The 249,019-nt window shown below is 42.9% G+C and overlaps 7 protein-coding genes and 1 long non-coding RNA gene across 15 annotated transcripts; 3 read left to right on the top strand and 5 right to left on the bottom strand.

The window, feature by feature from the left end:
- Positions 1–15,921: 15,921 nt before the first annotated feature.
- Positions 15,922–23,082, bottom strand: LOC106588285 (secretagogin). The gene is made up of 11 exons (XM_014177121.2): positions 22,811–23,082; positions 22,559–22,629; positions 22,148–22,240; positions 21,471–21,560; positions 21,261–21,317; positions 19,596–19,673; positions 18,351–18,406; positions 18,202–18,247; positions 17,990–18,049; positions 16,876–16,944; positions 15,922–16,572 (listed from the first exon to the last, which is right to left on the bottom strand). The coding sequence occupies exons 1-11, from the start codon at positions 22,878–22,880 to the stop codon at positions 16,444–16,446; spliced, it is 819 nt and encodes a 272-aa protein (XP_014032596.1). The 5' UTR covers positions 22,881–23,082; the 3' UTR covers positions 15,922–16,443.
- Positions 23,083–24,508: 1,426 nt separating this feature from the next.
- Positions 24,509–63,325, bottom strand: carmil1 (capping protein regulator and myosin 1 linker 1). Of its 6 annotated transcripts, XM_014177265.2 has the most exons (39): positions 63,272–63,325; positions 62,891–63,112; positions 58,149–58,246; positions 54,881–54,931; positions 47,227–47,286; positions 47,010–47,131; positions 45,883–46,016; positions 45,701–45,771; positions 45,364–45,437; positions 45,176–45,251; positions 44,435–44,523; positions 43,496–43,590; positions 43,197–43,283; positions 43,009–43,112; positions 42,633–42,710; positions 42,135–42,211; positions 41,873–41,977; positions 38,603–38,672; positions 38,229–38,310; positions 38,038–38,137; positions 37,871–37,925; positions 37,595–37,767; positions 37,410–37,478; positions 37,206–37,299; positions 36,947–37,045; positions 35,389–35,517; positions 34,947–35,081; positions 34,393–34,568; positions 32,464–32,551; positions 32,087–32,239; positions 31,897–31,963; positions 31,559–31,749; positions 31,284–31,402; positions 27,371–27,761; positions 26,907–26,949; positions 26,434–26,601; positions 26,148–26,285; positions 25,663–25,815; positions 24,509–25,311 (listed from the first exon to the last, which is right to left on the bottom strand). In XM_014177265.2, exons 2-39 carry the CDS (start codon positions 62,928–62,930, stop codon positions 25,091–25,093), a joined length of 4,275 nt encoding a protein of 1,424 aa, XP_014032740.2. In that variant the 5' UTR covers positions 62,931–63,112; positions 63,272–63,325; the 3' UTR covers positions 24,509–25,090. The 6 variants fall into 6 exon arrangements, with proteins under 6 accessions (XP_014032740.2, XP_014032743.2, XP_014032741.2 ...); XM_014177268.2 differs by lacking the exon at positions 63,272–63,325 and having other exon boundaries at positions 26,148–26,270; positions 62,891–63,255; XM_014177266.2 differs by lacking the exon at positions 63,272–63,325 and having other exon boundaries at positions 31,897–31,951; positions 62,891–63,255.
- LOC106588365 (uncharacterized) lies at positions 63,056–94,698 on the top strand. The gene is made up of 3 exons (XR_001324647.2): positions 63,056–63,313; positions 90,435–90,523; positions 90,784–94,698. It is a non-coding gene; the product is annotated as an uncharacterized lncRNA (long non-coding RNA).
- Positions 83,281–90,859, bottom strand: tnfrsf11b (tumor necrosis factor receptor superfamily, member 11b). 2 transcript variants are annotated; one of them, XM_045709449.1, is made up of 5 exons: positions 90,691–90,859; positions 89,442–89,582; positions 86,390–86,771; positions 84,073–84,255; positions 83,281–83,973 (listed from the first exon to the last, which is right to left on the bottom strand). In XM_045709449.1, the coding sequence occupies exons 2-5, from the start codon at positions 89,454–89,456 to the stop codon at positions 83,642–83,644; spliced, it is 912 nt and encodes a 303-aa protein (XP_045565405.1). In that variant the 5' UTR covers positions 89,457–89,582; positions 90,691–90,859; the 3' UTR covers positions 83,281–83,641. The 2 variants fall into 2 exon arrangements, with proteins under 2 accessions (XP_045565405.1, XP_014032747.1); XM_014177272.2 differs by lacking the exons at positions 89,442–89,582; positions 90,691–90,859 and adding an exon at positions 86,905–87,117 and having other exon boundaries at positions 83,289–83,973.
- A 22,710-nt stretch (positions 94,699–117,408) lies between the features above and the next one.
- Positions 117,409–156,525, bottom strand: LOC106588363 (venom phosphodiesterase 2). Of its 2 annotated transcripts, XM_014177271.2 has the most exons (25): positions 156,235–156,524; positions 150,474–150,561; positions 150,084–150,218; positions 148,236–148,361; positions 147,999–148,059; positions 147,739–147,836; positions 147,531–147,610; positions 146,130–146,249; positions 145,715–145,824; positions 145,531–145,596; positions 145,339–145,411; positions 141,883–141,991; positions 141,492–141,620; positions 141,374–141,405; positions 141,021–141,148; positions 140,837–140,906; positions 132,561–132,648; positions 130,835–131,007; positions 129,948–129,993; positions 120,504–120,658; positions 119,923–120,058; positions 119,516–119,593; positions 119,045–119,177; positions 118,673–118,826; positions 117,409–117,748 (listed from the first exon to the last, which is right to left on the bottom strand). In XM_014177271.2, the coding sequence occupies exons 1-25, from the start codon at positions 156,274–156,276 to the stop codon at positions 117,575–117,577; spliced, it is 2,604 nt and encodes an 867-aa protein (XP_014032746.1). In that variant the 5' UTR covers positions 156,277–156,524; the 3' UTR covers positions 117,409–117,574. The 2 variants fall into 2 exon arrangements, with proteins under 2 accessions (XP_014032746.1, XP_045565412.1); XM_045709456.1 differs by lacking the exon at positions 150,084–150,218 and having other exon boundaries at positions 156,235–156,525.
- Positions 156,526–160,812: 4,287 nt separating this feature from the next.
- Positions 160,813–193,926, bottom strand: enpp2l (ectonucleotide pyrophosphatase/phosphodiesterase 2-like). Its single transcript, XM_045709263.1, has 25 exons — positions 193,625–193,926; positions 192,160–192,265; positions 191,534–191,689; positions 190,876–191,001; positions 190,188–190,248; positions 189,827–189,924; positions 189,308–189,387; positions 188,972–189,091; positions 188,685–188,740; positions 188,093–188,158; positions 187,823–187,895; positions 187,363–187,471; positions 186,944–187,069; positions 186,776–186,807; positions 186,514–186,641; positions 184,826–184,910; positions 184,636–184,723; positions 184,299–184,468; positions 182,104–182,149; positions 180,729–180,868; positions 179,909–180,050; positions 179,590–179,667; positions 178,668–178,800; positions 166,568–166,721; positions 160,813–162,062 (listed from the first exon to the last, which is right to left on the bottom strand). Exons 1-25 carry the CDS (start codon positions 193,640–193,642, stop codon positions 161,892–161,894), a joined length of 2,562 nt encoding a protein of 853 aa, XP_045565219.1. The 5' UTR covers positions 193,643–193,926; the 3' UTR covers positions 160,813–161,891.
- A 12,297-nt stretch (positions 193,927–206,223) lies between these two features.
- Positions 206,224–209,309, top strand: LOC106588367 (DEP domain-containing mTOR-interacting protein). The gene is made up of 5 exons (XM_014177275.2): positions 206,224–206,423; positions 207,261–207,392; positions 207,519–207,589; positions 207,717–207,821; positions 208,006–209,309. The coding sequence occupies exons 1-5, from the start codon at positions 206,405–206,407 to the stop codon at positions 208,132–208,134; spliced, it is 456 nt and encodes a 151-aa protein (XP_014032750.1). The 5' UTR covers positions 206,224–206,404; the 3' UTR covers positions 208,135–209,309.
- Positions 209,310–213,294: 3,985 nt separating this feature from the next.
- On the top strand, positions 213,295–237,926 carry coea1 (Collagen alpha-1XIV chain). Its single transcript, NM_001140969.1, is given in 6 exon segments — positions 213,295–213,409; positions 215,363–215,461; positions 217,947–218,063; positions 225,828–225,968; positions 226,129–226,233; positions 237,702–237,926. Coding segments are annotated over 5 exon segments (534 nt in total). The 5' UTR covers positions 213,295–213,409; positions 215,363–215,370; the 3' UTR covers positions 237,782–237,926.
- Positions 237,927–249,019: the final 11,093 nt, after the last annotated feature.

Genomic DNA, 249,019 nt, shown 5'->3' with positions numbered 1-249,019 from the left:
GAGGACAAGTTTGAGAAACAAATGCCTCACAAGTCCTCAACTAACAGCTTCATTAAATAGTACCCGCAAAACACCAGTCTGAACGTCAACAGTGAAGAGGCGACCCCGGGATGCTGGCCTTCTAGGCAGAGGTCCTCCGTCCAGTGTCTGTGTTCTTTTGCCCATCTTAATCTTTTCTTTTTATTGGCCAGTCTGAAATATGGCTTTTTCTTTGCAACTCTGCCTAGAAGTCCAGCATCCCGGAGTCGCCTCTCCTCTTGCTCAGTTGTGCACTGGGGCCTCCCACTCCTCTTTCTATTCTGGTTAGGGCCAGTTTGCACTGTTCTGTGAAGGGAGTAGTACACAGCGTTGTACGAGATCTTCAGTTTCTTGGCAATTTCTCGCATGGAATAGCCTTCATTTCTCAGAACAAGAATAGACTGACGAGTTTCAGAAGAAAGTCTTTGTTTCTAGCCATTTTGAGCATGTAATTGAACCCACAAATGCTAATGCTCCAGATACTCAACTAGTCTAAAGAAGGCCTGATTTGTTGCTTCTTTAATTAGCACAACAGTTTTCAGCTGTGCTAACATAATTGGGTTTTCTAATGATCAATTATCCTTTTAAATGATAAACTTGGATTAGCTAACACAACGTGCCATTAGAACACAGGAGTGATGGTTGCTGATAATGGGCCTCTGTACGCCTATGTAGATATTCCATAAAAAAATCTGCCGTTTCCAGCTACAATAGTCATTTACAACATTAACAATGTCTACACTGTATTTCTGATCAATTTGATGTTATTTTAATGGACAAAAAAAATAGCTTTTCTTTATATGTGACCCCAAACTGTTGAACGGTAGTGTAAGTATTCAGACCCTTTGCTATGAGACTCGAAATTGAGCTCAGGTGCGTCCTGTTACCATTGATTATACTTGAGATGTTTTTACAACATGATTGGAGTCCACCTGTGGTAAATTCAGTTGATTGGACATGATTTAGAAAGGCACTGACACCTGTCTATATAAGGTCCCACAGTTGACAGTGCATGTCAGAGTAAAAACTAAGCCATGAGGTCCAAGGAATTGTCCGTAGAGCTTCGAGACAGGATTGTGTTGAGGCACAGATCTTGGAAATCGTAGCAAACAATTTGTGCAGCATTGAAGTTCCTTAAGAACACAGTGGCCTCCATCATTCTTAAATGGAAGAAGTTTGGAACCACCAAGACTCTTCCACGAGCTGGCTGCGCGGCCGAACTGAGCAATCGGGGGAGAAGGGCCTTGGTCAGGGAGGTGACCAAGAACCCGATGGTCACTCTGACAGAGCTCAAGCATTCCTCTGTGGAGATTGGAGAACCTTCCAGAAGGACAACCATCTCTGCAGCACCCAGTAAAAGGCACATGACAGCCCACTTGGCTTTTGCCAAAAAGCACCTAAAGGACTCTCAGGCGATGAGAAACAAGATTCTCTAGTCTGACGAAACCAAGATTGAACTCTTTGACCTGAAAGTCAAGTGTCACGTCTAGAGGAAACCTGGCACCATCCCTACGGTGAAGCATGGTGGTGGCAGCATCATGCTGTGGGGAAGTTTTTCAGAGGCAGGGACTGGCAGACTAGTCAGGATTGAGAGGAAAGATAAACGGAGCAAAGTACATCCTTGACAAAAACCTGCTCCAGAGCGCTCAGGAACTCAGACTGGGGTGAAGGTTCCCCTTCCAACAGGACAACAACCCTAAGCACACAGCCAAGACAACGCAGGAGTGGCTTCGGGACAAGTCTCTGAATGTCCTTGAGAGACCCAGCCAGAGCCTGGACTTACACCCGATCGAACATCTCTGGAAAGACCTGAAAATAGCTGTGCAGCGATGCTCCCCATCCAACCTGACAGAGCTTGAGAGGATCTGCAGAGAAGAATGGGAGAAACTCCCCAAATACAGGTGTGTCAAGCTTGAAGCGTCATACCCAAGAAGACTTGAGGCTGTAATCGCTGCCAAAGGTACTTCAACAAAGTACTGAGTAAAGGGTCTGAATACTTATGTAAATGTAATATTTCAGTTTATTATATTTAATACATTTGCAAAAATCTATACAAACCTGTTTTTGCTTTGTCCTTATGGGGTATTGATGTGTGTAGATTGATGAAGAAAAAAATAAATTTCATCTATTTTAGAATAAGGCTGTAACGTAACAAAATGTGTGTCTGAATCCTGTCCGAATGCACTGTATTTCGTGGCTTGCGAAAGTATTCAACCCCCTTGGCATTATTCCTATTTTGTTGCCTTACAACCTGGAATTAAAATTAATTTGGGGGGGGATTTGTATCATTTGATTTACACAACATGCCTACCACTTTGAAGATACAAAATATTTTTTATTGTGAAACAAACAAGAAATAAGACAAAAAAACAGAACTTGAGCGTGCATAACTATTCACCCCCCAAAGTCAATACTTTGTAAAGCCACCTTTTGCAGCAATTACAGCTGCAAGTCTCTAGGGGTATGTCTCTATAAGCTTGGCACATCTATCCACTGGGATTTTTGCCCATTCTTCAAGGCAAAACTGCTCCAGCTCCTTCAATTTGGATGGGTTCTGCAATCTTTAAGTCATACCACAGATTCTCAATTGGATTGAGGTCTGGGCTTTGACTAGGCCATTCCAAGACATTTAAATGTTTCCCCTTAAACCATTCGAGTGTTGCTTCAGCAGTATGCTTAGGGTCATTGTCCTGCTGGAAGGTGAACCTCCGTCCCAGTCTCAAATCTCTGGAAGACTAAAACAGGTTTCCCTCAATAATTTCCCTGTATTTAGTGCCATCCATTATTCCTTCAATTCTGACCAGTTTCCCAGTCCCTGCCGGTGTTCTCGGGGTGATGAGAGGTGTTAGGTTTGCACCAGAAATAGCATTTTCCTTGATGGCCAAAAAGCTCAATTTTAGTCTCATCTAACCAGAGTACTTTCTCCATTTGTTTGGGGAGTCTCCCACATGCCTTCTGGCGAACACCAAACATGTTTGCTTATTTTGTTCTTTAAGCAATGGCTTTTTTTCTGGCCACTCTTCCGTAAAGCCCAGCTCTCTGGAGTGTACGGCTTAAAGTGGTCCTATGCACAGATACTCCAATCTCCGCTGTGGAGCTTTGCAACTTCTTCCCGGTTATCTTTGGTCCCTTTCTTGCCTCTCTGATTAATGCCCTCCTTGCCTGGTCTGTGAGTTTTGGTGGGAGGCCCTCTCTTGGCAGGTTTGTTGTGGTTCCATAATGAATTTAATGGTGCTCCGTTCAAAGTTTCTGATATTTTTTTATAACCCAACCATGATCTGTACTTCTCCACAACTTTGTCCCTAACCTGTTTGGAGAGCTCCTTGGTCTTCATGGTGCCACTTGCTTAGTGGTGCCCCTTGCTTAGCGGTGTTGCAGACTCTGGGGTCTTTCAGAAAAGGCGTATATATATACTGAGATCATGTGACAGATCATGTGACACTTAAATGAAGTCCACCTGTGTGCAATCTAACTAATTATGTGACTTCTGAAGGTAATTGGTTGCACCAGATCTTATTTAGTGCCTTCATAGCAAAGGGGGTGAATACATATGCACACACCACTTTCCCGTTTTTAATTTTTCTGAATTTTTTAAGTTATTTTTTCCATTTCACCTATTTAAACTGTTTTGTGTATGTCCATTACATTACATCCAAATAAAAATCAATTTAAATTACAGGTTGTAATGCAACAAAATAGGAAAAACGCCAAGCTCGATGAATACTTTTGCAAGGCACTGTATATACACTGCTCAAAAAAATAAAGGGAACACTAAAATAACACATCCTAGATCTGAATGAATGAAATAATCTTATTAAATACTTTTTTCTTTGCATAGTTGAATGTGCTGACAACAAAATCACACAAAAAGAATCAATGGAAATCCAATTTATCAACCCATGGAGGTCTGGATTTGGAGTCACACTCAAAATTAAAGTGGAAAACCACACTACAGGCTGATCCAACTTTGATGTAATGTCCTTAAAACAAGTCAAAATGAGGCTCAGTAGTGTGTGTGGCCTCCACGTGCCTGTATGACCTCCCTACAACGCCTTGGCATGCTCCTGATGAGGTGGCGGATGGTCTCCTGAGGGATCTCCTCCCAGACCTGGACTAAAGCATCCGCCAACTCCTGGACAGTCTGTTGGTGGATGGAGCGAGACATGATGTCCCAGATGTGCTCAATTGGATTCAGGTCTGGGGAACGGGCGGGCCAGTCCATAGCATCAATGCCTTCCTCTTGCAGGAACTGCTGACACACTCCAGCCACATGAGGTCTAGCATTGTCTTGCATTAGGAGGAACCCAGGGCCAACCGCAAAAGCATATGGTCTCACAAGGGGTCTGAGGATCTCATCTCGGTATCTAATGGCAGTCAGGCTACCTCTGGCGAGCACATGGAGGGCTGTGCGGCCCCCCAATGCGATGCCACCCCACACCATGACTGACCCACTGCCAAACCGGTCATGCTGGAGGATGATGCAGGCAGCAGAACGTTCTCCACGGCGTCTCCAGACTCTGTCACGTCTGTCACATGTGCTCAGTGTGAACCTGCTTTCATCTCTGAAGAGCACAGGGTGCCAGTGGCGAATTTACCAATCTTGGTGTTCTCTGGCAAATGCCAAACGTCCTGCACGGTGTTGGGCTGTAAGCACAACCCCCACCTGTGGATGTCGGGCCCTCATACCACCCTCATGGAGTCTGTTTCTGACCGTTTGAGCAGACACATGCACATTTGTGGCCTGCTGGAGGTCATTTTGCAGGGCTCTGGCAGTGCTCCTCCTGCTCCTCCTTGCACAAAGGCAGAGGTAGCGGTCCTGCTGCTGGGTTGTTTCCCTCCTACGGCCTCCTCCACATCTCCTGATGTACTGGCCTGTCTCCTGGTAGCGCCTCCATGCTCTGGACACTACGCTGACAGACACAGCAAACCTTCTTGCCACAGCTCGCATTGATGTGCCATCCTGGATGAGCTGCACTACCTGAGCCACTTGTGTGGGTTGTAGACTCCGTCTCATGCTATCACTAGAGTGAAAGCACCGCCAGCATTCAAAAGTGACCAAAACATCAGCCAGGAAGCATAGGAACTGAGAAGTGGTCTGTGGTCACCACCTGCAGAACCACTCCTTTATTGGGGGTGTCTTGCTAATTGCCTATAATTTCCACCTGTTGTCTATTCCATTTGCACAACAGCATGTGAAATTTGTCAATCAGTGTTGCTTCCTAAGTGGACAGTTTGATTTCACAGAAGTGTGATTGACTTGGAGTTACATTGTGTTGTTTAAGTGTTCCCTTTATTTTTTTGAGCAGTGTATATATACAGTACCAGTCAAAAGTTTGGAGACACCTACTCATTCAAGGGTTTTTCTTTATTTGTACTATTTTCTACATTATAGAATAATAGTGAAGACATCAAAACTATGAAATAACACATATGGAATCATGTAGTAACCAAAAAATTGTTAAACAAATCATTATATATTTGAGATTCTTCAAAGTAGCCACCCTTTGCCTTGATGACAGCTTTGCACACTCTTGGCATTCTCTTAACCATCTTCACCTGGAATGCATTTCCAACAGTCATATATATATATAAATAAATTGCTCAGAAAACTTGCGGGGAACCCTGGTCTACATCATGTCCAACAACAATGTGTATTGTGATTGAGCCAGAGACAACTCTGAGCCTGTCACGTTCGTTCGAAGGATGAGACCAAAGCGCAGCGTGGGTATCGTTACACATCTTTTATTTTAATGTGAAACTTTGCAAACCAAACAATAAACTACAAACAAAACACAAACCGTGATGAAAGAGGTGCAACATGCACAAACTCAAAATAATCTCCCACAAACACAGGTGGGAAAAAACTACTTAAATATGATCCCCAATTAGAGACAACGAAGACCAGCTGCCTGATAATTGGAATCATACAAAAAAATCCCAACATAGAAAAAGAAACTAGAACCAAAACAACATAGAACTAAATAAACTAGATAAACCCCCCCCCCAGTCACACCCTGACCTACTCTACCATAGAAAATAAGAGCTCTCAATGGTCAGGACGTGACAGTACCTGAAACCAAAAGGGAGGGTTGGGGAGGTGTCTAGTGTTGGTGTCGGCTCTGGTGCAGGATAAAGAACCTTCTCATCCTGCAGACCCTCCCACATTGGAGGCGGTTCTAGTGCGGGACGAAGAACCCTCTCATCCTGCGAACCCGCCAGCATCGGTGGAGGCTCTAGACTGCCGACCATCGCTGGAGACTCCGGACCGTCGCTGGAGGCTCCGGACCGTCGCTGGAGGCACCGGACTGGGGAACGTTGCTGGAGGCTCCGGACTGTGGGCCTTCTCAGGAGGTTCCGGACTGTGGGCCTTCTCAGGAGGTTCCGGACTGTGAGCCGTCTCAGGAGGCTCTGGACTGAGAGCCGTCTCAGGAGGCTCCGGACTGTGAGCCGTCGTTGGAGGTTCCGGACTGAGGGCCCGTCATTGGAGGTTCCGGACTGTGAAACGTCGCCGGAAGCTCTGGACTGGGAACTGTCGCCGGAAGCTCTGGACTGGGAACTGTCAGCGGAAGCTCTGGACTGGGAACTGTCGCCGGAAGCTCTTGAACGGGAAGGCGCACTGGAGGCCTGATGCATGGGGCCGGCACAGGTGGCGCCAGACTGGTAACACGCACCTTAGGGCGAGTGCGGAGAGCAGGCACAGGACGCACCAGACTGGGCAGGCGCACTGGAGGCCTAGTGCATGGAGCCAGGACAGGTGGCACCAGACTGTTGACACGCACTTCAGGGCGAGTGCGAGGAGCAGGCACAGCACGTACTGGACTGAGGACACGCACTTCAGGGAGAGTGCGAGGAGGAGGCACAGGATGTACTGGACCGTGGAGGCGCACTGGAGGTCTGGAGCGTAGAGCTGGCACAACCCGCCCTGGCTGAATGCTCACTTTAGCCCAACAAGTGCGTGGCGCTGGCACAGGACGCACTGGGCTGTGAAGGCGCACTGGCGACACAGTGCGTAGAGCCGGTGCAGGATATCCTGGACCGAGGAGAAGCACCGGAGACCAGGAGCGCTGAGCCGGCACAACCCGTCCTGGCTGAATGCTCACTTTAGCCCGGCAAATGCGTGTTATGCATCACCGCATAACACGGTGCCTGACTGGTCACACGCTCCCCACGGTAAGCACGGGGAGTTGGCTCAGGTCTAAACCCTGACTCCGCCATTCTCCCCGTGTGCCCCCCCCCAAATAATTATTTGGAGCTGCCTCTTGGGCTTCTGTCGTTGCCGTGCTAATTCCTCGTATCATCGCCGTTCCTCTTTTGCTGCCTCTATCTCCTCCCTTGGACGGCGATACTCCCCAATCTGCATCCAGGGCCCCTTGCCGTCCAGGATCTCCTCCCATGTCCACTCCTGGCCATGCTGCTTGGTCCTCTGGTGGTGGGAGATTCTGTCACGTTCGTCCGAAGGATGAGACCAAAGCGCAGCGTGGGTATCGTTCCACATCTTTTATTTTAATGTGAAACTTTGCAAAACAAACAATAAACTACAAACAAAACACAAACTGTGATGAAAGAGGTGCAACATGCACTAACTCAAAATAATTTCCCACAAACACAGGTGGGAAAAACAACTACTTAAATATGATCCCCAATTAGAGACAACGATGACCAGCTGCCTCTAATTGGGGATCATACAAAAATCCCAACATAGAAAAAAGAAACTAGAACCAAAACAACATAGAACTAAATAAACTAGATAAACCCCCCCCCCAGTCACGCCCTGACCTACTCTACCATAGAAAATAAGAGCTCTCTATGGTCAGGACGTGACAGAGCCATAAACAGAGCCATAAACCTCTAGTCATTGTCAGCAGCTTAATTTGTAAAACTAGTAAACTCATTTGAAATATGTGATCACTTATTATATGTTTTTAAAAATTGTATTTCACCTTTATTTAACCAGGTAGGCCAGTTGAGAACAAGTTCTTATTTACAAATGCGACCTGGCCAAGATAAAGCAAAGCAGTGCGACACAAACAACACAGAGTTACACGTGGGATAAACAAAAGTACAGTCAATAACACAATAGAAAAATCTATATACAGTGTGTGCAAATGGAGTAAGGAGGTAAGGCAATAAATAGGCCATAATAGCGAAGTAATTACAATTTAGCAAATTAACACTGGAGTGATAGATGTGCAGATGGTGATGTGCAAGTAGAAGTACTGGTGTGCAAAAGAGCAAAAAAGTAAATAAAAACAATATGGGGATGAGGTAGGTAGTTGGATGGGCTATTTACAGATGGGCTGTGTACAGCTGCAGCGATTGGTAAGCTGCTCAGATAGCTGATGCTTAAAGTTAGTGAGGGAGATTTAAGTCTCCAACTTCAGCGATTTTTGCAATTTGTTCCAGTAATTGGCAGCAGAGAACTGGAAGGAAAGGCTGGCCAAAGGAGGTGTTGGCTTTGAGACTAACCAGTGAGATATACCTTCTGAAGCGCGTGCTACGGGTGGGTGTTGTTATGGTGACCATTGAGCTGAGATAAAGTGGAGCTTTACCTAGCAAAGACTTATAGATGACCTGGAGCCAGTGGGTCTGGCGATGAATATGTAGCGAGGGCCAGCCGACGAGAGCATACAGATCACAGTGGTTGGTGGTATATGGGGCTTTGGTGACAAAACGGATGGCACTGTGATAGACTGTATCCAGTTTGCTGAGTAGAGTGTTGGAGGCTATTTTGTAAATGACATCGCCGAAGTCGAGGATCGGTAGGATAGTCAGCTTTACGAGGGTATGTTTGGCAGCGTGAGTGAAGGAGGCTTTGTTGCGAAATAGGAAGCCGATTCTAGATTTAATTTTGGATTGGAGATGCTTAATATGAGTCTGGAAGGAGAGTTTACAGTCTAGTCAGAACCATCCAGAGTAGTGATGCTAGTTGGGCAGGCGGGTGCGGGCAGTGATCAGTTGAAGAGCATGCATTTAGTTTTACTAGCGTTTAAGAGCAGTTGGAGGCCACGGAAGGAGTGTTGTATGGCATTGAAGCTCGTTTCGAGGTTTGTTAACACAGTGTACAAGGAAGGGCCAGAGGTATACAGAATGGTGTCGTCTGCATAGAGGTGGATCAAGGAATCACTCGCAGCAAGAGCGACATCGTTGATATATACAGAGAAAAGATTCGGCCCGAGAATTGAACCCTGTGGTACCCCCATTGAGACTGCCAGAGGTCCGGACAACAGGCCCTCTGATTTGACACACTGAACTCTATCTGAGAAGTAGTTGGTGAACCAGGCGAGGCAGTCATTCGAGAAACCAAGGCTGTTGAGTCTGACGATAAGAATACGGTGATTGACAGAGTCGAAAGCCTTGGCCAGGTCGATGAAGACGGCTGCAGAGTACTGTCTCTTATTGATGGCGGTTATGATATCGTTTAGTACCTTGAGTGTGGCTGAGGTGCACCCATGACCAGCTCGGAAACCGGATTGCACAGCGGAGAAGGTACGGTGGGATTCAAAATGGTCAGTGATCTGTTTGTTTAACTTGCCTTTCGAAGACTTTAGAAAGGCAGGGCAGGATGGATATAGGTCTGTAACAGTTTGGATCTAGAGTGTCACCCCCTTTGAAGAGGGGGATGACCGTGGCAGCTTTCCAATCTTTAGGAAATGTCAATAAATATAATTCCATCTCCTTTGTAGCTATAATACTTTATCATAGTAAATTGACACAAAGCAAAACCAGGCCTCATTACCCCTTACAGTGGTAAGCCAAGATGGGAATGTTTTCACTATCCTATTTATGTTGAAATGTACTGTACTGTGTAACCAATGCAGCTATGGCCACCTAGTGGTTATTTTACTGACACAATCGCCATCAAGTTTCAAGTTTAATTAGTCGTACTGTATGTGGAGGGTACACATCTTACATACGCACCAATGTATTGTCCAATGTATTGTCCAACGTAATGGATCATCCTTGACAATGCAACAACAATACGAACATAAAGTAAATGGCTCAATAGAATAAACATTTTAGCATACGTACGATACAAAAAGGAACAATTTATTGTCCAATATTGACACTTGTTTTGGGGAAGGGTGGATTGGGGGACAAGTGTTTAAATTGTGCTCTATTTAGCAATAACAATAAGAGTCTGGTAGAGTTGTGATGTGTGTGTAGCGTAAATGTATATGTGTGTGGGTGGATGAGTGGATGGGTGGATGAGTGTATGTGTGTGAGTGGATGAATGGATGGATGGATGAGTGTATGTGTGTGCTTGAGTGAGTGCATATGTGCTAAGGAGCGGAGAGTGCCATGTTTCCATAACAAAATAAGAATAAGCTTAAGTCCCCAAAAAGGTTTTCACCGAACTGATGTAACTGAGCCAGAGCTACCCAGAGCTACCCAGAGCTACCCAGAGCTACCCAGAGCCACCCACAGCTGACCTCCTGCACCAAGTGCCAAAGGGAGAGCCAGGTAGAGCTGAGTTTTAGCACCTTACAGGTCCAAAGAGGAAAGTAGGATACAAAGTAGAATAAACTAGGATAAACCAAAATAAAGTAGAATACACCAAGGTTAAGGTTAGGGTTGTGGTTGAGGGTTAGGGTTGAACCGGAATGTGGACATGAAGCTAAGGTTAAGGTTAGGGTTGTGGTTGTGGTTGAGGGTTGAACTGGGATGTGGACATGAAGCTAGGGTTAGGGTTAGGGTTGTGGTTGATGCTAGGGTTAGGGTTAAACTGGGATGTGGACATGAAGCTGGTGTTAGGGGTAGAGTTGTGGTTGATGCTAGGGTTAGGGTTGAACTGGGATGTGGACGTGAAGCTGGTGTTAGGGGTAGGGTTGTGGTTGATGCTAGGGTTAGGGTTGAACTGGGATGTGGACATGAAGCTAGGGTTAAGTTTAGGATTAGGATTGTGGTTCTAATTGGTTATGAATGAGGGAAGGTACTAATTTTACTGTGCTACAAACTACCACAAGAGGTCCTCACATGACCGCAAAAATGGCATAGGCTGCAAGAGATACTTTATTTTCCTCACAATAAATCACATCAGGCATGCAATATTGACAATGAAAACACATTGCGGCTGAGAAATCAGACATTTGGAAAATGCAATTGAATAAGAAAAGTATATAGCTAATTCCCTCAGGAACATGTAATTCAATAAAATGAACACCTCACACCCTCTACCTAGTAGTCTGCTATTTACTGCATTTTAGCCCCAAGGCCTGATGAATATTCTGATATTCACAGTCAAGTTCTGTGACATGAAAATAACATGTTTCCCATGTTTCATATCATTAAGCCAGGTGTGATAATTTATTTACTCCATTTTGTATCTGATTATATTTTCACTCCCAGCTATTAAAAAATATTATTAGTACATTCAGGTACTACACTGAGTGTAAAAAACATGAGAACAGCCTCAATTTGACGGGGCATGGACTCTACAAGGTGTTGAAAGCGTTCCACGGAGATGCTGGCCCATGTTCACTCTCCCTATCCCAGTCTGCTGTCCCCACATGCTTCAAGATGGCCACCCATTGTTCCTGTACCCAAGAATGCAAAGGTAACTGAACTAAATGACTATTGCCCCGTAGCACTCACTTCTGTCATCATGAAGTGCTTTGAGAAACTAGTCAAGAATCATATCACCTCCACCTTACCTGTCACCCTAGACCCACTTCAGTTTGTTTAAGGCCCCAATAGGTCCACAGACAATGCAATCACCATCACACTGCACACTGCCCTATCCCATCTGGACAAGAGGAATACCTATGTAAGAATGCTGTTCATTGACTATAGCTCAGCATTCAACACCATAGTACCCTCCAAGCTCATCACTAAGCTTGAGGCCCTGGGTCTGGACTCCACCCTGTGCAATTGGGTCCTGGACTTCCTGACGGGCTGCCCCCAGGTGGTGAAAGTAGGAAACAACATCTCCACTTTGCTGATCCTCAACACTGGGGCCCCACAAGGGTGCGTGCTCAGCCCCCTCCTGTACTCCCTTTTCACCCATGACTGTGTGGCCATGTACACCTCCACCTCAATCATCAAGTTTGTAGATGACACAACAGTAGTAGGCTTGATTACCAACAACAACGAGACAGCCTACAGTGAGGAGGTGAGGGCTCTCGGAGTGTGGTGTCAGGAAAATAACCTCTCACTCAATGTCAACAAAACGAAGGAGATGATCGTGGACTTCAGGAAACAGCAGAGGGAGCACCCCCTTATCCACATCAATGGGACAGCAGTGGAGAAGGTGGAAAGTTTTAACTTCCTCGGGCGTACATATCACTGACAAATTGAAATGGTCCATCCACACAGACAGTGTGGAGAAAAAGGTACAACAGCACCTCTTCAACCTCAGGAGGCTGAATAAATTTGGCTTGTCACCTAAAACCCTCACAAACTTTCACAGATGCACAATTGAGAGCATCCTGTCGGGCTGTATCACCACCTGGTACGGCAACTGCACCACCCACAACCGCAGGGCTCTCCAGAGGGTGGTGCGGTCTGCACAATGCATCACCGGGGACAAACTACCTGCCCTCCAGGACACTTACAGCACCTGATGTCACAGGAAGTCCAAAAAGACCATCAAGGACAACTACCACACGCGCCACTGCCTGTTTATCCCACTATCATCCAGAAGGCGAGTTCAGTACAGGTGCATCAAAGCTAGGACCGAGAGACTGAAAAACAGCTTCTTTCTCAAGGCCATCAGACTGTTAAATAGCCATTACTAGCAGAGAGGCTGCTGCATACATACACAGACTTGAAATCACCTTAATTATAATGTCACTTTAATAATGTTTACATATCTTGCATTACTCATGTATACACTGTATTCTATACTATCTACTGTATCTTAGTCTATGTCGCTCTGACATTGCTCATCCATATATTTATATATTCTTAATTCCATTCCTTTACTTAGATTTGTGTGTATTAGGTATTTGTTGTGAAATTGTTAGATATTACTTGTTAGATGTTGCTGCACTGTCGGAATTAGAAGCACAAGCATTTCGCTACACCCGCAATAACATCTGCTAAACACGTGTGTGACCAATACAATTTGATTTGATTTGATGCTTCCCACAGTTGTGTCAAGTGGCTGGATTTCCTTTGGGTGGTGGACCATTCTTAATACACATGGGAAACTGTTGAGCATGAAAAACTCGGCAGCGTTGCAGTTCTTGACACAAACTGGTGCGCCTGGCACCTACTACCATACCCAATTCAAAGGCACTTAAATCTTTTATCTTGCCCATTCACCTTCGGAATGGCACACATACACAATCCATGTCTCAATTCTTTCAAGGCTTAAAAATCCTTCTTTAACCTGCCCCCTCCCTTTCCTCTATACTAATTGAAGTGGATCTAACAAGTGACATCAATAAGGGATCATAGCTTTCACCTGGTCAATCTATGTCATGGAAAGAGCAGACGTTTTGTACACTTAGTGTATAACTATAGTGTATGACTCAGACAGATAACTCAACTTATCTCACAGCAGGAAATGTGTGATCAATATACACTCAGACTACCTTCTGAAAGTCAGTATCCCAACACCTGGTTCTGTTAATTAATGCACACTGTAGAATTTTTTTTTGCTACATGAAACACTTCTTATTGGAAGTGTTTGAATAGTTTTGGAGCATCTTCACGTATAAACAGGACCCTGGCAAGAGGTCGACAATCATGTGACAAGGAGGGGTTTGATTATGAACCCCAGAGAACCTAAGGGCACATTATTAGCTCCAGGCTATAGGCTATCAGCGAGTATTACATAGTCTTTCATTTAGCCATCAGACCCCACCAACTCTGTTTCTTCTGTGGCTCAGCTGCAGAGCCCGCAACCAGCAACCCTCTTTTGGCATCCCCCTCTTTCCTCTCAACTCCAAATCCGTGCCAATAATCTTCCCATCATCCCTTGATACAGACATCTTGATTAGAGGCTGTCTTCATTTCCTCTATGGCTGCTTTGTGTTGGCACAGGTTTCCGATACATTGGAGAATGGCTTAGTCTGAAGGGGAGGCACCGGGAGAGGGAGCACACAGTGTCATTACCCTCTGTGCCGGCTGGGCTGGAGGAAATAACATGAATCAGGTGGCTGTATGGGGGAAATCACCTGTAATGGCAACGGGGTAGAGAGAATGGACTGACTGAGGCTGAAGGGCGCAACGGGGGAGAGAGAAAGAATGGACTGACTGAGGCTGAAGGGCGCAACGGGGGAGAGAGAATGGACTGACTGAGGCTGAAGGGCGCAACGGGGGAGAGAGAATGGACTGACTGAGGCTGGAGGGCGCAACGGGGGAGAGAGAATGGACTGACTGAGGCTGGAGGGCGCAACGGGGAGAGAGAATGGACTGACTGAGGCTGGAGGGCGCAACGGGGGAGAGAGAATGGACTGACTGAGGCTGGAGGGCGCAACGGGGGAGAGAGAATGGACTGACTGAGGCTGGAGGGCGCAACGGGGGAGAGAGAATGGACTGACTGAGGCTGGAGGGCGCAACGGGGGAGAGAGAATGGACTGACTGAGGCTGGAGGGCGCAACGGGGGAGAGAGAATGGACTGACTGAGGCTGAAGGGCGCAACGGGGAGGACGGGCTCATTGTAATGGCTGGAATGGAATGAATAGAACCGTATCAAGCGCATGCAAATTAAAGTTGTGTGTTCATTTTCCTAGTGTGGAAAAACAATTATGAACACAACTTTTGGCTGTACAGTATGTGTTTGCTCCATTCCATTGATTACATTCCACCCATTACAATCTATTAACATCGTGTCTAGCAACATGGTGGAAGATCCATCCAAGGAATGGGTTGTGACATATTTTCAGGTTTACATCTTCGGTCGCACATGCCAAACCGCTATGGGTCACCTTAAGAACAGGGCATAACCACAATGTGATTAACCAGGAGGTAATGAATGAATGCATCTCAAATATCTGAACTGGATTTTGTTTCTAAATTGATGGCCTCTTCTCTAACAATGGCAAGGCCAGGTAACTGACTAGTTAAATAGCAGTCTATGTACCTTGATTTATATATTTTAGGAGAAAGTATCTATCACCAATATCTATTTGTTGACATTTTTCTTTTAAAGTGCTTCGAAAGCCACAACTTCACTCAGGACAAGCCCTGATTTAAGAGAAGAGACAAAATACATGTATTGTTGAGTACCATGACTAATGTACTCCTACTGAATTAAGAGTGAAAAAATACATACTGTGGCTGGGAATTTTAGAGGGCACAGCAAGTTTCAAAGAGGGCACAGCAAGTGGCACAATAATTATTCTCTTGACCGCAGTCCTCTGTAATTGTCCTGCTGGTGAGCGGCTGTTAAGTTAGAGACACTTCGCTTGCCATAATCAGGCAGGCATCTGGTGGGGCTTTTAGCAATGACATCAGCCTACAACTAGACACAAATAACAGTGCACTATGGTTTCACAAAATAACACAGTGCCCAATGAACTCATGAAAAGCTTTTAAAGCCATACTGGGTCTACTTACTACCGACCATGTTTGCTTTGTATCTCTCTTTCATGGGTGGTTTGAGTTGCTGTTCAATCAGTTTCCATAGCATTTTGTGTGTTGTGCTTTTGAAATGCTCTGGTTACTAAGCATTAAAGCAATGAAACTCTGTGAAAATCCATTATTGCATGAAAGGACTGAGCTCATGGAGAATGGAAGCCCGGGCATCATCACGGCTGCGGGTCAATATTTCCTTTGTGCCCAAGGCTCACAGCATTGTCTGCTCTGATACAATGGGTACACGCCAGGCATGTACTACTAATTGAGTTATTGTAATAAAAATAGTTAGTTCATTAACAGAGCTGTATGTGCTTACGATTGCAGACTGTTCTTACAGAATGGGAAACATGCAGATGCCCAGGGACACAGAGATTGTCGTTCATATCATACACTGTATTGCATTACATGTTGTCTACCAATACCATTTAAACGAGGAGGTGAAATGTCAAACCATAATGACAGTTATTTTTCATCATATTTTTTGCACATCAAAAACAACACAGTTCTGAAAAGTAAATGCAGCCATCATGGTAATAAAGTCAACAAATATCCCACAAATATCCCCATACAACTTCCGTTGCAAAACACTTAGATCACCACTACATTTCTGCAAGTTATAGGCATATGCAACGTGCATGGATCACACACAACACTCTCAATGCTAATCATAATTGTCATCAAAACAGATACAGTCAAACAAAATGAAGGGTCACAAAACGAATTCCCCAATGGGTCTACTCTATGCAACAACTTCCTTTCAACCAACCATCATGCAATGCTCTTGGGCTGTCCAAAAGGTACGAGCTATGGCATTGCGGCGTGCTATCAGTGAGTTAGCGGTTAGCCTGTGGTGCTAACTAGGGTAATGAAAATGTCTGTCATTATTCCTGTGGAGTACTATTAAAGGGAGCATTTCAGGCCGAGGGACAGGGCCAGTTCCTTCTTCTGGATCTTTCCATCACCGTTCATGTCACAGTGACCCAGGAGCAGTTTGCGGAACTTGTCCAGGTCCGTTCCACTAATGGTAGGCTATGTTGGGTATAAAGAAAGCATATTCAAACCATCAGTTCAAGACCAATCACAGTTCAAACCCGTCACAGTCGAATACAGTTGGACCTACTGTTAACTTGACTCAATTCTCTTTGCTTCACCCATATAAATATAAAGTTACAAAGGTGTCAGAAGTGGGATCTGAACCAACGCCTCAATTCAGAGACCATAACTTACAATAATGCAGAATCAGTATAACAGCATCAGATATCTTAGTTAATACGTTTATATAACATAACTACATTTGTAGAATAGGGTAAAGCAAAACTTTTTTTTATTTACTTTGACCAGTTCCATCATGTCTTTGACAAAGCCGTCCACCTCCGGACCCTCCAAAGCACCCGTCCTACTCTGTAAACAACAACAAAATGGCTGACTTCAGAAAAAGCAATGAAAACTACCTCCTGGTGTGCCTTGGGAGATTATAAAGAGGACAGCATATAAATTCTGCTTAGAATTCAGATTTTAAAAAAATGGGACAATGTACTACATCACACATCCACAATCACGAAGCACAGAGGAGCATGGCACTGCAACAGGACCACCACTTCATTAAGTACTGTGAATACATCTTAGTACTGATCCAGTGGTGTAGCCAGGAATTCGTTGCTGGGTGGACCTGCAGAAATGTATAGCTAATTTCATGCCATTCTCCATATTTTGCCATGAGGCTGAGATTTTTTTTTGCTGTTTTAAAGGTAATTTCCTGGCAATTATAAACATTTTGCCATGGGGCAGAGAGGAAAATGTGTCGTTTTATAGCTCATCTCATGCTATTCTACATATTTTGCCAAAAGGCTGAGAGAAAATCTAGCATGTGTTGACTGTGATAAAGGCACTAGATGAGCTGTCTTGTTTGCCAAATGAACAAATGAAACAGGCAGTGCCATGGTGCATGTATCCACACAAGCACAGTGACATATTATGCCTCAATGCAGTAATATTCATGGCTTATTGGGGGTGTGGCTTTCAGTTAGCTCTTTTTGGCAACCCCTCCCGTGAGCGTAAATGTCATTCCAGGTCATCTATTCTGTTATATTTAAATCAAATCTGACTAGCCCAGTGCACTGCTTGCTATGAATTCTCTCTGATGGTGTTTGCATGTTTAGGTAAAAAGATAAGATAAAAAAAAAAATGTTGCTCAATCTGAGTGGGTGGGCACCCAGGCCCACCCGTGCCTATGCCCCTGTACTGATCCACTTTCAATCCAGCTGTGTATCTCATTTCTACTGATATATTTTATAATTAAGGCCAATGAAGCATCAGTAAAATCACAACAAGTCATTATAAGCAGCATTGTAATTTCATGAAATATGCTTATCACAATAAACCGTACAATTCTAATTGAAGTTGAAGGAAATTATGTTGTGGCTAAACGTACTGGATAATGACTTACCACATCATAGTGAGCAAATATCTTCTCAAAGTCCCTCTTCCGGTCCTCTTGACTGCAAGCCTGGAACAGAGTGGTACCACAACACCCACAATTTAGTTCCTCTAATTCAAGCCAATGAGGACTGCAGTAAGTAATTGAAGATGGAGTGTGAATTGATAACATATCAGTCAGATATGTTATCAGTGAAATTCATCAAACATTTTTATACTTACATTCATGTCAAACTTCAGCAAGAAGTTCTCTTTTAGAGCCAGGATTCTGGGAGAAGGAAAACAGTTAGGCTCTGTGACTCACAAACAATTAAAAACACAGTAAGAGCCACCTAGCAATGTGGGGAATACAATTGCTTGATAATTAGTACCTGGCTAGGTCATTCAAATCCAGCCTGCCATCGTTGTTTTTGTCAAACACCTCCATCTGTTGGGAAAATAAACAGAATAAAGCATCAGAATCATTAGAAATTTTGTCAAAGCACATACACAGAATCAGAATTAACTTTCTTCGCCAAGTACATTTACACATATTCAGAATTTTACTTGGTGATCATTTTACTTGGTGACCTGTCATGTGTAACACTGTATAACAGTACTGAAGATAATCTAAATCAAATGATTCCAGTGTATTTCCCATGTTGTACACACCAAACTCAACAGGACATTGACATATAAAAGTGCTCACAGACAAACGTTCTCTCAGTCTCAGGTAATGAATTAATGGTCCACAATTAATGACAATGGTTAGACAGTGAAAATCACATCACTTTATCTTTAAAGAGCTGATCACCCTCCATCACAGTCTAGTACCATCCAATTACTAATACTATTAAGGGGATTCATAGGCAAGACAGTTACAGCCAATGACATACTGCAATGAGAAATAACTAATTTGGTGCACTCCTTATCTACACTGAATGGCATAGTAGCATTAAAATATACCCTGAGTGTACAAAATATTAGGAACACCTTGCTAAATTTGAGTTGCATCCCCTTTGCCCTCAGAACAGCCTCAATTCATTGGGGCATGGACTCTACAAGACTGCGGAAAGCTGGCCCATGTTGATTCCATGGCTTCACACAGTTGCATCAAGTTGGCTAGATGCCCTTTGGGTGGTGGACCATTCTTGATACACGCAGGAAACCGCTGAGCGTGAAAAACACAGCAGCGTTGCAGTTCTTGACACAAACCGGTTCACCTGGCACCTACTGCCATACCCTGTTCAAAGGCACTTAAATATTTTGCCTTGCCCGTTCACCCTTTAAATGGTACACATACACAACGTCTCAAATTGTCTCAAGGCATAAAAAATCCTTCTTTAACCTGTCTCCTCCCCTTTCTCTCCACCGATTGAAGTGATTTTAACAGGTGACATCAATAAGGGATCATTGCTTTCAGCTGCATTCACCCGGTCAGTCTATGTTCCTAATGTTTTGTGCACTCAGTGTATAGCTCTCTGCCAATCATCCTTTTAGAGAAAATAAACTTAAATAACAAATCAGTTTTACATCCAAATTTAATTGCCCATTGAACAAGGTAGCATATACTCATTTGAGAGACAACAGTTCAAGAGATGGAGGCACAGAGTGAAGGAGCTGGGGCTTGTTGTTACCATGGTGTTGGTGTACTCCTCCAGTTTGTTGGGGGATATGGTCTTTTTGTGCTGGAGGAACAGGTCCTGCAGGAAACCCTGTTAGGAGGACACAGAGGAAGACAGCCGATGAGATGACCTGGGCCCATATTATCAAGCGTCTCGGAGTAGGAGTGCTGATCTAGGATAGGTATAGTATCCTGATCTAGGATCCATTCATTATAATCTAAAAGACAAAACCGATCCTGGATACTGTAAGTAGTCCTACTACTCTGAGACGCTTGATAAACATGGCCTTGGTCTCGAGTGAAAAATTGTGGTTTCTCAACGTGACGTCCCCTGGTCAAATAAAGGATAAATAGATACAAAATAAAAAAGTCAGAAGTTGCGAATCCGTAGGTAACCGCCCCGTCCTGCCCTCGTCCTGCCCCCGTCCCGCCCCCGTCCCGCCCCCCTGGAACCCTTGTCCCCAGAGCTGAAGATCTGAATTACATTCTGCTCAAGTGTTTCTTTACCTCTACTTCACATACAAATGTAGCATACCTGTGTTTAATTTAAATCAAAACACATGTTTGGCTAGTGTCGTACACTGTTGAGTTTTGGCCACATGAAAGAAAAATGCGACGGTTCACACAGATCTCATAAGAAATTAGGTGTTTTTTTTACTTACAGTAACGTTATACTATGCTATTATATTCAGTTCTGTTATGTAGAATACTTTCATTATACAGTATGTAGAATACTGTCATTACATGATTTTGCAGACATTGTTTCAGCTTTGATTTAACTTTATTAAACCAGCAGAGTGGAGACTATGCGTAAAGTAGAGAATCCTGCAATGCGTAGAAGCTTCTTTAGCTGTCGGGAAGAGGGGTCCAGAGAAGTCGGATCAGCAGCCACTTGGAATAAAAAAAGGGGAGAAATGTGTGCCATAACACTTGTCTGTTATTCTGAATCAAAATGTTCACAAATAGTATAATGTACTGCATGTGCATCCTGTCCATTTACTCTTCAGTAAATGTGCTGTGGATTATAAACCATCAAGTGTTTGGAAATTCTACGAAAAGTACTTGTGCCTTGCCTTGTGGGGTTGGTGCAATATTTGGGGAGAGCTCTTCTACGATATGCTACTCCAAATATCGCGATATGCTACTCCAAATATCGCAATATCCAATATAATGGTTTCGCGTCGATAATTGCTAGATTATTCCAGACTGCAATATTTGTGCTTATTTACGATATTATAGTCACATTCTAATTAAATGATCTTAGTGTGGCAAACAATAAGACTTAGTTCATTCATGTAGACTTTATTTTCACCATATTGATATAAACTAACTGATAAAACTGCACTGTTTTGATTAGAAAAGTTCAAATAGATTATAGTCTTGCACATCACAATATATTGTCAATGTCAAATATCACGATATTCAATTGAATCATATATTGGCCCAACCCTATTGCCTTGTCCACATAAGAGGACAGGGGGCATCCTGAAAGACCCTTAAAGCAACACGTGTCAACATAGACCTAGAGCAACTGTGTAAACATGAACAACTCTGGCCACTCATTGATGTTTACTTAGAAAGTGGACAACAACTAGCTAAGACAATGTCTCTGAGAGGGCCATGGCAGTGGTCTCACTGAACGCATGGAAATTAGTAGAAGGGCATTCTTCAACTGTACCTTGAGTTCTATAGCTGATATGTATCCACTGCTGTCAGTGTCATAGTTTCTCCAGATCTGTGGGGGGTGTGAGAGGCAGATTTAGTTTTGATGAAAGTGTTCTAGAGAATACAGGACACAGTACCCAACCAATAATAGGATTGTATTTTTTGTGCATTTATGTTGAAGGTTTTTGGACCGCAACATTTCATATGTGATCTTTGACCTTACCCTCATGAACTCCACACTGTTGTCCAATGGCGTCTCTCTGTGGAACAGTAGTAGGAAGTTCTCCTCCTCCGGTAGCATCATGGTGGCCAACTGGAACATTTATGTTCAATCCAATAAGTTATCAACATTCACAGGCAGGCATTATTCGGTCACTGATGGGAAATGTTTTGTCAAACTAAATCTTGTGTATTTTCTTCCCTACAAATTGATAGAATTAAGGTGGTACGTGTCCATTCAGCTTCAACGGGCATTTACTCCTCTGTCAACATAACATTTGAGGAAATACAGTCTATGGACAAAGAAAACAAAACGTGAAAGATGAAATGAGATGCAATTCAATTACATTTTTGACATAAACTCATTCTAATTCATTGCATGTTGTTAGATGAAGCAAGGCAATAACATGATGCAAATGACAGAGCAATTATATCGTTTCAAGGCTGCTTCACACATAGAAGGTGTTGTTAGGGCATTTTGATTACAATCCAATTACCACTTGTTGTTTGATCAGTTTTCTCTCTCTCTCTCTCTCTCTCTCTCTCTCTCTCTCGCTCGCTCTCTCTCTCTGACACAAACACACCTGCAGGGTTCTAAGTATACTTAATACTAAATGCACTATATAGACAAATAAAGGAGGAAGGAGGTAGTTGGGTTTGAGGAAATACAAGTAAACACACCTCTTGGATTTGCAGGCGACCATCAGCTGTGGTGTCATAAGCTGACATGAAGCTTTCTTTCATTCTTCTAACTTTGTCATCCGTTATTTCATCCTTTAGGAACAACACAGTGCCTTTTAAACATGTCCGTTACACTTATTTGTGTATTTCATTCAGTGTTACCTGTGCAAAATCCCTTTCGGGAATTCATTCCGTTTCAATGAAAGACAAAATGTCACTAATGATTGGATTCCGAGAGGTTATCTAATTTTGACACCGGTTGAATGCCGTCCACAAAGCTCAGCAAAGTAGGTCTGATTAGAATATTCTAGGATGTTACTAGCCTAAGCCTACTGTAGTATTTTGGGGGGGATCTGAAGGTACACATTATGCATTAGCCATGACAAGGTAAAGGAACAGTAGCCTACTTACACTCATCCCGAGTTTTTTCATCAAGTGTCTGAAAAAGTTGTCCAACTCCTTTCCTTCAATATAACCATTATCTAAAAACAAATAAATGCATAACATAAAATGAAAGAAAAAAATGGCTTATTGTTTTATCTTCAAGACATGGTGCAAAGTTCTGGATTTCGATGAAAGCATTGCCTGATAAACTAACACAGATTAATGTGAATAGTAATCAAAAGGCAACATAGTTATAACTATTCAAGAGTAAGATCTTACTGTCAACATCGAAATGTTGCCATATGTGTAGGAAGCCTGCAGCATCCAGGTTGTCAAAAGCGCTGTCCATGGTAATGCGTGCCCAATACACCAGCGTGAATCCAAAATGTTAGTTGTGAAAAGATAGAGTTTTATCCGTATGTATAAGTCTATTTCTCACAGAGACTGATGAGGTTTTCTAGACGTTTATTGATGATGTTTCCTTCCCTGTAGTTCAGTTTAAACTCCACCAAACGCAAACGAGTGAGACCAACTTGACTACGATGCTCAAGTAGGTGTGCAACAGTGAAGGCTCCTCAGAGGAAGGGGAGGACCATCCTCCTCAGTGAATTTCATAACAAATAAAAATAGATAAACATTTAAAAAGTTATCCTTTTTAGATAAAACTATACAAAATATAAAATGTGGTGAGTGGGCGATGCAAAGAGAGAGAAAGACAATAGTTGAACAGTTTTGAACAAATTAATAACTTTAAAAAATGAAATAGGAGCGAGAGAGAGAGAGAGAGAGAGAGAGAAAGGTCGACCTACAGTATATTTCCTCATATTTTAAAAACTTTCACTTACTTAGCTAGCAAATGCAGCTAGCTAGTTTAGCCTACTCAAACACCCGGCTCAAATAGAGGGATTCTATGTTAGCTAGCTGGCTATGACTATCCAACACTGGAACTCTTCCAAGTCAAGGTAAGCTTTTAGTTTTACTAATTTATTGCCACCGGGGCCTGCCGGTGTAGATGCTAAACTGCTTGCTGTCTGTACACTGTACTGCATGATTGTAGATGGTTTACTAACGCGTTAGTTCTATTAGCTATGATGTTACTTTAGTTAATATGGTGACAATGATGTAGGCTGTGTGTAGCGGTTATGATATGGTTTGGAAAGGTTTTTTTCACCTGGTCACATACAGCTGATGGGTTTTGCATTGAAGTCCACAATCGAAGGGAAAAGGTGAGAGGAGGAGAGCGCGTAGATATGAGAAGGAATACAACAAGCTGTTTGTATGTGGCTTGGAAAGTGAACTGTTTGTGTGTGATCAGGGGTGTATTCATTCCGCCGATTCTGTTGAAAAAGTTTCATAAGTGGAAGTAAATGGAACAAAATGGGGATAACATACCTGAATTTGCCCAATAGAAACTCTGGTTTGCAACTGTTGGACTAATGATTACACCCTAGATCAGGCAAGAGTGTGCAAGGCGGTATTGAATGTGTCACTGTCTATCCATGTGTCACGGTCTGTCACCTCAAATATTTCTATCGACCTGTGTGCACCTATGTTGTAAACTTTCATCCATAGGCTAGGTTGTAGCAACCTCATTATAGGGAAAATTTGAGAATCATGTAGTAGCCCAAATCTATAAATGTTTATCGGAGTAGTAGTTACAATCCGGTACATAGCACAAAATCATCCTTGCTTCAGATCGACAGAGACTTAAGGTTAGCTAGTTACCTAGTACAAAGTCCAGGGGGAGGGTATAAAAAAAAAGTTATCTAATAATGTAAAATGCTAAGGTAGCTAGCTAGGTAGCATTTCGTTTTTTTGGGGGGGGTAATTACAGGCGAATATATTGATAAAATGTTATCTTGACCGAGAGAGATTTGCACAGTTAACAAAACGTCACGCAAGGGTAAGCCTACGCAAAACACAGACCTTTTATGAAGTAGGTCTATATGAAGGCAAAATAGATCATACATGGCAGTATACCAGTAGAAATATTTTTTATTGTTACAAATATACAAATACAGGATTATTGACAACTTGATGTTACATGTAAAGGATTTTGTTACAATGCATTGTAAAAAAAACTGAAAAATGAGTTTGTGTATTTTCAGCATAAATCAATTTAGCCAATAAAACTAAATACTGGAAACCATCACCAAGCCCGTCAATAAATGTATTTCATATAAATCATGATATAGCAAAGTTATTATGCCTGTCATTAATAAGGTTTACTTGATCAATTTGCCCATGGTACAATGTAAATCCCATACATATTTTTCAACACATCCATATATCTCTTTCAGTGTGTTAATAGATATTGACAAATATACATTACATGCATATTAGACATAGGAACACAACACTGCTTATTGGTTGATTGTATAAGCCAATCAACGGTCTTTATTAAGAATAAGATATTGGCAAGGTTTTGTCCATAAGCTTTTTTTGTTCTTTGCTATTTGTCTGCATTACGATTCTCCACAATTCTCCCGAAGTGTGCACTTGGACACTCCATGGAACACTTTGAGGAAAGTATGGAGAAACTAGATGTATCTTTTCTCTCTACACTGGGACGATGTCATTGATGGTGTCCTCTTCCTCCTCCTCCTCCTCCTCCTCCTCCTTCTCCTCCTCCTCCTCCTCCTCCTCCATGTTGTCAGGCATAAGGTCCTGTCTTTGGTCCGTGTCAGGGGGAGGAGGGAAGTCTTCCTCCGTGTTGTTGTCTTTATCAAACACCCCCGGGCTTTGGCAGTGGGCAGCGTCCACCATGGACGAAGGTCTCTCTGCAAGGACAGTGACGCAAGACAGCGGCGTGTGAGCTGATATGGTACTAAACAATGAGGAAGCTACAACTGGTAGCCTACAACCATAACCACTGGTACTACTGAGACTACAAACACATCACAGTTGTGTGAGTACTAATAAACCAACAACAAGAGCTCCTGGAGAAACCCCTACAACTACTATTACTGAGAATGCCCAATACCATTGCATGTTATTCAAAAGGTACTTTGGATCTGCCAAAACATACATTACTGCCATTAGTTGTTGCTAGATGCAAAACTACACTACAACACCGTACATGTCTTAAGTAAAAAAAAAAAACCTGAAGGAGAGAAGGTAATTGGTCTAACCAGATGCAGGGAGGGACTTGGTGCGCTCTCGACCCTCTACTTCCTGTACCACAGAAGTGGAACTCTTCAGGGAGGACCACTGTCTCCCGCCAATAACAGACCTGTCCGTCTCATGGTCTAAGTCAAATGGGCTAGAGTCTCCTGTGAGTTCAACTGACGGAGAGAGAGAGATTACATTACATTTCACATTTTAGTAATTTAGCAGACACTTTTATCAGAGGGACTTACAGTAGTCAGCACATACATTTTCGAACTGAGAGTGAAAGATGCTTTTATGCTTCAATTTTACCAAACTCACACAGTGACAATTTGTATAGCATACTATGTTCTCAGTTAATTGAAATGAATGCCTTTGTCTTTACGTGAAGCAAAATAGCTTTGATTATTCCTCTACTCTCAATATCAACATTTTGGACTGTCGTGAGCTGTACCTAAGACAGTTCTTCTGGGTGGAGGGTACATGGGTAATAGATACATAAACCTACCAATAACGGGGCTAGTCTCCCCCTCCCTCTCACAGTCTGACGGCGCCCTCTTCAGGCGAGGGGCGGGCAGTGGTCCTTTTGGGGATACGTTTCCAAGAGGGGAGTCGGGGGTGTCATCTGAGGCTGAAAAATCCACAACTAAGGAGTGGTTACAGACAACAGGACAAATTAAGACAAAAATCACAATAAACAAAGTAATCTTCTTCTTGATCTATTTTTTCATCTGATGGCTTTAGTTCCCATCTCCATATCACTATCAGTAAAGTATACTTATTCATATGCCTACCTGGGCTGTGGCTGCTGCTGGTGCGAGGGCTCAGAGGTCCCAAAGTGTGTGGTCCCAGGTGGGGCTTGGTGCCCGGGGGTGCTGGGGGTCTGGGTGTAACACTGGTGGGCTTAGACCTGGGCGATATCGACGACAAGTCTATCGACGATGTTTGACTCTCTGGCTTTCCTACAGAAAGAGAGACATAACAAAGAAGACCCATATCGGACACTTCTTAGAAACAGAATGCACAGCAAACGTGTGGATGGTTCATTGAGCTTTTACAAGGGACTGTCTAAACAAAGTGTTACCTAGCACTAATGTAATTCAACATTTTGTTAATTTTATTGTACCACATGGCAGCTGGCAAGATGAACGGCGAGACAGACCTTGTGGCATAATTGAGTTGAGCCATCTTTGTGTACATAAAGATGAAATATCACTAAATGGAATAAAACATTCATTATCTGATTGGGATATAGAGACCAACTCACCTTTTTTACCATCTGCCTTGTCTGAAGAGGAAGATGAGTCAGACTGTAAAAAGAACAAACAAACATCTTTTCAGTATGGACAATGTCTTCAGTTTGTCCTAAACCTGCTTTTATAGGCACCATTGTGTTTTCCGCTGCATGGCTCTACGAGGGCACTCGTGCATGACCGTATTCAACAGTCTGAACCATGCAGAGACATGGATTTTCTTTACAGAGCCACTATAGGGCAACACCTTCACACAGTTATCCACTCATAATGATCTATAGCCTTCCAAATGATTGGAAGATCGAAGGTTTAAGACAGCAAATAAAGTGCACATGCATCTTTAAAATAAACTTTTTCAGAGGAGGTTGTGTGTTACTCTGTAAGAAAGTAATTATTCAGTAGTTCAGTGATGCTAAGGTGTTCTACTGGCTCATAGATTTAGCAGTCAAAAGCAGCAAAAACTGGTCAGTTTACCCACCTTATGGGCGGCCATTTTCTCATGCATTTTTCTCATCTCCGCCAGGAAGTCCATGCCCATTACGGGGACCCCAAAGTGCCAGCCACCGTGAGGACCCCCCTTACTGTCACTCTCCGAGTGCTGTTCCGCAGTGGGTTCATGGGTTGGTGGCTTTTCTGAGCGGTCAGGGGAGATTTCCGAGTGGTCCCGCAACGGAGCCTTGGGGGACAGGGGCTCCTCTGTCACAGTGCTGACAGTCGCAGAAGCCGGGGTGGGGATGGCGGCTGCTCCATGGCTCTTCTCAGACTTGGAGGTGCGAGACTTGATGAGGTTAAAGAAGCCGCTTTTCCGGGATTCCCGTTTCTTCTCCGAACCCTCCTGGATGTTGGAGGAGCCCCTCAGGGTGGGTCGTCTGGAAATGTTAGAGAATGATTTTGCTGTACAGTACAGACTCACAACTTCTATAATTAAGAACTTCTAAATACGTAAATGAAGGTACATGTAACTGACAAAATAAAGGGAACACTTGAGTAAATTAGGGCTACAAAGTATATTAAACGCAGATGCTTCCATACAGGTGTGGTTCCTGAGTTAATTAAGCAATTATTATCCCATCATGCTTAGGGCCCAATTGCCCATCATTTTGGCTACCATGGCTAGAAGAGCTCTCAGTGACTTTGAAAGAGGGGTCTCAAAGGAGCATAAGGGGTTTAAAGGGTGTCTGTATGTGTGTGTGTCTGAGTCACCAGATTTCAACCCAATTAAACACTTATGGGAGATTCTGGAGCGGCGCCTGAGATGGGTTTTGCACCACCATCAACAAAACACCAACTTATGGAATTTCTTGTAAGAATGGTGTCGCCTCCCTCCAATAGAGTTCCAAACCTACGATCAAGATTATCCTACCAATGGGACTTTAAAAACTGTCACATCTTATGGCTGGACAACATAGAGCTAGCGGGATTTTCCATTCCACGGCAGAACAGATAAGCTACCTCTGGTAAGACGAAGGGTGGGGGTGTGTGTCTTTTTGTCAAAAACAGCTGGTGCGCGATGTCTAATATTAAAGAAGTCTCGAGGTATTGCTCGCCTGAGGTAGAGTACCTTATGATAAGCTGTAGACCACACTATCTACCAAGAGAGTTGTCATCTGTATTATTCGTAGCCGTCTATTTACCACCACAAAACGAAGCTGGCACTAAGACCGCTCTCAACCAACTCTATAAGGCCATAAGCAAAGAAGAAAATGCTCACCCAGAAGCGGCGCTCCTAGTGGCCGGGGATTTTAATGTAGGCAAACTTAAATCAGTTTTACCAAATTTTTACCAGCATGTCAAAAAAAATCCTAGACCACCTTTACTCCACACACAGAGAGGCATACAAAGCTCTCCCCCGCCCTCCATTTGGCGAATCTGACCATAATTATATCCTCCTGATTCCTGCTTACAAGCAAAAACTAAAGCAGGAAGTACCAAGTGACTCGCTCAATACGGAAGTGGTCAGATGATGCGGATGCTACACTACAGGACTGTTTTGCTAGCACAGACTGGAATATGTTCTGGGATTCATCCAATGGCATTGAGGAATACACCACCTCAGTCATCAGCTTCATCAATAAGTGCATTAACGACGTCGTCCCCAGAGTGACTGTACGTACATATCCCAACCAGAAGCCATGGATTACAGGCAACATCCGCATTGAGCTAAAGGCTGGAGCTGCCGCTTTCAAGGAGCGGGAGACTAATCCGGATGCTTATAAGAAATCCTGCTATGCCCTCACATGAACCATCAAACAAGCAAAGCGTCAATACAGGATTAAGATTGAATCCTACTACACCGGCTCTGACGCTGGTCGGATGTGGCAGGGCTTGAAAACTATTACGGACTACAAAGGGAAACCCAGATGGGAGCTGCCCAGTGACATGAGCCTACCAGACGAGCTAAATGCCTTTTATGCTTGCTTCGAGGCAAGCAACACGGAAGCATGCACGAGAGCACCAGCTGTTCTGGATGACTGTGTGATAACGCTCTCGGTAGCTGATGTGAACAAAACCTTTAAACAGGTCAACATTCACAAAGCCGCTGGGCCAGACTGATTACCAGGAAGCGTACTCAAAGCATGCGCAGACCAACTGTCAAGTGTCTTCACTGACATTTTCAACCGCTCCCTGAACGAGTCTGTAATACCTACATATTTCAAGCAGACCAGCATAGTCTCTGTACCCAAGGAAGCGAAGGGAACCTGCCTAAATGATTACCGCCCGAGGCACTCACGTCAGTAGCCATGAAGTGCTTTGAAAGGCTGGTCATGGCTCATTTCAACAGCATCCTCCCGGACACCCTAGACACACTCCAACTCGCATACCGCCCCAACAGATCCACAGATGACGCAATCTCAATCGCACTCCACACTGCCCTTTCTCACCTGGACAAAAGGAACACCTATGTGAGAATGCTGTTCATTGACTACAGCTCAGCGTTCAACACCATAGTGCCCATGAAGCTCATCGCTAAGCTAAGGACTCTGGGACTAAACACCTCCCTCTGCAACTGGATCCTGGACTTCCTGACGGGCCGCCCCCAGGTGGTAAGTGTAGGCAACAACACGTCTGCCACGCTGATCCTTAACACTTTGTCCCCTCCTGTATTCCCTGTTCACTCACGACTGCGTGGCCAAACACGACTCCAACGCCATCATTAAGTTTGCTGAAACCACACAACAGTGTGGCCTGATCACCGACAACGATGAGACGGCCTATAGGGAGGAGGTCAGAGAACTGGCAGTGTGGTGCCAGGACAACAACCTCTCACTGAATATGAGCAAGACTAAGGAGCTGATTGTGGACTACAGGAAATGGTGGGCTGAACAGGCCCCCATTAACATCGATGGGGCTGTAGTGGAGCGGGTCCAGAGTTAAGTTCCTTGGTGTCCACATCACTAACGAACTATCATGGTCCAAACATACCAAGACAGTCGTGAAGAGGGCACGACAAAACCTTTTCCCCCTCAGGAGATTGTAAAAGATTTGGCATGGGTCCCCAAATCCTCAAAAGGTTCTACAGCTGCACCATCGAGAGTAACCTGACCGGTTGCATCACCGCCTGGTATGGCAACTGCTCGGCATCTGACCGTAAGGCGCTACAGAGGGTAGTGCGTACGGCCCAATACATCACTGGGGCCAAGCTTCCTGCCATCCAGGACCGATATAATAGGCGGTGTCAGAGGAAAGCCCATAAAATTGTCAGAGACTCCAGTGACCCAAGTTATAGACTGTTTGCTCTGCTACCGCACGGCAAGCGGTGCCGGAGCGCCAAGTCTAGGACCAAAAGGCTCCTCAACAGCTTCTACCCCCAAGCCATAAGACTGCTTAACAATTCATAAAATCGCCACCGGACAATTTTGTACACTCGCTGTTTACTTTCTATGCATAGTCACTTCACCCCCACCTACTAGCCTGTACCCCCGCACACTGACTCGGTACCGGTACCCCCTGTATATAGCCTCGTTATTGTGTTACTTTTATCATAACTTTTTATTTTAGTCTACTTGGTAAATATTTTCTTCTTCTTAAACTGCACTGTTGGTTAAGGGTTTGTAAGTAAGCATTTCACAGTAAAGTCTACATTTGTTGTATTCTGCGCATGTGACAAATACCATTTGATTTGAAACACTTGTATAATCTATGCCAGCGCGCACTGAAGCTCTTCTGGTGGTTCGTGGTGGCCCAACGCCCTATTAAGACACTTTATGTTGGCGTTTCCTTTATTTTGGCATTTACCTGTAGGTATTTAGACATTGTGGGTAGTTAGATACAGCTTACTGCTGCATGCTTGTGATTTAAATCTTCTGGAAACTACAGTAATATATTCTAAACGTCAAATAATTCCATTTACTTTTTGGAAAGAGTTCACCATAAAAGGAATTAGGACTCACTTAAAACTAAGTTGGGTGATTTTCTTGTAAAAGAATTCATCAACACCCTCATCCACTTTTCCCAGGAGGCCATTCTGCTCCACTTCTTCTGGTGGTGGAGAGGTGCAGATTGAATCCCGCTGAAAACACAAAAAAATATGTAGGCCTACGTCAAGACATACTCAATATCATAGAGTATAGTAGCTAGACGTAGAAATAGAGAAAGAGGGCAGAAAGAGTGGAAGAGGGAGAAAGAAATGGGGAATAAGAGAGAGGGGGCAGGTGGAAGGCCTTACTGGTGCGCGGCTAGGTTTGGTCCTCTTTTTTGGTTTGGGACGGAGCTTGGTGTGGTGCTCTAGCTTCCGGGCCTCCATAGTGGGCAGCTCGCCAAAGTACGTCGGCATCTTGTCCGATAGGGGAGGAGGGGGCGAGTCTTCCTCGTGTATAGGCACTTCTTCCAGGGCCTTGTCCAAGTCAAACTCCATTTCTGATGGACAAGAACAACCATCAATAGACGAGGTAAAACCAAAACCCCTCTCATTCCATGAGGCTGAAATACTACATTACTACTGTATTGTAGTTTAAATCTATTTGACCAGATCTACTGTACCCGGGATGTAGAACATCAACTCACCAAAGGCCACAGATACAGGCCGCAGCATCCTGCAGAGAATGCTCTTCCTCTTGGACTTGGGTGTCATCTGCAGGTCACAAACACAGTCAAGAAAAAAACAGTCAGCCAGTGAGTTATGCTTCAGTACAGCAGATTGGGACCACAAACCCAAACCCTAACCCTCATAGCAGAAGGGACTAGTCTTAGTTACCACACAGGTGTCCATCTCCTCCAGACTCTCAGCAGGCTGCTGCCTCTGCTCCTGGTTCTGGGCCTCAGGCTGGAGGACCGTCTCATCCAGCACCTCCGTCTCTTTGGGCTCCTGGTGGAGAAGAGGCTGCGCTTTCCTGGTCAGGTGTTCTGCCTGGTGTGGGAAGGGAGGAAAAGGCATATAGTGGCAGTGTTCCTTCACCAGTATTTGTTTTTATGTGGTGCAGAAGTGCTCTAAATCAGCATTACAAGCAATTGAAGCAGAAATGCATTATGTGTGTGTGTGTGTGTGTGTGTGTGTGTGTGTGTGTGTGTGTGTGTGTGAGAGAAAGAGAAATATATAGAGTGAAAGAGTCTGTTGTAGTATACAGTACTGACCAGAGTGTTTTGGCAACGGGACAGAGATTCCAAGATCTCATCCACGATACGGTCTGAGAGGAAGGACGCCACACTGAGCTTCACTTCACTGTGTGACAGAGAGGAGAACATGAGCCAGAGACTACCTCTCTACTATCTGAACTGTATCAAGACCGGGCTGTATATGTATGTATGTATGTATGTATGTATGTATGTATGTATGTATGTATGTATGTATGTATGTATGTATGTATGTATGTATTATATATATATATATATATATATACACACACTGCTCAAAAAAATAAAGGGAACACTTAAACAACACATCCTAGATCTGAATGAAAGAAATAATCTTATTAAATACTTTTTTCTTTACATAGTTGAATGTGCTGACAACAAAATCACGCAAAAATAATCAATGGAAATCCAATTTATCAACCCATGGAGGTCTGGATTTGGAGTCACACTCAAAATTAAAGTGGAAAACCACACTACAGGCTGATCCAACTTTGATATAATGTCCTTAAAACAAGTCAAAATGAGGCTCAGTAGTGTGTGTGGCCTCCACGTGCCTGTATGACATCCCTACAATGCCTGGGCATGCTCCTGATGAGGTGGCGGATGGTCTCCTGAGGGATCTCCTCCCAGACCTGGACTAAAGCATCCGCCAACTCCTGGACAGTCTGTGGTGCAACGTGTCGTTGGTGGCTTACATCTGTGAAGAGCACAGGGCGCCAGTGGCGAATTTGCCAATCTTGGTGTTCTCTGGCAAATGCCAAACGTCCTGCACGGTGTTGGGCTGTAAGCACAACCCCCACCTGTGGACGTCGGGCCCTCATACCACCCTCATGGAGTCTGTTTCTGACCGTTTGAGCAGACACATGCACATTTGTGGCCTGCTGGAGGTCATTTTGCAGGGCTCTGGCAGTGCTCCTCCTGCTCCTCCTTGCACAAAGGCAGAGGTAGCGGTCCTGCTGCTGGGTTGTTGCCCTCCTACGGCCTCCTCCACGTCTCCTGATGTACTGGCCTGTCTCCTGGTAGCGCCTCCATGCTCTGGACACTACGCTGACAGACACAGCAAACCTTCTTGCCACAGCTCGCATTGATGTGCCATCCTGGATGAGCTGCACTACCTGAGCCACTTGTGTGGGTTGTAGACTCATGCTACCACTAGAGTGAAAGCACCGCCAGCATTCAAAAGTGACCAAAACATCAGCCAGGAAGCATAGGAACTGGGAAGTGTTCTGTGGTCCCCACCTGCAGAACCACTCCTTTATTGGGGGTGTCTTGCTAATTGCCTATAATTTCCACCTGTTGTCTATTCCATTTGCACAACAGCATGTGAAATTTATTGTCAATCAGTGTTGCTTCCTAAGTGGACAGTTTGATTTCACAGAAGTGTGATTGACTTGGAGTTACATTGTGTTGTTTAAGTGTTCCCTTTATTTTTTGGAGCAGTATATATATATATATATATGTTACAGTAGTGTTCTGAGAGTGAAGTTTACGTACACTGCACGGTTAGCAGCTGAGGCTGTGTGACCTAATCATAATCAATTATTTCACTAGGTCTAGGACATCATACACAGAGCAGATCACAATGAACGATTCAGTTTGAATTCACATGATCAACTCATAACATCTACATTTGAAAGAATTTACTGATTAGGTCTCAAAAGTGCTCCTCCAATCCAGCCCCCCCCAGCCCGACTGTTGAATGTCACTTGTGACAGGCACAAAGCAGGCATTGCGTAGTCCGGGATCAGCAGGACTCCCATTGGACCAGACCCCAGCATGAATCTTTGAACTTTGTTTTTGGAGATACTTTTGTTTTGTCGTTGTTTTCCTTTCCTTAGTTGAATGCACTTGTTGTAAGTCACTCTGGATGAGAACGTCAGCTAGCTATCTTGACCAGGCCCGTCTTGACCAGGCCCATGCGGTGATTACCTGATCTTGTTGATGATGTCAACTCCTGACTGCTCCAGTAGCGTGGTGATGATGAAGCTATGGGGGACGGTCATCCTGCCTGCGCTGGCCTTCATCAGCTCCTGGTGCAGGTTGCCCCTCTTCATCACGTGGGGACAGAGGCCCTCAGCGGTGTCAACCATAGATTGTAACAACGTCTGGACCAAAGAGAGAGAGAGAGAGAAAGAGGGGTAGGCAAGAGCATTGCACTAGCTTCTTATGTTGTCTTGTTGTTATTCAAATTCACAGTTGCTGAAAGGACTAGGGCCGTTTTTTCAACTTGCACAGTTTCGTTGAAGCCCAAGCACACCGGATTCAACTACTCAATGAATAATCATCAAGCACATGATCAGTTTAATCAGGTGTGCTTGTGCGGGACGAAAACAAAAACATCCAACTTCGAGGACTGGAGTTGAGAAACACTAGACTATGTTATTCACAGAGATAAATCAACATTAAACATATCTGGTTAGAAAAATACTGTTAAAATACAGTAAATACATCATGCATTTACTGCTGTGTTGACTGTTGTGTACCTGTAGCTGCTCCTCCATGACCCTGGCTATCTCTCCAGCCATGGACTCCAGCTTGTCCTGAATGGGGCCGCCCATGTCAGGGGGGCCGTCCATTCCACCAAGAGATCCCCTCAGGTGGTACAGGTTGGGCAGTAGCTAGATAGATGAGCAGGGTATGAAAGGAGGGACAGACAGAGAAAGAGAAAAAAGGGAAGAGGAAAAAATTGGAGAAAAGATTAGACTGTGCTCTTTTCTCATCTAACCATTTGAGTTGGAGTTTCTCCCTTTCAGTATTCATGTTTTTCGAAATGTTGTTTAACCAGGAAGTCCCATGTAGAATTTGAGGTTAATGTTGATCACTTTTTGTCTCCCTAGCGCAGAGTTTGACATCCACAGTCTATCTTTTCTAAGTTCATTTGTTCCAGCGGTTCTATGAGAACAATATGTCTGGTTCTCAGCTCACTCTTTTGGAGTTCCTGGCGTCCTTCATGAGGTTCTTGGCCACCTTCATGTCCTCCTGGACGACATCGGTCTCAGTATACCTCAGGGAGTTTAGGTGGTCCTGCACCTTTACACAGATCCTGTCCATCATCTGAGCAGGGGTCAGAGATCATCAGAAGACACAGAGGTCATTCACCATTCAATGGGAGAGGTCATGTAATGGATATGGTCATTCAACACTTAAAAGATGTGGTACAGTGCCTCTGGAAAGTATTCAGAGGCCTTGACTTTTTCTACATTTTGTTACATTACAGCTTTATTCTAAAATGGATTCAATTAAATAAAAAAGATCTGAAATCTACACATAATACCCATTAATGACAACTCAGAAACAGGTTTAGAATTTTTTCACATTTATTTAAAATACTGAAATACCTTCTTTACATAAGATATCGAAGGAATTGTCCGTAGTGTTCCGAGACAGGATTGCATCGAAGCGCAGATCTGAGGAAGGTTACTTTGGTCGGGGAGGTGATCAAGAACGTGATGGTCACTCTGACAGAGCTCTAGAATTCCTCTGTGGAGATGGGAGAACCTTCCACATGGACAACCATCTCTGCGCACTCCACCAATCAGGCCTTTATGGTAGAGTTGCCAGACGGAAGCCAATCCTTAGAAAAAAGGCAGATGACAGCCCACTTGGAGTTTGCCAAAAGGCACCTTAAGACTCTCAGATCATGAGAAACAAGATTCTTTGGTCTGGTGAAACTAAGATTGAACTATTTGGCCTGAATGCCAAGCGTCACGTCTGGAGGAAACCTGGCACCATCCCTATGGTGAAGCATGGTGGTGGCAGCATCATGCTGTGGGGATGTTTTCAGCAGCAGGGACTGGGAGACTAGTCAGGACCGAGGTAAAGATGAACGGAGCAAAGTACAGAGAGATCCTTGATGAAAACCTGCTCCAGAGCGCTCAGGACCTCAGACTGAGGCGAAGGTTCACCTTCCAACAGGACAACGACCCTAAGCACACAGCCAAGACAACGCAGGAGTGGCTTCGGGACAAGTCTCTGAATGTCCTTGAGCGACCCAGCCAGAGCCCGGACTTGAACACGATCGAACATCTCTGGAGAGACCTGAAAATAGCTGTGCAGAAAAGCTCCCCATCCAATGTGACAGAGCTTGAGAGGATCTGCAGAGAAGAATTGGAGAAACTCCACAAATACAGTTGTGCCAAGCTTGTAGCATCATACCCAAGAAGACTCTATGCTGTAATCACTGCCAAAGGTGCTTCAACAAGATACTGAGTAAAGGGTCAGAATACTTATGCAAATGTTATATTTCTGTTTTTGCTTTGTCATTATGGGGTATTGTGTGTAGATTGACGAGAGGAAAAAAACTATTTCATACATTTTAGAATAAGGCTGTCACGTAACACAATGTGTAAAAAGTCAAGGGGTCTGAATACTTTCCGAAAACACTGTATGTAACTTTCATTTCTCCAGTGGAAACATTTATCCAAACAAGTGCCGATACATGAAAATTAAAGTTACAGGTCAAACATTTAAACAGACGGGTCACCTGTTGTGTGGTGGTCGTGACAATGCCTTGCTGGAGACGGTAAGCTTGCTCTTGGAGGTATTTTCGAGTCTCGTGGTTCCTTAGTAGATACCGCTCCATCTGTAGAGATTGATCAAACTTTTTTTTTTTTAAAGTTTATACAGGAAATGTGACGTTTTTTGCATTCAACCCTGCTATCGATGCATTGTTATCAGTGAGAATTGATCTCAAATTCTGTCACCAGGTAATATCTACCATGCAGCCAAATGTGAACTTTGACCTTTAGTAGGGCATCCTCTGTTTTCTCAGGGCTGGCCTTGAGGGCCTGGGCAGCATCGATGATGGGGATAGGCATGAAGCGGATGGTCTGGTTCCTGAAAGAGACACATGAAGCTAAGTGTATGCCTACTCGCATATCCTAACCAAAATATCCATGTGAAGTAGAGTATGAATAGAATGAATTGTGACACACACAGATACATACTTCTCTAAAGCAGATGCCACATCCTGGAGGCCTTGTAGGCTGACATTGTTTTTGTCCCACATAACCGTCCTGTACAACCGCATAACAGTAAAGAGCAATAGAACACAGTAGAATCAATATTAGAACAATATTGAAACATGAGCAGTTGACCCTAGTGGGCCTATTCTTGAGCCTTGACCTCTTACCTGAGCTTGGTGTTGATCTGCAGGGCCTTGGCCAGCATCTTGGCCCCCATGTCTCCCATGCCATTGCCGCTGATGTCCACCCGGGTCAGGCTGGTGTTGCTGCCCAGCGCATTCAGTACGATGGACAGATCCCCCTTGAGCTTGGAGTCGGCCAGGGAGAGGGACGTCAGGGGCTACGTGACAAACAGGTTAGTTGAACAATGGTAATGAATGGTTAAACACATTGTGTTTATGCTAAGCTGTTATGGCTAAGTGTCACCATAACAGCTGACTCACCGATTCCTCCTCCTGTATCATGTGCACCAGGTTGTCCAAGACTTGAGACAAATTTCTGTGGAAAGACATGCACACTTCATTACATTCCAGACAGAGAGGAGGATACAAACAGGAGGATATGGTTCATTTACATTTTTTTCTAATTCCAAGGTAAGTAAGTTCCGTACTTGGACTTGATGTTATTGAAGTTCTTGCCCAGTGAGAGGTGGCGGATGGAGCGATTTTTGGCCAGCCACACCAAGAGAGTGGTCAGGTCTGAATCCAAACCTGAGCATCAAATATAAACACAACATCAAGTCAAAATCAAGGTATACAATGTTCAAAATCACTGTAAAAACAGTGTCTACTCGGGCCTCACCGTTGTCTGAGATGTCCAGGCTGGAGATGTTGGGAATCTCAGCTATGCAGCCCTCCAGAATCTGAGCACCTCCAGATCTTAGCTGAAGTAAAAGAGAGAAATAAAACCAAAAACAAAACATTTAGAGAAAGGATAGCAATTGCAATCCAGGATAATATCCTATGTATTTTGGTGATTTACTTGATTGCCATTCAGGGTACATAAGTCAAGCTAAGTAATTAAAATCTGTATATTCAGAACATCAGCCTAAATAATAAAGGGGTGTCAAGACATCATATTTTAGAATTTGACTTCAGAGTAGACTTCCCTTTTAATTTCTCCCACAGAGATTCAGGTAAGTGTGCCAGGATCTAGGCAGTAGTTCAGCCTCTTACCTCACAGCTGCTGAGATCCAGTGACACTTCACATAGGTTAGGATTGCAGCCAAGACCTAGTAAAAGTGCCCTGAGGCGAAAGACAGCCATTAAAGCTTATTTTCTATTCAGTTAAATGAACAAAGCAGACTGAAGTATGCAGGCAGTACAGAGTTGGTGTGGTTATATTGCTTTCTTGTTCACAGCATCTTTAAGTAATGTTTCTATAACTACTTAATTTTTTTTTTTTAATTAAGCAACAAACAAAAAAATTACTGAACAACTATGACATCCTGTCTAAAATATACATCACCATTTATAGATATGTACAGTACCAGTCTGAAGTTTAGACACACTTACTCATTCAAGGGTTTTCTTTATTTGTACTATTTTCTACATTGTAGAATAGTGAAGACATCAAAACAATGAAATAACCAAAAAAAGTGTTTAACAAATCAAAATATAAGGCACCCTTTGCCTTGATGACAGCTTTGCACACTCCTGGCATTCTCTCAACCAGCTTCACCTGGAATGCCTTTCCAACGGTCTTGAAGAAGTTGCTGAGCACTTGTTGGCTGCTTTTCCTTCACTCTGCCGTCCAACTCATCCCAAACTATCTCAATTGGGTTGAGGTTGGGTGATTGTGGAGGCCAGGTCATCTGATACGGCACTCCGTCACTCTCCTTCTTGGTCAAATAGCCCTTACACAGCCTGGAGGTGTGTTGGGTCATTGTCCTGTTGAAAACAAATAATAGTCCCACTAAGCGCAAACCAGATGGGATGGCGTATCTCTTCAGAATGCTGTGGTAGCCATGCTGGTTAAGTGTGCCTTGAATTCTAAATAAATTACAGACAGTGTCACCAGCAAAGCACCCCCACGCCTCCTCCATGCTTCACGGTGGGAACTACACATGCGGAGATCATCCATTCACCTACTCTCACAAAGACACGGCGGTTGTAACCAAAAATCTCAAATTTGGACCCATCAGACCAAAGGACAGATTTCCACCAGCTTAACGTCCAGTTTCTTGACCCTCTTCTTCTTATTGGTGTCCTTTATTTGTGGTTTCTTTGTGTGAATCAGGCCTTTATGGTCGAATTTCTGCAGTCTCCTCTGAACAGTTGATGTTGAGATTTGTCTGTTACTTGATCTCTGTGAAGCATTAATTTGGGCTACAATTTCTGAGGCTGGTAACTCTAATAAACCTATCCTCTGCAGCAGAGGTAACTCTGGGTCTTCCTATCCTGTAACGGTCCTCATGAAAGCCAGTTTCATCATAGCGCTTGATGGTTTTTGCGGCTGCACTTGAAGAAACTTTCAAAGTTCTTGAAATGTCCTGTATTGACTGACCTTCATGTCTTAACCTGTTAGGGCTAGGGGGCAGTATTGACACAGCCGGATAAAAAACGTACCCGATTTAATCTGGTTACTACTCCTGCCCAGTAACTAGAATATGCATATAATTATTGGCTTTGGATAGAAAACACCCTAAAGTTTCTAAAACTGTTTGAATGGTGTCTGTGAGTATAACAGAACTCATATGGCAGGCCAAAACCTGAGAAGATTTCATGCAGGAAGTGGCCTGTCTGAGAAGTAGTGTTTCATCTTGGCTCTTTTTATTGAAGACTCAGGATCTGTGCAATAACGTGACACTTCCTATGGCTTCCATAGGCTCTCAGAGCCCGGGAAAAAGCTGAACGATATCGAGGCAGGCTCTGGCTGAAACACATTATCGCTTTTGGCAAGTGGCCACTCAGAGTACTATGGGCTTAGGCGCGTGCCCGCGTCGACCAAATGCTTTCTTTTCCTTTGTCTGTTTACCTAAACGCAGATTCCCGGTCGGAATATTATCGCTTTTTTATGAGAAAAATGGCATAAAAATTGATTTTAAACAGCGGTTGACATGCTTCGAAGTACGGTAATGGAATATTTAGATTTTTTTTGGTCACGAATTGCGCCATGCTCGCCACCCTTATTTACCCTTTAGGATAGTGTCTTGAACGCACGAACAAAACGCCGCTGTTTGGATATAACGATGGATTATTTTGGACCAAACCAACATTTGTTATTGAAGTAGAAGTCCTGGGAGTGCATTCTGACGAAGACAACAAAGGTAATAACATTTTTCTTATAGTAAATCTGACTTTGATGAGTGCTAAACTTGCTGGGTGTCTAAATAGCTAGCCCTGTGATGCCGGGCTATCTACTGAGAATATTGCAAAATGTGCTTTCACCGAAAAGCAATTTTAAAATCGGACATATCGAGTGCATAGAGGAGTTCTGTATCTATAATTCTTAAAATAATTGTTATGCTTTTTGTGAACGTTTATCGTGAGTAATTTAGTAAATTCACCAGCAGTGTTCGGTGGGAATGCTAGTCACATGCTAGTCACATGCTAATGTAAAAAAAGCTGGTTTTTGATATAAATATGAACTTGATTGAACAAAACACGCATGTATTGTATAACATAATGTCCTAGGGTTGTCATCTGATGAAGATCATCAAAGGTTAGTGCTACATTTAGCTGTGGTTTGGGTTTATGTGACATTATATGCTAGCTTGAAAAATGGGTGTCTGATTATTTCTGGCTGGGTACTCTGCTGACATAATCTAATGTTTTGCTTTCGTTGTAAAGCCTTTTTGAAATCGGACAGTGTGGTTAGATTAACGAGAGTCTTATCTTTAAAATGGTGTAAAATAGTCATATTTTTGAAAAATTGAAGTAATAGCATTTCTAAGGTATTTGAATAACGCGCCACAGGATTCAACTGGCTGTTGAGTAGGTGGGACGCTTGCCCATAGAGGTTATAGTAATGATGGACTGTCGTTTTTCCTTTCTTATTTGAGCTGTTCTTGCCATAATATGGACATTTACCAAATAGGGCTATCTTCTGTATACCACCCCTAACAAGGCACACCTGTTAATTGAAATGCATTCCAGGTGACTACCTCATAAAGCTGGTTAAGAGAATGCCAAGAGTGTGCAAAGCTGTCGTCAAAGCAAAGGGTGGCTACTTTGAAGAATCTCATATGAAATATATTTTGATTTGTTTAACATTTCTTTGGTTGCTACATGATTCCATATGTTTTATTTAATAGTTTTGATGTCTTTACTCTTATTCTACAAGAGTACAAATAAATAAAGAACTAGTAGGTGTGTGCAAACTTTTGACTGGTACTGTACATTTTCGACAGGAATATTCTCCAGTCTTCTATATCATATTTTCATTCTAGGTTTAATACAGTTAATTGGAGGAAATGCCATGAATGGAGTAGACGGCAAGCTCACTTGAGCGCTTCCAGGGGGAGTTTGGTTCCAGACAGGTTGACGCTGCTCAGAGCCAGGGCAGTGCCAAAGAACTGCTTGAAGGAATGCGGCACATCTTTACTTCTCCTGTGGGTTTTCAAAGAATACCAGCACTTTGGTTATGCCTTCTGGAGTTATCAGGAGTTCTCGCTCTGATACTTTGAGCAGTACTTGGACACATAGACATAGGAATCAACAGCGACTATTGAGCATAAGCAAGTGATTTTGTTGTTGTATGGATCACCTGCTAGAGAAAACGCTCTTAGACATGTTGAGCACTGAGAGGTGCTTGAGAGAGCCTCGTAGAAGTGAAGTGCAGACCTTGAAGACAGGAGTTGAGCATTTGAATAACATAGGTCAGCAAAGTGACATCTCAGTCTAGAGAGCTACAGACAATATCTTATGAAAGGGACTGGCCATTTGCGTAGCAACAACTATAACGACAAGCTCCACAAATATAACTGTATAAAAAGCTAATTCAAATTATGTTATTTCCCGATTTAATAATAGTGGTATCAAAAGCAGACGGTATGCTACTTATAAAACAGTGCTCACATGATGTCCAGACATGATATGTTCACTTTCATTGCATATTATTACAATTATACTAATCTAGTTAATGTAGATGATTGGTTAGGTTAAGAATAGCTGTATAATGTGCCCATAAAGAGGGTTAAAGTCCAATCATTGCCTAGCGATAGCAGTGTGAATTTGTCTTAGCAGTGGATGAGGGTTCACTCACTTGGTCCAGACAGCAGTCGCTGTTGGACAGGTCCAGAGTTACTAGACTGTTAGGTTGACCCAGGAAATTGTACAGATTCTGTAAAAAGAGTCAGAGAAATTATGGAGAACAACAGAAAACACAGAGTACAATGAAGGGGGAATTAGGTCTATGGATTTCAGTTAATATTTCAAATCTTATTTCACACTATTTCTGTGGCCTGTGTGAAACATATATGAAAGCCAGGACAGAACGTTTAAGAGTTTGATGTTGCTGCCAATACAACACCAATCTAAGATCAGTTTTGCACTCCCTCCCTTGATTAAGGTTAGGCTTTGTGGAGGGTTAGCTGATCCTAGATCTGTGCCTAGCAACTTCTACCAGGAGAGGTACATACTGGGAGGTCGTCTCCTCGGAGTGAGTTCCCACAGAGGTCCAGGTGTGTGAGGGTAGTGGGGACAGCAGGGTTGGCACTCAGCGCCTGGGCAAGACTGTTAACCCCTAACCACACAAACACAGGAAGTTCAGAGGAAGTGACATCACACATGACAGTTGGCACGTAAGTTGGTCATGAATTTACAATACCTTTTTGTGATATGGAGGTCTTTGAGAGGTTCAAATGCTTGAGACCCATTGGGAGTTTGGCCAGCTGTGCACTGAGAGCAGATACACCTAGAAAAAAAAAATGCATCACAAACTTATGAACAAACGTATAACCTCTCATGAACTTGAAGCTTTGAGACACGCATTTTGCCATTGATACGATCCATGCCAATGTAGGACAGAATACTAGAAGCTAGAATTCTAGATTAGTGCAATATCCTGTATCATTGAATATCACTGAAAATCTTTAAATATTTTTCAAAGCAGGGAGTTTGTTGTACCCTTGTCCTCCAGGGAGTTGTTTGTGAGGTTGAGGGTGTGAAGTACAGAGGCAGGGTTGCAGGTCAGAGCGTTGGCTAACTTCTGTGCGAAATCACTGTGAAAATATCAAGAAAAGACACAGCTCTCAATAATTCCAAAAACATTCCTTACCGCAGGATACTTCAACTGGTAACTATTCGGCAGAATAAAGAAAAAGGAGCACTTTGTTGCTGCGTAAATCTGATCGATTTGGGGTGGCCAGTATAGCCTGGTTCCTCTAGGTTTCTTCCTAGGTTCTGGCCTTTCTAGGGAGTTTTTCCTAGCCACCGTGCTTCTACACCTGCATTGCTTGCTGTTTGGGGTTTCAGGCTGGGTTTCTGTACAGCACTTTGTGACATCGGCTGATGTAAGAAGGGCTTTCTAAATAAATGTGATTGATTTATTGACAGGACAAACAAATAGGTTTACATTTCGGCATGAATCCCCTACCTCAGAGCCTATTGAAAGCCTTGTTTGTCCCGTCAATAAATCGATCAGATTTACGCAGCAACAGAGTACTCCTTTGTCTTTATTCTGCCAGATAGTCACCAGTAGTATCCTGGGGTAAGGAATGTTTTGGGGTCCCTCAGTTGAGCACCTGATACACCCTTTTTCAATTGGGCTGGGCTGAAGCGTGTTTTGGTATATATTTTTTCCACAGCTCTACTCAAGTTACCTCAGGATTTTCAACAGGAAGTGCATTTCTGATAATAGTCAGAGTCATGTGTTTAACTACCGTGCGAGCTAGCTCCCTTAATTTCACACTGGACAGCATGTATGGAATGTAGCTGCGATCGAGAGCATAATTCATTATGAAACTGTGTGTGTGTGTGTGTGTGTGTGTGTTTGCACCCTCATCTGGATGTGTGTGGTGGATAAGATAAAGCCAGTCTAACCTATTACCAGTGCTTAGTGCTCACCTTCTGAGACCTGCATTCTCTAACACCATCTCCTCTAAGCGACTAGAGCGGGCCACAACTCGCAGGATTTGTTCACACACATCTGTGGACTGCAAGCAAACACTTTAGTGTGAAAAGCAGCAAGCTCAGGCTTGTGTAAACACAGATGCATAACTTACTTTGCAAAAAAAGTCTAACCTGTAAATGCATAAACACACACACACACACACACACACACACACACACACACACACACACACACACACACACACACACACACACACACACACACACACACACACACACACACACACACACACACACACACACACACCTCCTATGACTAAGTATCAGCAGCAGTCACACCCTCCCTGTTATTATAATATAAAGCGCTTGTTGACATCTCATCCTCATGCCTCCCCTCTTCCCGCCACCACCAGAACACACACTCCTTTATACACACACACAGCTGTCCTCTTCCTGCTGCGGCCAGGGTTCCCTTTACAAAGAGTGTTCGGTCACTCCTGGAGCACAGTGGAAGTTATTTAATAAAGAATTGTTTCAATGCATTATACCCACAGTACAGGTTTTAAGTTCCTACACTTTTCATCTAACTCATCCACCTTTCTCCACGAGTGACATGCACGCTTCTCCAATTCATTCATCTCAGTTGAACTGTAAAATTACAAATATTTCTTCCCTTCACAAGTGTAACATAAAATGGAACATTTTGTGACCAGTATTGTTCAGAATTAAATGTACCAGTTTGTAGTCCTTTGTGGAGAGCTTGGTAAACCATTGGTTATACTCCAGGACCAGAATGATGGCCACCAAATCTCTGGAGAAGAAGGAAATAGCATTGGATTATCAAAAATAGAATGGTATAAAGACGCTATTGTTCACACAATTTGGAAATATGGCAGCTGTGAAAAAAGGAAAAGTGAAGGTACCTGTTCTCAAGATGTACGAAATCCTGCAGGTTCAGTTCTCTGGTGTCCTGGGTTTGATAGATTGTGTCCACATCCTGTTGGGCAAGATGGAGAACCCAAGGTTGGAATGATTCAAACAATGGCAAAAGTAGAGCTGATATAGCTAAAGTAACCGACACGATGTAAATCCGGGTCAACATATTTCAAGAAAGACCATGTTAGGCATCTGAGCTAAAGTTTCCGGTCTACACGAAAGGAAATTCAAGCTACTGTAGCTCTATGAACTACCCCTGCTACACTATAATCAAATTAGCAATATTAACTGAAATGGAAGGAGACTACACTTGTATATACTAACCCACTGCACCTCCTCTCTGAACGGCAGACCCAGCTGGTCGCAGAGACACCAGTACATGTGGGAGAAACCACCTACGAGAGAACGAGGGAGATGAAGACAGAAAGTCTACTATGTTATAGATGGGATTTCTGTTATGTTTTTTGTTGTTGTTGTGTGTAATATGTTCTTTATTATAACGTTACCACATGGCCCTAGGTCTGTGGTGGCCTGGTCCTCCCAGAGAGACTGTAGGGCGGCCGTCCTCTCAGGAGGCATCAGGGTCAACTTCTTCATCGCCTTCCTTTCACAGTGCAGGGGACACACCCACAAACTGTCACTTTATCATGTCGGACATGAGTAAAGTGAGAGGGAGTGACCAACTGAACAAGTGAATGGCTACACAAGTGAGTGAATGAGTATACAAGTGAGTGAACGAGTACACAAGTGAGGGAACGAGTCAGTCGCTAATACATGTGCGTGGATGAGTGAAAGAATAAAGAACTGACAATAAAGAAAGCACTGGTAACTAATACTGTTCCGTACACATTTTACGTAACCGCGGCGTTCAAACGAGACTGCAACGAAAACTAAAATGGGACTGCAGCGACCGCGTTGGCATCAAAATCCGGTGTGTGAACTACGTTTCTATTCAAGCGTTGATTGACATGGTAATGGACTAATAGTATTCGAGAAAACATGAAAAAAAAACTTGACCCCTCTGATGCAGTACGTTACATCGTGACGCATCACAACGTAACGTACACAAGCATTATGCAACTCATTGTGTGCCCGTACAGCCTCTTTCCACCAGGGGTAGTGTTTCTCACGCAGATTAAAAACAAGAAATGATCAGTGGTGAGTGTAACGGTGAGAGTAAAGTTAATTACACGTGAGTTCATCGATAGTTCATTCAATCAATAGTTCCATTTTTCGCATCATCATTGCGAGCCATCAGGACTCTCAAAAGCCGTGACAGCAGCAGTTTACTTGTGAAGACAACTTTAGCGCCCCCCTAAAACCCCTATTCAAATTTGACACAAACCTTCAAAGAGGGATGTAATGAGACATTATATAACCTCTTTATAGTGTTTTATTTACATTTTAGAGGTGATAAGTTGGACAAATCGTGTGAAAAATCCTTTTCCCCACACAACATATCTCCCCCTTTCACTATCACTCAGTAGCTTTCGCTTCCCCCTCCGCCATTTTTAAAATACCTGGTATATTACATTTTATGGGCGCTAAAATAAGGTCAAGTGTACAGAACACTGCAGTGTACGGAAGTTCGCTAGCTACCATTAACAAAAAGAGAGGGACAGAGGGGACCTACACTGGGGACAGGCCTGGACAGATCCTGTGTAGACAGGTCCCAATGTGGGCCACCACCTCATCCACATCCTCCACAGAGCCAAGCTTCAGGGACAGCCGGCCTCGGTCATACTCCAATAACAACTGTAGGGGGCGCAACACAGTGTCAACTGACATGGTCTGTAACATGTTTGGCTTGAACAGAGGTTGTTTCATGTTTAAAGCAAGGACTATCTTACCTGAGTGGGCTTGTTACTAGTGATCCCTTGTATATCCAGGTAATTGAAGGTCTGTTCAATCTGAAACCACACACAAAAAAAAAATATCTGCACTATACTCCATCAGAAATAGAAAAGGTATTGAATCAGAAAACGGTGGACATTTTCTAATCCAAATCTGAACATGTTGGAAAACATACTGATAAAAACCAAAAAATGTGAGGCACACAAGGACACATGGACACTTTGTCTTTCACAGCTATAACACGAACACAGACAAACACAACATCACAAACAAGCCCTGCAATAGATGGACAAACCCCAAAAATAACCCCACACAAAAGCACATACACAGCTGGCAGGATGACAGGGGAGAGAGGGTAAGGAGGTAAAACTAATCCAGAGCTGCTAACTTCCCGACGCCAAAGGCCCAGGGTTAAAGAGAAAACCTCCCCCTCCAGCTGTTGAATCCCTCCATTGTCTTCACTCGGCACCCAGAACTCCACGGGCAAAATTTACTCCCAGGAAAGACTGAGCCTCTGTCTTACACAGACCAGAGCGTATAATAATCTAAAAACACTTTATCTTGCATTGACTACAGGATACAGGAACAATAATGGTAACACTTTAGCCTGAAGGAATGCTTTGTGATTAAGTGTATAACTTGAAATAAGCATGTAGCTTAGTGTAATCACCTCAGCGTTTTACCTTTCCAGAGGTTACAAGTGTAACACTAAAATCCAGCAGAAAGAGGAAATAACATAAATAGTTTTAGGGCTCTGAAAATACTGTAACTTCTCTTTAAGTGTATCGGTTTTAATGACTAGCAATTGAAGAAGTACAGTGCCTTCAGAAAGTATTCACACCCCTTCAATTATCCACATTTTGTTGTGTTACAGCCTGAATTTAAAATATATTACATTTCGATGTTTTGTCTCTGGCCTAAACACAATACCTCATAATGTCAAAGTGGAATTGTTATGGCAAGCCTAAATACGTTCAGGAGTAAACATTTGCATAAGAAGTCACATAAGTTGCACGGACTGCGTGTTTAACATGATTTTTGTATGACTGCCTCATCTCTGTACCCCACACGTATAATTATCTGTAAGGTCCATTAGTCGAGCAGTGAATTTCAAACACACATTCAACCTATTGGTAGATGGGTAAACATTTTAAAAAGCAGGCATTGAATATCCCTTTGAGCATGGTGAAGTTATTAATTACAATTTGGATGGTGCATTCATACACCCAGGTACTAAAAAGATACAGGCGTCCTGTCACGTCCTGACGAGTAAAAGGGGTTATTTGTTATTGTAGTTTGGTCAGGGCGTGGCAGGGGGTGTTTGCTTTGTGTGTTTCGGGGTTTTTGGTGTATGTTCTGTTTTCTATTTCTATGTGGGTTTTCTAGTTTTTCTATTCCTATGTTAGTTTTGGGAACGACCTCCAATTAGAAGCAGCTGGTTGTCGTTGCTTCTAATTGGAGGCCATATTTAAGTGGGTTTATTTTCTCTTGTGTTTGTGGGTAGTTGTATTTTTCGTATAGTCCTTGTGTCCTTACGGAACTGTTGGTTGACGTCGATTTAGTTTGTTTAAGTGTTCAATATATAAATAAAAGAAGATGAACACGATACCCGCTGCGCCTTGGTCCACTTTCTACGACGCACCTGACAGAACTACCCACCAAACCAGGACCAAGCAGCGGGGATTGGAGCACCGAAAAAAAGGATGGACGTGGGAGGATGAACGACGATTCTGGGAGGACAAACTAAGGGAGCTAGAGGAGACAGAGATGCATCCCCCCCAAAAAATTGGGGATCAAATACTTTTTTACCCCTCTGTACACACACACACACACACACACACACACACACACACACACACACACACACACACACACACACACACACACACACACACAATGGGAAAATCAATAGAAATCAGCCAAGACCTCAGAAAAAAAATTGTAGACCTCCACAAGTCTGGTTCATCTTTGGGAGCAATTTCCAAACGCCTGAAGGTACCATGTTCATCTGTACAAACAATAGTATGCAAGTAAAAACACCATGGGACCACGCAGCCGTCATACCGCTCAGGAAGGAGACGCGTTCTGTCTCCTAGAGATGAATGTACTTTGGTGCGAAAAGTGCAAATCAATCCCAGAACAACAGCAAAGGACCTTGTGAAGATGCTGGAGGAAACAGGTACAAAAGTATCTATATCCACAGTAAAACGAGTCCTATATCGACATAACAAAAATAGAACTCTTTGGCCATAATGACCATTGTTATATTTGGAGGAAAAAGGGGGATGCTTGCAAGCCGAAGAACACCATCCCGACCGTGAAGCACGGGGGTGGCAGCATCATGTTGTGGGGGTGCTATGCTGCAGGAGGGACTGGTGCACTTCACAAAATAGATGGCATCATGAGGCAGGAAAATTATGTGGATATATTGAAGCAACATCTCAAGACATCAGTCAGGAAGTTAAAGCTTGGTCGCAAATGGGGCTTCCAAATGGACAATGACCCCAAGCATACTTCCAAAGTTGTGGCAAAATAGCTTAAGGACAACCCTATAGAACATTTGTAGGCATAACTGAAAAAGTGTGTGGGACCAAGGAGGCCTACAAACCTGACTTGGTTACACCAGCTCTGGCAGGAGGAATGGGCCAAAATTCACCCAACTTATTGTGAGAAGCTTGTGGAAGGCTACCTGAAACGTTTGTCCAAATACTAATTGAGTGTATGTAAACTTCTGACTCACTGGGAATGTGATGAAAGAAATGAAAGCTGACATAAATCATTCTCTCTACTATTATTCTGACATTTCACATTCTTAAAATAAAGTGGTGATCCTAACTAACCTAAGACAAGGAATTTTTACTCGGATTAAATGTCAGGAATTGTGAAAAACTGAGTTTTAATGTATTTGGCTAAGGTGTATGTAAACTTACGACTTCAACTGTACACACATACATACATATATACATATATACATATACACACATTTTTACATTTTAGTCATTTAGCAGACGCTCTTATCCAGAGCGACTTACAGTAGAGTGCATACATTTTTATTACATTTTTACATACATACATATACATACATACATACATACTTTCATACACACACACACACACACACACACGCACACACACGCACACACACACACACACACACTACCATTCAAAAGTTTGGGGTCACTTAAAATGTCCTTGTTTTTGAAAGAAAGCAAATTTTTTTGTCCATTAAAATAACATCAAAATATCAAACTGTTTTTCTGATCAATTGGATATTGTTATTTTAAAATGGGCAAAAAAAAAAGTGCTTTTCTTTCAAAAAGAAGGACATTTCTAAGTGACCCCAAACTTTTGAACAATAGTGTATATACATATATATTTTTTTTTAACTTGGCAAGTCAGTTAAGAACAAATTCTTATTTACAATGACAGCCTACCCCGGCCAAACCTGGACGACGCTGGGCCAATTGTCCGCCACCTTATGGGACGGCCGGATGTGATACAGCCTGGATTCGAACCAGGGACTGTAGTGACACCTCTTGCACTGAGATGCCGTGCCTTATACTGCTGCGCCACTTGGGAGCCCTATTAGTGTTTTATTTTTCCTAAATGTTTTACAAATGTTCAAATTTTTCTTCCACTTTGACATTACTGAGCATTTTGTGTAGATCGTTGACAAAACAATGACAATTATATCCATTTTAATCCCAGAAAATGCGGGAAAAAGTCAAGGGGTGTGAATACTTTCTGAAGTCACTATATTTGTAAATCACCCCATTCATAAAATGCACTGTCTAAAGACTGCAGTGAAATAGTTGTAGTTACTGGTATTCATTAACCAGTACATTACCGCCCGGAACAAGTGAGCAGGTCCCACCATATGCCATGACGTTTGATATTTCAACCCACAATGCAGCTGTGAACACACAGCCTGAAGGAAAGAAAAACTGTCAATACTTTCTGAAAAATCTAAACCTTAAGGGAGAGAGTGGGAGAGTCAAAAAAGTAAAACAGAAATAGGAGAGAGAAAGATCTGCAGGGACTTGCTCCTTTGGCCAGCCACTCAACCAGAAAGAATTCCAGAAGCGGTCCTCAAAAACAAGCTGGGGCACACCTGGAGATTGACTAACTAAACATTTCCAAGGAGGACCATCTGGGATGACTGGGGGCAGTAGGAAGACAGTCTAATTAAGTTAAGTTTTCTCAATACATCCAGACAGAGTCATCCCACTCACTCAAACCTCTTACTATGTGTTGTAATAGAGTGAATTCCCTGTCCGTCATCATTTCATTATTAGACCGCCCATAAAAGGGAGTAACAGTGACTGCAGTGATTTCAACTTCACAATAACTTAATTGTCCTTTGGTAATACTGATACAGTGGGGGTAAAAGTATTTGATCCCCTGCTGATTTTGTACGTTTGCCCACTGACAAAGAAAGGATCAGTCTATAATTTTAATGGTAGGTTTATTATTTGAACAGTGAGAGACAGAATAACAACAAAAATATCCAGAAAAACGCATGTCAAAAATGTTATAAATTGATTTGCATTTTAATGAGGGAAATAAGTATTTGACCCCCTCTCAATCAGAAAGATTTCTGGCTCCCAGGTGTCTTTTATACAGGTAACGAGCTGAGATTAGGAGCACACTCTTAAAGGGAGTGCTCCTAACCGCAGCTTGTTACCTGTAAAAAAGACACCTGTCCACAGAAGCAATCAATCAATCAGATTCCAAACTCTCCACCATGGCCAAGACCAAAGAGCTCTCCAAGGATGTCAGGGACAAGATTGTAGATCTACACAAGGCTGGAATGGGCTACAAGACCATCGCCAAGCAGCTTGGTGAGAAGGTGACAACATTTGGTGCGATTATTCGCAAATGGAAGAAACACAAAAGAACTGTCAATCTCCCTCGGCCTGGGGCTCCATGCAAGATTTCACCTCGTGGAGTTGCAATGATCATGAGAATGGTGAGGAATCAGTCCAGAACTACACGGGAGGATCTTGTCAATGATCTCAAGGCAGTTGAGACCAGTCACCCTGCTCAAGAATACATATACATGTCCGTTTGAAGTTTGCCAATGAACATCTGAATGACTCAGAGGACAACTGGTGAAAGTGTTGTGGTCAGATGAGACCAAAATGGAGCTCTTTGACATCAACTCAAGTCGCCGTGTTTGGAGGAGGAGGAATGCTGCCTATGACCCCAAGAACACCATCTCCACCGTCAAACATGGAGGTGGAAACATTATGCTTTGGGGGTGTTTTCTGCTAAGGGGACAGGACAACTACACCGCATCAAAGGGGCGATGGACGGGGCCATGTACTGTCAAATCTTGGGTGAGAACCTCCTTCCCTCAGCCAGGGCATTGAAAATGGGTCGTGGATGGGTATTCCAGCATGACAATGACCAAAACATACGGCCAAGGCAACAAAGGAGTGGCTCAAGAAGAAGCACATTAAGGTCCTGGAGTGGCCTAGCCAGTCTCCAGACCTTAATCCCATAGAAAATCTGTGGAGGGAGCTGAAGGTTCGAGTACCCAAACGTCAGCCTCGAAAACTTAATGACTTGGAGAAGATCTGCAAAGAGGAGTGGGACAAAATCCCTCCTGAGATGTGTGCAAACCTGGTGGCCAACTACAAGAAACGTCTGACCTCTGTGATTGCCAACAAGGGTTTTGCCACCAAGTACTAAGTCATGTTTTGCAGAGGGGTCAAATACTTATTTCCCTCATTAAAATGCAAAACATTTTATAACATTTTTGACATGCGTTTTTCTGGATATTTTTGTTGTTATTCTGTCTCTCACTGTTCAAATAAACCTAATATTAAAATTATAGACTGATCATTTCTTTGTAAGTGGGCAAACGTACAAAATCAGCAGGGGATCAAATACTTTTTTCCCCCACTGTATTAACAAATGTAGCACCATGCAGAACACTAGTAAACTAATCTTCAAGCTACTGTAGTACGAAGATACACTACATGACCAAAAGTCGAACATCTCATTCCAAAATAATGGCCATTAATATGGAGTTGGTCCCCCTTTGCTTCTATAACAGCCTCCAATCTTCTGGGAAGGCTTTCCACTAGAAAGTGGAAAGCCTTCTGCGGGGACTTGCTTCCATTCAGCCACAAGAGCATTAGTGAGGTCGGGTATTGATGTTGGGCAATTAGGCCTGGCTCGCAGTTGACTTTCCAATTTATCCCAAAGGTGTTTGATGGGGTTGAGGTTAGGGTTCTTCCACACCGATCTCGACAAACCATTTCTGTATGGACCTTGCTTTGTGCACAGGGGCATTGTCATGCTGAAAAAGGAAAGGCCCTTCCCCAAACTGTTGCCACAAAGTTGGAAGCACTGAATCATCTAGAATGTCATTGTACGCTGTAGAGTTTATTATACATTTTTGTTACTTTTCTCCCCAATTTCGTGGTATCCAATTGGTAGTTACAGTCTTGTCTCATCGCTGCAACTCCGGTACGGACTCAGGAGAGGCGAAGGTCGAGAGCCGTGCATCTTCCGAAACACAACCCAACCAAGCCGCGCTGCTTCTTGACACAATACCCACTTAACCCGGAAGCCAGCCGCACCAATGTGTCGGAGGAAACACCGTGCACCTGGTGACCGTGCCAGCGTGCACTGCGCCCTGCCCGTCACAGGAGTTGCTAGTGCGTGATGGGACAAGGACATCCCTGCCGGCCAAACCCTCCCCTAACCCGGACGACGCTGGGCCAATTGTGCGCCGCCCCATGGGTCTCCAGTTACAGCCAGCTGCGACAGAGCCTAGACTCGAACTCAGAATCTCTAGCGGCACAGCTAGCACTGCCTTAGTCCACTGCGCCACTCGGGAGGCCCCACTGTGTAGAGTTAAGATTTCCCTTCACTTGAACTAAGGGGCCTAGCCCGAACCATAAAAAACAGCCCCAGACAACTATTCCTTCTCCACCAAGTACAGTTGGCACTATGCATCGAGGCACGTAGCGTTCTCCTTGCATCCGCTAAACCCAGATTTAGCCGACGCTTGGCATTGTGATCTTAGGCTTGTTTGCGGCTGCTCAACCATGGAAACCCATTTCATGAAGCTCCCGACGAACAGTTCTTGTGCTGACATTGCTTCCAGAAGCAGTTTGGAGCTTGGTAGCGAGTGTTGCATCTAAGGACAGACGATTTTTAAGGACTACTCGCTTCAGCAATCGGTGGTCACGTTCTGTGAGCGTGTGTGGCCTACCACTTCACGGCTTAGCCGTTGTTGCTCCTAGACGTTTCCACCTCACAATAACAGCACTTACAGTTGACCGGGGCAGCTTTAGCAGGGCAGGCATTTGACAAACTGACTTGTTGGAAAGGTGACATCCTATGACGGTGCCACGTTGAAAGTCACTGAGCTCTTCAGTGAGGGCATTCTACTGCCAATGTTTGTCTATGGAGATTGCATGGCTGTGTGCTCGATTTTATACACCTGTCAGCAACGGGTGTGGTTGAAATAGCCGAATCCACTAATTTGAAAGGTTTTCCACATACTTTTGTATATATAGTGCATTTGATTCATAGGAAGATCAAGATATACAATAGCACACACAAACATGTACACACAATCAAACACAGACAGCGTCTCATGTGCATGTACTCGCTCTCACTCACACTTCTTACCTTGGTGGGGACCCTCGCAGTAAGGAGAAAGCCCCGATGGGATGCCAAAGCCTGTAGAGGAGAGAGACAGATCAGAGCGACATAACGGAAGTCAACAACTGTACTATGTATACTGAACAAAAATATAAACCCAACATGCAACAATTTCAAAGATTTTACTGAGTTACAGTTCATAGAAGGAAAGCAGTCAATTTAAATATATTAATTAGGCTCTAATCTATGAATTTCACATGACTGGGCCAGGGCGCAGCCATGCGTGGGGGAGCCAGGCCCAGCCAATCAGAATTTGCTTTTCCCCACAAAAGGGCTTTATTACAGACAGAAATAGTCCTCTGCACCCCTCAGACGATCCCGCAGGTGAAGAAGCCGGATGTGGAGGTCCTGGGCTGGCGTGGATACACGTGGTGTGCGGTTGTTAGGCCGTTTGCATGTACTGCCAAATTCTCTAAAACAACGTTGGAGGCAGCTTGTGGCAACAGCTCTGTTGGACATTCCTGAAGTCAGCATGCCAATTGCGCGCTCCCTTCAAACTTGAGTAAATTGTGGCATTGTGTTGTGAGATAAAATATGGCACAATTTAGAGTGGCCTTTTATTGTCCTCAGCACAAGGTGCACCTGTGTAATGATCACGCTGTTTAATCAACTTCTTGATATGCCACACCTGTCAGGTTGATGGATTATCTTGGCAAAGGAGAAATGCTCACTAACAGGGATGTAAACAAATTTGTGCAGAACACTTGAGAAATTTGTGCATATGGAACATTTCTGGGATCTTCTTTTTCAGCTCATGAAATATGGAACCCAAAACTTTACATGTTGCGTTTATATTTTTGTTCAGTGTATGGGCCCAAATCAAACATGACAAAGTTACTAATCCGTTCCACCAGCGGTTTGCAGCTGTTATTGGTATGGAAGGAACATGAATATGCTCCCGAGTGGCGCAGCGGTCTAAGGCAAGGCACTGCATCTCAGTGCAAGACACGTCACTACAGTCCCTGGTTCGAATCCAGGCTGTATCACATCTGGCCATGATTGGGAGTCCCATAGGGCAGCGCATAATTGGCCCAGGTTTGGCCGGGGTAGGCCGTCATTATAAATAAGTATTTGTTCTTAACTGACTTGCCTAGTTAAATAAAAAATATACAACATGTGGGGCAAATGTTTAGAGGTTTGCAGTGAAATTGTGTTATGAACATTGTTTAATGTCTTTGCTTTCATTTATGTGTTTTAAACCTTTCTATTCTCAAAGACACAGGTGCAAACTCAATTGTAATCGCACAGTAGTAGCTAACTCATTTCTTTTTAAAAAGAGACGTAATAATACCATGGTGAGTACAGATGAATACACAGTTATAGCTGGAAGGACAAAGAGAGAAAACTGACTGTGGATCAGATAGCTGTGGTATGTGGGTTTTTTTGGAGTGAGGTCACTCTTCAAGGCCAAATATGAGCATCAACCAATGGCTAAGTCAACCAATGGCTGGGTGTGAGACAGGAGACCCCGCCCCTCTCTGCTCTGGACAATCTGTTCCTGTATTTTATTTTATAGTATCTCCGGTGTAAAAAGAGGGGAACGGGTATTGTATGTTCACACACGCGTACACACACAGAAACAGACAGACATTTCACAATCCCATAATAGTTCCTACAGGTAAAGCCCACTTATACATTGTGTCTTACGGATAAAGACTGCTTAACCAAATTTTGACTACTGAGTTTGGTCGATGATATAGACGGATTACATCTCTACTCTAGCAAGGCCTAGGAATGTGCCAATGTGGTGGGCTATATTTATCAGTGTCTGATGCTCTCAGTCAGTGCCCTGTGGGGAAGTGTTCTGTCAAGTCAAGAAAGGAGACAATTGTGGAACTTTACAAAGAAAATAGGGCCCCAGAATCTACAGTGTGTCCATTAGGGCCCCAGAACCTAGTGTGTCCATTTCACGCTGAACTCTAAGGAAGGACAACTTTCCTGAAAATAACATGCTTTCAAATGTGATGTGGAAAAATGTGTACAATTTCATGAGTTAAGGACGGGTATTTAAAGTAACGGGTCAATTAGATCTTCATTAAATTATGTGTCAACATTTATCTTTTTATGAACTAGGAAATACATACTGTAGGTAATTCAGAGTATCTTCCTAAGCTAGTCAGCTGCACACACACACACACACACACACACACACACACACACACACACACACACACACACACACACACACACACAGGGGGTTTAGAGACATGCAGTTACATGAAACAAGATCGGCCCATATCCAATAGTAGGCCTACTCCTACACCACCTTATCCATTGTTCTTCCTCTTACACAATAATACACTGAGACCGAGGGCTCAAATGTCTTTTGAAAGTTGGGTCTGAGGCTTTTCATGTCTTTGCTGGCCCAGGGCTTAGAGGAAAGTGTAGCGGATGATGCCGTTGTTGAGTATGAGGTAAGACTGAATATCCTCTGTATACAGGGCTGTGTTCATTAGGCCATGCAATGGAAAACGTTTTACAATGGAAAATGAAAAAGAGTGTTTCTTATTATGTAAGTGTCCTTGGGTATCTTGAAAGGCACACACCAAAATGTTTTATTATTATTATTGGACAAGTCCAGTTAGTCCCACCTCGTTTCAGTCTGTTTTCTTCCATTCAATGTCTAATAAACACAGCTCAGGGCTAAAGAAGAAGCAACAGCGTATAAAGAAGTTTGTTTGGAAAATGTCTCTGGTCTTCCTTGATCCTCCAAAATAAGGTTTGATGGAGGCAACTGATATTCCAATTGAAACCCAATACGTTTCGGCTACCTTTTGAAGGGGATCTGAGGCTGCTAACAAAATGAAGACAGTTGCGGAGGGTCACATTTTAAATGTTACAATATAACATTCAACTATCAAAATCTATTACTCTGCATACAAAGCAACAACAATATTACTCAGCAGACAACAAATGGTTTCAGGAAGTCAATACATTTCAGTCTGTCAAGTACACAGAAAGTGGTGAGGCTGTGTTTCAAACGTTCTATTGTGAACCAGTCGACTGCGGGCTTCCTGTTATGCGAATGAGGCACAGGAACAAGGTTTTGCTGAGAAGCATGTGAACCTTGGGAGAATGAGGAAAATGACAAACACTGGGGTGCTCGGAATGACAAGTTGATTTTCTCCTAAATAAAAGGGTTGTGTTGTGTCTGCACATTTAAGGCTACATTTAGGGAACTGCACAATGAGAAACCAATTATATGAGTGCCAAGAAAGCAAGCATGATGTCTTACCAGGACTCGGTTCTCCAGTTTGTCACCTTTGACCTCCAGTTTCACCCTCTTCTTCAGGGTGAGCTTGATCTTCCCTCCCACGGCATCTCTTACACTCTCTAGGAGGAACATTTGGAAGATTAGCACTGATACGAGTATGCTATCTAGTGCATGTGCAGGGCTTGGATTATTGGAAGCCTTTACAATTCAAAACATAACCCATGTATGCCTGGCCTGGGACATCATGAATAACAGAATAAGAACATTTGCTGAAATTCTTTTTGATAGGAAAACAACCCAACTTGGGATAAATTTTTCCTGCTTTGGGGTGTTCTTCAAACAGTTGTTGCATCAAGTGTGGACCTAATGTCAGCTTTGTAACCACCACACTCAGAATCCTCATAAGTAGTCAAAATACCACACATTCCATAGGCAGTAGGTTTCCCCCTGGCCATATGGCAGTGTCAGGGTGGTTAGTAATTCAACATTGGTGCACTTTTTCTCCCATCTAGTAGCAGTCAGTGTAATATTATTGCTTAATTTCATGCCAAACACAGCTTTTGTCAGCTTCCGGCCTCTTACAGCTGTGTTTTGGTGGGTCACTTCTAATTTGTGTAGTCTTGTTTTTCATGGAATCCTGGCAAGAGTGGGGGAAACTCTTGAGATCAATCTGGAACTGAGATCAAAACATTTACAGAGGGAGATTTCCAAATGTGGCCCAGACTGCTTTGAACAACATGTATTTATGTATCCACAGTTCTCTGAAATAATTATTTCTGAAAACCGTTTGTTGGAGTTATCGTTTTTGGGGTGGTTCCATAACTTTATCAGTGTACATTCTCAAAACAAAAATGCTACATTTTAAAAAGAAGTGCGATGAAAAAAATGAACATGTCTGTTTAAGCTCGTTGTACTGCATGTCCTGGGTATTACATAATATGACAATGGTCCATCCACACACTGGTTTATCCTAGAGGAGGCCCATTGAGTTGGTGCATTCAAGACAACTGGGAACTCTCAAATCATGACGTCAGTGATCTTCAGCTCGGAAAGTCAGGGCTCAAGAAAGAGGCTCAAGTTAGAATTCCGAATTGGGTGACCGTTCAAAACAATTTTTCCCCAGTCGGAGCTCGTTTTTTCTGTTGTCATTAACACACTGAAGTTGGACATTTCTATGTTCCGAGTTGGTTTGAACACAGCATTGGTAATCCCATTGGTTGTCATCCCATTGGTTGTCATCCCACTCTGAGGGAATTCAGCAAGACACGCTTCCAGTTCTTCTCCCAAACTTTGTGTACAGAAGTATGTGGGTATAGAGTACGAGTCATTATACCCATAAACCCTAGCGGTCAAACACAGAAATGGTTTCAACGGTGATTCCACCATTCGTTTTTCCTATAGGGGATTTTGTTTTTCCTATAGGGGATTTTGTTTTGTGTAGGCTTACCCTGGTGTGATGTTTTGATAACCGTCTAAATTTCTCTAGGACAAGGTGACTTTTATCATTTGGAAAGTATTCAGACGCCTTCCTTTTCCCCACATTTTGTTACATTACAGCCTTATTCTAAAATGGATTACATTTTTTAAAAAGTCCTCATCAATCGACACACAATACCCTCTAATGACAAAGTAAAAACCGTTTTTTAAATACATTTTGGCAAATTGTCCACCTGTGGTAAATTCAACAGATTGGACTTCATTTGAAAAGGCACACACCCGTAACAGTATATACTGTGAGGTCCCACAGTTGACAGCGCATGTCAGAGCAAAAGCCAAGCCATGAGGTCGAAGGGACTGTCTATAGAGCTCAGAGACAGGATTGTGTTGAGGAACACATCTGGGGAAAAGGTACCCAAACATTTCTGCAGCATTGAAGGTCCCCAAGAACACAGTGGCCTCCATCATGCTTAAATGGAAGAAGTTTGGAACCACCAAGACTCTTCCTGGAGCTGGCCGCCCGGCCAAACTGAGCAATCGTGGGAGAAGGGCCTTGGTCAGGGAGGTGACCAAGAACCCAATGGTCACTCTGGTGGAGTGCTGGAGCTCTGTCAATCAGGTGTTTATGGTAGAGTGGCCAGACGGAAGCCACTCTTCAGTAAAAGGCAAGACAGCCCGCTCGGAGTTTGCCAAAAGGCAACTAAAGGACTCTCAGAACATGAGAAACAAGATTCTCTGGTCTGATGAAACCATGATTGAACTCTTTGGCCTGAATGCCAAGCGTCATGTCTGGAGGAAACCAGGCACCATCCCTACGGTGAAACACGGTGGTGGCAGCATCATGCTGTGGGGATGTTTTTCAGCGGCAGGGACTGGGACACTAGTCAGGATTGAGGGAAAGATGAACGGAGCAAAGTACAGATGATGAAAACCTGCTCCAGAGTGCTCAGGACCTCAGACTGGGGCAAAAGTTCACCTTCCAACAAGACAAGGACCCTAGGCACATAGCAAAGACAATGCAGTACAACGCAGGAGTGGCTTTGGGACAAGTCTCTGAATGTCCTTGAGTGGCCCAGCCAGAGCCCGGACTTGAACCCGATCGAACATCTCTAGAGAGACCTGAAAATAGCTGTGCAGCGACGCTCCCAATCCAACCTGACAGTTCTTGAAAAGATTTGCAGAGAAGAAAGGGAGAAACTCTCCAAATACAGGTGTGCCAAGCTTGTAGTGTCATACCCAAGAAGACTCAAGGCTGTAATCGCTGCCAAAGATGCTTCAACAAAATACTTCTGGTCTGAATACTTGTGTAAATATGATGTGATAAATCGTTTTTTTAAATACTAAAACACCCGTTTTTGCTTTGTCATTGTGTGTAGATGCATTAAAAAAAAGAAATCCTCATCAATTTTAGAATAAGGCTGTAATAAAAAATAAATAAGGCTGTAATAAAAAAAAATGCTAATTAGCTGCTAATGTGGCTATCAGAAAGAAATACAAATGCCCTGATGATCTGGACGAGATTGCTGAATTGAGGCAAAGGTAAGAATATCTGGATTAACTATCTAATGTCAGCTAAATGCATACTGAACAAAAATAAACACAACATGCAACAATTTCAAAGATTTTACTGAGTTACAGTTCATATAAGGACATCAGTCAATTTAAATAAATTCCTTAGACCCTAATCAATGGATTTCACATGACAGGGACTACAGATATGCATAGTTGGTCACCGATACCTTAAGAAAAAAAGGTAGGGGCGTGGATCAGAAAACCTGTCAGTATTTGGTGTGACCACCATTTGCAGCGCGACATACCTCCTTCGCATAGAGAAGATCAGGATGTTGATTGTGGCCTGTGGAATGTTCCCGAGTGGCGCAGCAGTATAAGGCGCTGCATCTCAGTGCAAGAGGTGTCACTGTAGTCCCTGGTTCGAATCCAGGCTGCATCACATCTGGCCGTGATTGGGGGTCCCATAGGACGGCACACAATTGGCCCAGCGTCGTCCAGGTTTGGCCGAGGTAGGCCGTCATTGTAAATAAGAATTTGTTCTTCACTGACTTGCCTAGGTAAATAAAGGTTACACATGTTGTCCCACTCCTCTTCAATGTCTGTGCAAAGTTGCTGGGAACTGGAACACGCTGTCGTACACGTCGATGCAGAGCATCCCAAAATCCCCAAATGTCTGGTGACAATGGGCCTCAGGATTTTGTCATGGTAACTCTGTGCATTCCAATTGCTCTAGATAAAATGCAATTGTGTTCGTTGTTCGTAGCTCATTCCTGCCCATACCATAACCCCACCGGCCACCATGGGGCACTCTGCCGATTCAAAACGTTTTGACATCGGCAAACTGCTCCCCCACATGACGCCACACATGTGGTCTGCGGTTGTGAGGCCGGTTGGATGTACCGCCAAATTCTCTAAAACAATGTTGGAGGCAGCTTATGGTAGAGAATTGAACAATAAGAGCTCTGGTGGACATTCCTGCAGTCAATATGCCAATTGCACACTCCCTCAAAACTTGAGACATCTGTGTTGTGTGACAAAACTGCACATTTTAGAGTGGCCTTTTATTGTCCCCAGCACGAGGTGCACCTGTGTAATGATCATGCTGTTTAATCAGCTTCTTGATATATCACATTTTTGAGGTGGATAGATTATCCTGGCAAAGGAGAAATGCTCACTAACAGGGACGTAAACAAATGTGTGCACAATATTTGAGAGAAATAAGCTTTGTGAATATGGAATATTTCTGGGAACTTTTATTGTCAGCTCATGAAACATGGAACCAACACTTTACATGTTGCGTTTATATTTTTGTTCAGTGTAGTAATATATAAATTGGTTACATTTATTTGAATTGACAATTCTATGAACTGTCTCGTGCAAGTTTTAAATTAACACAATACCTGTTATCAAAGGTGTCCGTTAGAGATGATGTGCGGGAACTTGCAGAGATTTGTAGTTTTGCATGATGTCTACTTTGATGCTAATAGCATTTTCGAATCAGAGTAAATCGAGCTGAATATATTGATAAAAGTCACCTTGCCTGAGAGAGATTTACATGGTTATGAAAATGTCACACCAGGGTAAGCCTACACAGCCCTTATTTTAGGTGCTTCAAAATCCCCTGTGGGAAAAATTCATAGTGGAAAAACGATTGGAACCATTTCCCTGTTTGACCGCTAGGTTTTATGGGTATTGTGACTGTGGGGCTCTATCAGGTGCACCTCAAATTTGAGAAACAGCTGACACACGTTTTTCAATGCAAGAGTAGTCATTTTAGCCAAAATAAATAACATTACTGTTAAAACGTTTCTTACCCAGCAACTCGTTAGGAAAATCCGTATTTTCTTCAGTCATGTTTAAGAATTAGGAGAGTTGTGTAGAGTTAAAAGGCACAACAACAAAGACTAAAGACACGGATTTAAATGTAATCCAGCGACGAGTAGCCTAGTCCAGTTTCTACTTTCTCCATTCATCCTCGAGTGCGTCAGAGCAATGTACCTTTATCGACACATCTCAACAGTCTTGGAGCTCAAGCTCTGAAATGAACGAATAAAAAGACACGAGGAAATTGAAGACACCATTTTTAAATGCTAAAACTAGCCTACTATGCGAGTCTGTTGCAGAAAAAAGACACCGTTTTTAAAATGCCAAGGACTAGCCTGCTCTGCGAGTCTGTTGCAGAAAGAAGCACATACCTTCAGCCAACTCGTGAATGATCCCTCTCTCCCTCAAAAAAGGTAGGCTACTCAACGAAGTCAAGTAAGAAAAATGTGACACCTGGTGGCATTAATACAACATCTGTGTTACTGTGCAGGTAAAGGGACCACTAAAGAGTAGGCAACCACAGGTACAGTTAAGTTGTTACAGTAGGTTATTACAACAGCGGATTACTACTTCAACAACTTCCATTAATGGTTTATTACGTTTAGTTATTGCGTCGGTAATAATGCTCAAAACACAATATAGGACACACTGTCATATGCAGCAGACATTTAAATACAACTTCGAAGTTGTAGGCTACAGTTGCAGGCTATACACAACGTTTGCCTCTTGGAGTGCTTTTGAGCCAAAACGGGTTCAAAATGGACAGAAATATTGTCCAGAAATGACATTGAATAGAAAGTGACACACCTTCCCACACCCATGAGCAAAAGCATATTATTACCTATGGATTTGTGTGTTTTTATTAGATAAAAAAAGATAGGAATATTATATAGAACCATACAACAAACATTCAAGTGATATTTTTACATAAACAATTAGTAACTACACTTCCATAGTCCTTGGGCGATTCCATGCCACCGTAGCCCAAAAATATGTTTGATATCTCAGATTGTTCTGGCAATTCTCACATAGAAACTTAATTGGTAGGAAGGAAGTTTGACATGCTTTTTACATTTGTATCACAATGTTTTAAAGGAAAATCATGATGAACACAGGGGCCTCTCAGGGCTGCATGCTTAGTCCCCTCCTTTACTCCCTGTTCACTCACGACTGTGTGGCCGCGCACGACTCCAACACCATCATTAAGTTTGCTGACGACACAACAGTGGTAGGCCTGATCACAGACGGCGATGATACAGCCCATAGGGAGGAGGTCAGAGACCTGGCAGTGTGGTGCCAGGCCAACAATCTCTCCCTCAGCGTCAGCAAGACAAAGGAGTTGATCGTGGACTGCAAGAAAACAGAGGGCTGAGGAGGCCCCAAACCCCATCGACGGGGCTGTAGGGGGAGCGGGTCGAGAGATTCAAGTTCCTCGGTGTCCACATCACTAAGGAAATAACATGGTCCACTCCACACACACCAACACAGTCATGAAGAAGGCACGACAACGCGTCTTTCTCCTCAGGAGGCTGAAATGATTTGTCATGGGCCCGCAGATCCTCAAAGTTCTAGAGCTGCACCATTGAGAGCATCTTGACTGGCTGCATCAGCGCTTGGTATGGTAACTGCTTGGCATCCGACCGCAAGGCCCTACAGAGGGTAGTGCGAACGGCCCAGTGCATCACTGGGGCCAAGCTCCCTGCTATCCAGGACCTCTACACCAGGCAGTGTCAAAGGAAGGCTCCAGCCACCCAAGTCATAGACTGTTCTCTTTGCTACTGCACGGCAAGCGATACCTATGCACCAAGTCTGGAACCAATAGGACCCTGAAGAAATTCTACCCCCAAGCTATAATACTGCTAAACAGTTAACCAACTAGCTTCCCGGACTATCTGCAATGACCCTTTTTGCACAACTCTTTTGACTCATCACATACACTGCTGTTTCTGTTTATTGTCTATCCTGTTGCCTAGTCACTTTACCCCTACCTACAGTATATGTACATACAGCATCTACCTCAATTACCTTGTACCCCTACACATCGACTCGGTACTGGTACCCTGTGTATATAACCAAGTTACCATTACTCATTCTGTATTTATTCTTTGTGTTATTTTTTTTAATGTTATTTTTTTATATTATTTTTCTCTCTGCATTGTTGGGAAGGGCCCATAAGTAAAAATGTCACTATTAGTCTACAACTGTTGTTTACGAAGCGTGCGACAAATAACATACTTTTTGGGGGATTGGCCATTTTAAACCCTTTTTAGACATGTACATGCTTCCTGTAAAACCCTATAATCTGTGAACCATACGTGATAAATATATCTTGATGTCATTTTACTCCTTATAGTCACAGTGTGCTCTAAAATATGGAGTATGTCTTGATTCTGAAATAAAACATTTCACATTCACCAAAAAATATTAATATCTCAAAAGTACCCTTTTTGATTGTGTTAATTTTAAGACATATTGTTTGGACCAATATAGTCTACAAGTACATCAAATTTCCAGACTGGGCGCTCTGCTAATTCTGAAGGTATGATTTGTTTTATGAGCACCACCAAACACTGTAAATCTGAAAATGGATTCAAAGGGAACTACCTCTGCTGGTCATTTGCTGAATGTGCAATCCTAAAGGAGGGCTGTAAATACAATGGCCAGGGTTGAGGAGTAATGGATTACATGTAATACGTTACATGTAAGGGATTACAAAAACCAGTAACTGTAATCCGTTACGTTACCAGCAAAAATATTGTAATCAGATTACAGATACTTTTGAAAAACTTGATTACTTTGAGGATTACTTTTAAATTCAGAAAGTAGATTTGCGAAAAATAATCTCTGACATGTCTATGTTTTATCAATGACATTCAAATCAGCATTGAAAAAAGGTGCAAGTTTAAGTTTGTTCCACCTGAGCGAGTCTGACCACAAGTCAGAGACCACTATGATGACCCACCAAATGTGTTTGATCATTCGCGGGAAAAGAGCAGGAATAGGCTTTTGTAGGTTACAGTCCAAGCTATGTCTTCCAATGGGGCGACTGCTGTTGGCATCCAAATATTATCCAACTTGAATAAACTCTTGGAGGTATGGATGACAGCAGTGGTGTAGTCTACAGCAATACAGATATCATTTATTATTGATATCTGTATAGCGCATTGATGTGAATCACACTGTTGCTCTCTCATTTTGCTATTTGCGCCTTACAGACTGTGGTTGTTGTGGATGGCAGTTCACAAATCTAAATGTGTATTTCAATCCAATAATGGTTGAATTCAAGAAGTTTAAACCGCCTATCAATCATTGCTCTTGCAACAGCTGCGTAGTGAGGATCCCAGCCTATGGAATAAAAGTGGGGCTTTTATTGCTCAATCTAATTCATGCTGATAAAATTAATCAATCCATAGGCCTAATGGACACATGCTCAAACTCACACACTTTTGATAGACTTAAAGGGGCAATCTGTAGTTGCTACATCCATTTTTGTACTTATAAATTATATATATGTGTATATGTATGTACAGTTGAAGTCGGAAGTTTACATACACTTAGGTTGGAGTCATTAAAACCTGTTTTCAACCACTCCACAAATTTCTTGTTAACAAACTATAGTTTTGGCAAGTCGGTTAGGACATCTACTTTGTGCATAACACAAGTAATTTTTCCAACAATTGTTTACAGACAGATTATTTCACTTATAACTCATAATTCCAGTGGGTCAGAAGTTTACATACACTAAGTTGACTGTGCCTTTAAACAGCTTAGAAAATTCCAGAAAATTATGTCATGGCTTTAGAAGCTTCTGATAGGCTAATTGACATCATTTGAGTCAATTGGAGGTGTACCTGTGGATGTATTTCAAGGCTTACCTTCAAACTCACCGCTTCTTTGCTTGACATCATGGGAAAATCTAAAGAAATCAGCCAATACCTCAGAAAAAAAATTGTAGACTTCCGCATTTCTGGTTCATCCTTGGGAGCAATTTCCAAACGCCTGAAGGAACCATGTTCATCTATACAAACAATAGTACGCAAGTATAAACTCCATGGGATCACACAGCCGTCATACTGCTCAGGAAGGAGACGCGTTCTGTCTCCTAGAGATGAAGGTACATTGGTGCGAAAAGTGCAAATCAATCCCAGAACAACAGCAAAGGACTTTGTGAAGATGCTGGAGGAAATGGGTACAAAATATCTATATCCACAGTAAAACGAGTCCTATATCGACATAACCTGAAAGGCCGCTTGGTGTCATACCCAAGAAGAGGAAGAAGTCACTGCTCCAAAAACCGCTATAAAAAAAGCGAGACTACGGTTTGCAACTGCACATGGGGACAAAGATCATACTTTTTGGAGCAATGTCCTCTGGTCTGATGAAACAAAAATAAAACTGTTTGGCTATAATGACCATCGTTATGTTTGGATGTAAAAGGGGGAGGCTTGCAAGCCGAAGAACACCATCCCAATCGTGAAGCATGGTGGTGGCAGCATCATTTTGTGGGGCTGCTATGCTGCAGGAGGGACTGGTGCGCTTCACAAAATAGATGGCATCATGAGTTAGGAAAATTCTGTGGAAATATTGAAGCAACATCTCAAGACATCAGTCAGGAAGTTAAAGCTTGGTCGCAAATGGGTCTTCCAAATGGACAATGACCCCAAGCATACTTCCAAAGTTGTGGCAAAATGACTTTCTCCAGGCCCATCCCTCAGCTTTTTACCAAAACAGCGGCGGGGCAACCATTTTGTTATGGTTTCATCTGTGGATTTGCCCTTTAAACAGCTATCAAGATATCAAAGTGTCACCAACAAAAGTTAAACAATAGGCCTAAAGCAAATGCAGCATATGGCATTCATTTTTCACATGTAAATGGCACTTTTCAGTAGTGCTCAAAGCATGACATTCCATGAGTGCAGCATTTGACAACAAAATCATAAACAACAGAGTAGGGCTGGCTAACAAAGTCCTTCATTTTGGGGTTATGAGCAGGTAAAACAATTTGTCTAATCTATACTTCCATATTTCCAAGTCCTATTCTTGAAGATCAAGGGGTATAACATTTACTGGAATGACTGGAATTCTGATAGACATTGGTTTTTAATGTAAAGATATAATTTAAGCATATTATTATATGTAGTAGAAACCGATGGCTTAGAAGAAGCCTACATAACCAACTAATAAAGTAAAATTTAACATCCATATATGACCAGCTATGTAAACTTTAACATTGATTTATCCTGCAATAGATGTAATTCAATTAGTAACATACATTTTTGTCTTCTTCTAATGCATCTTAAGGGGGAAGTAATCTAAAAGTAACTGAATGTAATCAGATTATGCTACTGAGTTTGGGTAATCCAAAAGGTACGTTACTGATTACAATTTTGAACAGGTAACTAGTAACTGTAATGGATTACATTTAGAATGTAACCTACCTATACCTAAAATGGCTTATATCGTTAAAAGTACCAGAAAGTCTAAAAATAACACAAATCTAAAAGCGTACTTTTGAGATATTAATATGAATATTTTTAATGTTAAATAAATTAATATTAAATGGTTTGTGATACAAATGTAAATGGCATTTCAAATGATGTTACTATATGAGAATTGCCAGAAGAATCTGATATGCCAACAATATATAGTTTAGTACACGTTCGTTCTTTTATTCATAATAAAAATAATTCCATCCATTTCTTTCTTGGAAATTTAACATACTGTAGTTCGACATCCACTAACTAAAGGGGAGTGAACAAGGTCAGAGGGAGAGAGGAAGCAATTGTTCTGGAACAAACCCCAACCTTAGTTGGGACACGCAAGCTCTTCCTGCCTTTGAACCCCTTTTGACTATTTTCACCCCTTGTTGTGACCGTCTTACATTAACACACTCAAACAGGTCATTTGATTGTTGTTCATTTTGTGGCCACAAGAAAGCAACTTATAAGTTTGAAGAGAATCAAATTGCACGGCAATCCTGGTCATTCCCAAAAGGCATTTAGGGATATGACACAGTGGGTCCCATTACAACATTCTGGCTAATTCTGGTGCAATAATTTACAGTTGTGATGACATTGATGATAGAAGGCATATGTGGTTCCAAATTACAGTGAATTTGCAGTTTTCTTTGAAGTCTCTTCGTTATTAAGATCATTGGTCTCATTACTTTTCCTGGTATTTGGATTTAATGAGAAACTCTGGAGCAGAAACTTTGGATTCAGCTGCGTAGAAGTGAAGGTACCCCGGGCTTTTTTCCCAAAAATGTACTTTGTAGGCTACCAAAATCAACAGTCATTGCAATGGTATTTGATCTGGCATAAGTTGCTGGTTAAGATACAATGTTCTATAACTTTTTCAATGGGTAAGTTTATGTGTTGAACTAAAGTGACCAAGTCGGCCTTGCCCTTGACCCAAGTACATTGCTCAGTACCATGATGAGATAGAGTGCATTTGGGAAGTATTTAGACCCCTTGATCTTTTCCACATTTTGTTACGTTACAGCCTTATTCTAAAATTGATTAGTCAATCTACACACTATACCCCATAATGACAAAGCGAAAGCAGGTTTTTAGAGATGTTTGCAAATGTATTAATAATAAAAAACAGAAGTACCTTATTGACATAAGTATTCAGACCCTCTGCTATGAGACTCGAAATTCAGCTCCGGTGCATCCTGTTTCCATCGATCATCCTTGAGATATTTCTACAACTTGATTGGAGTCCACCTGTGGTAAATTCAGTTTATTGGACATGATTTGGAAAGGCACGCACCAGTCTATATAAGGTCCCACAGTTGACAGTGCATGTCAGAGCAGAAACCAAGCCATGACGTCGAAGGAATTGTCCGTAGAGCTCCGAGACAGAATTGTCTCGAGGCACAGATCTGGGGAAGGGTACCAAAGAAATTCTGCAGCATTGAAGGTCCCCAAGGACACAGTGGTCTCTATCATTCATAAATGGAAGAAGTTTGGAAACACCATAACTCTTCCTAGAGCTGGCCGCCCGGCCAAACTGAGCAATCGGGGGAGAAGGGCCTTGGTCAGGGAGGTGACCAACAACCGATTGACAGAGCTCCTCTGTGGAGATGGGAGAACTTTCCAGAAGGACAACCATCTCTGCAGCACTCCACCAATCAGGCCTTTATGGTTGAGTGGTGACGTTCCCCATCCAACCTGACAGAGCTTGAGAGCAGTGGCGGATTTAGGTATAGGCGACATGGGCAGCTGCCGAGTGCGGCATCTTGCCGGGGGCGGCACGGGGTGCCTGCACAATTTTTGGGGGGAATGGTGGCATTTGCACGGTCGGTTTTCTATCGCTCTTTTGCACGTCACGTCAATCATATCATGTCACCGTGTAGGACTGTAGGTCAATTAACCTTGTCGGAGTGGGCGCCCTAATTGTAGTTTGTGAGCCAGGCAGGCTACTGCATGGGAAGGTCTCCCATCCAGAAGTACGAGATGGGGAGCGGGACGGGGGTAGGTTGAACTCAGGTCTCCCACCTGGAAGGCCAAGGTAGGGGGAACGGGGGGAATCTATCAAATAGCGCACCTCTAACTTTGTACTGTACTAATGCAATTAGTAAAATCAGTCACATTATGAAATGTTACCAAATAAACCCCAATTCATTCATAATACTGTGAATATATAGTTTCAAAGACATATTGTTGTATTTTTTTTTCTGGTTTGTGCGAAATCGTTAAGAATAATATAAAACCAGTCTGCACACCACCAAGGTGAATTGGTTGACAGTGTTGGGGGATGGGTAATGATTCGATGTTTGAGTGCCAAATGAACACACATTTGTTTCTATTTGCTTTTGTAACTTCTTTTTGATATGAGTCTTATTTTTGTATATATATATTTATATAGTTTTAAATGTTATGATTATTTGTGTTGTTCCAAATGTCTGAATAAAAATTACAGTTAATTTAAAAATTACAGTTTTTGGTGGGGGGGGGGGTTGCTGAATGGGGGATTCGCCCAATGAGCCATACAAGCTAGAACCGCCACTGCTTGAGAGGATCTGCAGAGAAGAATGGGAGAAACTCCCCAAGTGCAGGTGTGCCAAGCTTGCAGCGTCATACCCAAGAAGACTCAAGGCTGTAAAAGCTGCCGAAGGTGCTTCAAAAAAGTACTGAGTAAATGGTCTGAAGAGTTAATTTTTTTATTTTGAATACATTTGCAAAAATTTATAAAAACCTGTTTTTTTTTTGGTCATTATGGGGTATTGTGCGTAGATTGATGAAAAATGTTTTCAATTAATCAATTTAAGAATAAGGTTTAACGTAACAAAATGTGGAACAAGTCAAGGGGTCTGAATACTTTCTGAATGCTCTGTAAATCATTACACACTTGCATAATTGTAAAAGACATGAAATAGCCAGACATTCTTTGATTATCATAATTATTTTTATTTAGCATTTTATCATGCCCGACTATATGAATACTCTGCTAAGATTAGAAGAGAGCATGTTTTTTTGTTAAGACAAAAAGTTTTATGAAATAAATGAATGTTCAGCATCTGTTATTGCCATAGACATGGCACCCAGGGCTTTAAATGACTGACATAGTCACTACTGAAGTGAACGACAACATACAAGTCAAAAGTTTGGACACACCTACTCATTCAAGAGTTTTTCTTTATTTTTACTATTATACATCAAGTCCATTTTTTTGGTCACATACACATGGTTAGCGAAATGCTTCTAGTTCCGACAGTGCGGTAATATCTAACAAGTAATCTAGCTATTCACAATGACTACCTAATACACACAAATATAAAGGGATGTATAAGAATATGTACATATACATAAATGGATGGGCGATGACCATGCGGCATTACTCAAAAAAGTTCTGGGACACTGTAAAGTCCATGGAGAATAAGAACACCTCCTCCCAGCTGCCCACTGCACTGAGGCTAGGAAACACTGTCACCACTGATAAATCCACTATAATTGAGAATTTCCTGGGGGTGGCCCTTCAAAGTCCAGGACACAGTTGCACAGGGCGGGGTCGAGACCCAGGGTTCCTTCAGGCTGTGTAAGGGCTATTTGACCAAGAAGGAGAGTGATGCAGTGCTGCATCAGATGACCTGGCCACCATAATCACCTGACCTCAACCCAATTGAGATGGTTTGGGATGAGTTGGACCGCAGAGTGAAGAAAAAGCAACCAACAAGTGCTCAGCATATGTGTGAACTCCATCAAGGCTGTTGGAAAAGCATTCCTCATGAAGCTGGTTGAGAGAATGCCAAGAGTGTGCAAAGCTGTCATTAAGTCAAAGGATGGCTACTTTGAAGAATCTCAAATATAAAATATATTTTGATTTGTTTAATACTTGTTTGATTACTACATGATTCCATATGTGTTATTTCATAGTTTTGAAGTATTCACTATTATTCTACAATGTAGAAAATAGTAAAAAAATAAAGACAAACACTTGAATGAGTAGGTGTGTCCAAACGTTTGACTGGTACTGTATAAATTATTATGTATGAGTCCACCTCTCCTTGATGTACAAGATGTTTGTAATGTGATGTAATAGTTTATGGACCCAGAGCCATATATCTCTAGGGCTTTGGTTGGGTGAATGGCCATTGACATCAGCATACCCAACAGTCAAATCAGGTGGGATAATTTTTGCCCACATAATTTTTTATTCAAATTGGCACAATACAAAAGACTAAAGTACTAGACACGACTGAGTTACTCAATGTCCTGCTAGGTGGTCTGTAATTTCCCAAAGGTCATTGACCACCAGATTGCAGTATCAGATGTTGATGTGACAATCACTTCACATGCAGAATAACACTTTTTTTCAGTATTATTCTGTTCGGTACAATGACTTCAAATGTGTTATTTTATGAGGATCCCCATTAGCTGTTGTAAAAGCAGCAGCTACTCTTCCTGGGGTCCACACAAAACATGAAACATGACATAATACAGAACATGAATAGAAAATAACAGCTCAAGGACAGAACTACACGCATTTTTTTAAAGGCACACGTAGCCTACATATCAATGCATACACACACACTATCTTGGTCAAATAGGGGAGAGGCGTTATGTATATCTGTTTTTTGAAACAGATATACATTTTTTGCTGTTTATTTGAGCAAAATGAGATGGAATGGAGTTCCATGCAATAATGGCTCTATATAACCAAGATGGCATAGCAGTTGGACGTGTGTTTTGTCTTGTCCCGTCCTGTCCAGTGTAAATATCGTTTTTCCTTGTTTTTTTTTCTCGTATATATTTTAATATCACTTTACATCTACGAAGTGAATATACTCTCCTGCAACCCACCTTACCCAATGTGGTACGGATCTGCTATTTTTATACTTAAGAACCGGAACCCCCATCAAAAGCTAGCCGTAGTCAGTTAGCCATTGCTAGGGCCATCTGCTAGGCCCATCAGCCACTTCTTGGGCTACAATACCTATTTTCCCAATTGGCCTGGACCCCCGCCGACCCATCACGACTGGACTACCGACGTAATTCCGCCCGAGGGTTTTTTTTTCAACTGGCTCCCCCGTCGCGACGTCCCCTGAATGCCCGCCTGCTAGCCTGCTAGCCACGGCCAGCTAGCTGTCTAGAGCACATCGGACTGTTAGCTTAAGAGGCCCATCGGACAAACTCTTTGGCCACTATACCTATTTTGCCAATTGGCGTGGTTTACCACACGGAGCCCTGCTGATCCGTCCTCTGAACCGGAACCCCCAACAGAAGCTAGCCAGCTAACTAGCTACTAGCTAGTAGTCAGCTAGCCACTGCTAGCGGTCATCAGCTACCTATAGCCCGGACAACTCTCGCCAGTCTGCACAGCGCGACTCAAACCAGAGCAAATCGGACTTATTTTTCTCCATATCTCTGGATTCCTACAGCAAGCTCTGAACCTTTTTTTTCAATTTTTCACATGGATCATCGCAGCTAGCTAGCTGCTATCCGAGTGGCCACTCCTGGGTAACGTCTCTGCCCCGAAGCAAGAACCAATTAGCCTGGAGCTAGTCTTGCTAGGCCCATCTTCTAGGCCCATCTCCCGGCTAGTCTGCCGCCCGCTAGCTGTCTAGAGCACATCGGACTGTTAGCTTAAGAGGCCCATTGGACAAATGCTTTGGCCACTATACCTATTTCGCCAATTGGCCTGGTTTACCATCCATCTGCCGACGTAACACCACGAGGGGGCCACAACAGACTTTCTTCCGTCGCGACGTCCCTCAAAGGCCCTTTTGCTAGCCCCGGCCTGCTAGCTGCCTGAAGCCACTCACTGGACTCCTATGATCACTCGGCTACGCATGCCTCTCCCTAACGTCAATATGCCTTGTCAATTGCTGTTTTTGGTTAGTAATTATTGCCTTATTTCACTGTAGAGCCTCTAGCCCTGCTCAATACGCCTTAACACTTTAGTTCCACCTCGCACACATGCGATGACATCACCTGGTTTAAATGATATTTCTAGAGACAATATCTCTTTCATCGTCACTCCTATGCACACCCCCACTGTATTCACATCCTACCATACCTTTTGTCTGTACACTATGCACATTATGCCTTGAATCTATTCTGCCGTGCCCAGAAATCTGCTCCTTTTACTCTCTGTTCTGAACGTACTAGACGACCAGTTCTTTTAGCCTTTAGCGATACCCTTATCCTACTTCTCCTCTGTTCCTCTGGTGATGTGGAGGTTAATCCAGGCCCTGCAGTGCCTAGCTCCACTCCCATTCCCCAGGTGCTCTTATTTGTTGACTTCTGTAACCGTAAAAGCCTTGGTTTCATGCATGTTAGCATTAGAAGTCTCCTCCCTACGTTTGTTTTATTCACTGCCCTAGCACACTCAACCAACACGGATGTCTTGGCCGTGTCTGAATCCTGCCTTAGGAAGACCACCAAAAACCCTGACATTTCCATCCCTAACTGTAACATTTTCAGACAAGATAGAATTGCCAAAGGGGGTGGAGTTGCAATCTACTGCAGGGATGGCCTGCAGAGTTCTGTCTTACTATCCAAGTCTGTGCCCAAACAATTTGAGCTTCTACTTTTAAAAATCCACCTCTCCAGAAACAAGTCTCTTACTGTTGCCGCTGCACCTGTACATAGCCAATCTGTAAATAGCCCATTGAACTACCTCATCACCATATTGTTATTTATTTTGCTCCTTTGCACCCCAGTACCGCTACTTGCACACTCATCTTCTGCACATCTATCACCCCAGTGTTTAATTTGCCATACTGTAATAATTTTGCCACTATGGCCTATTTATTGCCTCACCCCCCTTATCCTACCTCATTTGCACACACTGTATATATACTTTCTCTATTGTATTATTGACTGTATGTTTATCTATTCCATGTGTAACTCTGTGTTGTTGTTTGTGTCGCACTGCTTTGCTTTATCTTGGCCAGGTCGCAGTTGTAAATGAGAACTTGTTCTCATCTAGCCTACCTGGTTAAATAAAGGTGAAATAAAAATATATAATACTGTACGCTTTCTTGAATTTGTTCTGGATTTGGGGACTGTGAAAGGCCCCTGGTGGCATGTCTGGTGGGGTAAGTGTGTGTGTCAGAGCTGTGTGTAAGTTGACTATTCAAACCATTTTGGGATTTTCAACACATTAATGTTTCTTATAAAAAGAAGAAATTGAGAAACTCGTTAGAAAAAGATGATAAAAGCACAGTGTTTTTTTTTAATGGTTTCATAGAATGGTCATTTCTAAGTAATCAAAGCCAGGCAAAACCTTCTAAATGCGTAGGAGGGTATGGTTTGTGCTTTTTATGGGCAGCAGGTGAGTTAATATATTTAGATCACATTTCTGGTGTACATTGGTAAAATGTTTTGTTTATTATGGTGGTTTCTATTTTTGAAGTCAGCATGTACTTCTAGTCAAATTCACTTTTGCGAAGTAATTTGCATAGGCTGAATGCTCTGTCGGGTATGCTCTGGGAAAACGCAGCCTGGTCTCATGAGATCAGGTTGAGAAACCAGACAACCCCATTTAGGTAAAAAGCTTTCGTGTCAGCAGCATTCATGTTGTACTGCACTGTCTCTGTACATATAGTAAAAACATCTGCATCATATATTTACTAAACAAATGCATGGTTGGCTTCGTGCGGTGTCGGTTTTCAGAACTAGAACAGCACAGAACTGATAAAACAGAACTGCACAAGGCTGTGTAATAGTTATGTTAAACAAAATGCAAAATAGAACACTTTGCATGATACACTACATTTACAGTGCATTCGGAAAGTATTCAGACGCCTTGACTTTTTCAACATTATTGCATTGGCCTTCCTATCAGTCAAATGGACAATACTAGAAAGTGCATAAACCGTAGTGCTTCAGCATGGACATTTGGTTAAGGGACTTCATGGACGTAATGACTATGGAACGAGTGGCATCGGCCCTCCAGAGCTATGAAAATGTCCTAGAGGGTATTTGGGACGTTATAAGAACGTAGGTGAATGGCAGTGAATGGTACTTGGGAGCAGAGACCAGAAGCCCTCCAGTTACCAGTTCAGTTCACACTTTTATCGACCGACCCTGGGCTTGAACCTTCCGGCTACTGATCCGTCTCTCTAATCTCCATGTCAGCCATACTCAACAGGCGGACCATGGAATGGATCTGGACTCCGAACGGGGAACCTAGGAAGAAACCTAGAGGGGAACCAGGCTTTGAGGGGAGCCCAGTTTTCTTCTGGCTGTGCCATGTGCAGATTATATGAGTACATGGCCATTGAGGCCAGATCGTTCTTTAAGATGTTCAAAGATCCATAGATGACCAGCAGGGTCAAATAATAATCACAGTGGTTGTAGAGGGTGCAACAGGTCTGCACCTTAGGAGTAAATGTCACTTGACTTTTCATAGCCGAGCATTCAGAGGTCAAGACAGCAGGTGCGGTAGAGAGGGAGACAGGGAGGGAGGGAGAGAGAGGGTTGAACAGCACATCCGGGACAAGGTAGCAGGTCTGATGAACAGGTCAGGGTTCTATAGCCGCAGGCAAAACATCAGAAACTGGATCAGCAGCATGACCAGGTGGACTGGGGACAGCCAGGAGTCATCAGGCCAGATAGTCCTGAGGCAAGGTCCTAGGGCTCAGTCCTCTGGGAGAGGAGAGACTTGGGAGAGAGATTTGAGAAAGATATTTATAGAGAGCTATTTGTAACCGTTCAGACATTTCCAGTTGATCACTAGGCCATGTTAGTTAGGCTAACCAGCTATCTAAATCTTGTAGTTGCCATGACCAGATTACGTGCCCAGGGGCCTCAACCCCAGGGGGCCCACATTTTGATTTTGTTAGGTCATTCAAGTATCATATGAACACACATAAGACATGGCAAAATGTGTAGAATTGCAGCAAATTAGCTATAAAACTGCAATGTTTTCTCTCCACCCCATGGTAAAATGTTCAATTCAATTGCAGTGAATTAGCTTTAAAACAAGCGAACAAGAGGGTTGGGAACAGTTTGGGGTCGCATGGGTTGTGAGGTGGAGGTTTGTTACTATTTCGATAAATGACAATATCCATCCGGAACTTACCCATCTAGGAAATGTGCATGACTGGAGCTTCTCAAATAATATTTGAGTACCCCTGCTCCAGGTGCACAGATGCTCTTGTTTTATTATACACTGCTCAAAAAAATAAAGGGAACACTTAAACAACACAATGTAACTCCAAATCAATCACACTTCTGTGAAATCAAACTGTCCACTTAGGAAGCAACACTGATTGACAATAAATGTCACATGCTGTTGTGCAAATGGAATAGACAACAGGTGGAAATTATAGGCAATTAGCAAGACACCCCCAATAAAGGAGTGGTTCTGCAGGTGGTGACCACAGACCACTTCTCAGTTCCTATGCTTCCTGGCTGATGTTTTGGTCACTTTTGAATGCTGGCGGTGCTTTCACTCGAGTGGTAACATGAGACGGAGTCTACAACCCACACAAGTGGCTCAGGTAGTGCAGCTCATCCAGGATGGCACATCAATGCGAGCTGTGGCAAGAAGGTTTGCTGTGTCTGTCAGCGTAGTGTCCAGAGCATGTAGGCGCTACCAGGAGACAGGCCAGTACATCAGGAGACGTGGAGGAGGCTGTAGGAGGGCAACAACCTAGCAGCAGGACCGCTACCTCCGCCATTGTGCAAGGAGGAGCAGGAGAAGCACTGCCAGAGCCCTGCAAAATGACCTCCAGCAGGCCACAAATGTGCATGTGTCTGCTCAAACGGTCAGAAACAGACTCCATGAGGGTGGTATGATGGCCCGACGTCCACAGGTGGGGGTTGTGCTTACAGCCCAACACCGTGCAGGACGTTTGGCATTTGCCAGAGAACACCAAGATTGGCAAATTCGCCACTGGCGCCCTGTGCTCTTCACAGATGAAAGCAGGTTCACACTGAGCACATGTGACAGATGTGACAGAGTCTGGAGACGCCGTGGAGAACGTTCTGCTGCCTGCAACATCCTCCAGCATGACCGGTTTGGCGGTGGGTCAGTCATGGTGTGGGGTGGCATTTCTTTGGGGGGCCGCACAGCCCTCCATGTGCTCGCCAGAAGTAGCCTGACTGCCATTAGGTACCGAGATGAGATCCTCAGACCCCTTGTGAGACCATATGCTGGTGCGGTTGGCCCTGGGTTCCTCCTAATGCAAGACAATGCTAGACCTCATGTGGCTGGAGTGTGTCAGCAGTTCCTGCAAGAGGAAGGCATTGATGCTATGGACTGGCCTGCCCGTTCCCCAGACCTGAATCCAATTGAGCACATCTGGGACATCATGTCTCGCTCCATCCACCAACGCCACGTTGCACCACAGACTGTCCAGGAGTTGGCGAATGCTTTAGTCCAGGTCTGAGAGGAGATCCCTCAGGAGACCATCCGCCACCTCATCAGGAGCATGCCCAGGCGTTGTAGGGAGGTCATACAGGCACGTGGAGGCCACACACACTACTGAGCCTCATTTTGACTTGTTTTAAGGACATTACATCAAAGGTGGATCAGCCTGTAGTGTGGTTTTCCACTTTAATTTTGAGTGTGACTCCAAATCCAGACCTCCATGGATTTACATTGATTATTTTTGTGTGATTTTGTTGTCAGCACATTCAACTATGTAAAGAAAAAAGTATTTAATAAGATTATTTCATTCATTCAGATCTAGGATGTGTTATTTTAGTGTTCCCTTTATTTTTTTGAGCAGTGTATTTAATGAACACTTTAGCCTCTCTGCCACTTCTCAGCAGTGGATAATCCAGTTTCACTGTTCTTCCCCAGAGACAGTGAAGCTCCTATTTCCTTTTTCCTTCTACCCATAAAAAGGCCTCATTGCTTTGCTCTGTATGTGCATGTGCATGAGACAGCATGTGCAGGCCTACTACCTTAAATAAAGGCCGGTGTTGTGATACAGAACCTGCGTAACGCACACTCCCTAATCGCTCATAAGAAAAGAATGTTGTCAAGCACTATCAGTCAGCATCACTGATATTACCAAATAAAAGTCTGTGTAACATGGATAACATTGTGTACTGTCAGTGATGATGGCAGCCATGACTGGTGAACATGTGGTGTACTCCCTTAAAAGGATTGGTATATACTGTATGTGGTCTATCACACAAAACGTGGTCGTGATGAAGCCTGATAAGACGGAAAGGTACTGATGAACAGGTGATGACTAAGCAAATACCACAACACTGTGTTGAGTACACTGCTCAAAAAAATAAAGGGAACACTTAAACAACACATCCTAGATCTGAATGAAAGAAATAATCTTATTAAATACTATTTTCTTTACATAGTTGAATGTGCTGACAACAAAATCACACAAAAATAATCAATGGAAATCCAATTTATCAAACCATGGAGGTCTGGATTTGGAGTCACACTCAAAATTCAAGTGGAAAACCACACTACAGGCTGATCCAACTTTGATGTAATGTCCTTAAAACAAGTCAAAATGAGGCTCAGTAGTGTGTGTGGCCTCCACGTGCCTGTATGACCTCCCTACAACGCCTGGGCATGCTCCTGATGAGGTGGCGGATGGTCTCCTGAGGGATCTCCTCCCAGACCTGGACTAAAGCATTCGCCAACTCCTGGACAGTCTGTGGTGCAACGTGGCGTTGGTGGATGGAGCGAGACATGATGTCCCAGATGTGCTCAATTGGATTCAGGTCTGGGGAACGGGCAGGCCAGTCCATAGCATCAATGCCTTCCTCTTGCAGGAACTGCTGACACACTCCAGCCACATGAGGTCTAGCATTGTCTTGCATTAGGAGGAACCCAGGGCCAACCGCACCAGCATATGGTCTCACAAGGGGTCTGAGGATCTCATCTCGGTACCTAATGGCAGTCAGGCTACCTCTGGCGAGCACATGGAGGGCTGTGCGGCCCCCCAAAGAAATGCCACCCCACACCATGACTGACCCACCGCCAAACCGGTCATGCTGGAGGATGTTGCAGGCAGCAGAACGTTCTCCACGGCGTCTCCAGACTCAGTCACGTCTGTCACATGTGCTCAGTGTGAACCTGCTTTCATCTGTGAAGAGCACAGGGCGCCAGTGGCGAATTTGCCATTCTTGGTGTTTCCCAGCAAATGCCAAACGTCCAGCACGTTGTTTGGCTGTAAGCACAACCCCCACCTGTGGACGTCGGGCCCTCATACCACCCTCATGGAGTCTGTTTCTGACCGTTTGAGCAGACACATGCACATTTGTGGCCTGCTGGAGGTCATTTTGCAGGGCTCTGGCAATGCTCCTCCTGCTCCTCCTTGCACAAAGGCGGAGGTAGCGGTCCTGCTGCTGGGTTGTTGCCCTCCTACGGCCTCCTCCACGTCTCCTGATGTACTGGCCTGTCTCCTGGTAGCGCCTACATGCTCTGGACACTACGCTGACAGACACAGCAAACCTTCTTGCCACAGCTCGCATTTATGTGCCATCCTGGATGAGCTGCGCTACCTGAGCTACTTGTGTGGGTTGTAGACTCCGTCTCATGCTACCACTAGAGTGAAAGCACCGCCAGCATTCAAAAGTGACCAAAACATCAGCCAGGAAGCATAGGAACTGAGAAGTGGTCTGTGGTCTCCACCTGCAGAACCACTCCTTTATTGGGGGTGTCTTGCTTATTGCCTATAATTTCCACCTGTTGTCTATTCCATTTGCACAACAGCATGTGAAATTTATTGTCAATCAGTGTTGCTTCCTAAGTGGACAGTTTGATTTCACAGAATTGTGATTGACTTGGAGTTACATTGTGTTGTTTAAGTGTTCCCTTTATTTTTTGGAGCAGTATATTTATTTGCTAGGGGGTCACTGTGCACTCGGTGAAGAACACGGAGGAGCAGTTCTTTAAAACATGAACATTCAGAAGAAGCTAAGATCTTTAAGCCTATAGCTCAGGTTATTGTCTGTAGCCTAGGAAGAAGTGATAACCTAGATAATACTGTATCAACTATTTGGGTTATTGACTGGATTATTTGATTGCGGATTGTTTGTGTAAATGGAGAGTTTATGTTATTTGAGTGGAGAAAGCACTGTGCTCATGTCAATGCCAGAGTTGTTAAATTGAAAACCTTCAGCTGAAATAATAATTTCAACTCTTCACAATACATTTGTGTATGTTGAATTGTTTGAATTGACTACACATTCCAAGGGTAAGACTCCATGAGAAATGACACTAGCAGATCAGAAACCTGTACTGTAAAGTGTATTTATATCATGTATAAAAAATAGCTATTTTGAAGTTTAGAGAGACATTTATGTAAGAGTAGACAAAAGTGCTTGTGTCTCACATGAACAATTACATGAAAAGGACGTTTAAGCAAGAATAACCTTTTATTGCAACAAGCATTTCAGGACTCCATGCTATACTATTAGAATTTTGTATATTTCATTTAAATATTATGTAACAATCCATATATTAGAAGTTAAATACACATTTTCATTCTGCAACAATTGAATATTCTATATCTAGAAAGTGTGCCTTTTTAAATCTTTCTTAAAATGCAACAAAATCACAAAACATGCACCAAACATGTTTGCATAACGCCAACGTGTGTGTGTGTGTGTGTGTGTGTGTGTGTGTGTGTGTGTGTGTGTGTGTGTGTGTGTGTGTGTGTTTGAATGTGTAACCATTGACTGCCACAGAGGTCAGTAGAAACATGTTACTTTTAAGTCAAAGAATCAATGAACAATAGGTCTAGACCAGTAGTCCCCAGTTACATATAAATAATGAAATAAAGCTATACCCAAACGTGCTTCAGCCCAGTGTAAACGAAAAGGCTGGTTTGTCCCGTCAATAATTCTATCAGATTTACACAGAAACAGAGTGCTCCTTTTTTTTGTTATTCTGACAGATAGTCCACCGCATGCTGGGGTAAGGAATGTTTTTTTTGGATAGTTAGAAATAATTTGTAAACTGCAAATTGACCACAAGAATCCCAAACAGATATAGTATTTGACAAAAACAGAAAACCTTGATTACATTGGGATATGATCTCACATGCCTCTATTTATGCATATGAATACTTGGGAACATACACTACATGACCAAAAGTATGTCAACACCTGCTTGTTCAACATCTAATTCCAAAATCATGGGCATTAATATGGAGTTGGTCCCCCTTTTGCTGCTATAACAACCTCCCTTCTTCTGGGAAGAGTGAAGAGGCGACTCTGGGATGCTGGTCTTCTAGGCAGAGTTCCTCTGTCCAGTGTCTGTGTTATTTTGCCCATCTTAATCTTTTCTTTTATTGGCCAGTCTGAAATATGGCTTTTTCTTTGCAACTCCGCCAAGAAGGCCAGCATCCCAGAGTTGCCTCTTCAGTGTTGATGTTGAGACTGGTGTTTTGCGGGTACTATTTCATGAAGCTGCCAGTTGAAGACATGTGAGGCATCTGTTTCTCAAACTAGACACTCTAATGTACTTGTCCTCTTGCTCAGTTGTGCACCGGGGCCTCCCACTCCTCTTTCTATTCTGTTTTGAGCATGTTTGCGCTGTTCTGTGAAGGGAGTAGGACACAGCGTTGTACGAGATCTTCCGTTTCTTGTCAATTTCTTGCATGTAATAGCCTTAATTTCTCAAGAATAGACTGACGAGTTTCAGAAGAAAGTTCTTTGTTTCTTGCCATTTTGAGCCTGTAATCAAACCCACAAATGCTGATGCTCCAGAAACTCAACTAGTCTACAGAAGGCCAGTTTTATTGCTTCTTTAATCATAACAACAGTTTTCAGCTGTGCGAACATAATTGCAAAAGGGTTTACTAATGCTCAATTAGCCTTTTTAAAATGATAAACTTGGATTAACTAACACAACATGCCATTGGAACACAGGAGTGATGGTTGTTGATAATGGGCCTCTGTACGCCTATGTAGATATTCCATAAAAAATCTGCCATTTCCAGTTACAAGTCATTTACAACATTAATAATGTCTACACTGTATTTCTGATCAATTTGATGTTATTTTAATGGACAAAAAATGTGCTTTTCTTTCAAAAACAAGGACATTTCTAAGTGACCCCAAACTTTTGAACGGTAGTGTACATATATAGATTTATGATAATTATCATAATTTTTTACTTTGTTTATTACTTTTTTTGCTCAGAAGACTTGGGAGGACAAATAAAATCACGGTCACATATTGGGGAACCCTGGTCTAGACTGCATAGCCCATTTTAAAATGGACAACTGTTGAATTTAATTACTTTTTGCTGTCAAGATATGTTATTAAGAAGATGGGGATGAGAGGCTACTTTAACCCATTTTAGGCTACTTCAACTAAGCCTTCACAGAGTTTGAATTGTTGGTCTATATATTTCAGTTTAAGCTCTAGTTTGTCTGCTGCATTGCGGGCCCCTGTCTTCCTCAACATCTCCGGAAGTTTCCTAACTTGGTCTTTCCCTGCACCTTGGTCCCAACTGTTCATAAAGTCGTTAAGACCCCTCCTAGAAAGTTTCATGACTGTTCCTCGGAGCGGTTTCTTGCCTCCCTCTTGCGGCAGCCTCATCGCTAAACGACGTATTCTCTGAAGGCCCATCTTCTGGTGAAGTTGAATGAAGAACGCAGGAAGGATTTCCTGCAGATATTCAGCTCCATCTGAAGAAAAAATAAACATGGTTGAGAAACTTAAACTCAATTGAGGCCAAAAATGATTAGTCTTTCATTATAAATATTGTTATTCATAATGTGTTTTACCACGAGTTTTGAGGTCATCACATGAGGCACACAGTGTATCGTGCCAGCCCCTGCCTTTTAGCACCACGCGCAGTCCACCAGCTTCGCAGTTTGAGTGGGCAACACAGATTGCTTTTGCCGAGGAAACGTTAGAATAGAATCCGAGTTGACACTGCACACATTCTGTATCTTGTTGTGGTGTACCTGAGGAGATGTTTTGATGTGTATGCCACAATATTTATCTCAACATTATTTTAAAGCAATTCATTGAGGAACACAATCCATTAAAGATTTGATTTGGTTATGGCATTTGATACATGCTAAACGGGGGGGACTGATTTGCATGGGGAATTGATAAAACATTGCTAATATTTGCTAATTGTTTGCAGTGGCTAGTTTAACAAACCCGAAGTGTGTTTTGCAGTCACTACTTGTCCATAGACTGCTATAATGCTAATGCAAATTATCTACATACAGTGCATTTTGGAAGTATTCAGACCCCTTGACTTTTTCACATTTTGTTTTACATTACAACCTTATTCTAAAATTGATTAAATAAAACTTTTCCTCATCAATCTACACACAATACCTACCCCATGATGACAAAGTGAACACAGGTTTTTAGAGATGTTTGCAAATGTATTAAAAATAAAAACAGAAATACCTTATTTACATAAGTATTCAGACCCTTTGCTATGAGATTTGAAATTGAGCTCAGATGCATCCTGTTTCTATTGATCATCCTTGAGATGTTTCTACAACTTGATTGGAGTCCACCTGTGATAAATTCAATTGATTGGACATGATTTGGAAAGGAACACACCTGTCTATATAAGGTTCCACAGCTGACAGTGCATGTCAGAGCAAAAACCAAGCCATGAGGTTGAAGGAATTGTCTGTAGAGCTCCGAGACAGGATTGTGTCGAGGCACAGATCTGGGGAAGGGTACCAAAACATTTCTGCAGCATTGAAGGTCCCCAAGAACACAGTGGCATCATTCTTAAAAGGAATAAGTTTGGAACCACCAACACTCTTCCTAGAGCTGGCCAACAGGCCTAACTGAGCAATCGGGGGAGAAGGGCCTTGGTCAGTGAGGTGACCAAGAACCCAATGGCCACTCTGACATGGCTCCAGAGTTCCTCTGTGGAGATGGGTGAACCTTCCATAAGGACAACCATCTCTGCAGCACTCCACCAATCAGGCCTTTATGGTAGAATGGCCAGACGGAAGCCACTCCTCAGTAAAAGACACATGACAGCCCGCTTGGAGTTTGACAAAAGGCACCTAAAGGACTCTCAGACCATGAGAAACAAGATTCTCTGATCTAATGAAACCAAGATTGAACTCTGACCTGAATGCCAAGCGTCATGTCTGGAGGAAACCTGGCACCACCCCTATGGTGAAGCATGGTGGTGGCAGCATCATGCTGTGGGGATGTTTTTCAGCAGCAGAGACTGGGTCACTACTCAGGATTGAGGGAAAGCTGAACGGAGCAAAGTACAGAGAGATCCTTGATGAAAACCTGCTCCTGAGCGCTCAGGACTTCAGACTGGGGCGAAGGATCACCTTCCAACAGGACAACGACTCTTAGCACATAGCCAAGACAACGCAGGAGTGGCTTCGGGACAAGTCTCTGAATGTCCTTGAGTGGCTTAGCCAGAGCCCGGACTTGAACCTGATCAAACATCTCTGGAGAGACCTGAAAATAGCTGCGCAGCAACGCTCTCCATCCAACCTGACAGAGCTTGAGAGGATCTGCAGAGAAGAATGGGAGAAACTCCCCAAATACAGGTGTGCCAAGCTTGTGGCATCATACTCAAGAAGACTCTATGCTGTAATCACTGCCAAAGATGCTTCAACATAGTACTGAGTAAAGGGTCAGAATACTTATGTAAATGTGATATTTATTTTTTATTTTTGCAAAAATGTCTAAACCTGTTTCTGCTTTGTCATTATGGGGTATTGTGTGTAGATTGATGAGAAGGGAAAAAAATGATGTAATCAATTTTAGAATAAGGCTGTAACTTAACAAAATGTGGAAAAAGTCAAGGGGTCTGAATACTTTCCGAATGCACTGTAAAATAATTGAACTATTCCTTAAATCGTAATTAGCAAATTTGGTATTGATACCAAATGCCATTTTTCCCTTTTTACAATCCAAACAAAGACAAACACAGTCAGAATATACTGAGACATATGAACATTCGATGTATGCATCGACTATAAACTATTATGAGTAAAACACTTTGTTATCATCATAGACTTAAGTGGAAATAGTCATTTCTCGTAGGCTTATTATTTTTTTCCGCGCGTATAACTGGCTCTATTTTAGTCATACCTGTAGTATTCGCTCCATACCCAGGGGGGCATTCTTTATGTTTGATGCATGCTTCGTATCTCTTGTTGAAGTAGTAACCCTCCTTGCACTCGCACTCGCAGTTGTTGAATGGAGAACACTCCTGCTTGACGACTTGGTTCTCAGCGCACATGCTGCATCGCAGGCACATGGAGATGTGGTTCCAAAATTCTGTGTATGCCCCTTTGGGACATTTCGCACAGTCGCTCTTTCGGGTGGCACTGCAGGGCGCGCGGAGGTACGTTCCAGGTGGACAGCGATCACACACTAATGAACGACCGGAGAACGGATCATCATTTTTGAATGTTTGGGCGTGAAGTGCCATACTGGCATCAGCACTGACTAGCATCACTGTAAGGAAGAGCTGTGAAGAAAGAACAGACAGGTTGTCATTCAGTTTGTTTATAAAGCATTCGTTCACAATTTCATATTCAGTTAATTGCAATGAACTTAAAAACACCGTTTTCAAGACAGGCTAAACATATGTTTCCACATACCATCATTGTGTAGGCTAATGCAGTTCTCCTTGGATTCAAAAGGATGCTTTCTTTCTTTGGTCCACAAACGAGTGCGGCTATTTAAGCGCGCGCCTACAAGCGCATTGAGCGTGGGCGTCACTGTGGTTAGTATAACGGACCCTGTTTTACTTATCAATTAACAATTGACGTGGATATGTGTAACCTATTTTAGGGTTCTGTTCAATCTGTAACATTCATCGATAGAAATGTAAAGTCATTTCCTATTGAGATGACACATCCAGGGTTTATCTTACGCAGGAACCATACGAGATGGAAGGTAGGCAATTCTGGGAATAGTGCATTAATTGCACTGATAGGAAAGACTTGTTCTGGTTCTCGTTAGTCTATTCATTGGAGGAAATGTCATTATAAGATACCAGGAAATGCCAAAGAACATATTCCTGCTTCCTGATGCATATTTGCTATTAACCTAGAAACCGGGCTGGTGCGCTTACTTTCTAAATGTAATATGTTAGTTACTAGTTACCTGTCCAAAACTGTAATCAGTAAAGTCACTTTTGGATTACCCAAACTCAGTAACACACTGTGATTACTTTTGGATTACTTTATCCTGAACAAGCATTAGAAGAAGACAAAATGTATCCATCAAACGCATTTGGTGTGTCATCATAGTGGTCTCTGACAGGTGCTCAGACTTCCTTAGGTGGAACAAACTTGAACTTGCACATTTTTTCAATGCTAACTTGAATGTCATTGACAAAACAGATTGGTGTCATAATGTGTATATATATTTTTTCACTAACATAATTTCTGTATTTAAAAGTAATCCAAGAAGTAATCATCTAGTTTTTCAAAAGAACCTTTAATCTGATTGCAATATTTTAGCTGGTAATGTAACTGATAACAGTTCATTTATTTTTGTATTTTTTAAAATTTTTCTTTGTACTTACCAAACCTGAAAGACATACAGTACCAATCAAAAGTTTGGACACACCTACTCATTTTGGGGTTTTTCTTTATTTTTACTATTTTCTACATTGTAGAACAATAGTGAAGACGTCACAAATATTAAATGGCACATATGGAATCATGTAGTAAGCAAAAAAGTGTTAAACAAATCAAAATCCATGTTATATTTAAGATTCTTTGAAGTAGGCACCCATTGCCTTGATGACAGCTTTGCACACTCTTGGCATTTTCTCAACCAGCTTCATGAGGTAGTCACCTGGAATGCATTTCATTTGGGGAATTTCTTAATGCGTTTGAGTCAATCCGTTGTGTTGTGACAAGGTAGGGGTGGTTTACAGAAGTTAGCCCTATTTGGTAAAAGATCAAGTCCATATTATGGCAAGAACAGCTCAAATAAGCAAAGAGAAATGACAGTCCATCATTACTGTAAGACATGAAGGTCAGTGAATCCTGAAAATGTCAAGAACTTTGAAAGTTTCTTCAAGTGCAGTTGCAAAAACCATCAAGCGCTATGATGAAACTGGCTCTCATGAGGACCGCCACAGGAAAGGAAGACCCAGAGTTACCTCTGCTGCAGAGGATAAGTTCATTGGTGTTAACTGCACCTCAGATTGCAGCCCAAATGAATGCTTCACAGAATTCAAGTAACAGACACATCTCAACATCAACTGTTCAGAGGAAACTACGTGAATCAGGCCTCCATGGTCGAATTACTGCAAAGAAACCACTACTGAAGGACACCAATAAGGAGAAAATACTTCCTTGGGCCAAGAAACACAAGCAATGGACATTAGACTGGTGGAAATCTGTCCTTTTGTCTGATGAGTCCAAATTTGAGATTTTTGGTTCCAACCGCTGTGTCTTTGTGAGACGCAGAGTAGGTGAACGGATGATCTCCACATGTGTGGTTCCCACCGTGAAGCATGGAGGAGGAGGTGTGATGGTGTGGGGTTGCTTTGCTGGTGAGACTGTCTGTGATTTATTTATAATTCAAGGCACACTTAACCAGCATGGCTACCACAGCATTCTGCAGCGATACGCTATCCCATCTGGTCTGTGCTTAGATGGACTATCATTAGTTTTTCTACAGGACAATGACCCAACACACCTCCAGGCTGTGTAAGGGCTATCTGACCAAGGAGAGTGATGATGGAGTGCTGCATCAGATGACCTGGCCTCCACAATCACCTGACCTCAACCAAATTGAGATGGTTTGGGATGAGTTGGACCGCAGAGGGAAGGAAAAGCAGCCAACATGTGCTCAGCATATGTGGGAACTCCTTCAAGACTTTTGGAAAAGCATTCCTCATGAAGCTGGTTGAGGGAATGCCAAGAGTGTGCAAAGCTGTCATCAAGGCAAAGGGTGGCTACTTTGAAGAATCTCAAATGTAAAAGGTACTTTTTTTTGGTTACTACATGATTCCATATATGTTATTTCACAGTTTTTTAATGTCTTCACTATTATTCTACAATGTAGGAAATAGTAAAAATAAATTAAAACCCCTTGAATGAGTAGGTGTGTCCAAACTTTTGACTGGTACTGTACATTAGGAAAAAAATTGTTCACCCATATGCAAAACATCTACCTTTGAAAGTTCCATGTGGATGTCTCCTTCAGCTGACCCTTGACAGGAAGACTTTCACAGCTCTCTGGTCCATCTGGGTGAAGTAACTGATGTTGCCCAGGCTGCTATACTTGGGCTGCATCCTCTCACAGTGGGCCACACCTACAGACAGCAGAATAAGGTCAACACTAGGCAGTAGTTGTACATACCCGTACATTTGACCCAGAGTTTTTCATGAGCCTCACCTGAGCTGTGGGTTTTCTTCCTTTGCAAAACTCATGGGTTGTTTAGACACTGACTAGTTTACGGTTTACCAGTGGCATACTGTACCCTCTTCTTAGATGGTCTGTTCATTGTAATTAATCTCTGACAATGTCCCAGAGCTCTTTATTTTAATTGGTGTTTTGGGGGTCATTTTAATTAACGTGTTATGCAATGCAGAACAACAAGTTGTCATTGCATTGCCTGTTTGTGCAGGATGAGTCTTCCATTTCAAAGGCAACAGTTAAAACGATAGATCACACACCATCAACAACACAAATATACAAATTGTTTTAGTGGGTGTTTGATTGTGAGAAAAACAATACCAATTCCATGGAAATGCCTCACCATTTGAAGTTCCACACAGTATGACTGTGCTAAGTGCCTTTATTGGCATTTTCCATAAAACACTTTTAAACAATCTTTCGCCGTATTTATTTCCAAAAGTGCTGATGTAAATGGAAACAATGATAATGAACAAATCATTCCTCAAGTATGCCCAACAGACTTTCCTATTGCAAAAACACATTTGTGTACACAACTATATTTGATTCCATTGGTGACTCCGGAGAAGACCTTTCTCAGGTACTTAACCGTTATTTGATTACACACACATGTGCATTGCCCTAATTTGGATGACAAACTGACCAATTAAATAAGAAGCCTGTAAAACGAGGTTTACATGAAGTCTGGAAGGTTTATGAGGAACCTTCTTAGGTACGGCTGGTGAAAATGCCATTTGTTTTATTGCAGATGTTCCCCCAGCTGATCCTCAACTTGTAACCTCAGAAGAGTCCTCAAATTGTAAACATTTGGACAACATTGAGAACCCGGGTTAAGCTGTAAGTATAAAGTATGCTATACTGTAAGAGCATGCATATCTGTTACACAACTCAGTGCAGCCGTATTGGCTGTTTACCATGTTATTGTATAAGAACCAACTGTACTGTAAAACCAGGGTCATGTTCAGTTGAGAAAAAAACATTTGACAAAAAGTAGCAGTACTTACTGGAAAATAGAACAAAGATTTTTGTTTTCCATTGCAAAACATTTTGCCATGCTTTGCCCTTCTATACACAACCCCGGTGAATGGATTCTATAGCCAACCGTCCCAGCAGCAGAGAGCGACAGATGGTCTGATTGCACAACGAGAGATCTGTGTCCGCAGATAAGTTGTGCAAAGGTATGTGTTCTGGGCTCGATCCAATTTTTTTGCCATTTATTTACACTTTAATCTCCACCTCCATCATTTCCTTCTGTTCCGTCATTACGATCAGCTTCGATCAGTGTCATTTCCATTTTTAAAGTGACATATCAAATGTCATCCACTTTTAGGCTCAGGATATAAATTGAGGTATTACATACATCAATGGTTACTACATTCGAATGACAGTGAAAAATGGGCCTTCCAATGTCCACTCAAAATCAAAAGGATAAATCAATTACAATACACATACCTACCGTACATTCTTCCTGTGTAATGCAAAATATATTGACTATGTGATATCCGTAGGTTGATCAAACTAATCAAACTGATCAACCTACTCTTTGACTGTCCTTTTAACCTGAAAATATGATTAACATAGTCCAAGGCTAAAGTCAGAAAGAGGATAGAGGAATGTTTGGCGTGACAACTTCCACAGTGGTGTGAAGTACTTAAGTAAAAATGCTTTAATGTACTACTTAAGTAGTTTTTGGGGTATTTGTACTTTACCTTACTATTTCTATTTTTGACTACTTTTACTTCACTACATCCTTAAAGAATGTACTTTTTACTCCATACATTTTCCTTGACACCCTGAAGTACTCGTTACATTTTGAATTTCCCTTAACAGGGAAATTGTCCAATTCGCTCATTTATCAAGAGAACATCCTTGGTCAACCATACTACCTCTAATCTGGAGGACTCACTAAACATAAATGTTTTTTTTGTAAATGATGTCTGAGTGTTGGAGTGTGCCGCTGTCTATCCGTAATATTTTTAAATTGTGCTGTCATCTGGTTTGCTTAATATAAGGTATTTGAAATGATTTATACTTTTACTTTAGATTATTAAGTATATTTGAGCAACTATATTTACTTTTGATACTTAAGTATATTTAAAACCAAATACATTTGGAGTTTTATTCAAGTAGTACTTACACTTGAGTCATTTTCTATTAAGGTATCTTTTTACTCAAGTAGGAAAATTGGGGACTTTTTCCACCACTGTAACTTCCCCATTTTAGGTAAGCAGAATACCACAGTATTTGGTCATTGGATTTCAAGCACAGGCTGCGTCACCTCCTCACAACATATTTTCTCAATTCATTCACTTTCCCTCTACTCATTTTACCGATGTTGTAATGGTCTTGTTCACAGACGTTGACACAAAGATGTGTCACTTGACAGCATATTCACTGCAATATCATGAATGCCTTGAAGAGATTGGCACGATTGCACTAGGCCTTCTTCCTTTCTCTGTGTGATTTTAATAACATTCAATTTAGTTGTATATAACACACACAATGATAGACTCAGAGGGAACACATGATGATACCCTGACTAACTTAATTGACCAAAAGTATTGATGATTACACATGGATAAACACACTGATTTATATGACTATGACTTGACCTATGAATAATGTTGGAACATACAGTATTTACCTGTCTGGCACCATAGATCAGACAGGAGGCAGTCTTTTGGATGCTGAAGCAACGCTGGAGAAATATCCCTCTGTACACTCTTCCCACACTGTCACTTAGCGATGTTCCTGTATGTAAGAAATACTCATTATTACAAGGAATGATACAGAACTGTATATACAAGCATGGCATATTTGCCTGGATATTGGGTATTATGATTTTTTTCTTGTTTTGTAAAGGGAGCACAGTCAACCTTTTGTAATAACTGCACCTCCTCCACCACAGGTCAGTTCACTCCTGACTTTCTATTTACAGAATACAATTCTATCTCCACCTGCTGGTTGTATCCATCTACATGTAAGACTGTTAGCTTCTGTCCCTGAACAAATTAGATCCCCACTTGTACACTTTAGAATGATGGAGGATGACTGAAGGTCTTTGCGAAATTATACATTCAGATAATCTTTTGCAGAATGATTGCATGCTGTCAAGACACCTAATTTATGGGTTTACCTGTTGCATAATCAATTGACTGAATTTGGATTTTGTCCATCACTCATCCTCGAGATATTAATTGAGAAACTCCCAAGAAATATTTTGCAAAGTTCTCAAGAATATAAAGAAACGATCATAAGAACTGGCAACTCACAGTTGAGTGAGACGATGAGAAGCTGTGAGGCAGAGAGCAAAGAGAGTGAGGTCACACCATTACATTTGTATAGACAGAGGTCAGGGTCAAAGGTAACATGTAAATGTATTTGGCTAAGGTGTATGTAAACTTCTGACTTCAACTGTATTTATTTACCATCCCCCCAGGAGTTATTTCCCATTAGAGAGTTGTATGCAATAGTTAAGCATTGTGTCATTCATAAAGTGAACGTCTGCGTTTCTCAAATCTAACGTGCCTGGTTTTATCACATTGTCCATTGTAGTAACTGCCCATTAACTGCCCATGCCCAGCCTGCCTCACACCCCCCTCCACAATGCTTGAACCGTCTGTGTATAAGATAAACTCAGGGTTTTCCAACGGATGACTATAAACCCATCAGAGAGCTGATCCAAAACAACTCACAACAGTCGTGTTCAAGTAATGTGGTATCTATAGGATACATCAGAGTAGCTGGATTACATGGTCTCTTTTCAACTATACCCATGTCCCATAGATCTTTAATCACTACTTTAGTAGTGTCCATAGCTTCCTTGATAATGGGATATTGTTTTGTGCAAGGTGGGGCAACACCTGTCAATCACACTGGTTCCGTATCCAAAGTTCCACACTCATTTTTCTTTGTAGTCCAAATAGGATGGTTCTGAACTGTAGAGGCCTGCAGTTGTCTAATTTGCCAATCCACACCCCTGCATCAATCTTCATTGGACCAATAGAAATAGATAATGGTTAGGTTTGTTTCATAACCCCCCCCCCCCACACTCCTGTTGCTCTCACTCTCATCTGCTTGCCCGTGTACTAAGGACATATAAATTATGTTTTGCATAAGATATGGGCAATACATTGACTTCAGCACCCGTATCTACTAGAAAATCTACTGCAAAGTTGTTAAACATCATGTTCACATATATTCCATCAGATTTCATATGTACACCAGATAAAATGGGACGTAAGAGGGGATCTATTAGTTTCCCTCAACAGCATCCAGCAAGCTGCTGCTGAGCCAGAGAGAGCTTCATAAATTTCTGCATCTGCATTGTGTCATTGGGGCTGTTGTCTTGACTCCATTTTCCCTTAGACTGACCCTGCTTCTCCTGGCCGTTCCTCATAAGAACACGTTTTCTTTTCCGACATTCTCGTTGCCAGTGACCAGAAATTCTGACAATAATGACATACACCAGGTTTCTCTTCTACTGAATGAATAATGTTGTTGGTTTCACTCGGAACCTGCATACAGTTGCAAGAAAAAGTATGTGAACCCTTTGCAATTACCTGGATGTCTGCATAAATTGGTCAACAAATGATCAGTGATCTGATCTTCCTCTAAGTCACAACATTAGACAAACACAGTGTGCTTAAACTAATAAAACACAAATTATTGTATTTTTCTTGTCTATATTGAATTCATAATTTAAACATTCATAGTGTAGGTTGGAAAAAGTATGTGAACCCCGAGAGTAATGACCAAAAGCTAATTGGAGTCATCCAATCAATGAGACGAGATTGGAGATGTTGGTTAGAGCTGCCCTGCTACAATATAAAACACTCACAAAATGTGAGTTTGCTATTCACGTGAAGCATTGTCTGATGTGAACCATGCCTCGAACAAAAGAGATCTCAGGAGACCTAAGATTAAAAATTGTTGATTTACATAAAGCTGGAAAGGGTTAAAAAAGAATCGCTAAAAGCCTTGATGTTCATCAGTCCACGGTAAGACACATTGTCTATAAATGGAGAAAGTTCAGCACTGTTGCTACTCTCCCTAGGAGTGGCTGTCCTGCAAAGATGACTGCAAGAGCACAGCACAGAATGCTCAATGAGGTTAAGAAGAATCCTAGTGTCAGCATAAGACTTACAGAAATCTCTGGAACATGCTAACTTCTCTGTTGATGAGTCTACGATATGTAAAACATATGTAAAACACAAAACAAGAATGGTGTTCATGGAAGGACACCATGGAAGAAGTCACTGCTGTCCAAAAAAAACATTGCTGAAGTTTGCAAAAGTGCTGGATGTTCCACAGCACTACAGGAAAATATTCTGTGGACAGATTAAACTAAAGTTGAGTATGTGTGGAGAAAAAATATGGTGGAGGTGGAGGGAGCATCATGGTTTGGTGCTACCTTGCTGCCTCAGGGCTTGGACAGCTTGCTATCATCGACGGAAAAATGAATTCCCATGTTTATAAAAACATTTTGCAGGAGAATGTAAGGCTACCTGTCCGCCAATTGAAGCTCAACAGAAGTTGGGTGATGCAACAGGACAACGACCCAAAACAGAAGTAAATCAACAACAGAATGGCTTCAACAGAAGAAAATACGCCTTCTGGAGTGGACCAGTCAGAGTCCTGACCTCAAACCGATTGAGATGCTGTGGCATGACCTCGAGAGAGCAGTTCACACCAGACATCCAAAGAATATTGCTGAACTGAAACAGTTTTGTAAAGAGGAATGATCCAAAATTCCTCCTGACCATTGTGCAGGTCTGATACGCAACTACAGAAACTGTTTGGTTGAGGTTATTGCTGCCAAAGGAGGGTCAACCAGTTATTAAATCCAAGGGTTCACATACTTTCCCACCCTGCACTGTGAATGTTTACACAGTGTGTTCAATAAAGACATGAAAACGTATAATTGTGTGTTATTAGTTTAAGCAGACTGTGTTTGTCTATTCTTGTGACTTAGATGAAGATCAGAACAAGTATTATGACCAATTTATGCAGAAATTCGGGTAATTCCAAAGTGTTCACATACTTTTTCTTGCCTCTGTAACTCTGATAACCATATCCCGTGAATGCTTAAAAGTTTCTGACCATTCATCCAACTGTTTTGGAGATGCTGATTTATGTGTGATTACTGTCACTAGAAGTTTATCTTTGCTTCCTTTTACAGCCTGTGTTCTTGTTGGCCTAAGACATTGTTCGTCACTGCTATCAGACTCTGTTGACCCAAAGCCAGGCAGTGCCGACCAGATGCTTGAAACCTGATCTGCCTTGCCTGATTCAATGGCAGAATTTATGGAGGAGACATGGGGGTCAAATCTGACTTTTTCTCCCATGTCTCCGGCTGCATTAGTTGAATTTCTACCTTTTATGGTCTTTATTTGTTCACCGAGAGCTTTCAAACTATCCCTTTCTCTCTGCAATGTCCTGTCATGATTCTCCAGAAATAATTTCTCATCCTGTTTTTTTACTTTGGCCAATACAGTTAAAGACCATCGTGTCTGTGTCAAGGAATTAGATATTCTCTGTATTTTTCCCCAAGCTTTTTATATATCAGACAGATTCCATATTCCATCTTTGTCAACAATGATGGAATGTTTCTTTATTATCTCTTGCCTACACTTCTCTACTTTGAAATGGTTTTTCATATCAATAGACATTGAATTTAAAACTTTTTCAATGCTCACATCCGGAGGAGCTGTCCAAATTCATCCAGAGTGGTTTTCTCACTTAACAATGGCATTATATTAACTTCAAAAGTTGTATAATATATATCTCTATGTTTATATATTTATTTAACCCCAATATATATGTGGGAGGCAGTAATTGTGAAGGGAAAAACCCAATGAGGTCAACAAGCTATCAGCCAATAGCTTTATCATCACATGTATGTAAGCTTATGGAACGTATGATTACGGAGAGGCTAACTTACTTCCTGGAGAGCAGGGGGCTAGTATCGCCACATCAGAGTGGGTTCAGGAAGGGTAGGGGAACTATGGACCCAGTGCTCTGCTTAGAAGCAGAGGTCAGGAAGGCTCAGGTGAACAGGGATACTGTTGTAGCTGTCACGCCCTGACCTTAGAGTTCCTTTTTATGTCTATTGTGGTTTGGTCAGGGCGTGAGTTGGGGGTGGGCATTCTATGTTCCCTATCTATGTTTTGTATTTCTGTGTTTTGGCCTGGTATGGCTCTCAATCAGGGACAGCTGTACATCGTTGTCGCTGATTGGGAGCCATACTTAGGTAGCCCTTTTTCCACCTGTCTGTGTGGGAAGTTGTTTTTGCATTGCTGTGAGTAGCCTGCGAAACTGTTCATTCGTTGTGTTGCTTCTTGTTTTGTTTTTTGCTGTTTCACCGTTTATATTAAAGTATAATGAACCCAACCCATGCTGCGCCTTGGTCTCATTCCAACAACGGCCGTTACAGAAGCTGTCTTTTTTGATGTGGAGGAGTATATGATGTGGAAGGAGGGGTTGTTAAATTTAAATGAATCAAATTACATTTATTTATATAGCCCTTCTTACATCAGCTGATATCTCAAAGTGCTGTACAGAGAGAGAAAGAAAGAAAGCGAGAAAGAGAGAATTAGAGAGAGCATACTTAAATTCACACAGGACACTGGATAAGACAGGAGAAATACTTCAGATATAACAGACTGACCCTAGCCCCCCGACACATAAACTATTGCAGCATAAATACTGTGCGACCGTTTTGTGAGTGGTTTGAAAAGCGAGGCAATACAGAGAAAATTGCTAGCGGAAAGTGATGTTATGTTTAAGGGAGCGTGTGAGATTGCTTTTTCAATGGAGAGGGCATCTAGGAATACTCTTGAATTTGCTGGGAAAGTGAAGGAGGCGGCAACAGTAAACAAAGTGTTTTCTCCGAAAAAGAAAGGGGACTGGAAAAAGTGTTCCTACTCAAGGACTGGGAAAAACAAGGATGATAAGCAGCACCAGCCCTGTTACTGATGTGGTAGACGTAATCACTCAACTCAGGTAAATTCAAACAGGAATTATATATTTTTTTTCTTGTTTGAATATAAAAACGCAAGGCCAGACTCAGTATGTTGAAAATGAAGTTAAACGAAAGTAAAATGAATATTAACTTTATGTAGTTTATACAGTATACACAGCTTCAGATGGAAATAATGGCATTGCTGTAAATGTACATTTAGAGGGCAAGAGAGTAGAAATGCAGTTAGATAGCTGAGTCACTGGCTTACTGGTGTTCTTCCATGCCGTCCCTGGGAGGGGTGCGTCACTTGAGTGGGTTGAGTCACTGACGTGGTCTTCCTGTCTGGGTTGGCGCCCCCCCTTGGGTTGTGCCGTGGCGGAGATCTTTGTGGGCTATACTCGGCCTTGTCTCGGGATGGTAGGTTGGTGGTTGGAGATATCCCTCCAGTGGTGTGGGGGCTGTGCTTTGGCAAAGTGGGTGGGGCTATATCCTACCTGTTTGGCCCTGTCTGGGGGTTTCATCGGATGGGGCCACAGTGTCTCCTGACCCCTCCTGTCTCAGCCTCCAGTATTTATGCTGCAGTAGTTTATGTGTCGGGGGGCTAGGGTCAGTCTGTCACATCTGGAGTATTTCTCTTGTCTTTTCCAGTGTCCTGTGTGAATTTAAATATGCTCTCTCTAATTCTCTTTCTCTCTTTCTTTCTTTCTCTCTCTCGGAGGACCTGAGCCCTAGGACCATGCCTCAGGACTACCTGGCCTGATGACTCCTTGCTGTCCCCAGTTCACCTGGCCGTGCTGCTGCTCCAGTTCCAACTGTTCTGCCTGCGGCTATGGAACCCTGACCTGTTCACCGGACGTTCTACCTGTCCCACACCTGCTGTCCCAGACCTGCTGGAACCCTGACCTGTTCACCGGACATGCTACCTGTCCCAGACCTGCTGTTTTCAACTCTCTAGAGACAGCAGGAGCGGTAGAGATACTCTCAAAGATCGGCTATGAAAAAGCCAACTGACACTTACTCTTGTGTTACTGACTTGTTACACCCTCGACAACTACTATGATTATTATTATTTGCTACGCTGGTCATTTATGAACATTTGAACATCTTGGCCATGTGCTGTTATAATCTCCACCCTGCACAGCCAGAAGAGGACTGGCCACCCCTCATAGCCTGGTTCTTCTCTAGGTTTCTTCCTAGGTTTTGGCCTTTCTAGTTAGTTTTTCCTTGCCACCGTGCTTCTACACCTGCATTGCTTGCTGTTTGGGATTTTAGGCTGGGTTTCTGTACAGCACTTTGAGATATCAGCTGATGTAAGAAGGGCTATATAAATACATTTGATTTGATTTGATAGCGGAGCTGTAGTGAGACTAGTGTCTGAGAAGGTGTACAATGAATCACTCTCTCACCTACCCATTGAGAAAAGCAATATGCAGCTCTCTACCTTCTCTGGTGAGAACATACCCTTACTAGGTTATATTGTGACACACCACCTGGATTTGGTCTTATATAGCAACATTTGAAATTTGTTTGTTTACATTTAGATAAAAGTAGCGACTCAGAGCTACAAAACGGTATATCATACACTGCATTTGAGGAACAATAGGAAAGTAATTCTGCTTTGAAAATGTATCAACTTGTAAACTCACTTTTGACAAAATCATCTTTGAATGTTTTGCTATCTTAGTGAAGAGCTCTTCTTTGTCTACACCCATTCAGCATCGTTCACACCCTCTTAAGCTTTAGCCCCACCCATCTCATTTCGCTCTCGGAGCGCACACTTGACACTCTGGCCGATGATTTGTTTACCTCTGGATAACATGAAAACTGCCTAACCAGCTCTGCTGGCCACAATTTCAATACGCTTTTTTGCAGACATTTACTGACACCTGCCATATTCAACGGGTGTTGTACACACGTCATGTAACGTTAGCTAACAAGCCAGCCAGCTAACGTTAGCTAGTTAAACAACAATGAACAGTGCCAACAATGCCACAGTGCTGGGAGCTAACCAACCATGTTCAATGTTTGAAAATGTCATCCGGAGACAGGTGTTTTCTCCATCTCTTTAGCGATCATACTCTAATTCCACTGATTTCAAAACTTGATCCTCCAGAAAGTGGAGAGTAACACTTATGCAGCTCCACTACACAATACTTTTTTTTAAAAGCCGCGTTTGACAGGATTACCAACAACACAGACTGACAAGCTCAAATAGCCAGAAGCCTTCTATGGCAGACCAATCCGAACTCCTCTCTCGGCATGTCCAGCCCACTCATTTTCTCAGTCAATCATGGCTAGTGGGAAGGTTGCACATTTTTTCTGTGGCTTAACCAACAAGGCTCATAATTTAACTATTTTATTCGTATTTACAGATGGCATACAAGTTTGTTATTAAGGCCAATGAAAGTTGACATGTTTGAGAAGGCAATTCTGCCAAAAAAAGCATTTTGATAAAAAATATATATTTTTAAATTATGTTCAGACGTCTCTCCTGTGAAATTGTGACTTGCGACATACGCTTAGTTTCCTGAATCGGGTCACAAATACAAAGAGCAGAGAGCCAAGCTACCCCTCGTTATAGTGATGGGAGATCAACCAGCACTCCTAGACCATAACTGGTTGAATACAATCAAACTAAACTGGGCCAACATGTTTGCAGTCAAAACTTTAGGAGATGCTATTGATGCTGATGTAGAGGCAGTGTTCCACCAGCACCATCAGATAAATTAAAGCTAGCATCAAGACTAGGCCAGATGCCAAGTCTATCTTCCAAAAAGCCAGACCTGTGCCCTATGGGCTTAAAGAAGCAGTGGACAAAGAGCTAGAGAGATTGTAAGGCATGGGAATTATATCAAAAACAGAGAGAAGTGCATGGGCTGCATCAATTGTGGTGGTTCCAAAGGCAGATAAGTCAATCTAGATCTGTAGGGACTACAAGATTACTCTTAACCAGAGTGTGGAAGAGGAAACGTACTCACTGCCCAACAGAGGACCTGTTTGCGACACTGGCTGAAGGCACACTGTTCACCACGTTAGACTTATCGCATGCTTATCAACAACTAGAGCTGGCTATGGTGTTAGGGTGAAACGGGCCAAGTGAAAGTTCATAAGAGACAAAGTGGAGTAGTTAGGACATCTGATTGACAGAAAAGGGCTGCACCTCACTGAAGAGAAAGTGACAGCCATTGTGAATGCCCCAAGTCCCACAAATGTGACCGAACTCTGTTCATTCCTAGGACATTTGAACATCTACGGTAGGCTCTGTCTACACTGTTACAACCAGTACAACCCTGCTAAAAAAGGAGGTTACCTTGAAATGAACACCGGAGTGCAAAGCAGCGTTCCACAACGCAAAGAGACAGCAGTTATACACTATGACACAAAGAAGCAGGCGAGGATAGATGGCCACGCGTCTCCTTCTGGACTTGGCGCTGTCATATCACATATCATGGAGAGGAAAAGCCAATAGTGTTTGCATTGCATACAAGTATTCCCAGAAAGAAGCGCTGGCTTTGATATTTGGAGTAAAGAAATTCCACAAATACCTGTATGGACGAATGTTCATACTCACTAGAGACCACAAACCACTCTTGGCAATCCTGGGTCAGCCATCCCTACCTTAGCAGCATTGAGGATGCAGCGGTGGGCACTGATCCTGATGGCATACACCTATGAGGTTGAATACTGAAAATCAGAGGGCCATGCAAATGCACACTCGCTTTCCCGGTTGTTGAGAGACAATGAAGAGAAAACAACTGACGAGGGTAACGTCTTTCACATCTCTTTCGTGGATGAGTTGCCTGTGCAGGCGAGTGATATTTCACAGAGCACACGCAAAGACCCAACTCGAAGCAGAGTGCGAGAGTTCACTTTAAATGGATGGCCAAACTACAAAGAGGATGAAGCTCTACGACCGTTCTTCAACCGAATGACCGAGCTGTTTGAAGAACATGGATGTGTATTTTGGGGACTGAGTGTCATCATTCCCTCAGCACACTGAGAAAGACTGAGTGATCTACATCAAGGACACCCGGGCACTTGTCATATTAAGGCGTTTGCAAGAAGCTATGTGTGGTGGCCCAACCTAGACAGTGACATCAAAGTAACAGTACAAAACTGTGGTCAAGCAGTGTATGGCAGAAAACACACATTGACTTTGCCGAGACAGACAAACAGTACGTTTTAGTACTCGTCGACAGCCATTCAAAATGGTTGGAGGTAATCCCGATGTCTGCCACGACCTCAGCCAAAACCATAGAAGTTCAGTGGAATCTCTTTTCTTCTCATGGACTGCCAGAGGAAATAGTCTCTAGTGAACCACAATTTACGTCCACGGAGTACAAGGCGCAACGGTATCAAGCAAACGCTTGTACCAGCGTATCACCCTGCTTCCAATGGAGCAGCGGAAAGGACAGTGCAGACTGAAGTCGTTCTGGGAGAAGAGTCTTGTAAAACTGTGACACTACAACATTGACTGGCAAACTTCTTTTTGATGTACAGATGCACACCACACACTGTGATGGGCGGCAAGCCAGCGGAACTCTTCCTAAAATGTCAGCTACGGACCAGATTCATCCTACTCATTCCTGATCTTCCAGAACCGTGGAAGACAAACAACAAAAACAAAATACTTATCACAACAGATCTCTTTCTACTCTAAGAAGCCTGACAGGAGACAACTCTGTTCGTGTCAGCAACTTCTGTGACGGGAAAGAAAAGTGAATCAGAGCAACAGTGCTCAAGCGCCTTTGACTAGTTACTTACCTGATTCATGACGGTCTGAGACACAGTGCACAGTACACATCGACCATCTGTTGCTTTCAAAGGAAAGTGTCCTGGATTTCACAGATAATCAAGGTGAAGACCTGAAGACAGACTTTGCAGTTCTAACCACAAGCAGAGCCTCAGCAGGAGCTGAACCCCCCAGGGAGTTCTTATGTGTAACAACTCACTCACAAAGGACGCCTGCAACGGAGAACTGTAAAGACATTCCAACCTTCACCCTGATCCAGTGACAACCCTGCTATGTCTGTGGAAATAGCCACAGCATCTCCAGTGCAGGAACTCTTTAGGCACACATATCCTGACTGAGTGTGCACAAGGCTGAACCTGTGAAAATACACTGACTACACAAGTCTTAGGACAAGGAGCAGAATAATCCCCTAGACTTGCTGTTGCAAGGCCAGAGAAGTCTACCTCTGTCTTGTTTCGTTGAAGAACTGTTTGCCAGAAAGAATTGCTGGCATTTGACAAACAAAAGTTTGTGTATATGTATGTACAGTTGAAGTCGGAAGTTTACATACACTTAGGTTGGAGTCATTAAAACTCTTTTTTCAACCACTCCACAAATTTCTTGTTAACAACTAATGTTTTGGCAAGTCGGTTAGGACATCTACTTTGTGCATGACACAAGTCATTTTTCCAACAATTGTTTACAGACAGATTATTTCACTTATAATTCACTGTTTCACAATTCCAGTGGGTCAGAAGTTTACATACACTAAGTTGACTGTGCCTTTAAACAGCTTAGAAAATTCCAGAAAATTATGTCATGGCTTTAGAAGCTTCTGATAGGCTAATTGACATCATTTGAGTCAATTGGAGGTGTACCTGTGGATGTATTTCATGGCCTACCTTCAAACTCAGTGCCTCTTTGCTTGACACCATGGGAAAATCAAAAGAAATCAGCCAAGACCTCAGAAAAAAATGGTAGACCTCCACAAGTCTGGTTCATCCTTGGGAGCATTTTCCAAACGCCTGAAGGTATCACGTTCATCTGTACAAACAATAGTACGCAAGTATAAACACCATGGGACCACGCAGCCGTCATACCGCTCAGGAAGGAGACGCGTTCTGTCTCCTAGAGATTAACGTACTTTGATGGAAAAAGTGCAAATCAATCCAGGAACAACAGCAAAGGACCTTGTGAAGATGCTGGAGGAAACAGATACAAAAGTATCTATATCCACAGTAAAACGAGTCCTATATCGACATAACTTGAAAGGCCACTCAGCAAGGAAGAAGCCACTGCACCAAAACCACCATAAAAAAAGCCAGACTACGGTTTGCAACTGCACATGGGGAAAAAGATTGTACTTTTTGGAGAAATGTCCTCTGGTCTGATGAAACAAAAATAGAACTGTTTGGCCATAATGACCATCATTATGTTTGGAGGAAAAAGGGGGACGCTTGCAAGCCGAAGAACACCATCCCAACTGTGAAGCACGGGGGTGGCAGCATCATGTTGTGGGGGGGCTTTGCTGCAGGAGGGACTGGTGCACTTCACAAAATAGATGGCATCATGAGGTAGGAAAATTATGTGGATATATTAAAGCAACATCTCAAGACATCTCTCAGGAAGTTAAAGCTTTGTCGCAAATGGGTCTTCCAATTGGACAATTACCCCAATCATACTTCCAGAATTGTGTCAAAATGGTTTAAGGACAACAAAGTCAAGGTATTGGAGTGGCCATCACAAAGCCCTGACCTCAATCCTATAGACAATTTGTGTGCTGAACTGAAAAAGCATGTGCGAGCAAGGAGGCCTATAAACCTGACTCAGTTACTGTCACGCCCTGACCCGAGAGAGCCTTTTTATGTCTCTATTTAGGTTTGGTCAGGGTGTGATTTGGGTGGGCATTCTATGTCCTTTTTTCTATGTTTTTGTATTTCTTTGTTTTGGCCTGGTATGGCTTTCAATCAGGGACAGCTGTACTTCGTTGTCGCTGATTGGGAGCCATACTTAGGCATCCTGTTTTCCTTTGGGTTTTTGTGGGTAGTTGTTTCTGTTGTGTGGTTTGCACCTGACAGAACTGTTGGCGTTCGTTTGTTTCTTATGTTCAAGTGTTTTGTATTATTAAAATTCAATATGAACACTCACCATGCTGCATCTTGGTCCCCTCTTTCAGATGATCGTTACAGTTACACCATCTCTGTCAGGAGGAATGGGTCAAAATTCACCCAACTTATTGTGGGAACATTGTGGAAGTTAAGCAATGTAAAGGCAATGCTACCAAATACTAATTGAGTGTATGTAAACTTCTGACCCACTGGGAATGTGATGCAAGAAATAAAAGCTGAAGTAAATAATTCACTCTACTATTATTCTGACATTTCACATTATTAAAATAAAGTGGTGATCCTAACTGACATAAGACAGGGAATGTTTACGAGGATTAAATATCAGGAATTGTGAAAAACGGAGTTTAAATGTATTTGGCTAAGGTGTATGTAAACTTCCGACTTCAACTATACATACATACATACATACATACATACATACATACATAAACTCAACAAAAAAGAAACGTCCACTCACTGTTAACTGCGTTTATTTTCAGAAAACTAATCATGTGTAAATATTTCTATGAACATAACAAGATTCAACAACTGAGACATAAATTGAACAAGTTCCACAGACATGTGACTAACAGAAATTGAATAATGTGTCCCTGAACAAAGGGGGGTCAAAATCAAAAGTAACAGTCAGTATCTGGTGTAGCCACCAGCTGCATTAAGTACTGCAGTGCATCTCCTCCTCATGGACTGCACCAGATTTGCCAGTTCTTACTGTGAGATGTTACCCCACTCTTCCACCAAGGCACCTGCAAGTTCCCAGACATTTCTGGGGGGAATGGCCCTAGCCCTCACCCTCCGATCCAACAGGTCCCAGACGTGCTCAATGGGATTGAGATCCAGGCTCTTTGCTGGCCATGGCAGAACACTGACATTCATGCACAGAATGAGCAGTATGGCTGGTGGCATTGTCACGCTGGAGGATCATGTCAGGATGAGCCTGCAGGAAGGGTATCACATGAGGGAGGAGGATGTCTTCCATTTAACGCACAGTGTTGAGATTGCCACCAATGACAACAAGCTCAGTCCGATGATGCTGTGACACACCACCCCAGACCATGACGGACCCTCCACCTCCAAATTGATCTCGCTCCAGAGTACAGGCCTCGGTTTAACGCTCATTCCTTCGACGATAAACGTGAATCCGACCATCACCTCTGCTTTGACAAAACCGCGACTCGTCAGTGAAGAGCACTTTTTACCAGTCCTGTCTGGTCCAGCGACGGTGGGTTTGTGCCCATAGGCTATGTTGTTGCCGGTTATGTCTGGTGAGGACCTGCCTTACAACAGGCCTACAAGCCCTCAGTCCAGCCTCTCTCAGCCTATTGCGGACAGTCTGAGCACTGATGAAGGGATTGTGCTTTCCGGGTGTAACTCGGGCAGTTGTTATTGCCATCCTGTACCTGTCCCGCAGGTGTGATGTTCGGATGTACCGATCCTGTGCAGGTGTTGTTACATGTGGTCTGCCACTGCGAGGACGATCAGCTGTCCGTCCTGTCTCCCTGTAGCGCTGTCTTACGCGTCTCACTGTAAGGACATTGCAATTTCTTTCCCTGGCCACATCTACAGTCCTCATGCCTCCTTGCAGCATGCCTAAGGCACATTTATGCAGATGAGCAGGGACCCTGGGCCTCTTTAGTGTCCTAAGTTTTCATAACTGTGATCTTAATTGCCTACCATCTGTAAGCTGTTAGTGTCTTAACGACCGTTCCACAGGTGCATGCTCATTAATTGTTCATGGTTCATTGAACAAGCATGGGAAACAGTGTTTAAACCCTTTACAATGAAGATCTGTGAAGTTATTTGGATTTTTATGAATTATCTTTGAAAGACAGGGTCCTGAAAAAGGGCTGTATCTTTTTTTGCTGAGTTTCCACACACACACACACACACACACACACACTTTTTCCCCTATCCCAGCTAATTATTTTGTACTAACCATAACCGTTGCTCCTCGGGAATGTTTTGTACTTCATGGACGTAAACAGTACCAGTCAACAGTTTGGACATACCTACTGATTCAAGGGTTTTATGAAATAACACATATGGAATCATGTAGTAACCAAAAAAGTATATTTTAGATTCTTCAAAGTAGCCACCCTTTGCCTTTGACAGCTTTGCACTCTCTTGGCATTCTCGCAAACAGCTTCACCTGGAATGCTTTTCCAACAGTCTTGAAGGAGTTCCCACATATGCCGAGCACTTGTTGGCTGTTTTTCCTTCACTCTGCGGTCCAACTCACCCCAAACATTGCTGTGAAAAAGTATTGTCCCTCTTTCTAATTGTCTCTACTTTTGCATATTTTGCATTCTGAATGTTATCAGATCTTCGATCAAAACCTAATATTAGATAAAGGGAACCTGAGTGAACACAACAATGACAGTTGTTTCATAAACAAAGTTATGCAACACCCAATGCCGCTGTGTGAAAAAGTAATTGCCCCCTTACACTCAATAACTGGTTGTGCCACCTTTAGCTGCAATGACTCCAACCAAACACTTCCTGTAGTTGTTGATCAGTCTTTCATGTCACTGTGGAGGAATTTTGGCCATGCAGAACTGTTACCAACAGATGCATTTCTATATTCCCAGTCATGTGAAATCTATTGATTAGGGCCTAATGAATTTATTTCAATTGACTCATTTCCTTATTTGAACTGTAACTCAGTAAAGTCTTTGAAATTGTTGCATTTATATTTTTGTTTGCAGGCTGACAATCAATGTAGATCAATGTATATTCTTCCCAAGAGAGCGCATAAACACACAATCACTTTATATTCCTAGAGAGTTTGTTGGAAAGGAATTCTCACCCCACAAATCTCAAACAAGGTGTGTTTGTTGTGTATATAACCATCTGCCACATGGTAAAGCAAACCAGTGACCAGAAACAGTCTTACAGATACTTCCAGACTACCAACAGTCATCTGCTCTTTATTATGCTTTCAGCGAATCAGTGATTTCTCATGGTTAAAAGATCAAGTCAACATTACCTCATTGTCTACATACAAACTAAGCCATTTTGTTATTATATCAGATGTTATTCTTCTGGTCGTTTCGCTTCCAATGTATTTTATACAAGTATCTCACTGGTTCACATTGAGACGAGATAAGAGAAACTGAACAAAGAGAAAATAAGAGGAAAAGTCAGTTGTCCAACAATGTATTCAACTGAAATGTGTCTTCTGCGTTTAACCCAAACCCCTCTGAATCAAGAGAGATGTGGGGGGGCTGCCTTAACTGACATCCATGTCTTCGGGGCCCGGGGAACAGTGGGTTAACTGCCTTGCTCAGGGGCAGAACGATAGATATTTACCTTGTCAGCTCAGAGATTCGATTCAGCAACCTTCCGGTTACTGGCCCAATGCTCTAACCACTAGGCTACAAGCACTGAAAAGTGATTATTCACACGTCGGAATTGTAGTTCATATGCAGCCATTCGGACCAAAGCTAACTCCTGAAAACCCTACAGATAATAGAGTAGCACAGTATGAGTCATATTACCCTTAAAACCTAGCAGTCAAACAGGGAAATGTTTCCAATCGTTTTTCCACCATTCATTTTCCCATAGGGGATTTTAGAAACACTTAAAATATGGGCTGTGTTTTGTGTAGGCTTACGCTGGTGTGACGTTTTGATAACCATGTAAATCTCTCTAGGCCAAAGTGACTTATCAATATATTTGCATCATGACGAATGTAGGCCTTCTCTTCCAGTGTCCCCTTCAGTTATGAAAAACAAACAGCTCAATTTGAAGAAGAGAGTTCTTGTGCTCAATCATCTCAGAAGAGCCTTGTTTGTTTGTGACCATCTGGTGCAGATAATTCAATGGCCCACTGAGACACACACATACACACTTTGCTAATTGTGTCCCGGCCATGGGAAAGTTTCCCAGATCTTAGGTGCAACAGATGGGAATTGGAGAGCCAATCAGACATCACAGAATTCTTAGAAAATAAGGGAACTGAGAATACAATATCACCAAAATCTTTGGTTTTCTCATGCAACCTTTGTTCTATGTGATTTAAGAGTTTTCATCCTGTGGGAATTTTGGTTGCATTCCCCATAAAGCATTTGTTTGTTTCTGAACATTTTTTCAGCCCTCATTTCCTTGTAAGAGAAAGAAGCACATATCTATTCCTAAGAAAGCCAACCCTGTGTTTATTCAAAGTATACTGAACAAAAATATAAATGCAACATGCAACACTTTACAGTTCATATGAGGAAATCAGTCAATTGAAATAAATGTATTAGGCCCTAATCTATGGATTTCACATGATTGGGAATACAGATATATATATCTATATATATATATATCTATATATATATATCTATATATATATCTATATATATATATATATATATATCTCTGTTGGTCATAGATACCTTAAAAAAATGGGCATCACAATGGGCCTCAGGATCTCGTCACGGTATTTCTGTGCATTCAAATAGCCATCAATAAAATGCAATTGTGTTGGTTGTCTTTAGTTTATGCCTGCACATACCATGGGACACTGCTCACAACATTGACATCGGCAAACCGCTCGCCCACACGGCTCCATACATGTGGTCTGCGGTTAGACGTACTGCCAAATTCTCTAAAATTACGTTGGAGGCGGCTAATGGTAGAGAAATTAACATACAATTATCGGGCAACGCTCCCTCAAAATTTGAGACATCTGTGGCATTGTGTTGTGTGACACAACTGCACATTTTAGAGTGGCCTTTTATTGTCCCCAGCACAAGGTGCACCTGTGTAATGATCATGCTGTTCTATCAGCTTCTTGATATGCCACATTTGTCAGGTGGATGGATTATTTTGGCAAAGGTGAAATGCTCACTAACAGCAATGTAAACATTTGAGAAAAATACACTTTTTGTGCGTATGGAACATTTCTGGGACAGACACTTAACATGTTGAGTTTATATTTTTGTTCAGTATAATTATCAAGATGAATGAATATCACTCTGGTAATTGTCATCTAAACGATAAAGAAATGTGTTGGAAGTAATTTTCTCCCTCAGCATTTTACGAATAAATGACTGACTTTCAGTTGTATCATTGTGTTTCTTCTGAACTGAACTAAAATGATCTTTGCCCAAGTCGTTGCACCAGGTGCACAATAGAACACCAGCTGGGTAACAGCACCTGCAGAGCAGCAATGGATTCTAGTATGTATGATGAAAATGTAGGCTTATAGGCTTTTCAAATGATCCTGCTTATGTTGGGTTAGGTTTATTTGGAATAGATCTTCATACATTTCTATTGATGTCTAATGTATTGATGTCACAGTCCTGATCATTAATAACCATAGCTGTTCTACACCAAATGAGATTTGGCAAGGCGCCATTTTTTTATTATGTGGTCCCACATGTAACTTTTAGTTCAACATCCTCTTCCCCAGATCAAGCCTCTTCCACAAGCTCCATACTCACTCACTAGTTCAACTTCCTCTACCTTGACAATGGTCTATGGTCTATGAATCACATACAAATAAATAATCTCAACGCTGGAGTTGGAAGATTAAGGGGCGGTTTCCCGGACAGAGTTTCATTTAAATCAAGACTAGGCTAAATCCACTTTAAATTAATCCAGATATTTAAAAAATTATTTCTGAGACGTTGCTTAGCTTCAGATTAATTCATTCTAGACTAGGGAGTCCCAGACTAAGGGAAGTAGGGACTAACCCGTTAATCTTTCTGAAGCCTAATTAGGTTAGTGCTAACCTGAGCATGCTTTAAAAAACAGGGATGGGACACCAATACATAAGACTTGTGTGGAATTGGACCAAGTCACCTAAACCAAACAATGGACGGAGGTAAAAGAAAACGTTAAAAAAATGTCAGTGACTTTGAAAAAACCCTCTTCAAAAGGACTACTATTTGTAATGAATTAAACAAAAGGACTTCAACAGCTTTTACAAATCAGTAATTTTGAAATGTTTGTTTTCTTCTGTAAAACAACACAGTGGGGCCTAAATGTATTTGTGACACAAATCATTTTTATAATATAAATATTATTGTTTTGTCTTTCTAAGGTCCTGTGGAAAAACAATCTACTTACAGAAGACAAATGCTCTTGCTCGTAGGGAGCGTTTCAAGACTGGTGGCGGTCCCAGTAAGATCAGAGACAGATGAGCGTGGGGACCTGCTGATCGGGATCAATGATAGCTAGCAACCCCTGGAAGGTAACCCCGATGATGACCATTTAGTCAGATGGTGGACCGTTCATTCAACAAATTCATTCAGGGAATGTGTAATATTGTTAGTCATCTTTTGCACTCCAATAATACAATTATGTAATGAACTAAACTCTTGAAAAAAATTGTTCTCTAATGCAGCAATGTAGTCATTTCTTGAGGCAGATGATCACAATAGCTTGGAGGGGATAAGACAGGATAAAGGTTGATGCTAATATGACATCCATTTATACAGCCAATGACTCCAGGGAAGTTCCCATATTCATAGAACTCTACCTGGTACAGTGAGGGAAAAAAGTATTTGATATGTTTGCCCACTGACAAAGAAATGATCAGTCTATAATTTTAATGGTAGGTTTATTTGAACAGTGAGAGACAGAATAACAACATAAAAATCCAGAAAAATGCATGTTAAAAATGTTATAAATTGATTTGCATTTTAATGAGGGAAATAAGTATTTGACCCCCTCTCAATCAGAAAGATTTCTGGCTCCCAGGTGTCTTTTATACAGGTAACGAGCTGAGATTAGGAGCACACTCTTAAAGGGAGTGCTCCTAACCGCAGCTTGTTATCTGTAAAAAAGACACCTGTCCACAGAAGCAATCAATCAATCAGATTCCAAACTCTCCACCATGGCCAAGACCAAAGAGCTCTCCAAGGATGTCAGGGACAAGATTGTAGATCTACACAAGGCTGGAATGGGCTACAAGACCATCGCCAAGCAGCTTGGTGAGAAGGTGACAACAGTTGGTGCGATTATTCGCAAATGGAAGAAACACAAAAGACCTGTCAATCTCCCTCGGCCTGGGGCTCCATGCAAGATCTCACCTCGTGGAGTTGCAATGATCATGAGAACGGTGAGGAATCAGCCCAGAACTACACAGGATGATCTTGTCAATGATCTCAAGGCAGCTGGGACCATAGTCACCAAGAAAACAATTGGTAACACACAACGCCGTGAAGGACTGAAATCCTGCAGCGCCCGCAAGGTCCCCCTGCTCAAGAAAGCACATATACATGCCCGTCTGAAGTTTGCCAATGAACATCTGAATGATTCAGAGGACAACTGGGTGAAAGTGTTGTGGTCAGATGAGACCAAAATGGAGCTCTTTGGCATCAACTCAACTCGCCATGTTTGGAGGAGGAGGAATGCTGCCTATGACCCCAAGAACACCATCTCCACCGTCAAACATGGAGGTGGAAACATTATGCTTTGGGGGTGTTTTTCTGCTAAGGGGACAGGACAACTACACCGCATCAAAGGGACGATGGACGGGGCCATGTACCGTCAAATCTTGGGTGATAACCTCCTTCCCTCAGCCAGGGCATTGAAAATGGGTCGTGGATGGGTATTCCAGCATGACAATGACCCAAAACACACAACCAAGGCAACAAAGGAGTGGCTCAAGAAGAAGCACATTAAGGTCCTGGAGTGGCCTAGCCAGTCTCCAGACCTTAATCCCATAGAAAATCTGTGGAGGGAGCTGAAGGTTCGAGTACCCAAACGTCAGCCTCGAAACCTTAATGACTTGGAGAAGATCTGCAAAGAGGAGTGGGACAAAATCCCTCCTGAGATGTGTGCAAACCTGGTGGCCAACTACAAGAAAAGTCTGACCTCTGTGATTGCCAACAAGGGTTTTGCCACCAAGTACTAAGTCATGTTTTGCAGCGGGGTCAAATACTTATTTCCCTCATTAAAATGCAAATCATTTTATAACATTTTTGAAATGTGTTTTTCTGGATTTTTTTGTTGTTATTCTGTCTCTCACTGTTCAAATAAACCTAACATTAAAATTATAGACGGATAATTTCTTTGTCAGTGGGCAAACGTACAAAATCAGCAGGGGATCAAATACTTTTTTCCCTCACTGTAGTTGACTTTGGCAGCAGCATCAGGGAACTTTATGTAATGGTCTTTCAGTTCAGATATAGCATTGCAGACTTTGCAGACTATTCTGATACAGTCGGTTTAAATCCACCACACAAATCTCCTGTTTCATGATGGAAGGTTCCAGATGGCAAAAACCTCAAGGGGATCAGCACTTGTAGGGAAGGAGGGATGAGCCTTTCCCTGAAGAGAGTCAGATGAAAGCCTTGGCTCAAGAAAACAAATGATGTCAGCTGCAGTTTCTTTGTACATGCGTAAATGGTCATGGATATACATTTCATTAAAATCATTCAGTGGGTTGCTCTGTCTATAAAATAAAATAAAAAATAAAATGTTATTTGTCAAATGCGCTGAATACAACAGGTGTAGTAGACCTTAGAGTGAACTGATTACTTACGAGCCCTTAACCAATGTATTTTCATTTAACCTTTATTTAACTAGGCAAGTCAGTTGAGAACAAATTCTTTACAATGACGGCCTACTCCGGACGACGGTGGGCCAATTGTGCGCCGTCCTATGATACTCCCAATCACAGCCGGATGTGATTCACCCTGGATTCGAACCAGGGACTGTAGTGTCGCCTCTTGCACTGAGATGCCAGTCGGGAGTCCAAAACCAACAATGCAGTTTTAAGAAAAATAAGTGTTAAGTAGTAAATAGATTAGTAAATGTTTTTAATAACAAACAATTAAAGAGCAGCAGTAAAATAACAATAGCGAGGCTATATACCGGTACCGGTACAGAGTCAATGTGTGGGGGCACATGTTAGTCGAGGTAATTGAGGTAATATGTTATTGTAGGTAGAGTTGAAGTGACTATGCATAGATAATAAACAGAGAGGAGCAGCAGCGTAAAAGAGAGGGGGGGGGACAATGCAAATATTCTTTGTATCCATTTGATTAGCTGTTCAGGAGTCTTATGGATTGGGGGTAGAAGCTGTTAAGAAGCCTTTTGGACCTAGACTTGGCACTCTGGTACGGCTTGCCGTTCGGTAGCAGAGAGAACAGTCTATGACTAGGGTGGCTGGAGTCTTTGACAATTTTTAGGGCCTTCCTCTGACACCGCCTGGTATTGAGGTCCTGGATGGCAGGAAGCTTGGCCCCGGTGATGTACTGGGCCGTACTCACTACCTTCTGTAGTGGCTTGCGGTCAGAGGCCGAGCAGTTGCCATACCAGGCAGTGATGCAACCAGCCAGGATGCTCTCGATGGTGCAGCTGTAGACATTTTTAAGGATCTGAGGACCCATGCCAAATCTTTTCAGTCTCCTGAGGGGGAATAGGCTTTGTCGTGCCCTCTTCACGACTGTCTTGGTGTGTTTGGACCATTATAGTATGTTGGTGATGTGGACACCAAGGAACTTGAAGCTCTCTATCTGCTCCACTACAGCCCTGTCGATGCCCGGTTCTCCTTTTCCTGTAGTCCGCAATCATCTCCTTTGCCTTGATCACGTTGAGGGAGAGGTTGTTATCCTGGCACCACACGGCTAGGTCTCTGACCTCCCTATAGACTGTCTAATCATTGTCGGTGATCAGGCCTACCACTGTTGTCGGCAAACTTAATGATGGTGTTGTAATTGTGCCTGGCCATGCAGTCATGAGTGAACAGGGAGTACAGGAGGGGACTGAGCATGCACCCCTGAGGGGCCCCCGTGTTAAGGATCAGCGGGGTGGATGTGTTGTTACCTACCCTTACCACCTAGGGACGGCCCGTCAGGAAGTCCAGGATCCAGTTGCAGAGGGAGGTGTTTAGTCCCAGGGTCCTTAGTGATGAGCTTTGAGGGCACTATGGTGTTGAACGCTGAGCTGTAGTCAATGAATAGCATTCTCACATAGGTGTTCCTTTTGTCCAGGTGGGAAAGGCCAGTGTGGAATACAATAGAGGTTGCATCATCTGTTGATCTGTTGGGGCAGTATGCAAATTGGAGGTCACCTTAGTGTTCTTGGGCACAGGGACTGTGGTGGTCTGCTTGAAACATGTTGGTATTACAGACTCAGTCAGGGACAAGTTGAAAATGTCAGTGAAGACACTTGCCAGTTGGTCAGTGCATGCTCGGAGTACACGTCCTGGTAATCCGTCTGGCCCTGTGGCCTTGTAAATGTTGACCCGTTTAAAGGTCTTACTCACATCGGCTACGGAGAGCGTGATCACACAGATGTCCGGAACAGCTGATGCTCTCATGCATGCTTCAGTGTTGCTTTCCTCGAAGTGATTATAGAAGTAACTCGTCTGGTAGGCTCGTGTCACTGGGCAGCTCGCGGCTGTGCCTCCCTTTGTAGTCTGTAATAGTTTGCAAGCCCTGCTACATCCGACGAGCATTGGAGTCGGTGTAGTACGATTCAGTCGTAGCCCTGTATTGACGCTTTGCCTATTTGGTGGTTCGTCAGAGCGCATAGCGGGATTTCTTATAAGCTTCAGGGTTAGAGACCCGCTCCTTGAAAGCGACAGCTCTACCCTTTAGCTCAGTGCGGATGTTGCCTGTAATCCATGGCTTCTCGATGTAATCCATGGCTTCTCAATGCACTTATCGATGTACGTACAGTTACTGTGGGGACGAAGTCATCAATGCACTTATCGATGAAGCCAGTGACTGATGTGGTGTACTCCTCAATGCCATCGGAAGAATCCCGGAACATATTCCAGTCTGTGCTAGCAAAACAGTCCTGTAGCTTAGCGTCTTCGTCATCTGACCACTTCTTTATTGACCAAGTCACTGGTGCTTCCTGCTTTAGTTTTTGCTTTTAAGCAGGAATCAGGAGGATATAATTATGGTCAGATTTGCCAAATGGAGGGCGAGGGAGAGTTTTACGCGTCTCTGTGTGTGGAGTGAAGGTGGTATAGAGTTTTTTCCCTCTGGTTGCACATTTAACAAGCTGGAAGAAATTAGGTGAAATGGATTTCAGTTTCCCTGCATTAAAGATCCCGGCCACTAGGAGCCTCGTCTCTGGATGAGCGTTTTCCTGTTTGCTTATGGCCGTATACAGCTCATTGATTGCGGTCTTAGTGCCAGCATCGGTTTGTGGTGGTAAATAGACAGCTACAAAGAATATAGATGAAAACTCTCTTGGTAAATAGTGTGGTTTACAGCTTATCATGAGATAGTCTAACTCAGGCGAGCAAAACCTCGAGACTTCCTTTCTATTAGATTTCGTGCACAAGCTGAATTAACATGTTCAACAGATAACAGTAATGCCATGTCAGGGTTTGGCTGAGTGGAAATACTGCATTATACAGTGCCTTCGGAAAGTATTCAGACCCCTTTTTGTTAGGTTACAGCCTTATTCTAAAATGGATTAAATCGTTTTTTTCCCCACATCAATCTACACGCAATCGCACCTTTGGCAGCGATTACAGCCTCGAGTCTTCTTGGGTATGATGCTACAAGCTTGGCACACCTGTATTTGGGGAGATTCTCACATTCTTCTCTGCAGATTCTCTCAAGCTCTGTCAGGTTGGATGGGGAGAGTTGCTGCCCAGCTATTTTTGGGTCTCTCCAGAGCTGTTCGATCGGGTTCAAGTCCAAGCTCTGGCTGGGCCACTCAAGGACATTCAGAGACTTGTCCCGAAGCCACTCCTGCATTGTCTTGGCTGTATGCTTAGGGTCGTTGTCCTGTTGGAAGGTGAACCTTTGCCCCAGTCTGAGGTCCTGAGCCCTCTGGAGCAGGTTTTCATCAAGGATCTCTGTACTTTGCTCTGTTCATCTTTGCCTCGATCCTGACTAGCCTCCCAGTCCCTGCCGCTGAAAAACATAACCCACAGCATGATGCTGCCACCACCATGCTTCACCGTAGGGATGGTGCCAGGTTTCCTCCAGACATGACATTTAGCACTCAGGCCAAAGAGTTCAATCTTGGTTTCATCAGACCAGAGAATCTTGTTTATCATGGTCTGAGAGTCTTTAGGTGCCTTTTGGCAAACTCCAAGCGGGCTGTCATGTGCCTTTTACTGAGGAGTGACTTCCGTCTGGCCACTCTACCATAAAGGGCTGATTGGTGGAGTGCTGCAGAGATGGTTGTCCCTCTGGAAGTTTCTCCCATCTCCACAGAGGAACTCTGGAGCTCTGTCAGAGTGACCATCGGGTTCTTGGTCACCTCCCTGCCAAGGCGCTTCTCCCCCGATTGCTCAGTTAGGCCTGTCGGCCAGCTCTAGGAAGAGTCTTGGTGGTTCCAAACTTCTTCCATTTAAGAATGATGGAGGCCACTGTGTTCTTGGGGAACTACAATGCTGCAGAAATGTTTTGGTACCCTTCCCCAGATCTGTGCCTTAACACAATCCTGTCTAGGAGCTCTACGGACAATTAGTTCGATCTCATGGCTTGGATTTTGAGCTGACATTCACTGTCAACTGTGGGACCTTATATAGACAGGTGTGTGCCTTTCCAAATTATGTCCAATCAATTTAATTTACCACAGGTGGACTCCAATTAACTTGTAGAAACATCTCAAGGATGATCAATGAAACAGGATGCAAGTCTCATAGCAAAGGGTCTGAATTCTTATGTAAATAAGGTTTTTCAGTTTTTTTGCTTTTAATACATTTACTAAAATTTCTAAAAACCTTTTTTCGCTTTGTCATTATGGGGTATTGTGTGTAGATTGAGGATTTTTTTTATTGAATCCATTTTAGAATAAGGCTGTAACATAACAAAATGTGGAAAAAGTCAAGGGGTCTGAACACATTCCGAAGGCACTGTACATTAAGTCATTTAGCTGATATGTTTCCTGTAACTGTCAAACAGGTCTTTCTGTGGAAGTCAGAAGATTAGGGGATAATCTCTGCACATAAATTTAAAGGTGGAAAAGACTTGTGTGGTGATTGTGGCCTACAGAAGCATTGTACATGTTTCATGACATTTGCCTTCCTCCCTGAATTGATTTGAATTAACAAGTGGATAAATACCCACACTAGACAAACTAAATAAAATATAACTTTTTATAATGATCAAATACCTCTACCAATACATGTATATTTCAAAAGGTAATTAATTTCAAGGCCTTCTGTGAATGGCAGCAGTTGGGCGAGTCTTTACTTTTAGAAGTTCCGGGATAGGCCTGGTGCTGCCTTGATAGAAATCTAATCCTGTGAGCCACTCTACATCTCTGACACGTGATTGGTGGAACCACAGGTGGTCTTCAACCCATAGAGATGCCATGTCACCATTCTGTGAAAGTATAAAAACAAGTGGATCAGTGACACAGACCCTAATTATCACTACTTAGGTGTTGACACAACAAGACAGAGGTACAGACAAAAACAATGAGATCAAGTTGCGAACCAGAGGTTTTCCACCAAAACATCATGATAGTTGCCAGGTGTTGGGAAAGGGGCATGCAAAGTTGACTGTCTTCAAACTAGATGAAAGTATGGGTGTTTTCTCAACTTTATAAAAGTTCCCTATGTGTTTGTCAGTGGTAGGATAAAGAGAAAATAGGATAATTTTGGTCATAAAGTCAGTCTCATCTAAAATGGAGTTTGGAACTTCAGTGCGTCACAACGAGTAAATGAAGGTTGGGTTTGGATTACAATTATGTCAACAAACCATGCCCCCTTTTGCCAAGCTCCAAGGCAGGCTAGCTAACGTTAACTAGCAAGGCATGCTAGCTAACTTTTTAGCTAATGTTATCTTACCTAGCTAGCTAGCTACCTCATTACAAATTGGTTAGGTTATACAAGCTTATACAAGTGTATTGTCTAGATACTACTGGTTATGTAAAATTATAATTTGATAATGCTAGAGAGGCAGGCTAGCTAGCTACAGGCTAGCTAACGTTAGACACAATCCACATCGAGGTGCGAACCAGGGGTTTCCCACCAAAACAGTTGCCAGGTGTTGGGAAGGGTCATGCAAAAGGTTACACTGTCTTCAAAACAGATGAAAGTATATGTGTTTTCTGAACTTTACAACACAAATTCATTTGCATTTCACTACGTGTTTGTCAGTAGTAGGAGAGAGTACAGAATGTACATCATTCCAAAACACTCTGTACTTGCAATTCAAGTACTTAGACCTGTCCAGTTTTTCTTGTTTTTTGTTATTTTTTACAAAGAAAGTGTGCCGTGCTTTGAGGTGATATGGCTGCCTTACATTACAGCTCTCTGAGTTGTCCGCTTTGTGTGGTATCAAGAAGGAAACGGTCTGTAGCTCATTGTTACAGCTGCTCACTGGTTGCGAGTCCTTACAGCTCGTGAGAACTGCAAAGTAATGGGTTGGGATTGGAATCTGTGTACCTGTTACAAACCTTAATGAAAACAAGAAATAAAACACTGGTTAAAACTGAAGTGTCTGGCATCGCTGCAATCCTCTGTGCCCCATTGATAGCGCTCTGCAACACTACGTGTTTCATGATTGCCTTTTGTGAGATTTATAAACTTTGCTTCCTCTCTGCTCCATGGCATGTTCCCCATGTTAGAACACACAATTGGCTCTGTTTCGTATGATAAAGAAAAGCTCACATACTGTTGTATCTGGTCCTGAGAATCAAACTGTCCGTCGTAGTTGTAGTCAAATGCCGGGCCTGTCACCACATTAATGCCATTATATTGACTGGCATATTTTTTCAGCAATGTAGTCTGGAAGTAATCCCAGATCTCTATAAAATAAAGAGATGCATCTATTTATCATGAGCTGAAGCTACTTGTATGACCTGTGGTGTTGACTGTGTTTTGTTTGTTGATGTTCTTCTTTTATGTTGTGTGAAAACTAAATACAAATTGAATCACAAAATTTAAAAAAAAGTACATATAAATAATAATAATGGAAAATAAATGAACGTTTAATCATATAACATGTAGGAGACGTGAGGGAGCGAGTAAGGGAGAGAAGTAGAGAGACAAGCTGAATTCGAGTACAGTGAGTGAACAAGAGAGGAAAAAATGAGTTTGAAGGAAGCAAGAGAGAGCTGTCTCAGACTGTGAAGAGTGTACGTACTCTTAAACTCGGGATACATGGGTACAACATTGCTCATCAACAGGCCATCATACGCCTCCTCTGCTGTCTTGTTGAGATCTGGACGTCACAATAAATAACACAAACAACGAGATACTTCAATAAGACTAACTTCCTCATTATTATGACAGCTGGATACCTGGGGGAGAAGTATGTTATTATTTTAGTGAGGGGGAGACCAGACGAGCAACAGTTTCTTTTTGACATTCTACTATTACATCACTTGCAGCAAATCTCTCCGGTTATGAGTGTCTGCTAACTAAATGACATAGAAAAACAAAAACAAAGTTAAGGGGGTGGGAGTTAGACTTTTTTTGTTGTTTCAGCCTTATTCTGTTTGCTTAAGACTAAAGTATTTGAAAGGATAGATGTAAAATCATCTCACGTACTGGAAGGGTAGAGGAAACCGTGGGTAATGTTCCTGGCTGGAGCATACTGGTCACATCTGGGACTTTTATCGTCCGGGATGCGGACATCAGCCCTCAGACAGTCTGGTGTGACTGCTGGCAAAGGGTCCATGTTTTCCTACAGAGGGTGACAAAGAGGAGATTACAAAAGTCCTTCCTGCATTACTCACATCCACTCTCCACATCTTTTTGAAAACATCCAAGGGAAACAAGGACAACATTGGAGAAGACAATAGCAAAAGAGCAACCTTGGATCTTCTCCAATGCATTTTGACAAGGATGACCCCTGTACTTTGTATGTCAATTTACATTCCAACCTTCCTTTAGATGTCATTTAATCAAAGTTAGCTTCTGTGGATGATCTCTGAGAGGCAATGATTAAACTCATCATAGCTCATGTTTGACTAAAGAGTAGATCATTTGAAGACTTGTGGATGTGCAAGTGTCATGACATTCACATATCAAAGTAAGAATTAACCAAAAGTTCAAATGTGTCTAACAAATTACACTTGATCAGTTACTGATTTGTAAAAATGATGGCCTTTAGATGAAATGACTCTTACAGGTTTGTCCAAAGTGAATGAGTTCCACACTGGCATGAGGGATTTTTTGCTATAGGCGTTGACAAAGCCCCGATGATACAGTAAGCAGTAGTCATTGCTGGGTTGCAGCATTATTGGTCTTCCAAACAACATGTGCTTCTGCTCAACAGCGTTCACTGAAAGTAAGTAGACAAACAGATGTCAGATAAAGATGAACTATTCAGAAATCACTCTGCCATTTCCTGGTTGTAAAAATTCTAATAGTTTGCCTAATTTCAGTTTATGTAACAAAACAATCATTGTACTATATAACCAGCTGTGAATTTCCCATAACCATATGTATTATTGTATGTTTGAAGCTGGTGTACAAAACCTAAAGTAAGATTAGAAATGCGAAGATTAGAAATAGTTCACATAGAACGCTTCTTAGATTTGCTTTCAATGAGAAGGACAGGACTATAACTCCAAATTCTGTGTGAATTAGGTCGGTTTGGTCAAAAAGTTACATATCGCAGCTTTAAATGTTTTTTATTTGTTTTTTTATATTGGACAAGACCGCTAAGATTCAGCATATAGGACGTACTACATAACGCATTCATTTTGTTTGACTCGAACTATTTGTTTTGGAGGAGTAGTAGGCTATTGTTGGCACCAAGTAAAGGATAATCAACAAGGGGTTATCAAATAATAAACATGTGGAAGGTGTGTTCCGCGACGCACTTGCAGAGTGGAACTTACCTTCCACGGAGTTGTATTATTTTCCAAAGAGCAGATAGAGCGCCATGTTCGTTCTCCCTTGCTATCAAGTTTACCAGATAGCTGCAGTAGTTGCCTTGGTAACCAAACAGACTTGCTAGTTTATCTAGCTAAACCTACCGAGGTAAAGTTGTTTTGATATTCACACATTCGGACATTCAACAGACATTCATCAGGCATTCACTGTGGAATGTCCATGTTGATCCTCTTGGTTATCTTGGTCCTCTTGATCCATCCACCTGTCTTCTTTGTCAGTCAGGCCTGACCCATTCATCACGTAGTTTTTCCTGTAATCTAATTTAATATGACTGAAGATGCAGAATTTTCTGCCAGGCCCCTTCTAATAGGGTATAGCAGACTCGTTAGAACCTTGACCACACGCCCTCTAGATGGACTACATGCCCTCTATCAAATCAAAACTGGAATTTTTTATCAAAACAAAAGTTATAAAAGTATGCTAGACATTTATATAATAAATTATACCTAGTTTGAAGTTTATGTGACAAACGGTGAATTAGTTATTGATTTAGACGGCTTGAAATGGCATTTTATAGATTTTATGTATTTCTATCAAGTCAAAACTGTCATTTTTCCTCAAAACAAAGGTTGTAAAAGTATGCTAGACATATATAGAATAAATCATACCTAGCTTGATGTTTCTGTGACAAACGGTGAATTAGTTATTGATTTATACTGCTTTAAATGGCATTTTATAGATTTTATGTATTTATATCAGGTTAAAACTGGAATTTCTACTAAAAAAACGGTTGTAAAAGTATGCTAGGCATTTATAGAATAAATAATATCTAGTTTGATGATTCTGTGACAAACTGTGAATTAGTTATAGATTTTTACATTTTTAAATGGCTTTTGGCGAATGTCTGTAGTGGAGATAAGGAAAACTAAGAGTGAACCATAACATACGTATTTACTGTATATATATATATATATATATATATATAGATATAGATATAGATATAGATATATATATATTAGCATGGGTATTGAAAGATACCAGAGGGTGGATAACAAAAAAAAAAAGAAATATAAGAAGTAGACGGTACATGTTTGGTTTTTGGGCTAAATGTATACATTATGATTAGCCTCTGATCTGTATGTGAACCCCTCTGCAATCTACTGGCACGGACCATTAAAAACTAGGACTTCAACCAGGCTGTCCCTGTGCTATTTGCTCTCTTTCTCTCTTAAACTGCTAGCACAAAGCCTACGTGAAAATTGGGTTTTTCACAAAAGATCATGAAAAAACTGGCCCAAATCAGCTCTACATAATTCAGCAGGGAGGTGTGCAACTACCACACATGTTTTTTGCATTGGATATATTTACCATATCATATGGAGACAGAAACATAAACCTTTACCTTATCATAAGTAGACAAATTGCAAATGATTAAATCCTTTCATTAGAAAAAAAACAATTTAGTTACGAATTGAACATCTCCCAAAAAGGTTTTCAACATACATCTGTAAAATAATAGTCTAGAAACTAAAGCTTTGGTTGTCTTCCTCTCAGTCTTCTCTCTGGTCCTCCTCAATGTCCACCTCTTAAACATCAGACTCTGAGGCCTCATCTTCACTGTCACTTTCCAACCTTGTTGAGGATGGCTTGTTGTCAGGCTCAAAAAGCTTCAAATTTGCCTGGACGGCCACCAATTTTTCAACCCTTGTATTGGTCAGCCTGTTGCGTGCTTTGGTGTGTTCCCAAACAAGGACCAGTTGCACTCTGAGGCGGCTGATGTTGGTGGGATTTGGAGGATGATGGAGGCAACAGGGGAAAGAGCCTCAGATACACAAAGTCCCTTCCGCCAGGTAGTTGATGAGATATGTTGACACGACTGCCATATTGCATCTCCATCCCAAAGCCCTTGCTTGGAAGTGTACTTCACCAGACTGCCAAGAACCTTGCCCTCATCCAGGCCAAGGTGGCAAGACACGGTAGTGATGACACCATAGGCCTTGTTGATCTCTGTACCAGACAGGATGCTCTTGCCAGCATATTTTGGGTCCAACATGTATGCTGCGGCATGTATGGGCTTCAGGCAGAAGTCTTCACGCTTTTTGATGTATTTCATTACTGCAGTTTCCTCTGCTTGGAGCAACAGTGAAGTGGGCAGGGCAGTACGAATTTCTTCTCTTACATCTGCAAGCAGAGTCTGAACATCAGACAGGATGGCATTGTCTCCCTCAATCCGTGCAATGGCTACTGCTAAAGGTTTCAGGAGTTTCAGTCTACTTACCACTCTCCCAAAATACATCATCCAGGGGGATCCTTTAGATGGGGCCGTCCATATCGGCAGACTGTGATATGGCCATTTCTTGGAGAGACTCCTTCCCCTCCAGGAGACTGTCAAACATGATGACAACACCACCCCAACAGGTGTTGCTGGGCAGCTTCAATGTGGTGCTCTTATTCTTCTCACTTTGCTTGGTGAGGTAGATTGCTGCTATAACTTGATGACCCTTCACATACCTAACCATTTCCTTGGCTCTCTTGTAGAGTGTATCCATTGTGTTCAGTGCCATGATGTCCTTGAGGAGCAGATTCAATGCATGAGCAGCACAGCCAATGGGTGTAATGTGAGGGTAGGACTCCTCCACTTTAGACCAAGCAGCCTTCATGTTCGCAGCATTGTATGTCACCAGTGCAAATACCTTCTGCGGTCCAAGGTCATTGATGACTGCCTTCAGCTCATCTGCAATGTAGAGACTGGTGTGTCTATTGTTCCTGGTGTCTGTGCTCTTGTAGAATACCGGTTGAGGGGTGGAGAGGATTATTCCTTGCCCACGAACATTTGACCACCCATCAGAGATGATTGCAATACAGTCTGCTTTCTCTATGATTTGCTTGACCTTCACTTGAACTCTGTTGAACTCTGCATCCAGCAAATTAGTAGATAAAGCATGTCTGGTTGGAGGGGTGTATGCTGGGCGAAGAACATTCAGAAATCTCTTCCAATACACATTGCCTGTGAGCATCAGAGGTGAACCAATTGCATGCACAGCTCGAGCAAGACATTCATCAGCATTTCTCTGACTACGTTCCTCCATTGAGTCAAAAAACCTTCTGATTTCAGGAGGACCATGAGCTGTTGCTATCGATAAGGTGTCTGATTCATCATTTTCACCTCGAATAGAAGTAGAGGGACTTTTGTCAGAGGTTGCTTGTTGTGAGCGCTGAGGGAACTTTATGCACTTTGCCAGATGATTCTGCATCTTTGTTGCATTCTTCACATATGATTTGGCACAGTATTTGCAAATGTACACAGCTTTTGCTCCTACTTTAGCTGCAGTGAAATGTCTCCACACATCAGATAGTAACCATTTGCATTTTCCTGTAAAGATTTGAAAAAAATGAGTAAAAAAAATTAAAAATAAAATTCTATGTACAGATAAATAGTTAAGCAGTTAGATTAAACAACTCCTTTGTAAGATAAAATGAAACATGTATGGAAACAGGTGAATTAACACTCCTCAGTTAGCAGGCTCAAGCAAGCTAAACCCCACATGGTAGCAAAAACTAACTAGCAGAAATGGTTAACAAGTTAGAAATTATTTAAACACACTTTGCTGTAGGCTACTATTTAACAAAAGATCATGTCATAAAATATATTCACCCCACCCAGTATTGTAATCAAAACTTACCAGAAAGCATGTAGTCCTTGGCTCAGACAGTGTAGTAGTGTGGGCTCAATAGCACCTCATTAGTGTGCAAGATCTTCAGAATCAGATGTACATGTGATGGAAGAGTGCACTGCACATGTGATGGAAGAATGCACTGTGCATGAAGAGGGTTGCAATTCAATTGAATTGGGGATAGTTTAACCAAAATATGCCACAAGACCTAGAATTGCCTTATGTGTATCCCACAAAAAAAGGTTCACTGTTATAAGTTTACTTTTTTGATGATTTTAAGCAAAATTCCCAAAATTCCCGGGCTTAACTTCACATTGAAAATATCTGGAAACATTCCGTCCCTTTGCAACCCTAGTTATTGCTCTAATGTTCTATTATCATTACTCTATTTTATTATTCTACTATGGGAGATACTAGATACATACAATGACAGCAATTCGCTATAATAGGTACACATGTTGTATCTGGCACAAGTGACGATTAAACTGATTTGGATTTCAAAGACTGCCATTATTGTAATGTTTGATATTACAACATTGATGTGTGATACCTTTTTTTATCAACAAATACGTTTTTTTGCAGATGTATGCCTCTATTACTATATTATATTGCCTGAATACTCAATGATGATTAACACCACAGTTATGGGTGCTTCTGTCAGGGTTGTGGTAAAATGCATGTCATTTAAAGTCAATTTAGCAATTGAACAAAAATCCAATGTTCCTAATTGCAAAGAATGTAACAGAATTTGGGTATTCCAGAACTGTAATTTACATGTAAATAAACATAACCCTGTTTTATGTTTTTAATAGTGCAGATAGAATGCTCTGTGTGCCAGAGATGGTACCATTCAGCTTGTCTGGGGATGACAAAGAAGGACTTCAACAAAGCCAATACAGAAAATGATTGGAAGTGGCCTCTTTGCTGTTAAATTAGAGACGTATAAATAAATGACTGTTGTGCCTTGTAACTACTTTAAAATGTGGAACTGTTGCACAAAAATGCGAACATTGATTTGGCATACAATTTAAGATTGTAAACATTGTACAACTTTATGTAAACATTATCTAACTTCATATAGAACAAATTGCACTTGAAATTAACATTTCTTTAAAGTTATTGTAAAGAAATGCATATTTTCACTTTTTAGATTAGATTTCTTCATCTTAAAAGCAATATTTGAGATTTTATGTATTTCCATCATATCAAAACTGGAATTTCTACTCAAAGCAAAGGTTGTAAAAGTATACTAGACATTTATAGAATAAATCATACCTACTTTGATGATTCTGTCATAATCAGTGAAAACGTTATTGATTTATATAGCTTTAAATTGCATTTTATAGATTTTATGTATTTCTATCAAGTCAAAACTGGACTTTTTCTTCAAAACAAAGGTTTTAAAAGTATGCTTATAGAATAAATCATACCTAGTTTGATGTTTTTGTGACAAACTGTGAATTAGTTATTGATTTATACAGCTTTAAATGGCATTTTATAGATTTATGTATTCCTATCAAGTCAAAACTGGAATTTCTAGTCAAAACAAAGGTTGTAAAAGTATGCTAGACATTTATAGATAAATCATATCTAGTTTGATGATTCTGTGACAAACGGTGAATTAGTTATTGATTTTTACATTTTTAAATGGCTTTTGGCAAATGTCTGTTAAATGTCTGATGAATGTCTGTTGAATGTCCGAATGTGTGAATATAAAACCAACTTTACCTCCGTGCCAAACCTTCAGTCCGAGCTTGCTATTTATGAAATTCGAATTTGATTTCAAAAGCAGCTCAAACATTGAACATGCAAGATTGAACTATAGCCATTGAATTCTACCAGTGCTGATATACTCTACTGTCCGTTATAGGGAATTATAAACTGGGTGGTTCGAGCCCTGAATGCTGATTGGCTGATAGTCGTATACCACGGGCATCTATTCCACAATTTACCAGCGGCTAAATCTATGACGTTAAAATGCCTATTTACTCTGTTCCATCTGACTGCGCAATCCACCATCTCATCAGCCCAGCCAAGCAATTTATAAACTGATCTCCACTATAAAAAGCAGCTAGACATTACCTCACATTTCTTTTAGAATTTTCAACAGCAAAGATTTGTAACACCTTGCTGTCTGTCTCTCTGACATTTGCAACATTGTTTAAATATTCAAAGTCAAAATCATGAATCAGCTGGCATCATTTTTATGGATATATACATAGAAAAAAAGGTCAAATGAAACGAAGTACAGCTAGTTTGCAGTCTTTCCAGCTTCAGTTTGTGTCACGCCCTGATCTGTTTCACCTGTCATTGTGCTTTGTCTCCACCCCCCTCCAGGTGTAGCCTATCTTCCACATTATCCCCTGTGTATTTATACCTGTGTTTTCTGTCTGTCTGTTGCCAGTTTGTCTTGTTTGTTAAGCTTACCAGGGTTTGTAAGAGGGAGAAGAGGTTCGATTGCGGTCCCAATCACTCACTCAGGGATCCCGCCTTGCAGCTGATGAAGTCCCTGACATCTACATCCCTGAGAGGATCCGAGCTTACGCGAGTCCCTCCAAGAGCTTCCGGAGACTTCCGATTCACCTCTTCCCGAGCCGATGCAGCTCGGCAGGGCTAGGCTGTCTCCAGCCAAATGTGTACGCAGACTTGACACCCAGAGTTGTCTGTATTGCGGTCCTGCCGGTCATTTTGTGTCCATCTGTCCCTTCAAGTGACCTAGCTCATTCGTTGGAGTGAGTACACTAGTGGGTCTTAAAGATAATTGTTCTTCTCCCCTTACTCGCCCCCCTCTCCATGCTACCCTGCTGTGGGGCGACCAGTCCAAGTCTCTCCAGGTACTCATCGACACGGGGGCCGATGTGAGTCTCATGGACTTTACCCTGGCGTCCGAGCTGGGCATCCCCACTCAACCCCTCTCCATTCCCATGGGTGTTAGAGCGCTGGATGGGTGCTCTATAGGCTGGGTCACCCACCAGACCAACCTACGAGTGTCGGGGAACCACAGCGATACAATCCAATTCCTACTGGTTGAGTCTCCGCAGGTTCCCATGGTATTGGGATTCTCTTGGCTCCAGCAACACAATCCTTCCATTGATTGTGCTACTGGTGTCATCATGGGCTGGAGCCCGTCCTGCCACAATCATTGCCTGAAATCAGCTCTGCCGGCCCCGGGACATCTTCCTGGGGGCTTGGAAATTGCCCCGGACCTCTCCGTCAGCCCCACGGAGTACCAGGACCCCCGGGAGGGGTTCAGTAAGGCCTGGGCCACTTTGCTTCCGCAGCACCGACCGGTATCCAAGAAGGTCAAGCCCGCTGGCATGCCGCTATAGCCCCGCGGCTACACCCCCAGAAGCTGAGACCCATCCCACTCCCCCCCCGCTCCAAGATCATTAGCTCCTCTGCTGTTCGTCCTCTGTTGCCTCGTACCCTCCATATACTTCCTACCTTTCCTGTGTTTAGAATTAAAGCCATGTCTCACAGCCCTTTGTCTTCTGTTTCCAAGTTTGTCCCGTCAGCTCCTGTCTTTTCCCAGCCTCTCTTTTTCTCATCCTCCTGGTTTTTACCCTGAACCTGTACCTTTGCTCCTACTATGGATTATTGACCCCTGCCTGCCTTGACCTGTCGTTTGCCTGCCCCTGTTACAATAAACATTGTTACTTCACACAGTCTGCACTTGGGTCTTACCTTGATACCTGAGAGTTTGAAGTGATTGTGTTAGCTGAGTTGGCTAGCTGATCTGAACAACAGTGTCCTGACGAGTGAGCACATTTTTTTTTTTGCCAGTCAAAATCACACCTCATTAGCTCATTGTTATGGATGTATCCAAATAAATGTCACTAGAAAACAGCTTAAACAAATACAAATGTAGCTACTTTGCTGTTATTCTGGCTGCACTTTTTGACCTGACTGCAAGTTAGCCGTAGTTGGCTAGCTAGAAAGTATGGGATAAGAACATTGCCAGCCAGTATGGCAATGGAACATTTAGAACCAACGACTGGGTCGTGTCCATAAAAAAAAGACTGAACGACTAGGACTTGTCTCTGGCAACCGAACCGATAGAACGAACGAGCAGCTGGCTCGGGTAGCAACTCTAGATTTGTGTCGGGACTATATCTTGTGGAAGGATGAAATAATATGAATAAATTAATCAAAATAATGTTTTTAATGAAAATATGACAATCATTATTTGAATATGTTGGTAACCCGTTGTATAAAAGTGATAATTCCCTCAAATCCAGTGTTTGGAGGATATATTGGCACGGTTTTCTAACAACACCCATGCCAATATATCCTCCAAACACTGGCTTCTCGGGCATTATCACTTAAATAATGCACGCTCTAGAATGCCCTTCAAGGCAATCAGAAACGGGTATTCAACAATGCCATAGATTTGGGAAAGGAGTCAATGGGATGCAGACGCATTGACCAGATTGGCGCATATTCAACAAATCTGCTCTAACAAAGTGGCTATTCTTCAAATCTGTCCTGATTTATGTATTGTAACAGGCCCACAATGTGGTTACTTAAGTCCGATTTGGATATATTTGGCTGCATACCATGTAGAAGTTGTCCCTTTTCAGGTTAAGTGACTGCTAAATGCTAACTTTCGTTCGTATTAGCTGGTTAGCATAGCTAGCATACAGCAATCGGTGGTGTTCATTTGCACTTCCAAAATTTAAATCAATTTCCTTATTTCCTTTACTACTGTGTTATACTTTTAGCTTGCAGTGTTCAGCTGTTAGCAGCCAATGGCTAGCAGTTTCTTACTGGCAGTTTCTTCCGTTTAAATGAAGTTTTACAGTATACCACAACCCCCCGAGGTGCCTTATTGCTATTATAAACTGGTTACCAACTTAAATTAAAACAGTAAAAAGTATTTTGGGGTCAGACCCGTGGTATACCACGGCCTTCAGACAATCAGCATTCAGGGCTCAAACCAAACAGTTTATAATGATGTATTATTGCTAAACTCAATGTACCATCTGGTATCATAATTGATTGTTAATCATGACAATATTCCGGCGATAATCTGTCCATACGGTCTCACATAATATTTACCTTCAGCAGCTGTCAGATTCAGACGACTATTTGGATTAGTTCCACCCTGGAAAGAAACAAGATATGATGTTGTTATAGATAAGACTCTGACAATATTGATCATTTAATTCATTGATTATTTTATGACTATCAACAACATTGGAGACAGAGACTTTATATGGTTAGGGTAATTCATATGGGCTTAATATACTGTACTGTATAATACCAGCTTCTTATCACTGTAGTATTAAGAGGTGTATACTGTAACTTCAAAGCAGCGGTGTAGGCATGGGAGGACCATCATTTTAAACCAAAAATGATTTTAAACAAAAAACACTTTCCGTTTGTCATAGATGGACAAGATTAATATGAGATGAAAGGCGAGTTCAAGAAGTCAAGCTATAGAGCTGTGTGATGTCCACATTTTCTCTAACACTAAACATAGAAATATGTATTTTGCAGTTATAAGGATGGTGAAATGTTATAGTTATTGGTTTTATAATTTGTTTATACTGTATTTAGAAAGCATATACGTCATTTCAAGCCTTATTCATACAGTTTTATTGAATAGGAATACGTCATATAACATATTTTCATATTTTTATCATATTTGTACTGTGTACTTGCACTTGTGTCCTCAAAAGTGACTACAACACCTCAGCAATTTATTTTAAAAAACAATTCCATGAATGTGAGATTTGTACCTTTCTTTGCATATGCAGCATTACTAGATATTGTTTATGGTCCTCCTAATGATAAATAATTACTCTTGGGGATTATATAGATTACATTTTAAATGAACATGCCCTGAGAAATTGAGGCTGTTCTGAGGGCAAAAGGGGGTGCAACTCAATATTTGGAAGGTGTTCCTAATGTTTGGTGTACTCAATGTAAGCAAGGGGTACTACCAGGGAGGTGCATGTGCAGCCCAGGGTATCTGTGGGTTCAAGGATCACCAGAGGGCACTGCCCAGGGGTTGTCTGCTCTGCGGGTTGTATGGGAGTGTGCCAGGGAGTCCTCAGGAGATGGTTCATACTGCCGTGGCTTCCATTGTTCTGAGATGGGGAGATCCTCAACACATCTGAAAGGGTTTCACATGGACGATGTTACAATTCACATACTATTCATGTTGGAGATCAAATGAAATCTTATTGTGTCGTTTGTACAGGATACAACAGGTGTAAAACAGTCCAGCGAAATGCTTACAAGCTCTTCCTCAACAATGCAGTGTTCAAATACCAGGAGTTATATTTTCGGCTAGCGCTAAAGCAGCGCAATTGTCAAACTTCGTCACGTAAAAACTGGCGGTCTGGCATTTCCACACCTTGCGCCAGGTTCAGCTATTTACCTGTCTTGCATCAACTCACTTGTGCTGAGGTGGGAGGGTTGGTAATATGTGAAGTGTGTAAAAAACTAGCACAACAGTGACAATTTCATTTAGCACAAATAGAGAGATTTAAGACTCAACAAAAGCTATTCTTATAAGTAACAAGGTTGGCATGGATTTTGACAGCGGAAGCGCAGCCTATTCAGACTTGATGCATAGTGCCCATATGCCCATGGAACAAGAGAGATGTGCTTTTTGTGCGGTGAACCTACTATTTAGAAACCTAAAAAAAACATATTTTTTTAGCTTTTTGTTTCATTTGATTAAAAGCCAAAAACATCCTCAATCAGGATTGTTTTTTTTGTCCTGCCCAACGCATTCACTAAGCAGCCAGGACTATCAATAAAGGGTTTGGCTCATGAGACCGTTTTAAAATAAATCTTTATCACCAAAGCTTTATTACAAAGATCAAGGGAGCAGTAAAACAGTAAGCGGACATCCCCTTTTGTATCGATGTATTGTTCATTATTTTAGCCAGCTCCTGTTATTATTTTGGAACCTTTTATCCATAAAAGGTTTCTAAGTGGTTTTCTAGAGAGGCTTTTGCTGTCATGCTTTTTGCATTATTCACAATTAACATAGGCTTACCTGCATAGTCCATTTCACTTGTATCCATCCCCATTTACAAAGAGTGCCTATTGTACGGTTAGTGGGGTTACCAAAGATGCGCTCCTCCAACCCTATCCAAAATATTCAGTCCTATAATGCAATATCAACGGTGGTTAGGCCTACAGTATATCTTAATATTGCGAACTAGCCTCACATATAGGCTACAATACATTTTAAGGGGAGCCTAGTATTTTTTATTTCAGGAGAAATGCGATGCGTGAAGACATGTATAGGCCTATAGGTGAAGCGATTACAATGTTGACTGCCAACACTCCAAACATATTTATCAAAAACATGATGTATATTGTTGTTGCTATTATTAGTTACTGTAGCCTATGCCATTTAATAAACGGATTAGGACGAGAATATTCCGTGGCCCCAGCCGAATTGGAGTTGATGACATCGAAAGACCGTCAATAACCTACATAACTTGAGACAACCTCATGCATTAAGCCATGGAACACGTAGATTGGCCAGTGAATGGTCAAGCCCTCGCCCCGCGTACAATTTACTTATTAATCAAAACCCAGCCCTTTCACAACAAATTCTGCCACTTAATGATGGACTGACAGAATCAATTTCTCGGTTAACACAGACAACTGACACTGTAATTTACTGCTATATTTACTGCTACTCACCACACATGAGATTGTAGAGCTCAATATTGGAGAATGGTTCTATTTCAGTTTTATAATGAAACTTGGGTCCATAGCTTAAGAACATAGCCTGAGGAGAATAAAGAGGGTCTTCATCATAGGGTTAAGTTATCATTTTTCCATCTCTTAAATACAACAATATCAATATACAGTGAGGGAAAAAAGTATTTGATCCCCTGCTGATTTTGTACGTTTGCCCACTGACAAAGAAATGATCAGTCCATCATTTTAGTGGTAGGTTTATTTGAACAGTGAGAGACTGAATAATAACAAAAAAATCCAGAAAAACGCATGTCAAAAATGTTATAAATTGATTTGCATTTTAATGAGGGAAATAAGTATTTGACCCCTCTGCAAAACATGACTTAGTACTTGGTGGCAAAACCCTTGTTGGCAATCACAGAGGTCAGACGTTTCTTGTAGTTGGCCACCAGGTTTGCACACATCTCAGGAGGGATTTTGTCCTCTTTGCAGATCTTCTCCAAGTCATTAAGGTCTCGAGGCTGACGTTTGGCAACTCGAACCTTCAGCTCCCTCCACAGATTTTCTATGGGATTAAGGTCTGGAGACTGGCTAGGCCACTCCAGGACCTTAATGTGCTTCTTCTTGAGCCACTCCTTTGTTGCCTTGGCCGTGTGTTTTGGGTCATTGTCATGCTGGAATACCCATCCACGACCCATTTTCAATGCCCTGGCTGAGGGAAGGAGGTTCTCACCCAAGATTTGACGGTACATGGCCCCGTCCATCGTCCCTTTGATGCGGTGTAGTTGTCCTGTCCCATTAGCAGAAAAACACCCCCAAAGCATAATGTTTCCACCTCCATGTTTGACGGTGGGGATGGTTTTCTTGGGGTCATAGGCAGCATTCCTCCTCCTCCAAACACGGCGAGTTGAGTTGATGCCAAAGAGCTCCATTTTGGTCTCATCTGACCACAACACTTTCATCCAGTTGTCCTCTGAATCATTCAGATGTTCATTGGCAAACTTCAGATGGGCATGTATATGTGCTTTCTTGAGCAGGGGGACCTTGCGGGCGCTGCAGGATTTTAGTCCTTCACGGCGTAGTGTGTTACCAATTGTTTTCTTGGTGACTATGGTCCCAGCTGCCTTGAGATCATTGACAAGATCCTCCCGTTGTCAGTAACTGCTAGGAGTGGTGGTAGGAGTCAGGCGCAGAGAGCAGAGGTAAGGAAACGGTCGACGCCAACACAACCGGCGTGAAAAATGCAAAGTGCCCAGAACAACAGGTACACAGCATGCATATAAAATAATACTTGTCGATCGCCAGCACATCCAATAACAATACACACTCTGATGCAAAATAATCCCGCACAAACCTGGGCGGGCTAGACAGGCTTAAATAACCATAAATCAAGAGAACCAAATGGGGAACAGGTGCAAACAATAAGACATACCAAACGAAAAGGAAAAAGGGATCAGCGGCGGCTAGTAGGCCGGTGACGACGACCGCCGAGCGCCGCCCGAGCAGGCAAGGGAGCCACCTTCGGTGGAATTCATGACAGTACCCTCCTCCTGATGCGCGGCTCCCGCAGCGCGCCGCCACCGGCCTCAAGGGCGACCCGGAGGACGAGGCGCAGGGCGATCCCCATGAAGGCGGTGGAATTCCCTCAGTAGTGGGGGGTCCAAAATGTCCTTCCTAGGTACCCAGCACCTCTCCTCCGCGCCTTACCCCTCCCAGTCGACGAGGTACTGTAGCCCCCCCCCCCCCGAAGTCTGGAGTCCAGAATGGCGCCGGGGACCCCCCCAATGTCCAGCGGGGGTGGAGGAACCTCCGGCACCTCACCTTCCTGCATGGGACCAGCCACCACCGGCCTGAGGAGAGACACATGGAACGAGGGGTTAATACGGTAGTAAGATGGAAGTTGTAACCGGTAACACACCTCGTTTATCCTCCTCAGGACTTTAAACGGCCCTACACACTGCGGGCCCAGCTTCCGGCAGGGCAAGCGGAGGGGCAGGTTTCTAGCCGAGAGCCAGACTCGATCACCTGGTGCAAACACAGGGGTCTCACTGCGGTGCTGGTCAGCGCTCTTCTTCTGCCGTCCACTCGCCTTAGTGAGTGCGTCATGGACGGCTCTCCAAGTGTCCTTCGAGCGCTGCACCCAATCCTCCACCGCAGGAGCCTCGGTCTGGCTCTGGTGCCATGGAGCCAGGACCGGCTGGTAGCCCAACACGCACTGGAACGGTGACATGTTGGTAGATGAGTGACGTAGGGAATTTTGGGCTATTTCTGCCCATGGGACGTATCTCGCCCATTCCCTGGGCCAGTCCCGGCAATACGTCCTTAGAAACCTACCCACCTCTTGGTTCACTCTCTCCACCTGCCCATTACTTTCGGGGTGGAAACCCGAGGTCAGGCTGACCGAGACCCCCAAACATTCCATGAACGCCCTCCAAACTCTGGACGTGAACTGGGGACCCCGATCAGAAACGATGTCCTCGGGCACCCCGTAGTGCCGGAAGACATGGGTAAACAGGGCCTCCGCAGTCTGCAGAGCCGTAGGGAGACCGGGCAACGGGATGAGACGGCAGGACTTCGAGAACCGATCCACAACGACCAGGATAGTGGTGTTCCCCTGAGAGACGGGAAGGTCAGTGAGGAAGTCCACTGACAAGTGCGACCACGGCCGCTGTGGAACGGGGAGGGGGTGTAATTTCCCTCTAGGCAGGTGTCGAGGAGCCTTGCTCTGAGCGCACACCGAGCAGGAGGAAACATACAACCGCACGTCCTTGGCCAAGGTGGGCCACCAGTACTTTCCCCTCAGGTTCCGCACTGTCCTCTCGATCCCAGGGTGACCCGAAGAGGGGAGATTATGGGCCCATCAAATCAATCGATCACGGAGACCAAGCGGCACGTACTGAACACCTGCCGGACACTGCGATGGTGCAGGTTCCAACCGTAACGCCCGCTCGATCTCCGCGTCCAACTCCCATACCACCGGAGCAACCAAGCACGACGCTGGAATGATGGGAGCCGGATCGATGGCCCTCTCCTCGGTGTCATATAGGCGGGACAGTGTGTCGGCCTTCGTGTTCTGTGCACCTGGCCGATAAGAGATCGTGAACCGGAAACGGGTAAAGAACATGGCCCACCTGGCCTGACGCAGATTCAGTCTCCTAGCTGCCCGGATGTACTCGAGATTACGGTGGTCAGTCCAGATGAGGAAAGGGTGCTTAGCCCCCTCAAGCCAATGTCTCCACACCTTCAGAGCCTTGATCACAGCTAACAACTCCCGTTCCCCCACGTCATAGTTCTGCTCCGCCGGCCCGAGCTTCCTGGAAAAGAAAGCGCACGGGTGGAGTTTGGGTGGCGTGCCCGAGCGCTGTGATAGCACGGCCCCCACCCCAGTCTCAGACGCGTCCACCTCCACTATGAATGCCAAAGAGGGGTCCGGATGAGCCAGCACGGGAGCGTCGGTAAAGAGCTCCTTCAGGCGACTGAACGCTCTGTTCGCCTCTGCTGACCAGCGCAAGCGCGCCGGACCCCCCTTCAGCAGTGAGGTAATGGGAGCAGCAACTTGACCAAAGCCCGGATAAACCTCCGGTAGTAATTGGCAAACCCTAAAAACCGCTGCACCTCCTTTACCGTGGTCTGAGTCGGCCAATTACGCACGGCTTTAACGCGGTCATCCTCCATCACCACCCCCGAGGTGGAAATGCGATACCCCAGGAAGGAAACGGCTCGTTTGAAAAACTCACATTTCTCAGCCTTAACGTACAGGTCATTCTCCAGCAGTCGCCCAAGCACCTTGCGCACCAGGGAGACATGCGCGGCGCGGGTGGCGGAATAGATCAGGATGTCATCAATATACACCACCACCCCCTGCCCGTGCAGGTCCCTGAGAATCTCGTCAACAAAGGATTGAAAGACGGCTGGAGCATTCTTTAACCCATACGGCATGACGAGGTACTCATAGTGGCCTGATGTGGTACTGAATGCGGTTTTCCACTCGTCTCCTCCCCGGATACGCACCAGATTGTATGCGCTCCTGAGGTCCAGTTTCGTGAAAAAACGCGCGCCGTGAAATGATTCCACCGCCGTAGCGATGAGAGGTAGCGGGTAACTAAACCCTACTGTGATAGAATTTAGACCTCGATAATCAATGCACGGACGCAGCCCTCCATCCTTTTTCTTCACGAAAAAGAAACCCGAGGAGACGGGTGACATGGAGGGCCGAATGTACCCCTGTCTCAGAGATTCCGTGACATATGTCTCCATAGCCAACGTTTCCTCCTGTGACAATGGGTACACGTGACTCCTGGGAAGTGTAGCGTTTACCTGGAGGTTTATCACGCAATCCCCTCGTCGATGAGGTGGTAATCGGGTCGCCCTCTTTTTACAGAGGGCGATAGCCAAATCGCCATATTCTGAGGGAATGCGCACAGTGGAAACCTGGTCTGGACTCTCCACCGTCGTCGCACCGATGGAAACTCCTTTACACCTGCCTGAGCACTCCTCTGACCACCCTCTGAGAGCCCCCTGTCTCCACGAAATATTAGGATTGTGATTGGCCAGCCAGCGAATCCCCAGCACCACCGGAAACGCAGGCGAATCAATGAGGAAGAGACTAATCCGTTCCCCATGATCCCCCTGCGTTACCATGTCCAGTGGCACCGTGGCCTCCCTGACCAGTCCTGACCCTAATGGTTGGCTATCTAAGGAGTGCACGGGGAAAGGTTGGTCCAACGACACCAGGGGAATCCCTAGCCTTAACGCGAGCCCACGATCCATAAAGTTTCCAGCTGCGCCTGAATCGACTAGCGCCTTATGCTGGAAAGAGGGAGAAAACAAGGGGAAAGTTACTAAAACGAACATATGACCAACAGGGAGCTCTGGGTGAGGTTGGTGCTTACTCACCTGAGGTGAACGAGGAGTGCTCCGCCTGCCATCCCGATTCCCAGAGGAGCTCGCCCAGCACCGGTCGGTAGTGTGTCCTCTCCGACCACACTGGGTACAGGAGGAGCCTCCTCCTCCGGTTCCCCTGGACGCGGCCCCCCCTAGCTCCAGAGGGACGGGAGCTGGAGGACCTGGAGGTGGAACCAACAGGGCCCGGTCCGGACCCCCTTCGAGCAGCCAGCAGGTTGTCGAGACGAATGGACATGTCTATTAGTTCATCCAGTGAGAGGGTAGTGTCCCGACAGGCTAGCTCCCGGCAGACGTCCTCCCGGGGGCTACGCCGATAGTTGTCCATCAGGGCCCTGTCGTTCCACCCCACTCCAGCAGCCAGGGTCCGGAACTCCAGAGCAAAATCCTGTGCGCTCCTCGTCTCCTGCCGCAGGTGGAACAGCCGTTCACCCGCCGCCCGGCCTTCTGCTGGGTGGTCGAACACGGCCCGGAAACGGCGGGTGAACTCGGGGTAGTGATCCCTTGCCGAGTCTGGGCCATACCACACTGCGTTGGCCCACTCCAGGGCACGTCCCGTTAAGCAGGAGACGAGGACGCTTACGCTCTCCTCTCCCGAGGGAGTCGGACGAACGGTAGCCAGGTACAACTCCAACTGTAGCAGGAACCCCTGGCACCCAGCCGCCGCTCCATCGTACTCCCTGGGGAGAGCCAGGCGCAAGGCTCCGGGTCCGGACGCCGGTGGAGGGGTAGCTGTTGGGGGGGGAGTTGGTGCGGGGGATGCGGTAGGGAGGCCACTCCTCTCCCATCGGTCCATCCTCTCCATCATCTGATCCATCGCTGAGCCGATTCGGTGGAGAATGGTGGTATGATGGAGGACCCGTTCTTCCATCGATGGGAGAGGAGGGGAGGCTGCTCCTGCTGACTCCATAGCGGTGCGGGATTCTGTCAGTAACTGCTAGGAGTGGTGGTAGGAGTCAGGCGCAGAGAGCAGAGGTAAGGAAATTTGTGTTTATTCCAATAAACACAAAAACGGTCGACGCCAACACAACCGGCGTGAAAAATGCAAAGTGCCCAGAACAACAGGTACACAGCATGCATATAAAATAATACTTGTCGATCGCCAGCACATCCAATAACAATACACACTCTGACGCAAAATAATTCCGCACAAACCTGGGCGGGCTAAACAGGCTTAAATAACCATAAATCAAGAGAACCAAATGGGGAACAGGTGCAAACAATAAGACATACCAAACGAAAAGGAAAAAGGGATCAGCGGCGGCTAGTAGGCCGGTGACGACGACCGCCGAGCGCCGCCCGAGCAGGCAGGGGAGCCACCGTCGGTGGAATTCGTGACACCCGTGTAGTTCTGGGCTGATTCCTCACCGTTCTCATGATCATTTCAACTCCACGAGGTGAGATCTTGCATGGAGCCCCAGGCCGAGGGAGATTGATAGTTCTTTTGTGTTTCGTCCATTTGCGAATAATCGCACCAACTGTTGTCACCTTCTCACCAAGCTGCTTGGCGATGGTCTTGTAGCCCATTCCAGCCTTGTGTAGGTCTACAATCTTGTCCCTGACATCCTTGGAGAGCTCTTTGGTCTTGGCCATGGTGGAGAGTTTGGAATCTGATTGATTGATTGCTTCTGTGGACAGGTGTCCTTTATTCAGTTAACAAACTGAGATTAGGAGCACTCCCTTTAGGAGTGTGCTCCTAATCTCAGCTCGTTACCTGTATAAAAGACACCTTGGAGCCAGAAATCTTTCTGATTGAGAGGGGGTCAAATACTTATTTCCCTCATTAAAATGCAAATCAATTTATAACATTTTTGACATGCGTTTTTCTGGATTATTTTGTTGTTATTCTGTCTCTCACTGTTCAAATAAACTTACCATTAAAATTATAGACTGATCATTTCTTTGTCAGTGGGCAAACGTACAAAATCAGCAGGGGATCAAATACTTGTTTCCCTCACTGTACACTGAGTGTAAAAAACATTAGGAACACCCTCCTAATTTTGAGTTGCACCCCCTTTTGCCCTCAGAACAGCCTCCTCGTGGCTATCTACAAGTTGTCGAAAGCGTTCCATAGAGATGCTGGCCCGTGTTGACTGCAATGCTTCGCACAGTTGTGTCAAGTTGGCTGGATGTCCTTTGGGTGGTGGACCATTATTGATACACAGAGGATACTGTGCAGCATTGTGGTTCTTGACACAAACCGGTACCATATCCCATCCAAAAGTACTTCAATATTTTGTCTTGCCCATTCACCCCCTGAATGGCCAACAAACACAATACATGTCTCAATTGTCTCTATGCTTAAAAATCCTTCTTTAACCCGTCTCTTCCCCTTCAGCTACACTGATTGAAGTGGATTTAACAAGGGACATCAATAAGAGATCATAGTTTTCACCTGGTCAGTCTATGTCATGGAATGAGCAGGTGTTCCTAATGTTTTGTACACTCAGTTCAAAGATGTGTGTGTGTATATATATAATACATACTGAACAAAAATATTAACACAACATGTAAAGTGTTGGTCCCATGTTTCATGAGCTGAAATAAAAGATTCCAGAAATGTTCCATACACACAAATAGCTTGTTTCTCTAAATTGTTTTGCACAAATTGTTTTTCCATCCCAGTTAGTGAGCAATTCTCCTTTGCCAAAATAATCCATCCACCTGACAGGTGTGGCATATCAAGAAGCTGGTTTAAACAGCATGATCATTACACAGGTGCATCTTGTGCTGGAGACAATAAAAGGCCACTCTAAAATTTGCAACACAATGCCACCGATGTCTCAAGTTTTGAGGGAGCGTGCAATTGGCATGCTGACTGCAGGAATGTCCACCAGACCTGTTGCCAGAGGTATGAATGTTAATTTCTCAACCGTAAGCCGAGAATTTGTCAATACGTCCAACCAGCCTCACAACCGCCGACCACGTGTAACCACGCCAGCCCAGGACCTCCACATCTGGCTTCTTCCCCTACGGGATTGATCGAGACCAGCCACTGGGACGGCTGATGAAACTGAAGAGTATTTCTGTCTGTGATAAAGCCCTTTGATGGGGGGAAAAAAAAACTCATTATGATTGTCTGAGCCTGGCTCCCCAGTGGGTGGGACTGGCTCCCAAGTGGGTGGGCCTATCCCCTCCCAGGCCCACCCATGGCTGTGCCCATGACTAGTAATGTGATATCCATAGATTAGGGTCTAATAAATGTATTTCAATTGACTGATTTCCTTATATTAACTGTAACTCAGTAAAATCGTTGAAATTGTTGCATGTTGCGTTTATATTTTTGTTCAGTATATTTTTTAAACCAATCAAATGAAGTTTGTACTCATTAACTAACTGATTTATTTGAGTAAATGGATCTCCTTCCTACTCACATGCATACTGGCATCATCATTGTCATACCCATGAGCTCCACCTGCACAGAAGGTCAAAGACCCTGGGTATCTACAACATAACACAGAAATATGTAAGAAGCCAACATTTTTCTACATCATGCCCTACTAAAATCCACACCAGGGTTATGTTGATGAAGTAGGGTGGAGTTTCTTAAATCGGTACCTCTCGAACAGCCATCCTGGTTTGACTATCACGCTGACGTCCTCAATCCGTCTACTGTTTGCGTAGTGGAACCGCTTGGGCAGATAGTTTTTCAGGTAAGGCTTGACCTTCTGACCGTTCTTCTTGCACTGGAATCCCAAGAAAACAACACAATATTTTTGATTAATCAGTAGGTTTCTATAACAGATACAGTATGAGGGACAAAACATTATGGGACTGAATACAAACAACATATGAACATCTTCAGTTTGCCTAAACATTTGATTATTCCTCAATTGGAGCATTTCCAGTCAATATGGCAATCACGGCTAGTTTAAATCAAGGTGAATGATTTCTTTTTGCTTCTTACTCACCGTCATGTTGGCTACAAGTTGGGCCGAGTCCACTGTCAAAGGAAACAACAGGAATATGTCATTTTTATTGCGATACAAAGAAAAGGTACATTTTCTACATGTTTGGTCTTACACTCACAGGGTTGGTTTTTGTCATTGGATCTAATTCTCCCAAAAGGTCCCTCGTAGACATATAGACCACCAACATTTTCCACCTGGAGTAGATCCTGGAGGACTTCCTTCCTGTCACAACTTGTGTCCTCCATACCTATTGGTGTAGCCCAATAAAGTTTTTGTTGAAGTTTCCACACAAACTTATTTGTACAGCATTGAACTATTAAGCCACAACACTAATACAACAATGCTTACTATTTTTTCATGTTTGTAGACTAATTCCATATTATTCTAAATACATTCCATTTTTAGATATACTAGGTCTATGGGAAAGAGGTCCATTTGCTGTCCAGATGTCAGATTTGTGGAGGTAAAGGGCGAATACATTTGATTCCTTTGATTTATTAGCCTCCTACCGTGGTCAGCTACGATGATGATGTTGAGACACTGATGCAGGTTTAGCTGTTTGAGTCCGTTCATCAGTTGACCAATGACCTTGTCCACTCCTGTGAGAGCCTCGATCAACTGAAATACAGTGAGAAACTTGTGAGACTGTTACATCTGTGACTGTAGTCTTCAATGACTTCATTGACCAAGGCTAATGGCAACCTCATCATAATTAAACCTTGATTATTGTTAAGTACCAGTCTATTTACAGAAAGTAAACACACTTTGACGTGTGTTTACTTGTGATTTATGCACGGTTATATGAAAACAAATGTTGAGTTCTATAAAAATAAAAAAATCTATGTCATTTTCTCTTGGGGTTACTACAATATGTAAATGTCATTACATCATAACTTTGGATCATGATGATTTAACAATATGTTTGCATTTATAAGGCAACTGATTTGAAGGGGCCTTTTCAATGGAGAAAAAGTATGCCCAACATAATAGTCAACAGCACCATTTGTTCACATGTGTGCAAGACATTGAACTTTCACCTTTTGGTGAGCACTTTAACTTGGCGTTCAGCATTGAATCTAAGCCATGTGTTTTGTATACAGCGGTCATGGATCAAAATCATTCAGTGGGTTGCTCTGTCTATCAAATCAAATCAAATGGTTTTTGTCACATGCACTGAATACTACAGATACCTTACAGTGAAATGCTTACTTACAAGCCCTTAACCAATTGATTTTATTTTATTTAACCTTCATTTAACTAGGCAAATCAGTTAAGAACAAATTCTTATTTGCAATGAAGGCCTACCCCGGCCAAACCCGGACGACGCTGGGCCAATTGTGCACCGCCCTATGGGACTCCCAATCACGGCCGGATGTGATTCAGCCTGGATTCAAACCGGGGGCTGTAGTGTCCCCTCTTGCACTGAGATGCAGTGCCTTAGACCGCTGTGCCACTCGGGAGCCCAAAACCAACAATGCAGTTTTAAGAAAAATAAGTGTTAAGTAGAAAATAGATTAGTAAAAAATAAAAATAAATATTTAATTAAAGAGCAACAGTAAAATAACAGTAGCGAGGCTATATACAGGGGGAACTGGTACAGAGTCAGTGTGTGGGGGCACAGGTTAGTCGAGGTAATTGAGGCAATATGTACATGTAGGTACAGTTAAAGTGACTATGCATAGATAATAAACAGAGAGTAGCAGCAGCATAAAAGAGGTGGGGCAACGCAAATAGTCTGGGTAGCCATTTGATTAGCTGTTCAGGACTCTTATTGATTGGGGGTAGAAGCTGTTAAGAAGCCTTTTGGACCTAGACTTGGTGCTCTGGTACCGGTTTCCGTGTGGTAGCAGAGAGAACAGTCCATGACCTGGGTGGCTGGAGTCTTTGACAGTTTTTAGGGCCTTCCTCTGACACCGCCTGGTATTGAGGTCCTGGATGGCAGGAAGCTTGGCCCCAGTGATGTACTGGGCCGTTCGCACTACCCTCTGTAGTGCCTTGCGGTCGGAGGCTGAGCAGTTTCCATACCAGGTGGTGATGCAACCAGTCAGGATGCTCTCGATGGGGCAGCTGCAGAACTTTTTGAGGATCTGAGGATCCATGCCAAATCTTTTCAGTCTCCTGAGGGGGAATAGGTTTTGTCGTGCCCTCTTCACGACTGTCCTGGTGTGTTCGGACCATGATTGTTTGTTGGTAATGTGGACACCAAGGAACTTGAAGCTCTCTACCTGCTCCACTACAGCCCCGTCGATGAGAATGGGGGCGTGCTCGGTCCTCCTTTTCCTGTAGTCCACAATCATCTCCTTTGTCTTGATCACGTTGAGGGAGAGGTTGTTATCCTGGCACCACACGGCTAGGTCTCTGACCTCCTCCCTATAGGCTGTTTCATCGTTGTCGGTGATCAGGCCTACCACTGTTGTGTGGTCGGCAAACTTAATGATGGTGTTGGAGTCGTACCTGGCCATGCAGTCATGAGTGAACAGGGAGTACAGGAGGGGACTGAGCATGCACCCCTGAGGGACCCCCGTTTTGAGGATCAGCGTGGTCGATGTGCTGTTACCTACCCTTACCACCTGGGGACGGCCCGTCAGGAAGTCCAGGATCCAGTTGCAGAGGGAGGTGTATAGTACCAGGGTCCTTAGTGATGAGCTTTGAGGGCACTATGGTGTTGAACGCTAAGCTGTAGTCAATGAGTAGCATTCTCACATAGGTGTTCCTTTTGTCCAGGTGGGAAAGGCCAGTGTGGAATGCAATCTATATTGCATCGTCTGTTGATCTGTTGGGGCAGTATGCAAATTGGAGTGGGTCTAGATTTTCTGGGATAATGGTGTTGATGTGAGCCATGACCAGCCTTTCAAAGCACTTCATGGCTACAGATGTGAGTGCTACGGGTCTGTAGTCATTTTTGGCAGGTTACCTTAGTGTTCTTGGGCACAGGGACTATGATGGTCTGCTTGAAACATGTTGGTATTACAGACTCAGTCAGGGACAGGTTGAAAATGTCAGTGAAGATACTTGCCATATGTTGTTGTTAATGAGAGTTGTGTCAGGGGTTGATTGTGGTGCTATAAAAGCATGTTAAAAGCAGTTACGAGAACAAAAACAAAGGGTAGTTTCGACACATGCCTGACCTAAACACAAGAAGTGAGCCTTTTTGGATTACATTCCGTAACAACAAAGCAGTACATCATGACCTTTTGCTGTTTTGTCCTTGACAGGAATTGAACAACACCTTTGAGGCGGCAGCCTTAATGCTTGACTGAAATAGGTGCCAGTACTCATTTTGTGTGCTGGTACTGTTTATATTTAGGTGCAGGAACTCTGCAGTAGTGTTAATTCTAATATTAGTTATTTTGTCATTTTGGTTATTTTATTAATAAAGATTTATGGGCCATTTCATCAAAGTACTTCAGAGCGTCTGAAGTGTATCTTATTAATGCGAGAGCTTTGGACTATAAAGTTCTATCAGAAAAAATATTATTCTGAGATAATTGGCTTTAATGTTCCGAACTCTCATTGGTTTGAATGGTGTCAGCAATTTTTTCTTGTATTCTTTTGAACGTAACAACATGAATTGTTGCATTTAGAGTACTTTATAGGTAGAGAACATTGAACAGAACAAGGCTATGTCAATAACAACATTTTTTTTTAAAATGCAGATATAGCTTTATTGTCCCAAGCTCTCGAATGGTAGATACAGTATAAGCTTAACAATCCTGAACCTGCTTTGACCTGCAGATTGTTGTAAGGTTGTTGCACCAGAGGTATTTCAATAGTCTGCAGTTGCTTCCTCACCTCTTCTCCTTCCCTTAATATGCAATGATCTGAGAACACAGGGCAGGAGAAAGCAATATGGTGGACAGAAACCTGTTGTTTGCCCTTCGCCTCTCAAGGTATTTCAGTTAATTGCATATGAAATAACTTCAGACTAATGAGATGCATCCTGGTTGTTTTCCTATTGACCTTACCCCTCCACTGACAGGACCAAAGCTGTGCCCCGACTTGTCCGGCTCCTCGAGGTACAACGTGAAGAAATCTGGCCTGCAGGGACAACAATTGTTATACACCACGACATTATACACAATGCACTTTAGGCTTGAATGTCTCTGATAAAGGCTTGCTAGTAGCTGGGATGCCTCTAACTTAAATGGGGGATTTACCTCTCATTATCTGGCAACTGTAGCCACTTCAGGAGTGTGAAGACCCTCTCCTCAAAAGGTATTTTTCTGAAATTAAATTAAAGGCATGATAATAGAAAATGACAGTTCTTATCATCCAAGGGCAATAAAGCTATTGGTCTATTCATATATGAGAAACAAAATAATGTATTCCTGATTATATTACCCGTTGTAGTCTACGTGGATGTCTGGGAAACTGCCATTGATTTTGACATCTGAGCCAGGCCAGAAATACGTTCCTGCTCTTAGTCCTTGGTAACTGGCAGTGTGCCAAATCTACAATGGCAAGGTTATGAGTGAGAAGATTTTCAAATCACTGCTCAGTACTGATCGAAGTATTCTGTTGAGCAGAGAGTTGTGTTCTTTTGTGAACTACAGCAACCCACGTAAATGGACTACACACAATGAAAAAAATATATATATCGACGTCAGGCCCGACTTTCAACGCTATGATCAAAAGATGGCAGTGGGCCCAGTATCTGACTGTGGGAAAATAAATAAAAGTATTCTTATCTTGCTTATCTAACTCTCTAAAGGTCTCAATGTGAATGGCAAAGCAGAAAGCAGCGGGGTGGGCTCACAGGCTGACCAAGGTACCATCTGGGGTTGGACTTCTCGTCGTTTGACAGACTGAAGGAAGCATTGAACACAGGGTCATACATCTTGTTGTCAACCAGCCCGTGGGACTCGGAGTACATGCCCTAAAGATGACACAGTGGACATTTTGTGAAGAAGAATACAAAATTAATGACACAGTTTTGGTAATGACACAAGCTGATGTATATTTTTATTTATTATACGGTTGAAGTCTTCAATTTACATACACCTTAGCCAAATACATACAGATCAGTTTTTCACAATTCCTGACATTTAATCCTTGTAAAAAAATTCCCTGTCAGGTCAGTTAGGATCACCACTTCATTTAAAGAATGTGAAATGTCAGAATAATAGAGAGAATGATTTATTTCAGCTTTAATTTCTTTCATCACATTCCCAGTGGGTCAAAAGTTGACATACACTCAATTAGTATTTGGTAGCAATGGCTTTAAATTATTTAACTTAGGTCATGTGCAGTTGCAAACCGTAGTCTGGCTTTTTTTATGGCGGTTTTGGAGCAGTGGCTTCTTCCTTGCTGAGCGGCCTTTCAGGTTGGGTCGTTAAAGGACTCGTTTTACTGTGGTTATAGATACTTTGTACCTGTTTCCTCCAGCATCTTCACAAGGTCCTTTGCCGTTGTTCTGGGATTGATTTGCACATTTCGCACCAAATTACTTTCATCTCTAGGAGACTGAACGCGTCTCCTTCCTGAGCGGTATGACGGCTGCGTGGTCCCATGGTGTTTATACTTACGTACTATTGTTTGTACAGATGAACGTGGTACCTTCAGGCGTTTGGAAATTGCTCCCAAAGATGAACCAGACTTGTGGAGGTCTACAATTTTTTTCCTGAGGTCTTGGCTGATTTCTTTTGATTTTCCCATGATGTCAAGCAAAGAGGCACTGAGTTTGAAGGTAGGCCGTGAAATACATCCACAGGTACACCTCCAATTGACTCAAATTATGTTAATTAGCCTATCAGAAGCTTCTAAAGCCATGACATCATTTTCTGGAATTTTCCAAGCTGTTTAAAGGCACAGTCAACTTAGTGTATGTAAACTTCTGACCCACTGGAATTGTGATACAGTGAATTATAAGTGAAATAATCTGTCTGTAAACAATTGTTGGAAAAATTACTTGTGTCCTAACCGAGATGTCCTAACCGACTTGCCAAAACTATAGTTTGTTAACAAGAAATGTGTGGAGTGGTTGAAAAACTAGTTTTAATGACGCCAACCTAAGTGTATGTAAACTTCCGACTTCAACTGTATATTTGATATCCCCTTTTTGGCTAATATACAATTCTGTGGGTCTTTAAAAAGTCATACCTGGCATAGTGCATAACAATGGGGTTCTGTGTGAGGATATATACAGTATGAGGCTAACCGTGGCAATGGTGTAGTGATTAGGGAAGGTAATGCTGGGGAACACAGGCTGCATGTAAGGTGCAGAGGTGCCACAGCTTCCTGTTAGAGGGATAAGGATATTGAAAATGATTAGCCCTTATGTGCAAGCCCATTGGTATGGTTACGGCAGTTGAATAGGGATGATGGCACAAACTGATCCCATCTGACAAAGGGATGATGGGACTCACTCAGTTTGTCTAGGACGGGGATGAGGGAACTCCATGTTTGTTGATACTCTGCTCTCAAGCCGTCCAGTGAGATGAGGAGCAGCGGCTGCAGTTTAAAGCTAAGGGTAAAAATATAGATTTTAGAAACATTTAGAAAATATGTAGAATTTTACATTTTACATTTAATTTAGTAATTCAGGTAGATATTGAAGCTTTTTCTAATCATCTTGGCATTCTTGTTTTTTTCAATTTTGTGCATTCCTTTTTGCACTAAAACGTACTTCGCTGGACATTTAGGGCTCGCCAAATCCACACAGTCATCTGCCACCCATTCTGTCTCTCCTTCATTTATGGGAAAACAAGTACAAGTGAGAAAATGGAAGAAAAAAAATCATTTCAAGTGTTCCTCCAAATCTGTCTCAATGCAAACATTTGAGCTATTGAGTCCATTGGATGCACACACATGGATACATAGTAATGTGTACATTGACCTGAACATTTCATAACGTTCTTCTCACCTTGACAGACATGTTTGAAGTTGGTACAACAGTCACCAGCACCCAGGCAGTCGTCAGAGCAGTGGCACCTGCTCTCCACCAACCTCGTTTCTCCACAGCGCAGTTTGGTGCACTCCCATTGTTGAGCTGTTGGATAAAGCCATTAGAAGTGGTGAAGCTAGCTAAACCATAATAAGCTGATATGTGAAGAAGGTAACAGTTCTGTCATCAAAGTTCAGTGTTTTCTTAGTTGAATAAAGTGGTAGACTTGAACCCTATCGGTCATGATATGCTATCATAAAAAAATTAGACATGACAAGACCCAGTGGCGGTCGGTGCCGTTTATGATGCGGGAGGACGTTTTTTTTTCATGAGCATGACCTTATGAAAAACGTCCCGTGCGTCTCAGTTGGTAGAGCATGGTGTTTGCAACGCCAGGGTTGTGGGTTCGATTCCCACGGGGGACCAGTACGAAAAAAAATGTATGCATTCACTACTGTAAGTCGCTCTGGATAAGAGCGTCTGCTAAATGACAAAAATGTAAAATGTTATTTATATTACAGCATATTGGATGACTGTCATTCATATTCCATTCACCCAGTTCAATGTAACATCGATAGGTTTAGGCTACTACATAATACTCTAATTTTCCCTATAATATCATGAGGTTGCTAAAACCTAGCCTATGAATGAAAGCTTACAACCTAGGTGCACACAGGTCAAGAGAAACATGTGAGGCCTTGCACACTCTTGCCTGCATCTAGCTGGTAAAGAGGGTGTAATCATTAGTCCAACAGTTGCAAACGAGAGTTCAGGTATGTTCATCCCTGTTTCGTTCTGTTTGCTTCCGTTTAAGAAACGTTTTTCAACAGAATTGGCGGAATGAATACACCCCGTGTAAACACAGTTCACTTTCATAGCAGCTACGTTGTACTCCTTCTCGCATCTATTCACTCTCATCCTCTCACCTTTTCTCTTTGTTTGTGCACTTCAATGCACAACACATCAGCTGTATGTGACCAGGTGAAAAAACCTTTCCAAGCCAAACCATATCATAACCACTACACACAGCCTACATCGTTGTCACCATATTAGCTAAAGTAACATCATAGTCAACATAGCTAAAATAACTAACACATTAGTAAACCGCTACAATCATACAGTAACATTACAGTGTATAGTCAGTAAGCAGTTTAGCAGTTACACCGGCGGGCCCCGGTGGCAATACATTTGTTAAACCAAAAGCGACACTGGAAGAGTTCCAGTGTTGTGTTGGATAGTCATAGCCAGCTAGATAACATAGAATCCCTCTGTTTGAGCTGGGTGTTTGAGGAGGCTAAACTAGCTAGCTGCATTTGCAAAAAATATGAAACCTCTCTCTCTTTCTTGCTTCTCCTTCATTTATAAAGAAATGAATTTGTTCAAAACTGTTCAACTATTGTTTTTGTCTCTCTTTGAGTCAACTACTCACCACATTTTATGCACTGCAGTGCAGCTAGCTAGCACTGCAGTGCATAAAATGTGGTGAGTAGTTGACTCAAAGAGAGACAAAAACAATAGTTGAACAGTTTATGCTTTCAGTACTAGATTCATTTTCTAATCCTTTGATTGGGTGGACAACATGTCAGTTCACGCTACTAGAGCTCTGATAGGTTGGAGGATGTCCTCCGGAAGTTGTCATAATTACTGTGTAAGTCTATGGAAGGGGGTGAGAACCATAAGCCTCCTAGGATTTGTATTGAAGTCAATATATTCAGAGGACGGAAACTATCTGTCCTCCGGCTAAACCATGGTGCTACCCTACAGAGTGCTGTGGTGCGCCCCAGAGATTGGGAACCACTGATGTAATTTACAGTAAACATGGCTCACTTGGTTGGAAACAGATGTCCTGAAAGTCATAGCAACAGTTATTGTTGGTGACACACTGAGTATCACAGCGACAGCCTGGTGTCTCATCGTCGAAGGGCTCATAGCATCTGTTCTTGCAGGAGGTATTGGGAACCACTGGAACACATGAAGGTACACTGAGCACTTCCAGTGGATTTCACAGGTGCAGCTTATACAGTAGAACAGGGGGCACCAACTGATGGCTCGCGGGCCAAATCCGGCCCACGAGCCAATTTGATTTGGCACACCAAGGAAGTCTTCATTTTATTGTTGAAGTGGTGATATCAAATATCACATATTATTGTAATTATACATATTGTGGTTGTGTAAGTGATTTTTTTACAGAATCTGCTCCAATAAGAAATAGTGTACCTTTGTTTCGACAGTCCTCTAGTTGTAAACCAAGCCCCAGTCCGAGCCCTAGGATTATGGTGACCATAGAGATCGCCAAAGCACCTATCTACACATACAGACACACACAAACACATACATACGTGTACGCGCACACACACACACACACACACACACAGTATCAGTATCAGTACAAGTATCAACCACAAAGACACTAGTTCTATTACAAAATGTTTTTGAAAAAAGGGCATCCCATTTACTGTGGTATACCAAGACGGTAACACTTTACAATAAGGTTCCATTTGTAAAGGGTTTATAAACGGTTTGTAATTACGATATTAACGCTTATTTAATCATTTTTAAATGCATTATTAACCATTAATAAATGAGTTGTAACAAATTGGTCAAAATAGTGCTTGCCAAATAGTGAGCCACTATTTACCTGCAGTTATCAACCATTTGTAAATGCACTTCCAAATGCGTATAATATTGAACCCTTATGTATCATCATGCAACCTTATTTTCAATGGTTGCACAGTTAAACTATAGTCATTTTCTCACTTTTGGGTGTGATGCATTGTTGCTCTGTCCCAGAAACAGAAGAGGTTGGTTTTCAGACCAACGGTCAACTCCCATGATGTGTCTTTCCCCCACATTTGAAACCCTGATGATGCATTGGTACACATATTAAAGGCCTCATCTGAAGAGACCTCATCTGAAGATCTCAAGCCATATTACTGGTGCTGGTTTCTGAAAAATGTCCCCTACTTTGTGAGATCTGCCCATCTGTGAAACGTGTTTGAAATAAAGATGACCTGGAACGTGTCCAGAATGTTGTGTTGACACTGACATTATGTGACAGTGCATAATGCAGAATCATGATGGACGTGGCTATGAGAAGTGTGCAAAGTCCAGAAAGAAGAGATTGCATGAAATAATCATTGTTCACAGGATCAAAATGATGATATGGAGAGAGGGTAAATTCTCTATGCAATTTGTTTCACTTTTGAATAGAGAAATTCTGCTGGATGATTTAGCACACTGCTCAGTTAGCTAAGTTTAGCTAGCTTTTGTTTAGCTAGCGTTTGTGGATTAGCATGCTAGCTAGCTATAGTAGTTACCTAACTAGCTGTTAGCTGGTAAGTTAGCTAGCTAGCATTATTTTTCTACACACTAACATGAGTGGTTCCAATTTTAAGACGAACTTACTAGCTAGCTAGCTAACTAGCTAGTGATAACTAGCTAACCCCTTTCATCTGTGGTAGCTAGCTACTGGTGTTAGAAAGTTTTATTTTTTGTTTTTATTTTTATTTCCCCTTTATTTAACCAGGTAGGCTAGTTGAGAACAAGTTCTCATTTGAAACTGCGACCTGGCCAAGATAAAGCAAAGCAGTTCGACACATACAACAACACAGAGTTACATGTTAAACACAGGCTATTAGTAGTTTTAGCTAGCAGTGGATAACATAACAAGCTAAGGCTAAATGGTGGGAATCATGATGATGATATCCAAGCACGAATCCAACACCATCATTAAGTTTGCCGACGACACAACGGAGGTAGGCCTGATCACCGACAACGATGAGACAGCCTCTAGGGAGGAGCTCAGAGACCTGGCAGTGTGGTGCCAGGACAACAACCTCTCCCTCAACATGATCAAGACAAAGGAGATGATTGTGGACTTCAAGAAAAGGAGGGACGAGCACACCCCCATTCTCATCGTCAAGGCTGTAGTCGACCAGGTTGAGAGCTTCAAGTTCCTTGGTGTCCACATCACCAACAAACTATCATGGTCCAAACATATCAAGACAATCGTGAAGAGGGCACGACAACACCTATTCCCCCTCAGGAGACTGAAAATATTTGGCATGGGTCCTCAGATCCTCAAAAAGATCTGCAGCTGCACCATCAAGACCTTCCTGACTGGTTGCATGACTGCCTGGTATGGCAACTGCTCGGCCTCCGACTGCAAGGCACTACAGGGGGTAGTGCGTACGGCCCAGTACATCACTGGGGCCAAGCTTCCTGCCATCCAGGACCTCAGAGGAAAGCCCTAAAACCCCACGGAATCTGTTTTTCTTCAATATAGCCACGCAGCACACTGAACATCCCCTGTGCCATTTCATGCTCGGGAATTGTGAGACAGAACAATATGTCTTCGTGAGTAGCATCCCCTGACATGTAGCTGACAAAAGTCATTGCATGGTCATCTCGGCCCTCACAGCTAACGTCCATTTGGAGAGCATAAGCTGGGGAGTTTGAGTTGTTCAGTCAGTTTCCTCCTAATTGCTAGCTCTAGCATACATTCTTAGTTTCACAGGGTTATCTGGCAAAGGTATTGATGGGAGTTTCTGTGCTTCTGCCTCCCCACACATTGTTTTCACCATATCAATTGCAGCCGGTAATTTCAAAGTCTCTGCAATAGTGTGTGGTTTCATAGCGTAGCGGGCTTAGCCATTCGCTGTGGGTATGATTCAAGTGCAAGGGTCAAGTGCGGCCTTTTCCCACGATCTAAGGACTCTCTCTGGTTGAATTTTTACTATTACATTTAATTAATTGTCATTTTGTCATGCCTGCTCCCACTTCCCCTCGGGGGGGCGTCTTCCATTAAATGTTCACTCCCTGTACTTGCTTCTCGTCTCCAGCGTCGGTCCTTACACATTTAAATTTTTAAGGTTAACCATATTACAGTGATTTAGGGAGACAAAGATGATTTTATAATATTAATAATTAAAAATATATATTTTTACACGGATTTTGGAAATTCTCCCGCGACCCCATTTTCATATCAGGCAACCCCACATGGGGTTGCGACCCTAAGTTTAGGAACCGCTATAGTAGAGTATTGTCTATGCTAAATTGTCATAAATTCCTCTTATCTCCCAAACATTCCCATAAGGTCTCTGTCACGTTCTGACCAGTAAAGGGGTTATTTGTTATTGTAGTTTGGTCAGGACGTGGCAGGGGGGTATTTGTTTTATGTGGTTCGGGGTGTGTGTTTATGTAGAGGGGTGTTTGGTTAGTGTTTTCCGGGGTTTTGGCCTATGTACTATGTTAGTATATTTCTATGTTGTAGTCTAGTCTTTTTAGTTCTAAGTTTAGTTTATTGATTTGGCCTTCAATTGGAGGTAGCTGTTCCTCGTTGCCTCTGATTGAAGGTCCTATTTAGAGGGGTGTGCTTTGTTTGGGTTTTGTGGGAAGTTGTGATTGCATAGCTATGTTTAGCCTGTAATCCTGTTCGTTCATACGTTTTCTTGTTTTGTTTTCTTAAGTGTTCTACATAAATATATAATGAGCACTCAACCCGCTGCGCTTTGGTCCACTTACTACAACGACCGTTACAGTCTCAGATGTCAGGATGTGAAAATGCTTAACAAGAAAGAAGCGGATGAAGACAGAATGGGACCATTATGTTGTATTTTAAATAATTAATCTGTCAATTTCTCTTCTGATTGGTAATGTTAAAAAGGGGAGAAAAAGACACCCCTGTTTATCTGAATTAGCTAGGCTACTCACTATTCCAATGATAGGCTACAGATTTGAGTCACTGCAATTAAAATTGTTTTCCCAATGTATCCTTCTATTAAATTCAATTTTTTTCTTACTATGTATTGCATGTTTGAGGAGATTATTGTATATACTGTTAGAAATGTTTGTAACAACATGAATAAATGGCCAGAAGTTTTCCACTTTCTTTTAAGGTATTTTATTTTTTGAAGTTATAAATACTGGTAGGGTTAGGGTTAGGGTTAGATCTGGTTAGGGTTAGGGTGGTCTGGTTAGGGTTAGGGTTAAAGTGTATAGATCTGTCATTCTCATTGAAAGCAAGTCTAAGAAGTGATAGATCTGTTTTTATGTGTGCTATTTCAATGCTTCCTGGTTTTACGTTTCATTTTTCCGTCTTTTACTTTCTGTTTTGTACACCAGCTTCAAACAGCTGAAAATACAATATCTTTGGTTATGGAAAGTATATTTCACAGCGGTTTAGATGGTACAATGATTCTCTACACAATGACTGCTTGTTTTGTTACATAAACTGAAATTAGGCAAACTGTTAGAATTTTAGCAACCAGGAAATGGTGGAGCGATACTGCACCTTTAAATGTATTTTTTGATAACTCAGTTATAAATGTTTACAGGCCTGTTGTTTAAGAAACATGATACTTTTAGCAGTTATAAATGTTGTTAACTCAGTTATAAACGTTTCTAGGTCTGACACCTTTAAAATAAGGTATACTTTTAGCAGTTATACATGTGGGTAAATCATTTATAGATGATTTGAGAGTTCAGTCAGAAGTTAGACATACTTATAGGCAGTATTGGGTACTCATCACTACATACATGAGAGAAGATTCAACACTTTGTTAAACATGTTCAGTCAATGAATGGTGGGTGGTGTGGTCCCGTGTGGCTCAGTTGGTAGAGCATGGTGTTTGCAACGCCAGGGTTGTGTGTTCGATTTCCACGGGGGACCAGTACGGGGGGAAAAAAGTATGAAATGTATGCATTCACTACTGTAAGTCGCTCTGGATAAGAGCGTTTGCTAAATGACTAAAATGTAAATGTAAAAAATGGTGTGAAGACCAAAACAATCAACATTGTGAGAGGATACCTCCTCCAATGTTTCACCAATCAAAGGTATTACGGTTACCATTTCACAGCAGAGCGTTCACCATACTTAGACTATCACAGAGAAGTGATGTGTGTTGATATTATCTGGTCATCTGTTAAGGGGTAATGACGATTGAAAAATGTCCTGGATGTAATTACCAAGGCATCAGGGTTTCAAAGGTCAGTCAAGACACATCATAAAAACCAACCTCCTCTGTTCCTGGGACAGAGCAACAATGCATCACACCCAAAAGTTAGAAAATGACTATAGTTTAACTGTGCAACCATTGAAAATGAGGTTGCAAGATGACATAAAGGTTAATCTTATAAACATTTATAAGTGCATTTATAAATGGTTAATAACAGGAGGTAAATATTGGCTTACTATTTGGCAAACACTGACCAGTTATTACACTATTTTGGCCAATGTGATATAACTGTTTATTAATGGTTTATAAGGCATTTGCAAATGATTAAATAACCGTTCTAACCCATTTATTACCCCTTTACAAATGGAACCTTATTGTAAAGTGTTACAAAATAAAATGTAGGGTTGCTGAGTCACTGTGGAGAACATATGGTAAAAAATGTGCAAAGGACACAAATACACTGGGCATGTGGAGTGGGCAATACACAATAAGCACACAACTGTGATAGTAAAGCTAGCAGTCCCACTGAAAAAACTTTCCCAAACAATGACCTTATATGCCTTACGAGTATCCTTTTGATTGTCATGAGCATTTTTTTGTAGTGCATTTCATGAGTAGTATAAGTATTCTCCCAAGAGTAGTTTATTTGTATGCATTATAAAGTACAATTACACCCTTTCCCATAAATCCAATCCATCTTATGCATTTCCTATCTCGGTAACACTTAAACTACTTAAAGCCTGCTGGTATGTTTTATAACTTACATTAAGCATTTATGAGCCTTTGTAAGGTTTTATAATAACGATTATAATATGTTATGTCTATGTATCAACATTTCAACTGGTTGGTATTTACTTAAGATTGCAATGAAATGATTATGAGACAAAAGTCTTACAATACATTATGACTGCATCATGATGAATATTACCTGCAGGCTTTAAGTTTAGTATTACCCATATCTCATTATACACCATTTCCATTAGTGAAACATTGAAAAGAAGCTGGATGTTGGATGCACTTACGACAATAGTCTTCTTGCCCAGCAACTCCTTGCTTATCCCCATACTTGAGAGCTGTCCAGTTCTAAACACAGTCAACACAGGGTGCTACTTCACCACAACAGTGAACTCTGGAACTCCATGAGCGTGGGAAAGTAACTTATTGTCAGAAGAGGGAATCTCATGTTTCTGCAACTGTAAAATGCAAGAGACCAATTGAAAGCTTTGGGAACCTGTCCAGAACTCAGCTGATATTAAGCTTTACAGAAAAAGTTAATGATTTACAGGGAAGACGTTTTGCAACTCTGATTTTACAATGTTCAGATCTGATTGAAGAGGGCTGAAAGGTTAGAGAGGCGAGCCAGCAACCGGAAGGTTGCAAATTGAAATCCAATGTCCAACAAGAAAATCTGTTGGCAAGTGAGCTGGCAGCCAGAGGGTTGTTGGTATCAAATCCTAGATGCCATTGCCTGCTGTTGTGCCCTTGAGCAAAACAATTAACCCCCCCACAATAGCTCCCCGCACCTCTCCAAAAGCCTGTGTATATATGTGTCTTTCAGAGTGGTTGGGTTGAAAGTCAAAGTCATATTTCGGTTGGACCCAGTGTGTAATTGACCAATAAAGTGATCTTAATCTTAAAGTCAATATTTTCTGAGAGTAGGAGACTTTATTCATTTATAGGGCAAGTATTGCCCTGGTCGTAATTCTTAGGAATTGGTGAACAATTGTTTATGGTGCAATTGTTGAAATAAAGAAATATAGATCATTTAAATCAGCAATCAGCAGCTGAAACAATAATAAAGTGTCACGATTGTCATAAGGAGTGGACCAAAACGCAGCGGGGAAATGTATACTCATCTTTTTTATTTGAAGAAGGAAAACAAAATAAACACGAATACAAAAAACAAACGACTCCAAACAGTCCCGTCAGGTGCAACAAACACTAAATCAGGAAATAACTACCCACAAACCCCCATAGAACAAACACCCCTATAAACAGGACCTTCAATCAGAGTCAACGAGAAGCAGCTGCCTCCAATTGAAGGTCAACCCAATAAACACCACATAGAAATAGACCAACTAGAAATAACATAGAAATACACTAACATAGAACATAACACAAACAACACCGAACCACACTAAACAAACACCCCCTGCCAGGCCCTGACCAAACTACAATAACAAACAGCCCCTTTACCGGTCAGGACGTGACAGTACCCCCCCCAAAGGTGCATACCCCGGATGCACCTTAAACAACAACAAAAAAATAAACAAAATAAACCCCAACACAAAAATAATCCCCTAACTAAAGGGAGGGAAGGGAGGGTGGCCACCGTCACCGACGGTTCTTGTGCTACACCACCCCCTCCCCAACCTCCTACTACGGAGGTGGATCAGGCTCCGGCCTTACTCCCCAACCTAACCTGTCCACCCCCGCTAACTGCTTATTATTATTTACCCCTCCGGAAGTCTCTGGACTAAGGTGCATCGCTGAAGACCTCGGGCTGATGCGCGTCGCTGGAGACCTCGGGTTGATGCGCGTCACTGGAGGGCCGTCTCTGCTGGCTCCGGACTGGAGGGCCGTCTCTGCTGGCTCCGGACTGGAGGGCCGTCTCTGCTGGCTCCGGACTGGAGGGCCGTCTCTGCTGGCTCCGGACTGGAGGGCCGTCTCTGCTGGCTCCGGACTGGAGGGCCGTCTCTGCTGGCTCCGGACTGGAGGGCCGTCTCTGCTGGCTCCGGACTGGAGGGCCGTCTCTGCTCGCTCCGGACTGGAGGGCCGCCTCTGCTCGCTCCGGACTGGAGGGCCGCCTCTGCTGGCTCCGGACTGTGGGCCGTCTCTGCAGGTTCCGGACTGTGGGCCGTCTCTGCAGGCTCCGGACTGTGGGCCGTCTCTGCAGGCTTCGGACTGTGGGCCGTCTCTGCAGGCTCTGGACTGTGGGCCGTCTCTAGACGGGGTACTGTCGCTGGAAGCTCTGGACGGGGCACTGTCGCCGGAAGCTCTGAACGGGGAACTGTCGTCGGAAGCTCTGAACGGGGAACTGTCGTCGGAAGCTCTGGACGGGGAACTGTCGTCGGAAGCTCTGGACGGGGAACTGTCGTCTGAAGCTCTGGACGGGGAACTGTCGTCTGAAGCTCTGGACGGGGAACTGTCGTCGGAAGCTCTGGACGGGGAACTGTCGTCGGAAGCTCTGGACGGGGAACTGTCGTCGGAAGCTCTGGACGGGAAACTGTCGTCGGAAGCTCTGGACGGGAAACTGTCGTCGGAAGCTATGGACGGGAAACTGTCGTCGGAAGCTATGGACGGGGACTGCGCACTGAAGGCCTGATGCGTGGGGCTGGCTTTGGAGGCTCCAGACTAGGGACACGCAACACAGAGCTAGTGCCAGGAGCAGGACGAACTGGACTGGGCTGACGCACTGGAGGCCTGGTGCGTGGGGCTGGTACTGGAGGTACCAGACTGGAGACACGCACCCCAAGGCTAGTGCGAGGAGCGGGAACTGGATACACTGGGTCATGAGTAGGCACCGGCGGTCTGGAGCGCACCATCTACACAACCCGTCCTGGCTGGATGGTAACAGTAGCTCTGCACGAGCGGAGTGCTGGCACAGGGCAAACTGGGCTGTGCAGAGGCCTGATGGCTGCCGTGCGTAGAGCAGGCGTAGGGTAGCCTGGGCCTAGGAGGCGCACTGGTGACCAGATGTGCTGTGCAGGCATACTCCTACCCGGCTAGATGCCCACTCTAGCACGGTACTTGCGAGGGGCTGGGATCGCTCGCACCGGACTGTGCGTGCGCATGGGCGAGATCGTGCGCACTTCCGCATCCACCGATGCTCTCATGATCTGTTGCTCCTCATAATAAGCACGGGGACTTGGCTTAGGTCTATTACCTGACCTAGCCACTCTCCCCGTGTGCCCCCCCCCCCCAATTTTTTTTTATTGGGGCTGCCTCTCGCCACTTGCCAATCGGCGCGTATAACGCCTCGTAATTGCGCCTTTCTGCCTTGGCTGCCTCCAGCTCCTCCTTAGGGTGCTGGTACTCCCCAGCCTGGTGCCATGGTCCTGCCCCGTCCAGGATTTCCTCCCATGTCCATGAATCCTTATATTCCTCCTGCTGCTCCTTCCTCCGCTGCTTGGTCCATTTGTGGTGGGTAGTTCTGTCACGATTGTCGTAAGGAGTGGACCAAAACGCAGCGGGAAAATGTATACTCATCTTCTTTTTTATTTGAAGAAGGAAAAACAAAAGAAACACGTATACAAAAAACAACCGACTCCAAACAGTCCCGTCAGGTGCAACAAACACTAAACCAGGAAATAACTACCCACAAACCCCCATCGAACAAACACCCCTATAAAAAGGACCTTCAATCAGAGGCAACGAGAAGCAGCTGCTTCCAATTGAAGGTGAACCTAATAAACACCACATAGAAATAGACCAACTAGAAATAACATAGAAATACACTAACATAGAATATAACCCAAACAACCTCGAACCACACTAAACAAACACCCCCTGACCACACTACAATAACAAACAGCCCATTTACTGGACAGGACGTGTCATGCCCCTGTTTCAGTGAAAAGCTGTGGGATGGGGCTGGAGAAATGTACTGTAACCACCCTCAAATTCATATACAGAGCTATGGATGCAAAAATGACAGTGTTATTTTATTTTTTTAACTGTATGTTGCTCTGGAGGAACTGCCCCTCCCTACCTTCAGGCTATGCTCATACCCAACACCCCAACCCGAGCACCGTTCTGGTACATCAGGTCTCTTGGCCCTCCCTCACCTACAGGAGTGCAGCTCCCGCTCAGCCCAGTCCAAGTTCTTCTCTGTCCCGGCACCCCAGTGGTGGAACCAGCTTCCCCCTGAAGCTAGGACAGCAGAGTCCCTGCCCATCTTCCGAATGCACCTGAAACCCTACCTGTTTAAAGAGTATCTTAAATAATCCCCCTCCTCACCTAGACCCCCCCCCCCAAAACAAAATCCTGAACCAACACTTGCACTTGACTCCCCCCCCCTCCCTTTCCTAGCTCTGACTTTGCTGATAACTACTCTATTGAGGAAAAGTGTACTTACTATGACTGTGATATGTGCTTGTCCCACCTAGCTATTTTAACATGAATGCACTAACTGTATGTCGCTCTGGATAAGAATGTCTGCTAAATTACAAAAAAACAAATAAAAATTTAAAAGTCAATAAATCGTTCATAACCACTGACTTTGGAACTTTAAGAAAACGTTTGAGTCTCTGTATGTAAGATCAGTGTAAAGACTGAATCAATTTTTTTCCCTTCAAAGCATAATCTAAACAGTAGCCTAATCCAGCTATGATTCCACTGAAGGAGGGAATTAAGATTTGTAAATGATCTGGAAAAACACTTTGCAGAGCCACTGTCATCTAAATCTGAAATAACAACCACCCAGATTTTAGTGCGTAGCTTCCACAATTATTCCTCATGGATAAACAGACAAGTATAGCATAAGAAAACACACTTTTTAAACTTAGCGTTTTGGTCTTACTCCAAATACTACAGCCAAGGTTAAATGATTGACAAGATGAATGGTTACTGTGGCAAAAAATGACTCAAATGGTCACCTGCAATATTATAAGAATTTATTCTGATCAGAACCTTGCCACATGTTAATAATACACAATTTAGAAGGGATAAACATATCCAGATACCATCAACATACATATCAACCATTTGAGGCCGTCAATGGAGCTTGTATTAAGTGACATGAAAATGATTGTTAATTGTGATGAATCTCTATGACTTTGACTGAGTTAAGTGTGCTGCAAGCAGGGCAGTAATAGATTTAGTACAGTACGCTCAATGCCAAACAGCCAATCCTTGCACTTGACTCCACTGTCATAAGGCCTACTTAACACTGTCATAAACATCATATACCGGTTGTTAAAGTTATGTTATAACACAGTCATAAGATCTTATAACAACTGACTTAGCACTTATAACACCCATAACACCAATGCACTAGCCTGTTAGCTAACCTGAACAACGCTTTGTGTCACCAATAAAGTATTACAGAAAGTTGTCGTTGATGCCTCGACTGTTTATAACATTTGCTCTGTCATCCTTATGTAAACCTTATGTAGGTGTAGGAGGTGGCAATAATGTCTTCACACGAATTACACAGATACTTCAGGCTATAGTACATCATCACTGAGCGGCATTAAGAGATATGAAATCATCTTCCTGCAACCAAAAGGGCCCATTACCTAATCCAACCCATTACTCCACTTCCCCAAAACAAACACTCCATTCACGACACAACACTTTCTCTCAAACCACACACAACAAAAGTCTAATTCCACTTCTACACAAGAGCTCTCTGAATTAGTGTGACTAAGTGGTAGCATTATGATCTTCTACCTAATAAATATGACAAATTGTATACAAATATACACCTAAAGATCAGAGATGTACTGGGGAGAGAGAGAGACCCCACTGGGCACACGCTGGTTGAATCAACGTTGTTTCCACATAATTTCAATGAAATGACATTGCACCAATGTGGAGTAGAAGTTGAATTGGCGTCTGTGCCCAGTAGGACAGAGAGGGGAGAGACAGAGAGGGGAAGTGAAACACAGTAACAAGATTGAGAAGAGAGGGAAAACAATACAGAGATACAGTAAGAGTGAGTCTGTGTGTGTCTGTTTTAGGTGTCACTCTCAAAGGTGTGCAGGAAGGTCTTGAGGGAGAGGGTCTGGGTGTAGTTCAGGGTTGTGGAGCGGTACATGTCCAGCCCTGTGAGGATCTCCACATCTCTGACCCGCGCTGTGTGCAACTTCAGCAGCTCCTCCACCCACTGCGACTCGTCGTCTGAGCTCTGCAGGACCACCACAAGTCAAGATGAGATTTTGATGTACGTACAGTACCAGTCAAAAGTTTGGACACACCTACAGTACTCATTCAAGGGTTTCTATTTATTTTTTACTATTTTCTACATTGTAGAATAATAGTGAAGACATCAAAACTGTGAAATAAGATATATGGAATCGTGTGGTAACCAAAAAAAGTGTTAAACAAATCAAAATATATTTTATATTTGAGATTCTTCAAAGTAGCCACCCTTTACCTTGACAGCTTTGCACACTCTTGGCATTCTCTCAACCAGCTTCATCTGGAATGCTTTTCCAAAAGTCTTGAATGAGTTCCCACATATGCTGAGCACTTGTTAGCTGCTTTTCCTTCACTCTGCGGTCCAACTCATCCCAAACTATCTCAATTGGGTTGTGGTCGGGTGATTGTGGAAGCCAGGTCCTCTGATGCAGCACTCCATCACTCTCCTTCTTGGTCAAATAGCCCTTACACAGCCTGAAGGTGTGTTGGGTCCTTGTCCTGTTGAAAAACAAATGATAGTCCCACTAAGTGCAAACCAGATGGAATGGTGTATCGCTGCAGAATGCGGTGGTAGCCATGCTGGTTAAGTGTGCCTTGAATTCTAAATACATCACTGACAGTGTCACCAGCAAAGCACTCCCACACCATCACACCTCCTCCTCCATGCTTCACGGCGGGAACCACACATGCGGAGATCATCCGTTCACCTATTCTGCGTCTCACAAAGACATGGCAGTTGGAACCAAAAATCTCACATTTGGACTCATCAGACCAAAGGACAGATTTCCACCGGTCTAATGTTCATTGCTCATGTTTCATGGCCCAAGCAAGCATCTTCTTCTTATTGGTGTCCTTTAGTAGTGGTTTCTTTGCAGCAATTAGACCATGAAGGCCTGATTCACATAGTCTCCTCTGAACAGTTGATGTTGAGATGTGTCTGTTACTTGAACTCTGTGAAGCATTTATTTGGGCTGCAATTTCTGAGGCTGGTAACTCTTATGAACTTATCCTCTGCAGCGGAGGTAACTCTGGGTCTTCCTTTCCTATGGCGGTCCTCATGAAAGCCAGTTTCCTCATAGCGCTTGATGGTTTTTGCAACTGCACTCGAACAAACTTCCAAAGTTCTTGACATTTTCCAGATTGACTGACCTTCATGTCTTAAAGTAATGATGGACTGTCGTTTCTCTTTGTTTATTTGAGCTGTTCTTGCCATAGTATGCCATAGTTTTACCAAATAGGGCTATCTTCTGTATACCACCCCTGCCTTGTCCCAACACAAATGATTGGCTCAAACGCATTAAGAAGGAAATAAATTCCACAAATTAACTTTTAACAAGGCACACCTTTTAATTTAAATGCATTCCAGCTGACTACCTCATGAAGCTGGTTGAGAGAATGCCAAGAGTGTGCAAAGCTGTCAAGGTAAAGGGTGGCTACTTTGAAAAATCTCAAATATAAAAAATAGTTTGATTTGTTTAACACTTTTTTGGTTACTACACAATTCCATTTGTCTTATTTCATAGTTTTGATGTCTTCACTATTATTCTACAAAGTAGAAAATAGTAAAAATAAAGAAAACCCCTGGAATGAGTAGGAGTAAGTTTTGACTGACTGGTACTGTATGTTACATATAAATCATATGTAATTCTGACATTATTATGATCATCACCTGGCTCATTCAATCTCTTTGTATCATTTATAGAAAGCATTTCAAAAGACTACACTACATGGTCATCAATTTCGAAAGAGCGGAAATTACAATGATGTTACCAAAACAAGCATATCTACATTCAAAGGAAACTCACCATAAGACTGTCACAAGACAAGGTCATGGTTCAACACAGATAGACAAGAAGTCATAAACTGATACCGTGGGATAAGTGGTGATGGTCATGTAGCCTCAGATGACCAATTACAGTACGTTTAGTAAAGGTCGCAAACAGATAAGTGATCATGCTCATAAACACTAATGAAAGACCAAGGCACATAACCCAAATTGTTCTTGTAAGTTTCTCTGGATAAGAGTGTCTGCTAAATAACTATACTATGCAACCAAAAAACTGTCACTGGCAGGGAATTCATAACATACAGTGCTTTTGGAAACTATTCAGACCCCTTGACTTTTTCCACATTTTGTTGCGTTACAGCCTTATTCTAAAATTGATTCAATTGTTTTTTTCCCTCGTCAATCTACACACAATACCCCATAATGACAAAGCGAAAACAGGTTTTTAGAAATGCTTGAAAATGTATTAAAAATAAACAACTGAAATATCACATTTACATAAGTATTGAGACCCTTTACTCAGTACTTTGTTGAAGCACCTTTAGCAGAGATTACAGCCTTGAGTCTTCTTGGGTATGACGCTACAAGCTTGGCACACCTGTATTTGGGGAGTTTCTCCCATTCTTCTCTGCAGACTCTCAAGCTCTGTCAGGTTGGATGGGGAACGTTGCTGCACAGCTATTTTCAGGTCTCTCCAGAGTTCAAGTCTGAGCACTGGTTGGGCCACTAAACGACATTCAGAGACTTTTCCCATAGCCACTCCTGCGTTGTCTTGGCTGTTTGCTTAGGGTCGTTGACCTGTTGGAAGGTGAACCTTCACCCCAGTCTGGGTTCCTGAGCACTCTGGAGCATGTTTTCATCAAGGATCTCTGTACTTTGCTCGGTTCATCTTTTACTTGATCCTGATTAGTCTCTCAATCCCTGCCGCTGAAAAACATCCCAACAACATGATGCTACCACCACCATGCTTCACCGTAGGGATGGTGCCAGGTTTCCGCCAGACGTGACGCTTGGCATTCAGGCCAAAGAGTTCAATCTTGCTTTCATCAGACCAGAGAATCTTGTTTCTCATGGTCTGAGAGTCTTTAGGTGCCTTTTGGCAAACTCCAGGCGGGCTGTCATGGGCCTTTTACTGAGGAGTGGCATCCATCTGGCCACTCTACCATGAAGGCCTAATTGGTGGAGTGCTGCAGAGATGATTGTCCTTCTGGAAGGTTCTCCCAGAGCTCAGACGAAATCTAGAGCTCAGTCAGAGTGACAATCGGGTTCTTGGTCACCTCCCTGACCAAGGCCCTTCTCCCCCGATTGCTCAGCCAGCTCAACTTCTTCCATTTAAGAATGATTGAGGCCACTATGTTCTTGGGGACCTTCAATGCTGCAGAAATGTTTTGGTACCCTTCCCCAGATATGTGCCTCGACACAATCCTGTCTCGGAGCTCTACGGACAATTCCTTCAACCTCATGGCTTGGTTTTTTCTCTGACATGCACTGTCAACGGTGGGACCTTATATAGACAGGTGGGTGCCTTTCCAAATCATGACCAATCAATTGAATTTACCACAGGTGGACTCCAATCAATTTGTAGAAACATCTCAAGGATGATCAATGGAAACAGGATGCACCTGAGCTCAATTTCGAGTCTCATAGCAAAGGGTCTGAATACTTATGTAAATAAGGTATTTCTGTTTATTAAATTTCTAAAAACCTGTTTTCGTTTTGTCATTATGGGGTATCGTGTGTACATTGCTGAGGACATTTAAAAAAAAATCAATTTTAGAATAAGGCTGTAATATAACAAAATGAGGAAAAATTCAAGCGGTCTTAATACTTTTCGAAGGCACTGTAATGTGACATTTGAACTGACACAGACGGCTGCAATAAATGCCATCCTCTGCTGACAATGCAAAGCTTAATATATCCTAATCAAACTTCAAAGAAATTCAGTTTCAAACTTAATGTATCATCTGCACATTAAGTCATTAACGTGAAGGTCAGAGTTGTGTGTGCTTATCTCGGCCCTGAATCAGGCCCTTTATGAGTTTGTGTGGCAAACGTTTAGTGAGAAGAGTGACAAGTAGCCTACAGAGATAGTCATCTGTATTCATTCTAAATGTCACACCAATAATTCAGTAGGGCAAGGGATGTCCCATGAATGGAAGTCTGAACATAAGAAACTGTAGTAAAGGTTGTTAGATGCAGAGTTGACTCAAGGACTGTGCACTGGAAACAACAAAGTACTTCCCCCTACACCATTTAACTGTTCCCTTGAAGTGATTTCTAAGATTCTTAAGAATTCATCAGCATGAAAGTATCATGTGGTGCCAAGAGTATGACAAAGGAATATCGTCAGTTGAATTAGTTCACATAAATACCAATCTTTGCCATGTAATTTCTAAGTAAATAGCTTTTTAGTTATGTGGTATCGTTCTGTGAAATAAATACGCACTCTTGAGGTTGAATTCTATTTTTATAGGTTGCCATGTGGTTAAAGCAACTGTAATTGAATATAGAGAGTCCCAGCCATGGGGAAGAGTGATGGAGCCAGTACCAAGTTACACATAACCACTCATACAGGGTCAGATACTATTTCATCCAATTTCATAACCTGATCCTTGATCTGCGGTGAATGACAATTTCTTATGTAGGCTTCTTCAAGCAGAAAGCTAGTCATAGACAATTGTGCCCCCATGTGGTGAGCGAATTACCTTGCAGCTCTCGTCATTATCTGAGCGGTGGGGTAAGAGGAAGGAGAAGACATTGAGGGGGCCGTCACACACCTCGGCCGTCTGGTTGACATCCTGACAGTTGGTGATCACTACGTAGTAGTGGGTGGGGACCAGAGCCGAGACTCCGGCGTACCTGGGGGTGACAGTCATTAGTGGTCACTTTAATGAATATGCACGCACACACACACACACACACACACACACACACACACACACACACACACACACACACACACACACACACACACACACACACACACACACACACACACACACACACACACACACGATGGTGCTGAAGGGAATAGCAGATGTTTTACAGGCTCCTGACCATTTGTGCTATTTTGTGAATTTTTTGGCACTGATCTTAACTTTGTTTGTACATAATGTTTCTGCCATTGTTTCCTATGACCAAAAATAACTTCTGGACATCAGAACAGCTATCACTAACCTCTATTTGGACGAGGTCTTCTATTTCAATGAGTCGGAGGCGAAAGACATATTGATTATCCCGGACCAGGCCCAAATCCCCGACACTCGAAGAAGGAGGAGACGGCGCTATACAATTACCAAAATGCTCACCCAGAGGTGGCGCTCCTAGTCGCCGGTGACTTTAATGCAGGAAAACAGAAATCAGTTTTACCTAATTTCTACCAGCATGTCACCTGTGCAACTAGAAGCAAAAAAAATTCTAGATCACCTTTACTCCACACACAGAGATGCATACAAGCGCTCTCTCGCCCTCATTTGGCAAATCTGACCATAACTCTATCCTCCTGATTCCTTCTTACAAGCAAAATCTCAAATAGGAAGTACCAGTGACGTGCTCAATATGGAAGTGGTCCGATGACGCTAAGCTACTGGACTGTTTCGCTAGCACAGACTGGAACATGTTCGATGGCATTGAGGAGTTTACCACATCAGTCACCAGCTATATTAATAAGTGCATCGACGACGTGGTAACCACAGTGACTGTACGTACATATCCCAACCAGAATCCATGGAATACAGGCAACATCCACACTGAGCTAAAGGCTAGAGCTGGAGCTGTCAAGGAGCGGCACACTAATTTGGACACTTATAAGAAATCCCACTACACCCTCCAATGAACCATCAAACAGGCAAAGCCTCAATACAGGACCAAGATCGAATCCTATTACACCGGCTCTGACGGTCGTCGAATGTAGTTGGGCTCGCAAACTATCACGGACTACAAAGGGAAACCCAGCAGTGACGCAAGCCTACCAGACAAGCTAAATACCTTCTATGTTCACTTCGAGGCTAGCAACACTGAACCATGCATGAAAGCACCAGCTCTTCCAGGCGACTGTGTGATCACGCTCTCCATAGCCAATGTGAGTAAGACCTTTAAACAGGTTAACAGACCACCATAGTCCCTGTGCCCAAGAACTCCAAGGTAATCTGTCTAAATGACTATCGCTCCATAGCACTCACATCTGTAGCCATTTAATGCTTTGAAAGGCTGGTCATGGCTCACATCAATACCATCATACCACTCCAACAGATCCACAGATGATGCAATCTCTATTGCACAGCACACTGCCCTTTCCCACCTGGACAAAAGGAACAGCTACGTGAGAACGCTGTTGATTGACTACGGCTCAGCATTCAACAGCATAGTTGAATGGGTGGCAGGTAGCCTAGTGGTTAGAGCGTTGGACTTGTAACTGAAGGCTGCAAGATCAAATCCCTGAGCTGACAAGGTAAAAATCTGTCGTTCTGCCCCTGAACAAGGCAGCTAACCCACTGTTCTGAGGCTGTCATTGAAAATAAGAATTTGTTCTTAACTGACTTGCCTAGTAAAATAAAAATTGAAAGAAAATAGTGCCCTCCAAGCTCATCACTAAACTAAGGACCCTGGGATTAAACACATCCCTTTGCAACTGGGTCCTGGACTTCCTGAAGGGCTGCACCCAGGTGGTGAGGGTAGGCAACAACAAATCTGTCACACTGACCTCAACATGTGGGCCCCTCAGCAGTGAATGTTTAGTCCCCTCCACATCACAAAGGAATTACCATGGTCCACACAGCCATGAAGAGGGCATAACAATACCTCTTACCCCTCAGGAGGCTGAAAAGATTTGGTATGGACCCTCAGGTCCTCAAAAAGTTCTACAGCTGCACCAGTGAGAGCATTTTGACTGGCTGCAACACCACTTGGTATGGTAACTGCTTGGCATCTGACCACAATGCGCTACAGAGGGTAGTGCGTACAGCCGATTACATCCCTGGAGCCAAGCTCCCTGCCATCCAGGACCTCTATACCAGGCAGTGTCAGAGGAAGACCCTAAAAATTGTCAAAGACCAGCCACCAAAGTCATAGACTGTTCACTCTGCTACCGCACGACAAGCAGTACCGATGCACCAGGTCTGGAACCAATAGGACCCTGAACAGCTTCTACCCCCAAGCCATAAGACTTCTAAATAGTTAGTTAAATAGTTAAACAATAGCTACCCAGACTATCTGCAATGACCCTTTTTGTACTAACTACAGTGAGGGAAAAAAGTATTTGATCCCCTGCTGATTTTGTACGTTTGCCCACTGACAAAGAAATTATCAGTCTATAATTTTAATGGTAGGTTTATTTGAACAGTGAGAGACAGAATAACAACCAAAAAAATCCAGAAAAATGCATGTCCTAAATGTTATAAAATGATTTGCATTTTAATGAGGGAAATAAGTATTTGACCCCTCTGCAAATCATGACTTAGTACTTGGTGTCAAAACCCTTGTTGGCAATCACAGAGGTCAGACGTTTCTTGTAGTTGGCCACCAGGTTTGCACACATCTCAGGAGGGATTTTGACCCACTCCTCTTTGCAGATCTTCTCCAAGTCATTAAGGTTTCGAGGCTGATGTTTGGCAACTCGAACCTTCAGCTCCCTCCACAGATTTTCTATGGGATTAAGGTCTGGACTGGCTAGGCCACTCCAGGACCTTAATATGCTTCTTCTTGAGCCACTCCTTTGTTGCCTTGGCCATGTGTTTTGGGTCATTGTCATGCTGGAATACCCATCCACGACCCATTTTCAATGCCCTGGCTGAGTGAAGGAGGTTCTCACCCAAGATTTGACGGTACATGGCCCCGTCCATTGTCCCTTTGATGTGGTGACGTTGTCCTGTCCCCTTAGCAGAAAAACACCCCCAAAGCATAATGTTTCCACCTCCATGTTTGACGGTGGGGATGGTGTTCTTGGGGTCATAGGCAGCATTCCTCCTCCTCCAAACACGGCGAGTTGAGTTGATGCCAAAGAGCTCCATTTTGGTCTCATCTGACCACAACACTTTCACCCAGTTGTCCTCTGAATCATTCAGATGTTCATTGGCAAACTTCAGACGGGCATGTATATGTGCTTTCTTGAGCAGGGGGACCTTGCGGGCGCTGCAGGATTTCAGTCCTTCACAGCGTAGTGTGTTACCAATTGTTTTCTTGGTGACTATGGTCCCAGCTGCCTTGAGATCATTGACAAGATCCTCCCGTGTAGTTCTGGGCTGATTCCTCACCGTTCTCATGATCATTGCAACTCCACGAGGTGAGATCTTGCATGGAGCCCCAGGCCGAGGGAGATTGACAGTTCTTTGTGTATCTTCCATTTGCGAATAATCGCACCAACTGTTGTCACCTTCTCACCAAGCTGCTTGGCGATGGTCTTGTAGCCCATTCCAGCTTTGTGTAGGTCTACAATCTTGTCCCTGACATCCTTGGAGAGCTCTTTGGTCTTGGACATGGTGGAGAGTTTGGAATCTGATTTATTGCTTCTGTGGACAGGTGTCTTTTATACAGGTAACAAGCTGAGATTAGGGGCACTCCCTTTAAGAGTGTGCTCCTAATCTCAGCTTGTTACCTGTATAAAAGACACCTGGGAGCCAGAAATCTTTCTGATTGAGAGGGGGTCAAATACTTATTTCCCTGATTAAAATGCAAAACAATTTATACCATTTTTGACATGCGTTTTTCTGGATTTTTTTGTTGTTATTCTGTCTCTCACTGTTCAAATAAACAATTACCATTAAAATTATAGACTGATCATTTCTTTGTCAGTGGGCAAACGTACAAAATCAGCAGGGGATCAAATACTTTTTTCCCTCACTGTATTTTGACTCATCACATAAGCTGCTGTTACTGTTTATCATCTATCCTGTTTGCCTAGTCACTTTACCCCTACATATATGTACATATCTACCTCAATTACCTCTTACCCCTGCACATCGACTCGGTTGTGGTAGCCCATGTATATAGCCAAGTTATCATTACTCCTTCTGTACTTATACCTCGTGTTAATATTTTTATATTATTTCAATTTTCTTCTCTCTGCCTTGTTGTTCACACCTGTTGTTTGTGAAGCATGTGACAAATACAATTTGATTTGGCGCACACACACACACACACACACACACACACACACACACACACACACACACACACACACACACACACACACACACACACACACACACACACACACACACACACACACACACACACACACACACACAGCCGCAGACACAAAACCAAAAAATCATGACCAGAGGAACCGGACCTGATCGGTCTTATTAAACAAACAAAGTGGATATAATCAGAAAAATTGCCTCTGAACAATTCTAGAATTCAGATGCTATAATTTATGAAACATCACCCCCAAATGTATGTATGCATATTTATATTACAGTACTTCCCCATTTATCTGAACTTCAATCGCTAATAAAATGGATGGGCGTCAGTACCATATTCAGCAACCTATTCCCCCACTAGTTGGGAGGACAAGCCCATACATTTATCCTGGTGGTTTTGCTTGTGACACTCATTACTTAGGTAAAAGCAGTGACGTGTATTCATGGATGTCAAGGGAAGCCAAGCTTCCCCTTAAAAAAATATATTAAGAAAAATATATATACAGTATACATATAATGACTTTTAAGTCTCTCTGTGTTTTATAATTTTCATTAAATTCGCAAGTGGCAAGGCTATATCTCAATGGAGAAATCATCAAAGCGAGGAAGCAGCGCCCCTCTGTCTCAGTAGCCTATGTGTAGCCCATGTATTTGATGCTGTCTGGTCAAAAAGAGTATAACATGATGTTGCCGCCCATAACATTGAATTCAATAGCAAGGGAAGCCAGCTAGCGTTTGGCTAAAATAATAAGCGAGCTCAACTCTGAATGGTCTTGGAGCAGCAAATCAAAATGTCAAGGGATGCCAGTTTGGATTCAGCTTCATTCCAATCAAATCACACCAAAGCAAAACGTCACTGTCAGCTTCTGGAATGTGTCCTGCAGTAGCTAGCTATGGATGGAGATAGGGATCTAGAGTTTCTAGTTCAAAACGATTTTGTAAAATTGTCATTTGAGCAGCAACTGAAAATCAAGGTGAATGGGAGGCTGACTCCGAAATTGGATATTGCGCAGGGGAGAGGAGCAAGGGGTGGGATCCGATCTTTCAACACTGAGAATTACAATACGACTGGCTAACTGGGAGTGCTAAGTAAAAAAACAAGTTTTGCTGGACATGCCTTCTATTTGACAAGAGCACGTTTGCTCAACAACCCTTGGGCCACCACAGGTTTTTCTGATCTTGCAAATCTGGGCAGGTCCCTTGACCGATATGGAAAATCTAAAAAACACATTATGGCGAGCCTGAAACTAAAGCTCTTTGGTCGAGTCCGGATCAAAAAGGCTCTCGACCAGGCCGCAGTGATCAGTGTCCAGAGGCACAACGAACAGGTGAATAAAACAGAGACATTCTGAAGAAACTGTTAATCGACATAATATACCTGGGACAGCAGGAGCAAGCCTTCAGGAGGCATGACGAGTCAGCAACAAGCCTTAACAAAGGTCATTTTGAGGAACTTGTCAATGCATTTGCAGAGCTCGATACTGCCATGACTGAACACCTTGGGACAAGCACCATATTTACAGGTACAGTACCAGTCAAAAGTTTGGACAACTGCTCATTCAAGGGTTTTTCTTTATTTTTACTATTTTCTACATTGTAGAATAATAGTGAAGACATCAGAACTATGAAAGAACACATATGGAATCAAGTTGTAGCAAAAAATTATTAAACAAATCAAAATATATATTATATTTGAGATTCTTCAAAGTAGCCTTGATGACAGCTTTGCACACTCTTGGCATTCTCACAACCAGCTTTATGAGAGTCACCTGGAATGCATTTGAATTAACAGTTGTCCCTTGTTGTTACAAGGTAGGGTTGGTATACAGAAGATAGCACTATTTGGTAAAAGACCAAGTCCATATTATGGCAAGAACAGCTCAAATAAGCAAAGAGAAACGACAGCCCATTATTATTTTAAGACATGAAGGTCAGTCAATCAGGAACATGTCAATAACTTTTAAAGTTTCTTCAAGTGAAGTCGCAAAATCCATCAAGCGCTATGATGAAACTGGCTCTCATGTGGACCGCTACAGGAAAGGAAGACTCAGAGTTACCTCTGCTGCAGAGGATAAGTTTATTAGAATTATCTGCACCTCAGATTGTAGCCCAAATAAATGCTTCACAGAGTTCAAGTAACAGACATCTCAACATCAACTGTTCAGAGGAGACTATGTGAATCAGGCCTTCATGGTCAAAATGCTGCAAAGAAACCACTACTAAAAGACACAAATAAGAATAAGAGACTTGATTGGGCCAAGACACACGAGCAATAGACATTAGGCCGGTGGAAATCTGTCCTTTGGTCTGATGAGTCCAAATGTGAGATTTTTGGTTCCAACCGCTGTGTCTTTGTGAGACGCAGAGTAGGTGAAGGATGATCTCTGCATGTGTGGTTCCCACCGTGAAGCATGGAGGAGGAGGTGTGATGGTGTGGGGGTTCTTTGCTGATGACACTGTCAGTGTATTGTATTTAGTATTGTATTTAGAATTCAAGGCACACTTAACCAGCATGGATACCACAGCATTCTGCAGCGATACGCCATTCCATCTGGTTTGCGCTTAGTGGGACTATCATTTGTTTTTCAACGGGGCAATGACCCAACACACCTCCAGGCTGTGTAAGGGCTATTTGTCCAAGAAGGAGAGTGATGGAGTGCTGCATCAGATGACCTGGCCTCCACAATCACCCGACCTCAACCCAAATGAGAATGTTTGGGATGAGTTGGACCGCAGAGAGAAGGAAAAGCAGCCAACAAGTGCTCAGCATATGTGGGAACTCCTTCAAGACTGTTGGAAAAGCATTCCAGGTGAAGCTGGTTGAGAGAATGCCAAGAGTGTGCAAAGCTGTCATCATTTTTGGACTCACAGAACCGCTGTTTCAGGCCCTGTAGAGCAAGTCTCTTGATGTAAGACATTTTTGTGTACGGGTTGATAGTACACTGAATGCATTGAAAGCCATTAGAAGTGATGCAAAGTTTCAAAGGATATATGACAACACTGATCAGACTGTTGAATGGAAGATGAAAGACGCAAAAGAAGCAGCCGTGGCTGGGATGACTATGAACAGGGACTCAACCACCGGGACAGCGCTGACAATGACCCAGGCTTCCTGGACAGATACCAAATGACTGTACTTTCAAATACTCTATGGAATCATACTACACATGACCCAGAGGTTTGCTAACATGATGAGCCTCGACTTCTTCTGTGTTCTTGATCAAGGGTAATTTCCTGAGTACTCCAAGCAAGAGGGGTTTCCTGACAGAGTATTCACACAGCCGTTCCAGACGTACCCTTTCTTTGACAACCAGAGGTTGAAACATTTGCTGCAGGTAGTCTTTGTGGAAGGAGGCATCAGCATACCACCAGGTGAGCTGCTGCAATCACTCGTGAAAAATTACGTGACCAACACTTTACCCACATTTTACATTTTAGTCATTTAGCAGACACTCTTATCCAGAGCGACTTACAGTAGTGAATGCATACATTTTTTTTTGTACTGGCCCCCCATGGGAATCGAACCCACAACCCTGGTGTTGCAAACACCATGCTCTACCAACTGAGCCACAAGGAATACCCGAGGTATGCAAGCTCCTGAAACTGATGATCACCATCCCTTGTTACAAGTACATCAGCTGAAAGGCCATTTTCCTGTCTGAAAATGATTAAAACCTGCCTAAACAATAGCTGTGGACAAGAGAGAGAATCCGTGTGTGTTGCATGAACTTAAGTCCAGCGGAGTACTGTATGACAAAGTCATTAACCATTTTGCCAGCATGAAAGAGAGGAAGGTGAGTCAACAAGTAGGGTGAGTCAACATGTTTTTCTCTTTGCACACACACACACACACACACACACACACACACACACACACACACACACACACACACACACACACACACACACACACACGGATTGATTGGACTAAATCGTTTTTGGTGTTTTTAATTGCCATTGTATTAGACTAGGCATATACTTGATGTTGTTGAAATGATGTTTTTTAAATGGTTTGTGTTTTCATCTTTGCCGTAAGATGATCAATGTCTATATGCTTACAATTTCTGTACCATGTTAATCATTATTTTAGCTCGGTTTATTTCATGTTTGCTTCCATCTTTGCCGCGAGATGGAAATACTTAACTATTTATCTAGTCTGGACTGTGGGCATATATTCTGCACAGGTTTATTCTAACTTGCATATAGTATTGTGATGAGTCAATGTGAATATGCTCGTTGAGATGCTGCGTCCGCCAGAAAGGCACTGTCCAATTTGAGGTGCTGATAGTGGAGGCCGCACTCTCCGGTAACTCTCCGTGGTCCTGAATCAATAGTTAGACTGCTCAGAGGCTGTTTTAATGCACATCTTGGGGTTACCACAAGTTAACATCAGTATTCCGGGGGGCTTCTCCCTAAAGTTAGCCTACAACATGTCAAAGTTGAAGTGCATTGCAGTTGTATTTCCCATTAGGCTATTTTAATCTTGCTGCTTCAGAAACATTTTAGTAAGGATGTTATTATAACTTGAGCAAACCGATGGTCAAATGAACTTTTCCAACTAACTTTAACTTTCATTTGACCATGCTGTGTAAGTCATGTAACTGTTTGTTACATGCAATATTATCTTTGTGGACTTAAACAGGACAGAAGTTGCTCTCCGGTTTTAACTGTGATGAAACACAAATGTATGTGGTTGAATTTATTACGCCACTGTTTGACACTTGTCTTTTGGAACTGTCTGTGACACAATGTAGGCTATGATTTATTAGCCTTATATCGGCTATCACGGTGCTGTACAAATGCATTTCTAACAGGTTATAGTGAAAACAACGCAATTATTACAACACAGGTTGTAAAAAATAATATTTGCCTGGCTTGGCTTCCCTGTTGATTTTACACACACATCGCTACTGTGTAAAAGGAGATATCATAGCTAATTGTACCAGCCAGTAAAAAAACTAAATACATCCAAATTAATCCAGATCACTCCAATTGAACAGCCATAACTATTTGAACATAGAAATAGAATAACACAAAACATGATCCCCTTTGTAACATCTTACAAACACAGGTTAAAGGGCATAATCTTGACCTGTCACTAGGGCTGGGAATTGCTAAGGACCTCACGATACTATATTATCACGATACTTAGGTGCCGATAAAATATGTTTTGCGATTCTCAAGATTCTCACGATACATTATGTATCGGGATTTGATACTGCGATATTATTGCAATTTGATGTTATGAACATATTTATCACCATTTGTCTGCATCGGAGAGAAAAGAGAGAGCATGAGAAAACAAGTTTTGATCAGTCAGGGAATTAAAAGGGCTGAAAACATGTGGGCTCACTATTTAAAAAGAAGACAGAGAACAAACTATAGGATGAAAAATACTGGAGTTTTGGTGCAGGTACAGCTGACTAGTGCCAGCTAACGCTACCTACCGCTACCTACAGTAGCAAAATCGATACTTGGAATCAAATATCGATATAATATCGGCCCAAAATAATATTGCGATATGTGACTTGCTTTAGGAAACTAGGCGTATGTCGCACTTCACTACTTCACAGGAGAGGCATTTGAATGTAAACATGTATTTTTTTTATCGAAATGTGTTTTTGGTCAGAAATGCCTTCTGGAACATGTCAACTTTCATGTGCTATAATAACAAACTTGTATTCCATATGTAAATACGAATAAAAGTGTTAAATTACGAGCCTAGTTGGTCTAGCCACGGAAAAAGACCGGAACCTTCCCGCTAGCCATGATTGGCAGAGATAATGGATGGGCTGCACATGCCGGGAGATGAGTTTGGATTGGTCTGCATGTAGCATGCTTCTGTCTATAACGTGAGCTGCTCAGTATTTGTTGATAGTCCTTTCTACTGTGTCGTTTTTGAAAGATATAACATTAGCCATCGAGAACTACAAACGTTTGCTACTTTTCTCAACAACATTGAAGCACTGAATTTAGCAGGTGCTATTGACAGATCAGTTGGAAAAGGGAAGGGCTACTTTCTGCACACGCCACGGTCAGTGTGAGCCGGAGTGACTTGACACAACGCTGGCCAAACAAGATGTAGCTACAAACAAAAACATAGTTAAATGGTTCCAGTCTGCTGTGAAGCGTTCATCCATCTATACGGGTAAGAGTCCAGCTGCATTTTCAGATATTATAAGTTTCAAAATTTGTCAGAAAGTAATTTTCCTTGCAAGTTAAAGTGTACTGTTCGTTAGCTAGCGAACGTTAGCTTGCTGGCTCGCTAGCCAACGTTACGTGTATCATCTGTGTAGTAATATTATTCTAATCAGAAATCCATTTGCATTGCTAGTTATAGCCTAATGTTAGCTAGCTAACATTGAACTAGTTGTTAGCTTTAGCTACCTCCAGATTTATACTACAGCTATGATAATGTTTGTATTGGTAGTAGTACGAATTGGGATTATGCCGATTCATTGTTTGGCTAGCTAGCTAGCTCCATGTCTAAACAAAAGGCTCCACTTCGCCAGATGATTACATGATCCATCAAGTTAGCCAGGTGTGTCTGGGGGTGATTAGGTGTGTCTGGGGGTGATTAAGGCCATTTAATCAACATGTGTACATGTCTAGACAGTAGTGACCCATCCACTAAGCTAGATGTGGCTGGGGGTGGTTATAGCATTTCCTTCACATGACCCATCAATTTAGACAAGTGTGTCGGGTGAGCATCGTCTAATAATTATACAATATTTATTTAAAAAAATTATCTGGACACTTTCTGTTTTTGATATTGCAACTATGCAAGTAACCATTTCACTGTACCATTTACACCTTCTGTATCCTGTGCATGTGACACATAACCATTTGATTTTATTTGATATAGTGTGTGTTTACCATTGAAGAACAACATGACCTGCACCAAAGTCATATTAGGATATAGATAAATATAGACTAGATAAAGTGTGATTTTACCTGGAGTTTTTCCTTATTGTAGGCTACTACTTTTACCACTTTAATCTTGAAATCTTTGGTTGTTCACTAAATTACTCACTTAGTTTAGCGCATGGCCACACATGTGAAACCTTAAAGAGATGGGCGGGGCTAAGGCTTAAGAGGGTGTGAACGATGCTGAATGGGTGTAGACAAAGAGCTCTCCAGTAGGTGTACCAAAACCTTCGAGTGCCATTTTCTCAAAAGTGGGGTTACAAGTTTATCAAGTTTCAAAGCAGAAATACTTTCTCATTGTTCCTCACCCGCGGCAGGTAGCCTAACCGAAAGGTTGCTGGATCAAATCCCCGGGCTGACAAGGTAAAAATATGTTGTTCTGCCCCTGAACAAGGCAGTTAACCCACTGTTCCCTGGTAGGCCGTCATTGTAAATAAGAATTTGTTCTTAACTGACTTGCCTAGTTAAATAAATGTTAAATAAAAAACTGCAGTGTACGATATACCATTTTCTAGCTCTGAGTCTCTACTTTTATCCAATGTAACACCATTACAAATTTTGATCTTCCCCCATCACTACCTGTCACCCTTATAGCTCGCACACATCGCACCAAATGTGGATATAGCAGTCATCTGCCGATCGTTCAGCATGCTGTGTTTTATGGACTACCCGCTGTAGACTTTCAGAGTTGCTAAGTACTCTCGGCCAGGAAACGCTATTGCTGTGTCTGAGTCCTTACTCTTTGATTTTCACGGTGGTGTCCCGGTGGCCATCGTAGTTGTTGTCAAAGATGGGACCGGTGACCACGTTTATGCCGTTATTCTCCGCTGCGTAGCGCTTGAGAAGAGTCCCCTGGAGGTAGCTCCATACTTCTGCAGAGTTGAAGGGAAAAGAGAACAAGGGAATAAGACAATCAACAATTGGAGAACCAAATCAAATGTTTTGCAATATTATGTGTAAATTACTTGTTGCATGAATGCATTTAGGTCATGAACTGAAATTAATGCTTATAGCCAACCTTGAAAAATGCTCTCTATACTGCATTTGTGTATAGCATTTTGTGAATACATGTTATTAATGTGTTATTGCGCCATTTGAATCATGACAAGGGCACCTTATAAGCATTTCAAAATCCAAAGGCTGCATGTCTGATCTTGATGATAATACCTTCAAGAGGAAGTAAAAGTCATGCCCCACACTAAAAGTCCCCAGACAAGGGAACTGACCTTCACATGCTTTTGGAGTCTTTCACCACACCAGGCTTCACTGGCCTAGACTGAGGCTTTCTTTGTGTGTGTGTGTGTGTGTGTGTGTGTGTGTGTGTGTGTGTGTGTGTGTGTGTGTGTGTGTGTGTGTGTGTGTGTGGGGGGGGGCACAATGGGTGTCAGCCTGTCCATTCTCTCCCAGACCCGAGGTCATCCGACTAGCCTCCCGCCTCAAGCAAAAACGCAGCACAAGAGTCCAGAGGCCCACATGTACTATATATGATGTGACTGGTAACTGTAAAAGCTTTGGAAGGAAGCATCTACCAGAGGAAAACAGAATGTGAGCAACAATGATCTCCTTTGAGAACCTACAGTATAACAACAACCTTCTTAACAAAACGCAGTGACAGATTTATTACAATTGTTATAAGTAGATATAAATAAATGAATACTCACTTTTGAATGCAGGGTACATGGGAACAGTGTTCGTGATCAGTGATGCATCATACTTTGATTCAGAAGACATGGCCAGCTCTAGCATAGAAAATACAAATATATACTTTCATTTACCTCCCATTTAGGCCTGGAACAAAAGCCTGCACACCATGTAGCTCCACAAGACCAGGGTCGTCTTCATTAAGCACAAAACTGATTGAAAAAGGAGGTACTATCTAAACTCCAATAAGAAATGCTTGTTTTCGTTTTGCATTGCGAAATGTTTTGCTTTGGTGTGCCTTAATGAACATGACCAAGAGTGGGCAAGTGTGCAACCCACCTGGTGGATAGAGGAAGCCATAGGAGCCATCGGTGTCCTGGCTGTAGGTGCTGCAGGCCTGGCTGTGTTCTAGAGCGACTCGCATGTCTGCTCTCACACACTCAGTCACTGGCTCAGGCTCAGGGAGGGGCATGACTTCTTCCTGGAAGGGAATATGTTGTCATTAGTAACACATAGTGAAATCCCATCGCCAAATGAGAGAGAACCGGTACACAAACAGCCAGTGTTAACAAACAGCCAATACAGTGTTGCTGTATGTGATTGGGGCCATGTCATTAGTTGGTATTTGTGTGCTGCATCGTGTCCGAGTCTGTATAGGGTTCAGTTAGGTTAGTGTTACGCAAGTACCTATCCAGATTCTCTCCCCCCAATAAAACTAAACCAGGCTCATTTTAGTACAAAATGCAATTAACCAGTTGAGTCAAAGACCAAAATAACATTTACGATCTCCCAACAGGAGTACTAATTGTTTTCACACATACTACTCCTTGCACCCACTCAAGTAAACAGAGACATTTCAAAAGAGCTTTGGAAAGATATGACCTAATGCTTCCCAAATGGTGGCTCTGGACCGACTGGTAGGTCATAGCCAGTCCCTGGCCAAAGCCTGGGCTGTGACTATGATCTTTATTGTGGGTATATTCTGTGGGTAACAAGAAAAGCCTTATGTGGGTCACAATTCAAAAACCGTTCGGCAACCACTGATCAATGACTCAACAGGACCCAGGTCTGAGGGACAAGCTCTCAAATCATATGGATCGACTCATTAAATCACAACTACTAGCTCCATTTGTTGTGTTCCATGTGATGAAGAGCCTACTTGTTTGGGCACTGTGAATGACGTCCATAGTGGCATGGAGAGCTCCTGGCTGTATCCACTGATGAAGTCACTGTGGAGGAGGAGGCTGTACGTCGTTTGGAAAAGAACCGCTGGTCGACCGAAGGGGAGGTGTGTGGTGTCTGTGAAAATACCAGTTAATCAAGCAAGTAGGGCAGTAGTTAACCTGGGCTCAAAATCAGTCATTTTGTTAGCTGGTTCAATAGAAGGTCCAGAATCCCCTGGCTAGTGTTTTTAGGGGATGTAGCAATGCTAGTGGAAACTAATTGTATCAGTTAGGGCATTAGCATTAGGATTAGCATAAGTTAGTGTATTTAAAAGCATGGGGATAAGGCGTTGGAGCTGGCTGGAGTAACTCAGGAGTGTGTACAATGTGTAACACTCTGCACTACGGGTTCTCGACCAATCACATTCACATTGTCATGGTGCAACCGAGTTGAGTTGGTAAAGCTCACTCTTCAGCGTGAAGTACCACCACCTGCGCCATTGAATTGCTTTTCGGTGTCTCAGCTGGCTAAGGTGTTTCAAGAGGGCGGTCACGTGTATTTGCAAGACAAAGTACGCAAGATCAATCCTTTCAGTAGGGGACTTGTTAGCTAGGAAGCAAAGCTGTTAAGCAAGTAGCATGTCGCCGGTTACAGTGGTGCCGTGCCCTGGATCTGCAGTGCGTTCATTTCAAAGGCTGGGGTAGCTGTGGACTGAGAGGGGCGAGTGTAACCGAGTTGAGTTGGTAAAGTTCACTCAGCTTGAAACACCACCAGCAGCAGCATGGAATTGCTTGCATTATGGTGGTGCAGCTGGCTATGGTGATTCGAGAGTGTTTGGGATACAGAGGACACAAGATCAATCCCAGTAGCAGACGTGTGAGTGAGGAAGCAAAGCTGCTAAGCCACACAGTGCCACAGGTTACACTTCAGATGGTTGCTAAGCTCCTAGTCACTCAGTAAGTGGGAAAGTTAGCGTATGAGTTTAAAAAATAGTTAAAAAGAGTTCACCCAAATTACAAAATTACAGTTTCCCTGTGAGCAGTATATGGACAAGGTAAGACAGCAATCAATGCTTTTGTTTTGTTTACCTGGTCATTAGTGTTTAAAAACACTGATCAATATCACTGATATTAGCATTTTTGGCGTTTCATGTCATACCTTGTCACGAGAGACTAGGCCAGTTGTAATTCTTTTGAATGCACCGCTAACTGATACAATCTTTCACATTTTCAAAAACTGTTAGCCAGGAGATTATTTGGATTACTCCATAACACCCTAGGTAAGTGGAAAATAAGCACAAAAAAAGAAAAAAGGGAACTATCACTTTAAATAAACTGTAACTGAACACACTCTAAAAGATTGATACTTACCATCTACGGCTGGGCTGAATCTCTGATTGTTCTCCTCTACTTTGTTCTGTAACAGAGGAACAGAGACCTTAAAGTCCCAGTGCAGTCAAAAGCGTGATTTTCCTGTGTGTTATATACACAGAACAAAAAAAAACGCAACCTGCAACAATTTCAAAGATTTTACTGAGTTACAGTCAATTGAAATAAATTCATGAAATCTGTGGATTTCACATGACTGGGAATACAGATATGCATCTATTGGTCACAGATACCTTAAAAAAAAGGTAGGGGCGTGGATTAGAAAACTACCATTTGCCTCATGCAGCGCAACACATCTCTTTCGTATAGAGTGGATCAGGCAGTTGAATGTTGTCCCACTCCTCTTCAATGGCTGTGTGAAGTTGCTGGATATTGGTGGGAACTGGAAAATGTTGTCGTACACGTTGATCCAGAGCATCCCAAACATGCTCAATGGATGACATGTCTGGTGAGTATGGAAGAACTGGGACATGTTCAGCTTCCAGGAATTGTGTACAGATCCTTGCAACACGAGGCTGTGCATTATCATGCTGAAACATGAGGTGATGGAGGTGGATGAATGGCACGACAATGGGCCTCAGGATCTCATCATGGTATCTCTGTGCATTCAAATTCCCAACGATAAAATGCAATTGTGTTGGTTGTCCGTAGCTTATTCCTGCCCATACCTTAACCCCAGTGCCACCATGGGGCACTCTGTTCACAACGTTGACATCAGCAAACCACTCGCCCACACGACGCCATCTGCCCGGTACAGTTGAAACCGGGATTCATCCGTGTAAAGCACACTTATCCAGCGTGCCAGTGGCCAACGAAGGAGAGCATTTGACGCAGATGAGCTTGCCTGAGATGGCTTCTGACAGTTTGTGCAGACATCTTTCAGTTGTGCAAACCCACAGTTTCATCAGCTGTCCAGGTGGCTGGTCTCAGATGATCCCTTAGGTGAAGAAACTGGATGTGGAGGCCCTGGGCTGGCGTGGTTACAAGTGGTCTGTGGTTGTAAGGCCGGTTGGACGTACTGTCAAATTCTCTAAAACAACTTTGGTGTCACGTATAGTACCCCTCTGGCCTCTAGGTCACCAGACTGCTGATTATTAGGCACACCTGTCACCATCACCACACGCACCAGTGCTTATTGACACTCACCTGGACTTCATCACCTCCTTGATTACCTGCCCTAGTTATGTCACTCCCTTTGGTTCCTTCCCCAGGCGTTATTGTTTCTGTATCTGTTTCATGTCGGTGCACTGTTCGTGTTTCTTGTTTTGTTCATGTTCGTTTATTTATTAAATGTCTTCACTCCCTGAACTTGCTTCCCGACTCTCAGCGTACATCGTTACAGCTGGTAGAGAAATGAACATTAAATTCTCTGGCAACAGCTCTGGTGGACATTCCTGCAGTCAGAATGCTATTTGCATGCTCCCTCAAAACTTGAGACATCTGTGGCATTGTGTTGTGACAAAACTGCACATTTTAGTGGCCTTTTATTGTCCCCAGCACAAGGTGCACCTGTGTAATGATCAGGTTGTTTAATCAGCTTTCTTCATATGCCATACCTGTGAGGTGGATGGATTATCTTGGCAAACGTGAAATGCTCACTAAGAGGGATGTAAACAAATGTGTGATTTTTTGTTGTTGAAAGAAATACTTTTTTTGTGCGTATGAAACATTTCTGGGATATTTTATTTCAGCTCATGAATCATGGGACCAATACAAACACATTGAATAACAGATTCCCTACATGGAACAGCAGATAGTCCCCCCTAAAAAAATCTAAAGGAAGCTTGTTCTGAAGTGTCTGTCCTATATTTACATTTAGCAGACGCTCTTATCCAGAGCAACTTACAGCAGAAATTAGGGTTAAGTACCTTGCTTAAGGGCACATTGACAGATTTTTCCCCTACTCAGCTCAGGGGTTCAAACCAGTAACCTTGTGGTTACTGTCCCAATGCTCTTAACCGCTAGGCTACCTGCCACCCAAGAGAAAGATCAGGAAACATTTGCTTTAGTTTTTTTTTTTACATATATTTAACCCCTTATTTTTTACACTAAACAGTCTCCATTTATACTTGCATTTATCGGACATCAACCTTAGGGGTTTAAAATGAAATGGACCCCGACCCTGTTACTCAATAAAACTCTTTGAGTTGGTTCCCACTCATGACCTCCCCACTGACCTCATTGTCACAGCTACATCCCAGGTCGTAGGTTGTGGCAGAGGATGTGTCAGAGCTGGTGGGAGCGGTCACTTCCTCTGGCATGGTGGGTGTGAAAGGAGGGGCTTTCAGCATGTCATTCAGACTGCCATGGGTTCCATTGTTAGGGGCAGGGGTCAAGCCCAGGAGGTCTGAGAAAGAAGAGCATATGAGATTGATTTAGAATGGAACAAAGTTTCCACTGAAACTTTCAATTTCCTAGTTATGAAATATTTATTGTAAATATCTGTTTCAGAGTAAGGGGGTGGCGCCAACAAATAAGCTCTTAATAGCACTTAAGAACAGAAAGAAATCGTACCGCACATGACATTGTACAACTCAATACTTTCAAATTCTGCCACTTTTGTCTGGAACATAAAGCTTGGTCCGTAGCCCAAAAAGATTGTCTATACAGGGAACAAACATTGGAAACAATGTAAACACAAGCAGCTAAGAATATGATATCTGGAAAATGTTACAATAATAGAATTGTTATTTAAGTAGTTTACCCGCATACTGGTAATCTTATTGTCAAATCCGTGGTCACCAAAGAAACCACATCTCCCAGGATGCCTCCTGTTTTCAGGCACTTTCCTTTATCACATAGAATATACAAAATAAAAAGCATTAGATAAATGCCAATTTGTCCCCAAATTCCATACAATGCTTTTTAACTTAATCTAAACTCAGCAAAAAAAGAAACCGCCCTTTTCAGGACCCTGTCTTTCAAAGATAATTTGTGACGTAAATGTAAAATGTAAATGTAGAAATCCAAATAACTTCACAGATCTTCATTTTAAAGGGTTTAAACACTGTTTCCCATGCTTGTTCAAAGAACCATAAATCAATGAACATGCACTTGTGGAACGGTCGTTAAGACACTAACAGGCAATTAAGGTCACAGTTATGAAAACTTAGGACACTAACGAGGCCTTTCTACTGACTCTGAAAAACACCAAAAGAAAGATGCCCAGGGTCCCTGCTCATCTGCGTTAACGTGCCTTAGGAGGCATGAGGCCTGCAGATGTGGCCAGGGCAATAAATTGCAATGTCCGTACTGTGAGACGCCTAAGACAGCGCTACAGGGAGACAGGACGGACAGCTGATCGTCCTCGCAGTGGCAGACCACGTGTAACAACACTTGCACAGGATTGGTACATCCGAACATCACACTTGCAGGACAGGTACAGCATGGCAACAACAACTGCCCGAGTTACACCAGGAATGCACAATCCCTCCATCAGTGCTCAGACTGTCCGCAATAGGCTGAGAGAGGCTGGACTGAGGGCTTGTAGGCCTGTTGTAAGGCAGGTCCTCACCAGACATCACCGGCAACAACGTTGCCTATGGGCACAAACCCACCATCGCTGGACCAGACAGGACTGGCAAAAGGTGCTCTTCACTGACGAGTCGCGGTTGTGTCTCACCAGGGGTGATGGTCGGATTCGCGTTTATCGTCAAAGAAATGAGCGTTACACCGAGGCCTGTACTCTGGAGCGGGATCGATTTGGAGGTGGAGGGTCCATCATGGTCTGGGACGATGTGTCACAGCATCATCGCACTGAGGTTGTTGTCATTGCAGGCAATCTCAATGCTGTGCGTTACAGGGAAGACATCCTCCTCCCTCATGTGGTACCCTTCCTGCAGACTCATCCTGACATGACCCTCCAGCATGACAATGCCACCAGCCATACTGCTCATTCTGTGCGTGATTTCCTGCATTTCAGGAATGTCAGTGTTCTGCCATGGCCAGCGAATAGCCCAGATCTCAATCCCATTGAGCATGTTTTGGACCCGTTGGATCGGAGGGTCAGGGCTAGGGCCATTCACTCCAGAAATGTCCGGGAACTTGCAGGTGCCTTGGTGGAAGAGTGGGGTAACATCTCACAGCAAGAACCGGCAAATCTGGTAGAGTCCATGAGGAGGAGATGCACTGCAGTACTTAATGCAGCTGGTGGCCACACCAGATACTGACTGTTACTTTTGATTTTGACCCCCCTTTGTTCAGGGACATATTATTCAATTTCACATGTCTGTGGAACTTATTCATTTTATGTCTCAGTTGTTGAATCTTATGTTCATACAAATATTTACACATGTTAAGTTTGCTGAAAATAAATGCAGTTGACAGTGAGAGGACGTTTCTTTTTTTGCTGAGTTTAGTTGATAGTACTAGTAGTGTAGAAAAATACAATACTTGGCAATGTGCCACTTTCTCTCCATGAGTAAGTGGACATCCTCAATTCTGCGGTTGTTGGCGTAGTGAAGCCGTTTTGGGAGGTGTTGTTTCAAGTAAGGCTTAAAGTGCTGGGTTGGCATTTTACACTGTAAAACAAGGTCATTACATGGACTCCGTGATCGCACAAGTAGATGACTTGCAGTAAGTTCTACACAGCCGCAAAATAACTAACAAAAACATAATAATTGTTTTGTTTCGCAAATTTTTCATGTGTACTTACTGTAAGATTTGCCACAACTACTTTTGGGTCATCTGAAAAAAGTTAACATAAAAAAGTAAAACAGCTATATAGGAAAATATATACTAGAAAGAAAGAAAGATGTGTGAACACATTCTAGTTCACACATCTATCCAGCTATGTCCATTTTCTTACAGTACTGTAACTCACAGGTGGTTGACTTGGGATCCCGGGCCCGGATTCTCCCAAGAGATCCAGGGATCAGATTGATCTCGTCCACGTTCACAGGATAGGTACTGAGGAACTCAGTCCTTTCACAGTGGGCCTCCTCCATTCCTAGGGGCAGAAAGAGAAAAGTTATTTTTATTTCATTTTTTGATTTAACCTTTATTTAACTAGGTAAGTCAGTTAAGAACAAATTCTTATTTACAATGACGGCCTTACGCATAAGCCAAGGTCAGTTAACATTTCCCATGGAACAAAAGTCGACTAAAATGTTTTTCTGGTTGCAGACATCAAATAACAAGATTACAACAAGGTAAATATGTATTTTTTTCACAATGTTATTAGGTCAGTTAACCAGAGAAGACATAGGCTCGTTATGGTCCTTGTGGTCCGTTCTTCCATACCATGGTCTCCAACGACGATGATGTTGACACAGCGGTGTAGGTTCATCTGCTTCAGGCCGTTCATCAGCTGACCAATGACATTATCAATCTCCCTCAGGGGGTTGTCCAACTATAACACACAAAACACACAAAGGTTACTATACAGTAAGTCATACCTCAACAACAATCTCTGGAATTCGTCATTTGTGGTTCATGACAACATTTTACCTGTATTTACAATATTAATGTGTAAAAATGCGTAAATATCACCAAAGTCAGAGACCGCAACATGATTTAGCTCTTTATCCCCTTAAGATGAGTTGCTCTTACGTGAACCCCTCCCTCCACAACACCCACCCCGCCCCATAGCAACCATCAACTATCTCTGGCCTAATCTTGTCCACCAGCCGGCTCTCTCTCTCTGTCGAACCAATTCGGGACTGGGGACGAGGTTATGTCTGGCCCAATCAAAGGAGCTCACCTCGTTGCTGAAGGGTCCCAGTCTGTGTCCGAACGTGTCGGGCTGCTCTGAGTGGACGGCGTATACATAGGGCCTAGAAATATCACACAGACACACAGCTCAACCTCTGACCTATTCAGTACAGTACAGCAGCTTGGTTCTCTATCTATTAACGCTCTTATAAGGCTGAGTAGCTTAGTCCATCTCTGAGTCTTCAGGGGAAATTGGTGGAAGTGAGGTTGGCGCAGGTTGATGTTCATATTTAATGAGCATTGGGGGTGAATATCTAACCTCTCATCGTCAGGAAGACTAAGCCAACGCAGGATGGTCAGGATTCTCCTCTCCAGTGGAATCACCCTGCAACGACGCAGACATGTCAGTCAAGTATACTTGCAAGTATCTCATGACTTAGTTCTAGAATAACTACATGTTATGAGGGTACATTCTTTTGCAAAAAGAAATATCAACCAAAGTGTTTGCCTGGCAGTCTAACGTGTTTATGCTAATCAGTGAAACTCGCTAGCAAAACAAACTGGGCTCTGGGCTACCATGTTTTGGAAGCTCAATGGCCAATGTGTCTGATTGTGTGTGGGGGGGAATTGTTTGTATGGATGTGCCGCAGGAAGGACCAGCCCCCTCGTCATTATTAGTTAATAGATATGCAAATGAATGCATTATTCCAGTAAAATCACAACTTATTTATATTGACCCTTATTATCATCTTTATATTAAGTTTCACAACTCAGTATTAATGTTTAATAAATAATTAATGCTCTAGGTTTCTTAATCAACTGATCAATTATTTGTTGTGTCATTTTGCTCTAACAGGCCACCGTAGTTGAAGGTCAAAATAGTAATTGACAAAGAGACCAAGTTAACTCACCAAGGCCAGAAGAATGTTCCTGCCTTCACCCCTTGCTTCTCTGCAGTGATCCAGATCTACAGATACACGGAAACAGGTAATGTTCCAAGCACAGATATAAAACATGAGGCATACAGTATGCAAAAAAACCATTCACTTATTATCTTTCCATTCCTAAGAACTTGATCCTGCTCCAAGTTACTATCTTACATTAGAAATGTCATTGTAATTCTGCAAACCTTTAGTGTATTTCCCTAAGTTTAAAAACTGTGTAAGCGTGAAGAATTGGACAGTATCTATACACTCACAGGTTGGCCACCCCACCAGCGGTGGTTCAGTTTCTCCCTCCCCCTCAGGCTGAAGTTGGCGTCAAACACGGGGTCATGCATGGAGTTGCCCACTATTCCGTGAGACTCGGGATATAGCCCCTTGAAAACATCACAACTCATTGATTTACCAGAGAAACATAATTGACGAAGATCTGTATAAAAGTTGTTACAATATTATTATAATGTTGTTACATGTTGTTACAATGTATATGACTTGGAAATTGGAAACCATCTAATTGAAAACATATTTCATTTCAAGTTTCAATAAAACAGTGGTATATTCATATGGACATGCATCGGAATAAGTAACCATACCGTGGCAAGAGTATACAAATTGGGGAAAGTTTTGGAGGGGTACACTGGTCGCATGTAGGGTGCATGAGTGCCACATGTTCCTATATGGAAAGAAATTAGCAAATGATCAATATATTATCAGTAGCCTAGAATCTTTCATCACACTGCATGAAATCTAAAGTGAAAGCACCTCACTTCAACTCATCCATTCCTGTCTAAAATCTAAGAGTAGAGTAGAGTAGAGTAGAGTACAGTACAGTAGAGTAGGATGTTGTTTTATTCCTAGAGACCCTTATGCCTTCTAGGGGGTTTTTCCGAGCCACTGTGCTTCTGCCTCTGCATTGCTTGCTCTTTGGGGGTTTTAGGCTGGGTATCTGTAAGGCACTCTATGACAACTGCTGATGTAAAAAAGGAATTTATAAAATACATTTGATTGATATGTAACTAAGTCGCTTGGGTTCCTGACTTTGTCTGCCTTCAACAACAGTATAGCTACACTATGGTTTATCTAGTGTCAGGGTGAGAGATGGAGTGACTTACTCAGTTTCTCCATGTTGGGGATCACCGCCTTGCCCTTCTTCATGTAGGAGTCCCGAAACCCATCCACCGACAGCATGATCAGAGGAGGGCGGATAAAACTGGGAATAAGGACCAAATACTCAAAAGCTGTCGTGGAAAATTAGCTGTTGATGGGATGTCACTTCTTTAGTTTACACAAATGATATGGGAACCATATGGCCTTGTAGTGTTAGGTCAAAAGGTGCCCACAGGGCTACTGGTTCCAGTCCAAGTTGGAGGTGACTGCTCAGCTGCTGCCCCTTTCCCCCAGACCATAAAGCCACTGTCACTGTTTCTGAGGATAAAATCATTAACGTTTACTGAGTTTTTGATTCAAACGTACCCTGCAGGACATTCAGGGCCTGTGATCTCCTCACACTCATCGTCCACCCATTTAGTGTCTCCTGCAATAGGAGAATTTCAAAAGTTAAAGTCTAGCGCAAGTCTTCAAATGTCTGTTGCCGGTGCATTGGAATTTGATTCAAAAGAAGAATTTCCCTCACACTGCTTGTTGCAAAGTTTCACTTCTTCATTTTGAAAGTATTTGGATGATCAAAGCTTGTCAGAGTGTGAGAAGAATAGAAAACATGTATGCAATGTAGAACCCTCAAACTCAACTCAGGACCTCGACGCCCGTTTCACTGCGTCTTTTTCACTGTTGCCCTTTAATCAGGGACTGATTTAGACCTGGGACACCAGGTGGGTGCAATTAATTATTAGGTAGAACAGAAAACCAGCAGACTCCGGACCACGAGTATAAGAGTTGAATATCCCTGATGTAGAATGTGAAAGTTACTATGTATATAAGAGACTCACAACTTTTTATAGGTTCATTGTAGTGTAAACAACAAACGTGAAACTAATGCAGTCCAAAGGAAAAATGCACAACAAGAACCCAAATACCACATTCTAATTTTCCTTCTAACCGACTGCCTTCTCATTTGGTTCCCTTGTGTGTCCAATACGGAATGAACTGACCTAAATTCACTTTCTTCAAAAGCCTTTCATACATCCCTAGTTCGAGTGTGTACCTTTGCAGAGGGCTTTGTAGTTGGTGCAGCAGTCTCCTTTCTCCAGACAGTCTTCTGAGCAGTGGCAAGCGTGGTCGTCGTTTCTCGTCTCCCCACAGCGATCTTCACTGCACTCAAAGCCACCCGCTGCACCAGGGAAGGGACATAAGAGTCTGTATTCAGCATCAACAACTAGCTACTACAAAACCATAGTCATGACTCATGCACACACACAAAATCAGAAAGCAAATTCAATATCATTGTTTAATTTGGTGTACATTCTTTTTAACAGTAGTGGATGGTTATACTCTGTGCATATTGGGGAATATAAACTGGGTGGTTTGAGCCCTGAATGCTGATTGGCTGAAAGCTGTGGTATATCAGGCCGTATACCACAGGTATGGCAAAACATGTATTTTTACTGCTCTAATTACATTGGTAACCAGTTTATATTAGCAATAAGGCACCTCGGGGGTTTGTGGTATGTTGCCAATATACGTATCACGGCTAAGGGCTGAATCCAGGCACTCTGCATTGCGTCGTGCGTAAGAACAGCACTTAGCTGTGGTATATTAGACATATACCACAGCGCTTGGGCCTTAATCCTTCATTACACCATAGCACCAGAGTAAGATATACAGTACAAGAAAACAGTTCAAAGACAAAATGGTATACAAACCTGTTTTTAAACAGTGCACGTCGAAATCTGAGCAGCAGCTGTAGTAGGTTTTGCACAAGTTGTCACATCTGCAACCTGGCGGTAAAGCTTCCTCCAATTCAAAACATCTGCCCTTACATGATCCTGCTGAGCTAACCCACAGGGAGTCTGAGATAGCTGGGACAATAGAACACAATTAGCACAACGCTAACGAGACACAGCAACACACCAACAAGTGATTGACACAACTTCCATGGATGTGTCCTTAATATGGACACCATACTCACTAGCAAAGACTTCAGCGTACTGAAAATGTAGCCTGGTAAACACAGTTTGTGTGCTACACATAATAGGCTATGGCATCATGACAACACAAAAGACCAAGGCTAAAGGCAACCGGGCTGCAGAAAATGTAACGTCAATCTTAAATATTGGGTTACTACTGTAAGTCTATTAGCCTACTGTTCCAGAAAAAGGTGCAATATGGAAGAAAAGGTACAGTGGTGATGCCAACGAACAATTTCCATCCTTGAATGGACAAAACAGTTATATTGCTCTCTATTTTATTATACTGTAATAAAACCATTATTAGTCAACTGTGTCAGAGCAGGAAAGGCCAAATGTCAACACATCGATCCATGTCTCACTTTTGGTTTGGGGCGGAGATCCCGCATCTTCTCCAGGTCGACTTGCTTGAAAGACATACGCCACACTAACACTGGATCCCGTAAGGACTGCGAAGAGAACAACTGCCTGAGAAGAAGAGATAGACGTCATCCTAAAGCTGTTCACGCAGCATCAGAATCAAGGAGTCAAGCCTAGAACATAAGGTAATCCACCTGATTTCATTCAAACAAATCCCCAAATCCTTTTTTACTGGTACAAAAATACCAGTTAAGGTAGGTACTGTGATAACTTAGATATTTGTACAATGGTTGATGTCAACTACATTCAAATACTCAAGCTGAGCATGATTTAGCCTACACTGTACAATAGAACCAATGGAATAGTCCCAAAATCAAGTGGCCTTAAACAGGCTAGTTGAAAGCATTTGACCTATAGCCTATATTTGACTCAGGTCTGATGACAGCACCATCATATTGACAAATATTCTGTTATTACTAGTGTATGTGTTGAGCTTGAAATATGATCAAACAAACCAGAGTATCATTGAAGAGAGGAACATAATATTGTTTACCTTGAAGTACTCAAGTACTCAACTAGTGGTTGCCTTTTGTTATTCCATGAGCAGCCCACGGTTTGAAGTTTGAAGAGAGGTTTGTTTTTCAATTGGAGGACAGAATAGCTGAATTTATGTATAACTTGATTATCATGGCAAAATATTTCATACACAAATATCTCTATTTGAAAACGATCCCCCTGTTTATTGTATTTTTGAAAGTTATAGACAATCGTTTAAATTAGTCCAAACAAGCCCTTTATGTTCACAATCTTTGTAATTTGATCCCTGATTAGACCACCCTGTGTATTGTTTATGCTCGGGTCTATGTAAACGTGTCTAAAACAAAAATCTTAGCAGATACTGAGATTTGTGTCAGCGAAGAGAAAACTTAAATGAATGTGATTCATTATATAAGCTAATCAGTCTGAGCAGACGATTCCTGTCACTCATTGATTGCATCGATATTGATTCAAGTTCATCTGAACTGCTGCACTTAAAATGATACATCTGACACATAGGCCAATTCAGTTTCAGTTGAAACATTTACTCTGAAATAAAAGCTGGCATCAATTAAGAACATAAAAAATAATGTGTTGCAGAACATAACGGAGACTTACATGACTATACAAAATATTAATCACTAGCCAATTTAGCATGTTTACTTTCACGGGTAAACAAGTGACTGTGCCACTATTTACAGACTGTATGTAGCCTACCGACAATTTGGCTATTCATCAGTTGTTTCTTTTTGTTGTTAATGCATTATGCATAGGATGAATCATTACATACGTTTTCTTATAGCTCGCTTGCAAGATCCGGGCGGCTGTTGCAAGGACGCATTTAGCATTTTGTCAGGTTGCCCAAAAGAAATCCAAGAATTTCATGACTACATTTCAGAATACAACAATTATGAAACAATCTTACCGTACCAATTTTCCCAGTAACATGTTCCAAATAGCGTATCCTCTTAGTGCATTCCCCAAAAGTGTCAAAAAAATGGTGGGCAAAGTCCACCCTAACCGTTCTGAATCGATGGACAGGGCGCTGGGGTTCAGCGCTGTTCAGTTGTCTTGCTCAATTTGGTTTTTGCTGCAAACCAATGCGGATTAAGTAATGGTGACAGCTGCGCTCTGGTACAATGGTGCTGCTGGCAGATGATCTGTTAACCATAGTCAGCACTAAACTGTGGGTTCACTCCTACGCACGACCCGCGCAATGACCGAGGGAGAGGGAGAGAGAGAGACGCTCAGAGAGAAAAGGGGTGGGTTTTTATAACACTTTCTCAACTACAGTTTATGTTGAAATAACAGCTGTAAAAATATTTTTTGAAAACACCACAACAAGAACTTTTGGCCTTGGGACCATAGCGAAATTTCCAGGGGGATGGGGGGACATGTCCCCCCCAGTATTCAGAAAAGGTAGACTGTCCCCAAATAATTTATTTAAAAAATATGAATTAGCTTTAATGGTCGACTTTTGGCAGGACTTTTGGTGGTTCATCAATGTGTCATTCTGGTCATGTGCGCTGAGACCAGCATAGCTAGTTCGTTAGCTAAGTTAGCCACTTGTAGCTAGCCAGTAACTCCTCCAGTATGTGTTGATATCATTTCACATATTTTTGGGGGGATGGAAGCTGTAGAGATCAGTAAGAAATGGCACTTCTGTAGCTAAATATCTATTTAATAATTTATTTTGGCTTTTATGCACTACCTGGTATGATTGTGCATTCATCAGTTATACAGTTTAAAGACGTTACTTTTGAGTTATTGCTCAAAGTCAACCTTTATAGTAAGTGTCCAGTGTTAGCAGATTTCTATGAAATATGACCTATAATTAATTACAATATAAGTTAAATAGTTGTCCTTCCAAAATATTGTAATTAAGTATGTTAAAAAGCAGCTTTTCTGTGTTGGAATGTTGTGGGTGTACCCTACCAACGGAATTGTGTGGGCGCATACTGGTCATTAAAAATATTCATGCGAGTAAAACGCTGATAGGCCAGCTCATCCTCCTCAGTATTTTTTTAAATACCAAGCATTTTGAGGTGTTTTTTTTTTAAAGTGTTTTTGTTTCTTCTCAATTTCATGCTGTAGCCACGAATACGAGTATAGGATGAGTCAACAACATTATTTGGGTATGCGTTAACATAATATTAACTTTGAAAAGTTTGATTTTCACTGCAAAAATGTATGTCAGCCACATGGAAAACTGTGTAGAATTACAGGAAATGCATTTTAAAATGTAAACAAAGATTCTGGGGGAGGACCCCCAGTCTACTGTTCGTCCTTCCCAATATCTACACCCTTGCATGGGAGGGTGAGTGCACAGGGTGATTCCATGTTTATCATAGGCCTGTACTGTATGTCAGATATGGCATGTGTACCCTTGTTGACCTCTACTTGTGGTGCTAGGGGTTTGACTTGAAATCGACACTTTATTGAAATATGTTTTGGAAATGCATGGAAAGCACTCCTTTTGCCATTTGCAATTTCCTGTGTGATTATGCTCTTAATTCATCAAGCCCAAAAAGCAAAGATAAAAGTATTTTGATACTGAACGGGGCAATGCATATTTCAGGTAAGAGTCCTCAATTTCATTTTCTACAACAAATACACCCCATTCTGTCTCATTTACCGATTGTTCTGTTCTGTTTATTGAGTCAAAGGGGTTGTCACAATGCACAGGGGAACGGTTACTCAATGCTACTCTCAAGGCTAGAAGTATAGAGGGTTCAAACAGCCCACAGAGGCATCCTTCAGTGCATGCTGATATACAGTACAGTACACAATGTTATATTCCACTCATTTAGCAGGGGCTCTTATCCACAGCATTATAAAGGCGCCAATGTTACCAATTCTCAGAAATCTCTTTTTTTCTGGTAGTCAAGCCCTTTACAGGAGGCTGTCTGTCACTGCTTTAATGTTTTGAAACTAATCAGGACAAACTTTGCTTGAGGGCATCCACTTCCTAAAATGTACTCCGATGTTATGAAATATTTATCAAACAATGGTGTTTTGTTCAGTCGTTGGAGGCTTAGGTAGTTATGGGTAGCTGTTGAATGACACAGCATTAAGACTAAAAGCTTGTCCTGTCTCATTCGGCTATTCGGCCTTTGGAGTGGATTACCTGGCATGGCCATGGAGCAATTTGATTGGGCAGTGAACCACTGCTACCTGGGGCTATGCTTACCTCCCTGATCCTACAGGAAGTTGGATCGGATAGGGTTTCAACTTCCATGTCACCTGGGGACCAGATTCATAAAAAAAAAGATTTCGCTCTCTCTCTCTCTCTCTCTCTCTCTCACTCTCTCTTTCTCTGAAAAAGGCAACTTCTGATACGGACTAAAATTACAGCCTGTCTTAGATTGGACACAGTCCCTTTCCCCCTCAGGCTCTGGTTGACAAACTTTACTATAAAGACACTTATTGGATATGGTTTCTAACAATGTTACCCTGTGAATTTCGACCAGAGAATCCTGCATGTTTTATCAAACTCCAGATGCACACCACAAGTTGAAATGGTTAAAGAAAATACCTTAGACAAAGAAGAATATAATGAATTTGTGAGTTTGTCACTGCTCCGCATGCAGTAACCATTGCTCAGGACCCACCCTGCCTCAGTCTTTGTGCAGTCAAATGTGTCAAACACTATAATAGACCTTAAAAGGAAACATTGTTGTCGCTCTAGATTAATTGAACATATTGAGAATTGTCCAGGAATAAAATGGACAGTGATATGGTTATGGGAAGTGATGTCAAGAGTATACTCAAATAAGCTTATGCTGACATTGGTTGAGAGCAAAGTGAAAGAGCACACTACAGCACTTTGGACAAAGTTTGTCAATATTTGCCCCACACACACACACACACACACACACACACACACACACACACACACACACACTAGTCACCTGTTACAACGTAAAGATTACTTGTCCTCCTATGAGGTGTTTCTATCATTTTTATTAGCCAGTGTACCTTACTGCTGCCATTGGGTTTCTTTTTGACAATGATGGTGGCTGTCAGCTAATCCCAGCAAAGGTTGAAGGGACAGTTCATCTAGGTCTATATGCCTCAATTAAAGTGAATGGAGAAGATAGGATTTTATTTGGTGCTTATCCATCTATTCATCTGGGGCATGTAGCTGGATCTACGCAACCATGGAATCATAATGACAGACTACTTTTGAGGTCTGAAAACATTATGATTTTGAAGTGAACTGGGATGGTACGTTTGTGTATGTTACACTTTTCTTGGAATACGTATTCCATGTAATGTTTACAGAGGACTAATTGTATTAAAGGTAATCTCAGCAACCCATAACCAAATCTCGCTTGACCGCTGGCTTTCCTGCCAGCTTCTTGATTTGGGTCTGGGGGAAAAGGCTGAGATGTTTCACCTAGTACAACTGGCGTAACCACGGTGTATCCTATCTGGTAGCAGACAAGTCAACACACCCTCACCTCTTAAAACATCAGTCAAGTCTATTGCTCAAATGAACCCCTCCTTTTTTGAAAATTCTAAAGAGGGCAGACAGGTGTAGGTGCACTCGTGCATGATTCGTCCAAATTAACAGTGATGCAAAATCCAGCACACCAATAGAATTGTTCCTCATTATACTCATATCCCACAGCCTACGGACAGATGCAACATTTTATGGTTTTATGTTATTCATGTTGTTTATTGCTCCTTGTGTATAGTGGCGAGTTGACTTCAGTTTCGCCCACACAGCCCACTGACCTAGGGCAAACAATACAATGTAACTAAAAAAACCTATTTGAACTTGTACCGCATGCTGAGAGGCTGGTTCAGGGATATCATTTCTTTCTAGTATTTTTAAGGCCAAGCCAGTATTCACAAGTTTGAGCATTGTGAGAGTTGACAGTTTGCTTGTTTGGCTTGCAGGTTTGAGGCTGTATGTCTCTATGCTCTGAAAATCTTTAAAAAAAACAGCAGCTTCAAAAGACATGTCTCAGCATGGAATTAGTGCAAAACGCAGCATCATATGATGCAAAATGCCTCATACGGGAATGATTTCTGTCCTTTGAAAGTTACATATCTTGAAAACGTGATTGATGACAAGCAAAACATTTTGGGACTTTGTCAACAATGGACTAATGAAACAAATACCAAAAGATAGTTTTTGGGTGGAGTTTTCCATTAACCATTCTGTGTGCTAAAAAAAATATCTGAAGCTGTATCAGTTGTTAGGAACTTCACCGTCATTGGAGGAAGTGGAGGACCATTCCTCCTGTGTTTGAATTTAAGAACAAAATATGAGACAAACATAATTTTAGATTAATCTGTACTGAATAAATATAATGTCTTGTCACTAAATACAGTATCTGGATAAAAACTGTTTTTCAATGGTCTACAGTTGTCTCAACAGCACCCCCTATAGGTGAGGGTGGCTTTTTTCTGTCCTCCTCTAGGTTCCCATTCAGTATTTAAAAACGGCCCATTGCTTTATAATTTACACATTCCTGAAATCCCAAATAGTTTGTTTAGCCAAAGAGTTTGAAACCTATCTGGATTAACTGTTAATCTAAACAGCTGATGACGAGGTTGCATCAATGAACTAAGCAGACACAATCTGATACATATGTTGTGAATGTTTCCTTCTGTTCTACTGCTTTCGGCACCCGTGTGTCTTCATCTGTCCATTTTTCTATAGTTATTAAACTTATCGGTGGGACATTTTGCAAGTTTCTGGTCCAACTACCCACCATTGCTGTTTTGAAAGGTAACTTGTCTTTTGGATCTTTTACATTATCCAGGGAAGAATGAACAGATAACCATTCAGATCTCTTGTAGTAGCAATTTACATTTCCTATCCAATCAAATGATTGAATGAACTGACATGAGCGATTCAGAAGATCTTTTTATTTGGGGGAGAGAATCATTTTTGATAGCATCTAGCGAAACACCCTGCCACAGTTTCCAGTAAAAGGCTGAGAGATGGGGCCAGAGAAATGTAACCACTCTCAAATGTATAGACTTAGCTATGGATGCAAGGACTGACCATCCATGATATCAAAATGATCATGTTAACTATGGTTTGAGGCTATACAGTGTTTACATTTACAGTACATTTACTTTATTTACAAACATTGGAGTAAAATAAGCTTATATTTTGGGTTCTGATGCAGTGGAACTAAACAGTTGAACTAAACTCATGAGGCATTTACAAGTTAAATTCTTCATGAATCAATTGGAACATATCCTTCATTTATAAGTCTAAAAATGGATGTAGCAAGTGCAGATTGACGCTTTAAACACATTTGCACCTTGGTGCTGTAGTGTCGACAGCTAGATTAAAAATAGGTATTTTTCCAAATCATTTTCATCCATCCTCAATTTCACAAGTCTAAATCCGACACTGATATAAATGTACAGAAACATATGATCTACCATCTGCATTTGGACTCTTGAACTCCTCATTCTGAAACGTACTCTCTCTGCTGGTGAATAGTGGTACTGACATCATTTCTATTTATGAGTAAACTACGGTCATAGGAGTCTTTGTTAAAGCACTGTTACTGTACAACTACAAATATAAACTTGGCTGGAGCATGACTGCTTGTCAGTTAACTTGTCCATTTTATGAACAAATGTAGATGTCCTCAATAATTCCCACTGAACTAGTATAAAGATCTTGGATGGAGACTGTCTGCGAAAGTAGAGGACATTGTTTTTTCTTACAACCCAATAAAGACTCTAAAGACTATATTGCACTTCAAAGAGTGGTATCAAACTGAAAAGTTTCTAGCAGAGAATTACAAACTATGATTGCATTATTAGCACATTATTATGATCAGAGGAGGCTGGTGGAACGACTATAGGAGGACAGGCTCATTGTAAAGGCTGGAATGGCATAAATGGAACAGAGTCAAACATGTGGTTTCATATGTTTGATACCGTTCCATTTATCCCATTACAGACATTACAATGAGCCCGTCCTCCTATAGCTCCCCCAACCAGCCTCCACTGACTATGATCAACAAAATGGTAGTCATTTTTTGAATGCATCACTGTTACTCAGTCAATGGCCAGTTGATGGCAATGTTATCTATAATACAGAAGCATCATAACAGTGGTCACCAACCCTGGTACTGTCAAGCGCTACACTGAAACCTGACCGAAACACCACATCCAACTGACCAACCATTGTCTCGTGAAAATTGTGTCATTCCTTCCAACTGTCTGTCAACTGACCTTAAATGGCAAATGATTAACCATGCATAAGACAAACAGAAGTGACACGTGTTGACTGTTGAAACAAGCCCCGCTGTAAAAATGACTGTGAAATGACACTGCGCGCCTGCCATTGCTATCATGTAGGCCTATAGCAGCGATGGACTCTGTCACACGTGATACAAAGCAAGGACGAATCTAAACTGCATTTGTGGTCCCAATGTAGTACATGTGCTGATAAACAGTAAGTCCTGTTATCAAATAAAATACAATTTTATTAATCACATGCGCCGAATACAACAGGTGTAGTAGACCTTACAGTGAAATGCTTACTTACAAGTCCCTAACCAACAGTGCAGTTTAAAAAAATATGGATAAGAATAAGAGATAAAAGTAACAAGTAATTAAAGAGGAGCAGTAAAAAATAACGTTATATACAGGGGGGTGCCGGTACAGAGTCAATTTGCGGGGGCACCGGTTAGTTGAGGTAGTATGTACATGTAGGTTGAGTTAATTAAAGTGACTATGCATAGATGACAACAGAGAGTGGCAGTGGAGGGGGGGGGCAATGTGAATAGTCTGGGTAGCCATTTGACTAGATGTTCAGGTGTCTTATGGCTTGGGGGTAGAAGCTGTTTAGAAACCTCTTGGACCTAGAGGTGTAGAGGTCCTGGATGGCAGGAAGCTTGGCTCCAGTGATGTACTGGGTCTTTTGCACTACCCTCTGTAGTGCCTTGCGGTCGGAGGCCGAGCAGTTGCCATACCAAGCAGTGATGCAACCAGTCAGGATGCTCTCGATGGTGCAGCTGTAGAACCTTTTGAGGATCTGAGGACCCATGCCAAATATTTTCAGTCTCCTGAGGGGGAATAGTTATAGGTGTTGAATTAAAGTTATAGTTATGAATTATAAGTTATAAGTGAATAGGTGTTGTCGTGCCCGCTTCACGATTGTCATGGTGTGCTTGCACCATGTTAGTTTGTTGGTGATGTGGACACCAAGGAACTTAAAGATCTCAACCTGCTCCATTGCAGCCCCATCGATGAGAATGGGGGTGTGCTCGGTCCTCTTTTTCCTGTAGTCCACAATCATCTCCTTTCTCTTGATCACGTTGAGAGAGAGGTTGTTGTCCTGGCACCACACGGCCAGGTCTCTGACCTCCTCCCTATAGGCTGTCTCGTTGCTGTCGGTGATCAGGCTTACCACGGTTGTGTCATCAGCAAACTTAATGATGGTGTTAGAGTCGTGCCTGGTCGTGCAGTCATGAGTGAACAGGGAGTACAGGAGGGGGCTGAGCACGCACCCCTGAGGCGCCCCTGTGTTGAGGAACAGCGTGGCGGCTGTGTTGTTACCTACCCTTACCACCTGGGGGCGGCCCGTCAGGAAGTCCAGGATCCAGTTGCAGAGGGAGGTGTTTAGTCCCAGGGTCCTTAGCTTATTGATGAGCTTTGAGGGCACTATGGTGTTGAACGCTGAGCTGTAGTCAATGAATAGCATTCTCACATAGGTGTTCCTTTTGTCCAGGTGGGAAAGGGCATTGTGGAGTGCAATAGAGACTGCATCATCTGTGGATCTGTTGGGGCGGTATGCAAATTGGAGTGGGTCTAGGGTTTCTGGGATGATGGTGTTGATGTGAGCCATGACCAGCCTTTACATTTTACATTTTACATTTTAGTCATTTAGCAGACGCTCTTATCCAGAGCGACTTACAGTAATGAATACATTTCATTTCATGCACTTCATGGCTACAGACGTGAGTGCTACGGGTTGGTAGTCATTTAGGCAGATTACCTTAGTGTTCTTTGGCACAGGCACTATGGTGGTCTGCTTAAAACATGTTAGTATTACAGACTCGGACAGGGAGAGGTTGTAAATGTTAGTGAAGACAATTGCTAGTTGGTCAGCGCATGCTCACAGTACACGTCCTGGTAATCCGTCTGGCCCTGCGGCCTTGTGAATGTTGACCTGTCTAAAGGTCTTACTCACATCGGCTGCGGAGAGAGTGATCACACAGTCTTTCGGTACAGCTGGTGCTCTCATGCATGTTTCAGTGTTATTTGCCTCGAAGTGAGCATAGAAGTAGTTTAACTCATCCGGTAGGCTCGTGTCACTGGGCAGCTCTCGGCTGTGCTTCCCTTTGTAGTCTGTAATGGTTTTCAGGCCCTGCCACATCCGACGAGCATCAGAGCCGGTGTTGTACGACTCGATCTTAATCCTGTATTGACGCTTTGCCTGTTTGATGGTTCATCGGAGGGCATAGCGGGATTTCTTATAAGCTTCCGGGTTAGAGTCCAGCTCCTTGAAAGCGGCAGCTCAAGCCTTTAGCTCAGTGCGGATGCTGCCTGTAATCCATGATTTCTGGATGGGGTATGTACGTACGGTCACTGGGGGCAACGTCATCGATGCACTTACTGATGAAGCCAATGACAGATGTGTTGTACAGATGTTGTAATACTGTCATGTTGTCTGTATGGTCATCTGGCAGCTCTGTAAACTGAGCTTATCTTCTATGTTTTTGTCACTGTTCAGTGCAGGCTTTTATGGTCATCTTGACCTGGGGACAGACAGAGACATGTGTCACGGTTATCAATGGTGAAGGAGGACCAAAATGCAGCAGGACTGTGTTTGTTCATCTTGAACATTTATTAAACTCAAAATGAACTCCAAAACAACAAAATAAACTCACGATCACTGAACAGTCTTCTCAGGCTCATACACGCTAGACAAGAAACAATCTCCCACAAAAACCTACACCAAACAATTACCCATATATAGGACTCTCAATCAGAGGCAACGAGGAAGCACCTGCCTCCAATTGAGAGTCCCAAACCCCAATCAACCTAACATAGAAATACATTAACCAGACTACACATAGAAATACATAAACACAGACCATAAACCAAAAACCCGGAAATAATAAATCAAACGCCCTTTTACCAAAACACCACCCCGAACCACATAAAACAAATACCCTCTGCCACGTCCTGACCAAACTACAATAACAATTAACCCTTATACTGGCCAGGACGTGACAGTACCCCCCCCCTAAAGGTGCTAACCCCGGAAGCACCTCAAGAATAACAAAACCCCAAACAACAACAAAAATCCCCTAAACTAAAGGGAGGGAAGGGAGGGTGGCTGCCGTCACCGACGGCACTTGTGCTACACCCCCCCTCCCCAACCCACCTATGCAGGTGGTGGTTCAGGCTCCGGCCTATTGTCCTCCAGAGTTCCGACCGACCCGATCAGCCTCGGACCGTAGGCAGACTACCCCTGCTCTGGATCATGGGTAGACCTCCTCCTCTCCACCCTGTATGCAGACTCATCAATTAAACCGTTAATTACTTTAAGTTCTGAAATGTCAGGCTTACTCAGTTTAGGGTTGCTGCTAGACTCCCTTGATTTTTAGTCATCAGCAGACTCTGGGCAGATGGGCCACTCTGGCTGATCCTGGCCGACAGGCCACTCTGGCTGATCCGGGCAGTCGGGCCACTCTGGCATCTCCGGGCAGTCGGGCCACTCTGGCATCTCCGGGCAGTCGGGCCACTCTGGCATCTCCGGGCAGTCAGGCCACTCTGGCATCTCCGGGCAGTCGGGCCACTCTGGCATCTCCGGGCAGTCGGGCCACTCTGGCAATCCGGGCAGTCGGGCCACTCTGGCATCTCCGGGCATTCGGGCCATTCTGGCAGCTCCTGACTGACGGGCAACTCTGGCGACTCCTGACTGACGGCTCTGGCGACTCCTGACTGACGGCTCTGGCGACTCCTGACTGACGGGCGGCTCTGGCGACTCCTGACTGACGGGCGGCTCTGGCGACTCCTGACTGACGGGCGGCTCTGGCGACTCCTGACTGACGGGCGGCTCTGGCGACTCCTGACTGACGGGCGGCTCTGGCGACTCCTGACTGACGGGCAGCTCTGGCGACTTCTGACTGAGCCGACGCACTGGAAGCCTGGTGCGTGGTGCTGGTACTGGGGTTATCAGCCTGGGAACACGCACCTCCAGGCTAGTGCGGGGAGCGGGAACAGGACGAGTCGGACTGGGCTGACGCACTTGAAACCTGGTGCGTGGTGCTGGTACTCGACGTGCCAGACTGGGAACACGCACTTCCAGGCTAATGCGGGGAGCGGGAACAGGACGAGTTGGACTGGGCTGGCGCACTTGAAACCTGGTGCGTGGTGCTGGTACTGGACGTGCCAGACTGGGAACACGCACCTCTAGGCTAGTGCGTGGAGTGGGAACAGGATATATAGGACCTTGGAGGCTTACTGGCGGTCTCGAGCTTAAACCTGGCATCGTTTCTGGCTGAATGCCCACTACCCCCTGGTAAATGTGGGGCGCTGGTATAGCGCGTACTGGCCTAAAAACACTTGGCCTTGCCGTAATACTCATTACCCCGAAGCACGAGACCTGTCCATTAACTGGCTTCTGTGAAACAGTCCGGGGATTTGGCCTGGGGCTCCAAACTTGCCCCGCCAAACTACCCATATGCCCCCCCCAAAAAATGTATTGGGGCTGCCTCTCGGGTTTAATCGCCAGTCGTGTTCCTCGGTAGCATTCCCGGTCTTTGTTCCATTTCTTCCATGGGCCCTCTCCGGCCATAACTTGCTCCCATGTCCATTTCTCCCGTTTGTCCAATTCAAATTCCCTCTGCTCCTTCCAGTCCACCTGTTGCTCCTTCCAGTCCACCTGTTGCTCCTTCCTCTGCTGCTTGGTCCTTTTGTGTTGGGAGATTCTGTCACGGTTATCGATGGTGAAGGAGGACCAAAATGCAGCAGGACTGTGTTTGTTCATCTTGAACATTTATTAAACTCAAAATGAACTCCAAAACAACAAAACAAACTCACGATCACCGAACAGTCTTCTCAGGCTCATACACGCTAGACAAGAAACAATCTCCCACAAAAACCTACACCAAACAATTACCCATATATAGGACTCTCAATCAGAGGCAACGAGGAAGCACCTGCCTCCAATTGAGAGTCCCAAACCCCAATCAACCTAACATAGAAATACATAAACATAGACCATAAACCAAAAACCCGGAAATAATAAATCAAACGCCCTTTTACCAAAACACCACCCCGAACCACATAAGACAAATACCCTCTGCCACGTCCTGACCAAACTACAATAACAATTAACCCTTATACTGGCCAGGACGTGACAACATGTCTTGAAGGAACTTGGAACACATACAGTATAGTACATGAAGGAAGTTGGGACACATATAGTATGGTACGTACTGTACAGTGTGAAGTCAGTCAAACCTGCCATAGCTAGTGTATTTACTATTATACAATGGGTGGTTCTAATCCTGAATGCTGATTAGTTCAAAGCATATTCCAGCCGGTGTCTATTCCAAAAGTTACCGCCGTCTAAATCTGCAATGTTAAAATGCCTATTTACTCTGTTCCATCTGACTGCGCAATCCACTGTCTCATCAGCCCAGCCAGGCAATTTATAAACTTGAATTCCACTATAAAATGCATCTAGACATTATCTCACGCTTCTTTTAGACTAACATTTAGTTTTCAACAGCAGAGATTTGTATAAACCTTGCTATCTATCTCTCCGACATTTGCAACATTGTTTCAAAATGTAAATTCGATCTCCAGCTGTCCCATAGTAATGAACGTGTCGGGAGTTGGGACGAGACAGACAGACAGGCAGCGTTTCTCAGCCAGTCGTTTCTCAGCCAGTCATGCGTCAGCTGGCATAATTATTATGGTTATATACAAAGAAATGTCAATTGAAAAAAGGTCAAACAAACGAAGTGCAGCTAGTTTGCGGTCTTTCCAGCTATACTGTTTGAAGTGACTGTAAATTAGCCGTAGCTGGCTAGCTAGTAAGCAAAGGATAAGAACGTTGCCAGCCAGTATGGCAATGGAACATTTATAATTAACAACTGTGTCGCGTCCATAGATACAGAACAAAAAGACTGAATCAACTGAATTGATAGAATGAACGACCGACAGGCTTGGGAAGCAACCCTAGACTTGTGTCAGGACTATATCTCGTGGAAGTATGAAATAGTATGAATAAATTCATCAAAATAAAAGTGATAATGCCCTCGAAGCCAGTGTTTGGAGGATATATATATACCCTCCAAACACCGTCTTCTAGGGCATTATCACTTAAGCGGAGTCTGTGCACAGTTACACACACACACACACTACGTTTTCGGAAATCCGGAGGCATCTACCTTTGAGCAGAGCCACAGTGACCAGTGGAAAACTCCACTGTTTTTTCCCCTACCTCCATTTGAGCATTAGTGATCCCAATATGCCTTTCTCAGCTCTTATCGCCTACCCTGGGATAGCCTGGCAACAAGGCATCCCTCAACCCCTCCCACTCCCTCCCTCCCGGCCAGCCTTGACTGTTTACTCTCTCTGGGGGTTAACATTTAACATTTATACCGGAGCACCACAGCTGACTACATCCTCAGAGATTGTGGACAGCAACCTTCCCAAGTTACTTGGCACTTTGGCTGGCAAACCTTTGAAGTGAATTGTACGATGGGACCTCGGACAGCTGGTAAGGGCAACTTTAATTACGCGAGGCAAATATGTCAAAGGTGGAGATTGTAGGTTTACTGAACTTGTTTGGGTTTACTTGCTATGTCTAATGTAATATTGTGTCTCTTGTTAAATCTTAAGCATTGGTGTTGAGTTCACCTATATGAGTGCTATGAATACAATGGTATCACAAGTGACTGTGGATCTGTTTTTAGTCCTAGTTGGGCTGTTGTTAAGTATTTTTAAATGATCATGTTTATTCCTTTTTTTTGTGAGACAGAACTATTTTATTGATGAAAAATGATAGATTAGTCCAATTATATGGCACTACAAATTAGAAGAGATACCCAGCACAGATGAAAGCATTATTACATTGAGTTTGACTGGGGATGAATTTGACCTTTATTCTATATGTCATCATAACAGTATGCTGGTGATTGTTATGTAACTAAGTGCAGTAACCATAGCTTCCACTATAGGCTGGTATAAATATAAGCTTGTCAGGAAGTGTTGCTGTGATATCAATCAGTTCAGGGAGTGTTCATACAACACATTATGTGGCTATATTTGATTAGCAGCAGACACTTAGTTCTTTCATAACACTCAGATATGAAATGGGAGGCAGTGGGGTAGGTGGTGTGTGTTTGATGTGTTCTACTGTAAACTACAGCACTGCTAACAGTTCTGAAACTGAAGTGTGCGTCTGTGTGTGTGACATTTCAGAATGAATAACATGGTAGCTTACTTTTGTTATCCGTGCCTTTTCCTCTCAGTACACATTGCCAATCACTCTCAACCATAAAACATGTCTATGCTCTCTATGTGATATCTCTATATGTTCTTCTCCTTCTCTCAGTCACTCCATCTAAGGAAAGAAAGATGGTGTCTGGGGGGCAAGATAACAGTCTTAGTAGTGGCAACAGCGGGTATTGTAACAGAGGTCCCATGCTTACCCCTACCTCACCTGTGCTGTCAAACCCCAAATCAGGTAAGAATCTCTCTGGTCTTCACCTAAAGCTATATCACGTCCTCTCTACTGTACAGATTCAATTTAAACACCACTGTTCATGATTACACTGAGAATCTGCTAACAGTGTCTTTGTTCCATTGACAGTGCTAAAGAGACAAGTAAGTCCAGAGGAGCTGCAGAGACCAGGTGGTTCATACATAAAGAGGACGTTTACAGTACGTTACCACAGTGTTATCTCTTATTCATGCTAAAATAATGAAACACAACCAAATATCAATAAAATCCATAACCTTTTTTCACGATTCTATTCCTTTGTAAGTAATGTGATAAACCTATCTCCAGATTGTGGGTGATGCGGTGGGCTGGGGCTTCGTGGTCAGGGGGAGTAGGCCATGTCATATCCAGGCAGTGGACCGCAGTGGCCCTGCAGCAGCAGTAGGAGTGAAAGTGAGTACCATGGCATTGTGGGACATTTAGTGCAAAGAGCATCTCCAGGGCCTACAGGTTGATAGCTTTGTCAAATCAATATATTTGTTAGACTGGTAGACAATAATAAGTCTTCCTCTGCTATGTGCAGCTCTCATAAATTCTCTTCATTACGTACAGTATTTGACCAAAGTCCATTTTCCAGGTGTGCCAGTTTGTGGTCTCTGTCAATGGTCTGGACGTCCTGTCTCTAGACTACAAGACGGTCAGCAACTTCATCCTCACTGGATCGCGAACCGTGGTCATGGAGGTTATGGAGGAGTCTGATTGCTGAGGATGAGGTTGTATTGTATTCGGTTACAGTCAACTTAAGGCCTCAGTAACCCATTGGCTCTTGGTGGTCAAAAGCTTAGAGTAAGAATGTGGACTGTATTGGCCGAAATAAATCCATAGAAACCTTACGACCTTGATATGGAGCCAAATGGACTTAGCTACATGATCGACTTGAGACGCGGGTCACAGCAACAGAAACCTGACGAGCCCCACTGTGAAGCCATGTGTGCTTACATCATCAGTCTGAGACTCTGACCAGTGTTCCGTGGTTAACATGGATACAGCTTGTGTTTTTTGCTCTTTCACAGCGGTTTAGACTTTTGACCTGTGCGCCTACTCCTTGCCTGCTGTTTGCTTTTCCATCCACTCCCTCGTTTGCTCCAATGGAGGGTGCCTTCCTAGAAAGACAAGTACTTAGGGTGTTGTTGATTAAATGAGGTGGCACATATTGTAAACAACACCGCACTTTGTGACGTGGCAGAGGTGTTTTTGAGTACAGTAGAATTTGTTTTGATGAATTAGCTTTGCATTTTGCTTGGAATATGTTTGGCATTGAATGCTAAAGTTTGGTAGCAGGAGTAACTTAAACCTTATATTCATATTGGACTGAAAATAGCACAATACTGTCAAACAGCAGATCACATACTTTCTAGCAGCATAAAAAGGCTTGGATGTCATCTTGGTTTCTGATTCCACCGCAATATTTTTGGAAACCTAAAATACTGATAAAAGTTCAAATAATCAAACAGTAGTAGCCTATCAACATGTGAATCCTTTTTTATTTTTGAAACAACAAATGAATTGATTATGTCAAAACACTTCACAGGGAAATAGATAGACTTTGCAGTGATATTGTGCATTTTGTAAAACATGTCATGTGTAATACCTGAACACATAGTCCAACATAAGGTATAAAGGACCCAAATCACTAAAGGAGTTGTACTTTTATATAGCCATATAGGCTGACCCTATACATTTGCTATGGTCAACTTATCTTTAAAGGGTATTAGTGCAGACCAGGCCAGCAAAGTGTATCTGAATTTGTGTTAGCGTCTGATCAGTGTGAAAATATTTCAATTAGCCAATGAATTAATAAAATAAAGTAATTTCATTGAAAATGTTAGCAAATGTGTATTTGAATCAATGTTTATGATATTAAAGCAATAATATGATTCATCACTTGCAAATAATCAATCTTATTATCTTTAAAATAAGGGCTCACATCAAATAAAGCAAATTATTTTAGCAACATCACTGGAAAATCAATATTATGGATGGAAATGTAAGTGCTTCAGTCTAATAGCAATAAAGTAAGAGCATTTATTGAACCATGACAGGAACTTTAAACTGCAATAAAAGCTGAAATAACCTTGAAGATCAAGATCAACGGGATCACATTGGCATTCCTAGATTAAGTGGTTATAATATCTGGTCAAGGAGTGTGCCTTGTGCAATAATATCTGTAGATGGCATGTGAACTATAAATAACAACATTCAATCACGTGAACGGACTATATGGCTCTGACCACAAGGTGGCAGTATGTACCATACATACAACTGATATTTCCCAATTGGATCTCATTGACCGAATATCCAAATCTCTTTTACAGGCTTTTTACTGTAAAAACCTTTACAGTACTTTGAGAAGTTTTTTTGTTTGTCATGTTTGTTTTATGTCACTTTTGCCACAATGATATTACAATAACAAACCACAAGCTTTTCCCCTGCATTATATTTTTCCTGCAATATTAGTAGGTTTGCTATCACTACAGATTACTAAAATATCCAGATTCGTGCCTGTTAGTGTAGGAAACCTATGTTAAGATAACTCTGATGAGGGCAGCAGAGGGGTTAAGGGGTCAAGGGTTTAAGTGCAGTAGCATGGAATGCTCTTAAGATGGGTCAGGGCTTGTGTCAAGGGCAGACTGTGAGCTATTTCAAACTCCATCTAGTGATGAGCTCAGCATTATACATGCACAAAGATACTCAAAAGCAAAAAGAGTAAGTGATATAGGGTAACCATAACCTACTGTAACCACTGTAACTACAGTAACAACTGTGAATTCTATAACTGCAGGAATGTTAACCCCAATAAAAAAGGGGCCTCCAATAAAAAGAGTTGAAGAGAGATTCCACAGGTAATTGATTTTAAAAAGATGATTCTTTATCACTTCTGTCATGACCATGACCTTGCTGTCATGGCGATGCATAAAACACAGCGTACCTAACTACCCCTCTGTGCTTGTAGAAACACATTTGACATCGGGTCAACTGGGATAGGTGTGTATCCCAAGGGGCTCTTGTAGACCCATTGACTTCATGGGGCTACCCATGCTAACATACTGTATTCAGTAACAGTCAGCCTTTAGTCAATGATGTGTTAACTGTCCATTGATGAGTGGGCACTAGTTTGCTGTGAGATGGTCTAATCAAAACAGCTACAGTATCTAGAAGTTACTCAGATAAGTCAAAACTACTATCTTTTTCAACAGCAAGAGTAGAGCCTGTGTGTTTGGAACATTTAAATAAAAAATACAATATTTATTGAGTGAAACATTGGATATTCATTCCCAAAAAAATGTAGGCTGCACCGGAGTGCCATTCCATTGACATTTACGTCATTTAGCAGACGCTCTTATCCAGAGCGATTCCACTCATAACACCAATGTGGCAAACTCGGGGGTAACTTGACGGGCATTCTGACCGTCAGTGCAACACCTTATCCGTTATTCCAAGAGGTCCAAACCTCTTGAAGTAGATGCTAGGTTGCATTAAGGTCGCTGCAACATGATCAAAGTGAATGGTACTGTATCTTAACTTGGGTCTGTGCTATCTGGGATCCTTGGGACGTCACTACCCCATTGAAGTTTACATTTTAAATGGTTAAGGTAAGGGTTAAGGTTAGTTCTAGGTAAGGGTTATGGTTAAGGTTAGGGTAGGGGTTAAGGTTAGGGTTTAGGGTAGGTACGTCCCAAAGACACCTGATTGCACTGACCTCTTAACTTGACACAGATAGGGGCTTATTATGAAAGGCATTAACACATTTAATGTGGTCAAGATAGGTAGTTAATTTTAACAAAGTCACTTTCCAGAAATTATTTTATTTCTTACCCAACCAATCAAATACTATATAGACTGATGGGTACATATAAAACTTTGGACACAGCTACTCATTCAAGGGTTTTTCTTTATTTTGACTATTTTCTACATTGTAGAATAATAGCGAAGACATCAAAACTATGAAATAACACATATGGAATCATGTAGTAACTAAACAATCGTTAAACAAATCAAAATATATTTTATATTTGAGATTCTTCAAAGTAGCCACCCTTTGCCTTAATGACAGCTTTGCACAGTCTTGGCATTCTCTCAACCAGCTTAATGAGGTAGTCACCTAGAATGCATTTAAATTAACAGGTGTGCCTTGTTAAAAGCCAATCAGATGTGTTGTGACAAGGTTGGGTGGGGGGGTATACAGAAAATATCCCTATTTAGTAAAAGACAAATTCCAAGAACATCTCAAATAAGCAAAGAGAAACGACAGTCAATCATTTCTTAAAGACATAAAGGTCACTCAATCCGGAAAATTTTAAGAACTTTGACAGTTTCTTAAAGTGCTGTCGCAAAAACCATCAAGCGCTATGATGAAACTGTCTCTCATGAGGACCGCCACAGGAAAGGAAGACCCAGAGTTACCTCTGCTGCAGAGGATAAGTTTATTAGAATTATCTGCACCTCAGACTGCAGCCCAAATAAATGCTTCACAGAGTTCAAGTAACAGACACATCTCAACATCAATTGTTCAGAGGAGACGATGTGAATCAGGCCTTCATGGTCGAATTGCTGAAAAGAAACCACTACTATAGGACACCAAAAATAAGAAGAGACTTGCTTGGGCCAAGAAACACGAGCAATGGACATTAGACCGGTGGAAATCTATCCTTTGGTCTGATGAGTACAAATCATACATTTTTGGTTCCAACCGCCGTGTCTTTGTGAGACGCAGAGTAGGTGAACGGATGATCTCTGCATGTGTGATTCCCACCGTGAAGCATGGAAGAGGAGCTGTAATGATGTGGGGGTGCTTTTTCTGCACAGCATTCCTCAGCGATACGCCATCACATCTGGTTTGTCCTTAGTTGGACTATCATTTGTTTTTCGACAGAACAATGACCCAACACACCTCCAGGCTGTGTAAGGGCTATTTGACCAAGAGGGAGAGTGATGGAGTGCTGCATCAGATGACCTGGTCTCCACAATCACCCGACCTCAACCCAATTGGTTGAGAGAATGCCAAGAGTGTGCAAAGCTGTCATCAAGGCAAAGGGTGGCTACTTTGAAGAATCTCAAATATAACATATATTTTGATTTGTTTAACACTTTTTTGGTTACTACATGATTCCATATATGTTATTTCGTAGTTTTGATGTCTTCACTATTATTCTACAATGTAGAAAATGAATGAGTAGGTGTGTCCAAACTTTTGACTGCTACTGTATTGATACAACACTCATACATGTCCCATTGCATATTGAGCCAAGAACAACTTGCTGCACCATGATGATCGTGATGGCTAGATAGATGGAATGCAAACAAATAATAGAGCAGAGATGAGGATGTATTATCAATTAAAACCTTGAAACCTGAAATTGTTGCATTTTCAGGTCTTGAGAGGACTAGGCTAATCATAAACCAGGGTTGACAGTTAAACATTGTTGTTATAGGCCTACATAACAACACTTATCTATGTATGTGTGTGCGTAATATAATAATAATAACATTAAATAATAATAATAATATAGACTATGCCAAGTTACCATATGGCTGGCTGATTAAGCTACCTCAAATATTTCTGCCACATCAGTAAATTCTCCCCTGAAGGGAGGAATGAACATTTGCAAGCAGGTAGCGCTCGTACTGACCAGAAAGCGCGAGGAAAAAAAAGACATACCTGAAAAAAAGCTCACGGACGAGGAGTGAAAGCATGTAGCCTACCCTGGGGGCGGTCAGAACAGAATTCACATTTCATAGCTTATCACCTCTTTTATATTGGCTGCCGCCGAAACACATTTTTCTGCCTCAGTCAAGATTAAACGAGGTGAAGGAATGAATCGCTCAAGGGATGGGTGAATGAATACCAGCACGGGATACACCCACCATAGCAAGTCTGAAACTGAAGGAGCTGAAGATAGTTTGCCAACAGCCCGCGAAGGAAGACACACAGGAAGGGTCCTTTGGGAGCAATATTACCTGTAAACATATGTTTTGAAAAGGTATGAGATATTTTCTTTAGTTCGGGATAAAGTCAGTGTTTAATTACAACACATTTTAAGTAGAAGTGGTCGGAAACGGAACCTCACCTGTCAGCGGTGGTCGTGGGGGCGCGTTTGACAATATATGCAAATTTGGTTTAGTCAGTTTATTATATCTGTTTTTGTATTTCGTCGATACTGTTTGTTTATCACATTTATAATTAAAATATAATGTACAGTCGTTTTCCATTTTCCCCCAAAGTCTATAGGCCTACACGAACCATCATCGAGGATTGTGGACTACTACTGAGGTTTACCTGTAGGTTAGCCTACTTGTACACCTGCAATTTGTCATAACGGCGAGATTAGAAGGCTATGTAGGTACATTGATTAGTTGAGGAGTATGATTAGGCACGGCGAATTGAGGTGCTGCTTTGAAATACCAGCTAGCCTAATGATGAAGTATTCCTATTGAAGTGTTTGCATGAGTTTGAGAGAAAGGTGTGACATCATGGTCATCTATTTTGTACATCCTCCATTTGTTTGAGAAAATACTACTGCCACAGTACTCTGCAGGAGCATGCCACGTTTCAAATATCGTTTGAATGATTTATGGGTGTCATTATGGTTATGTCAAAGTTTAGATGCTTTCTTGAGTTTATTTCCCAAACTATTTGAAATGTAAATGGGAATCTACTGTTTATCAACCTACAGTTGAAGTTTATCAATGATATTCATAGAATTGCTCTGTAACTTCTAGGGATGTGCATCTTTCCCTTTCAAGACGATTCAATACTTATCTAGATACATGGCCTCCGATATGATACAGGAACGATACGTTTTAGTTTGAAACGATTCATGCAATTCAGTTTGATTAGAGAACAAATCGATGCGATTCAGTTCGATGTGATACAATTTGATGCACTAACATTTGTTGCATAAACACATTCATTTTCCATTATAAACTAAAATCTGCTGTTGATGGAGCTCATGAGCTGGGCCTCTCTGAGCTGGATCGGTCTGAGCTGACTTCTCTCTGTGTGTGTGTGTGTGGTGTGTGTAAATTATGTATGTCTATGGTGTATGTCTATGGTGTATGTCTATGGTGTACTGTATGTACTATGTAGGCACCTGAGCTGATCTATACGTGAGACTAGGTATCAATCATCCCACTACCACTATCAGATTAGGGCAGCAATTTAGCCTCCCCCCCCCTTCCAGATTAAGTGTTTGAGCTAGTAATATATCAATAGTTATTGTTTACAAATGAGCTAATATGAATATATAGCACCATTTTGAATTTCACCCCATCTCAAAATGGAATGATTTTGACCATTTGGATGTTTTTATGGAGGGCTCTTCTCTTTTCCTCTTGCTTCGGCCATGCAGTGCGCCTCAGTGATTTCTGTCCTCATTATGAAATCATCAACTTTACCCTGTGTATCTAAAAATGACTATATATACATACTGTTTAAAGCAAAATTATCCAGAACTATTGCTGATGGTTAACCTGAACAATCACAATATATATTGTAGTAAGCCCCGTTCAGCAGGTATAACCTAGGCACAGACCTCAGTTCAATGTCTAGTTTTGATTTACATTTGGTTAAGTTTTCAACTTACATGAATTCAACATAAAATTTAAAAAAATAAATAATAATAATCACCATGTCATTGGATTACGGTTAAAAGTTGGGTGAAAGAAAGACAAAATGCCATTACGTTGATTACTTTCTGCAAATCCAAATCAGTTTTTCACGTTGATACGTCATTACATAGATGTTTTGGGGTTGAAATTCCGGTAAAACACAATTTTCAACAGTGCATAGATAACGCTAGTTATTGACTTCCAGTCAAGCTGTTCCTCTAGACTTCCTTTAATAATGGAGCTTATCTATTTATTTTCAATGGCATCAGGCATTGTCATTCCGTTTGATGTCTCGTCAGGTTTTCTGTGCTCCTCTCCTATACAAGTGTGAAGGATGCCGGCTACAGGACTGAAGATGTGGGTATGGAATCCTCTACTCTGTCTGGCTCTTATCTCTCTCTCACCTGCACCAGCTCAGGGTCAAGGTAAACACAATCATATAGGCTGCTTCTTATCCTCTGTCGTCCCGTGTGTGTCTTTTTGATGTGCAGCTTTTGTCAAAGCATTTGTCTTTGTGTCATTGTCACTGGGATTATTTTACTTCAAAGGGAAAAGTCACTATTTTCTGGTAATATAAGTAAATATTTGTGTGTAAAATCACATCATTAACATTCCATTTGATGTGCAGCTTTTGTCTAAGAATTTGTCTTTGTGTCACTTTCACTTTGTGATTATTTTACTTCAAAGGGAAAAGTCACTATTTTCTGGTAATATAAGTTCATTTTTGTGTGTAAAATCACATCGTTAACATTCCATTTGCAGTGAACTCAAGTGTTTTGAGATTATGCTTTTACATGAGCTACCTACCCTTATGGTCTTTGCCCATATATACAATGTTGCAAACAATATCTGCCTTTGGCCTTATCCTTATTGATGTGAAGACAAACAAGAACTGCACCCTCAAACAGCTGCAGTTTGTTTATCTGGGCTTGTCTTGACACCGTTGCCCAGTCCTCAAGTGAAACGAACCACAGCATTCCTGTGCAAAGAGTGCACTCTGTACTGTGCTAACCTGGGCTACAGCATAGTGCCGCTTTGTGTTGTATTGTAGCATTACACCTTGGACAGTATCCATTGGGTGTCGGCAGAAACCTTCTGCTCAGAAAGGGCCGGCCTCTTGTTTAAAGTAAACAACCTGGCCTTTTTACAAGTCAGAGTTCAAAGCGTACGGTCAGTGGGCTTCAATAGAAGTTTCCTTCAAAGTGCGCTAAAGAGGTTTAATTGAAAGCATCCGGCCCTTGAGGCGATAGACAAAGGAGGGATGTCTGGGAACACAGGCCACTGTCACCCAATGGCATGTGGCCACGTGCCCATCCCTTCAGAGTCAGCATCGAACCCAAAATGGCCCTTCTTATAACTCATTCTTACATATTAATTAAAATGCATTAAACTTTCTGTACTGTATCTGACTTCCAAACTCCCCATGGGTACTTGAGGCCTCTTAAACCCTCTGCAGCCTGCTGGCTGCTTGCACAAGATGGCTATGAAAAATATATGAGAACTTAAGCCCATCTTCAAACAGGCAAGTCCTTTGTCTTGGAGATGTTGTTTACCGAGCGTACAACTAGTCTGAGACGTCTGTTCTGGAAATTTCCTGGCTCACTGTACATGGTGATGCATAAAGTCTCTGAAGGTTTAAAAAAAAACACAAACACAAACAACACACATGCTAATTCTCTCACTCGGGGAAACGACGTTCTTCAGAGAATATCTTTTTTTCAGAGAGAGTTAAGCCCTGCTGAATACCCACCCCCATTTTCAGGTTGGTGAGCTCAGTACAGTATTATTATTCGCCTGTTTGCACCATGTACCATCTCCGGGCTCTTTACCTTCCGATGAGTTACTCCATTCTATGTGCTTGGTTGTATTCTTTCCATACCTACATCAATGTCTCCAAATATAATCTCATACACACATCATTATTCTGTATGTTTCAACTGTAGAGCTTCGCTCTCATTTATGTCAGTCATAGTGAAGGTATTTAAAGAATACATTGGCACCAGATAGCTTGCCTGCTCCTAATGAGGACACAAACAAGACAAGTTTGTGGGACTGTTTGCGTTACTTTCCATTATTACCAAATTAGATGGGAATGTTTATTTATATTTGTATTTTACTCTGGGATTTGGTCATGCCTAGTATTAACTACTGTGCGGAGCTGTGGGATGTTGACCCAAGAGGAAGTGGTGAAGTGGTATATTGCTCTACTTGCAGATAGATATCTTCTTGAAGACAGGAATAGATGCTATTCCAGTGCCTTTCCCTTTGTCGCTGCTACAATTGAAAAAAAGTCACATTCTCCTCTGAAAAGGCCTCAAAGTAAAGAGCACACGCTTTGTAATACACCCTCAATTCGACTGCTCCGGCCAAATGCAATCATGATGAGATCAGGGATGGTTCTTTGATGCTGAGATAAGTGCTGCACAAAAGACCCCCCCCCCCCCCTCCAAAAGAGACATGAGAGCTATCAATGGCAAAGGGAGAGAATGTGACTGCTTTTTTGTGACATCTGTGGTACTCTTTGAATCTGTATCTTTTTTATTTGGCCAAGATACAATCTTTTAGGACTTTAAACACAGATGGAGTGCCTGTTACCTCGCCAAACTCTGGCTGGAGTTCAATCTAGCTGCTAGCTGTTTCATAATCACTTTTAACTGGGGAATCTCAAGTTTCATGCGTTTTCATTGGCAAAAAAATAAAAAATCACCAAACCTGTCGCACTCTACTAGTTACTGAATTCGGACAGTTTTTTCAAAGAACATTGTTTTTTACACTTGATTGAACCCCAACCACTGTCTTGGTGTCATATTAACCATGCATTCAATATTACTATTGAATATTATATACAAACGTTTCTTGAGTTAGTCAATTATTGTTAAAAACTGTGATTTGTGTCTTTTTTTTGTCTAGTTGCCACCCCACGAAGACTTCGTTTCAAAGTCCTGAGCGCAACCCAGCTGCTTGTGTCATGGAAAGAGCCGAAAGGAGACTTTGAAAGCTACAGATTTATTTATAGCACACAATCAGGTAAGGTCCAGCAATGTTACGATCAAGTTACGATTCGGCCCTGAAGGACTACGCTTTCTAACTTGTGTTCCGTGTTTCACAAACGGCTTCATACTTGCAGTGTAGAAAACAGAATTACATATCAATTACATGTCAGATGATGATGTCATCTGGTTATAGCCCGTCTCCTATGACGTGAATGGCTTCTGGAGGTTTGACTATAGTTCATTAATGGTAATTGGAGTAGGAGTTGAAGAAGACACAGACTGATTGGTAATGATCATGAAGAAATGAGGAGAGTGAGGTAGCCAATGTCTTTGGCACACACTTGCAGTAAAGAAATAGGAGTTCTTCAGAGTATGTGATTTTCCTCCATTTTATAATCACGTTGAGAAATGAACTCCAAACATCCATTTTGTAATCTATGTTAAGCACTGTGATTGATACACATAGTAAGCCAACGACGTGTATCAACTTGAGAAACACTGTATTAGGCGAATTTGACTCACTGTGTAGTACAGCCTACCATTTCACTTCTCAAGTTGTTCTTAAGGAAAGATATTTATAAATTGCCGATTCTCAATGTATAGATAGACTCCCTGACATTCCACCATGGCTTTTACTTTGAGTCCTTACAGTACCTTACCTGCAGCTAGGGGGAAAGCTGCAGCTCCAGTGGCTTGCCTGGCCTTGATCTGGTGTTGATAAAGATGATAGAGTAAGCGCCAGTGAGCGGAGCACAAGTAGCTGTATCTAAACTGCCTGAGGCAGGCCAGGGTGGGGGGCACAATCTTATCCCAGCTCTGGCACCCTGCTAAAGGAGCACATCTCCCCACCAAGCCAGCTTCCTCTGGTGAACTTCTCCTTATGCCAGCTGCAAAATAGAGGACATTTCAAACGTTTCTTCCAGACCTGTGTTCAAATAGTATTTGTTTGTCTTTTTAAATGCTATGCGCTTTTGATCGAGTCTGCCTGTAGTACCATCTTGGTAAGGTTTGCACTTTTGGGACTATTACATCGGTTTCTTTGCACCCGGCAAGCTCAATCGAGCGCATTAAAAAGTATTAAAAAAGTATTTAAAAAAACAAATAATGCTATTTCCCTCCTCTCTCTTTCTCTCTACCCCTGTGGTTCAGTGTTTGTCATTGTTCAGAATGGCATTCCATTTGCGGAGTTAGTCAGAATTGTCATATTCCGTGTGGGTTGAAATGGGCTAGTCAGTGAGCCTTTGTTCATTGAAGAAGAGTTGCTTTGACAGAGGGCAACACCCGCAGACATACACAAACCATTATGATTGGGGTGGAATTGAATGCAGTGCTAGATTGTGGATAGTAACACTGGCATTAGGATTATAGGTTCAGGGGTGTGTCAGAAATATTCACAACCAGAATTATAGGCGCAGTAGCTGGCGGTGGCAATAAAGGGCTGGGATTTGACAATTAAAAAAACAACTTTTTACCCCGATTTCATGGTAACTACTACCAACTGGTAGTAGTTACAGTCTTGTCTCATCGCTGCAACTCCCGTACAGACTTGTGAGAGGCAAAGATCGAGAGCCATGTGTCCTCCGAAACACAACCCAACCAAGCGACTCCTGTGGGGGACTGGGTGCAGTGCACGCTGATCAGGTCGCCAGGTGTTTCCTCCGACACATTGGTGCGGCTGGCTTCTGGGTTGGATGTGCATTGGAGGTGCTTCTTGACAGAATGCACATCCAACCCAGAAGCCAGCCGCACCAATGTGTCAGAGGAAACACCATACACCTGGCGACCTGATCAGCATGCACTGCACCCAGTCCCCCCACAGGAGTCACTAGTGCACAATGAGTCAATAATATCCCTGCCAGCCAAACCCTCCCTAACCCGGACCCCATGGGCCTCCCGGTCGCAGCCGGCTGTGACAGAGCATGGGCTTGAACCCAGAATCTCTGGTGGCACATCTAGCACTGCAATGCAGTGCCTTAGACCACGGCACCACCCGGGAGGCCGGGATTTGACAAATTAATACATTTGAGGTGTGACGAGGGCTTAGCCATTCACTGGCCAATCAACGCGTTTCATGGATTAATATTGCATGCCTTGGTGCCAAGTTCTGTAGGTTATTGACAGTCTTCGCATTGTTGTCCCCTAGGGTAAGGGTAGCCTACCGACAGCTTGTTTTTTAATCACATGAAACGGAAAACAAGCAGTTGTTACAGGAAAATAACTTAAATGTTTCTAAATAGGGTAACTGCCGTCATCAGCTGATCTCTTGTTCCGTGATGGGCATATGGACATGTAGCCTACATGGAGGGGGTTTTACACACACGCAAAATAATAACAGGAGCTGGCTAAAATAATGTACAGATAAAAAAGGGGTCACATTTTTGCTGCTCCCAAATGTAATCTTTTAATACAGCTTTGGTGATTAAGATTTATTTCAAAGCGTTTCACGAGCCAAACCCTTTATCGATAGTCTTGACTATTTGACGAATGCATTGGGCAGGACATAAAAACAGCCTTCATTGAGAGGAAGGGTGGCTATGCTTGGTTTTTAATCAAATTAAGTTTAGGTATTCATTTCAAGTGGCTAAGGTTACGGCTATGGTTTGGCGAAGGCTTAAAACAAAATAATTAAAAACAATGCACTAAGTATCATCAAGTACTCTTCCTGCTTGCTAGAGAATTGTGAACTGCTGTGGCGCAGTGATTTAACCTCTACGGGATCGGTGTCCCTAAACCGGGACGGTTATTGCTCAATATGCGATAATGTGACTAGAATGACGTTGTAAACAACAGCCAATTCCGGGACAAAGACATGTCTTATATGGGCAGAAAGCATAAATAAAAAGCATAAATAAAGACCATGCTATTGTTTGAGGATAGTGCACAACAACAAAACACTTTTTTCATGGCAACTGGTTTGATACATTCACCTCTGAAGGTAAATAATGTAATTACATTCAGTAATCTTGCTCTGATTTGTCATCCTGAGGGTCCCAGAGATTAAATGTAGTGTAGTTTTGTTTGAAAAAAATCTATTTTTATACTCAAATGTAGGAACTGGGTTCTACAGTTTGACTCCACTGCTGCCTTTGGCTACTGCCAAAATAATATGCATATCCTTGCTTCAGGTCCTGAGCTACAGGCAGTTAGATTTGGGTATGTCATTTTAGGGGAGCATTTTTAAAAAGTGTCCGATCCTTAAAAAACAAGATTTTTGATGTTTCTTAATATGAGGTTTAGGGGCACAAAAAGTACATCTCTCTTGTTCCTTGCGCATATGGGCAATGTGCATCATGGCTGGATAGGCTGCGCTGGTTACAAGAAAGAGATGTTGATTTCAGACTTAGAAAAGGTCCAGAGGACATCGATATATCATCCCCCCCCCCCAAAAGAAACCAATAGCATAGCACTGGGCTCAAACTCACAAGGCTCAGAGCCAGAGCATGCTGCTTAACCCTTTAAGTTGTTGTTGTTTTAACCCTGCAACAATGCAGAATTAATCAGTAAAAAAGAACGACCTTCATCCAATTATGGCAAATTCCGTGGTGAAATTATGACATCAGGTTTGTGAAATCCATGCCATAACCAACCTGCTAAGACCAGCTTTTGGTTGGTCTTATATATCCCCACCAGCGCTGCCTGAAGTTGGTGCACGTTTTTAAGGACACACCTCAGATATTGCCACCCCTCCCACCTCAGTGCAAGCGAGCTCATATAAGACAGGTAAATTACCAATCCATTCCTGGCGCAAGTGTTTTAAAATAGACAAGCGCCGGTCGAAAAGAAGGAAAGAGAGGAATGCTCCACACCACTTTCTCTCTTGAGTATTTTACCTAGTTATTTACAGATTCTCATTTTTCTCTTTTGTAGGTTTGTCAACTATGTGTCTGTTTTCTGACCTGTTCGCACCACTCCCTATAGGCTTTACAGATGCTCCCCACCCCTTCGCTGCAACCCTTCTAACTTAGTGTACACTGTGCGCACAACCCATGTGGAATTCCAGGTTTCTTGTAGCGTTTGTAACTGCTGATCTGCAGTCAAGAACCAGAGTTCATCTCAGTCTATGCTGCACTTCAGTCCTTGACTTTTTGGCCCTGAGGGAGACATGGAATAACCCAGAGAACACTGCTCCTCCAGCTGCTCTTTCTTCATCTGACTATGTTTCTCTCATAGTCTGAGAGCATCTGGTTGTCGCGGTGGTGGCACAGGTCTACTCATGTGGAGATTTTCTCTTTTCTCACTCTCTCACCTGTCCGTCTCCTCATTTGAATTCCATGCTGTCACTGTCACTTGTCCACTCAAGCTTAACATTATTGTAATCTATCACCCACCAGGTGCCCTTGGAGAATTCCTCAATAAGCTTGACAACTTGATAAGCTCATTTCCTGACGATGGCTCACTGGTCTTCGCACTTGGCAACTTCAACCTCCCAACGTCTGCCTTCAATTCATTTCTTTCCAACTCTCTTTCCCCTCCTTGCCTCTTTTGACCTCACCCTTTCCCAATCCCCTCCAACTCACAAGGCAGGCAATACGCTTAACCTCATCTTTACTAGAGGCTGCTCGCCTACTAATCTCATTGCACCCCCCCCCCCACACCTCCAGGTCTCTGATTTTCCTTTTCTGTCTCCCTTTCCTCCAACCCTAACCACTCAGCCCCTACCCAGATGGTCATGCAATTTTTCACTCTCTCTCCAACTACTCTCTCATCTTCTATCCTATCATCTCTCCCTTCTGCTAAATCCTTCTCCCTCCTGTCTCCTGATTCTGCCTTTTCAACCCAACTCTCCTCCCTTTCCGCATCCTATGACTCACACTGTCCCCTTTTCTCCTGGCCGGCTTGGCCCTCCCCTGCTGCTCCGTGGCTGAGTGACTCATTGCTAGCTTACAGAACAGGGCTGTGGGCAGCTGAGTAAAAATGGAGGAAAACAAAACTTTGGAGGACCTATCATCCTTTCACTCCCTCCTCTCTACCTTCTCTTCCTCTGTATCTGCTGCTAAAGCCACTTTCTACCACTCTAAATTCCTGCCTATAGCTTCTGCCTATAACCCTAGGAAACTCTTCCACCTTCCCCTTAATCCTACACCCCCCACCCCCTCTCCGCGGACAACTTTGTCAACCACTTTGAAAAAAAGTGACCTCTTTCTCCCTCTCTCCAGATGAAATCCTGCAACTAGTGAGGTCTGGCCGCCCGACAACTTGCCTGCTCAACCCCATCCCTTCCTCTCTTCTCCAGACCATCTCCGGAGACCTTCTTCCATTCGTCCCATCTGACTTCAAAATGGCTCGAGTTGTTCCCCTCCTCAAGAAACCAACACTCGACTCATCTGACATCAAAAAGACCTGTATCCCTTCTTTATTTTATTTCCAAAACACTTGATCGTGCTGTCTCTGATCAACCTTCTCGTTATCTCTCTCAGAATGATCTTCTTGACCCCAGCCAGTCAGGCTTCAAGACGTGTCATTCAAACGAGACTGTTCTTCTCTGTGTCACGAAGGCTCTCCGCACTGCCAAAGCTGACTGTCTCTCCTCTGTACTCATCCTCCTAGATCTATCCGCTGCCTTTGTCACCGTGAACCATCAGATCCTTCTCTCCACCTACTCAGGACTGGGCGTTTCAGGCAATGCAGACTCTTGGATTGCATCCTACCTGGCAGCCGCTCCTACCAGGTGACATGGAGAGGATCTGTGTCTGCACCACATACTCTCACTACTGGTGTCCCCCAGGGCTTGGTCCTAAGCCCTCTCCTCTTCTCTTTATACACCAAGTCACTCGGCTCCATCATATCCTCACATGGTCTCTCCTATCATTGCTATGCCGATGACACTTAACTACTTTTCTCCTTCCCCCCTTCTGACACCAAGGTGGCGACACGCATCTCTGCGTGCCTGGCAGATATCTCAACTTGGATGTCGGTCCACCACCTCAAGCTCAAACTCAACAAGACGGAACTGCTCTTCCTCCCGGGGAAGGCCTGCCCGCTCAAAGACCTCTCCATCACGGTTGACCACTCCACCGTCTCCCCCTCCCAATGTGCAAAGAACCTTGGTGTGACCCTGGACAGCACCCTGTCATTCTCTGAAAACATTAAAGCAGTGACCCGCTCCTGCAGGTTCATGTTCTACAACATCCGTAGAGTACGACCCTACCTCACAGGAAGCGTGTCCTCTCCCATCTGGACTACTGCAACTCACTGCTGGCTGGGCTCCCTGCTGTGCCATAAAACCCCTGCAACTTATCCAGAACGCAGCAGCCCGCCTGGTTTTCAACCTTCCCAAGTTCTGTCATGTCACCCCGCTCCTCCGCACACTCCACTGGCTTCCAGTTGAAGCTCGCATCCACCACAAGACCATGGTGTTTACCTACGGAACAGCAAAAGGAACTGCCCCTCCCTACCTTCAGGCTACGCTCAAACCCTACACCCCAACCCAAGCATTCCGTTCTGCCACGTCAGGTCTCTTGGCCCTCCCACCCATACGGGAGGGCAGCTCCCACTCAGCACAGTCCAAGCTCTTCTCTGTCCTGGCACCCCAATGGTAGAACCAGCTTCCCCCTGAAGCTAGGACAGCAGAGTCCCTTCCCATCTTCTGAAAACATCTAAAACCCTACCTCTTCAAACAGTATCTTAAATAATCCTCCTCACCTTCTATTTGACTATTTGGAGAATGCATTAGGCAGGGCATGAAAACAGCCTTCACCCCCGCCCCCCCACGAGCTTTGACTCTACCGATAGCTACATTATTGAGGAAAATGTACATTTTTATGCCTGTGAAATGTGGTTGTCCCACCTAGCAATCTTAAGATAAAAGCACTAACTGTAAGTTGCTCTGGATAAGGGCATCTGCAAAATTTCTCAAATGTAAATATATACCGAGTGTGCTGTGTCAATACAGACATTTTGCTGAAAAAGACAGAAAAATATCAGTGCTTTTCAAGTATTCTGCGGTACATTCGGAAGTATTGGTCAAGATTGTTTGAATCATTCATAGGGGTGCGTCTAAGGTCCAGTTGTGTCAGATAAGGCCTCCATAATACCTATGAATGACCTATGAGGGGCGCATCGTCTTTAAACAAGACCTGACAAGACTTGACACCCCCGTTTCTACAACATGCCTACACACTTCCATTTGCAACACATTGCCTTCAGGCCGTGCTTAGCAGCTATATCAAAATAGTAATAAAGGAGGAACTGTACGTGTCAGTGAACACAGTTAAAGACGAGTGTTAAATGTCAGGATAATTGTAGTTCTGTTCTGATATGCAAAACAAGAACGATGAAACCTAGGGTCAGTGCATAACTATCTACATTCCCTTAAGTGCTTCAATGGTCTGCCAGGCTCCATTTATATAAATTGATTTAGAATCAGTAGGCTACACGGGGAGCGCGTTCTCTCTCCTGTTTTCACACAGCCCTGTTAAGTTGTTTTTGAAGAGAGAGACAGTTGAGTGAGTCCAACTGAGTGTCTCCATGTACTGTGCGTACTGCTTCTTAAAGTAATTCAGGTGTGTTGGAACACTGAGGCCTCACTTTACTTGTCCTGCAGCAGCCGCTGAGCCGCTGCCTAGTTAATTTACTGCCGTATCCAGTGGTATCTTTCATTGCAACATCAAATGTCATTCCTGACATTCCACCTGAAAAAGAGATTTCAAAATAGTCAAAATATCCCAAAAGTATATTTTTATTATGGTAAACTCATTTTCTTCAGAATGTATTTAATAAACAATCAGAACACACGTGAAAACAATTTCTTGAATATTTACAAAGATTGGTCTTGTTGGTTACTTCCTCCCAATTACAGATGCAGAGGAGACTGAACTAGAGGTGACAAAGAAGGAAGCCAAAGTGATCATAGACTTTGACCCCAGAAAGTTATACACAGTCAAGGTCACTGCTGTGAAAGGTGCTCAGGAGAGCAAGCCACTTCTAGGAACATTTGAGGGTGAGAAGAGCCTTATACCTTTTACAACCTATTCTATGATTTCATGAAGTTGTTTAATCAAAGGTAATAAGCTGGTCTGTGTGATTGCCCATGTTCCAACACAATTGACAAAATGTTTTCTACAGTATGTGTCAATGGGAATGTGTTTGGTTTGTTTCAGCCCAACTTTCAGAGCCTGACATTAAGAACGTACAGCCTCAGAATGTACGACCCAAGAACCAGAAAGACACCAGTGGCACAGAGGAGAACAATGAGATATCTGAAGGTAAGTATAGGATGTATGAGTGACCAACCTGAAATCTGGAAATTGCCATGGCTCAGTCTTCAAATCAACCAAGAAATCAACATAGAGAAGATTAGCTTGAAGACACACAGGTAAGTCGAAGCTCCAAAGGGCTCTTGGTTGGTGCTGAGGCTATACCTGGTGGTGGAGTGGACGGCTGTACATTTTTCATTGGGAGTGGATGCGACAATTAGAAAACATTGCCCTTGTGATGTATTTGTTCGAACTTTTCTGAAGAAGAAAGGCCTTGAATGTGATCCTCATTCCCACTCACTCCTTGGAGCAACACCTGCAATGTGCTTCATTTCAAGTGGACTTTGAAGGAAATTCCAGGGCTGGAAAATTGTCACTTAAAGTAAGTCTACATTGGATCCCAGTATACAAAACTTGTAATCGGACTTCAAGACACCAGAGGTACCACAGACACTGTTTTGTGGTCCTGAAACAGACAGAGCCTGAGAGGATCTGATTAAACCAAAAGCACTGGATATTGAAGCATTTTGGAGCAATGATCTACTTGTGATTGCTGTTCCGTAAAACCAAGGTAAACCTAAAACTGTTTTCCTTTTAAAATGAGCATGAAGTTGTTATAAATCTGTTATGGTAAACGATCAGCCAGGATCTAAAAACTGGAATGACAAAGTTTAAAACCAGTCGTTGTGACGCTGATACAAAGCTGTAATGTCATAGGAGTCTACAGCTATGTATCAGGGCTAATACTGTATAGGAGGATTCAGCCCCAACTGAAATAACATCTGTCAGGGTAAAGGTTATGTATGCAATAGTTGCAGAGGTATTTTAAAACACCCTTTCAGTTGAGTTCAAACCGATAAAAGAGACCTGGGGACTAAATATTGATTATTTGCAAAGGATTGATCTCAAAGTGTCTACCACAGTATTGCTCCTTATCTGTAACCAGTGTCAATATTAAAAAACTGTGATATTGTAAAAGCTGTTGGTGGGCTGAAACAGGCTATTAGTGGTAGATTTAGGAGTTTGTTTTCAGACAAAGATAGTAACAGTGTTTATGAAACTCCTGTGGAGTGTGTGTTTCATGGTGACTTGGATCGTCTGTGCTTCTGGCATAAAAAGCTATGATTTGGCCGAGGTGTCAAAAGGTGTTTTGCAGTTATGGAGTGTGGTGTAAGGACCCCTGTGGTGCTTTGAGGTCTGCGATGGATCACCTGCCGTCTCTTAAAATGCTGGAATTGCCTATGAGTAAAAGACAGAAGGGGAAAATAACTCGGATATAATGATGCTGCTTTGCTTTCTCCTTCACTCTCTATCTTCTCTCTTTCTCCAACTGTCTTTTTCCCTCTCAAGCTCTCATTTGTTCCTCCTCACTGTTTCTCTCCTTTTTCTCTTCCTCCTTCTCTCTGCTCTCGCCCTCTCTCCCTCCCTCCCTCTCTCCACTCTCCCTCTCTCTCTCCACTCTCCCTCTCTCCATTGCATGTACACAGTTGACACAGGCAGCTATCTCCTTGCCCACACTTGCAGAATACCTTTGCTATGTTATCACGGGGCCCATTCTTGGACGGCTCCAGGCTTGCTAAGTAAACCCCCTGTAGCTCCCTGCCTGCCTGGGTGTGCAGATATACCAGAGGGCATAAAGGTGTGCCCAAGGCCTGGCAGACGCCTCAGTCCCACACAACCTAGCACTTACCTCCACGCTTACCCTCTCTGAACTGGGCCCAGGAAGGATATTAGGCCCCTATATTTATGGCCTAATTGAAGCTGCTGGGGCCTTGCTCAGTGGAGTCGGCGCTTCCGGAGGTGGCGGTGGTGTCATAAGGGACACATATAGGTAATTAAGGCCGGATGACTCATGCATCGCCATGGCAGCGCTTATGTTGTGCAGTGGCCGGGGTTTGGGATCCGAGGCTCAGGGTTGATTGACACATTTTTGAGCGAAAAGTAATTGGTGTCAGTCAGTGAAGGGATAAAATGGCATAGTTTATGTATGACACATAGATTTTTAGCCCCTTTTGGCTCTAGATGAGTATATGGGTATGGGCGTGTGCCATATGGTATATTACACTGCCATAACATTTTCATAGGCATTACTTAACCTCTTTTCATTTCTTTCCAGTTTATGTTTGCCCTTCCAGCTTTTAGGTATATTCTATATGCAGCGGCATAAGCAGTTACCAGTACATCTGATCCAATAACCACAACCAGTACCAGACCATATCCTTTACCTTTCAGCTAGACTGCTTTCAGTTCCCGCTGGCTACACTGCTACCTGCTCAAGTTAGCGCAGATAGCATTAGCTTATCATCCGCCCTGTCGCTTGGGGGTCAAGGAGGATATTACGCTTCCTCAATGTCCCTTAACTAGCAGGTGGTTGGGGAGGTGGTGCTGCCAGACAGTATTACGCTGCGATGACATGGCCCATTTGTTTAACTTTAATTACACGGTTATTTGTTCACACGGAGGTAATTGGACTGTAACCGGAGAGGCCGGCGAGATAATGAAATCACAGCTTGCTCCTGATTTCCCCCACTCTTCAGGGGACCCTAATGCGCTGTAGTGTCGCCTCCAGGAACCACAGGTCATATTTTAAGCATAGAAGACATTTAGTGGTCTGTAGTAGCCTACAGGCAGGGCTGCTTAGAGGACAGAGAGGCTCTCTCTAGGCTCATGAATAACAGCTAAGAGATGGGGACAAAATATGTTATGGTAGTGGTGTCTTTTGAGGCAATGTTTAGTGAAGGAGGAGGTCGTTATTTAGCTTTTTTGTTGATTAAGATGCGATTAAATATCTGTGCAGTAGTGAATGAAAATGTGACAATTTGCCTTGTAAAACAGCACAAATTCAGCAATAACAGGTGCAAACTAGTGTTTTGAAGCATGGCTTACTTTCCTAATTCTCTTGGATGTCTGGAAAACACAGTATTTTCACAAGATATAAGAGCAACCTGAGGTATTTCTGTAACCATGGACACAGTCACAGGCATGCTTTTTTTAAAGGCTGAACTCATGTAACTGTTGGAATTCTCTGTTCAGTGTCAAAGGCACACAATTCCCTGTAATTAATTAGTTTGGTAACAGACTGCATAGTACTTTTGATCTCCAGCCGTAATGTTGTTCATGTAAGACGCAGGAACACTGTTATGAAATGGAAATCATTTGATGGACAAATGGAGCATTGAAACTTTTATGCTGGACTCTTGGGATACTGCTTCCTATTGAGTAACAGGTATTATGTCATTCATTTGATGGTGTTATAACAGGTTTTATAACAGTTTCATTGCAAAAGAAATTCACCTGGCTGGCTCGGTCTGTCAGCTTGTGGTGAAAGGAACCCGTTTACTGTACATGGCTCTAGCTCAGGGATGGACAACTTTGATAGGGGTGGAGGCCACAACAAATCAGACTCATCATGAGGGTCTGCGTACCCACATCCATGCAGTCAAAGTCGGCCCTAGCCTTGGGGGCTCTTGTTAACTAATTTCATGCAATTCTACTCATTTTGCCATGAGGTGGAGAGATAAATTCGCAATTTTACACCTAATTTCCTGCAATTCTTCACATTTTGCGAAAGGGTAGAGACAAATATTTGCCGTTTTTAATATGATATCTGATGATCAATGGTGGCCTCCAGGTCGATAATTCGACCATGATTTAGATAGCTGGACGCTGGACTAACATTCCAATTAAAATAAGGTTAGCTGACATGGGCTAGAGAAAAACTGCTGATGTACAACCAAATTTCGAAATTGCACTTTGTATATTCTACTATTGATCTGCAGGCCCACAAAAAGTGGTCTGCGGTCCATCAGTTGCCCATCCCTGCTTTAGCTGATGCATATACAGACTTATACAGATACAGACTTACCGGACACATTATGTACAAAATCAGCAATCAACAAACAACTCAACACAATGTCATTTCCCCATGCTACAAATCACAATGAACGATGAATCAACAGAGCATGCCTCGTCGCAGACGGATCCACGGTTGATAAAGCCAAATTGAAAGTGAGCAAAATAGTGCTGTGGCCTAGACTGAGAGAGAGTCTGGCATTCCGTTAATGCAAGTGCAGGCTTTACTGAGTTATGAAGCGTGGAGCAAAAGCTCCATCAATGGAACTTGACATTCAGACAGAGTCATTTGGAGTCCCAAGTAGAAATAGAAGGGTTAGGAATGTGACAGGTGACGGATGCTCTCAGGCAGTTAGGCGGACACACGTTTAAAGTCACCTAGTCAACGCCATCCAGAGAAAAGATGCCACGTGATCACGTCCATATTGCCCGAGGGAATGGGCCTCTGTTGACCAGCATCATTCATTAGGTGGACGTTTGAACTTTTGATGACAGTTTTCTTATGAAAAAAATGTGATGTTTCCTTTGTTGTTATTGGTTTCGGTTTTGGGTGAGTGAGTGAGTGAGTGAGGGAGTGTACACTTTCTGAGATGTCACACACACACACACACACACCTGCCAGGATGTTGTGTGAGTCAGTGTGGCTGTCACATCACCCAACTCCTCCAGTCTGTTGTTAATTGTTTCTAGCGACACAAGTGCATTTGAATATTCGCAGGACAAGTCTGACTTACAGTAATTTCCCCCGGGTTCCCACGACAACGTCTGAATGTTGTCACATTGTCTGCTCATTGTTCGGCTCTCTACCGTATGGGGCTGACAGATAAACGAGTAACATCCTCGCTTGGTTGACAGCGTGGCCCTTTCTTCATATGCTGCATCGCCTCACAGTCACAAAGCCAATACCCAGAGGTGAGGCTTTACCTGTTCCACTCTGCCCCAGTCGCTGTAGTCCCATCACTCACTGGGAGTGGGGCCGTGTGGCCTCTTAGCTTAAACATCTTCACAAATAAGCTTATGGTATGAGAAAGTATGGTGGAAAATATGCAGACAGAAGGCCATACATTCTGTAGACACATTTTGGATTTTATTGGACAATAGGAGATTTTTCTGTCACAACATCCTTCATCAGGCCGATGATGAAGTCAATTTTAAGTCGATTCTTTTCAAATTACCCATCGAAAAGCATTAGCCTATACCTGCATTGTTTTCAGAGAAATGCATGAGGAAAAATCCACCTGGATCCCCTAGAGAATTATGAATGCCATAGAGACCTATCATAATCTGATATCAATGGACCAGTAAGAACCGTACAGATGAACCATACACCATTCAATCACTATTAATAAGGCACTGCTCATATCTAATGCATTACATATTTCAGCCACATATTCCATATATTAGAATAACATTAAGAGAAAACTAGCATTGCTATATTGAGGCTTGTATTATTGGTAGTCTCTGAGATGCCTGTGGAAGGGAAGCATGGGGATTTCATCCCATTGTACTGAACAAAAATAGAAACGCAACATGCAACAATTTCAAAGATTGTACTGAGTTACAGTTCATATGAGGAAATCAGTCAATTGAAATAAATAAATTAGGCCCTAATCTATGGATTTCACATGACTGGGAATACAGATATGCATCTGTTGGTCACAGATACCTTTAAAAGAAAGGTAGGGACGTGGATCAGAAAACCAGTCAGTATCTGGTGTGACCACCATTTGCCTCATGCAGTGCAACACATCTCCTTCACATAGAGTTGATCAGGCTATTGATTGTGGCCTGTAGAATGTTGTCCCTCTCTTCTTCAATGACTGCGCAGTTGGTGGATATTGGCGGGAACTGGAACACGCTGTTGTACACGTCGCTCCAGAGCATCCTGGTGAGTATGCAGGCCAAGAACTGAAAGAACTGGGACATTTTCAGTTTCCAGGAGTTGTGTACAAATCCTTGCGACATGGGGCCGTGCATTATCATGCTGAAACATGAGCTGATGGCGGCGGATGAATGGCACGACAATGGGACTCAGGATCTTGTCATGGTATCTCTGTGCATTGAAATTGCCATCAATAAAATGCAATTGTGGTTGTTGTCCATAGCTTATGCCTGCCCATACCATAACCCTACTGCCACCATGAAGTACTCTCGCTGCGCCGATTCCGGACTGTAGGGCGACTCTCGCTGCGCCGATTCCGGACTGTAGGGCGACTCTCGCTGCGCCGATTCCGGACTGTAGGGCGACTCTCGTTGCGCCGATTTCGGACTGTAGGGCGACTCTCGCTGCGCCGATTCCGGACTGTAGGGCGATTCTCGCTGCGCCGATTCCGGACTGTGGGCCGTCTCTCTCGGTTCCGGACTGTGGGCCGTCTCTCTCGGCTCCGGACTGTGGGCCGTCTCTCTCGGCTCCGGACTGTGGGCCGTCTCTCTCGGCTCTCGGCCCCGGACTGTTGCCGGACACTCTGGACGAGGCACTGTTGCCGGATACTCTGGACGAGGCACTGTTGCCGGACACTCTGGACGAGGCACTGTTGCCGGAAGCTCTGGATGGGGACTGCGCACTAAAGACCTGATGCGTGGAGCTGGCTTAGGAAGTGCCAGACTAGGGACACGCACCACAGGGCTAGTGCAAGGAGCAGGAGCAGGACAAGCTGGACTGGGCTGACGCACTGGAGGCCTGGTGCGTGGGGCTGGTAGTGGAGGTACCAGACTGGAGACACGCACCCCAAGGCTAGTGCGAGGAGTGGGAACAGGACATCCTGGACTGGGCTGACACACTGGAGGCCTGGAGCGTGGTGCTGGCTTTGGAGATGCCAGACTGGAGACACGCACCTCAGGGCTAGTGCGGGGAGTGGGGACAGGATACACTGGGCCGTGAAGGCGCACTCGCGGTCTCGAGCGCAGGACTGGCACCACCCTTACTGGCTGGGTGCCCAAATGCGGGACGCTGGCACCGAGCATTCCGGCCTGTGGATGCTTGGCCTCGACGCCGTGCGCATCACCCCATAGCACGGGGCCTGACCAGTACCACGCTGCCTCCGGTAAGCATGGGGAGTTGGCTTTGGGCTCAACCCTGGCCCAGCCAAACTACCCATGTCCCCCCCCCCCCAAAACCTTTTGGGAGCTGCCTCTCCAGCAAAACACTCCCGGTCCTCTCCAGCCTTCCTCCATGGTCCCTCTCCGGCTAGGATCTCCTCCCAGGTCCACAACTCCCGATAGCTCTTCTCCAGCTCCTTACCCCGCTGCTTGGTCCGTTGGTGGTGGGTAGTTCTGTAACGGTTGTCGTAAGGATTGGACCAAGATGCAGCGGGAACGTGTATACTCATCCTCTTTATTAAATCAAAAGAAGGAAAAACAAACAAATCATGTATACAAAACAACGAACGACACTAAAACAGTCCTGTCAGGTGCACAGACACAAAACAGGAAACAACTACCCACAAACCCCCATAGCACAAACACCCCTATACGTAGGACCTTCAATCAGAGGCAACGAGGAACAGCTGCCTCCAATTGAAGGTCAATCAACAAACCCTAAACATAGAAGTAGAAAACTAGACTGAACATAGAAAAACACTAACCTAGAACATAGACCAAAAACCCCAGAACACTCTAAACAAACACCCCTCTTACATAATACCATAGCCCAACAAACCCCGATCCACATAAAACAAACACCCCCTGCCACGTCCTGACCAAACTACAATAACAAATAACCCCTTTACTGGTCAGGACGTGACACATGGGACCTACATTTTAAATGTTGCGTTTATATTTTTGTTTAGTGTAGTTTATTCTGCATGATTTCATTATTCTCCTGTATGGTAGAGCTCCTCGGAGACAGCTCCTGTGAATAATGTCAACCCTATGAGATTATTAGGCTTAGATTTGCCACTGGGGTAGGAGGGCTGGTCTGGAGCTCCACTGGTTAATCACATCTATTATTGTCACAGGGACCACTGGCTGATCACATCTGTTATTGCCGGAGGGATCACTGGCCAGTCATGTTGATTATTGTCAGAGGGATCACTGGCTGATCACATGTATTATTGTCAGAGGGAGCTAGTTTGTTTGGAGTAGTTGCATAAATTCATGGTATATGTGACCAGATTTTATATGCTTCTTACCTGCTTATTTACACTGAGTGTACAGAACATTAGAAACACCTTCCTAATATTTAGTTGCATCCCCTTTTGCCCTCAGAACAGCCTCAATTCGTTGGGGCATGGACTCTGCAGGTTATCAAAAGCGTTCCACAGGGATGCTGACCCGTGTTGACTTCAATGCTTCCCACAGTTGTGTCAAGTTGGCTGGATGTCCTTTGGGTGGTGGACCATCCTTAATACACATGGGAAACTGTTGACAGCAGCGTTGCAGTTCTTGGCCCAATCAAACCGGTGCGCCTGGCACCTACTACCATACTCCGTTCAAAAGGCACTTCAATCTTTTGTCTTGCCCATTCACCCATTCAGTTGTCTTAAGGCTTAAAAGTCCTTCTTTAACCTCTCTCCTCCCCATCATCTACTCTGATTTAAGTGGAATTAACAAGGCGTCATAGCTTTCACCTGGATTCAAATGGTCAATCTATGTCATGGAAAGAGCAGGTGTTCCTGAGTGTATAGGAATAAGCAAGTATGTGTGTGTATATACAGTACCAGTCAAAAGTTTGGACACACCTACTCATTTTTGATTGAACCATTATTTAACTAGGCAAGTCAGTTAAGAACAAATTCTAATTTACAGTGACGGCCTACACCGGCCAAACCCGGACGAAGCCTGGCCAATTGTGCGCCGCCCTATGGGACTCCCTATTTTCTACATTGTAGAATAATAGTGAAGACATCAAAACTATGAAATAGCACATATGGAGTAACCAAAAAAGTGTTAAACAAATCCAAATATATTTTATATTTGAGATTCTTCAAAGTTGCCACCCTTTGTCTTGATGACAGCTTTGCACAATCTTGGCATTCCCTCAACCAGCTTCACAAGGGATGCTTTTTCAACAGTCTTGAAGGAGTTCCCACGTATGCTGAGCACTTGTTGGCTGCTTTTTCTTCACTCTGCCGTACAACTCATCCCAAACCATCTCAATTGGGTTGAGGTGGTGTGATTGTGGAGGCCAGGTCATCTGATACGGCACTCCATCACTCTCCTTCTTGGTCAAATAGCCCTTACACAGCCTGGAGGTGTGTTGGGTCATTGTCCTGTTGAAAAACAAAAGATAGTCCCACTAAGCGCAAATCAGATGGGATGGCGTATCACTGCAGAATGCTGTGGTAGCCATATTGGTTAAGTGTGCCTTGAATTCTAAATAAATCACAGACAGTGTCACCAGCAAAGCACCCCCACACCATCACACCTCCTCCTCCATGGTTCACGGTGGGAACCACACATGCGGAGATCATCCGTTCACCTACTCTTCGTCTCACAAAGACACAGCGGTTGGAACCAAAAATCTCTAATTTGGACTCATCAGACAAAAGGACATATTTCCACCAGTCTAATGTCTACTGCTTGTGTTTCATGGCCCAAGCAAGTCTCTTCTTCTTATTGGTGTCATTAAGTAGTGGTTTCTTTGCAGTAATTCGACCATGAAGGCGTGGTTCACACAGTCTCTTCTGAACAGTTGATGTTGAGATGTGTCTGTTACTTGTGAAGCATTTATTTGTGAAGCATCTGTGAAGCATTTATTTGGGATACATGAGAGACAGTTTCATCATAGCGCTTGATGGTTTTTGTGACTGCACTTGAAGAAGTTCTTGAAATTAATTAACTGACCTTCATGTCTTAAAGTAATGATGGACTGTCGTTTCTCTTTGCTTATTTGAGCTGTTCTTGCCATAATATGGACTTGGTCTTTTACCAAACAGGGATATCTTCTGTATACCACCCCTACCTTGTCACAACACAACTGATTGGTTCAAACGCATTAACAGTCACACCTGTTAATTGAAATGCATTCCAGCTGACTACCTCATGAAGCTGGTTGAGAGAATGCCAAAGTGTGCAAAGCTGTCATCAAGGCAAAGGGTGGCTACTTTTTTGGTAACTACATGATTCCATATGTGTTATTTCATAGTTTTGATGTCTTCACTATTATTCTACAATGTATAAAATAGTAAAAAATTAAGAAAAATCCTGGAATGAGTAGGTGTGTCCAAACTTTTGACTGGTACTGTGCATACGTGTCACTTTTGTCACGTGTAGCTTTCACTAATCGATCACTTTAACCCTGCCATGTTCATACTGTAGATTAATGAGCTGACCTTTGAGGTTATCTGCCTAGTGGACATACATGTTTGAAATCTGCTATTAGCCGCTGCACACAACTAGCCCTTTCATGTTTTTGTAGAGGAATGTTAGGCCCTTATCTTGAGGCGATGGTGACTTCTCTCCTCTGTGTTTGTAAATTACACACATTCTAAATCTGGATGCGGATGAGAGAGCGGTGCATGGACCAACTTTGACATGGAGGAATGGGAACTCTTGGTTCCCTCTCCCTCTAGGCGTTACCGCAGTCACCTTAACCCTGACCCCGGCTTGGCCTTGACTGTTGAACCTGTGACCCGTCAGAGCCACAAGCGCCTGAGGTCCTCCACTAATAGCTATGTTCTAAAAGAATCTCTCCCTCCCTCTTTCAACCTTCTCCCTTTCTCTATTCTTACTATCCCCTCTACTTTTCAGTGTCCTTCTCCTATCCGTCTGTCTGTATAGTGTCTACCACTCTCTCCACCCTCTGTCCTCCTATAACTCTCTTGGAAAGGTGGCATCCTATGACGGTGCCACATTGAAAGTCACTGAGCTCTTCAGTAAGGCCATTCTACTGTCTCCCTATGGAGATCGCATGGCTGTGTGGTCGATGTTATACACGTCAGGAACGGGTGTGGCTGAAATAGCCGAATCCGCTAATTTGAAAGGGTGTCCAAATACTTTCTTATATATAGTGTATTCAGGAAACTGGTTTGAATGTGAAGCCACCTGTTGTGACACCTACTCAGTGTAGTGATATGTCTTCTAGAGATGTCTTGTTCTACTCATCTCTCTCTCTTTCCTTCTCCCTCTCTCTTCACACTTCTCACTCCCCATCTCCCACTGTCTATCCACCTGGCTATGTTTGCTGCCCTGCTATTAAAGGCACTCAGACAATGCTCTTTCATTCACTCCAAAATGGTGCCCTGCCCTTCAATTAAATGTTCAGGAAACAGGAGGTGATTTTATGGGGTTGACACACATAAAGCACTTTTTTGTTTTACTTCCTTTACTGAGGTCTATTATGCTGAGATATTGATTGGTTTGGAAACAGAAATTCCAGGGCTGTACAGACTTGTAGGAAGTGATAGACCACTCTGTTTCTGTCAATGGCAAATTAAATTACTCTTAAAAAATGCAGTTCTACCCTAGATTGCGTAAAATGTTCCAGCCTGATAAGTATTTGTTCTACATCTGGGGGATACGATGGTTATTGAATTATATATTATATATTTTCCAACCAACATCGTAGTGTACAGTATGTTTGTCTTTTGCATGGATTTGAACCCAACCACACCTTTTTGATTGAAATATTGTTTAAGTGATGATCTCTACATTGATGTTATGTACTCTATTTCCTCTCTCCCCAGAGGTAGAGCAAAACATCCAGAAGATATCGGTCCTCTCAGCTCAGACGGAATTTGTGTGCCACTGCAGCTGTGTGCATTGAATGCTCGATGGGAAAAGTGGCACATACCACCTACAGCTAATTTACAATCTGAAATCAATCATTGTAATCCACCATAAAGGCTGATGGAATGCTGGATTACTTTTACAGTATTTTGCTTTTAAACAATAAACTGCTGCCCTATTCTAGTTATCTGTGTCTTTGCTGGTCACCCAATTTCACAATTCTCACACACAACAATTGGTATAGGAGAAATATACTGTCCCCCCAAAAAATCTTGATTCTAGGTATATTATTTCCTATAAGACTCTGAAAGTCTGACAGTTTTCTGAACTGTGAAAGTCAGAGTTTCTTTCCTGAATTATTTCCTGAATTTAAGATACATACAGTACTCAACGGAGATTTGTGCATATCCTGCAGAAACCTTCTGAATCCACACAGAAAGAGAGAGTTCTGGCTCAACGGCTTTCACTCACGCTATCTGAGTATGTCGGATCAGGATAATATCCAGCACATTGCTGTCATCATGTCAGTTTATGGTCTAATGACAGGCCTCTCCACTTTAATAGATCGGCGCAGATTGTGAGAGGAGGCATAATGAGATATGTTATTATGTGAAAAGCTATGTAGCATAGTGTCTAAATAAAATGTCACCTAATCAAGGCCTATTTTCTCTTCATTGACTGGGTGTATTTATGAGCACTAGCATTATTTTGCATGAATTATACACTAAATTGCCCCTCGGGGAAATTTGTGGGAAGATGCATTGAACTGAATAAACAAATGCTTTGGACCTAAGCTGCACTTCAAAGAATTACAAATGTTTTTTTTATTTTTAAAAATCATGATAACATTGTAATTGTTTGATTCAGTTTACCATTATTTGATAAGTTACTCTCTTTAGTGACCTTACTTTCCCCTTTACGCTCAGTAGTGGTATGTTGTATATTATTGTGTTTTATCTAGGCTATCGTTTGAATGCTCTTGTCATTAGTATGTTGGTTTAAACATAATCTGGTCTGTATGTCTTTCCCTTACAGAGCAGTTCATGTGTAAGACCCCGGCCATAGCGGATATTGTGATCCTGGTGGACGGATCATGGAGTATCGGACGGATAAACTTCCGTCTGGTCCGCATGTTCCTGGAGAATCTGGTTAGCGCCTTCCATGTGGAGTTTGACAAGACACGGATTGGTGAGGAAACAATCTGTCAGCCATTTGACTGGTTTCTTTTTTCATCATCATTGGTGACGTTGTTTCCCTATCATTGTCATCATCATTATCATTATAAGCATGAGAAAGCAGCGTTGCTAAAGCGCTCATGATTAGATGATTAGCCTTTCTATCCCACCCACTCGAGTCACGGGTACTGTAGTATCTGTGTTGTTGTGCTGCTGTGTTTCATCTGGGTAATAAATAATTAGCTGCTTGTCAGTACAATAGCAGCGTGTGTTTGTGTGTTGAGAGAAGCTACCCTGACTGTTGATTCCCTTTGCACAGGTCTGGCCCAGTATAGTGGTGACCCCAGGATTGAGTGGCACCTGAACACTTTCACCACCAAAGAAGCAGTCATCGACGCTGTGAAGAACCTTCCCTACAAAGGAGGGAACACACTGACGGGTACTGGAAAGGAATCCTTTCTTCCTCTGTACTCTGTAATACTACTGAACTCCACATAACACACGTTACCCGCTCGGCAACAAATTACGCTCATGATGTTATTCTACCACATTTTATTACATGTCCAGATAACCTGATTGACAATCCGTTTTCCATGACATTTTGACCATATCTTAGAGATTTAGCCAGGCAACCCAATAACCCAACAAAGACGCTAATACTGTATGTGACAGTCCTCAAGAACCCCTGTGTATGCAAGAGTTAGACAGTATACTGATCTTCTCTACTGTAGGTCTTGCATTGACGTACATCCTTGAGAACAGTTACAAACCCGAGTCCGGATCCAGGGCCGGCGTTCCCAAAATTGGAATCCTGATCACAGATGGGAAGTCTCAAGACGATGTCCAACCCCCGGCGCGGAGTCTGAGAGAGGCGGGAATAGAGCTGTTTGCCATTGGTACGAGACAAAGCCTCATCTTAGTTTTCTCTAAATGCTCATATACTGCTGTAGTTAAACAGATTGAATGCCGATGCACTTTTCTTGACGGATGGAGGGCATTCTTTTACCTTTTACATTCATACAGTATTTGGGAAATCTGGTTTGAATGTGAAGCCACCTGTTCTGACACTTGCCCGGTGTAGTGATATGTAATCTAGAGATGTCTAAATCTATTCATCTCTCTCTCTCAATTCAAAGGGCTTTATTGGCATGGGAAACATATATTTACATCTCTCTTTCTCTCCCCTCTCTCTCTCACTCTCTCTCCCTCTCTCTCTCTATAAAGGTGTGAAGAACGCCGATGAGAAAGAGCTGAAGGCCATTGGCTCGCCTCCAGAGGAGACGCACGTCTACAACGTGGCTGACTTCAGCGTCATGAGCTCCATCGTGGAGGGTCTGACCAGGACCGTCTGCGACCGGGTCGAACAGCTTGACAAGGCCATCAAAGGTGAGCCAGATTCGAGTAGTAGATTCAGAAAAGAGAATTGAGAATGTTACATCCAGACCTAGGTTCAAATACATGTGTATTTGAATATCTAGTATTTAGAATTATTTTCTGTGTATTTTTGTATTTTCAAATACACAGCCCAAACAAGTACAGTAATTTTATTTGAGTATTTGAATGGTTATTTGTAAAAACCAAATAGTTTCCAATACCTGGGTCAAATGCATGGGATTGTATAGACATTTAGTCATATAGTATACCTTTGTACAAGCAGACATTGTTTAAATAGTGACACTTCAGTGATTTTGGACAGATCCACCGGAAAGCAAACAAATCCATCCTCTCATCCTCCCATCCTTTCTATGTCCTCTGCCATGCTACATCTTCAAACCCTTTCTATGTCCTCTGCCATCCTACATCTTCTAACCCTTTCTATTTCCTCTGCCATCCTACATCTTCAAACCCTTTCTATTTCCTCTGCCATCCTACATCCTCTAACCCTTTGTATTTCCTCTGCCATCCTACATCCTCCCATCCTTTCTCTCATTCTTCTCCCACTCTACAATCTCTCAGGCGACACAGGCCCAGAAGTCACCATGGCCGCTCCCAGAGACCTGGTGACCTCGGAAGTGACGGCCAGGAGTTTCCGGGTGTCGTGGACCCACGCTCCTGGCACGGTGGAGAAGTACCGGGTGGTGTTCTACCCTGCCAGCGGGGGCCAGCCCGAGGAGAAGGTGGTGCAGGGCACAGTGGACACGGTGGTGCTCAACTACCTCCTCTCCCTGACTGAGTACCAGGTGGCCGTGTTCGCCATCTACGCCAGCTCAGCTAGCGAGGCCCTCCGAGGCAGCACTACCACATGTAAGTCTAGTTACAAAACTGAATCTCATCTAATTTAGTGGGGGCTAGCAGTTGATGAATGGCAATGAAATCCCCCCCCATGGATATCTGTGAATACTAAGTACACAATTGACCTTGTCTCAAAGTTAATGGGGATGCTGAGTAACCTACCGCTGTCAAGACTGACATACAGATGGAGGAGGAAGTAAGACAATTTACGACATCCAGACATCCAGTAATGCTGTAAAGGCTCTCACTTTTTGGCGCTTAAGTAGCCCGTATTGCATTTAGGCCCAACATTTATGTATTTCTATAGACAGGTTAAGGGAGGGGCTATGGCCACTCTTGGTCAAACAGGTTAACAGGAATGGAGATTGCTTTGCTGTGTGAATTGTGAATTATGCCAAATTGTTTACAATTTGACCTTTGCTTTTCCTCTTAGTATGTTACGAAACTGGAAAGGGTTCTTCATGGAACCCAAAAGGGTTCTACCTAGAACCAAAAGGTTTATACCTGGAACCCAAAAAATATTTTTCAAAGGGTTCTCCTATGGGGACTGCTGATGAACCATTTTAGGTTCTAGATAGCACCATTTTTTCTGAGTGTATGTAAACTCTGGCCAATCCAGGGAAGCTAGGACATGCTAATGAGTCTGTAACCTTGAGGTAAGCGAGCAGGGTGTTGTATGTCTTTGTCCCTAGTGGAGACAGTATAGCCTACGCACCAAGGTCCAGAGAGAGCTCAGTTGGGAATCCGTAGTCGGCCAGCACAAGCAAGTTATTAGGTTCAAATGGGGACAAAGATAATAGTCTACAAAAGGAAAAACAAAAAGGCATGCCAACCTAAGGAAAAAGATTCAGACACAAATGGGAAAACCCTGCCGGGTCAGGAGGCTACTTCCAATCAGCTTCTCAGCTAGGTAATCCCTCCCACCTGTGAGTAATCACTCCCTACTGGCACTCCGAGCACCGGGCCCTGCTGCTGCTGGGATATGAATAATGGACTGCTAGTGAAATGTACTGCTAGTGTAACTGTGTCCTAACCCACTTCCTACCGCTAACCCATGATCAGCTGCACGTCAGGACCTTAATTAGTGTAGAATCAGCGCAGGGCTGGATAAAAACCTGCAATGCAGTAGGTAATCATTTCACTCTTAGTCTGCACCTGTTGTTTACAAAGCATGTGACAAATAACATTTGATTTTAGCTCTCCATGGATCAATCGACAACAGGAGGGATTTGCTGAACCTGGTCTACTGGTCTAAGTCAGGACCTAGTCTGAACCCTGTGTGAACTGTGTGTGACCTCTGTGTGACCCATAGAAATAAAATTACTAGAACGGGCAAAGCCCCTCTGACCAATTTGACTGCACCCTCATTGGTACACTCAATATGACTAATATAGAATTGTAATCCTGAATGTTGACTTGAATGTTGATGGCTGTTGTCGTAATTCTATGGCGTGACCCCTGTATAACCCTTGTGTGTTACAGTGGCCCTACCCATGGTGAACAACCTGGAGCTGTTTGACATCACCCACAATAGCATGAGAGCCCGCTGGAGGGTCGCAGAGGGGGCTTCTGGCTACATGATCCTCTATGCCCCGCTGACCGAGGGAGACGCTGCCGACGAGAAGGAGGTGTGAGAAAAAAGAGAGAGAAGGAAGGATGGAGAGGATAGAGAAAGGAGGATGAGAGAATGAGCGAGACGAGGAATGAGATGGTAAAATAAAGACAGAGAGAATGAGAAAAGACTATCAGAAAGAAAAGGAAAGAAGAAATATAATCCAAAGCACAGATGGAGAGGGAACGAGAGAGAAGAGGATTTAAGAAATGGAGTGGCTAAATTTAAATACAGAGGAAAATAAAGAAGTAGCAAGGGAGGGAATTTAGACTCAAAGCAAGGAAATATTTAGAATACATTGTAACTAGTACAGTGAAAGGGGGTGTGGGGAGAGGGAGAGAGAAAATGAGGGCAAAGTCCTCCACCGCTCAAATTCCACCCATCCTGTTAGTGCTCATTAAAAAGGAACATTCCCTCCAGGCACAGAAATCAGTTCAGGTTCACAGTTTCACTTGCTCAGCTTGTTGGGGCACAACATGGCTTCCAGGGCTTTTCTCTCTTTTTCTCAAAGTGATGCTTGACGTTTTTGTGCTAAATGTTACATTGACTGTTGTCGATTGATCCAGACAGGTTTTAAGTGCATATCTGGGTTGTTTAGTTCAAATCTGCAGCCTCTATATAGAATAGCCTAAAACGAATGCAATCTCGGGGCAGCATGGTTCATTCTGTAAAATGCAGGAAAAGGCACTTTTTTTCACACCCTCGTGTATCACGTCTGGCTGGCTGGCTGCCACTTTATCTGGCTGTGTGACTGCCTTGCCCTTGTCTGTTTGATGGTTGATATTCTATCTCTATCAACCCCCTGTATATATCTTGCTCCTTTGCCAACCTCTCTGCGTACCTGTCTGTCACCTCGTCTAAGGTCTCTGATGACTCTTTGTGCAGGTGAAAGTGGCTGAGACGGTGAACGAAGTGGAACTGGAGAGCCTGACTCCAGACACAGAGTACACAGTGACCGTGTACGCCATGTACGGAGAGGAGGCCAGTGACCCTATGACCAGTCAGGAGACCACGCGTGAGTAACCGCCTCATACACTCGTACGCATGCACGTGTACACACAGATTCACATACATTATGAATAAGCAGACACACATATATAGCAACAGTCAAAAGTTTGGACACACCTACTCATTCCAGGGGTTTTCTTTATTTTGACTATTTTCTACATTGTAGAATAGTAGTGAAGAATCTCAAATATAACACTTTTTTGGTTACTACATGATTCCATGTGTGTTATTTCATAGTTTTGATTTCTTCACTATTCTACAATGTCATTTTTTTTTAAATACTTAAAAACTCTGGAATGAGAAAGTGTGTCCATACTTTTTACTGGTAAAACAGTTGCGGCGCTTGTAGGTAAAGCTGTCATAATAATTGTAAATCTCTATCAGAACATGGGATGCATATTTACTGGCTGAGCATGAGATACTTACTGTAGGTATTTAGATGTTTTGTTAGCCATCAGGCCTAGTGAATGTGCATACTTCTGCCTGCATTTTGATGTCAAGCCCTGGCAAGCTTTAGAGCAAGCCCTAACGAACAGGCTGCCAAAACAATGGTGCTTGTGCTAACTTTGCATTTCAGAGCTATTCCGGTTGCATCAATTTAGTGTTGACGTTGACCAACTGTCAGTCACCACCTTGCTAGTTAATGTGTTATTGTCCTTCTTTGAACGCTTCTAAGGGCGGTGTCACGACATGTGTTGTAGATATACAGAGGCTTGAAAACAGTTCAGAAAGTAGTTGTCCTTAGACGTTCTGTCTGTTTTAAGGGAACAGGATAGTGCCTTCAAAAGGAACAGTTCACTCCAGAATTAAACGTTGTTGGATGTGGTGTAGAGCCAGCCTATTTATCTCAACCCCAAAAGAATGGGAAAGGTAAACACTGTCTACAAATGCTGCTAGTATGTCCAGTTCATTTGGAATGGAGGTATGTAACATGATCTAAATAACAGATTGTGTGTTCTCAACTCATCTCAACATTAGACCACCTGGGACATCTGTAAACATTAGACAAACAGATTTTTTGGAGTGATCTGTCACATTTAATAAATGACAAGGATCTGTTCCTACTATACTTCAAATAGTAGGAATAGATCCTTGCCAAAATGTAATACCCTCCTTTCCAACTTTTTTTATTTCCAATTCCCTCATGAACCCAGTCCACCTTCACTGCATCCTTTTCATGCTCCCTGCGTCTAAAGCTAAACGCTGACCCTCATTTAAATTGAAGAGAATGAACCGCAGCAAGAAAAAACGGCAGTTAATTGTAAGCAGGACTTCTAGCCCTACCTAAAGCTCCCTTGTTAAATTCTAACTCTGCCAGAGAATGTACTTTGTCCGCAAAAGGCCATTCTCCTGCCCTTTTGTATTCCTCGAAGAGGAACTCTCAATCAAAAAGAGTCACTCACATCATGCACCAGCGGGAGGGTGACTCAGGTTATTGTGTTTAATTACAACTATATTAAGGTTGACCCGTGTTCCTGTTCTCTACCCCCCTCATGTCCCAGTACCCCTGACCCCGGCGCGGAACCTGCGCTTCTCTGACGTCGACCACAGCTCGGCCAGGCTCACCTGGGAGGCGACGTCCAAGAAGGCCAACGGCTACCGCATCATGTACGTCAAGACAAACGGAGTGCAGACCAATGAGGTGAGAGCTCACGGCACTTGGCCAATAACATAGCTGGACTTTAATCCCATGAATAGATCGTGTTAATGTTAATGTTGCGGACTTTCCCCCTAAAGAAATAACTTTTCAAAGACAGTTCTGTGTTTCTGCACGAATAGCATCTTGCGGACATGTAAACCTGATAGAATGTGATATATAATCTGGTGCTGACTGATTTATAGAAAAGTAGGCATCACTGGAATGGATACCAAATTCATAAGATAAGTTAAATAAAATATATATACTGTTTTATTGTCACATAGAGGGACTCACACTGACCGTTAACCCTGACCTCTCTCTTCTGTGGCTATAGATGGATGTTGGCCGCATTACCACCCTGTTGCTGAGGAACCTGACGTCATTGACAGAGTACACGGTGGCCATCTTTGCTCTCTATGATGAGGGCCAGGCAGAGCCCCTTACTGACAGCTTCACCACTAGTAAGACTGTCTCTACCCATATAAGCAATGCTATTGGCAGCTCTTGGCTTTCAACAACAGCCTTTATAATACGAAAAAAGGCTTTAAATGCTGTGGCTTGTAGAAAGTGCCATAGAAATATAATGAATAGAACGTACATTCCCATTCAGTTCAATGTTCCGTGATGGGTGGGCATTCTATTTCTATGGAAAGTGCTAACAAATTATCTAGCTGTATTTGAAAATGAAACGCTGATGTAAGTGAACAGTTTCTTACATGTGATTAAGTGTATCTAAAAGTGAGTTCAGACTGTGAATATAACCACTCATATGGGGGATGCAAAGTGATGTGGAACTCTCCTTCCGTCATTTTGAGGCATCTTTACCCTTTGTGTGTAATCCAGAGACAGTCCCAGAACCTCTGAACCTAAAGACCAGTGAAGTCTCCACAGAGAGCTTCAGGGTCACCTGGGAACACTCAGCCCAAGACGTGGTCCTCTACAGACTCACCTGGACCCCAACCAGAGGAGGAGACACTAAAGAGGTCTGTGTCTGATGGCTGTTGGTTAGTTGAATGGATGGATAGTTCTCTGTCTGTCTGTGTTTCTGTCTATCTGTCAGTGCTGTTAGTGTCTCACATCAGCTAAAGAATCTCTGATGGCAAATTAATTGCTTCTGCTAGTGGATTTTCTGCTACGTGATTTCTCCCACACTGCTCGGCATACTTTCTATCACATCCCTGAGCACTTAAACACCTCACACACATGGTTACGGGCTTATAAAAAGAAGACACCTGCACCATGCCAGATACAGAGTTGACATTTATTCAATTTGGAGTTTGCATCCCAATATTACACTTTATGTACATCACAGAAGACTGAAATATAACAAAACTGTTTGACACAGAAACACCACATTTTCTTAGTAAAAAAATTCATCTTTATTAACTTTGAAATTATGAAAACGATTAATAACATTCCACCCATGTGGCCACAGAGGGCGCTTTTGGTCATTGACCGCAGGAATGGGCTACAGTGCTATTTTGAAGCCCTTTTGGTGACTGTAGAATTCCAGTCCATGCGGTAGCAGCAGAAATATCTGACATTTTTGACTCAACTTCTCACTACATCCCCCCCTTCCCTCCATCCCTCCCTCCCTCCCCCTTTCTCCAACTCTACCTCCCTCCCTCCCACTCTCTCCCTCCCTTCTCCATGGTGAAGATGCTAGTGAATGGTAACAGGAACAGCCACCTGCTGACTGGACTGAGGCCCGTCACTGAGTACGAAGTCTCTCTGATTGCTGTCTTTAGAAACGAGGAGGAAAGCGACGCCGTGACCCTCACGGAGTCAACAGGTAATTAAGGGAAACTCCACTCCAATCAGGATTAATTGAACATTGGGGATTGTATTGATTATTGTATTGATTTAATGTTGTCACTGTGCTACTGCTTGCTCTTTGTTAAAATCGTGCATGTCCACAACACAGCTTTTTTACCCATGTGTTGTATGTTTGCTACAGGGCATTGTTCATTGAGACTGGTCTTGAGAAACGCCTTTGTGCTGAAAGATTGACATTAAAGTCAAAAATACACTACATGACCAAAATTATGTGGACACCTGCTCGTCGAACATCTCATTCCAATATCATGGGCATTAATATGGAGTAGGTCCCCCCTTAGCTGCTATAACAGCCTCGACTCTTCTTGGAAGGCTTTCCACTAGATGTTGGAACATTGCTGCGGGGACTTGCTTCCATTCAGCCACAAGAGCATTAGTGAGGTTGGGCACTGATGTTGGGCGATTAGGCCTGGCTCGTACTCGGCGTTCCAATTCATCCCAAAGGTGTTCGATGGGGTTGAGGTCAGGGCTCTGCAGGCCAGTCAAGTTTGGGGAGCATTGTCATGCTGAAACAGGAAAGGGCCTTCCCCAAACTGTTGCCACAAAGTTGTAGGCACAGAATCGTCAAGAAGGTCATTGTATGCTGTAGCTTTAACATTTCTCTTCACTGGAACTAAGTGGCCTAGCCCGAACCATGAAAACCAGCGCCAGACCATTATTCCTCCTCCACCAGACTTTACAGTTGGTACTATGCATTCAGGCAGGTAGCATTCTCCTGCCATCTGCCAAACACAGATTTGTCCTTTGGACTGCCAGATGGTGAAGCTTGATTCATCACTCCAGAGAACGCGTTTCCACTGCTCCAGGGTCCAATGGCAGCGAGCTTTATACCACTCCAGCCGACACTTGGCATTGCGCATTGTGATCTTATGCTTGTGTGCAACTGCTCAGCCATGGAAACTCATTTCACAAAGCTCCCGATGAACAGTTATTGTGCTGACGTTGCTTCCAGAGGCAGTTTGGAACTCGGTAGTGAGTGTTGCAACCGAGGACAGACAATTTTTAATCTGACGTTGCTTCCAGAGGCACTTTGGAACATGGTAGTGAGTGTTGCAACCGAGGACAGACAATTTTTGCAATGCACTTCTGTGAGCTTGTGTGGTCTACCACTTCACGGCTGAGCTGTTGTTGCTTCTAGATGTTTCCACTTCACAATAACAGCACTTACAGTTGACTGGGGCAGCTCTAGTTGGGCAGGAATTTGAAGAACTGACTTGTTGGAAAGGTGGCCTCCTATGACGGTGCCACGTTGAAAGTCACTGAGCTCTTTAGTAAAGCCATTCTACTGCCAATGTTTGTCTATGGAGATTGTACGGCTGTGTGGTTTTATACAACTGTCAGCAACAGGTGTGGCTGAAATAGCCAAATCCACTCATTTGAAGGGGTGTTCACATACTTTTGTATATATAGTGTATATCCCCTCTAATTCTTCTTCTGAAATGCTCACTATACAAATCAAAATGTATTCATTCATTTATTGATTTATTGATTGACCCGACAAATGTATCTGTTTTTCAGTGGCAAGAACAACGACTACCACAAAAGCTACCACAACCACGACTACCACACGAGCTACCACCACAGCAGGTGAACTAGATCTTTTCCGGTCATGTACTGTATCAATTTTTATAAAGTTAATTTTGTGAGAGCGTTTAATAGTAACTTCCCCAACTTGTCCTGTTGTTTATAATAGTGATAGTAATGTATAATAGTGATAATAGTGATAATGGAGTGGTTTTCACTTGGTTTGAAATTGCAATTCACCTCATCCAT

The sequence above is a fragment of the Salmo salar genome, chromosome ssa27 (assembly GCF_905237065.1).
Source record: "Salmo salar chromosome ssa27, Ssal_v3.1, whole genome shotgun sequence".
In the NCBI taxonomy this organism is placed as follows: domain Eukaryota; kingdom Metazoa; phylum Chordata; class Actinopteri; order Salmoniformes; family Salmonidae; genus Salmo; species Salmo salar.
The sequence above is the reverse complement of the archived record's forward strand: the minus strand, read 5'-3'. Positions and strand labels throughout refer to the sequence as shown.

What these genes read in the sequence shown, in the direction of transcription:
- enpp2l (XM_045709263.1), bottom strand. An exon ending in ATCTCCGCCCCAAACCAAAA is followed by an intron (nt 191,690 to 192,159) that starts GTGAGACATGGA and finishes CTATTGTCCCAG; the next exon opens with CTATCTCAGACTCCCTGTGG. An exon ending in ATAAGATTACCAGTATGCGG is followed by an intron (nt 184,724 to 184,825) that starts GTAAACTACTTA and finishes TTCCCTGTATAG; the next exon opens with ACAATCTTTTTGGGCTACGG.
- tnfrsf11b (XM_045709449.1), bottom strand. An exon ending in GTATGGAGCGAATACTACAG is followed by an intron (nt 84,256 to 86,389) that starts GTATGACTAAAA and finishes ACATCTCCTCAG; the next exon opens with GTACACCACAACAAGATACA. An exon ending in TGATGACCTCAAAACTCGTG is followed by an intron (nt 83,974 to 84,072) that starts GTAAAACACATT and finishes TTTTTTCTTCAG; the next exon opens with ATGGAGCTGAATATCTGCAG.
- LOC106588285 (XM_014177121.2), bottom strand. Translation starts at nt 22,880, where the DNA reads ATGGACAGCGCTTTTGACAACCTGGATGCTGCAGGCTTCCTACACATA. An exon ending in TGAAAAAACTCGGGATGAGT is followed by an intron (nt 22,241 to 22,558) that starts GTAAGTAGGCTA and finishes TTGTTCCTAAAG; the next exon opens with GATGAAATAACGGATGACAA. An exon ending in ACAGTGTGGAGTTCATGAGG is followed by an intron (nt 21,318 to 21,470) that starts GTAAGGTCAAAG and finishes CACCCCCCACAG; the next exon opens with ATCTGGAGAAACTATGACAC.
- LOC106588363 (XM_014177271.2), bottom strand. Translation starts at nt 156,276, where the DNA reads ATGGGGATAAGCAAGGAGTTGCTGGGCAAGAAGACTATTGTC. An exon ending in GATGGTACCTTGGTCAGCCT is followed by an intron (nt 145,825 to 146,129) that starts GTGAGCCCACCC and finishes TTGCCATTGTAG; the next exon opens with ATTTGGCACACTGCCAGTTA. An exon ending in GAATCTGACAGCTGCTGAAG is followed by an intron (nt 120,659 to 129,947) that starts GTAAATATTATG and finishes ACTTACTTTCAG; the next exon opens with TGAACGCTGTTGAGCAGAAG.
- carmil1 (XM_014177265.2), bottom strand. Translation starts at nt 62,930, where the DNA reads ATGACTGAAGAAAATACGGATTTTCCTAACGAGTTGCTGG. An exon ending in CAACTCCCTGGAGGACAAGG is followed by an intron (nt 43,284 to 43,495) that starts GTACAACAAACT and finishes TTTTTTTTCTAG; the next exon opens with GTGTATCTGCTCTCAGTGCA. An exon ending in AAGAGCGTTTTCTCTAGCAG is followed by an intron (nt 41,978 to 42,134) that starts GTGATCCATACA and finishes GAAAACCCACAG; the next exon opens with GAGAAGTAAAGATGTGCCGC.
- LOC106588367 (XM_014177275.2), top strand. An exon ending in ACATAAAGAGGACGTTTACA is followed by an intron (nt 207,590 to 207,716) that starts GTACGTTACCAC and finishes ACCTATCTCCAG; the next exon opens with ATTGTGGGTGATGCGGTGGG. An exon ending in CAGCAGCAGTAGGAGTGAAA is followed by an intron (nt 207,822 to 208,005) that starts GTGAGTACCATG and finishes TCCATTTTCCAG; the next exon opens with GTGTGCCAGTTTGTGGTCTC.